The sequence below is a fragment of the Stegodyphus dumicola genome, chromosome 12 (assembly GCF_044657685.1).
Source record: "Stegodyphus dumicola isolate Sdum_Otavi_A_Nest chromosome 12, ASM4465768v1".
Lineage (NCBI taxonomy): Eukaryota > Metazoa > Arthropoda > Arachnida > Araneae > Eresidae > Stegodyphus > Stegodyphus dumicola.
The window spans coordinates 14,720,727-14,945,485 of record NC_140779.1 but is presented as its reverse complement, the minus strand read 5'-3'; the positions used below and the strand labels follow the sequence as shown (position 1 = coordinate 14,945,485).

The 224,759-nt window shown below is 32.0% G+C and overlaps 2 protein-coding genes across 10 annotated transcripts; one reads left to right on the top strand and one right to left on the bottom strand.

Moving 5' to 3' along the window:
- The first annotated feature begins 12,000 nt into the window (after positions 1 to 12,000).
- Positions 12,001 to 62,071, top strand: Nf-YA (nuclear factor Y-box A). 3 transcript variants are annotated; one of them, XM_035353702.2, is made up of 10 exons: positions 12,001 to 12,341; positions 24,361 to 24,555; positions 33,585 to 33,686; positions 36,413 to 36,466; positions 40,196 to 40,307; positions 41,714 to 41,850; positions 44,446 to 44,622; positions 47,151 to 47,339; positions 52,568 to 52,654; positions 61,371 to 62,071. In XM_035353702.2, exons 2-10 carry the CDS (start codon positions 24,382 to 24,384, stop codon positions 61,416 to 61,418), a joined length of 1,080 nt encoding a protein of 359 aa, XP_035209593.1. In that variant the 5' UTR covers positions 12,001 to 12,341; positions 24,361 to 24,381; the 3' UTR covers positions 61,419 to 62,071. The 3 variants fall into 3 exon arrangements, with proteins under 3 accessions (XP_035209593.1, XP_035209595.1, XP_035209594.1); XM_035353704.2 differs by lacking the exon at positions 12,001 to 12,341 and adding an exon at positions 12,379 to 12,557; XM_035353703.2 differs by lacking the exon at positions 12,001 to 12,341 and adding an exon at positions 12,568 to 12,779.
- A 14,773-nt stretch (positions 62,072 to 76,844) lies between these two features.
- On the bottom strand, positions 76,845 to 212,136 carry LOC118184066 (uncharacterized). 7 transcript variants are annotated; one of them, XM_035353709.2, is made up of 22 exons: positions 211,863 to 212,136; positions 140,819 to 140,961; positions 140,641 to 140,716; positions 140,459 to 140,561; positions 134,772 to 134,811; positions 134,634 to 134,690; positions 132,109 to 132,220; positions 127,558 to 127,664; positions 124,978 to 125,019; positions 124,539 to 124,583; positions 124,067 to 124,158; positions 121,846 to 121,948; positions 108,330 to 108,380; positions 105,956 to 106,280; positions 99,887 to 99,958; positions 96,587 to 96,631; positions 93,466 to 94,392; positions 89,085 to 89,253; positions 86,066 to 86,219; positions 85,350 to 85,448; positions 80,733 to 80,924; positions 76,845 to 77,933 (listed from the first exon to the last, which is right to left on the bottom strand). In XM_035353709.2, the coding sequence occupies exons 1-21, from the start codon at positions 211,990 to 211,992 to the stop codon at positions 80,736 to 80,738; spliced, it is 3,081 nt and encodes a 1,026-aa protein (XP_035209600.1). In that variant the 5' UTR covers positions 211,993 to 212,136; the 3' UTR covers positions 76,845 to 77,933; positions 80,733 to 80,735. The 7 variants fall into 7 exon arrangements, with proteins under 7 accessions (XP_035209600.1, XP_035209596.1, XP_035209599.1 ...); XM_035353705.2 differs by having other exon boundaries at positions 121,846 to 122,008; positions 211,863 to 212,135; XM_035353708.2 differs by lacking the exon at positions 108,330 to 108,380 and having other exon boundaries at positions 121,846 to 122,008.
- Between the last annotated feature and the right edge of the window lie 12,623 nt (positions 212,137 to 224,759).

Sequence of the window (224,759 nt, the reverse complement as noted above, 5' to 3'; positions counted from 1 at the left end):
CCCTTCTCAAGGACTGCATTTCCCGGACAATGCAGTCCCTGGACAGGATACTGCACTTACAACTAAGGAAAATCAATGCAATACTAAAATAAGAATTTTGTCTTTTTTTTTTACAAATATCAATCAGGTGATCATGAGCACACTTAAAACAGCAGACCTCGTGAAGATAATAGTCCTTACTGTGCGTGTAACGCTGACAGTTATGGTACTGACAGGGTAGTTTTAAAAGGTTCTAACATAAACAGATAATTTCATTAGATTAGTTAATGTACAGTTTAACTTTTTTTTTTCGTTCAGACTCTACGATACACATAGGAAGAAATTTTGTCCCTATCCTCCCCTCCCCCCGGTTACTTGTCGAACAGTTTGCATCGGAATTTATTTTTTTAAGAAATGAGTGGGACTAAGTTTGTGACGTCACAATGTAGTCATGCATTTACACTAGGTGTACTTACTATTTGCTACTGACAATAACAATAGTCACTTCTTTATTATCGTAAATTAATACTAAATTCTTTATTTTAAATTTAAATTACTAATAATTAAACTTTAGTTTTACTGAAAATAAGTGTAATTGAGTGTGTGTGTGTGTGTGATTATGGCAAAGCCTCGAGGGCTATCTGCCTAAGAGGAGGGATGCCTTCGTGGAGGACTTTCTAAGGGAAACTGGCTCGTATACACGTTACACATGGGGAAAACCACGAAAACGCCCATGCAGCCAGCCCGTTCGCGGGATTCGAACCTCAGACCGAACTACCAGTGTTCAGCGATTTTACCGCTCGGCCGCTGGTGGGCTAAGTGTAATTGAATTAATACAAATAGGAACAATTTTTTAAAAATTTAAATCATAGAACCCTTATATTCGACAGTTTTTGCAAAAAGATTTTATTGCTACACAAAATTCCTTATATACTACTAAGTAGGCGATATTCATTATAATAATAAGAATATTTAAATGACTGTGTTAATAAAAAAGTATTTTTATAGCAAATCAATATCATACGTAGCTTTCAATCCCCTATTTCTTAGATTCCTAAATAACGTTATACTGTCTTACGCATATTAGTATTCTCTACATCAATAACTGGCAAATATCTAATTTCTTACAATAAGGAAAACAAGATATGAAAATGAAAATCATAAATTTGTAATAATATGTAATGTAGAAAATATAAAATCAAGAGCAATACACAATAGCACTATGTATTAAATTAATAATGCAAAAGTTACTTATGAGTGCAAGTTTGCATTTTTCGATATTCGACTTTTTACTTAGAAATTGTCAAACTGTCGATTTATATCGTAAGTCAAAAAACAGCAAAAAGAATACAATGAAAAATCCAATTTAAAACACAAACTGATAATTAAAAATACGGTTTATAATTAGTACAGTAGAAATTAAAAATACAAAAATCATACTTTGCACATAGTATATGATGCAATATTGCTGTTCTCGCCATGTACACAGGGACTGTTTTAGCTGTAAAAAAATCAGAAAATGATACAAACTCGACATAGCGCCCTACTGGCATTGCGCACAGCCTCGCCATTGGGAACCAGCTACGATACCAGAATCACTTAGAATAGCTGCAATTTCTACATACACTCCAATATCATCTAAAATAGATGCAATTTCAACATACACGCCAATGTAATGAAAATAAAAGAGGGTTCCTGTTTTTAACCTTTTAAAAATAACATATAGAAAACAGAAACACAGCACTAATGACCGAGAGAAAACTAGAACACAATTCCACTGATTCGAGTTCTAAAAATAGTAACGTTTCCAGAAAATGACCTAACGATGAAAATAATTCTACCATAATAGTGTCTATCATAATCTAATTGAAAATAAATCTACCATAATCTAATAACGAAATCACCAAATTTGGCGTGCATTCGATATTTCACTTTAGCTAATAATAACAAATAAAACTTACCTTCACTCCTCGGCTTCGGCCGAATATATCTATGTCCGCATCTTCGAAGTGAAAACTGATTTTCACTTTCAAATCATAATACTTTTATCTTTTGGCTTGACGCAGCTGCGCGCTTTCCAACAGATGAAAATCCTAAATGATCCGGGCAAAACATTTGCTTTCATTATTTCTAAAAATGACTCCACCCATGGTTTCAAACAATTTGTCAGGATCTTTTCAGTTATTCTTAACTCAGGTCGTGTAAATCACTCCTGCACTCAACCAGCTACATATACATAATTCGCAAAAAACCACACATGCTCAATTAACTTTCCACAAACCACGAAACCTTTAGAACAGACCTTGTAATTCCATGCTTACATTCGCCGACATATCTGCTCAAAGCTATCTATATAGTTCTTTCGCTTTACAAATTTCATAAATGGGAACATTCCTACGATGCTGCAATCAACATTTTCTTCACTTAAACATGATGATTTACTCTTCCACTCCAACTGGTTAGAGGAGCCGACTGCGATACCAAAGGGTTCAGCTTCGAATCCCAGAGAAGGCATGGACTTGGATTCTGGTATTTAGGATGGCATACAGCTAAAAATTAGCTCTTTCCAGCTCTTCATTCCCAGTAAGGGCATGACGAAATTGTAGAACCTGAATAAAGTTTTCTTGAAGAAAAGGTCGCAATATAGAATAAAAGAGGCAACATTATTTGTGGAATGCAACATTTGGTAACCGGAAAGCAGGCGGCAGAGGTGGCGTCATCTACTGGTCAGAGAGGTGGTGAAAATTCCTGAGCTGGTGAGAGAAAACATATCCAGGGCATAATAATAAAATAAGTCAGGCAATTATGTGCAGGATGCAAAATTCCAAAATTAGGTTGTGTAAAATATATGCAAGTTCATATCTCCGTCAGAGTAAATAAAGTAAGTCCATACTGGTCGAAATCCAACACAAGCAGTGCAGTAAGTCCAACTCAGGTAGGTCAGAGGCAGTCAAAATACTTAGCAAATTAAAATACACTACTAAAAATATAAAAATAAATGCAAAAATGTATCCGAATATTGTACAAGTAGACAACAGTCTTTTTCAGCAGAAGAGCGGGAAAAGTAACTAACGGAAAAACGTCTGAAATGGAACCCTCGATGTCCATGCCTACGGTGAACGTCCCATGACATAACAGCTCGGCTATGCATTTTCTAAGGCTGCCTCGTAGAAATTCATTAAATAGATTTAATAAAGCACTGTAGCCAACTAGTAATTTTGGATTTTGAGCTGCAAAAGGCCTGATAACAAGATCATCCATAAGAATCTCACAATTAAGATGCTCAGAGAAATTTGCTGCAGGGCAGGCTGCAGATTTGCTGAAAAATGCGTCGTTCCGTTCAGTTTGTTAAGGTAATATTGAAAGTATTCAATTTTTAAGTCGTGTGCAGAGAATTGTTTCTGGCAAAGTATGGGGCTCCAGTAAAGATGCGTAAAAACTCATTTTGAATAACTTGATATTCGATGTCATTAGTTGTGGCATGGGCCTAAATGGGAGCAGCATAGGTCGGAAATGGACGTATAAATTCTTCTTTTTGTTTGTAGATTGAGTCTTGAGGTGCTTGAAAGGAGGGAATTAGGTTTGAGCATGGTTTATAGTGTTTTTCCTGATATGGTTTGACCATATGAAGGTAAAGTTGTAACACCCAGATATTTGGCGGGGCGTATCATCAGGATGTCGGTATTGAAGATAATGATCTGGGAGGTGATGGGGTCAATTTTTTTTAATTTCCTGATAAGGAACACTTCGGATTTGACTAGATTTATGTTAACCTTCTTCCACTTACGACACCAGTCTTCAATGGCAGGGATCTTGTTCTGAATCCGGGAGCTGGCATGATTAGGGAGCCTAGATTTGGCGAGAATCGCCGTTTCGTCGGCGTAATATGTAAGAAACATAGTGTGGTCATCTTTGAAGCATTGACTGGGGAAATAGTTAGCGTAGATAATATATAAAATAGGTCCTAAAATACTTCCTTGTGGAATTCCCGCTAAAATAACCTTGGTAGAGGAATAGGAGTTGCTGTGTCTCACGATAAAAGTCCTGTTATCCAGGAAGGACTTGAGTATCAGGATCAGCTCACGAGGAAGGTTCATTCCAATAAGCTTGTAGATGAGTCCCTCATGCCAGACGCGGTTAAAAGCTTTGGTCACATCTAGCATGAAAACCGCTGAGCTTGTTGTGCAAGGAGGCACCCACAAATTCACAAATCCTGGTTAACTTCTTCGTAGTTGAGAGTCCTTTACGGAAGCCGTGTTAGACATCACTGATGGCATGCAAGTCCTGTTGAAGTCTGTGATAGATAATTCTTTCAAGAAGTTTTATCAATGTAGAAAGAAGACTGATGGGATGATAGCTAGTAGGAGAGTCCGGAGACTTGAGAAGTTTAAGAATAAAAAAATGGATGCTTGCTTCCATGGAATTGGAAAGTAGCAGGTAGAACTATAACTGGTTCCCAGAATGAGGTGTAGCCAGCATTGTTTCATAAATGGCAGCTACAAGGCTAGGTTAGTAAAGAACGGATTGATCTGTACGCATCTTCTAGGACTGAGCCGACTTCTATTGTGTTATTTGTTTATTTGATACTTGTGTTTATAAATAAGCATTTTTGTAGATTGCTAGTTAAAACTGAAAAGAGTGGTCTGTATAGAATATACTAGATTCTGACTGTTTCTATTAAAATAAGGATTGAATACTTTCACATGAAGCTCTCTGAGCTGATCATTTAGTTCATCCTTTATTAACGCCGTGTCTATGTTTTCACAAATTTCTACACTACGTAAACTTTTTGACAAGTTATTCAGAACACAAAATGCATCCGGATACAAGGTATTCAGACAATCAAAGTCTTACGGTAATTCTGGTAAATTGGTATTAGTCCATTCCTAGGATGAAGTCATTTTATAGAGTCCGGTACAAATATTAATTAATTCAAAACTCAAGTTCAAACTCATAATTCATATCCAAAATCTCAAGAACTCAGCAATAAGCTTTCGTTCAAAACTTGATATCCTAAACAATTTCTCCTTTATACTTTTATATATAGCTAGAAAGCCCGGCGCTTATACGAAATGACCGCTGTTCTAGATATTATAAATTGTAATTAAAATGATTTGTGCAAAGGTGTCTGCTAATTCAAACTGAATTACCCATTCAGGCGGCGAGGACGCCCCTTTGCTTATTGCCCCACGGGGTTTCCCCCTTCTACTTGCTTAAAGTAAAGTGCAATGAAGGACACTACTGACGGTAGATTTCTTAAGAGCCACCGCTAGCTCAATCAATAAAGGTGATTTAAACAATAAAATGTTAATTCACATGTCAAAGATCTCTTTGTACACAACATTTCTTGTGTAGATCTTTCGATCATTTTTAAGCTCGCCTTGCAGAGGACCATCCATTATTTAAAATTTTACATCCGTTCTTTCACGAACTCTTGAACAGGCAACATAAAGTTGACCGTGTCCAAATGCAGGCTCGGGTAAAAAAATGCCAACACACTTAAGCGTTTGGCCCTGAGACTTATGGATGGTCATAGCAAAGGCAAGTTTTACAGGAAATTGTCTTCGTCTCTATTGAAACGGCAACCCTGTGCCGTGGCAACTTCACCCCATTGGCTAGTACAGTTACGTAAGCAACATATAAACTATTGGAGACAAAAAGACACTTAAGCCGCATATAATAAAGATATTTATTTATTTCATTTTATTTGTTTTTTCATCGTTGCCGGTTGCATATTTCCGAATTCTATTATATATAGATGTTCAATTTATTTATTAAATGTTAAATGCACGTGCTCTTGTATTTTTAATTTTTCGGGCTTAGCTTTCTCATAATATTCGTCACGCGCTGCACTGCACGGGGAATAAAACAATTTACAGTTACGAAAGCAAACAATAAACTATCGGCGACAAGCCGCATATATATAAGACGATTAGCGCATTTTTTTTTAAATAGAGCTATCAGTTGTTCCAGTTGTTTGTTTCGTGTAAAAAATTAAAAGTATAATCAAATAAATTCCCAAAAAGAATAAAAATATTCGCATTCATAGACCGAATCTGAAATGCAACTACATAGCGTCTGTGGCGTTCCGACAGATACTTCAACTTCTATTCATGAGATGGCGCCACGTGTAAAATCCAGTTCTTAATCGGAGCAGCAAAGCGACATCTTTACTCACTCAGACTTCTCGTCACACAACGGTACGCGAAAGTAGCATGAACTGTGTTTCGAGCTCTGTGTTGATCTCTTCAATGTAATTTAAATTGTAATTTAGTATTTAATATATTCTTTTGTTATAGGAGATTGTCTACTCTTATTTTCTTTAATTATATCATGCATTAAGCACACACGACCACCAAAAGTGGTGACCTTTTGACTGAGCACGCTACTGAGAATGGATTTTCAATGACCCTAAGCCACGTGCATCCAAGGCATTCTGAAGGACTGACTAAAAATAACAACGAATATGGACATTAAACGTATGCTACAACGTACCCCTTCAATTATTTCTAGATGTATTGATATATATTGCTTGTGTTTTTTTCAAAGTCGTGCATATCATCGCAAGGAGCTTCAGCAAATCATCAATGTGATCTTTTCCGTTCCGCTGACTTCGCCAGTCGTGCAATAATTCTTCGATCATTCAACTTTTGTGACAAATGTAATACAATAGTGATTTTCGCTAAATGTGCTACATCAGTAATTTTTCTGCAACGTGCTACGGCAAAATTCTTTCCTCAGTGTTCGAAAGTAGTGAATTTTTTTCCCATGTGCTACAGGAGTGATTTCCTTTTTTCCTTCGAAAGTGCCTTAGCAGTGTGAAGTGGTGATTTTGTGTGTGCGTAATACAAAATGAACGCATCATTTTTTTCTCAAATAAGGGTTTCTTTTCAAATGCATTTCGGTAAAATATTATTTGTGTGTGTAATTGCTGACCCTGTATTATTTGTGTGTGTATCATTACGTAAATTTTTTATGCATGGTTAAAATATTTATTGTTATGGCAAAATATCAATAGTGTATCATCTTGCTACAATATTTGTGCTGTTAAGTGTTTATTATTTAAAGTGAAAATTATCTATCAGTATGCCCGACGATATTCCACCAGAGCCACAAATCACACACGTTGCGGTGAAGCCACCGCCTTTCTGGAAAAATAATCCTTCATTGTGGTTCGCTCAGATCGAAGCACAATTTTCTATCGCTCGCATTAGTGAGGATTCTACAGAATTCAACCCCGTAGTTGCAGCAATTGAGTCTGATATTCTGAATTCAGTGCATGACTTAATTCTCAAACCACCTGATTGTGATAAATACTCCAAACTGAAACAGCGGCTCATTGAAATCTATTCAGAAAGTGAATCTTCAAAAATACGTACTTTACTACAAGGACTTGAACTTGGAGATCAGCGACCTTCATACTTGCTGTCACGAATGCGTGATCTGGCAGGAAGCCATTTTAGTGACGACTTGTTGAAGTCACTATGGCTTTCGCGTCTCCCTAATAACATACAAATAATTCTTGCTGCTTCCAATGAAGATCTAACCCGTTTAGCAGCAATGGCTGACAAAATTAATGAACTTGTTACTCCAGCTTATGTCAGTGCTGCTAATGCTGCACCTTCCAGTTCATCCCTCGAACAAAAAGTGGCTGAATTGACCAAAAAAGTATCTGAACTCTCTACAAGTCTTCATGCTTCACGGAGATATAATCGATCAAATCAGGGCCCACGTAATAAATTTCGTGCCCGAAGCAGGAGTCAATCTCGTCACAATACTCGAACGCAGTACAAAGAACCCACAAGTGGCATATGTTTTTATCATATGAATTTTGGAGATCAAGCTCGCAAGTGTGCCCCTCCATGCACTTTTGAACAAGCGGGAAACTAAATGGGCGGTCTTCTGCTGGCCAACAGAATGTCCGCCACATCGACAGAATAGTACTGGCTGATCGTTCAACTCAGTTATGTTTTCTAGTAGATACTGGAGCTGACATATCAGTGCTCCCGAGAACTAAAACAAATGCTCACCAACTAAATAAACTTGTACTGTATGCAGCCAATGGTACCCAAATTGCAACCTACGGCACCAAACTATTGACACTTGATTTAAACTTGCGCCGGACTTTCAACTGGCCTTTTATTATTGCGGATGTAACTCAAGCAATTACTGGTGTCGACTTTTTGACACATTTCCACCTTCTAGTGGATGTCAAGAATAATTGCTTAATTGATGCTACAACTCAGCTGACATCACAGGGCCAAGCTTCTCATATATCGAACGTACCTACCAACATAAATGTTTTATCGGGCAGCACACGGTTTCATCGGTCATTAGCAGAATTCCCTGACATTTTAAACCCATCCAAATCAGGGCAGCATACTCATCAGCCAGAAGTGTATCATCACATTGAAACACATGGCCCACCTGTATTTTCCAAGCCTCGTCGTCTTTCTCCAGAGATGCTAAAAGCTGCTCGCAAAGAATTTGAATTCATGCTAGCACAGGGAACCATTCGCCCATCTAAAAGTCCATGGGCCAGTCCACTTCACATGGTTAAAAAGTCTAATGGTGACTGGCGGCCTTGTGGAGATTATCGTCGACTTAATGCCGTCACAGTCCCTGACAGATATCCAGTCCCACATATCCAAGACTGTACCCATTTTTTTCATGGAACAAACATATTTTCTACCCTCGATCTTGCCAGAGCATATCATCAGATCCCAGTGCATGCTGAAGATGTGCCAAAGACCGCAGTGACTGGCCTCTTTGAGTACTTATATATGCCATTTGGCCTTCGCAATGCTGGCCAAACATTTCAGCGTTTCATACACCAAGTACTGTCTGGTCTCGATTTCTGCATCCCATATTTTGATGATATCCTGGTTGCATCTACAGATGCGGAAGAACATTTTAAACATCTGCGTCAGATTTTCACTCGCCTTAAAGATCATGAATTAAAACTAAATCCATCCAAATGTGTACTTGGTCAACCCTCAGTTTCCTTTCTTGGATGTCTTATCACCCAGAACGGAGTTAAACCTTTACCAGAAAGAGTCAAAGCAATTAACGACCTACCTCAGCCCAAAACCATCTCTGAACTGAAGCGTTTTCTAGCAATGTTAAATTTCTACCGACGCTTTCTGCCAAATGCCGCAAAAACACAAGCCTGCCTACATGAGCTTCTGAAGAATAGCAAAAAAAAACGATCAACGAGCTGTCCCTTGGACTGAATCTGCATCTGCAGCATTCGTGCAATGCAAACACGATCTGGCAAATGCAGCCACACTTTCTTATCACTCACCTAGTGATCAGCTCTCTATAATGGTAGATGCATCTGACACGGCCATAGGAGCAGTGCTTCAAGCCCATACCACTAAAGGACTTTGCCCAATGGCATTCTTCTCCAGAAAACTTACTACTGCAGAAAGGAAATACAGCACATATGACAGGGAGCTACTTGCTGTGTACTGTGCTGTTAAATACTTCCGGCACAATTTGGAAGGACACGACTTCATCATTTTCACCGATCATCGACCATTAACCTTCGCTTTTAGGAAAAACTCTGACTCATGTTCTCCTCGTCAGCTTCGACATCTGGATTTCATCGCCCAGTTTAGTACAGATATCAGATATGTCTCTGGTACTGATAATTGTGTCGCTGATGCCTTGTCTCGGGTAAACAATATCAACCTCACTACCCCAGATTTCTCTGAAATTGCAAAAGCTCAATTGCATGATGAGGAACTCAAGAACCTAATCTCAAATCCACAAACCTCCCTTCAGTTACAACCGCTGCACATTGATCCAACGCTTAAAATTTACTGTGACATAGAGAACAATAGAATACGTCCCTATATTCCTGTCAATTTTAGACGTGAAGTGTTTAATGCCTTGCACAATTTGGCACATCCTGGAATCCGTGCCACCAAAAAGCTGATCGCAGACAGATTTGTCTGGCCAGCGATGAATCAAGACATCACAGAATGGACTCGTTCATGTATTAGATGTCAACGGTGTAAAGTATCCCGTCACACTCACAGTCCCATTCAACAATTTAACCTTCCAGCAAGACGCTTTGATCATGTACACTTAGACTTGGTTGGCCCATTGCCTCCTTCAAATGGTTACACTTACCTCCTCACTTGTATTGATCGGTACACAAGATGGCCTGAAGCCATTCCTATTGAAAATATATCCGCTGAAACTGTAGCTCGAGCATTCATCTCCCGGTGGCTTTCAAGATTTGGCATGCCTACCACCATCACTACTGATCAAGGCCGACAATTTCAATGTCACTTGTTCGCATCCCTCACCTCTCTTCTTGGCATTCGCCATATTCGCACAACACCATACCATCCATCTGGAAATGGCATGGTGGAACGCTTTCACCGATCTCTCAAACAAGGTCTGAAGTGCCACAGTAGCACACACTGGACAGAAGCCTTACCCCTAGTCTTGCTTGGTCTTCGCGCAGCATTCAAAGAAGACATTGGTAGCACTTGTGCTGAAATGTTATATGGTGCAACCCTCCGTCTGCCAGGTGAATTCTTTCACCCAGAATCTACTCCAGTTATCGACCCTCCAACATTCCTTCAACGTTTACGTGAGACCATGAGCAATATCTCGCCAACCCCAGCATCTTCGCATAACCAGCCAAGCTATTTTGTACATCCTGCGCTTGAGACATCTTCGCACGTATTCGTGCGCAACGATGCAATTAAGCCAACTTTAACACCTTCATATGATGGTCCATTCAAAGTTGTCAAACGAACACCGAAACATTTCACCATCATCTGCAATGGCAAACAATCAGTGATTGGAATCGATCGTCTCAAACCAGCATTTCTAATGCAAGATCCAACAACTTCCTCATCAACATCACTCCCGGAAGAAAGCTTACATCCCATTAAAGAGCAACCTAAAACTACCAGATCTGGAAGAAAGCTTAAATTTAACCCAAAGTACTTATAACGTACCGATGGTACTTGGGGGGGGGAGTACTGTGGCGTTCCGACAGATACTTCAACTTCTATTCATGATGATGGCGCCACGTGTAAAATCCAGTTCTTAATCGGAGCAGCAAAGCGACATCTTTACTCACTCAGACTTCTCGTCACACAACGGTACGCGAAGGTAGCATGAACTGTGTTCCGAGCTCTGTGTAGATCTCTTCAATGTAATTTAAATTGTAATTTAGTATTTAATATATTCTTTTGTTATAGGAGATTGTCTACTCTTATTTTCTTTAATTATATCATGCATTAAGCACACACGACCACCAAACGTCTATCTGTTATTACAAAACGTAAAAACTGAATAACCAGAACTAGCTGTTACCGTTTCTCAGTAGACGTTCTATCTGGAAAAATAATTTATTATCATATGACCAGGTACTCTGGTGTTGCATCACTCGTAGGCACAGTATGTTTGGGATATTGTTCGGAGAACATCCTATTTTTGTTTTTTCGCCTTATAAATTGCGCAATATCAATGCAAAATCTACTGGAAGTTTTGAAAATATATATTTAAACAAATGTAAAGCAAGGGTTAGGTATCATTCATTATGATTTAACGTATGAAATATATGAATGTGAAAAAGTATTGAAAAGTTTGAATGTCAAAATGTTTACCTAGTTTTGAAATCCTTGGGGAACCGAATTTTTGAAAGCAATTCAAGGAAAAAAAAAGCTTCTGATACTCGTTGCTCGGAAATAATATGCAGTAATTGTAAGCTATCAGCATAATTATATTTGATAATTTTATAAACTTTTGGGGGTCTAAGTAAACAAAAATCAAAGTAATTGGCCATAGCATCTCCTATAATGATTACTCGGCGGTTATTTTAACTCATATTTTGTAAATATTTAATTATTACTTTTTAAATCGAATTTCAGAATTTATTTCATAATTTAAAACGTGTAATGATGTTTATTCCATAGTTTTCACTGACAGCTTACTAGTGCGCTCTGGCGGCTGTAAGCATAACTATTAACGTTTATTGGCGGCAACGTAAGAAAAGCGCTATGAAACGTTTCAGAAAACTGGTACAAAATCGTACCTTCATTTGCAGGAATTTGTTAAATGTGGCTTCATCAAACCCATTCTGATACTCGGATTTCTAAAGTACTAATTGAACTTCTCTCCACATGTGATATTGAATTAATTTTTGTCTTTGTCTTTGTCTTTTGAATGGTTAGTGTCTAAGACAGTATTTATTGATGAAATAAATCCATTCGTGAAAGGATAGACACGGCACCAATAAAGGCCAAGCTACTTGTTTTTATGACCGGTGATTCGTTGTCCATTGGTGCTGGATTTCCATAGCCAATCAAGAAAGGACCACTACGCTTCTGCCCAATGTAAGTTCGTAAACTATCTTTGATTTCGTTCGCTGAAAAGTTATCCAACAGGCCGCTTTATTTGAGCTCTAATATTTGAGTGAATTAAATTCATCATAGAGCATACATTTAATTCTGTTGCACAATATTGTGCTGTTGTTGTTAAGCCACGAAAAATGGCGTACAATCTTAGCACTCGGGAAATAGTAGGCGATTGCTGTTTGGCAAAACTATTGAGTAATTTACCTTCAGTGTTCAGTATCAGAACTAGATTGCATGTGTCTCATAGCAGTAAATTGTCATATTTTTCTAAACACGCTGAACTTTTAACTTTTGAAAAATATATCTTGTGTAACAATAATAAATGTCAGAAAATTATGTGGGTCATGAACATCAAAAGACTGCTATAATTTGTCACAACTGGGTTGAGTGTTACTTGTGTAATATTTCTTAAAATTAGTATGTATTCCTTTTTTTTTTTTTTTTTTTTCCTGGTATAATATGTGTAGCATTCTCTAAAGCTTGTGTAGCATTCTTTAGAATTTTTTCGTATTTATATATAGAAGAGGAAGAGTATGATTTGTGTACAGAAAAGAATTTTAGCCCTTTTCTGTAAAATGCGTTAACACTGTAGAATCGGAATGTACTTTTTTTAACGAAAATCAGTTTATGTTTTATTTATTTATTTTTTTCTTTTAATAAATTTGGTGCTTCTCTGTTTGTAGCTTAATTTTAATCTCATCCTTTTGGGGGAGGGGGATTATGTTAACATCAAATGAAAGAATTCTTATGCTTTATGTTTCAGTTGTACTTTGCCAAACTTTTCAACTTTTATATATCACTTCCAAAAATTATTTGTAGACAAGACTGTCAAGAATTTCTTTAGCATATTCATTTAGACACTAAATGTGTTTGTGTTGTCTGATTCATTATCCTGAAATAATACTGTATTCAAAAGATAATATGCTGTATCATAGTATGCTCAAAGCATAATATGCTGTATCCCTTAGTACTAACACATGTGGTTTCGAATAAATAATGTCTAAATCAATCGCAGAATCACAGAAATTAGCTCATTTCCTTAAAATCACAAATAATGTCTGTGTTTCCATACCCAAGCAAATTCAGCAGATTGAAGAAAATTATTTGCCGTTTATTAGACATTCTTTTAAAAAGCACTGAAAATAATTGCACCTGTAAACTAAATTACTGCAAATGTCGATGAACACAAATATGTTATTAATGCACGAAAAAAAAAAGGGGGAGGCTGTAGTGTAGAATTGGGTGCCCCTTCAATTAGTGACAATTTTAAAAAAATTTTGGCGATGAAACCTCACTTCTGGTTACCATGATAGTTTTAACTTTGTTTTAGCTTGCTGATTTCATTTAAATGAAAATATATTGATGTGTACATAGACAAATTTAAAGCAGTGCACAATGCCTAGTTTGTGCAATTCTAGGATGTTTTTTTAAGTGAAAACAGATCAATGTGTACATGGACACAGAGTTTGTCGGGGTTCGTACGGTCCATAAAAGTCCCTAAGTTTTTTGGAATCGATTTTTGGTCCTTAAAAGTCCTTAATTTTGGCCAAAAACGGCAGAAGGTCCTTAATTTTAATCATGTGAAATTTCTGTCTGTTTTTACGACTGCCATTTTGAGTGTGAATTAGCAGTTTTTAGGTATATTTTTGGCGATTCAGTGATAAATATGGTTATTTGAATGGGTTATGATTTGTTGCTTTTTCTAATATAAATGGTGGGATACTTCAGTTTCTGAGCAAGAAGTGAAACAAGTATTTTGAAATTATTTCACTTTTTCTAATGAAGAGCTGTTAAACAATTTTTTGCTTTTTGGGATGTGAATTCTTTTATTGAACAGATCTAAGTTGACTTATCAACATTTTGGCGATTTTTAAGATCAGTTTCTGTAGAAAATTTTCGTTGATCTTTACATTATGGTAACTTGCCGTTTTTTGGCAAAAATTTGGCGACCAACTCTCCTACAGCAATCCTCTATTTTTTTCCCGCCGCCATTTTGTCTTCACGAAGTAAAGATATGTTTCTTTTCTTTTTATCTACTGAACACTTCTTCCAACAATCTACTAGCCGAATTACACTTATGCTAGAAATTTTCTCTAACAAAACTGCTTAATCATGACAAATAAATATTCACTGCAAAATTGGGAAAAAGTGCACAATACCATACTCCTTACGCGTTTTTCAAAATAACACATACACATAAACCATTTACACGCCGACTTATTTTTACTTAAAAAAACATCCCAGAATTGCACAAAAATGGCATTGCGCACACTCTTCACTATATCCATGTACACTGCTTTTTTCTCATAAATTAGAAAAATTTCAAAAAAATACATGACAATTTTCTCAATCTTTAAACCCGGTAAAAAGAACATATATGAAATTACCTGATCGCAAAAAAGTATTTACCCTTTCCAAATATGAACATTTCCACATATAAAATAAATAAAATATCCAAAAACTTTTACCTCTAAATCATCTATTACATTATACACGTCACCAATGAATTCATACCACAACCATTACAAATACTTAGTGTCAGATATTTAAATTATTTCCATGCACGTTTACTTCAACTAAAACGTATACCAAATTCCTACAAACATAAAATTCACAAAATAACTATCATTTAATTAAAATATAATTAAATTCAAAAACACTACTTAAAATATAAATGAGCACATACATTAAATTAATACATACATAAATACCCATTTCGAATTCACTTTAGTTACGGCCATGGGATCCAAAAATTCATGAACACTGTTTCACACAACACAGAATAAAGCCAAATACAAAATTTCCAGATTTTTTCCCGATTTCCCCCCTTTTCCGATTAAAGAACCGTAATTCGTCCATTAATATCACATGACATATCCCATGATCTCTCATTTCCCTCACACAAAATAATGCGTAATCGGAACTGAGTACTGCTCACGTTATTACCAAAGTGCCAGGTAGTAACGTTTATCGCCTCCAAAATGTTGCCAAACTACCAGTTACAATATTGTAAAGATCAACCAAAATTTTAAATTCTAAGAGCTGGGAATTTTTCGACGATTTTTTTTAAACATTCTAACATTGATAAATTTCATTAAAATAATGTTATTATATTGAAATTATATTTAAAAAGTAATATATTAATTTAAAAATATTGTTGCGTGCGTACGGGTTCGTCATGAAATGAATGCACAAGTCCGATAAAAAATTAAGAAAATTTATTATTATCACAAAAAATATGATTAAATGTCCTCAAATAATTGTGCAGTATCACAATATATCAAAGTAGTATCTTCTAACTACTCAAACGTTGAAGAGAACTTAATTCAAAACAGCTAAAGAAAGCTAATCCGCGAATTCGCTACAATCAACAGGAGCAGTTTCCTAAACAAACTCTTAAAACAACAACAAACTAAGTAACTAACTAAAATCACACCAAACTGAGAGGTTTTCCTCCTTTTATAAGATTTTAAATAGCGCGCGAGAATTTTCTGGAACTTTCTCGAAATCAAAAAGAGATATTTATTTATTTAATGTTAAATGTGCATGCTTTTGTATTTTTAATTTTCCGGCTTAGCTTTCCTTTAATATTCGTCACGCGCTGCACTGCATGGGAAATAAACCAATTTAATTTATAATTCAAATAACATTAGCTTTTTAAATACCAAATCCGTAACAATATCTTTTCAATTTTTTCATGATAAGAGTTTTCGCATGTAATTGTCTCAGAGTATTCCGAATTCTCAGAATATGCATCAGTTTTCTCTATAAAATTAATTAATTAATTTCATACTTTTTTCATCTGATTTTTTTTTTTTCCCTTTTTTTTCTTCCAAAATATTTTTGGCTGTTTGCTGTTACAAAACTGGTAGGGGTAATTTTTCTTCCGGACATTAGACATTGCAACTTGAAAAGTTTTGAAGGCAAGATTTATAGACCCACAATTCCAGAAGATTTTAGAAAAATGTGACAAAATGAAAAATGTCGTTATGGTATTAACACGTAATGGATGTATTTTGCAGAAAGTTTGCAATGAATTTCTTACTTTTTGTATAACGTCTGGAAGAACAATGAAAACATAATATTTGAATGTTTTACTTCTGATAGTAGAATCTTTTTCTTAACATGCTTATCTTCGCTTTATTTTCTCTACTTTTCACTAGACACAAGTATGGAAAATATTAAAAATGCTTCTAATCTTATCACATGGACAGGCATTATAGAAAGGAATTTTTTGATTAATAAAGAAATTGAAAACTGGCAATTTAAAATATTAATCTAATATGTCTTAATGCATCATACACTGGTCTGATGCTAGGCATTTTCCCACCTAGTGCAATCACATGGAATATTAAACCTCTCTTTGTAGATCATAAATTTTGCTGACTAGTGCCTTTCTAAATTCTGCTTCCAGTGCCTGCTCTAAATTCTAAAAGTTTTGCCATTTCTACATTTTGTTGCTGGGTGTGTCACTAAATTCTAAAAATTCTGCCACACCAGCTCTGTAACTGCCCCTTACCATATATATTTCATGTCTCTTGTGAATAACTAATATTACTAAAGAAATAAAATTAGCAGCTTTTTCTATACATTTTAAATGCATTTAGTTTTTTTAGAGTTACTGAGCCAGCTTAAAATTAAATTGTATAGTCTTTGACCACTAGTCCATATTTTTTTTTTTTTTTTTTTTGAATTTGATTGTTCTTGTTTAATTACATCACCCCAAACTTTAATTGATTTGGTTAGCATAAGAACATACTTTTAAGTTCTTTTTAAATAAGAGGCTTTAAACCTTTGTAATTACTTTGAGACATAGCAATAATTTGCTTCATGTCTGTCGGGAGTTTTTGGACTATTTAACTTCTACCAGATCAAGTAAACCCTCATAGGTACATTGTGGAGAGGTGGACAATTTAGGTGATAAGGCATGCAGAAACTAATGAGAACACTAGTTTGCATATTGAGAGAAATTTCTAATTCTTAGTAAAGATGCTTAAAGAGAAGGAAATCGATATAAATTAGCCAAAATGTCTGGCCAGGCTTCAAATTAAAAAGAAGCATAAATATTTTGCTGAGTGTTGTTGCTATAAAACATGTTTTCTAGCTTTTAATGTATAATTATCCTAATATCGTTGAAGAATCAATGACATAAATTGCATGTATTTTAAAGTGTGAAATTTTATTAGATTGTGATTTTAATAGGGACTTTTAACAGTATTGTTAAAAAATAGGTAAAATTTAATAGTGGTCATGTAAATCCATAATGACTAAGGTTATCTAATTATCTAATTTAACTTATAACTAGCTGCTTACCCTTAAAAATTATCTGTGCATATTAAAGTGAGCTATTGCATATTAAAGTGAATAATGAAAGCATTATTTCTTAGCGTGGTACAAGGTAAAACACAAAAATGTAAAAATTCATGTAAAACTTATTCTTCGTATCTAGTGAGACCTAAAATAATACAAAGCAGCTTAGTGTCACCTCTGGTGCTTTAGTGGCTTATTGGAACCTTAAAGTATATTAACTGGGTTACATCCCCTGGAACTCGGAGCTACAACACCTTAAAGTATATTAAGTGGATTTTAATCCCTGGAACTCTACACAGAGCTACGACACTAACTGCAACAGACAGAGCCCAACTAACTTTAAAAACTAGTTAACCATGCTCACATCAGGCCTTTCAGTTTTGTTCTGGTCTGCAGGTCTCTCTTTATGCAAGGGGCAGCAGTGACAACAGCCAGACTTTTGTTATAAATCATTCTTATTATGATTTTCTTCTCATTTTAACCTATGACACTTGACATAAAAATTTAATCTGGCTATTTACTAAACCTCTAGATTGAGCAAGTAATGAGACATAAAAAAAAAAAAAAAAATCCAACATGAAACTATAACTATTAGTAAAACGTAAATAAAATATCACTTATCTTCTTTCAAATATGCTGAACTATTATAAGTGTAAAATATTTAATGCTGTTTGATAAATTTCATAAAGTATATTTTATACTCAAACTTATTAATAATTATGTTAATTAAGTTATGTTTAATAATTATGCATCCTACTTAGGAATCTATTTTATTTTTTCGATGGTATTACAAAAGTGAAGTTCAGGCATTGATAATATTTTTAATTGAATTTATTAATTTGCTATTTGCTCATAGGTCCTTAATTTTTTCATTAATGATCCTTAAAAGTCCTTAAAAGTACTTAATTTCCATGTGCAGAAATGTGTACAAATCCTGGTTTGTGCAATTCTTTGACTTCTTATTTTAATTTTGTGTAGTGGCCATCTTGAAATTATCCCTTCCAGGTGCTGATCTTGGCGTCGAAAAAGAATCGCCGGAAAACAAGGGGCATCCAATTGTAAACTTTTACCAAAAAAGTTTTTCTTTCTGCCTAAATCTTAAAAGTGATGAGAAAGTAGCTTTATCGATAATAAATGAATCAAGTGACATTTTTCAAATGCATAAATATTAATTTATAAATAATGCTATAATGTAATGTTTCTGTTGTTAGGTTAAACATTAAGGTAGCTTTCTATTTATATTTTTCATGCAATGGCAACTTTTTGTATGCTTTGTATGTTTTATAATATAATCAAAATTAAGAGTTTTTATTTTAATTTCTGGTTCTGTGAAGCTCTAGGTACTTAAGTATAAACGTAACCTTGGTGTAATTTGGCAAATTTTTATAGATGAAAAGGTAGAAATTACCATCAGGTGCAAGTTTATTGTTTTTGCAGTTTTTTTTTTTTTTTTTTTTATAATAGATTTCGAAACTTTCGATGTTTATAGTTAAACATAATCAAGATATGAAAAGAATGGGTGTAATGGAGTGTAAATGTACATGTAACATTTTTAGTAACGTATACATGTACTATTTTGTGGGGGGGGGGGTGGAATGCATTTCAGTTATTAAAGTCGACATGTTTCATAGCACTTAAAAATAAAATAAAACATCCGATACAATTATGAAATCTGCCGAATATAAAAGTTAGTGGAGATGTTAACAATCATTCTGGCAATAGTTTAGATACTCTCCAGAAATGTACTATGTATGCATCTTTGTGTGTGTGTATGTGTTTATAAATGCATGTACTATCTATATGCACATACATACATACACACATGCATACATACCTACATTTTTGTATCTGGTCTCGATAACAGAAGAGTACCATAGTTTAAATTAACAAATTGTTCTTTATTGGTTAGATAATAATGAGACACAAATTATAGATATGACACTAAAGAAATTAAATTTCTTTTCATAATTTTTCCCATTACCTCGCCATTGTTTATCCATTTTCGGAGTTGCATATTGTGGCCTTTTATTGATGTCTAAATCCTGTATTCCTCCTTATGCAGGGCCCACCAGCGGCCGAGCGGTAAAGTCGCTGAACACTGGTAGTTCGGTCCGAGGTTCGAATCCCGCGAACGGGCTGGCTGCATGGTATTTTCGTGGTTTTCCCCATGTGTAATGTGTATACGAGCCAGTTTCCCTTAGAAAGTCCTCCACGAAAGGCATCCCTCCTCTTAGGCAGATAGCCCTAGTGTGCTTTGCCATAATTAAATACACCACCTCCTTATGCAATCACAAATAGTAATAATTATTCCAAAATGTGAGGAAAGAATGTAACTTACATCCTTCTTTATAAAAAATAAACCGGCTTGTTGAGAATTAATCGAATTTATGTTAAAGGAAAATAAATTTCGTGTGATTGCATTCTGACATCATGCTCGTCCATTTTTTTTATTGATTATGGCTGCACATGTAATGGTATCTGCCAAGGGGAGGGATGGCTTGTGGAGAACTTTCTAAGAAAATCAGGCTCATATCCACATTACATATAGGAAAATCATGAAACGGTCTCTTGCAGTGAAACCATAAACAGTGTCATGCAGCTAACCCATTCACCTGAATTCAAATCCCAGACTGAACTACCAATGTTCAGAGACTTTACCACATGGCTGCTGATGGGCCTGTTATCCATTATTCGTGTTTAAATACACTGTTTTGTGAAAATTTATCTGTATTAACAGTATTACAAACTTTATAATGGCATTACAAATCTCTGTTTTACTAAATTTTTTTCTAAAATATTCCGTTTATTTGAGCTTTCTAGTTAGTTAAATGCTGGAGAGTCAGGCTTTTACTGTGTTTGACTTGAGGAACCAACTTTTTATATTAACTAGTACTAGGAACAGCTAGTAACTCAGTACTTGAATAAACTACTTTTTCTGTACAGTTTAATTTTGTGTAAATGCTACATTGTGTATATATATATATATTGTGTGTATATATATATATTGTCAAATAAGGGTTTTTGTGTTTAATGCAGAATTATTTCTGTAAGGTTATTTTCTTAAAATTTGCTGATTATTTGGGGTATCAAACAGTTTGTTTTTAAAATATTTTCAATTAATTATTTATTAAAGGTCGTAAATTTTAGTCCTATTATTTTTTGTGTAATTTAAATATGAACATCTAGCTATATCGTATAAAATTATGTTAACCCGTAAGTGCAGGCTCTGGGTTCAGGGGACCTGCATGATTATACAAACCTTTCTCAAACTACACCTATGTCGTTCAAGTTGTTGAGATGTAGTGTAGTTGTGCCCGAGGTCACCCTCTTTCCCAAGTAGCACAGCAACTTCGTTACGACGTCACCACATAAATTTACAAAACAAGAGTAAAAAATATCCCCCATAGTGACATTCAACCATTGGCATTTCCAACATTCGACCATACGTATTTCCAACATTCGACCATACGTCGCGGCGTGCAATGAATTGGAAGTTGATCTGTCAACACTATCCTTATCTTCAGGGCAGATGTTTTTATTTTATTCGGCTTATAATTCCTTACTAAATGTAGTATTTCATCTCGATGTACTCCATCATTGATATGATTTAAATCAAATTCCTCGTCATTATAAATATCACAAATATACATCAAATAGTTTTCTGGTTGCAATTTTCTAATATCGACTATGCGTAATGTATGCTTTATGCATGCATGCGTTGAAAGAAATGTTTAATAAAGTAAACAAATAAATATTAAGCTTTTTTTTTTTTTTTTTGTAAATTTTGATATCCTTTAGATCATAATTGCTCTTTATTTCATAAATTACGGTTTCATATTTTTAATAATTTCTGCATGCCATCTTACCAGATTTAAATTGATGATCTATAATCTGGAATCGCCGAAGTCCCACGAGTCCGGATTAAAGACTTTTGACTGTATTACATGAATACATATTTTACGTTTCAACTACATATCTATTCCAAAAGGCAATCAGTAAACCTACTTTCAAACAGCTTTTTGTTTTTGTTGTGGTAGGAATTGCTTTATGAAAGAATTCGAAGCATTATTCCTTTAGCAATTTTGCAACAAAATTATGTATTTCTGCAGACATTTTACCTCTCTTTCTTTCATTATAGGAATATCCTAAAAGCACAAATTTTAAAATCGAGTTTAAGACAAAAAATAATCATAACTTGGTTAATCTTCGGATTATGGTAACTTGGCGATTTTTTGGCAAGAATTTGGTGACCAACCCTGCTACAGCAACCTGCTAGTTTTTTTTTTTTTTTTTTACCTATTTTCTTCCAACAATCTGCTAGCCGAAATACACTTATGCTAGAACTTTTATGGAACAAAAGTGCTTAATCATGACGAAGATTAGGTGCGAAATTGGGAGAAAGTGCAGAATCGCCCACTGCTTGCTGCGTTTTAAGAATTGCACATACACGGTATCCATGTACATGTCGACCTATTTTCACTTAAAAAAAAATCCCAGAATTGCACGAAAATGGCATTGTGCACACTCTTGACTTTATCCATGTACACTGCTAAAGTCCTAGCCCAGTAACCTTTATCGCCTTACCAAAATGTCACCAAACTATCTGTTACCATATTCCAAAGATTAGCCCATAATTTTTGTATAAAAGCCATTGGAATTTGGAATGCAGCAAGAAAAACACATCTGAAAATGATGATATTGGAAACTGAATGTTTGTCATGCACATAGTTGCTTGAATAATTGTTATGGTTGGAGTTACCAGCATTTGGTGTATTCTGAAACTTTGGCAATTTCTACTAAGGTGGTTGCAATAATACGTAAGCACCCTAAATTTTTATTTGAAAATGAATGTAAATCTTATTTCAGTTGGTAGGCATGTCTTTCACTTGATGATCTATACAAATAGAATCCCTTTTTTGGTGTATATGTAATTTTTTCAAAAAATTTAATTGAAGAAGATTATTCCTCTATCACATATTAGCTTGCAAATAAGAGGAATATTGCAAAATTCAACACAGCCACTAAAAAAGAAATTTTGGGCTGGTGGTTAAAAGTATTTGGCCACATCTGCATTAATGAATATCCGTAGAAAGTTGGTGAGGTCTGGTCACATTCAGATATGTTTATTCAAATGTGTTCATTCAAAAATGTCTATTCATCTCAACTGTAAGTAAAGCTATTCTTTCTGTGTGCTCTGGTGATATACTATGATGATCAACATATGGGTTTGGTAATCTGAAATCTTGGACTTGATTCTTGAAGTCACAATGATTTTGTCAAGAAATCCCTCTCCAAAATCTCAAGTTTTTAATTTTAATAATAAATATAATAAAAATTTTAATAATAAATATAGTATAATAAAAATCGTTACTATTCGGTTTCGAGAGCCGTAAAAAAATTGCAGCAAAAATGTACGCGCAAAAGCGCCGAATCTAGCAAATGTGCCCATTTAACACCGCGCCAAATCTATTTCCAATTACGTAAATTCATATAGTTCTATATTTCTTAAGACGCCATTGAAATACTAGTTTAATTTTTAAATCCTTTTGTGATTTTAAATCTTTTTTTATATCCTATGGATTTAACAATTTGGGAATTGCCCATGACGAAAAGTCGGCGAGAGAATTTTGGATAAAGTGTAGAATCACTACTGCTTGACGCGTTTTTAAGAATTGCACATACTCGGTATCCATGTGCACATCAACCTATTTTCACTTAAAAAAAAATCCTAGAATTGCACAAAAATGGCACTGCACACACCCTTGACTTTATCTATGTACACATCGACCTATTTTCACTTAAAAAGTAAAAGAAAATTGACAAAAATCCAATTGTTTTTACCCTCGTAAAAAGCGGCAAACAAATAAGTGAGCAATTCTGCACTTTACCGAGAATATTTTCAAAGAAAAGGCATCATTCGTTATAGAAAATTACGTTTGAACAACCAACGAGATGAAATTATGCTTAAACAATAAATCGGCAGCGAAATAGCGATGCAGGCATCCATTCAGTTATGTTTAGCAATTTTTATATAAATTATAATAATGATCTGAAATAGTTATTTACTCTTATGCTTCTAGTCAGTCATGTTTAACCTTTTTCCTATAAATTATAATAATAAAAAAGTATTATATGAAATTAATTTTTCATCTAAATTAACACATCAATCTTAAATAGTTATTTACTATTATAATTCCTTTCCTGCTGCAATTTTTAGGGTTGCCGCAATTATTTTTGGCAGCATTGGCATCAACAGTAGTTTGGCGATTTTGTACGGCCCTCAAAACCGAATAGTACCTAAAAATTTTAATAATAAATATATTAGATACTAGATAAATTAAATACTTGAGAATTTGCTGAAGATATGATTGCTATAGATGTGATTAGATACATTTTCACTTGTGAAAAATTGTGTTTTCGCATGTGTGAAATTTTGAATGTAAAATATTCTTTTTGCATTTAAGGTTTCTCTGTGTATCCTTTTAAAGATAAATGTATTCATTCATACAGCAGTAAAAAATAATATGTTTTAAATAATAATGAATAATAATAGACTAATAATGTGTAAAAATGTCTTTAGAATAATAATGTCTTTTAAAAGAACATTGCATAAAAAATATTAACTTCTTTTCATTAATGTAACATGTTGTGCATTTAGTTTTGAAAGATACAACCTCATATTTTCCAGATCATTACGATTTGACTAGTGATGGAGCAGTTTCAAGTTGCTACAAGTGGAGGAGCTGTAGCATCTCAAGCAGGAACACAGGTAGCAGTCGCTGGTGGTAATGCAACCAATGAACAAGTAGCTGTTATGCAAGGTTTGCAATCTGCTGTTCAGGTATCTGGTGCTCAAGTAGCTCAGTTGTCCCCTCAACCACAAGTAAGCCTAGTTTTATTTGTTCATTTGCTTTTATAATAGCTATTTAATAGTGTGAAATGTATATTGTTTGATTGTGAAAAAAAAATATAACAGAAATAATGGATATTATTATTGATTTAAAGTATCAAAGAAATTTCTTTGTAAGCTTTATTCCATCCGAAAAATGTCGGAACAAACTTTAGTTCATTTGACAAGTGCTGGAACTTATCTAATGAATTTTGTGCCATTCAGTTTTAAGATTTTTTAATGCTATTAACCAGTTAACTGTGGCGCTCTCAGTTAAGAGTTCACACCGTTTTGTCTCACCAGAATCGAACCATGACGAGTATATTCGTCAATCACAGAGTAAGTTGCGCTGGTAAGATATTGGATGAAAAAGATGGGTTTATTTTATAAAGTTGAAAATTTTGTTACTAATATTTACTTATTTGGTTAACATAAGCATATATTACATACGTATTAAACTAAAAATGCAATAAATTAAATATTATACATATTGTTGCATTTTTTATACTTCTGACACCAGTTATTGCGTTATTTTCTTCCTTCAAGTTCGTATGGATTTGGACTGAATAACGATGACACTACTTTATGAAGTATCGAAACAAACTTTATTGGCCATTATTGTCAGGACAGCTCCAAAACATGTTTTTACAGTCGATGAACTACTATAAACATGCTGACACGATCAATGACACAGCCTTCAGGTTATCAAGGCTATCATGGTGGAGACGGCTTCACGGAAAAGCACTAGAGTACAGTTCGTGACTCTGCTTTGTCATTCTCGGAACTCCACGTACTCTCAAGACTCTCCATGCTACAACGTGCGATGCACTCGACGACACACAGAGCACAGATCCTGACTCTTCGGTTCAGTCGTTCCTGGAGCTCAACACGCTCTCTCGATGATGCACTAACCGTGATACACTGCGAGACTCTTTTGGTGCACTTGACGACCCACTTGTCACCCACTGCCCGGTTGTCAACTCGATTGACTCGCTAGATGAGACACCAACTCGATACTAACTATGACTGCGTACCAGTAGGGTTTATGTAGCTTTCGGCTTGTGTTCGAGAACATTCTGGGCTAAACCGGTAAGAATTCGTTCCAGAAGGTTCTCCAACCTTCCGTGGTATATCCCCAATTTTGTTGCTAAATGGGCAGTTCCTCACGAAATGTAGCAACCTTGCCTTCCCTTGCCATTTTATGGCAACCCTAAAACTGCTTTGCGGGGAAGCCATCTTACCGTGCCTGTACATTATGTAACACTGCCCCCTCCCAAGGACTGCACGTCCCAGGCAGTACAACCCTTGGTCCGAAGCCAAATTTGATACAATCAAAACGCTTCAAAACATACAGATAACATTACTAAAGAAACAAATATTTACACTATTTACAAGTTAGATACACAAATTAAACACATAACAATTTTAAATTATACAAATTAAAGTTCAGGATGAATTTCAGTCTCGGTGTTTTCATTAAGCTATACCCAGATCAAATACTTTTCCACTGCAGTTCTCAGATGTATTTCTGTTTTGCATATCACAGTGTGAAGATTCAGTACTTTCAGATTTTCCATCCACAGGAAGATCTGAAACAGTTTGTTCAACGCTCTGTAGCTCATTCGCAGCATGCATACAGTTCACATCAGTATTTTTAGCAATTGGTACATGCTTATTTACCTCTATTTCCTGAAAACCAGTTCCAATGTTTGCATTAGAGTCTCGAACGGAACCCGATTCTTCACAAACACAAGTATCTAGGTTTAGAATCAAGTCCTTGTCTGCAAAATCTGCACTATGACATGCACACATAATTTGCGAGGTGGGTGAATTTTCTTGCAATACTGGAGCACACTGCTTAATCTGTACATCAGCTTCTCCCATCTCTGCATCACATGCACTTTCAGATGGTTCAACACTTGCTGACTGCGTTTTCATAACTTCACTATCAGTTTCTACGAACTTGACAGTCACTTTTTCACTTTCTTCTATCTCTACTTCAGGCATGTGAGAATCAAAATCTTCCTTCCCGTCTTTCATTTCTTCATGTTTTCGTTCTATTTCTTTAATCCCGTTAGATATTTCATCGATCATTTCTGGATCTTTCTCAGGCAGTTCGTTAGCTACTTCTTTCATTTCTTCATCCTTGGATTCTCTAGGTGCCACTTCTCTCATTTCCACATCGTCTTTTATGGCTCCAGTTTCTTCTGTAAGCTCTACTTCCACCTGTTGGAGTTGCTCTTGTGCATTTTCTTGGCCGACATTTATTTCTTCTCGTTGTGCTTTCTTCTCTCCCAGTCCGGCTCTCATCTCAGCCGTCATCTCTTTATATACAGATTTTATCTCAGCACATCCGGCTTTTAATTCTTTCAATCCGTCTTTGATCTCAGCCCTCATGGTATCATATCCGGCTTTTATCTCGGTTAAAATGTCCATCAAGGTTTTCGTTTCCTACGCCATTGCTTTCCTCTGCAGGCGGATCACTGGCATTCACTTGCAAACCCCACTCCTGACACCAATTATTGCGTTTTTTATACTTCTGACACCAGTTGTTGCGTTAATTTCTTCCTTCACGTTCGTATGGATTTGGAGTGAATAATGACGACACTACTTGATGAAGTATCGAAACACACTTTATTGGCCAGTATTGTCAGGACAGCTCCAAAACACGTTTTTACAGTTGTCGATAAACAACTATAAACACATTGACACGATCAGCGACACAGCCTCCAGGTTATCAGGCTATCACGGTGGAGATGGCTCCATGGCAAAGCAGTAGAGTACAGCTTGCGACTCTCCTTGGTCGTTCTCAAAACTCCACGTACTCTCGAGACTCTCCACGCTACAACTCATGATGCACTCGCCGACACACAGAGCTCAGCTCCTCTTCGGTTCAGTCATTCCCGGAGCTCAACACGCTCTCTTGACGATGCACTAACCGCGATACACTACGAGACTCTTTCGGTCCACTCGGCAACCACTGCCCGGCTGTCAACTCAATTGACTCCGCAGGGATTGACTCGCTAGACGAGACACCAACTCGATACTATCTCGCACTCTAGACGAGGCACATACACTCGCCCTCACGATGAAGCACACTCTGACTGCGTACCAGCAGGGTTTATATAGCTTTCGGCTTGTGTTCAAGAACATTCTGGGCTAAACCAGTAAGAATTCGTTCCAGAAGGTTCTCCAACCGTCCATGGTATATCGCAAATTTTGTCAGCAAATGGGCAGTTCCTTGTCAAATGTGGCAACCCTGCCTTCCCTTGCCATTTTATGGCAACCCTAAAACTGCTTTGCGGGGAAGCCATCTTACCCTGCCTGTAACTTCAGTAATAATATAAAAGTAAGAATTAAAATTCCTACTGCTGTGGAGTGATATTCAGTGAAACGGGGTACTATACACTATGGGACTTTGCAAATTGAACACCAGTAATGCGATTCCTTCCTGATCTTACGTTTGTAGCAATGCGTAGGGTTACCTTCGCGTCGGTTGTTTTTTTTTCCAATGTTGAGGGTATGTAAACCGGAACATGATTCCCACCTAATTGTCGATTTATTTCTTTCAATGGGATACATCACAAAAGTGTCTTCAATAAATTTGAGCAAAAAGTTGATACGTGATAATGTTCCATTATTTTTTGTATATAATAATGCATTCAGACACGCAGTATCTAAGAGATGGAGGAATATCTTTTTGTAGTACTTTTTGAGTCGTTTTCTTGTTGTGGTGTATGCTATGATAATTCCATTGCTCATATACATTCCACCCATTTTTTTTTATTATAATCCATTACTAGCTCCGGTTTCTTTGTTATTATTTTTCTTTTCTCTGTTTCTATTACGTTGCTTTATATGCGCATTGCTTACACTGCTTTATATGCATGAAGAGTATACTCGTCAATACACAAAATCGTGCCGCTTCACCATGATGAGTATACTTAAGTCACAGTTAATTGGTTAAAAATAGTTGTTCATGTCATTTAATTATGTTAGCGAACTGCTAATATGAATTGTTTATTAATAAACATACATAAGAGAATATCCAGTCTCTGTTATTTCAGTATTAAAAAGATAGAATAAAGAATGAAATCACTAGTTTATAATTTACATAAACTTGGAATAGTGCTGCTTTATAATCATTTGGATGTATTTTCCCAAGAGGTGGTGAAGATAATATAAAAGCGTATAATTAAAACATTTAATAACTTAACTACTTTTATAGTCTTAACTTCTGCCTAAGAATACTTCAACTTTAGTGTACAGAGTACACTTTAAAGAGTTCACAAGCTTAGAGTATTTTCCTTGATGGTGTCATTCTTAGGCAGATAGTCCTTGTAGCTGTACCATTATTCATAGTTCCATTCTTCAAAGAATTCACTCTGTTGTTATCCATTTATCAAACTAAATTGTAACAAATGTTTAACCCTCCGACTGCTCAATTTGTACACCGAAATTGCATGAAAAATTGTGGATTTTTTTTCATATTTTAAATCTATATATATATTGGAGAATTGAAATATGCATTTTTTCTAGAAACTATTTTTTATGTAGATTTTTATCATGCGAAACTAAGCTGTCAGAAAAACAAATTTCAGATATTATCACACAAAATTTTTTTTAACAAATTTCAATTGAATTACAGTTAATTTCTATTTATTACATAATATAAAAAAGTAAAATGTGTAAAATTTAAGAAAATATAATGCATCAAGGGAAAAATATCTTTAAAATGTAGTTTTTAATGATGGAGTTCGAAACAGGGTTTAAGGCTTTGTTATCCAAGAAGCAGTCCGAAAAATCCATATCACTATCACTATCAAAACTAAAATCACTTTCAGAATCTGATAAATCATCAGGAATATATACTTTGTCAACCACTGAATGTTTTCTAGCAGCCATTTCTGGTTAGGAAAAGGCAGCAAACACAGTGAAGTTAGAGCGGGAACTACCTGTACCCTTCAAATGCCGCAGTTTAGTGGACGACTAGCGACATTTGTTAGACAAAACCTAAATAATACCATCTAATACTGTATATAATTTATTTCACTGGTTAAACGGTGAAAAGGCAGGATGCGCTCCTCAGTAAAGGAAGAAAAACACATGCATGCAAAAATCGTGGATGAGCAAATTTTGCTACATTTGAGTTGCCCGTGGAAGTCAGAGAATGAGCAGCCAGAGGGTTGGATACAGTACTTATATTCTGTAAAATAAAGGAAACATTTTGTATTGGTGCAGCAAAGGTGTATTTTAAGCTTGAAGTTTAAACCTGTAAACCATCACTTTTTATTATAAATTTTTTTCAACAGTCATCATGTTATTCATAAATTTCTGAATTGATTGATATAATTAACAGCCTTTTGTTTTCCTTCTTTAAATTAAATTTTTTCTGTGACACAAAATTTATTTTAAACACTCGTGCTTTCCCTTTACTTACCTTGCCTGTGGCTTCCTTCATCTGTGTAAACATAGCAGGAAAGCTATAGAACATACATTTCTATTATGAAACCACATGCATGGTAATAAATAATTTATGTAACTATTTTGTAAGAAGGTAAATTTATTCGCATAAGATTACAAGGTGTTGGAACAAACTTACCTTACCTTACTTTACTTACCTTAACTGTGGCTTCCTTCATCTGTGTAAACTTAACAGGAAAGCTATAGTCCGTACATTTACATTACGAAACTGCATGCATGGTAATAAATAATTTATGTTTCTATTTTGTAAGAAGGTAAATTTATTCACATAAATTCACACTGCAAAAATGTGGGTAGGCAGTGGCAGAAAAACACACAGACTGCTAAAGATTAAACAGCTTCTTAACTTGAACTGTAAAATTAGCAATGCATGGCTTGTGCTTACAAATTCATCTCTGCAGGTTATGGGATTTTAGATAGAGAGTAAATTAAAATTCCAAGTAAAATTGATGCTGGAGATTCACATTGCAAAAGCATAGGCTCAGTTTTAGCCAAATGTGCGAGTGATTCGGCTGATAAAAAGGCTAATCCTGGATATAAGTCTTGGAGCCGGAAGGGGAAATGTCACTGTGGTCAGCCTTGCTGCCAAACTTTAAAAAAATGTTTTTCTTGGTGAGAGCTAACAAAGGTAGAAGTTCAGTTCAAATAAAAAGATAATGTATTATTAACACATTTGATATGTATTAACATAAACACTGCACAGTGCTAGTGCTTATTTTACAAAAATATGTGACAAAGAAGAAATTGAAAGAGGCTGCACATTATCCTTTTCTGGAATTATGTTTTAAAAATCCCTTGCAACTTTTTTTTCTCCAGAAAAAGAATCATAGAATAGGCCTTTCTTGAAAGTAAAGTATTTCTTTTTGTCTTAACATTAGCACCTGAAAATTTAGTATGAGTGGTTGACTGAATGTTTACAGTTATTTGGAAAATCAAGTCATGGGAACAGTTACCAGTACTCTTAAACAATTTTCAATATAAATGGGTATTTATTTTATTTAATAAGCAGTTGCGTTAGCAATTTGTTGAAAATAAGCATCTTATAGAAACATGTCTGAAATTACTATAAAGTATACATGCAATAGATACAACATATAGATGTAGAAACATAGAACAACATATAGAAACATAGAACATATAAAGCAATATTTAGAATATATGTAAAACATTAAAGTATTCCTAAAATCCTGTTTCCTAGGGGCTACGAGATAGTTTCTTTTCTAGTATACTGTTGTGTAAGATGGCCATTTTCATAAATTCTTCTAGTTGGTAAAAAGTCTTTCTGTTAAGGAAAAAACTATTATCTTTTTCTTTTTCCATCGATGGAAAATTGAAATTTAATTGATTAAAAAAAAATATTCTTTTTCATTGTATACTTTATTCTTTTCATAGTATACTGAAGCATACTATATGTAGCAATGAAAAACTGAAAATTTGTACTAGTTGAAAAAATATAAATTATTTCTAAGTTGGCACACATATGCGAACAAAACTGATAATTGTCTGCGTCTTGCCAAGGCCACTATAACCAAAAAGTACCATCAATGTTTTCTCTAATGTTTCTTGGTATCCATTCCTGGAATGTGCATAAATTTACTGCTATGAAGAAGGTGCTCACTGTTTGAAGATCTGTAGCAGAATGTTTAAATACTTCATAAAATCTCTTTTCTTATAACTAAACCTTTTTTTTAATAATCTTTTCAAAAGATTTATCTTTGTTAGCTCTTTGTCCATTGTAACATGCTTAGTGTACCTATGGAGTTTTAAGGTTGAAATTTTTCTGTCAATGACAGCATAATTTCCGAATGATAACTACTCGTATTAGCAATGAATAACTATACATCACACTTCGCATTCTTTAAAATGTCATCTGCTTTCAAAAAAAGTGTAACTATGACTTTTTGTGTGAATTTATGCTTCTGTTTATTTATAATATCTGATAGATAAGGTAATGGATTCAGAGCCTGAAGAGTAAGAAGCAATATAGTATTCTCTTTGCATAGAGCAGTTATTGTCAAAGCCACTTTAACCGTTTCCCTTACAAATTTTTTTGAAAAAAATTGCAAAAAATCATTACATTTTTTTTATTTTATTATTAAATACAACAAAACGAAACAAACCAAAATATGTAGGTTTTAAGTTGAATTTTTAATTTTTTGAAGGTGTAAGAGCATTTATTTTTAATATTAGTTTACTATCTCGAGTTATCTCGGACAAACGAAAAAAATTTAAATATTAATCTTTGTGTGATAGTTTTTGAAACAAGGGACAACACAGACCTATACATACCACAATACCAATATACAGGGACAACAATACCTGACATTCTACACTGGTATCTGGTCTCTTTTCTTACTGGCTTACCACACTGTTTCTTTGGATTTGATTTTTTTTTTTTTTTAATTTTTTTCCCAACCTTTTCATAATCACTATCTGAAAAGTCATCGCTTTCACTATCTTCCATCATTGCCAATATTTTATTTTTTTCCAACGCATGCATCCTTCTTTATACATTACTAATCCATAAGCCAACGTATACTATACAATGGGGAAACACGCGACCAGTCCCCCCAAAAGAACCGCGCAACCCAACAAAATTTGGCTAACTGCCAATCAAAGCTAAATATTTCCTTTCGTTTCCTCCAAACCGAGTAAAACCGTGATAAAAGAAATCGTACTAACAAATTCTGCTTTGCCCGAGTTTTCTCGAGATAATAATTAACTGCAATATATACGAACCCGAGATAACTCGGGATAATCAGGCAAAGCGTTTAACCAACAAGTACAAAACATAAGATTTTTATAGCAAAGATAGTCTTCTTGTTTACCAAATTTTTACCTCTGGGTTTTTTTCTGGAATTTGAACTATTCCCTTAAAAGAAAGTTTTGCATTAAAAGCTAACTTTTTGAGAACATTTTAGGTTTGGTAAAAATGTAATTAGAGAATTAATGAGCATTCCAACAACTGACTCCTGCAAATGCATGTAGAAGATTTAAGAATATGCCAATATGTGTATAATAATAATAAAAAAAAGTCTTGGAAATATGTAAACAATAATGTTTACATGTTTTCTTTGAATTAAAATTTTTTTAGTTTAGTTTTTTTAGTTAGTTGTTCACTCCTGAAAGTTGGTAAAAAAAGGTGCATTGGAAAAATGTAAATTAAAATGCTATTAAAAATTAAATTGGAAACATTTAAACAGTGATAAAGTTTTTTTTTTTTTCTTTGAATTAAATTTTTTTAGGCATTCATTCCTAAAAGTTAGTAGCTGTATTATGTATTTCTATTGTGCTTTAGTTTGAAAAAAAATTGCTAATCTAGTGTACTGATGCATATTTAATCTTAAAATTATTGAATAATATCACAGCTCTAAATTTTTTTGATGAATTTGTTCATCTAAAATGGAAGGTGCAGAAATTTCATAGATTTCTTATACCTGTCCATTAAAAATATGTAACAAAAATTTCTTATTTGCGATTGGTTTCTTTAAAATGATGTATTATTATTTATTTATTGTTTACATCTTTTTGCATACTAGGTTCTTCAAGTAGCTCAAGGGGGCCAACCAATAATGGTACAAGGTCTTCCGCAAGGTCATGCAATACAGATACAAAGTCAGCCTGGGCAGCAAGTTCAGCAGGTATATCATAAAATAATTTCTTTACAGCATGTAAACTAATATTAGTAAGTAATGAAATTCAGTTCTTGTTTGAAATTGATTATCAGTTCCAAGACTGAATTTCACAAATTACTAATGTTGAAACTGTGTGCAGTTATTATTATATGTGTCATTTAATGTGAAATCTAAATTATGTAGTAAGTGCATTGTCGGTTTGTTGTATATTTACTTTAAATCCATAACACAATTAAATTTGAATGTAATGCTTAATATATTTTAACTTTACTTATTTGAGACTAGTCTTCTTTATTGGCATTTTTTTTTCTTTAAAAAAAAAAAAAGCCTGCTGTTCATTTTACGAATGCAAAATTGTTTTGTGATGCTTTGGAACAAGAAATGTAATAAACCAATAGATATGGCACTTGTTAAAATAAATAAAACTATGGTGACATAATCAGAAACTAGATTTTAGTTTTAGGAAACTGCATTCATGTTTAACTTGAAATTTTGAAATCTAGCTATTTCTGATTCTACTATGTACATTTCTAAAAATCTCAATAATTATAGATCCTTTTTTGAACAGCTAAGTACCTGAAGAAAACACCATTTTATCAATCTTTTGGTAGCTACTGAATATCCATTTAAAGAAACAGCTAATTTAATGTTTCATCTGTAATGATGCTGCACAGATTTCTTGCATGGAATTATTCGGTACTTTTCCGTTTTGCCGGCGCAAATCTCGCCAAGCAGACTTTATCAGCGACAACACACAGTATACACATAAAAAATGTTGACAAATGTTAGTTCTAAGAATTTTTTTATTTTGAATTTGTAAACATTTAAATGTTATTTAAAATATTGTAAAAACGCCAATAAATAAAGACAATAAATTTGTAAAAAGACATTAATTTAAGAATTTACTATGCTTTCATGGTACAACATCCTGATTCGCCGGTTCGTATCACGTGACCCCAAGTTGATCTCATCTCATGTAACCTACGCTACAAAAATCTTAATTCTCTCAGTAATTATCTACATTAATTTCAAGTTAAATCTTAATTTGGAATACAACAAGCAAACATTATTTCATTTTGTACGAATAGCTTACTCAGAAATTATGTAAAGCTGCAGTACTTTACTTTGCTAGTGCATTCTCATTAGATTTGATGAATTTAACCCTTGACTTTGCCTTTTCTATATTTTTGCCTTCGGGTGAGCGGTGTGATTACATCCTAATTGACTTAATTACCGCAAATCGCCTTAGGTCATAAACTTGAACAATCTGGTAAAAATTCTATGTAATTATATGCCAGTATTGAAAGAAACAGTCAATCTGATATGAAATGTCTGCAACTTGTTTTAAAAATGAGGAGTAAAAAGTTACCAGTGAGGATTTTCCGTTTGGCATCGGTTATACGATTATTGGCGGCTCTATAACTGGGTATTGCCTGCACCGGCAAAACAGAAAAGTACCAATTACTCAAATATATTATAGAGTAAATTGACATATCAAGCTGTTTGTCATCAAACCACTCTCTCTCTGAATTACAGGCTAACCTGATGGGAAGAGGGCAACTCGAGCTGCTAAGCCTAACTTTGGGAAAAAATTAGCATAAATAAGCTTGTGGTTGAAATTTTATAATTTCAGGCACATTATGAGAGGAACACTTAGGTTGTTATCAAAATTAATTTTAAAACTTCATCATTTTCCTTAAAAGTTCTATAAAATATTGAATTGTAGAATAATAAAATTTTTGACTTTTCTCAAATATGCATAGAAGAAATATCCAAACAATGGGCAGGTTTTATTTTATTAAAGAAAAATTATTAAAAATCTCTTTCATAGAAAAAGGATATGAAAACAGCAATATTTTAAAAAGTAGATTAGTCTTTTTGATTATTCTTATTAAAATATCAAAAATAAAATAAAAAACACTTAAATTTCTCTTGTGGCATAACATCTAAAAATTTCACTGATTTTGAGAAAGACAGGGTAATTCTGAGATGATTTTGTGTGAAATTGTTTCTTTTGTGGTGTATTTTATCAAGGGAAAAAAAAAAAAAAAAAAAAAAAAAAAAAAAAAAAACCTTTGATAACATATTTGCTGCTTCTCCAAAATCAGAAGGCTTCAAATAGGAAGTGTCCTAGTCCAAAATGTGTCTCTGAGACATTTGTGTCCAATACGTGTGTGGCACACCTGTCTCACAAAGCTTAAGTTGGTGACTTTTGCTTTATTGCCAGTATTGCTAATTGCAAATGAAAAAATCATTTTTTGCCCAGCTAATGAAAATGCCCAGTATTCAAAAATGTATATAGGATTATAAATGTGCTTTACTGAATTCTGTTTTTACATATAATAAAAATGAGGTTACGTTGTTATTTAAAATATCATTTTGGGAGCTGTGACTAATTACCTTCTTAAATGTATGAGACTGCATAAATATAAAGCTGTGAATTCTCAGTAACTTTTGCTTACTTCTACATATAGTGGACTTTTACTAGTGCCTGATGTGAAGCAGATGATTTCAGTGATACCTAAATATTATGCTTGAAAGTTAATATTAAATCTATTTCATCTTCATAAAATGTAGAATTGAATTTTGATTATAATTAAAGTAATATTGCATTAATCAAGAGTTATAAAAATCTGCATATTTAATCAGCTTTCCTAGTAGTTTATGTATTGATATTTCATGTTTATATTGTTTCACTAACTTAGTTGTGATGTTTTTCTTTTATTATTCAGATTCAAGTTATTCCTATAAGTCAGCTATCAGGCCAGCAAGGTCAACCTCAACAGGTATCAATGAAGTTTATCTTATTACTTAGTTCTGTCAGCTGCACTATTGTATAAAGTTATTGCTTCAGACATCTACAACTGAATTTTTCATATGTTCTAATCTCATCTTTATTTTAGTTTTGAAGGAATCGTACCATGAATGAATATAGGTGTAACAAGCAAAATACAGTATTTACAGAAATATTATTTTACCTAAAATTTTGTGTTCTAAATGTTCTGTTTGATAACCCTTATTCTTCACTATATCCCTGCATCATAATTTCAAAAACAATAGAGCCTTTTTGTAGTGTCGGAAGATGTATTTTATCCCATTTCTCTTGAACAGTTTTCTGAAGTCTAAGAAGGGTTGTAGGTCTACATTTGGATAATTCGCTTTTTAAAAGTCCAAAAGCGCAAAAATCCATGGGTGATACATAAGAATATTTGTTAGGGATATGAGCGAAGAGTGGGAAACAGTGGATTTTGACACATGGCTGCTTGCTTTGTCTTGATGCACTTCTACTGATTAATGGCACTGTGGCTAAATAGTAGGTATTTCGTATGTGAAAACTGGGTATCAGATATATTCCTGATAGTATGTAGAATTGATCCTAACATTTTTCTCCACTGTCTTTATTTTTAATTTGCCGTTATGTGAAAAACTAGTAACAATCATTAATCCCTCTGAAAAACTTTCTTTAGATTCTTTGAACCATGTTTTAAGATTTGTTTTCTCCTCATTGATGATAATAATGGATTTCTTTCTATTGCAGTTGCAGCCCCTAACACTGTAACAGGAATTTTAAAGCTGTGCTTGTTTTTAAATATTTTATGATTTTACTTTTGAATCTTATGTATTGTAATTATGAAGAAAGAGATTCTTAATAGTAAAGCTAAAAAGGCAAAATAAGTTGTTAGTGGGAGGGAGTCCAAGAGTGGATTGGTAATGTGTGATGTTCAATGAGAGCCTACCTCACCCTCTGGTGTGACGTTAAACTGAATCTTGTCAGATTTTCTCTCTCTCTTTTTTATTTTTTAAAGCATATTTAGTGTATATCCAAAGATCTAGAACGAATGAATGACATATCTGAAGTATCATTGTATATTATAGGTTGAAAAGTAGTTCTGTATCGCGACATGACCTTTCGATAATTTCAGTTGCATCTTTGATTTTAAGACTGCTTTTATGGAAGTGTTTATTGATAATTTTGGCTTTGCCTCAATTTGTAGAAGAGTATAAAAGCTATAGAGTATACTTTATTAAAGGATGTGGTAATTCCATTTATGCACATATTATTAGTGTTCACTTTCACTTCTAGAGGGCATTCCCAGTGCACACTTTAATTTGCTGTACATTGGTAACCAGAGTTTTATAATATCTCTTAATATGCATTTCATTAAATGTTGTGCGCTGTTACATCGTAGCACATGTGCCTTATACTACTCATATTTAATCTTATGCAAATGAAGCTCCAGGCTGTTACATTTATATCATTTATAAATATTCCATTTAAAATATATTTCTTCATCTCATCGCTTAAGTTAATAGTAAAGCTAAAAAGGCAAAATAAATTGTTAGTGGATAAATTGTTTATTTACATATCTTGGAATATCGATAGGAAATATATTGTACTAGCCAAATATGCATCTATATATAAAGAGTATATATGTATGTGTGTCATTTTACTAGTAAGACTCACAAAACATGAAAAAGATATAAATATCTCTGCAATAATATGTGCTTCAGCAAAAGTAAATCATGGTTAGTCAAGGGTGTTATAGAGCATTATTTTTTAAACTTTTTTATAAATTAGACTGTTCTGTGGACCACCTTACTGTTATCCCGTTTGAAAGGAGTTTTTTAGTATGTGTTACTACCAATATACTTATATATTTTAAATACAGTAAAATTGGTTTAATTTTATATTAGTAATTAAATTAATAGGAAAATATTTGTTTTTAATAATTCAAGGGTATTAGAATTTTCATAATCTTTACCTTATGAACTAAAAATTAAATAAATGTTAGTACTGACAATTAACGAGATGGATGAGCATGCCAAATATGTCTGTCGTAGCTGTTTTATGTTTGGATATAAGCTGGTAATAAACACCACAAGCTATAGAGCTTTAAATCCTCCTTTTGTTGCTAAAACTAGAGTGGGAAGTCCATAGGTAGGGTGACTTGTAATAAATTTTATAAAATATCAGTCTTGGATGTAAAAGTGAGAGACGATTGCCATGAGCAATTTGCAAGCTCTTAAAATTTTCGCCTGTAGTTGTGGTATATGTGGTTAATTTAAATTTTATTATTTTATCTTCCTTGAAAATCAGGAGGACGGCAAAAGCAGGTTTCATTGTTTTAAGTAGCCTTAAAATCGGAGAAGCTATAAAAATTACAATTTCATATTGCAATGGAGAACTACCTTTCAGTTTCTCATATGTCTGGACATTCATCATGAAAAGTACAGTAATCCTTCATGAAACAAAAATTGCAGGAACCTTAAAATGAAGGGAATGCGAGAAAGTCATTCATTCAGATTCCAATTGACAAAGCAAATGGGCCCTCGAAAAGCTTTCACTTCAATACAATTTCTATATTGGTTAGCATGTATAACAGTGTATTATTTATCAATTTAACAATAGTTAAATACTATTTAAGCTTCAAGACTAGCTTAAAATTAATGATAAAACATATGTTGTCACTAAAGAACAAACTCACTAAATTAATAGCATTGTTATTTCAATTAATAGCATTATTACTGTGAAATTTTGAAAAAATAACCCTGATTTTTGTTGTTTGACTTCTGAATTATTGTTATTTCAGTTAATGCTGATATTTTAAAATAAATAAAGACAAAAGGACATTAAATAAACAACTTTTAAAATAAGTAGAACATATAATAGAAGATGTAACAACAATTTGCAGTACGTGCGTAAAATTTTATGTTTCAAAGTTGCCACTTATATATTTTTCAACATTCATCTGTCTAATCATGAAATAGAGTGGAAAGTTTATATACTGTAACAATGGGCATAGCCAAAATAAAATCAAATACATATTTAATATGTACTTAATTATAATTTACTTATGTAAATGATGATTAAATGTTAAATATATAATTATATTTTAAACTGAAGTGTTTACTTGGTATTGATGTATCATGCAATTTACCACTTTTAGTTAGTTAGTTATTTCTCAGAAGATGCCACCAAAGGACTGCATTTAAACATGAAAAGAAATACAAATAATGAAGAATACATAAATAAAACTGATTTTATTAATTAATTTAATAGCCTTTAAAATTTTTCATTCCATTAAATTTGACTTGCTTCGAATTTTGCAAAATGAAAGCTAAAATGGCCCTTCAAAAAGGGCCGATTCACGAGTTTTTCAGCCATGTACACTGCAAAAGTCACACAGCATGGTCAAGAAAAACTCGTTACTTACATTAATGGATCTTCACCATGCTTCTTTGAGATAATATGGAAGTATTTGCCATGTAGTATTCTACATGTTGTGTAGAACCTTTAGCTTCTGAATTTGGCAGCATGATTCTCTTGTTTGAGTATTAATATCATTTGCTGGATTGACAAAGTTTTTCTGATGTTCTGTACAGTTCAGTAATTATGAGATATGGTCGCAAAAGTGTTAGATTACATACTACATCAATACCATTTAATATATACATGCAGTTAAGTACTTAATATGATAAGTAATAATCTCAAGTGAATTTAATTCTGCTTTTAGATAATCATTCAACAACCAGGCCAAGGGCAAATACTTCAGACATCTGATGGACAGACTTTAGTATATCAACCTGTTCCTCTAGATGGAACAAATTTTATACATACTCAAGGAGGTATGTTTTCATGTCAGATTTTTTTAACTCTTTTAGATATGATGGATGCACTAATAAAAAATGTTCAGTTCATTATAAATTTAAACAAATTTAAATTTAAATTTTAACAAACAAAGACGTATAAAAGTAATAAAGCAAATTGAAAGCCAAAATAAAGAAAAAAAGCCAAAATAATTTTTAAAAAATTTTTTAAAAATGTGCAAACATATAAAAGAATTAATTATTATGTATGGACAAATGTATGTAGATCTGGACCACCATAATCACAGGACTAAATGGGTTATAGCTGTGGGATACCAGGCTTTTGGTGGTGACAGTTTTCAATGGCTGACATGAAAGTTTATTTCATGTAATTGTGCAGTTATCTGAAGTGAACTATGTTATTTTTTTTTCTCTTTGGATTATCAGGGAAATGTTTCCTTAAGAAATCCTTTACAACAAAATTATGTATCCAGCAGCTGCGCAACCTGGCACTATTTATTTAAAGTAATAACTGTATTCTTATTTCATTATAAACTAAGTTTTGTCTAAATAATTTATATTAGTTTTGTAAATATTAGAGGCAATATACATTGTATAAATAAATAAATAAAATGCAGCTGACCACCCCCAAATCATCCCTCTTATAAAGAAAGAAAATGCAGAATTAATTTTGTATTCATAATGAATTCATTCATAATTTTGTATAGCAGGAGATGTATCTAATGTTGAATTAGTTAAAAGATTCTTCCTTAAAATATCATGACAACAGTATATGACTTATTTCGAATAAAGTAAAAAGAAACAGTAGAAATATGGAAGGATATAAAATGTTCAAAATGCTATTTGGAAAGACCTGAAAACAGAATTGTTAGAGAAAGATGTAATAAATTTTAAAGTAGTTCATCAAGGAATTATATATTTTGTAAAACAAAATTTATTTTTCTGGATGGTAAATTTTCACTTTCCATATTGATGTAAAAATAAAGGGATAATTTAGATAATACTATATGCTGCTATTGTACATTGTAATAGGCAACTGTACAAATTAAACACTTTTTTCAAGCTAATGAATTTCTTTGTTTTTCACTTTTACTTTGAAACTTCTTATAAATAAATGTATTAATTTTGTTTGCAGATTGAACAATTTTTTCAGAACTGATTTCTTTCTGAATTATTTTGAAATAAATGAGTTAATATCGATTTTTAATCACACAAAAATTCAAAACATTGACTGTATTTACATTCTTGAACATCTTTCATGATTATCAATTAAAATCTTCAGTTTGTCTTTTTTCTTTATTGTTAATTATTCCTTTGTCAGTTGTGGATTATTGTATAAAAATATGAGGTTGCGTATTGTTTGAAATAATTAAATCTTTAATTGTATAAGATGATCAACACTGAGATTCTTTTATTCATTTTAGGTATTATACAAATACCATCTGTATCAGTTGCTGCTCCTGCACCTCAGGTTGTGCAGACAACTACCACTACTGCTGCCAGCCCAAGTCCACAAACAATCACAATACCTTCAAATGTTCCCCAGGGAAATATTGTTATGGTAATTTACTTTAAATTGATAGTTTTGCATGTCTACTTTTCTGGCAAGCTAATAATTATTCCTAGTAATGAAAATTTTGATTTGATGTCATTAGTAATTTTGAGATTAATGTATCTACTAATTCATCAGCAGTTGAAAATGTATCTTTATATGTGTGTGTGTGTGATGAAAAAACGTACTAATGTTGATGGCGTAGAACATAGATCTATATTCAAGAGGAATCCTGGCAGCTGAGTAAGATTAAATATTGTTGCATTATACAGATTCTATGATTTGGGGTAATTGACGATAACACTTGGTGAAGAAGCATACTTAATATTTTGTAATCACAATTTATTCTCAAGTGTTACCAGTTCGAAAGACATGTTTACAGTCATCAGAAAACTACGATGAACATGCTAAAACAATCAGAAATACAACCTTCAGACTATAATGGTGAAGACAGCTTCACGGCAAAGCACTAAAGTACAGCTGACTCGATCGATTGCTCTCAAGCTGATCTCTGAACTCGATACTACTTTATACTGCTACTCTGTGTACAGGTAGGATTAGCTTAAACCTACCTTCAAGAACATTCCTGAGGAAAAGGCTAAGAATGTGTTCTAGAATGCTCTATCTCCATCTATGCATATTGGCAATTTTGTCGCCAAATGGCGATTTTGTGTCAAATCTGTCTGCCCTGCCCTTCCCGGCAACCCTAACTGCACTTTTCAGGAAGCTCTTTCTGCAGCTGGGCATTTCACAAAACGATATTCAACTTTATTTCAGTTGACATTTGCAGCCACAATTTACTTTGCACTCTAATTGTGCCTATTCAAAGAATGTTCTTATTTTTTTTTTTTTTTTTTTTTTTTGTTTAACTTGCTATAGGAAGAGATAGGAATAGATGCTATAGGAAGAGAGGTAAGCAAAGTATTTTAACACGAAGTGAGGTAGAAGTTAAAGTGCGATTATCCAGTACTGCAGTCTATTAAGAAAAGGGTTTCAGTTCTCCAAATTTTGAGTTCAGGTTCCAAATTAGCTACATCATCAGTGATCTGCAATTCATGTGACACGCATATATCATAAGAGGAACGTAACACAGGGGGTGTCTAGTACAAAAAACTTATTTTTGCTGTTTGTCTTATGCAGAAACAGAGGAAAAGCTGATACTGTAATATTTTTACAATATCAGTTGCACTGAAGTATTTTGACTAAAAAGACTATAAGATATTGACAAGACTGATTAAATCTGCTTTAGCATACCCAGTGTTGAATGCTTATTTAATTATGTGAGTGATATTATATAAGACTGAAGAACTAGCATGAACAGACACTGCACAGATTGAAATTTATTTATTCTGATAACACAAAACTGTATATAAAGCTTTTGGATCAGAACATCTCTCTGATGACTATTAGTGAATGTTTCAGAAATAATTGATTGCATAACTAGATAGCTTACCAAAATTCTTTACGTTCCATGGATCATTCTCTTCTTTTTAGCAGTTTCTCATCTCAAAAATCTGTTGATATGCAAATTGTGAGTTCTAATTTAATATTTGAAGAGTAAGTCAAAAGCCGTAGTCTGCATCAAAATGTCTTGTCATACTGAATTTTCAATTGTTAGCAAAGAAGAAACATATACGGGGTAGCCCACCAAAAAAAAAAAAAAAGAAAGAAAGAAAGCTTAGTTTTTTTTTCCGTTTAAATTGTTGAGAAACCAAATAGACAGGCAGCTATGTGAATTGATATAATGAAACATAATTAAAGTTTTAATACATTAAAAAAATATGCTCTTTGTTTTGCTAGTTAAATAGCTTGAAAATATATGTGTCTGCATATATGCAAGTGTTTCACAATACTGTTGAGAATTATTTGAAATTATGTCATGTTTTTACTCAACAATATTTTACAGGACTTTTTAAATGGGGTTGCAATCACCCTTGTAATAGCGTTGTTAGTTAACATTTTAATAACTCTGAGAAATCTTTTTAGTAATATATTTATAACAATTTTTGTTTTTGTACATCATTAATTGTGCAATCTGAGTTGTATTCATATAATGAAATTAAATAGATAATTCAATATATGTTTGACCTTGAACTTAGAATAAGCATCTGAAATTTTAATATATTTAGCATGCAGTTTTTTAATGTAGTTAATCCATTATTAAAGTAAAAAAAATGCATTCTTTCTTTCCTTGCAAGAAATTTTAAACTGGTCATACTGAATATTTTGTAAAATAATACTTTTACATGTTATTCTCAAGAACAGTTTATAAGTAAATTTGATAATGAAGTATTAAACAAAATAATCTTAAAAATTATTGAATGTCAAATTTAGTTCTATTCCATTTGATATTTCGAGTTGATCAGCAAACAGTTATGCTTTTTGTTTTTCCTTAAATACAACTTTTGAATTTGTAATTTTATCAACTGCTAAATCTCACCAAATCTCGTGAATTTTAGATAAGGAATATTGTCTGGGCAATAAATTCCGAAACAATTTTTAATATAAGACTAAAATCAATTGATAAAGTTATTTCTTTGTTAAAGTGTGAAGTATATTTTTATAAATTAATAAATTATATGAATTCATTTTAATTAATTATAGCAAGTTGTTCCTGGTGCTGGTGGATTACAGGCAGTTCAAAGGATACCTTTACCTGGTGCTGAATTACTAGAAGAAGAACCATTATATGTAAATGCAAAACAGTATCATCGCATACTCAAGAGGCGTCAGGCTAGGGCGAAGTTGGAGGCTGAAGGACGGATACCTAAAGAGAGGAGGGTGAGTTAAATGTTTTGTGTTTTCGCAATTATTACTGATTTTCTGAGTAGATCAAAAGTGCATGCTAAACGAATTATATAAGTGGGCATAACATTACATAAATATAATGTAACATGTAGTGTAATATATTCATTATAATTTTAAACTGTTAAAATTATCAAAATAATGCATATAATCATTCAGAATAAGCAAACAGAGTATGTCATTATTTTTCAGTTTAATACATTAATGGCAACAATTTTTATTCTGTGTCCTGGAATATAAGTGATGGCTAGTCCAATAGAAATTTCTTCTGATGGGGGAAGAGGGATCTTAATCAATGGAAGGATTTTTACTACCTTGTTGTGTAAATTTGGGAGCACTAAAGTATCTAAAATACCTTTACAGGCTTTCAGTATTTAGACAGTTTTCATAGAAATACAAAGCCTGCCCTAAACCATGAAAAACAATGAACAAAATAATTCCTCTAACAAAGACTGCGACTGGCATAGAACATCTAAACAGATAATGGTTTCCTGTATTTCCTTATTTCAGACTTGCTTATGAGAGTGCTTGAATGAGGAGCATAATTAGTCATCTCGAGAATGCATTTTCATTGCTCCGTACTGTGTTTATCTGGAACTTAGGATCACTGTCTCTTGCCATTTTAGTAACTGGTTGTCTACTTGCACATTATTGTGCCTGTTGAAAATGTATATTTTTGTTTAGCTGGTTATAATGATTATCTGATATGCCTTAAATAACCAGTATGAAAATATGTTGAGTTATTACAATCTCAGCTTGTAATAATAGACAACTTACTAGTGTGCATTATGAGCACACAGGCACATAGGCGATAAATTCAACTGTTATGAGTTTTGTTGTCAGATGGAACACGTATGTGTTTTACTAATATCACTTGACAGTTAGTTGATCAAGCAGCTGAAGTAAAATAAAAATTTTGTAATTAACCCATTGCAGAGATGCATACTATATTACTTCAATAGAAAATCTTAAGCTTATAATCTATTTTAGTTACACTTGGCTTAATGAGACTATGTTCATCCATGGCTATTTTAATAATATTAACCAAATAGCATTAATTGATGAGAAAAATGTATCCTTCAAAATAGCTATTAAATTTAATCTAAAGATATAAATATTCAGAAGGCAGTGTAAAATTTTAAATTTAAGTTTTTTAAGGAAAAGAAAAAATTCCATAGAATTTTTCTTCGCTCCTGCAGAAGAAAGGTTTGTGGTAGATTACCCTCAAAATCAATAGAGTTATTTAAAACTTATGCCAAATTAAGGTTGCTTTTTTGCCTAATTTTAAATTTGATTTAAATCGAAATCAAGCTGTTTCGCTACTTAACTTTCCACTTGATGTGTTTCTCTGTTGCTTAGCAATTTTGTAATTTGTTTAATCTTATTTGGCAAATTATCTTTTAACTGGTGATTTTAGCTTAAAATGTGTATTCTATAACAGTTTGATGATATTAACCACATTGTGGATCACAATGAGCCATGTATTTTCTATATTCATGTGTATATAAATAGGTGGGACTTTTGCAAATCGATAAAAATATCTGAATGATAATATTAACCGAGATTGCATTAAGTGGTACCTACTGTATAATTGGGTTTGAAAAGTCTGTAATTTTATTTAATATCAGTTCTGATATTTGTGTCATTAATCAACATGTACACACACATTTTTCTGCCATCTTAAAGTATACAAATTTATCTTAAGTAATTATTCCATTCAATGTATTACAGTTTATCTTCTATCTGTAATTCTTCTTAGCAGAATTTAATTTATATTAATGTATTGCAACAGCAGTAAATGAATTATATAGTTTTTATATATGTTGGATAGTTTCATTCTAATTAATTTCCAGCTCACAGTGTGTACTTGAAATTGGTAAGAATTTATTTATGTTTATCAGGTTGCAGTTCTGTCTTTATTGAGTGACTGGCATTGTGCCAGTATCTACGAAAAACGATTTCAATTTCATAGCTAAGTAAATCCCAGAAGTCTGTAGTTATAAAAGAAATACCATAAAAATTAAATGCAAGTATACACTACTTATAACAGCTTGCTGCAAATAGTATGGAAAAATGAATAAATGTTCTAAAGAAGGTTTTGAAAATATCTGCATATATTAATCACCACTAGATAGGTAAAAACATTTGGCAAGATTTCACATGAATGATTTGAGTGTAGTGTTGTGCCCCGAAAAAACTGGCATTAAAAATGCTGGTTTGTTATTTGGCAATGGAAAATCAGCTTCGGTGAGGCAATGGAAAATCAGCTAAGTATGGCCAAGTTTGATTTGAATATCCCTCTCTCTCTGTCTCTTTTTTTTAAAGTAGTTTATGATTTTGATCGTGAACTCTTACTACAGCTTAATAGTTAAAATAAACTGTAAAGTTTTCTGTTAAACTCATTACAAATTTAATATTTTTACAGAAAAATTTTAATTGTTATTTTAATTAATTATTGTCACTAAAATAGTAAGAAATAAATATTAAAAATTTGATCTCCATAGAAATACTTGCATGAATCAAGACATCGGCATGCAATGAATCGAGTGAGGGGAGAAGGAGGCCGCTTCCATTCTGGCTCTTCTAAAGAAGAAATGCTTATGCATGCCAAGCTGTCCACCGACTCTCAGACAAATACAGATTCTGAAGGTCTGGGTAGCAATAATGGAATGTCAGATTTGTCTGGATTAGAAGTAAGTTCCTTACTAGAATATATAGATATTGTGTATGTAAAAACTTCAAGTCTCAAATGCTAATTTTAATTTATTTATTTTGTGAATTTCTAATTTGTGTGCCAAATAAAACTTAAGTTTATTGCACACCTATTTCTAAAAGAAAAAACTGTTCTTACTGGCCAAAGAATTTTAATCCATTGACCCTCTGGCTGATGATCATCCCGCGATTTCCACGGGCAACTCAAATTTAGCAAAATTTGCTCATCCCGTGATTTCCATGGGCATTTGTTTTTCTTCCTTTATTGAGGAGCGCATCCCGTTTTTTCCCCCATTTAACCACTGAAATGAATTATATGCAGTTGTAGACATTTAGTTTACACTTTGGCCAATACATATCATTAATTGTCCACTAAATTGTGGCATTTGAAGGCACGTAGTATTACCGCTCAAACTCCACTTTTTTCTTACAGAAATGGCTGCTAGAAAACATTCAGTGATTATTTTGATTTTTTAATTATTGACTTATTAATTAGATTTATTGATTAGATTAATAATTAGATTGATTATTAATAAGATTTATTGAATCTGGTGCAAAGACTGTGAAGTTGGACTTTGCCGTGAACCCTATTTTGAACTCTATCATACTAAACTGCATTTCTAAGGTATTTTTCCCTCAGCGCTTTATATTTTCTTAAATTTTATACTTTTTACTTTTTATATTATGCAATAAATAGAAATTAACTGTAATTCGACTGAAATTTATTTCAAAAAAAGATTTTTTTTTCTGATAACATCTGAAATTGTTTTTTCTGGTAACTTAGTTTCACGTGATAAAATATATATAAAAAATATTTTTAGAAAGAAAAGGTGCATTTTTCAATTCTCCAATATATATAGATTTAAAATATGGGGGGGGGGAAGGAAGCAATTTCGGTCCACAAATTGAGCAGTCAGAGGGTTAATGAATTAATAAAAATTCAGAAAATGGTCGTTTACCATCAATTTTTTATTCTTTATTCTAATTGAAAATGGCTGGAGATATATTCTGTTGTATTCATATTCGAAAGAAATTCTTGAAAAGTGCAAATATAATAAGAAACATTTCTAAGATCAGTATGATATGAAAAATTCTAAATACTATATTCTGTCTTTTAATTATAAATAATCGGATACGAAGATATCATGTCAGGTGAACAAAAATCTAATTATTCATTATGAATTTAATTATGACTGGATAGTCACAAAAATAATTAATTTTGTGTAAATGCACAGATATTTTTAGGGAGCCATCGTTTTGGCCATAAACTGTTATTCTTGCTGACATATATTCTATTTATTCGAGTTGTGTAGGTAAAAGAGGTTTGTTGTCTCAGCACCATTCAAATAAATTAAGCAAGACTGAGGATGTTGCCGAGCATTCTGTGCTAACATTTGCTTCATTGATCAGCTGTATTAATTAAATATGATCAATTAGTGTTTGTTATTAACAAAAAAAGGGTTTAACTTCATCTTCAAACTTATAAGCATGAGGTCTAAAACAATCATCATATGTAGTTTTCTCTTGCAAAACTTTTTAAATATAATTATTCAGATTAATGCTGTTTTGTATTGATATGCTAGCATCCTTATACTTACCAGTTATTACTTAAATACTTAAAATGATTTTTTTTAATCTTACCTATTTTGAAATTACTCTGAGATATTTACATTGCTGGCTACTGAAATTTCAGTAGCATGAACCAGATCCAAAGTTTCCATGATATGCACAACGTAGTAAAACTCTTATTCAATTATTACTTAAAAAAAAGATGTGAAAAGCATTCTTTTAATATTTCTACATGTAAAATAAGTGACATAATTAATCTGAAAGGAAAGAAATATCAAAGTTTATATCTGACTGGGAAAAAGGCAAAGAATGCATATCCAACAAAGATATGTACAGCTTTTATTAAATCTAAAGTCCCATCGCATGTTTTAAGGGAAAATTCAGCCCCCCCAAAGAACTATTGCAAAATCTTTAACCATTTGAGTCCCAAGCAACACGATCACGCTTTTGAGATTTTAATAAATTTTTATAAATTTAATTTTTTGGTCGAGAAAACCCAGTACATTTCGAACATTGTAGACAACTGACGGTGTGTTACCGATTGTTGAAGTCCCACGTTTAGATTTACTGAAGCAAGTACATCGCACAGCTCCTTTTAATGTAAATAGTACATTTTACAGTAGGTAGATTAATGCAGTACAAATTCTGTAATCTGGATGTCCATTATCCGAAATACTATAATCTGGACCTCAAAGCCACAATTTTTTTTTTTTTTTTTTTGTTTTTGTTTTTTTTTGTATGCTTTACACATGCGCGTTTAATGATGCACCTTTAGCACAAAAAACGAAGCAACTGAAACAACTTCCATTGAAAGAAATGTTTAATAAAGTAAACAAATAAATATTAAGCTTTTCTTTTGTAAATTCGGATACCCTTTAGATCATAATTGCTCTTTATTTCATAAATTACGGTTTCATATTTTTAATTGTATAATTTCTCCAAGCCATCTTACTAGATTTAAATTGATGATCTGTAATCCGGAAAAACCCTTGATCCGAAATCGCTGATGAGTCCGGATTACGGACTTTGTACTGTACTATAAAAATGCAATAATACATTACAAAATGAAATTTTTTTTTTCATTATCTTCTCAATAATTTTTATCGAACAAAACTTAAAATATTTATAAATTTACAGTATGCATATGTAATAATACAGATGTATTTTATAAAATAGCAAATTACAAATTAACAATATTTTTGTGTTATGAACAAACAATTTAAATGGAATTGTTTGTTCATAACATAAATGAGAAAAGACAAGAATCGCGTTACCTAACAAATACAAGAAGTGCTATTGCTCCGATTGGGATTCATCGATGTAAAATAAACAAAGTGCTATCTCGTTGCTTGATATTTCTTGACATAAAATAAAACAAGCTGCTTGGTTCTTTTTGTACTCATTTAGACAAAGCACGGTTACGCTGTTTGGGATTCTTTGACAGTGTTTTTTCAAAACCCCTGTGAGACTCAAACAGTTAAATATCTCTGTAGGAATTGTGAACAAAATTATAAAATCTGATTTAAAGAAATTGTTTTCTAAGCTAATCAAAACAAAACAAAAAAAAAAACATGATGTTCATTGACAGATGCCAAAACATGTTCTCAGCGTAAGATTATGTGCAGATTGTTGTATGAAAATTATTTGGCAGGTGGAAAAACAAAAATGTATAGTTACAATTGGTGAGGCTTGGATATGCTTATTTGATTGCAGTAGTTAAGTTCCATCAGGATAAGACTCCCAGCCATACTTTTAAATCTACTGCTTTATTTTTCTAGGGGGAAAAAAAAAAAAAAAAAAAAAAAAATGAGAAATCTGAATTGAAGCTGTTCTTTTTAAATGAATCCCATCCTTGATGTGTGTCCTAGGGGTTATTGTGCATTTGCACTTTTAAAACAAGCTCTTTATAAGCAGCATCCCAAAACATTTGACGGATTCTGGAAGATTGTGAAGGAGGAGTGGAATAAAATCAATCTTGATGTTTTAAGTAAAGGACTTTTATCTTGGAAATCAAGATGTAATACAGTACAAAGTCCTCTTGATGTTTAAAGTAAAGGACTTTTATCTTGGAAATCAAGATGTAATACAGTACAAAATCCATGATCTGGACTTGTCGAGACTTTGGCGGTTCTGGATTAGGGGATTTTCTGGATTATAGATCATCAGTTTAAATCTGGTAAGATGGCATGCAGAAATTATACAATTAAAAATATGAAACCGTAATTTATGAAATAAAGAGCAATTATGATCTAAAGGGTATCAAAATTTACAAAAAAAAAAAGCTTAATATTTATTTGCTTACTTTATTAAACATTTCTTTCAATGTAAGTTGTTTTTTAAGTTGCTTCGTTTTTTGTGCTAATACTTTCTCTTTAATTCTCTCTTCTATAAACAGACATAATTTCTTGTTCAGTTACAAAGTTCCACTGTTCAAATCCTGTAATTGCTGTGTCGAGAATACCAACTAACTTGTCAATCAAAATATTTTTGTTTTCAATAACCTCTGTCACTTTCTTCACTATCGGAAGCGCGCATGTGTAAACGCTTTACTGGCTTTACGCGCATTCATAGCGGACGTGCGCATTAAACGCGTATGCGTAAGTTTGTGGCTTTGAGGTCCGGATTATAGATCATTCCGGATAATGAACGTTTGGATTACGGACTTGGTACTGTATTATAGTTCACCAAAAGGGCTATCAGATTGAACATATTAGAAAAAAGGGGGGAATCTGAAAAGTTTCATATTTTAAATTGTGTCCAAAGGGGCGTTTTTTAACATTTTGTGTGTTACCTTTATTTATTGAATATCATGTTCATTGCACTTAAACCATAATAGCAATGTTGCAAAATAATTTTAAATTGAGCATATCTTTAGAATTCCGATGCACAGTCTCGCACGCTGGAAATAAAAGTGTTTTTTCTGTACAACGTTGCCATTGCTCGTTTTGAAATCCTCGAGTTTGTTAATCAATAATTCATTACAGTTTTACAAAATATGAAATTGATAATGAAATAAATTCCAAATTTCAAATGTGGTCCCATATTCGCAGTAGGATTATGTCATTCAAAATTCGATGGCTCTATGTAATGTTGTTTTATCATAATGCGAGAAATATACACACATTTATGCAGATTTTTCATTATTTAATTTCTTCAAATATAATGTAGGACTGTAACATTTGGTGGCAACAGTTTGAAAAGTGAAACGGACATTTATAGTGATTCAACGCAGAATCGCAAAACGAAAACAATAGTCCTTCAGGGACAAATCCCCTTTTGACTAATAAATAAAATGTTAAGGTTTGTTTATATATAAATTTTTTCAAAATTGTTACAAAAATGTGTGAACAAATCTCTGTATTGATCTAATTAAAGTGAAGACAGGATCTAAATTAAAACACAGGCCTTAGTTTACTGACAGTGACCTAAGATAAATAAAGACGAAAAACTGTTTTGAATGCTTGTCTTAAAAGAAGCTGGATTTCCTAGGCAAATCACTGTTTGGGAATGTGAGCTTGAATTCATTTTATATTATTCTTTTTCTTGATTTTTATTGCTTTTAATTGGGGTATAATTTAACTGTGAATATGAGTTAAGCAAGAAAATTATTATTTTATTTATTTATATTTTTTATTTTTAGTGGAATTACAAGGGAACAGATGTTGTCAAAGTAGAAATTTGGGATGCTCCTGAAAATGGGAAAAAGAGCATGAAAGTTGATGGCAAAGTATGCTTTTTTTATTCTTTTTTAGAATAATGTCCTTCATTTTTAAAATTAATTTTAGATATTTATAACAAAAGATTAGTTTGAAACCTAAACATTTGAGAAATGTTACTTTATTTTAGAAATTATTTCGGACAGTAGGCACTGATGATTTTTTTTTAAATCAACAACAGTCATCTAATATAAAAAATTATTATTTTTTTTTGTATGTTTATGTATTGTTCATCAGTAGTATAACTAGTGGATGCAGCAGTCTTAACAAAAATATTATAGATATTATTGTGATAGAATATAATATTGTTGTCTTAATACAAAGACATCAGTTAAAAATTTCCCTCCTAAGTTTGGATGTTATAAGCAGTTTAAAATGCAATTGTATGGCAGAGAATTTTAAGTGATTTTAAAATTAGTAAGTTACTAAACTCTAAGTTTTCTTGATGAATTTGCTTGAAATTTGAAAGTCATCTTGTATTATAAGCATTAATGAGAAAATATTACAAAATTTTAATTTATTATTTCATGTTAAATTTTTTTCCATAACTCTTCATTTTTTAGCAACTATGTAAATAAATTGATAAATTTGAAATCGATGCAGTAAATTAAGTTGTATGTTTAAAAAAAATTAATACTAATGGGGGGGGGAATTGTAATAAAATTAATTTTTTTCTCAGAAGTTTAACTTGAGCTCAGCTTTTTATAGATCAACAAACTAGTTTAGTTCTGTTTAAACATGAACTTTTCATGTCTTGTTGCCCTCTCTCTTTCTCTCATTTTGTTTTCACGTTTCCTTTTATGTGATTGTTAGAATGTTTTACTCTCATGTATATATGGATAGCAATTCTTAAAAATGAAGTACTCAATCAGAGAAAAAAACTGCAGATGGTGACTGTTATTGTATTCAATTTCAAATGAATCCAACCTGAAGTGCAGAAGGAAGAGAACAGATATGAGATTTCTTTCCTCTCCTACCTGCAAAAGGGATGCTATTTAAATTCCTGCTGACAAAAAGGGCAGACTTGACAAACTCTCAACATCCTTCAACAGAACTATATGAACTAATGTTCATTCAGCTTGCAGTTTTAGTTTTTAGTATTCAATTCAACTTGTATTTATAATAGGCATAATAGCAAAGAACAATACAAGGTTGTGGAATTTGATGGCCTTTACTGGATAAGCATAATCCAGTAATGTAATGATGTAAAATGTAATGTAATGATAAAATGCTTGATCTTGGTCATCTGCGGCAGTAATATGGCAGCGTTTAGTGTCAATATTTCCTATATTATTGGTCAACATTTCACAAAAAATTACTTCTAGTCAAAGCCAGCACTAAGCATTTTGCCACTCGTGCAATCTCTGTGGGCTCTAAATTGTGCTTGCTTCTTGCATCCTTAAATTCTAAAAGTTTGTTCATTGGTGTTTTTCTAAATTCCAAAATTTTTGCTGTTTCTAAATTCTAGCCTAGTGCAACTGCATCAGCCCTGTTTTAATACATCTTCAGTGCATTGTTTAAGTCTGAAAAAACACTTTTATTGATCTTACTTTCAACAAACGTGTCGAATGTAGAAGCTAAGACATAGAACCAGGATAGTGATCCAAACAGTGCTGATTTTTATTCTGAGCTACCAGGTTGATGCAAGAAATTATGACTATTATTTGATATTATAGTAATTGGTTGACTGATGTTCTATGAAGGAATCAAGAACTAAAGTGTTATTTCAAGTTAAACTATCTAACATGAAATGATGTAGTGTTGGCTTAATCTTAATGTTTTTCAACTAGTTAGATAATAATTCCAGTTGAGATCCATTGCAGGAAATATTATAATCATTTTTAACAGTGTATCCAGTTTACTGGAAGAAAAGTTAGCTACAGAGTAATTCATTTTTTGACTTGAAATAAAAACCAAACTAGCATTTGTTACAAATCTTTCCCAGTCCCTGAAATGTTACATTAATATATCATCTATTGATGATTGTAAAGTTGTTCATATTTAAAGTTGGCTACATGGTAATGAGCACCTGACACAGTAATGAGCTGTATATTTTGCAGATACTTTTTAGCTAGAGCAGAGCTGTATATGATTATTTTGAATTAATTTGCAGGAAACAAGTAACACAAAGGATCTGAATACATAAAATTGTTAAAATATTGTTAGTTTCTTCTCAGCTTCTAATTCCATGTGGGATGAAATTTTTCCCATTATTAAACCTGGTTCCCTTAATGTGGATTTGGAATTTTTTTCAAAACTCAAATGACAAAACGCTCTGAGCTATAATGTGTAAGGAGAAAAGTGCCTTAATGAATTTCTTACAGAAACTAGCTTATATTTATGTTACATATGGAGCAAGGTGAATTACTAATATTTCGTGGCTTTAACCATTTAATTGCTAGTTATCCATCGTTCCAAAATAGAATTCTACTTCTTTTGCCAACCCATTCGTAAGGCAATCTGTTATCTAAAGCAAGGATTGAAAAATGTTTGCAAAGGACCAGATCATAAAAATTTTAGGCTCGATGGGCCAAAAAAGTTGAAAAAGAATTTTTTAAGGAAGTTATGTTTTTATGTAATATTTACATACATTTTGCTAACACTAAAAAAAAAAAAAGGATAAAATATTTCCATTTATTAATAAACATGTTATAGAATAAGTTAAATTTTGTACTAATGTGATGAATATAATTCCTCCCCCCCCCCTTAGATAATATTTTATCATGCAAAAGTTTGAAGTTAGTATATCTTGCCATTAATTTTGTTGCAAATGGTCATCTGTTGATAATTATCGGTACTGCATCTTTACATCTTCATGTTAAAAATATCCTTTTGCATTGATAAGTACACCCAAATACGGATACAAATCCTCATACGTATAATTTTTAATTGGCCATATTTATCTTCTGAAAGATAAGTGTAGAACTTTAAAAGTAATCCATACTTATCTTTAAAAGTAAAAATAAGTATAGATCCATATCTTTACACATCATTTTGCAGATTAATCACTTCCAACTGAAGGTCTGATAGAAGCTCCTCAGTTATACAGTCAAATATATATTTTGAAATAAGGAAAAGTCTTTTTGTACTCGTAACAAGATATGAAAAGTGCTTAAGAAAATAATTATGTAATTTAAGTTGAGATTAGAAAATTTATCTGCTTGTAAAGTTTTTGATGAATGGGGATTTCACTAATTGAACATTTTTTAAAGTAAGTAAAAATGATCAATATTGTTTAGTGATTTCTAAATTGTGCTAGTTTGCTAACTTGGTTTTTATTTCATGTCAAAAAATGAATTACTCTGTGGCTAACTATTCTTCCAGTAAACTGGATACACTGTTAAAAATGATTATAATATTTCCTGCAATGGATCTCAACTGGAATTATTATCTAACTAATTGAAAAACATTAAGATTAAGCCGACACTACATCATTTCATGTTAGATAGTTTAACTTGAAACAACACTTTAGTTCTTGATTCCTTCATAGAACATCAGTCAACCAATTACTATAATATCAAATAATAGTCATAATTTCTTGCATCAATCTAGTAGCTCAGAATAAAAATCAGCACTGTTTGGATCACTATCCTGGTTCTATGTCTTAGCTTCTACATTCAACACATTTGTTGAAAGTAAGATCAATAAAAGTGTTTTTTCAGACTTAAACAATGCAAATGCACTGAAGATGTATTAAAACAGGGCTGATGCAGTTGCACTAGGCTAGAATTTAGAAACAGCAAAAATTTTGGAATTTAGAAAAACACCAATGAACAAACTTTTAGAATTTAAGCATGCAAGAAGCAAGCACAATTTAGAGCCCACAGAGATTGCACGAGTGGCAAAATGCTTAGTGCTGGCCTTGACTAGAAGTAATTTTTTGTGAAATGTTGACCAATAATATAGGAAATATTGACACTAAACGCTGCCATATTACTGCCGCAGATGACCAACATTTCATCATTACATTACATTTTGTATGCTTATCCAGTAAAGGTGATCAAATTCCACTACCTTGTATTGTTCTTTGCTATTATGCCTATTATAAATAAAAGTTGAATTGAATACTAAAACCTAAAACTGCAAGTTGAAAACTACATTAGTTCATATAGTTCTGTTGAAGGATGTTGAGAGTTTGCAATCAAATGGTTCAAGTCTGCCCTTTTTGTCAGCAGGAATTTAAATAGCATCCCTTTTGCAGGTAGGAGAGGAAAGAAATCTCATATCTGTTCTCTTCCTTTTGCACTTCTATTGTTTCAAACAATGTAAATTTTCATAATATGACTTTACATACATTGTTTGCTTTAACATGTGAGCAATGTTTCCCCATGTAATTTTAAATTAATTGAAATATCCCACAATATCTATATTCAGCTTCAAACTCTAATAAAAACTTAGAAAATTGAGGATGGTAAAGTTTGTGAGAGCGAATAAAATTAAATGCTGACACAGCTGGTTTGGTAACATATGACAATGGCAGATCAAAATACAACCATTATCTCTAGGCACATTTCTTTGGCTACCTCAGGCAAACATATTTTAATTAATTTGCCATAAGTATATAATTTTCCTTTCATAGTTAATAAGTAACCTATTTATTTGTAAGCTGACTTTAGTTATTGCTTCATTGTAATTTTTTAATTGTATGAATATATTGCAGTGTCATGAAACACTTCATTTTAAACTTTCCAATTTAATGATAGTTCACATTTTATAAATTTCAAAAATTGCCTCGAATACAGAGTTTGGTAATGATGACATAGATTGCACTCTTTTTACATAGCAATTATATCACAACATAGTAAACAAAATACTTTATTGGCACTCTTTTTGTATAGCTATTTTATCACTGCATAATAAACAAAATAATTTATTGTGTAATTCAATGACCAAATAATTCACACTCCGTTCTGCTTTAAAAGCATAAAATTTAGAGTTAACTTTTCTCTTTTTATCTGATCTCGAGAGTGACATGGCAGTGGTGAGTAATAAATAAAATATCACAGACAGCTGATATTCAGCAAATGCCAAATAAAGCGACAGACAATAATACCATGTAGACTGTGCAGAAAAAAAAAAAGACTTTTCTAGATCTCTCATTCTACTTGGCCAATTGTCAAAATTAAACTTTCATTTTTCATGTCTCCAAAACACGACTTAGGATATGTATTAGATTTATATATGGCATTGTTTAAAAATAAGTATTTTGACACAAAATTAGACGTGTTTTTGAAATGACGTGCCAATTTTTTTCTGCATTTCGATTTTATGACTCAAATTATGTCAAATTGCCAAGTTTTGTAAAAGTCACATGAGTACTTTTTGAAAAATTAGTTCTCAAAAGTTTAGCTCCTCAATGTTAACCCTTTGCGGCACCTAAAAATTGAATGAAAAAGTATTTATAGGTTACTCTGAACCTTCTTTATTTTTAGTAGATGGCAGCTACACATAAACCAGTCCATACATTTTAGCTATGTTTAGTTTTTTAAAACCCTCATTTTTCAAAGAAATCTTCCAGATTTTTTTAGGGTATAAAAGGAATTGTTTGAAAAGAAATTTCTATGTTGTTTTTTGGCTGTATGCTAATCTCCTTATTCTATATTAGTTTTAAATTTTCACCTTGAAATCTTGCCTAAAATCAAACAGTGTGCCCAGACTGGGCTCACCGATAATCTAGGACAACTGAAAGTCTGTATTCTTTGTTTCTCCGCATCTCATTGGTCAGTTCATTGAGGTGAATGCTCATTTCAGCACTCTTTTTGAAGCTCTATTCAATCAGTGGACCCACTTTGGGCACATCTACAGAATTAAGATTAGTGCTATCTTCACAAAATTTTACTTGTGTATAGGCATAGTTAGACTACTTTTTTTTTTTTTGAATCAAAACTCCAATTTTAAAAGGTAGCGTGCCGGAAAGGGTTAATTGAATGTGATACATATTAATTAATATCTTTTTTAATTAAACTTATTTGATTCTTCCATTCTTATTTCGAAATTCAGGTTCATTGCAAATAAAATTTGTCCATTTATTATTATTTATTTTTTAAATTTGTATTTTTAAATACTTTTTAATTGTAACCTATGAAAGTTTTACCATCATCTTCTTAAAGCACATGTATTTGCGCACCAAAATTTCCAAAAATCTACGTGAATTTATATATTGGCGTATTTGTTGAAAGCGATGAGATCAAATGTGGTTTAGGCACTTGGTTCAAATTATTTAAAAGTAAGAACGATGTGACTTTTTTCCCCGCTCATGCACAATGTAAAGAGGTAAGAACGATGTGACTTTTTTCCCCACCCCTGCACAATGGAAATGAAAATAGGTTGCCATATATTAGGAAGTTTGCGAACTGAAGCATTTTTGGTACAAACTGAAAAAAATACACCAAGATAAATGTTTGAATTTTAGTCATAATTTGAGTCATAGAATCAAAATATGGAAAAGAAAGTATGTTATTTCAGAAAAAGTCCGATTTTGTGTCAAAATACCTATGTTAGAACAATGCTATACATAAATCTAATATATATCCTAAGCCGCGCTTTCAAGGCATGAAAAATGCAATTTGAATTTTGTCAATCAGCACATAGAACTTTTTTTTTTTTTTTTTTTTTTTTTGCGCACAGTGTGCATCGACAAAGCAAAACAGAGAAAACTGACAATGCTTGTTCTACGATAATGGCAGACAACAAAATGTGGATATGCTAACAGTGCTAAGATAACTATTATTTGTAACTTCTTTATTTAACTTGATCAACTTGAAATTTGGTTATGCAAAAAACAATATTAAGCCATGGTCTAAATCATTGATTAAAATTAAATAAATAAGATATTTTGAAATAACTTTGTTAGATAGTAAAGAAATGTGGTATGTGGCTTCTGTGAAAGGAGTGTGGATTCCAGAAACCTTTGTTATTAGTCCTCATGAATCAGAATTTACTAAAACATGAGTCGCTGAACTCTGGTAGCTCGCTCCATGTTTGAACGTGCTCGCTGCACGGGCATTTTCGTGGTTTCCCTACATATAATGCAGATTCCTTTTAAAAAAAAGTCCTCCATGAAGGTATCCTATACCTTTTGGCAGAAAGCCCTTGTTTGCTTTACCACAATCCTACTAAAACTGGAGCTTTTGCAGATAAATGCCACTTCACGAGACGGAATCCGGTTGCTGAAACTCCGAAAGAACCTAATCTAACAGTTGATGGGAGGAGAAAGAGAAGAGATGCACTGCTTGGATTCTCCGCAACAAAGTGAATTGATTGTGCATGAAAGCTCCAACTCCTAAATTTTTAATGTGGTGCGATTAGTTACTTTCATCTATAAGATTTCACTCTCTTGCATTATATATTGCTATATGGAAATATTGCCATTTGTCTTAGAATTTAAATAACTTGTAAATAAATCAGGGCAAAAACAAAAATATGGCTCAGTGTCTAAAATTTCCCACAAACTCTCTACTAGAGTCTTAATGCTGAAAGTTTTATCCATGGCTATTTCTTGTGAAATGAGTGGCTCAGAACTTTTTCTAAGAGTAATGCAAATACTTACATAAAATAAGTCAGAAATGTTTAACAGTTACTATAATAGGTTTATACGTCAGTTCTGCAAATAACAGAATTTCTGTGCGGATTGTAAAAATACCTCAAACCTACTTAAAGTATTGCATGCCTCCCCACCATATAACAAAACTTCCTTAATCTATAGTTTGATCCAATGTTTGTAATCATTTTTCCTTTAAAAATTTCACCTACATAATAACCCAATGCTTGTTTTAAGTGGTGCATATTTAATACAAATAGTTCATTACTGAATTAAGAGTAGAAAGGTAATTAGTTATATAAACTCATATTTATTTTGAATTAAAAGTATATTTGTGTTTTCAGTGCAAATTTTGAAAAGGTCTATATTTACAGAAAACTACTTTTACATTGCTTCTAATGCTGTATATTGCTCGATATGTTCGCAGAATTTTTGAATGCTTTTGTAAGAAACCATTTCTGGGAATGTTTTCATTGTCTTGTCATGCTTTTTAACATTTTTGATATGTCAAATTGTCCTTTATTGTAAGATTTTTTAGTTAAGAGATTAGAAAATATCTACTAAATTCCAAATCTGATGACCAGGTTGGTTACTATTTGCTTTCCTTTTTCCAATGAATTCTTTCCAGATGTCAGGTTTTTTTCCTTCTTTAATGTTGTATTTTAAATAAAAATTCACCGATGATGTTTTTCTTCTGAGGCTTCTGAAAATAAAATTTCTCCCCCCATTCATGCACATGGTTATTGGTTTAAGTAAAATGTTTCATCATTTCTGATAATTTGGTTAAAAAATTCCAAATTACTACCAGCCTTTTCAATTAAATCATTATTTTTTCTTTTCCCGGCCTTTTCATCACCAACAGCAGTTATCAGCTGCATGTATTTAAATAAAAAAATTTTTACAGGGAAACAATATTTCAAACAAAAGAAAGTTACTGAATTCGTAATAATCATTGCTATTAATATTATGCGACAGGTGTTTTTTTTATCTTGAAAATAGTTTGTTATAGTATAACTTCTGTAAGAGTATTTTTTCACTTAAATATGAAATAAATGCAGTTCTTAAATTATGTATCAAGTTTCAAACAATTTTATTTTATGAATGTGTGAATTATCTAAGTAATAAAAGTAATAATAAAGAAATATCTAAGTAATAAAAGTACAGTTTTGTTCTTTGGTTTCTTGCAGAATGGACGCATAATAACAGCCAATCTTTTGCCTGAAGAATCAAACTGAAGCTGGTCACCAAAACAAAGTGTTCTGAAAATCAGAGCAGCATTTTAAAATCTTTGTAAGAACTGTGATTTTAGCTAGAATATGGTAAATTTCTGTCAATGCCATATTCACCATCTCTGCATGATGTGTGCATTTTTTATTGCACAGGAAAGCAATATATATCTTAATTACTTGAAGTAACAACACTTGAGAGTTGGCTATTTTAGGACATATATATACTTTCAAGTGTGAAAAAGTACAAAACTACTTATAAATATTCTAAAGGTCTATGCAAAATAACTACAGAATAACCTTTCGAATCAGCTGGTTTCAATTGAAAGTCTGTGAAAGGTTTATCTAAAATGCTCATAAGGATATGATGTGATATATACATACTATGTACAGCTTCCATGTCAGCACTGTCATATCTGTGGATATTTATGAACAAACTGCGCTTTAAGAAGTAACCAATTGTGTTGGAACATTTTATACATCTGAATTTCTATTTATAATACAATTTATTTGAAGTCTTTTATTCAAAGAAGAAATATCATGACACTTTATCTGAAGACGTTTATAAATAAACAGAACATTTCCTGGATAAGCTGTTTTCATATATTTTAAATGGTTTACTCAGTTGTTGTCAATTTAATAAAGTTGTTTTGTCCATAGCAGACTTGTGAAAGTTCATATATGTGCCACATTAATGTTTAAAGATTGCTTCTATATGAAAACATGCTTCAGGTACTTCAGTAATTATTTCTCATTTACAATAAATAATCTTTATGTAAAAAATTAGTTAATTCTATTTGATTTCAATTTGTATTCTTTTTGCTAGCTTGTTTTTTCTTTACCTAAATTATTCTTATCCTAAAAAGAATATTTCAGTTTCTATAATAAATTAATCTCTTTAAAAAAATTTAATGACATTTAATAAAATGAAATTGAATTAGAAGAATGACAGTGTTGCAGTGCTCTCTAATGAAACTTTTATTTTTATACTTTTAAATGTATATACAGTACAATCAACTAAAATTTTATGTCCATTAAAAGTCAGTTTTGAAAAGGAGTGCAGTTTATCTCTTCTTAGCACAACTTAACCCCTGAAAATACCAATTTTATTATGCAGTTTAATTTAATTCATTATTCTGACAACATTGTTCTTGAAACTTATGGACAGTATTCCGGAAGTTATAGTTGTTTTACTGCTTTTGCTCAAACAGGTTTGTATTTTATATTACAGTACAAAGTCTGTAATCTAAACGTCCATTATCCGGAATGATCTCTAATCCGCAACTCAAAGCTACAAACTTTTTTTTGGTACGTTTGATGCGCGTTTAATGTATAACGGACAGTATAAGCTAGGCTAAAATTATCTTTACTGATTCTAAGGCATTTCAGTTAATGTAGCAGATTGCGCTGTTCCTTAATCTTCTAATTGAATCCAGCGTATTATTTTTTGCAGACTGTTAGAGCAATTTTATAAAAGTAAGCTTGAACTTTCGATTATGTCAAATAGAATTTCCGATGCTGGAGCTGCCAAAGGATCTACAAAGCGAAACCATGTTTCGATGTCCATCAAACAAAAAGTGGAATTGCTGCAAAAAATGAATAAAGGCATATCCGTCTCAAAATTATGCGAGGAGTATGACATTGAAAAGTCAACTGTACATGACATAAGCAAAAAGAAAAAGGAACTTTTTGAATTTTTTGTGGATTCCAAAACCCCACTTGCAATGAATAACAGAAAAAGGGTTCGATATGCTAAAAGTGACGATCATGACAAAGTGATGATTGAATGGGTCAAACAGCGTCGCAGCGAGGGCGTTCCATTGACGAGTCCAATGCTAATGTCTCAAGCCAAAATATTTCATGAAGAAATGAACTTGAACACCGAGTGCACACATTTGACAGGTTGGTTAGCCAAATTTAAAAGTCGCCATGGTCAATTAAAAATTTCAGGTAAAAAAGCTTCAGCTGATACTGAACAATTTGCAGATGAATTCATTGAACTCTACTAGTGAACAATTATCTCCAGAACAAATTTACAACACTCATCAAATTGGTCTTTTCTGGCAATGTGTACCACAAAATACCTTGGCAACCTCTATAGAAAAGGTTCCAACTGGCGTCGAAGATTCCAAAGCGAGACCAACAATTTTAGCATGCGCAAATGCTACAGGAACACACAAGTGCAAACGTTTCGTAATCGGAAAACATGCACAACCTCGAGCATTTAAAAGAGTAACGATTTTCCCAGTTATATATCACGCAAATAAAAGAGCATGGATGACACAAGTGTTAATGAATGATTGGTTTGAAAATGACTTTATACCCGAGTCTCGACGACATTTGAATTCGGTTGGTTTACCTGATGACTCAAAAATAGCCCTGATTGTTGACAACTGTTTGGCGCATACTTCACTTAAAGCCAATTTCTCTTAAATATTTTTTTAAAAGGACTGGTATTTTAGTGGTACATAAAATTAAAGAATAACTCAGAGAAGTAGGTATTATTTGAAGTGTAAGAGCATTCTGTATTTTTATATAAATCCTAATAGATACATAGATTGCTATTTACATATCAGAATTCAATGTTAAAAACCTATAATGGTAATATTTATGTAGTTACAAGAACAAATCATATCTTCATTATTCTGAGCAGGAACAATGTTGTATGTGAATAACTAGAAACTGATATACGAACATTGTAATAGACATCTAGATAGGCTAATTACTGTATTACAAGAACTTGTTTTTATCTTACTTAGCATTATAATAAAATAAAAATATAAGAGAAAAAATGACAGTTTACTTATCTTTATACTGCTAGATATAAGAAAACTTACATAATACATATAAAGATTTAAATTATTAAGAGGGCATTTCACCATCTTTCATTTATAAACATTAATAAAATCTATTAATCAGTTTTAATTAGGAATGTTAAGTTAAAAGATCTTATACAACTATGGCCAAAAAATAAACACCTTTTTACTTTTCTGCCACTTTAATGTCTTAAAATGCACTGGGGATAAAATACTGTAATAGAAACACTTTTAAGAGAAATAACACGTGCACCATTTTAAAATTATGATTTATAATGTCTTTTTCTGTTCAGATCTGAAATTTCTGTCCAAATAATTGTTTTTCTGATGTTAATTATACAGAGATATGGGTAAAGAGAAACATTTCATTAGTATGGAGTTACAAACTATTTTAATGATGCAAATCAATGGATAAATTAATAATCAGAAGAATTGCTAAATCAGTTGGATGTTTTCCTAAGAAGGTTTCACAGCAATACATACCAAGGGAAAAAGGTGTACCTAAGCATATAAATAGACCTAAAATAACTTTGAAGGGGAAGAAAATGCCCTTCTGAAAACAGAAACCATTTTTGTTTGACAAAGAGCTTTAGGGTGAAACTTGATTAAGGTGGTTTTGGTAACTTTAAGGTGACTTCATGTAACTGACAGAACAATGCGACACACACTGGTGAATGAAAAGGTCTGTTCTTGAAGTCTAAGGAATCAAAAATGTCTCATGTCTGCATTCATTTGAAAATTACTTTTCTTTCAAGGTAGAAACTAATCTTCATAAGGATATGGACCTTTATGAAAGTTTTTACCTTTTGGAACAGCACTTGACCTGCATAAGGATATGGGCACCATTACGAAGACAATCCGCTACTGGTAGCACATCGCATCATTTAGCCAATGCATTTGCGAGATTTTGCTTTAGACTTCTTAGGAAAGATCAAAATATACTAAAATGATATTGGGACATAACCTAGTCTGAACCTGTTGCAGAATTTTATCCAAACAAATTAATAGCTATGTATACCGTATGCTTTTATCTTGGTACAGAGCATGATTTTTTGGTATATAGAAATAAGTTTCAATTTAATGTTGAAAACAATATAAAGTACTTTTCAACACTGCAAAAAGATGCTCGTTTTCAATTAGAAATCTATTCTTTTTGCTACAACAGGCATTGTAACTAATCCATAGATTGGTAGCAATCTCTAAAGATAAACAAAGAGCTTTTATTTCTTATCTTTTGTATAAAAAAGTACACTGCTCATCAGTATATCAGAATTCACCATTCAGAATGTCACTTTATCTGTATTTTTCAATGTTTTAAAATAGCAGCATTTTATACCATGAGCACCATAAATACAATACATTTTTAATGTTATAAGAATTAATAGACAAAATTTTCTCACTAGCATACACTACCCTTTTCTTTCTTCTTAGAATGCTTTTGAAAAACGGGATGCATCTTAAAAGACAGCAAATATGGTATATAGTAACATGGGAAATAAGTATTCAGTACTCCTATGGGGAAGTACAGGATATCTATAATTAAAACCCTATTTCAAAACTGCTTACAAGCGAAACCAGTGATTAAAAAATTATTAAATTTTGTGACGGACTTTACGAAGGAGTGAAAATTTCTTTTGGCAAAAAACAAATTAGTTATGAATAGCATCACCAGAGGACATTATCTTGATAAATTATACATTTAGCAGCACCTTTATAAGTTTTACAATTTTACAAGTTTTTTTTACAAAAAAACATGTTCCACATGATAGCCATTATTTTTACCTGCCATCTGAAATTGTAAGATGGCATGTTCCACAATTAACCAAAGCATGTGCTGGGAAAAAATTTTCAGCATTTTGCCTGAAAAGCTAGCTTTATTATCAGGTATACCAAACGTTCCAAGTGTCCTCAAAGCCAAAATTGTAAGGATTGAGGTCTGGGGATCGGGAAGGCCACACATTACAAAAGTGCCGGCCAATATGTAAAATGACATTCAAGGATATTCGCAACACACTGTGCAATGCGTAGAGAAGCTCCATCTTGCATAAAGATTGTAAGTGCAAGGCACTGATGTGCTTTCTGAATTTCATTCTCTAACAGCTATGTACGAGAGTTGAAACTTTAATAGTGGCAACACAGCTGAAAAAACGCTATGCAACAAAACCAAAGAATATCGCATATACCGCACGTGAACTACATACCTACCTTACCTCTCAGCAAAAAGACTCGTCCTGCCTATGTCACGCCCATACGGAGTGACGCGAAGAACGGGTCCTTGTATTAGCTCGCGGTCTAAAGTAAGTGCTGTCAGGATGTTTTCAAAACAAGAACAACGATGTTGGATAAAAATTGAATGTGCCAGAGGTCATACAGCACGACAGTGTCATCAAGGGCTTCAAGAGGCTTGCAGGGAATCTGCATTGCCTTACAGAACCGTAGCAAGATGGGTGAAAGCATTCAATGAAGGACGCCAAAACGTGGCAGACGTGCAAGCTGTTGCCGCACTAATGGACAGTGATCGCCGCCAAACGATTCGTCAGCTGGCCAGACAAACAGGATTAGCGCATACGACTGTGCTGTACATTCTGAAGGAACACCTGTCCATGAGAAAAATTGCTTCACGATGGGTTCCACATCAGTTGGCGGAAATGCAGAAATGGCTACGATACGATGCTGCCTGAACCCACTTGGAGCGCCATGAGTGCGAAGGTGATGCTTTTTTACGCCGTATCATTACGCTGGATAAGACTTGGGCCCGATCATACCAGCCAGAACTGAAACGCCAATCAAACGAATGGCGTCATCACGACGCTCAAAATTTCGTCAGAACCTCAGCAATGTGAAAGTTATGGTGATTCTTGTGTACGACTGTGATGGTGTCATCCTAACGTATACCGTTCCCCGACAGCAGACCGTCACTGCACAGTATTACTGCTGATTTTTGGAGCACAATCTCCGACCAGCTTTGAGAAAAAAACGGCGATACTTTCTGCAGAACGCTCCTCTCATTTTGCACGACAATGCTCGGACGCATGCAGCGCAAGCTGTGACTGATTTGTTCAAGCGATGGGGCTGGGAAGTGCTTTACCATCCACCATACTCCCCAGATCTAAGCCCTTGTGACTATGACTTAATTCCTAAGATGAAGGAACCACTTCGCTGCACTCGCTTCCAAACTGTTCCCGAGATTCTTGCGGTCCATTCAAACTTTCAACAAAACAGGCGTTGCTACAGGTATTCTGCGACTTCCACATCATTGGAAACGTGTTGTACACAATGCTGGCGTCTATATTGAAGGACTAAACATGTAAAACATGGTGACATGAATCACTTTTGTATTCCTTGTAAATAAATAGTTGCCACTATTAAAGTTCAAACCCTCGTATACTGCTGCCTGGTGCTGGAACATGTCTTAGACTTGTGAAACTTAGCTCCTTGAAGTAGTACAGGCCGAGAATAAATGACACCAAAATTCCACACCATACCATCACTTTTGGTGGAGGAAATGGAACTTCTAAGACAGGGTACAAATTTTCTGATTCCCAAATTCAGCACTTGGGAGTATTTACTGCATCATACAAACGTAAATACTTTTCGTCTATCCAGAGGATATTCCAAGGGCATTCTGAATCGACCTCAAAGCAAGCAAGAAGTGAAAAGTGGAGGCAACTAACTGATGCATGAGTGAAAGTTTGTAAGGATAATTTTGCAGGATATTCTGAAGGATCATAAGGACAGTTGAATGTGGTCTATCCAGCACTTCTGCTATACATTGAACCCTAGTACTAGCCTGTAAGTTTGAAGCTGTGTCCTGTATAACCTTAAGTGCAACCTCCTATACTGCTTCTCCAGAAACAGGTACTCTTCCAGGATGAATAGAAAATGACCCTCTTTCTTCAAAATTCATTTTCCAAAGGTTTTTAATATTCATTTGACCTCTTAGAATTCCCTCCAAAGTCCGAAATTTCTGTAAAGCAGCTGCTGCGGAATTACTGTTTTGGTAAAACAATTTTATTAACAAAGCACGTTCTTATAAACTTATCATCATTGTGAGCAACAAGCACATTGAAAACAAAGTTTCCAAGAATGTTTTTAGGTTTTATAACAGCTGCTGCATGACGTCGACAAAAGATTTACATTTTTATTACAGGTTTTTGAAGTAAAACATCCTCTGGTGATGCTATTTGTAACTAATTCCACCCTCTGAAAGAAATTCTCATCCATCCATTAAGTCTGCAACAAAATTTCAGAATTTTATGATAACAAGTTTCATTTGTAGGCAGCTTTAAAATAGGTTTCTTTAATTATAGACACTCTATTATTGATGGTGATTTCTTTACAGAAAACTTTTCGCCAATCTGTCTATTTTATGCTATATTAATTCTTCATGCAATAAATATACGATAGTAACACCAAGAATTACCTGGCAAAATGTTTGGAATATTTTAAAAGAACATTATCTAGAAAGACTAGCATCACTATGCTGTTAAATCAGAAGTATGCGGAGATATCCAGAGGTAGTTAAAAGTACCTACAGTACCAAATCAAGTTCCATAAATTTGAGATTTTAGTAATAAGAAATCTATATGTGAAAAATATGCATGTAAATTATCAGTTGTTATGATTTGGTCTTTAATTACAACTCTTCCTACTATTAAAATAGATGTCTTGCAATTCAAGTTTCTATTGCATAATTATATTTTTTAAATTTTAGAAATATAAGATTAAATATAAACGCCTTACCAAAATAAAAGGGAAATAAATCTCCTTTATAAACTAGATTCATCCACTGAAACAAAAAGCATAGCCATATACTGAAGACGCATGAAATTAAGCAACATAAAAATCGTTGCACAATAAAGCAATATAATAAAGTGCTTGTTTAAAAACTAATATTTGGGTGACAAGACATTTGTTACCAATTTAATACATTTCTTTTAATACTGTCAATCATTCTTGAATCATATGCGCTTTTATTCCCTTAAAATATTTAAAACATATTTTTAAATATTTACTAATGTCAGTTTACATTTGTATAATATATACATATTTCTATCCGTTAATACGACTATTTATTAAATTCCAAAAACAATATGTAATAAAATTTATTTTATTTATTCAGTTTTTCAACTTAACTATCAATCAAAATTACTTTTATACATTTTTAAACAATGAAAGAAATGTTTCCTTAGATGATCAAAACGACCATTATCGCAATTGTAATTACAGATAAATTTCCACGATTCTAGTGTTTGTGTTTCAGATTTATTTTATTTCATTACTAGACGGCCAGCCTTCTTCTGGCTCTTAAATGTACCGTAAAAATGCCTAAAGGGAACACCAAACATTAAATTTAAAACCTGCACAGAATTTTACTCGGCAAAACAACTTTATCACAATAAAATTCAATAAAATGTATCACATATTAAAAAATTACAATTAAACAAGCAATATCCCTCAATGCAAATATTAATTATCTTACTAAATAAATTAACCAACTTCCTGTAGCAAAATCTTAAGAATTCAAATGATATAAAGGAAGTTAAGAACTTCGTTTCCTTAAAAAAAAAAAAAAAAAAAAAAGCAAAACTTTTTATATAATTAAAACATAATACAAAAAAATTACAATGAAATAAGCAATAAATCTCATTCAAAAGAAAATAGTCAGCAGTCCAGTATCCAAAGCAATGAATGAAAAATTGTTGCCAAAACCACATTTCTAAAAAGAATGAAATTATCATCAGAAAACAATAACCAATCACAATTGTGCTTTAGATGACATAATTCAAAACATGCAAACCTCTTTGCCACTAACTAGTAAAGAGAGAGAGGATGGGGGGGGGGGAAGGTAATTATGTTGTGCCTCCCGAGACAAGTGTGCCCCCCCCCCGAAAAAAAAAAAAGAAAAAAAAATGAGCAGCATAGCAATATCATTTAATACAAATATTAATTACCCTAATAAATAAATTAACTAACTTCCTGTTGCAAAAAAAAAAAAAAAAAAATCATGCTAAACTTCTTAAAAACAGTGATAAAAAGCAATAAATATTTATCTCATATTTTCAACAGTCAGCAGTCCAGTATACAAAGCATTGAACGAAAAACTGTCGCCAAAACCACATTTCTAAAAGAATGAGAAACTATTCAAAATGATGCGATTTGATCAAAAAAGATAAAATTTAAAAACAAAATGATTCAAATTTTGGGAAAAAAAAAAAAATTGCTTCGATGCGTACTGCCTCGTCTTGATGCACCTATGTACCGAATTTCGTAGCCCTGGGTCTATTAGCTTATGCACAGCACAAACGAAAGACACACAAATAGGCAGACTCTTATTATATGTAAAGATTATTATCATTAGTAATAATAAACTACTTTTGTAAACTTTCAGTATAACATCGAGACTGATGAATTGACATATGTAGTTATCATTGACTGTGTAGCATAGCACAGTCTACATACAGCTATTTATTGGATTGTTTGGAGAGTAATTTTCTTCTAATATATAAATATTTAATGAATTAGATACTGAACTTGAGTCCAATACCTTTTTGGGATCTTTGTGGTAGTAACACAATTCCATATTCGTATGTTTAACCTTCTGAGTATCACAGAATTTTAGATCCATCATGAAGACCAGTATTTAAACAGCATTTATTAATTTAGTTTGTATAATAACTTATTTTAGTCTGCATTTTCATAAACTTATATTCATTAAGATGATATTTACATTATTAAAGAAAGTAAGAAAGCAAAATATCTTAAAGCTAATAAATACCAAGTAGCAAAACTTCTGATGACTGGATAAACCCGGTCATAACACTCAGAGGGTTAAAAAACACTGATCCAAGTCGTTTTGTGCATCTTCATTTCAAACAAATGTTTTACCATTTCTGTTCCATGATAATTTAGGTTCAGTATTATCATAATCCCTTTTACATCGCTAGTTACAATTTGCTTGAGCAATTTTCTTGAATTTTGAGATGGAGCAAATCTCTTTAATATGTGTATTCCATATATTGGTCCCAATTCAATACAGTTAAGAACGAAGTTAGATAGTTAGCAATTCCTCTGATGATAAAAAACGAAATTACGTTTTCAAACAACCTATTATAAACTCGATACTAAATCATCACTTTCTTTTTGAAATTTTGTATGCTTCACATTTACATAGTTTAAGCAAAAGTCAAATAATTTCATCTTAAAAGCAAAAATTATTTAAAAAAAGTATTTTTAATCCAATGGTGGGCACTTGCCTATTTAGCATTGGCTACTCCCAAGGGCAGAAGTGGTGGCCATCATATTATAAAGGCACCTAATAGGTTGCCACCATTGCCTCCTCTTTTTAAGATATGCAAATGTGAAATTTAAAGACTGTCAATTTGACAGTGTCATACGAGTTATATGTATATCAGAATGTTTGAATGGTTTTTGCAAGTAAAAGGTGACAATGGCAAACATCATGACATCAGTCTTTTACAATAAGCCTTCATAACATAACAATTATATACATTCTCTACAACATCTGCAAATTATCAGCAAAATGCATTGATAAAAAAAATTAACTCAGGAAAAACATGATAAAAATATATAAAAAAATCCTAAATTACAAAATTATACAAATATAATTACATAAAACTAATGTAAAAGAAATGAAACAACAGAACTAATTGCACATATGAAATCAGCCGTCTCAATTCAAAGTTCACATACATACTTCTCTGATCATTTCGGCTGTCAACAGAGCTATGAAAGAAACTACAATTTTTTAAAAAGTCTGCATTTTCACCTTCCCTGTCCTACCAAATAAATTATTACAAAATTAACATTTTTCAAGCAAAAAAGTTAACACTTTTCCATAATTTACAATTTTAATTTGAAAATTAAAAAGTAATAGAACAAAATACAGTAGATCCACGAGGATGACATGCATGGTTAATACAAAATCATAGTCAATCAAAAGACAGTTAAACACAGGAAAAATATTTATTATAGTAATAAAAAATACCTGCATTTTTCAACAGTTTACTGGAGAATAAGTTCACTTATATATATCAATTAAATCAGTTTTCAAAGGGAAGGGGTGGAAACACTATAAATAACAAGACTAAGTTAAAAATAGCCTTAAAGAAGATTAATATCTACAAGACACACTTGAACAACGAGTTCAACCTTGCATAATTTGCTCTTTTTTAGCCCAGAAGAGCTTTTAATTTCGTTTTGGCATTTTGCACTGAAAACTTAAATGTGTTGAATCAGTTTTCAAATTTTTACTACCAAATACTAACGCCCTGCATTATATTTCAAGAAATTAAATAATGGTGTGTGTGATTATGGCAAAGCCTCGAGTACTATCTACCTGAGGGGAGGGATGCCTTCGTTGAGGACTTTCTAAGGAAAACTGGCTCGTACACACGTTACACATGGGGAAAACCACGAAAGTGCCCCTTCAGCCAGCCAGTTTGTGGGATTCGAAACTCGGACTGAACTACCAGTGTTCAGAGACTTTACCACTCGGCCGCTGGTGGGCAGAAATTAAATAATGAAGAGTATGCATAAACATACATATATATATATATTCATATGATAAAATAATGGTACCTAGAGCCATCAAAGTTTGAATAAAATAATCCTCCACCCAAATATGGGCATCAGGAAGCCCGGATTTGTAATTTATCTACTAGCTACTATGCGGCTAAGCTTAGTCTGGCTTTTAAATGTACCAGATAAAATGCCTAAAGGAAACACCAAGCATTAGATTTAAAAACTGCACAGAATTTTACTCTGTAGAACTTAATAAAAAAATTTCAATAAAAATGTACAATAATATAAGCAATATCCTCTAATAAAAATACTAATTATCCTAATAAATTAACCAACTTTGCATTGCCTTCTCTCGACCAATACGTGGTATGCAAGAGAAACATTAAATTTAAAACTGCACAGAATTATCGCCTCAGTTTTCCAAGTGGCAACAGTGATATATCAGCAACAATGGCTGCATGCCATTGCTGCTGATATAATGAGACAGAATTGTCAATTTCATCCAAAATGTAAAATAAAAGTAATCTCATTTGAATTTTGAAAAAATTGCTAAAGTGCATTGGCTCTTGTCTAGACACACACTATGTACCAAATTTCATAGTCCTGGGTCTATCAGCTCACGCACAGCACGAACGAAAGACAAACAGAGACACTCTTCCCTTTATTATATGTAGATTTCTTATTTTGTAAAACTTTAAGGAATTTTTTTTAGCAAACTCAATGATTTCAAAGCGAGCAATGGCAACACTGTGTGGAAAAAAATTTTTATCTACAGCGTGCGAGACTGATCGGAAATTTTAGATATGCTCTTTTTAAAATATTTTGTGATATTGCTGTTGAATTGATTTTTATAGTTTAAGTGTGAAGAACAAAATATTTAACACATAAAGGTAACTTTTTATTAGCAAACTCAATTATTTCAAAGTGAGCAATGGCAACACTGTATGGAGGAAAAAAAAATTATCTCCGTGCGAGACTGTGTATCGGAAATTGTAAAGATGCGCTCTTTTTAAATTATTTTGTGATATTGTTGTTGAGCTGAACTTTATAGTTTAACTCTTTCGCATCGAAATCGCCCGTAGCGCCCGTTCATTCAGGCAACGGCAAACCGCCCGAACGCCTCGTTTATTTTCTACCTAGTTCTTTCCCCTCCACGTTAGTGTATGGCTGATTGGTTTCGCGAGTTGTTAAAAGACATGTCAATCATTCATTTGAAGCAAATAAAGGAGAAATACGGAAAGCTATTGACGTTCGCAGGTGCAATCTGGCCCTAAGGTGAAACTGCGCACAATGGATGAATGGATGAAACCGCAAAAGGGGGAAAGGAAAACTATTCCAAGACAAATTCGTAAACACGGGCGTTTTCGATGTTTGTTGAAAACAGATTTGGTCGTCTCTCGATGCGAAAGAGTTAAGCGTGAAGATATTTAACACATAAAGGTAATCTTATAAAATAATTGAGAAGGCAACAAACATTAATAATTCCTAATTATGAAAACATATGCAGCAAAATTACTTGAAAGATTATCGCTGATGAATATAAAAAATATTTTGTAGTTTTTATAAAAACTTGAAGGAAGTATAAAACCATGTCTAGATTGAAAGAGATAGAAGACTGGGTGTTGTAGATGCACCAGTTGCTTTTGTTTACATTATTCTTTGGTATTTCATAAGAAGCCAACATGAAATACAAGATTAACAGCTGTAACACTTAAGACTGAATAGTTTACTTTTAATGATTTAACAATGTTTATTATATTTTGAATTATGATTGGTTGGTTGGTTGACTTTTAACCCCTTCGCGCCGACTGTCACGTATACGTGCCAGCAACGAACACACTTATCTACCGGCCGACATGCAGGCGTGCCAGAGCATTGTTGCGTTTACTACCGACTGTCACGTATTTGTGCCAGTACCTTGGAATGTTTTTCAAACTATAATTTCTGCCACAAGATGGCACTGTATGTCCATATGGTTTCAGATACATGTACATTAGACCTTCTACTCGAAATGAGAGAAGCATGACTCACATATACGTGTTTTTGATTATATAAACAAACGGGGAACTAAATGTTTCCGAATGGCGTGATTTATGACGTCTCTTTAAATCGCACTTTATTCGCACGTGGTAGTTGTTTATTGTAAGTAGAAGTTTTATATGTGCTAGAGCGTTGAGTATTTCGGTTTACAGTTCAGTTTTTAGAAAATAATTAGGTCTTGTTAGATGTGAATTCTTTCTGTTTTTACCGTTTCAATGTCGAAGCGTCGAAAATGTTTAACAGAGCATGAAATAGCAGAAATGATGCAAAATATTTCAGATATTGATTCTGAAATTCTGATATTGATTCTGAAAGATTAACTGAAAGACATTTTCCAAAACTTTGTTCAGAAGAGACTGATAAGAAAATGAGACGACGATGCTTCGTTTGTTCACATTCCCGGAAAAATCCTCCAAAACGGCAAATGAGTTATTATGAGTTCAAAGAATGTAATGTAGGACTGTGTGTAGATCCCTGTTTTAAAATTTTTCATACGAAAAAAGAATTTTAAGTAATATATTTAGTTTTCAGATGTATAATGTTAAAAGTCATAAAATGGTGAGTAATTAAAATAAAATGTGTAAAATATGCATTTAGACAAGCCGTTTAAATACTCTATAGAACATTATTAAACGATGCGTTGATACTTCGGAAATTTCATGGATTTAGGCTTAGCAGCAAAAAAGCCCCCGGCCCTGGAGAGACGCTCGTGGAAGACACTGCCGGCCTCCGCGATAAGCGTGCGTTTTCGCTACCCGGATCGAAGGGGTTAATGGCACAAAACCATTATTTGAATTATGAACAGTTAACTCACAAACACTGTATCTTATCATAACATCACTGCTGTTATTTCATGCAGTTCTTTTCCTTTTTATATTTTCTATACACAGTTTTGTTTTACAGTGATGGTTTGCGATAGTGATTTTTCCATTGTTCTGCAATATATTTCTTATGAAGTCTAGTTAATCTCCAACCTTTAACTTTTTTAATCCACCTGATTATCTGGGAGTAATTTTAATAAGCTATTTTATTGTTTTCTTACATGTATTTTTATGTCTTACTATTGTAACAGTAAGGTATTAAATGACATACCTTACAAAAGCATTAATAAATAATACATTTATTTGCTTTTTAAAAACTGTAAGTTAACTACTGATCATATACCAGATCAATACTTGTACAAATCCTCATTTCTGAAAGTCATCACATTAGGATAATTTAGTTTTTTTTTGTGAAGCTAAGAATTTGTTTATTCGTGTATATATACAAAATGTATACTTATACGTACAGAGCTTTCCTCCTGTATCACCTAAAACTAATAATGATGTACAAATATATATATTTTCCTACATAAAATATAATTATTGAGAAAAATTAAACCAATTCCTGCAACTAATAAATTTTCTGCTGAACTGCCTTTGCCGTACCCCCCCCCTCCGAAAAAATATTATTGCAATAAACTACTTCATCAGAATTGAATTTACAATTCTTAATAAGTCCACAACAGCATCAAAACTGAAATAAATAATGCGATTAAGTCTTGAAAATACTGTAGAACTGTTTTTAAAATACACCATTTTATAAACGAATTAAAACAGAACTATTTTTTTATAACTGAAAGTATAATTTCACTAAATGTTTTTATATTTATTTTTCTTTGAAGTACAATACTGTTCAGTGAAATTATATTTTAAAACTGTCAAACAAGAAAATTCCAATAAACACGATTGAAACACACTGCCTAGATCAATATACGTGACCGGGTTAAATGGGTATATCTGTAAGTAACATGTTTTAAGAATTTGATGACAAAAATTAATCATTATCCCAATTCTGAAGAAGAAATGTGAAAACATTTCATAGGATTTTTATTTATAAGTCATTTCAGCAACTGACACAAACTTTCTATTTAAAAATAGATATAGACAAGAGAATTTAAATGGGATTCACATACTTGACATGTATAAAATACGTTTGTGTATTTGTGATTGTTAAGAGAAATTATGATTATTAAGTCTATAATGAGTCAAACACATTACAATTAAAGGATTTTTTATTATATATCAACCATGTGCTCTCACTCTTTCAGGATCTTGCTACTATTGAAGAAATATACATGAACTCTTTAGATGATGAAAACTGCTGGACAAATAATTACATATGGTTTGTTTTCACAGATTCTGACAAAGTTTTTAATGCACATGATACGTAAAACATCAGTTTCATTGAAAACATAAGAGAAAGTAGAACAAAGTAAGCGGTTAGAACGGATTACAAATTTTTTATATTTTTTTCATTGATCAAAAGTAGTTAAGATAGTTTTCATTTATTACATATAGTATGGATAAATGGAAATTCTGAACATTGATCATGCATAAGTCAGAACTACTATTTAGAATTCTTTGCATAGGTTACATTTTGGTATTTTAGCATAACAGTTTTATTACAAATCTATCTGATGAACAATGACTACAATTTCTGCCCTATATCTGAATGATTATCCACCGTTAAATCTTACACATGAAGAAAACTCCGATTAAATGCAAGTTGCATATAACACATAGAATGGTTTTTACAAATGAAAAATATACCATTTAATCTAAAGTGTTCTGTTACATCAATTAAAAATACTTGATGAGAACTAGCTCATTAAATAAACAGCAAACAATTTTTTTACATATACATTAATTTCAAAGAATTCCTGCAACTAGCATTTACCCAGAGGAATGACTTCCGATTCAAATAATTTAAGATTTATGAAAATACTTCAATACAAAACCAACGACCCAACGGCAAAACAAATGAAATATTTGGAAATTTATCACTTTAATAAACAGATTGTATTACAGCAGAGTTAGTCAGAAAATACAACACTGCCAGCAGCTATACAATAGGAACAAAATAGTGTATATTCACATGTTTTTTATTTAATGATAAACGCCTAACATTTATATAACAGGGACATTTATGATAGCTACAATACAATGCAACAAATCATATTTTACAATATTATTATTCATCACATTTCATTAACTGGTGAACGCTAAAGAAATAAAGGCAACAATTCAATTAAAAGCCGAAGCTCTTTAGCCAGTCCATGTTCAAGCTGCCAATCAGCCATCATCTGGGAAAAGGAAAAAAAATAATAAACTGATGACAATAAACTGAGAAATCAAAAAATTAATTTATAAAAATGAACATCAATCATGTAGGATAATTACTCATAAATAAAATCTTAACTTATGCAGTTCTCAAAAGGATTAATGTGTAGGATAAATATGAGCTAGTTTCCCTTTAATAGTTCTCGGTTGCAGCATTTTCTCCTTAGGCAGATAGTTCCACACACTTTACAGTCTGTGGCATAGCTAGGGGGCAATCTGTACCCGGGTGCAGCATCAACAGAGACGCAAACTGAGGTTACGAAATTTTGTAATGAATGTTCTTCATTCTTAAGACTAAAGTAAATACCAATATAGAAAATCTGGAACTATCAAAGTGCATTACAATAGTGACATTAGAGTCTACTTTTTTGTCAAAAAATTAAGAAGCTTCACGAAAACAAAGCACAAAATGGTAAATTGCACCCCACATCATACAGCCGCTGGTGGACACAAGGACTAACAGGAAAAGCATTTAGGAAGGAAGATTGGAAATTAAATGAATTAAGGTTTATTAAGATGCTTTAGTCCAGTGGCCTCAACCTTTTTGCCACTAAGAGCACATTCTAGAATATCTGTTGGACAGTGGGCACCATTTACTTTTTCAAGGTGAATTAATTAATAGTTGGACAGATTTAATAATACATGCACATAATGTGCAAAAAATATTTAATTAAAAATAAAACATATAAAAATTATTATTTCATTAAAAATCAACTTTCACATACAATTTTATTGAAAACTAAAACATTTTTATTACAATCAGGGCCTGTGGAGTCTGAGCCATGGAGTCGGGTAGATTTGTGGGTAAAAGGAGTCAGAGTTGGAGTCGCTAAAACACACATACACTCCAACTCCAGTTTTGTTGAACAGTTTGATTTTGAAATGAAATTAAAGTGAACTGAAAAAAAAAAATTAATGACAAACTGAGTTAATATTTTTATTTATCGACTATCTACATTAATAAATACTTATTTTCTATTTTATTGGCATATTAGTAAAATAAATATAAGGGAGCAGGATGGACGTGATATTTGCCATTATTGATTTAACTGATTCATTTAGTTACTTATCTCATTGGTGAATTTAGGTAAGCAGCAAGAACTCTCAAAACTGATACCATTCTTAGGAAGCAAGCAGGAAAAGGAGCAACACAATGGAGAAGTATATATTTAATGATACAATTGTTAGGATTAAGAACTTTTTCAGAAGATGTAAATAACCCTAATATTTCACTAACAAAAAGACTGTGGAATGATCTTGCAGAACTGGAAACCCTTCTTTCAACACCATATAGTGCTATAAAAAACTACAATCTGAAGAATTAACAGGAGAAAAGAATGTTAGAAGATTTAGATAACCCTAATGTTTCGCTAACAGAAAGACTGTGGAATGATCTTGCAGAATTGGAAACTCTTCTTTCTATACTATACCTAGCCACCAAAAGGCTACAATCTGAAGAATTAACAAGAGGCAAGACTGGAAGAATGCAATGCTTGTTCTTTCTGAAATGGAGGGTTTATTGTAGAAGGAATCATTTCTTCAACGAAGAAAAGAGAAACTAGTTTGCTAGACAAGATCATGCTGGGTTTTATACATGTAGATCCAAAATGCCAAATTTTGTCGGATGACAAACAAATTGAAAAGGTGAAGAAAGCCATCTATGAACTTTCATTATGAAATTATTCTCAGAGCAACTGGAGTATTCAAATCAAGACAGTCAAACTGCAGATATTGCAACTGAGTCTCTATCATCCTCTTCCACTGATGAATTAGATTTTTAGAAATATTTGGATAATATTGAAAAGGCTACGGCAAAAGCGAATGAAAATAACAAAGAGCCTTTAGATATAAAAATGAAAAAATACAAACAAGATTTATACATGGCCTTTGAAGAAATAGATAAATATGATTGCTCCTGCAAGACACCTCTTTTAAAACTTATAAAAATTTATCCTGAAAAGTTAAAGGAAGAGTTAAGGGAAGTAGCCCTAACAGTAACAGCTCTTCTTCCTACTCAAGTCAGTGTGGACTCTTCTTAGTTCTAAAGTATATCAAATCGGATTCTATGGTGCTCTAACAAAGAAGATCTTGCCGAAGTTTTACTGTTTCTTAGAAATTACTAATGCCAGTTTTTTTCATTTCATAATAAATGCTAATTAATATAAATAATTTGTTATGCCATCAATTTTTTTTCTGTAGCATCTATTACTTCTTTAATATTAAAAAAATAAGCTGTAACCCATGTGTATATGTTTACATATATATGAAAGAGTCGGAATCATTAAAATTCCAGGAGACTGTCATTTTCCCTACCCGACTCCACAACCCTGATTACAATCGCACAGCTGCTGGCATAGGGTTGAGAATCCCTGCTTCAGTCTCAAGAAAAGAATGAAACAGTTATATTTGTGATCTGTAACTAAAAATATTTTAATCTATAGTCTCTTGTAGATATAGACATGTTAATTGGCAGACAATTTTAACAATTATTTAAAAAAAAAAAAAGAGGAACATGAATAGACTCATTTTCCCTCATTAATGATGTTTAACAAGTACATATTTAATGTGTTCAATGCTAGATTTTTCATATTTAAATGACTATGATGAATACCTATAATTATGTGGAAAGGCATTTGCACACTAGGCATTTGCAAAGACATTCATTTTAAGACCCTCTAAAATTAATATTTTATATACAAGAGTTTGAAATTGATGTGCTCATGATCTCAAACTGTCATTGTTAGCCAGAAATCTTATATTACCTTTCACAGGGCTCCAAAAGGATCGTTGACTGATGTGGTTTGTGTTGGTAACCCTGGTGTTGCTGATGGCATGAGAGGCACCTGAGAAACAAAGCCATACACAGGTTGCTGTATGGGAACATTAGATGGCATGCCACTACCCATTGGCATTGTTCCCATTGTGGGCACAACAGCAGGCCTAACATTTCCAGGCTTAAGAAACGAAAGAAGAAAATAATTTCAAAATTATTTTTTAAAGAACTGGATGAATTAAAAATACTTTAAAATTAAATTTGGCATTTAGCACACAGTGAAATTTAATCCACTTTTATAAATCAGATATAAAATTTTATTTTTCATAATCAATCACAGGTAAGTTTAATGTTTAGTTGTATGCTTCTGTTTGATTTCACACACTATGTGAAGAAAATATATGTCCATGTATGCATTTACATACATATTATAAATTTGTTTCTTTAATGACAAGTAATGAAATATTCATTATTATTAATTTTCGAGTTCGAAGGAAGTAAAAAATCTATAATTTGAAAAAACCCAATTTGCATATTTAATAGGCAATTTTCAATAAATACACTGCATATTTAAAATTTGGAAAAAAAGAAAAGAAAAAAAAACTTATTCAGAATAAAAGCAAATACACAAAACAGACTATTATTATTGGGTAGACTGAAAGTTGCTATTGGCGATTAAAAAATAAAATATAACTGATATCTCTGAAATCATACCAATATAGTTTTAATAGCTCTTATTATATTGTTTATATAATCTTTAATATGTAAATTTAAAGTCTGCCTCTTTTCAGTATGCCAAATATCTGTTTTTAAAATAATAATCTTTAGAAATATATATAAGGAAATATACTGAGGAAAGAACAATTTATTATTAGATGTAATTTTTAAATGCTTCAATCGAAGTTTTAAAAAATCAACTGTGCTTATGTGAAAATACTTATGTGCTTATTCTTAGTAAGCTATAGACATTTCAAAGAAAGAATCAATTAACTACACAGTATTCCTCAAATTTCGATTTCTTCACATCATTTGTATGATAAATTTCATTTTCCAATAAAGGTTCCTCCATATACCTCATGAAGTGTTTGAGCTTTATCGATGTTTCAGAAAAGACTTAAGTGTCAAAGGTTCCTGGCAAACACTGATGAAGCATTCCAGACATTTGAAAAATGACTGAATGGTAAAGGTTCTTGTTTGACAGGATGAAAAGTTCTAGCTTTACAGACATCAAAAGGCTGAGAGATAAGGGTCCCTCACTGATTTTGCGCAACTTACTTTTTGTGCTTACGAAGTATTATAAAGCTACTGCTCCAGCTGACAGTTAACTAGGGATTTACACTCATGTCCATAAATTAAGGATAATGCAAAATCAGGCAAAGGAAGAGTTAGAAGCAAAACAAATTTGACTTATTTGTAAAGCTTATTTATTAAACAAAATATAAAGAGCAAAAAAAGATGGTATATGTTTGATATTATTAAAAAAATTAGCAATTTTTTCTCCCTGGAGCAAATAACAAAAAACCTATTTACAAAAAACCAATATTACATGGTTGGTATTGATTGTTAATACATTGTATGTCTCCCAGACGATGCAATACAGTCCATACAACGGCTAGGCATGCCGAGTATCAAATTATCAATCTGATTTTAGGGGATATTACACCACTCAAAAAGCAATGCTCTCCAAAGTTCCGGTAGACATGTAGGAGGAGGTTGACGGGCTGCAACTCGTCGGCCAAGCATATCCCACACGTGCTCTACTGGATTCAAGTCCAGTGAGAATGCTAGCCAGTCCATACGGGTGATATCCTCTGATTGAAAGCATTCGCTTACGATGTTTACACGGTGAGGACGGGCGTTGTCATCCATAAACACAAATTGTGCACCCATGGCACCCCAAAATAAACGTACATGTTGTTCCAGAATGACGTCACGATAGATTTGGCTTGTCATGGTTCTAATTTGTACATGCAGGTCAGTTCTGGAACCCAGAATAATTCCAGCCCAAACAAGCCCTCCTGCACCATCGTAACGATGTCGTTCAATGATGTTTACTTGGTGGTAACGGGTACCTGGAGCTCTCCATATGAAAGTTCTGCGAGAATCAGACTGCAAGCTAAACCTGGACTTGTCGGAAAACATCACTGTTGCGGTGTCCACAATGCATGCTTTCTACTCCAGGCTAACCGCAGGCGACAGTGAGCTGCAGTAAGTGGAACGCATCTGACAGGTCTACGAGCATATAGACCAATCTGCCCCAAGCGTCTGTACGCGGTCTGCCTTGAAATTGTAGTACCAGTGGCTGAAGAGAGCTGATGAGACAGGCCTGAGGCTATGCTCCGCCTGTTTCTTTGGGCAGTAACTGCCAAATACTGGTCCTCATTCGGCATTGTAACTCTGGGGTGACTTGTGCTGTAACGTCTACTCACATTAACATCATCTTGGAATCGTAGCCAAAGACTGGAGATGACACTCTGGGCAATTCCAAGTTCGTCTGATACTTCCAGTTGGGTACGCCCACATTCCAGACGGCCGATAATTCTACCACGTAAAAAATCATCCAAATGCGTCCTTTGTGTCATAACCATTTGGTTATTGCACTGAAATGCTTATAAAGCGCCTGCGAACAATTTTACTTCTTTGCCTGTATTCCTTATATATCACTCTCTTACACTCTCGTCATTGTGACGTACCATCGGTGTCATCTGGTTACTTCCTGAAATTTGTATATGATTCTTGAAGATGTGTGTAGTGATTTTACAGGTGATATATTTATTTTAGAGTTCGATTTCCGCGTGACTCCAAATTATCCTTAATTTATGGACATGAGTGTAGAATATCGACTTTTGGCTCCGAGTGATGATGTGCATTATTCAAGTGCTGTATTACAAAAGGACTGTCTCAATCTGATATTTAATATGATGGAGAGGATGGCTTCCCTATGTGAACATAAACAAACAGTATAAAAAAAATACAAGTGATTGTATTAGCCAGGTTGCATTAACTCATTTGCAGTCTGGTTCCAAGAATGTATCCTTCAACATCACATAAGTTTGTTTCATATTCCAGACTCCCGAAGTCTGCTCAGGTAAGTACCATTCACCTCCTCTTAGCAATAGAGCTGATTATGTAAATCTGAAAGTTTTTGAATAGGAATATATTTTGAATTAGTCCCAAGATTAGGATAAAGTCATTATTTGTGATTTTATAGTGAATTCCATATATTAATATGGCATTTAGGATTTTACATAAAAAAACGAAAATGTTTGTAGTTATGATATGTGTTATTTATCCACAACAGTACAGTTGGAAAATTTTAAATTGTACTAAATTGAACCAGTTATACTAAATTGTTAAACTGTTTTATTGCACTTGTACTTACTATTATACTTATTATTGAACTTGCCAAATTGTATTATTGTACTAAATTGCCAGATTGTTCATTTGGAGGTAAAATTAAACATTTTGCATGTTTATTGATTTGAGTATGTGATTATATTGCAACATAAAAATTTCCTGCATAACATATTTTACTTCTTCCTTAATTTTGAAGTTAAAATTTGTTCCATATATACAGAAATACTAACTTCTCACAAGTTTGTTTATTACACATAGTTTAAGATTAAAAATCTTCCATAAGGTCCTACTTTTTATACATAACACATTTTCTTAAAAATAATCTAATCTGGAATGCTTTCATTTTGTGTACATTATATTTTTCAAATTATTTTCTTATCTAACTACTTTCAGCACATATTTTTTTCTTCACTTTCCAATATTGAAATTTCTAGACTTTAATTTCACATCTTCTAAAGATACAATTTTCATTTTATCATCATGCCCTTATATTATCTAACAGAAAAATATCTGGAGCTCATATTTAAGCACATGCAAAATGAATCCTTCAATTAAAATTTCTATCTTAATAAATACATACAATGTCAGCTACTAATTCATGTGGAAGAAAAATTTTATAAATACACAGACATACCTTTATTTAAATATTGTCAACATGAAAATTATTTCAGAAAATACCTTGCTATGAAAAACCATTGCAATCAAACATTATTTTGAATATTCTTCTACAGATTCAGAACTTCAATACTTTTTACAGTTCTGTAACTATATCAACTTAAACCCAATAGTTTCAGAAAAGAGAAAATTAAATCCCAGAAAAATAACTTTCTCTTGATGAAAGAACACATGCATTACTATTTCCCCAACCCATTTTCTTTATTAAAATTAACACCAAGCAAAAGATGATATTGTACAACTGACAATGAAGTATACAGCCTTCACTCCTCTGATGTGACTAGATTCAATAGATTTATTATTGCAGTGGCAGAGTTTGCATAACAAACGTTTAAAATATTAATGAAGAAGTTATAAAAATCTTTAATTCTTGTTTTTTTTTTCTTGTCTTAAATGTATACAAAGAAAAGCTGCATGTAGATACTTCATCTCTTGCACTAAAAATATTTTTATATTACCACTAAAACAGTTTTGAATTCCTTATTTTGCTATTTAAAATGATATCCTCATAATTAAAAACATAACTTCATTTCCTTTCATATATATATATTTTTTTTCCAAACAATAAGCTTACCATAAATGCTGTTTGCTGATAGACTGCAGCTGGAGTCTGCTGTGGAAAAGTACCACCCATTGCACCAGTCCACTGTCCTGTTCCTGGAACAGTTTGACTCTAAAAAAAATTCATATAAATACGAAATTACTAATATAAAACATCACCTACGGTTTCATTATGAAGTTAAAAGTATAAAATAAACATTCCTCCCCCATTAAATAATTTCTTGTATTTTGTTCTGCAAACTGAATTATTTGACAACTTAATAAGCAAATTAAAGTTACGTAGTTTCATTCCAAAGCTACTGGTTTTTCATTTGGTCATTTCAATAACTTTTAATTTATTCCTATCACTCTACTGGTTGACCTAACTATTTCTTAAATCACTAATTTCCAATTATAAATACTGCTTATTCAGAAAAGCTATCCATAGCTTCTATCACAAAAGGTGCAAACCAAATTTATATGAAATATAATGCTCACAAATGACATAAATGTAAAATGGAATTTTAAAAAATTATATGCCTGTTCCATTCACTTTTGCCTTGAAAAATCTTCAAAGAATATTTCTATAAGATTACATAGGTATTATTTTTCTTATTACATCAACAAATAAAAAGAAAGTGTGCAGTAATGTTTGTAAGGCTATACAGTTAAACGTGCATACTAATAAAATATTTTTAAAAAATGAAAGAAATGCAAAACGTAAGATAAACTAAAATTCGTTTAACTAACCATCTGTGTAAAAACGTGCTGAGGAGATGATGACCATCCTCCAGATGGAACAGCATTAGGAGCAACAGGTACTACAGCAGCAGGTGCTGTCCAACCAGCAGGACCAGTTGCTTTCACAGGTGGTTTTGGTGATCCCCACTGATGGCCACTTGTCCTTTTTTTTTTTTCAAAAGAAAGGGAAGATTAAATTTCTATGTTAAATGCTTAAAGAAAGCCCATTAATCATTTAAAAAAGATATATCAATATTATAATTTAAAATTATCTAGAACAGCTTGCAAATGCCATCAGTTTCATAACACATGTAGGATATTTAATGAACCATTTTAAAATAATTTCTAGCATAAATTTTAAAGGAAAAAGTTAATATAAGAAATCATTTGTCAATATCAGACTATTTCAACACTTACTTAAAAAAAATTTTCATCTGGATTTTTCTGACAAATAATTCTTTTTTCATTTTTGCCTCAGTTTCTTACATGCATATGTATAAATAATAATTCACAAGTATAACACATATTTTTATCAGGCTAGTCAAAAAACTGGCCAAATAGTAAACATCTCAAAAATGCCAATCAATGATGAAATACCAAAAGTTCATTACATGACTGTAATATACCAGATTTACAGACATTCAGTAAATGAAATGCAAGATTCAAAATTCATTTAAATAAAATTAGATACATAAATTACATACTTGCAGTATACTGCAAGATGGGATACATTCACTGAAAATTAGTAACCTAAAATAGAACAATACTTGGAATTTTGGTTTGATGTTTTAACTGCATTTTTGTTTTAATCTTTTAACTACAACTTTGTTTTTCTGTGTTAATAATAAGCTCATAGCTCGTAAGCTACCAGTTTTAGATAATGATTCTAATTCTCAAGATAAATAAATTTTCTTACTGATTTGAACACTAAATGAGACATAAGTTTTGAAAAAATACAAAATTATAGAGAGTTAAGCTAATTTCATAACTTTGCTTTTTCACTAAGCAAATGATATTACCATCTCACTATTATACTTAAAATGTTGTACAAACATAGATAAAATTTTCAACTGTTAATGAGAAGTTTATAAATGAACTTAAAATGAGCTCAAAGTTTTAATTTTTTTTTTAACACCCTGGCATTTTATGATAGATCAAATACAGAAACATTCTTTACTCCCCCTTCAGAAGATGAGCTTCCTTTAATAAAAGGCACTTGTTTGAAAAATTAAAAAGCACACCAAGTTAAAACAAAGTAATTGGGATTTACACGCACACAAAAAAAGCATCAATAAGGTCACAGGTTTCCCATGAGACCCATGTGCTTTATAAACTATTGCTTGCAACTTATAAGATACTGCAATAACGAACAAATATCCAACCAACAAAATCGGAACAAAATCAATAGAGAAATTTCTGCAATCAATTGGAAAGAGTAAAAGTTGCTACCGATACATCAACCACACAAAATTAAATTCACTGAAATGCTCCTTTGTTATCCCATTAATGTACCAGCTCAATTTACTAAAGATTTTCATATAAACTTGGCATAACCCCAGTCCCATCCATCTGGAGATTATTAAAAATTGGATGCTGGCACAATAGATACATTGAGTTTATGTGGATTACACATTCTGTCAACTAGGTATCCGCACTACACAGTCAAATCCACCCTTACAACCAGGCCCAGATGCAGGCATGGGCTTGAAAACAAACCAGATCAAACTACCAGTATCCAGAGGTCATAGCCACTTGGTAACTGGTGAGGTCAGGGATACTATCCTTGTCCATAATGAAAAAAAGGGTTATTGTAACTCAATAGACCAATTGGATATCCAACAAATTATGAAGAATTACCAGGCATAAAGAAAGACATTTATAAACTCTTTCTATGAATACAGAAACAAAAAATATAACCTTGGTAAAATAGTCCTTAAAACACTCAAATTCAGTAACTGAAGGGAGAGAAACTAGAATCAGAAACAAACTGCAAAATAAAAGTAGCCAGGCACCAACTCTCAAAATCACAGTAATCCTCTTGATCAAATCATTCATTCATATTCCAGCTGACAAAGCAGGTAGGCCAATTGTCAAAGCTCCAATCTTAACAATATTTTTAATGCGGTTCTTAAAGGTGTAAATAAAGATTATCTTATTTTGTTTGAGTAAACTGGTATTTTAGCAGAAAAATTCACATTTAATTTAAAATTAAACATGGTATTTCTGAACATGTAAAAGTAAGGATTTTTAAAGAAATTATGAAGAATATGAAATTCCTTAAAAAACAACCATATATAATTACTCTTTTTTCACTGAAAAGTTTATAAATAAAAAAATAAATTCCTTGAAGCTTTAATATTACATCTGGATGTTTTCTTTGCCACAGCTGTTCTTCAGTTAGCATTTAACAGGCTTGGCAGTCTAAGCTGATTTTGTTCATCATTGGATGTGAATGGCCCCCCGTCTTGTCTATATACCCTAGTATTCCCAATGATTATATATCAAATACTGGCTAATCAGAAGAGCCCTAGGTTTGCTACTACTTCAGAGATATAATAACTTATTGTCAACAATATTTTACGTCTCAGAGTTAGCGAGATAGCCACATTTATCCATTTTCCTCAAATGTGACATATTTTAGTAAGTACAGATAGTTTTTTGTTTATTCACAGCTTAGGTTTCATTTAGAAATGCTTCATTCTGCTTGGTGGCTGCTAGCACACACTTTCAACAAGGACTACTATATTTTAGTTATCTGGTGTATGTGTGCGAGTTAACATTTTATGTTTCAAAACATAAAAGGGGATCCTTCAAACTAAATGTCATAAACAAACATTAATAGAATAAAATACAGTGGATCTTTAAAAAGGACAAACTTAAGTAAAAATCTGTTCAAAATAGAAAATATGAAATTTGTAAGTTTAAAATATTTTCTAAAATAAATTCATTAAACATCAAGTATCACCAACCATGTCAGTTCTGTTCCAAGCAAGTCTCACTGTATCAAAGACTTGAGAAAATAACTCACTTTTTTAAAGCTTGTTTAGGACCATTTATATCCAAATTGGAGGCCAAGCTAGCTAATGTTGAATCAAGATCACCCTTTAGTATGCTGGAAGTGCTTGTTTTATCTCCTGATGTTGGTTTGCTAATGGGTGCTTGTGGTTGAAGTGTATCTCCAAATGCATCAAATCCCCCTAAAAATGTTAAATGCTTCATTTGATAATGGAAAAAATAGCTTTTTAGTAGAATTTTATCCTTTACAGTGATCACTCTTATTTAAAATACTTCATCCTAAATCATGCAGCATACTTTATTTAATTCAAATTTAAATATGTGAAAAATGTATTCTTACAATAGTGTTAAGATTGTAAAACAGAATTTAGAACAGTATTAATACATTATTAAATACAATATTTAGAAATGCAACACCAACCATGAATTATTAATTGAACTATTCATTATGGAAAATTTATTAAAAAATTAAATATTCAGTTATTCGTTCTTTAATCGCGCATATAGATGTAATGTACAAAATCTGTTTTTATGATACTTCAGCATTTCTAAAAATATAGTTCCTTAGCTTTATTTAAAAAATTTAACATGTTCGTTAAATTATGCATGTTTCCAAATATATTCCCTATTTGGGGGGGGAGCAAAATCAAAACAAAATAATGATGTGATTTGTTACAAAACATTCAGTACTCTTGAATACTATATGAATAACATTTTCTGTTCAGTTTAAAATTCCCACTGAAAAGTGAATAATTATGCACAGAATACTAAATGAGGTGTTTTTTTTTTTTTTTTTTTTTTTAAATTACATTTGGTATGCCCCCCACCCCCAGATTCCCAAACAAATTATATACTGTCCTTTTCATTGCTCAGTAAGAAAAGAGATTTATGAAATTATTTTAAATATAAAACTTTCTATGCAATAAAGTTTTATAAAAATATTGAACACTAAACATACTTTTGTGAATATACCATATTCCCAATTTAAACAAATATATTTCAAAACATTATCAAGATATTTATTTCATTTTCAACTTTATTGAATTAGTGAGGCATTAAATTTTAAATGCTTAAATATATTTAAAAAATCTAAGAAGTATTTAAAATTGATTTTTCAGTTTCACTAAAAATTCTAATTTTATGTAATCATTTGGTAGTTACTTTTGATTTCTTCCGAAACTGCTCAGTGTTTTTCAAAGTTATTCTATCACTTTTAATTCTGATTGGTTAATTTTTAAATATGAATCTTCCAACAAATGAAAGTGAAGCAAAGATATTTAAAATTAAACAATCTGAAAATAACATTAAATGCAGAAATATTAAAAGAAAAATTCAGTTCATCTACCTCCTATTATTAAATAACTTGTAGAATTACTACAAGGAAAAGAAAAATTTTCTTCTCTTTCTGTTAATAAAAAATATTTTATCGAAGAATGACGCTTATTACTTAAGCTTTAGTGAATATGTCTGACAATTCTGTAATCTAATATTTTATATACATTCCTACTACTATTGAATTTTTATGTTATTTTAATATGGTAAACAAGCTTTTTTTTTTTGCTTAGTCCAGTCCCTAGACTGGCATAGCATTTAATGTGCAAACAGTCTTTCAGACTTTGCTTCCCATTTATAAATGTAAATGTCTATGTTAGAAATACTGTTTAAAAAATTTAAGGATATATTTTTTAAACAGTATTTATTATAGTATAATTAACAGATTATAAGATTTTAGCATTACAAATGATACAAATAAAAAAGAATGTTTTTTTAAATTTATATAGTTTTAATAGATATTATTTCACAGTTTGCATACCACAGATAAATATATATAGTCAAAAGTCTTTAATCCGGACTCGCTGGGACTTCGACGATTCCGGATTATCGGTTTTTCCGGATTATAGATCATCAGTTTAAATCTGGTAAGATGACATGCAGAAATTATAAAATTAAAAATATGAAATCATAATTTATGAAATAAAGAACAATTATGATCTAAAGGGTATCAGAATTTACACACAAAAAAAAAACTTAATGTTTATTTGTTTACTTTATTAAACATTTCTTTCAACGCACGCATACGTAAAGCATACATTACGCATAGCCAAAATTGGAAAATTGCAACCAGAAAACTATTTGATGTGTATTCGTGATATTTATTATGACGAGGAATTTGATTTAAATCATATCAAAGACGGAGTACATCGAGATGAAATACTACATTTAGTATGGAATTATAAGCCGAATAAAATAAAAACATCTGCTCCGAAGATGAGAATAGTGCTTACAGATCAATTTCCAGTTCATTGTGTGCCACGTCGCATTATGCATTGACGCACGCGCAGAAAGTTTGTAGCTTTGAGGTCTGGATTATAGATCATTCTGGATTATAGATGTCCGGATTAAAGACTTTTGACTGTATTTAGATATGCTTGAAGAGCTGATTAGCACATTTATTACAGCTAGCAAAAAATTTTACATTGTAATATTTATTTTAGTGTTCTAAGCATGTAAAATTTAAACTTTAACTTCAGGATTGTATTAGCTTTATTTCATGGCATAAGGAATATGTTTTTTGTGTTACTGGTTTGCCTTTGAAGTGACTATTTTAAAGTAATAGACTAGTGGCCCCTGTGAGATTACATGCAAGTTCCTTTGTAGCTCTTAATATCACCAGCAGAGACTTTAACGGCAGCCTTTAGATTTAGTAACAGCCCTTGAATAATCCTAACCTTTTTGATGACTAACATTTCCAATGTTTAGTAGTCTTGAGATATTTTATGGGCCTTTAAAGACACGACTAAAAATGACATCTTCCAGTCTAAAGACACTTCTTGCTGCAGTCATTCAAATATTTGTTTCCAACTTCAGCAGTTTCAAAATAGACTACATATTTATTTTCATATAATTTTAAATTGGCAATGGTATGTTAAGCACAATCACAAAATTATCCTTTAACTCTTCATATTAATATATTTATATAGGTGCTTCAGTAAAATAAATTTCATTAACAATTAAGATCTGTTAGTGAATATATGATAAGTTTCAATAAATGCTGAACTTCATCCCTCAAAATATACCTTCAAACAGATAATGTTAATTCAAATAAACCTGATGAATTTTACACAAGTTTTGGAAACAAATCTTTCACGAACCTTCCCCCACCTCCAAAAAATTATTATTCTTTTATCTATATAATTTGACTTCTTTTAACATGAAATACATTTAACTATGGAAAAGTAATTGCTTATCTTTCTTTTAATATAAATATATGGTAGAAAGAACTAACTGTTTTGATTTATTACTTACATATTTATAAAACTTTTTTTTTTTTTTTTTTTTTTAACTTAAGAGATTTTTAAAAAGGCCTTTTTGAAGGCTATACAAAACCATCTTATAGCAAATGCAAAATCGCTCCACTTGCTTCCAATGAAGAACATTTATGTGATAGAAGACATTACAAAATCACAGAACACAGTAGGAATTTACAATCTTGAGTTAAAGGGTAAGATTACATGATTATTACTGCAGTTTTTAAATAAGATAGAATTTCATACTGAAATGAAGGAAAGTGAAAGCTAAAAAAAATAATAAAGCTATCATCAGTGTCAGTATTTGCCTTAAATAGTAAATAGCATTTCTGTGATAATCTGCTGAATTACTTAATATACAATACACTGTCTTTGCCAATAATATTTATTACCAGATCTCGTAAGTTAAAAAACAAAAAAATGTCTTTAAAAAGTTGAATATTCACTAAAAGAATAAGTGTGATGGGTATTCAAAGTTGAAAACAAAAATGCTAATTCAGGGTCTAAAAAATTTTAAATATATGTAATATGTTGGTAATATACAAAAGTTACGAAAAAATATTCACATTGATTAATGTTAAATTAAATGGTTAAACATGCTATCTTATCCAAGAAAAATATTATTCAAGACATGTACATAAATGAAAAAATATTTTATGATTTGACACAAAAATATTTTCATTATGAAAATAAAATTATAATATAACAAGCAAAACTATTTCATTTCCCTAGTAATTAATAAGCTCATAATAAATTGTAAAAAGTGATACACCTAACAAATAGGTATTTAAAATTACCTAGAGCTTTTTACATATATATTAAGCCATTTCTCAAACCACACATTGGAAAGTTGAAACATTAGAATTATTATGTTTATATAGAGATATAAACATGCACATATGCCATATATTCATATGTATACATAATTGAAGAGAGTTGATATAGTTTTAATCATAAATATGTGATGACATGCAAAAATTCATGCACTTTTGATTATGGACTATTCAGTAGAAAAAGGATAATAATTTTTAAGACAGTAAATTAAAAGAGAAAATAGAATATCCAGCCATTTCTGAGATAGGTCACCTGACATGGAAGCTCCAAAGCCTGCTATTGACTTTGCTGGAGAGCTCATTCCAGAAGGAGGAGTGCCATATCCAGGAGTAGATGAGGCTCGGCCAGTAGGGGTGCTGGCAGCACCAGATACATTGTCAAGCCGCGTTAGAGAAGTAGAGGCAGGAGGTGGAGTAGCACTACCCATGGGAAGCACAGGAGCAACAGGAGGGAAAGGCTGTCCAACAAAACCAGGCCTTGGCCCAGGCATTGTTGAAGGAGTTGGAGAAGCAGCTAATACAGGAGAAGGCTTTGGTTGCATCACCTGATGAATTGCAAAATTTAAATCATCGATACCAGTTCCAGAAGCCGGCACTTTTTGTTGCACCGGCATAGGTAAAGCAACACCTACAGCATTTGCAATAGCTTGAGCCCTGAGGTCAGCAGTTGAACCTGCACCTACTGAGCCAAGACTCATGTCAAATCCTCCAAAAGGTGAAGGTGGTGGAGCACATGGCTGAGCAGATAATGGCTGCTCTCCAAATTCACTCATTTCATTACTATCAAAGCCAAATAAGTCTTTATTAACAGATTCGGCCTCTGGTTGAAATGACAGAGGGGTAACAACAGCTGTTGGTACTGTAGTAGTTGCAGGAGTTGGCTCAAAAGGAGCGCCAAATAGGTCACCAGTTGCAGTTGAAGTTACAATAGTTGAAATTTCTGTTGTGGAACTACTGCCCCATATAAGATCTGATGTTTCTTCTTTTGTTGATGTTACAGGGACAGTAGGTTCCTCAGCAGTTTCAACTGTTTCTCCAAAACCTCCTTCTGGAACATTGGCCAAAATTGGTGTTGTGCCAGCACCCCTCATAAGTTCAGCAGTAGGAGAAGGTGATGTAGAACGACCTCCAAAGGGTTCCATAACAGGAAGACTAAGTTTTGTAGTATTTTTCTCTGGAGCTGAAGAGAAAATTAGTTTTGTCTAGGCAAGAGATAAGCAAAATATCTGCTGGAGGAAGGTATCAGTAGTTGAAAGAAAATAAAATCTGAGACAAAAATGACAGATTATTTTCAACAACACAGATAACAATCCTCCAACTAAAATTTTAATTCCCATGCATAGATCTGTTAATTTTGTTAAACAGTGAAAATGAAGGTTAATATATTATAAGCACACAGGAATATATAGAGTTAGATACATTAAGGTTTACTTAGTTCAAACATGAAAGTGAAAAAATAACATGCTGGTACTGCAGTTGAAATATATACATTATACAGAAAAGCACTTTTAAATTATATAATTTATAGACATTCTTAAAATTTTAAGAAATGAATTAAATACATTTAATAATATCAAAATTTAATTCATACAATTACTATATTCTGAAAGAATCTATCAGCAACATTATTTCGAACACCTTTGCTTTTGTATCCCATAAACTATTCAAGTTTTTATTCCAATAGGCCAACAAAGATTTAAAAGCATTAAAAATATTTATTTAAATAATGAGAATGCTGATAAAGTTTGGTGTTAGAGGATTTTGGTGGCGAATACTTAATTTGAAACAGAAATGTACCTAATTTATTTAGTGCAAGTTTGAAATATCAGCTTTTCTTTAACATTTCAGGATAAAATATAATGAACTTTACTGTAATTATTACTAAAAGTATGCATAAGTAAATGGATTAAATATAAATAATTTAGATAAATTTAAAACTAATCAAATTTTTTAAACAATGTTCAATTTTTCCATTTACTGTTCAAACTGTTGTTCAAATGTTTTGTTTATCCGTTATCTTCTGTATTATTCATTAAATATTACATAAGTTTTTATTTGGCCTTTATTTTTGAAACTGTTGATCACAGACTCATTCTTCCATTCGACTGTTTTGACATTTTTTAATTAAAAAAATTTTGTAAAAATTACAAAATCTCAGTTTTTATGACCCTTAGTGGCAACAGTTCTTTTGCAAAAGCATATACTGATTCTAAAAAATAAAACATGAATGTTTGACCCTGCATCGTAAATTTGACAGAGATACTTAAAGTGCAAGATCATGTTCAGATAATGTATACAAAATAAAATGCTTGCATTTGTATACAAATAAAAATCAAATATTGATTCAAAGAAAATTTTTGATATTAAGCTATAAGCATTGTTACACAGACTTTCATAAACTTTTGAGCAATGTAAATTTAAAAAACAATTCATAGAATCATAAAAAGTTTGTTTGCTAGAAAATAGAAGCAGGTATAGACACAGAGTCGACTTGTAATATTACTTGCCTAAATTTAAAATGGAAAGTAGTGACTTTTTTGTATGATTAGGATTCTAAAATAAAACTGTATTAATTATAATGTAATTTTTTAAATATTGGTAACATTTTTAGTGTATGAAAACAAATTACCTCTGAGAAAATTTTTTTCTACACACCATACATAACAAAATTATAAATTAAAGAATGCTACACTTTAGAAAATTACAATATATATATATATATATAAATATATATCATTTAATGACAAAGGAAAAATCAACCTCCAATTATTTTTATTTTTTAACTGACCCCTGAAAGCAAGCCAAAAATGTCCCCCCCAAATTTTTTTTTTTTTTTTTTTAAATTAAATTAAATACAACAGTATTTGTTGTATGGATATCGTGTTTTGGGTTTTATTTTTTAGAATGTATAAATTTTTACTAAATACAACTACAGGAACCAAGAGACCACATAAAATAAATAAATAAATTATAACAATTTGAATAGCATATTTTTTTTATCTCTAATCAGAATATGCATAAATCTTTTACATGAAAAATATGAAAAATATCATAAAAGCATGTTTTCTTATTTTCAAGTACTCAATTTATTCCAGATTTTCTATTCCGTCTAATAATGTTTCAGTTTCTTATCCCATCTGCATAGATAAGGTCTTTCTATTTTAACAAAATTGGTAAAGGAAAATATAAATTAAGCATCTTCAAAGGCCTTATAACATCCTAAGCAGTTACCACATATAATGGAAAAATTCAGATAATACAACATAATTTCACAATGCACACAAGTTATACACTATGCACAAACTTAAGTTTCTGTTTCAAAGACTACAAAAATTAAAGCAAAGAAATTTGTGGTTTTTAGCCAAGATACACACCTGATGAAGCAATAGGAGCATTATCAGCAGAAGAGTCTTGGTTAGCTTATAACAGAAATTGCACACATTAGGCAATTTATAATTGGCATAAGATAAGCAATAAGCATAACATTAGTTATAAGCATAAAAAGCAACAGATAAATACTGCAGGACATTTGATAAAAACAATAGCAAACAAAGATAAATGCACAAAAACATAAAGCAAAGTAAATTTTAAATATTTTAATATGAATCCATTTAATACTTAACATATTATGAATATATAGAACATTCATTCAAACCCTTATTAACAGAATGAATGACATTTTTATTAATCAAACTGCCGATACTTCAGAAATTAATAAAATTACATATGCTATAAAGGAGAAAAATATTCCACAAAATTACATATTTTAGTTGATTTGTCTTCATAAAACTGAATTCAGAATTTTAAATTGGGATTCTCAATTCATATTAGATATTTCTAAATTAAAAATTGTGATATAAAACAAATAAACCAAATATTGATTTTAAGATTAGATCTATACTAGTCAGTTTTACAAAAAAAAAAAAAAAAAAAAAAAACCCAGATTACGTAACCTTGTATGGGACAGTTCTATATCTCTTGCTCTACTGAACTGATTGTTGAATTTTAACTAGTGTTTTCCATGTCTTAAAAGCGTGACTTAGGATATATATAGCATGTTTCAAAATAGGTGTTCCGACTCAAAATTGCCTTTTTTTGACATCACATACCAATTTCTTCTATATTTCAATTCTACAACTCAAATTATGCCAAAGTGCCAAGTTTTGTAACAACCACACTAGCAGGTTTTAAAGAATTAGCTCCTCCATGTTAATTGAATTTTGGTATATATTTATTAATACAGTACAAAGACCGAAATCCGGACATCCACTATCCGGAATGATCTAAAATCTGAACCTCGAAACCACCGACAATGTTTCTTTCCTAGGCACATTCGATTCCACTCTCCAAGCATAATAAAACATCTGGAGAGTACCGATTCTTAATTTCACTTCGACGCTAAATAAAATACTTTGTTATTAAGAAACAAACATTTTAGTATAAATTTGTATGATCAGTAATTTGACTCCGTTGCTGCATATCAGCTTTTTGGCACAAATGTCAAACCAAAACATTCCACATAGATACATCGTTGATCTGATGCCAACATGGTGATTCCTTAATATAATTTCCTTTCGTCACCACTTGTTTATCAAAACATGACAACGTGAGTAATGACTCGTGTAGTGATGCCTAAACAATATTTTTTATGACAGTAATTAAATAATAAAGGAGTATGGTAACCTTTTATGTTGACATTACACTTCGCAACAATTACAGATTTAAGTTAAATGCGCTAAAAAATTTTGACAAGGTAAAATTTAACAAAATTTTATTTTTATACGCTAAAAATAGATTTTATTGATGATACTCATAGACCCAAAGATTACATTTAGGGCTATTTTAATTAAGAATAACTGATTTGTTATTAACATAAACCCAGAACCAGCGATAGGGCTCGTAATGGCCGCAAGGAGTCACAGAATTTAGGACCCACACAGACTGCATCAGGTGGCAAGATATCTAGCTTCAATAAGGCTTAAGTATGTGGGAATTTATTCATTCAGAGCTCTGATACACCTAAAGCATCTAAAAGAAATAGACACAAGTAAAAAAAAAAAAACTGAAAGGTTTCAGATTTTAAATTACGTCTAAAGTGGCTTTAACATTTTGTGTGTTACCTTTATTTATTAAATATCATGTTCTTCGCACTTAAACCATAAATTTCAGTTCAATACCAATGTCACAAAATAATTTTAAAATGAGCATATCTTTAGAATTTCCAACACACAGTTCTGCGCGCTGGAGATAAAAAGTGGAGAAGCGGTAATAAATGAAGATGATATAAAAAAAGTTTTTCATTGCGATGACAATGCAATTATCAATCAATTAATGAATGGCAAAATTTGTAGTATGGTTCTAGATCCATAAAATACCTCTACCGTTAATGAAGAAAGTGACAAAGAAGTTACTGAAAACGAGAAAATTTCGATTAACAAGTTAGTCGGAATTCTTGAAACAGCAGTTACAGGACTTCAACAATGTAACTAAACAAGAGATTATGTCTGTTACAGAATTAAATAGAACGTATTAGCACAAAAAACGGAGCAACTTGAACAACTTACATTGAAAGAAATGTTTAATAAGATAAACAAATAAATATTAGGCCCTTTTTTTGTAACTTTCGATACCATTTAGATCATAAATACTTCATTATTTCATAAATCGCGATTTCATATTTTTAATTTTATAATTTCTACATGCCATCTTACTAGATTTAAACTGATGATCCAACATTCGGAAAAATCCCAAATCCGACATCCCAAATCCCAAATCCTGAAGTCCCGACAAGTCCGGATTTCGGACTTTGTACTGTATCTCTGTTTTTATTAAACTTATTCGTTTCTTCCTTTCACTTATCAAAACTTAGGTTTATACCAAATAAAATTCATCCATTTTTTTATTTTTAAAAATTTGCATTTTAAAATAATTTTTATAAATTTTTCGAAAAAATCTTGTATTATAACCTATAAAATGTTTACAATCATCTTAAAATATATCAAAATTGCCTACAATATACATGAATTTACATTTTGGCACATTTTGAATTTTGGCATATTCATTATAATTAATAATAATGCCAAATATGGTTTATGCACTTTGTTAAAACTACTTGATTAATTTTTTCACATTCGCAAACAGAGAAATGGAAATGGAGAAAGGTTGCCATATATTAAGAAGTTCACCAAGTGAATTATTCTTGGCCCAAACTAAAAAAAAAAAAAAAAAAAAAAAAAAAAAGCACCAAGATAAATTTTTATATTTATACATAAATGTCTCACAAAAAATTACAAAATTTTATATCTAGGCATAATTCGAGTCGTAGAATCGAAATACGTTAAAAAATTGGTATGTTATCGGTTTTGTGTCTAAATATCTATGTTAGAATAATGCTATATATAAATCTAATATATATCCTATCTCACTGCTTTCGAGACATAGAAAATGCAAGTATAATTTCATCAATCGGTCCAATAGAATGGAAGATATAGTACTGTCCCCCTTTTTTTGTGCAAGGTGTACATGGAAATAAAATATTTTACATGTTCTTATCATTGATCTCATTTGTACAATGGCAAATTCTTAGTAAACTTGCATCTCATATCCAGTAAAAATTACACAAATCTACAACACTCATTACCAGTGTCATAACATATTTAATGTATGCAACATACCTGCACTAGGACTATCGCCAAAGGCTGCTGCAAATGATGCATCGGATGCAAATGCATTAGTTGATCCAAAACCTATTTAAACCAAACAGAAATTTGTATGTCTTGTACATAAAAACTTTGTCAAGCCACTTATATCCATTAAAAATAAAATAATCATTCTATACAGAATATAAATTAATAGAGTTTCATACAATATTCAATAAGAATATACAGTGAACCCTCTGGAAGTGTCTAAGAACATTAACCAAAGCAGTGATAATTATAATATTTTTCTAGACAACCACTTCTTGCCCCAACAGACCAACAAAATGTCTAATTTTACTAACAAATTAAAATAATGTGCTAAACAAAGGAAGAAGTTTATGTACAGTATTCCCTCCAAAAGCATGCTTGTCATACATCAAAGAAAATTTTTCCATAAGAAATAATGGAAATTAGAGTGATTAGTCACATAACCCAAAAATATTTATATAGTAATTATTATTACAAATATAAAGGAAAATACACAAAACAAATTAATCTCTTTTCATCTCTGAAAAGAATCATGGGTAATTAAAATCCTTGTTACCTGATAGCTTATTGAAAATTTTTCCTCGACTAACAGATTAACACAGAATGCACCCAATGATAGTTTCCCCCCCCCTCTTTTTGAGGATTTTCTGAAAATGTGATGTTGCATTATAATTTTAAAAAATTATTCTCACAGCTTTAACCTTTTTCAGGTGGAGCTTTTATACAAAACTTTGCACTCTTTTATACATTTCCCTAATCATATTTGAAGAGGAAAGTGTCTGTCTTTTCCTTCTTGGATGAAAACTCATCCACAGTCTCCTACTGTTGCTCACAATGCAGATCCATCAATTTGTTAGTAGTCAATTCCTAATCATATTCTTCTACTAATTTTGGAATTTCAGGCTCATTAGCCTTGAATAACAACTGGTGGCTACGTTCCATTAGCAAACCCTTCAAAGACATATTCAAGAACATAATCAAGTCGCAGTTCTCTGCAAGCAGAATTGATGGTTTTCTTTGTAATATCATTCGAAGCTTTATTGATGATCTTAAGACTGTGCATGAAACAATTCTTTCCAATAAAGACCCATCTCATCAGAGTTAAGAACCCGATAACACTCAAACTTTGAGCTTCTGGAACTTAACAATGAAAGTCTCAGCTTGCTTTAATATCCGGACTAGCAGCCTATCCATGATTCACAATACTAAGGAATACATTTATCCCTTCAAGGTCATCAAACCATCTCCTGCTTGCCTTGACACCTTTTTGAAGCAAAAAATATTTTGGAGGAAACAACACAAAGTGAAAACATCATTGTACAAAACATTGTAGGAGAGAAAATATCTGAAAAATTACTGCAGAACATTTTATAAAAAGTAAGAAATATACAATAGCAAAGAAAGATAAATGCACAAAAACAAAATGCAAATTTAATTTTGTCAAGTTTAGTTCTAAAACGCAGTAGTGCAAAACATTGTTGTCGTAAATAAAGCAATTAGAAAGCTTTGCAGCTTAAAAACATCATAGTAAGAAATAAAGCACCTACAAATCGCTGCAAGACGATAACATTGCAAGCATGCGTTTTTCAAGATTTAAAATCTGTACACGCATATTCGGGCAATGATTTACAAGAAGGAATAAGGAATATTTTTACTTTTATATTTTTGAATTAAGTAATAAATTTTTACTGGTAACTTTAGCATTCAAAAACTGTAAATGATTGTACAAAATGAATGCTACTTACAGCATTTAACAAAATTTTATAATTTGATTAATAGAGGAAACCACATGCAGTTACTCATCTTCCTTTTTCTAATCTTTTTTAGACAGTTTTCTATGAAAAATTATAAAAAAGATTACTTAATTGCTTTTATTAGTTAACAATAAAAGTTTAAAATTCTATTAACTGCTATACCTAGAATTCTTTTTCTACTCACTTTCTTTCAATCTTTGAATGCTTTAATTTCCTTTTTAGCAAAAATTTATTAATTCCAAAATATGAAATAAAATTTAAAATATTCTTCATTCCTTCTTGCACTCACAAATCAGTATGCAATTTTTTTAAAATGAAAATGCATGTCTGCGATGTTATAATCATGCGATGATTTGTAGATGCATTATTTTTTACATCGATAAAAACTGCAAAGTTTTTAAATTGCTTTATTTTCAATCACGATGTTTTGTACTATGATATTTTGGAACTGTGATGTTTTTTTCTTGCTTTCTTTTCGCCCCACTAAGCTTTGTTCGACAACGTTTTGGCTTTGCATAGTTTTCGCTGTCATATTTTCATCCATGATGTTTTTACAGTGTTGCTTTAGGCTGACACCATATCTGACAATTTACTTATGATAAAAGTATACAAGGCCCATGCCTTCTTACAGATAAAAGTTCTCAGTCACAGTAAGACTTACTAACTGCTTGTTTTTATCCATATCAAAGCAACTTTTCTACATTTTCCAGAAAACGTGGCCATTGCTTTTATACTCTGACACCTTTCACTGTGCTCTAGTTCCCCTTATTGCTTCTTTTCAACACTGTGCCAGTTGTTAATACAGATTTACAGAATTATGTAATATTAGCTGCTTTCATACCTGATGATATCCATCTTAACATTTACCATAATAATTTTTTTTCCTCCCTACTGCATTTGTTTTCAACCCTTTTCTTCTTGGATGTCATTGTTGCTGTACAGTTAATAAAGAATAATCACTTCAGTTTAAAAAAGTACACAAATATGGTAACAATGCTATAATGAACAAGAGTCACAACATTATAATGTTGACTATATGACGCAGGCATGCTGACTAAGACTGAACATGGGAGGCAATTACTCATACTCTTACAGCAAGAGAAAGAAAAACCATTGCGGTTAGCAAAATGCTTGGCAAACAAAGAACATATATATTAAAAGGCATCACTGATTTATGAAGTTAAAATTCCTTAAAATTTTTTGCTCCTCTTGCAAAACACTCTTAAACCAAGTTCCTTGCAATCCAAAGTTTTACAATATTTGCATTTCTTATTAGAATAAAATTATTTTATGGGAAACTGTAGTTAATAACTATATTACATAATTATACAGATTTGTGTAAAGCATTTAAAGTTATCAGCATTGAGGCATTTCATTCAGTGTCAAAGCAAAATTAAAAATACGGAACCTTTAGTATTTTTCCATGATGTAGTGTAATTTATTACATGCGTCTTATTCGATTCCACAGGTCAGTCAGAATATTCGATCCTCGGCGTAAGAAAGGTTGATTCAGCCCTTCATATCTTTATATCTTTTAGTGGGTCGATACACCCACTAAAGATACCAAGTTTGCTTGGGGATTAAACAACGGGGGTCCTGCAACAAGCTGACCACTTGTCTAGGACATATGCTGATGCATCCTGGGGCTCAAAGGTCAAGAAAGCAGAAAAAGGGCACTGCAAGCAATGGCCCACTAAGGCTGTTGCAACACTGACTTTTTTTTTTTTTTTTCCCTGCACTTAGGATATTGCATTATAATAAATTTAGCACAATCCAAAATTGGATTATGCTAACTTTTTTTCTTATTTTCTGTCTGCGTAATTCACAAGTCAATATTCAAGGGGTGCCCAGTCACTCAATTTTTATTTGAGATTACTGTAGTTTGACATACCTATTTTGAACTTTACAGTTCAGTATATGTATACATGTTTTAATTTCCTCAAATTTAAGTAATTCTTTGATTAAGATTTCTAAAAAACAAAAAGTAATAACATTTCATTTCAAAATATGATTAAATGTTATTCAAAATGTTGCTGGCAGTCAGTTTGTTGCAAAAGAACATGGCAGGATAAGAATTAAATAGTTGTTTTATAAAATCAAACTGCCTTTGTGATTTAATAGAAGAAACACACACACACACATATATATATATAGACTTCCTCTTTGAAATTATTAAACAAATTCCACTATTTTTGTAATTTGTAATTTTATTAATATTACAAATCAATATTCCATACCTCTATTTCAGTATGTTTCTTCAAGATTTCAACAGCTTGAATACGGTAAAATTTATTATGCAAATCGATAGTCATTTTGACCAATTGCCATAATCTAGACAACTAACTTGGAAGATAAAAGTCTTGAACAATGAATGTAATCATAGAGAGGATTCACTGCATAATGGATTGCACATACTACGCTACTACGATAGTTATATGCATGACTATTATACAATTTCAAAATACAATGCTATTTTTACCAATGCTTCGCCCTTTCCCATGTACTTCCTTTTAGTAGTCTATCTGAATGAGAAAAGAACAATTTGTTGACCTTTCAATTTAAAATTAAATACAGCTTAATAGTTAATTGTGACTCATAATATTTTGACTAAATATATTTATGCTGTTGCATGTGTATGGATTTGTAATAGTTCGAATGCACACAGAACTGATGACGGCTTGATAACAATAAATAAAACTACTTTTTTCAAAAAAAAAAAAAAATTGTACAACTTTAGTCAGTACCACAGAGTACAATCAGTAGTTGCACTTTGAACTACTAAGAGTGTTAAGCACAGCACAATGCAAGGTGCATTTAAAGAACATACTACAAAGTCTACTCTGAATTGAAGAACTGAGACCTGATGTTCTCTCCAGTCTTATACAGTTTTCCCACGGCTGCCAAAAAATCTACAGTACCTTCCATTTCACGAAATTACTGGATGGCACATATTAAAATTACATATAAAGTTCAACTACGGTACCAATTACAGTTATACAGGGACTGGACCTGAATCTCGTTAAATGGTCACCAAGTTTTGACACTGATTTGTGGGCAATTTGGGGACAAAATTAGTCGCCAAAATCATTTCCAGCTTGGCGATATCTCGCCAATTTAATGAGATAGCCATCTACCTCAATGCTATACAGACTTGCCCCTGTAATCTTATTTTTATGGCAGAGTTTAGTTTCTTCAGACTTTCCATGTTATATTACACAAAAGCTACTACAATTTCACATATGATTTCACTAAAATTATGTAGAAATACAAATTTCATAACAATACTTTTAAATGAACTCCACAAAATAAAAATACAAGATTTCCACTAAGTATCTTTGGCTACCTATAATAAATTGTATTATTTCAGAAACCAAAAATAAATTTAAATATCTTGGGAACCAATAACAATAGCATCCATTGTCTAGTTTTGTTTTCTTGCAAATTCATCAAATTTTATCACCAACAGGTAGCAGATCATAATGTTACTAGAGTGCATGTCCTTTGTGTTTGCAAGTAAAACAACTAGCACCCATACTGTTGCGAATTTCTTGAATAATCAATTTCCACAGATTAGATTAGAAGAGAAAACTATTCAACAGTTCCTGCAGTCCTCTGATATGATATCCCTATCCCCAATCTACATAGCCATGCCACATTCTTTATAATGCTTAGATGATCTTCGAGAAAGAATTGTTTCTGTATGTAATGCCTCATGAAGATCTGTTGATCTAAGTCATGTTTTATTTTATTTTTTTGAATTTATGATTGGTGGTTATAAAACATGATGAATTTACAGTAAAAATTAGATGATGCTAGGATTTTTGTTCTCTGAAATGCTTAAAATTTTTATCAGTAGATGTTCATTTCCCTACATTTGTTAAATTTGCAAATATTTAAAAAATTATTAAATAGTTAACTAGAAATATTTAAAGCAAAATGAGAAAACTATTAGTGGGTTCATGTTTGCGAGATATATACAGATATTTAAAAACTTCATGATTTTCACACACAAATTCCAATAAAATCCCTAAAGTTTTAATAGCATGAGTAAACTTGCTGTGAAATGAATAAGCTTGCTTGCTCTTACTTTGAAAATATATGAAAAATATTAAGCCTAGAGACTGATAGTTTCTGATCCTGCATTTTTTTCTTACTGCAACATTTATGCTCATTAAAAAAAGCTTTTTAGTTTAAAAATGCCCTCACCAAGACACAGTAAATTATTTTTCCAGATTAATCAACAAGAATATAAATGATGAAAACAGTACAATGCTTGGAAAAATACTTGTTTAAAACAACTTACCATTGGTAAACGCATCAAATGAATTCTGGTCTTTTTGTGCCTGAGGTTGCTGTTGACCACTAAATAAGCTATCTGCAAATGGATTACTACTAACATTGTTATTCAGACATAACAGATCATCACTAGCTGGTGCAACAGAATCATTAGTATTCTGATCTGTAGTAGATGTATTGAAAAGATCCATTATCTTTTGGTTAGACGTCGGTGTAGTACCGGCTGCATTTGTAGGTTCTGAAGGAGACGACAAAAACGGATTGGTTTTCACCGAGCCTGCTGGTGGCGATATTAATTCGCTACCAGAGCTCATTTCTTTCAAACGTCGCTCCTGAGGATTAAATTTCATTAATTGTAGAACATTTAAAAATAGAATAAAAAATACATTTACCATTCTTGAGAAAATTCCCAATTTCAATTATTAGTCTTTAAGTAGAAACTTCTCATTTATTTCCAATACCAGCATGTGCCAATATTATAACATTAGGTTTATAATATTACAGAATACTATAACCTCAGCAGTTAAGAGACTGGAGTTGTAAGAAAATAGTTATGTTTGAAGGAAAAAAAATCTAAATACTTCCTGTAGCTCTTACTAATATTTTCAAATGCATTATTATAATTTTTAGCTAAGTAAGGAAAAAATATGTATTCCTCTTAAGTGAGGAAAATCATGCAATTATCTCACCTCTAAAAGTCAAAGGCATACTAAAGCCCCTTTTAGCACAGGAAACATGCATAGTAATTATTATACAGTTTTAGAAAATAAATAACCCAAACCTAAATATTAGTAATTAGTTACTAAAGCATATCATATACTACAAAGCATGCAATTTATACTACAAACAAGAAAAAAAAAAAAAAAAAAAAAAAGCAATATTTTGAGCATCAAATCTTAATTTGAATAAAGTCCAATTTCTCCAAATAATCATAAAAATTTAACACAGTATGTCAGTTATTCCAAGTGCAAACCGAATCACAAATATTTTTCATAGTTAAAATTTTATCAAACATCAGAAACTAATTTCAGTTCAAGTGTTATGAAATCCATGAACAACAATTTTATATTTTAAACTAATCCTCATTAATGAAAATTAATAACTAATTTATATCAGTCTGGAAATCAAAAGCCCATCAATAAAATAGCAATAAATAGTATCTTATTAAATAATGAAGAATCTGCACGCATATTTCTCTCCTTTTGCAAAAAAACAGCGACAACTAGTCGCCAGATTTTGAATATGTGTAGTTTTTCACCTGACCATAGGCATCTCAAAGCCCAAACTCTGAATTTTCTTTTTTTTTTTTTAAATTAAATTTATGCTTTGTCTGAACTTCACGAAATTTTGATTAAGTCAACAATTTGAAAGCAGTTTGTTGCCACTTGGCAAAGCATAAGATATTTATGTTTCAATTTAACCAGAAAACTCGCTGATTTAAAATAAATCTGTTACCACTTAGCAAAGCATAAGATATTTAATTATCTTTTAAATATTATCAATAAACTCGGCTATTAAAAGAAATATGCTGCCACTGTCCAAAATAAAATATCTTATCATCCATACCACAATGCTTTGTCATGTATCAAAGCGTAAACTATTTACTTTCAATTTATTTATTTATTATCTTCATGAGATCATTTACTTTTGGTAAAATTAATTACTTATGCATAAAACTATGCTGACTTAACCATCATTTTTCATATTTTATGTCGCACATTTCCAATTTATGTATCATATACTACAAAGTATTTGCAAGTTTTATTTTATGTAGCAACACATGCTGAAATTGCATGCTCTGAGTCATATAAATTTTAAATGTGTTCAAAATTCAATAAATAGAACTGTTAATAACAATCCAGAATTATGTTTTATTTTAAGATCGAACAGCATCTAAATATTTCCCAAACAGACAGATAAGTAGAAAAGCAAGTTTTATTAATAAATTCTGCAAACTGTAAGCAGCAAGGGAACTGTTAATGTTATATAGCTACTTTAGTTATTACCAGGATCAATTATTTATTGAGTTCTTGCAACTGTTTTTCTGAAGTTATTAACCCAGCAATTAAAAAAACCACTTCATTTTGAAAATTAAGTCTTTTTAAATTACAGATTTATTTTCCCAAATAAGAATAAGGCACTTAAATCATATTTTTACAAAACAAATACTTTAGCTCATATTTATTAAATCAAAGAATAAATGTTTAAAAACATAGAATAATTTTTTTAGGTTTATATGTTCTAAAAATCAGTTTTATAACATGACTTTCAAGTATTTAATATGGATTTCATTACTTTCTGATGCATATTTGAGCTCAAAATATTGCTTCGATGAAAAGGTGCATGCACTACAGAAAAGCAGCAGTGAGAAGCATACTGACCGAATCTTCCCAAGCAGGTTGCTCCCATAGAAGAGGAGAATCATTGTCAAACTAAAGCAAAAAAGCAATCAGTTGGCACATACTAAATACAATCAAGGGTCTTACTGACTGATTATTAAAGGTATTTTAAGTAGTACCTTAAATTTAAAAACATAGATATGAAGAAACAAGAAATGAAATAAAGTTATATCATTTAGAATACTTATATCAAAATCTTCACAATAAATATACATTGAAAATGACTTATACAAATAGCATATAAAATAAATATAACAAGAAATATGGTATTCAGGTGCTTATAAAATGTACGTGATTATCCAATATGTAGATGTCCTAAATGTATCCACCAATTTTCATACAATTTTGAAATGGACTCTTAATTTTATGATAGGCAACTCAGATTTTACATAAATCCTCAAAAGAAAATCAATGGGTTATTATGTTGCATTACATTTGCTGATCTATACTACAAAACATTCACTTTTATACATTCTCACAAAAAGTTTCAGGTATTGGTGATCACCAAGCTAAGTTGCCCTAGAAACACATTCCAGATATTGATAAGACATCGCACTGAACCTAAAACGTTCATGCAGAAATCTAAATTCCAGCCTTCATCTTGAATATCAGGCATGAAATGTTATGACCTCAAAGTGATGTCATATGAATATCCAAAACCTTTTCAACACAATTAATGTGGCCTGATTTTAATTGTGGTAATTCTTGTGATTATCTAAAGAAGAAAATCTAGCAAAAACAACCAAATGCTATGCAATGACAAGTAGCCATTGAAAATTCTTATGGAAGTAAACAGAGGATTTGTAGAAGCACAAAGAAAGAGACCGAGCAGGACACTTCTCACCTTCTCACACTCCACATGCTATGGCTGGTTAGCACACATAAAGAATACTTTAATTTCAATTACTTGCAATACTTCATACAATAAATATTTTATAAGCCATTTTCAGTGTATGATATTTTGTACAGCATTTTGCAAGAATATTCTATATATTAAAGTACAATTTCTATGAAATTAAAAATCATATTGATTTATGTTACAACAATTTTAAGTAGAGTAACGGAAATCATAGATTAAAATAAAATAGCTGAGCCATTTAGAAATTTAAATTATCAAATCATGAAAGAGAACAACTAAAATTGAAAACCAATAACAGTTACTGAAATACTGCATAGTGCTCAGTTAAAAATTACACACAATTTTTAACATATCTCCAACTTAAGCATATAAACAACGAAAAGGGGTTTTCACCCCTTTTAAAAATTCTTGGTCAAGTACCAATTTATTTTTTTTACACGTTTCTCAAAAAATTACATGAAGATACCTCAGATTATAATTATATCAGAATTAATTTCCAAATTTTATATATATAGATATTAAAAAAAACTATAGTCTCTGTAAAAAGAAAAAGGCATTACACACAACTTAACACATCTGATGACTTATACATACTACAAAATATGTTTTAAAAATAAGAAGTTTGAGTCATCAAATTCAAAAAAGAATAAATAAAAGATTATTTTAAGATTGAAATTTTCAAAAATCTAGCAAAAACTTAAACTTCACACATAATGTATTGTATAATGAAGTACCTAGAAAATAAATGTAAAACAATATAATACACTAGGATCACATTTATATAATGCCTTACTTTAAGCATATCTAAATTATATTAACTTTTAGTTGTTAGATAAAATTTTCATATTTCCCCAATAAATATTTACATTATTTATTGGATTATTCTAATTAATATTATGGCTTGATCAAGCTGAATTTTTAATCACATTAATACAGTACTAAAACTAGATGTTGCAAGATTTGAAATCTGTACTAGTTAGATACAATTTTTTTCATGAAGGTAAATATCACATTAAAAAATGTTTTCTCACATAAGATAAAATCTTAAAGCAATTTCAGTTATTTTAGTCTGTTTTGAAAGCTTCAAATACTAGAAAATGCTTTCAAATTAAAAAAATTACTCTGCATATAAATGAATATTATAATCATCCTCCAAAAAAATTATTTTTTTTCTAAGACCCTAGTTAGCTCTTTAGAAACATCTACATTTTCCCCACCTGATCATAGAACTTTCTTAAAAGCAATTAAAATTATCTTCCTCAGATGACTTTATAAAATTTATTCATGTATTATGTGTTGTATATTCATAACAACTTGGTGAAAAAAAATGTCTAACAATTTTAATCAGTCAAAAGAATTTTATTTAAATGACATTCTTATTATGTTGTTAAATCATGAATTTTATTAAGAAAATAATCAGCTAAAAACCTTACTATGTAAACATTTTTAATTTCCCTCCCCTTAACAAAACAGTAAGATAGATTGACAAATCACTTAAAACTTACCAAATGTTGCTCACCGCTTCTAGTTTTATATATCAAAAGTGTTAATTTGTTATAAAAATTCTACATGCAATTTATCACATAAAAGCAACCTGAAGCTTATAAGTCATGCTACTGTTACATCAGAACTAATGCACATTATAAACTTCTGAAATGGATTTTTGATCCTAATAATTTTTAAAAATCCTCAAAAATTAAATAATCACAGATAACACACATTTCAAAGGAAACTGATAATCACATTTATATGATACTATGATATGAAAGCATAATAGCATTTAAATTAAACATACTTCTGAGATAATACATTTAAATTAAATATACTACATCAATTCTGAATTGTATCAAAAATTATTTTAACATTATTCAGCTTACAATGATCAAAGTCTGCCAAATATACCATATCACTTATTAACTATGACAATCTAACGTCACTGATAATATAGTCACATGCAGTTTTTGAAGAGTTGTACAAGTTCTGTAAACGGTTCCAGTACAAGACTATGCCAGTTCACAATTTGCATATTCTTTATTCAAAATGCTGAAAAGCTTAATAGTCAGTAAATTTATGCCCCATTAAATTTCATTCATTTAAATAACATTCAATTTTATCATTTCATTCTCTTCTTTCCTCATGTCCTCAATTTCGTAAAAGATTAACTATGTTTCTAAAGCACACTTCTAAAACATATTTACACTCTGTAACTTAATGTCCATTAGCTCTTAGAACTGACTATTATATTTAAAATATTTACATGGATAAAATTTATTTAATTATTACTCAATGTTTTCTACTTTAGACTGATGCTAAAATATTCCATTTTTTACAACTACATAAAAACAGCAACATATCTTAAATGATGAACAAAAATTTATACTGAAATACATGAAAATTTGACTGCTTAATTCTCAATTTTATAATAATTTCAAAGTACAGAGTATATGAATCTAATTCTAAAATTAGGATGTCAATATTGGTAAAATCTTTTCTCATGAATTGCAATGTAATATAGATTGTTTATGAATCAGTTATTTTCTTTAATTACACATTAAAAACTAATAAGTAGTAACCAATGAATTAATAAAACAATTTTAGCATATGATCAAAAAGGCCAGCTAGATACTTAAAATTATGTATACTTTATGGTTGCATTTTCCACACAAGACTAATTATAAAAGGTACGGCTGAACTTCAAGCACTTAATAAAAAGACTAACTTTAGAGCAACAAAAATAGCCCAAATTTGCCAGGATCCACCATCTCCCCTCTCTTCCCCTTTCCACTGTAAATCTACTAAGGTTTTTTCAAATGGTGCCATGACTCCACTAGTGTTGCAATAACGAACTCAGATACATTTCCCTTTCAGCATGAATAGATTCTTCTTGTCATTCTGCCAGATATAGGTCCCACAGCTTTGGTATAAATACTTGTTGGATAGTTTTTACATAAGTAGGAAATTTTTGAAAATGACACTTAAAGAGTACAGAAGCTATACTGCTAGTTTTAAGTTTAATGTACCGTATTTATGCGAATCTAATGCGCCATCGAATCTAATGCGCATCCCCATTTTAAAACTTTAAATATTAAAAAAATTGTTTGTCGGCGAATGTAATGCGCATCAATGATATGAGGAATTTATTGAATCTTATTTTATACAACAATGGATTTGTATATAAACTATAAATTAATGGTATGATAATTTTATTTAAATTTAGATACCATATTTTATACAACAATGGATTTATACATAAAGTAACAGAACATAGAATTAACCTATTAGTGGGCTATTGTCATGTGAAACAATCATTGTTAATTAGCATTACCGTATATACGGTATCTATCGTAAAATATGAACATGAAATAAATCGTAACATTTCTATCTAGCTAACAGTTTCTACAATCAGTGATTAATAGTAAACGTCTTTATTCACTAATGTTTTCATCACTGAAATCCTCGCAGCTCTCTTCGTCAGAAGCAGATTCATTTCTTCTTTCCTCATCATCGTCATCCTCGGCGTTCCAGAGCACGTCATCGTCACTGCCATTCAATGAATTTGAAAGGCAGCATTTCTTGAAAGATTTCACAATCATTGGTGCTTCAATGCTTTTCCAGGGGTTGTAACACAGACGTCATCCCTCCAGGAATGATAACAAGATCACTGCCTAGGATCTTCTTTTTTACGTCGTCGTCGAGATGACCACGAAATGCGTCCAGACAAAGCATTGATGATGGATTAGAGAGCCCACCGGGACGGCGTTTCCATACATTTCGGAGCCAATCAAGCATTAATGATTCCGTCATCCACCCCTTCTCTTGGTTTCGAATCAGGACATCATCTGGGAACAGCTTTTCATTCTTAGGGGTTTTAGGGCATGTTTTCCGTTTGAAGATTAAGGGGGAAGTTTGCACCCGTCTGCTGTTATTGCCAGCATCACTGTTACGTGTTGTTTTTCACATCCCGAAGTTTAGATCATAACTTCCTTAGTCCCCTTCTCCGTAATGGTGTAGTTACGAGGCATATTAAACCAAATTGCCATCTCGTCAGCGTTGCCAATTTGCCCCATTGAAAAATTTTTTTCCTTCCGAAGTGTGATGACATACTGCTGAAATGTTAGTAGTTTTTCCTCAAAATCTGCAGGAAGCTTTTGGCATAGTCTTGTACGGCGTCTTAGAGATAAACCCATCCGCTTCATAAACCGATCCACCCATCCACGGCTAGCCTTAAACTCTTGTTTCGGTATTCCAAGAACTTCAGCCTCCTCTTTTGCTTTATTTCTTATGGTGTCACTAGTCACAGGTTGTCCATTCTTCCTCCTTTCACATACAAATTCCAAAACTTTTTCTTCAATTTTAGGGTGTCTTCCTTTGCAAGGGCCAGTGAATTTCTTTCTACTAGCTTTAGTTGCAAACAGTGACAATTTCTGTTGCCGCCACAAGCGAACATTGCTCTCAGCTACGTTGAACTCTCTCCCTGCCTTTCTATTGCCATTTTTTTCAGCATAAAGAATTACTTTACGTTTGAAAGTAGCATCATATGACATTCTTCTCTGTTTGCCCTCCATTTCGTGACTACGTACTCTGCAGTTTGTATCCTCTATGCAATAATGTGTCAACGATAAATGTAACGGTAAATGTAGTCGAGAAATTTGGTTGACGTCATCGGCGAACTTTGCACTCGAATCTGATGACTAAATCTAGAGGATGACCTTGCAAATTGAATAAAGGAGCAATGAGGAAAAGGAATAGTAATTTCAATTGTAAAAATTCCCTTACAAGCAAAATTTATGATGAAACAAATGACAATAAATGGCTTTGCTGTTGCAGCAGATGTATGAAAAGGTAAAATATTTCTATGCGTACTAGAGCAACAGTCACCAATGGACTGGTAGGATAAGAAAGCATATTTTATAAAATATGAGACATATTATTCACAAGAAAACACTTCTTCCATCACAGATAATAAATATGGATGAAAGGCTGTTAGCTTTTGATTCTCCTGTAACAAAACTGTTGATGACTGTATCTGTGCTTACGATGATACTTGATACTGTATCTGTGCTTACGATGGGACACGAAAGAACGTCACTTACATGTGCGTTAGCAAAAGCCGATGATCATTTTTAAAAGGAAAATTATTCCGAAGGGAGATTTTCATAATGGCATAACTATTTGTTCAAACGAGAATGGGTGGATGTAAGAAACAATCATGCATGAGTAGCTACAGAAAGTTCGGCAGTGTTGTAAGGGATCTTTTTTTCCAATCAAAAGAATTGTTGATAATGGATTCCATGCATTCTCATATACTTAAGTCGGTGAAAACCATATGCCAAAAATTGTCTAAGACTTTAGCAATAATTCCTGGTGACAAAAATCTCACACCCATTAGATTTATCAGGTGATAAACCCTTTAAAGCTGAAGTCCAAAGATGGTAGGAGTGTAAGATGAGTGAAGGATTACACATACACACCAAAGTGGCAAAACATGTGCAGCATCTTATGAAGAAGCTGCAACATGGGTAGGAAGTGCGTGGAAATTTATAAAATCATCAATAACATCAGGATTCAAGAAGCTGAAATTATATCCCCAGATAAACAGTCTGCAGACCTATGAATGTGACGATCTGGAAGCCTTGGTAGACCAGGATTTCATAAATCTTTTTAATTCAGATAAAGAAAGAAACAGATTTTTTGATAGCTTCATATGATGCACAGTTTGCTGTAATTCTTTTTGTAAGCAAAATTTTAATTTTAAACTTTCTTCTATCACTCAATTTAACATCTACTTGTAATACTTTTCATAACATAGTACAAGTATTACATATATGGACTTCTTTACATATAGTGGGTAAATATTAGTACATTCTTGAATGTAAATACATTTTCAACATTTCTTACCTCTATTAAATTTTTGAGTTAGTTTCATTTCATTTACTTTTCTTAACTGATATGCCATAAATCAGGACAGGTCAAAATTTTGCATCTATAATGTTCACAGTGATGGCAAGTGCAATTTAACTTATTGCACCATTTATGCTGATGTGGCTTTTCTTCTAGAAATTATGGTAATTGTGGGATTTTATGATGTCTTTGTAAGGTATGTGAAATGGATAGAAAGAGCAACTATTTAATTTAGTACTTCAAAAAGATGAATAAAATAAGTTTCATATATGCACCATTAATCACAGTCCAAAAAAAAGAAAGCATTATTCAGTTTTAATCCACACTCAAGAATGAATATCTACTGAAATGTTTGCATACATTTAAAAAACATAGCTTGTGTAATATTTTCTTCAAAGAAGTCAAGATTATCAATTCTTTCATCATAAACCTCACTTAAGCAAAATAATAGAATAAGTCTAGTGAAAACTTCTTGTTGGCCATGCAACAGATCCCTTTTTGCCAATCCCATTGTCCTGGAAATCAAAGCTTCAACTTATGTTGCATATAATTTGCAAAGTGTGGCAGAGCTTTATTGACTTCAAAGAAAATCTGCAACAGCCTTTGCCCCCCCTCAAAAAAAATTGCACATGTGAGTACACACTTAAATTATTAGTCACAAAAGAAAAACAGACTAAATATTATGTTACATTGCACCACAATAGCCACTAAACTTAGGATAACCTAAAATGTATTTATAAGCCACATGGTCTTTTCCTACAACTCTAAGTTTGCCAGCTGTGGTGATTTGTGCAACTCCATTTACATGGAATGCGATTTCTTCTGGCAGAAAGAGATTCTTAAGAAATTCTTATTAACTGTCAGGTCAGTATAACATAAAAAATATTAGTACTGGTAACTATACATTCTTGATCTTGGGGCTCAAATGAAAGCAACAGATTGTTAAAGGAAATTTTAACTTCAATCTTCAAGATAGGTTAAAAATTTTAACTCAACCTTTTATTAAGACACAATAACACGCCGAATAAATACTAATTCAGAAGTCAAACAACAAAAATCAGCGTTATACCTACAAAATTTTCACAGGACTAGTTTCGATGGTTTTACCGAACCATCATCTTCAGCTGCAAAACCGCAAATGAACAAGATAGGAAATAATGATTAGATAAGATAAGAAAGCCTGAACAAGAATAAGCAAGTGGCGCCATCTGTTGGCGAAACCAGAACTAAAATATAATTTCTCTAAAAGCCGAAGGCAAATTTGGATTGGAATTAGGATCGTTAACTAGAACAGAAAGATTTTTATGAATGTGAAATGCCTCTAGAAAATCCAGTTCTCCAATGAAAGATGTTTTTTGAATAATTTTGGCAGCAGAAAAATTGAAAGTGTGATTTTCGGACCAGCAATGTTGAGTAACAGAAGACTTCTGCGTTTCCTTTTTTCTAACATATGCCTCATGTTCTTTGATGCGAAATTTTAAGGCTCTCTTAGTTTGGCCAATGTAAATTAAACCACACTGGCAAGGAATCCTATAAATACCCCAGGAATTCATATCCGGAATGGGGTCCTTGAGTATAGAAGTTGGAATTTTATTGATGGGAGAATAAACAACCCGAAAGTTAAATTTCTGCAAAATATGTGCAACTTTATAGCTAATTGATGGAAAGAAGGAAACGACAACAGAATTTTTATAATCTCCTAAAATAAGAGTGTGGCTTTTAGTGTGTTCAGATGAGAATTTTTTAACTGCTTGATTAATAATGTTGGGTGAAAAGCCCCTGTCAATAGCTATTGCTTTTAAATAATTTAGTTCTTCATCAAGGGCTAGTTTGGAGGAGCAAACTTGAAGAGCACGGAAAACATAGGAATAAAATGAAGCTAACTTTTGTTTAGTCGGATGACATGATTTAAAGTGTGGTGGAAGGCAAAACCGATGAAGGTTTACGGTAAACTGTAATACTGAAGTTGGATGTGTTACGTGTGACCAGAATGTCGAGAAACGGAAGAGAATTGCAAGTCTCAAGTTCAAAAGTGAACTGAATAGCAGGATCAATAGAATTCATTGTTGAAAGAACTTTATTTAAATCATCATTATTACCTTCAAACAGGGTAAAAGTATCGTCTACGTAGCGGAACCATGCTGGGAAGTTTAAAGTTTCAAACAATTTTGATTCATAATAATGCATGTAGATATCAGCCAGGATGGGACTGAGGGGGCTTCCCATGGCTAATCCCTCAGTTTACTTGTAATATTTATTTTGGAAAACAAAATGTGTTTGTTTCAAACAGAGTTGAGTGAGAGAAATTAGCTCCTCAATTTCGACGCAAGAGAAATGAAATTCGCGAAGTCTGGTTTCTAGACATCTTAATGCACCCTCCACTGGGACATTGGTGAATAATGATTTTACATCAAAAGAAACCATGAGTAAATTACTAGGAGAAATGTTTTTAACCTTTTTTACAAACTCTATTGAATTTTTTATGGTGTAAATGTTATTGTCTAATAGAGTGGAAAATCTAGAAACTAAATATTTAGCTAAAGGATACGAGGCAGTACCTAAATTTGATACAATAGGGCGGAAAGGAATACCACTTTTATGAATTTTGGGAAGAGCATATAATCTGGCACAATTCGCAACAGATGGGATAAGCGAATGTTTTAAGTTGCTTGAAATGATTTGCGAAGATTTGATCGCAGTTCTTATTTTGGATAAGTCCGAAGGTGAAGGATCTTTAGGGATCGGATTATATGGTCCTTCGTTTAAGAGTTTAGTGACACCATCGATGTAAGTGTTCTTATCCATGACGACTATCTGGCCACCTTTGTCGGCCTTTGAAATGATAATATCCGGGTTAGAATGCATTTCGCACATTGTAGCTCTTTCTCTCGCAGTTAGATTTGGTTTCAAAGGTTTATTATTGAATTTCACATTATGAGCGATAAGATGCCTAATCATTTCTTTCTGTGAATCTGAAACTTTACTGAACTTGAAAGCTTTTTCGATAGGAGCCAAACTCTTTGAAATGGAGGGTTTACAGGTTTGTGAGAAGTTAAAATTATATTTTAGAATTCTCTCTTGTTCTTCTGAAAGAAGATCTGAAAGAACTTCTTGTTCTTACGCCTGAAACGGCAAAAATTCCTGAATCATCTCGACTTTTTACTTAAATGTAAATGTAAAAAATTGATCCCCAATTTTATTCAAATCAAATCTAATCAAAAACCTTCGAGTCGCGTTTCAAGAATTCTGTTAAATTGCAAGCTTGCCTTACTTCGGTCCGTGATAAGGGATACACGTCAACAATTGTCCAAAATTGAACATGAACTCTATAAGCTTCATCTGGAACTTGCTAAATCATATCCAAAATTCACTGCCCTTGAACAAAAGTCTTGGTCTAGAACGGAGAATGCAGTTAACCGTCATAAAAACACCCTTGCAGTTAAATTCGAAAAACTTCTTTTACAGTCTTCCAGTTCAAGTAGTTCAAAAAATCTTCCCATTGTAAACATCAAGCCAATAGTTAATATTTCTAATGTTAGTCTTTCAGAAGAACAAGAGAGAATTCTAAAATATAATTTTAACTTCTCACAAACCTGTAAACCCTCCATTTCAAAGAGTTTGGCTCCTATCGAAAAAGCTTTCAAGTTCAGTAAAGTTTCAGATTCACAGAAAGAAATGATTAGGCATCTTATCGCTCATAATGTGAAATTCAATAATAAACCTTTGAAACCAAATCTAACTGCGAGAGAAAGAGCTACAATGTGCGAAATGCATTCTAACCCGGATATTATCATTTCAAAGGCCGACAAAGGTGGCCAGATAGTCGTCATGGATAAGAACACTTACATCGATGGTGTCACTAAACTCTTAAACGAAGGACCATATAATCCGATCCCTAAAGATCCTTCACCTTCGGACTTATCCAAAATAAGAACTGCGATCAAATCTTCGCAAATCATTTCAAGCAACTTAAAACATTCGCTTATCCCATCTGTTGCGAATTGTGCCAGATTATATGCTCTTCCCAAAATTCATAAAAGTGGTATTCCTTTCCGCCCTATTGTATCAAATTTAGGTACTGCCTCGTATCCTTTAGCTAAATATTTAGTTTCTAGATTTTCCACTCTATTAGACAATAACATTTACACCATAAAAAATTCAATAGAGTTTGTAAAAAAGGTTAAAAACATTTCTCCTAGTAATTTACTCATGGTTTCTTTTGATGTAAAATCATTATTCACCAATGTCCCAGTGGAGGGTGCATTAAGATGTCTAGAAACCAGACTTCGCGAATTTCATTTCTCTTGCGTCGAAATTGAGGAGCTAATTTCTCTCACTCTGTTTGAAACAAACACATTTTGTTTTCCAAAATAAATATTACAAGCAAACTGAGGGATTAGCCATGGGAAGCCCCCTCAGTCCCATCCTGGCTGATATCTACATGCATTATTATGAATCAAAATTGTTTGAAACTTTAAACTTCCCGGCATGGTTCCGCTACGTAGACGATACTTTTACCCTGTTTGAAGGTAATAACGATGATTTAAATAAAGTTCTTTCAACAATGAATTCTATTGATCCTGCTATTCAGTTCACTTTTGAACTTGAGACTTGCAATTCTCTTCCGTTTCTTGACATTCTGGTCACACGTAACACATCCAACTTCAGTACTACAGTTTACCGTAAACCTTCATCGGTTTGCCTTCCACCACACTTTAAATCATGTCATCCGACTAAACAAAAGTTAGCTTCATTTTATTCCTATGTTTTCCGTGCTCTTCAAGTTTGCTCCTCCAAACTAGCCCTTGATGAAGAACTAAATTATTTAAAAGCAATAGCTATTGACAGGGGCTTTTCACCCAACATTATTAATCAAGCAGTTAAAAAATTCTCATCTGAACACACTAAAAGCCACACTCTTATTTTAGGAGATTATAAAAATTCTGTTGTCGTTTCCTTCTTTCCATCAATTAGCTATAAAGTTGCACATATTTTGCAGAAATTTAACTTTCGGGTTGTTTATTCTCCCATCAATAAATTCCAACTTCTATACTCAAGGACCCCATTCCGGATATGAATTCCTGGGGTATTTATAGGATTCCTTGCCAGTGTGGTTTAATTTACATTGGCCAAACTAAGAGAGCCTTAAAATTTCGCATCAAAGAACATGAGGCATATGTTAGAAAAAAGGAAACACAGAAGTCTTCTGTTACTCAACATTGCTGGTCCGAAAATCACACTTTCAATTTTTCTGCTGCCAAAATTATTCAAAAGACATCTTCCATTGGAAAACTGGATTTTCTAGAGGCATTTCACATTCATAAAAATCTTTCTGTTCTAGTTAACGATCCTAATTCCAATCCAAATTTGCCTTCGGCTTTTAGAGAAATTATGTTTTAGTTCTGGTTTCGCCAACAGATGGCGCCACTTGCTTATTCTTGTTCAGGCTTTCTTATCTTATCTAATCATTATTTCCTATCTTGTTCATTTGCGGTTTTGCAGCTGAAGATGATGGTTCGGTAAAACCATCGAAACTAGTCCTGTGAAAATTTTGTAGGTATAACGCTGATTTTTGTTGTTTGACTTCTGAATCAACCTTTTATGCTTGATGCCAATCATAGTTGTTCAAGGAGAATGTAATTATGCACTGTATTATCATGGAACAGACTTCTGAAGACTGTGGACAATTTGAATAGTAAGCAGTTATCTATTAATGCCTTATGTATATAACAAAAACATATTTACATGAAATTTTTAAGTGACTCAATAAATACACTTAATCCATTTCACAAACTACAAACTTCACAGGGATTTCATAACAGTACTCTCAGATATATTATATAATTTAAATAAAGGAAACTCATAAGTACTTCACAAATTAAGATTTCATACATATCTGTCTATTTTATATTTTTGTTCTGGGAATAAATCATCTGTGGGTTCAGGAAACAGCATTTTGAAATTTGGAAAATCACAAAATAATACTCTGCAACACTAGATATTATTTTTACATCTTTTACCTAACAGTGTTTCATAGCATAATTTTCTACCACAATGTCTTTAAATGAAAACGTCCGTGTAACTTGTTTGAATTAAATGTTCGTCTTGAAATGAAAAAGCCTTCATGGTTAAATAAGCAAGTAGTTATACTCCTTTTTCAGAAATCTCAAGATTTCATGATTTAAAAACTTTTCTTTCTAATACTTCACTTTTAAATTATTTATACATAATTTATTATTTCAAGCAAAGAGAATCAAGTTCTAATTTTTTTAAATGTATCTTTTGAATTACTGCTAATCAACTGTTGAATTTGAGAAATAATGCTCAAATTCTAAATTTCAAGTTACAGCTTTAAAATACAAAATGGAATATAAAATTTTACATAACACATCACACCTAAAATAATTTTCATTCACAAAATATAACAATCCATAACGCACAATTTGAACTTAGAAGATAATTGTGAATTATATTTTTATATGTGATGGCTGTATTTTATAATTTTACTATTAAGTACTCATTACTAAGGACAAGCATATTCAGAAAATATTTTCTTTTAGTACTGTACAATGCAAGGTCCTACCAATTAATTGTGAGGGTATCTTGCCTTAATACACACATTTAAGTATGCACTTTTAATTTAATGGTATTATTATAAAAGTTTATATCATACAAAAATGCATTAAAACTAAATAATATTTCTTATTTATGTATAATGAAGGTTTATTGCAAATTTACCTTAAGCTGATTCATAACTTCTGCTTCTTCTTCAACAGCCTTCCTTACATTTTCATCTACTTTGACCCCATTTACTTCCTGTTGCATTGAATTCTCTCCAGCACTGCTGAACGCATTGCTCGTATGTGATAAAGCAGATACAGCATTTCGCAAGTTTGTAGCTCTTTTTTTAAGTTATTACGATACAGCAGGTAAGATGCAAATTGAATAAAGTTGCAGGCAAGGATAAAAACCAGGAGTGGGGAAGAAAAAGCATAAATAAACAAGAAGCATGCAATAAAACAAAATTAAATAAAATGTATTACTAAATAACATAACCATGCAATCATGCATTACATGCTTAACATAAAAAAATTTACTTTTTAATAAGAGTGAATCACTATAATGAAAGATAAGGTTAAATTAACATCTGAAATTATTTTAATAATGTGGAAATAAATTTTTGGAATAAGTGATAGTGATTTATACGACCAACCAAGATTACACAAGCTAACAACTTCTGATCTCTCTCCACACAACCATACAAATCCCACAAGTTTTTGATTGTCATTTATTAATCTGAATATACTTATTATGAGTTATTCAAAAACATTTTAAAAACAGAAAAGAGTCCTTTTTCAGAATTAAGCTTACTTCAATAGTAATGAAAAACATTAAAAAATGTCTGAAACAATAAGTAATTAACATAGATATGAAGAGTCACAGTCTAGCAAACAAATGTGTAGGAAAGAACCTTATGCAAATCTGATCAATCATTACATGCCTTTACTATAAAATTTTACAATGGCACATATAAATAAAAATTATTCACAGCACAGAATTACTAAGTTATCCAAAATCAAATCAGTAGTACTTTCATTTCCGAGAATAAGTTGATAAGGACCCCCATCTCACCATCCAATTTGTATTCAACTTTTTAGAATAACATACTCGAGAGTTAATTTTAAGGAGAGAAGAGATGTAGTTTTAGTTTAAATTAATATTCAATCTGTAGAAATCAACATCAGAATCTTAAGCAATGAAGTTTTAAACTACATGATCAGCTCAAACTATTTCCCCCTTTTTTAGTTGACTACTGTATTATACTTTTAATTTATTAAATTCTGCATTAATATGCAAAATTTCATTAATATTTACCACATACATTTTTAGTAAAATTACAAGCATTAACATTTTTTAAAAAGTATAACTCGCATATTTCTGTCTTGGAGATTTAAAAAAAATTTCTTTACTTGTAGCCAAGTGATAATGATGTATAATTTACTGGCAAACAGTAAAACATGTAATGGACTAGAATCTATACACAAGATCTGACTGAATGTATAAAATAGAAACCACGATAAAGCTTATAAATGAAAAATAGCTTATAAGCTTATAAATAAATATATATTGCCATGAAGTTAAAAACTATCCTTAAGACATATAAACAATTCCAACCAAAGATAAAAGTTCTCATTATTCCATAACTCAGTTTCCACATAAATTCTCGCCATTTTCTTCATTCTTAAAATTAACAACTTCAACCCAAAACAAAGCCTTTTATTATCACATGTGTATCTTCCACATAAATCAGCAATGTGACTAAATACTACATGACTAACAAAAACAGATTTAAATGTAAATTTTATTTCAATCAAGTCCAGGCAGAATTTTCCTCACTGTTAATTATATAAAAACTTTAACAGCCACCACTCATAATATTCAGTATTCCCTTTAAAAATAAAAAATTTCAGAGAGCTTTAAATCCAGTTAAACATGCAGAATACGTGCATTGTTACACTGCCTTTCAGGCAGAGGCCCGAAAAAAGATGCATAAATATCTTGATTAAAAATAAAGATATTTCAAAGAATTAGTAAATCAAACTATACGTGCAGTGTGACATGCCTTTCAGGCAGAGGCACGAAAAAGAATGCATAAATATATAATTTTTAAAAATCACATGAATGTGTAACTACAAGAAAAATGATTATGAATGATGTTTCCAAGAATATTTCTGTATTTTACAACAACATCGTTAAATATATTATATTTGTAAAATTCAAAGCAGGAAAATAAAACAAGGTAACAGGAACAAGCACTGAGGAATCATTAAAAGGGAAAATATAAAAATTGTAAAACAGAGCAGAATTGATCTAACTATGCTTGAACTCAATAAAAATTTACTTTTAAATGCATTAATGCAAGAAAATCGAGATAATGACAAACTAATAAGCGTTATACCTTGCAGCAGCAGATGCAGCTGATGTAGAACCTTTCCTTCCCTCTAAGGTGGCTAAATGTTGCTCTAGGGCTTCCAGAAGACTACTGGGAGCCTTCATAAAAGATAAAAAATATCGGCATAAATTTTATCATTTTAATACACATTGCATCCAATTTTATCCTATTTAGAAAAACATTAAAATTTTTAAAAAATTACTTTAGTAATTAAACACAATAAAATGATTTGTGCAAGTAGCAAGATCCAGTACATTCAGTACTAATTTGAAGAAATTTAAAGGTAATGAAAAATACGCAAAGAAAAATTCATGCTCCTTGTGTTAGCGCAATTTTTAAATGAAAAATTAATATTTTTAAATTTTAGTATTAGATTTAAAAAGGAAAGGAATCTGGGCCAAAAAAGTATTCAAATGCTAATTTTAAAAGGAAATTCAACACCCCATATAAAAACTAAAAAGAAAAATAAATGACTCACATGCTTAGAACTAAAGATAGGGAGATTCCCACAACGTTGTGCCAACTAAAATAGTGAAAAAAGGAGTTCCAAAAAATAAAATAATAAATTTTCGGGAAGCATGCAATAAAAATTAGATTAATTTCCAAAAATTAAAACTTAACGTATAATTAAAAAAAAAAAAAGAAGAAATTTCAACTAAACATTAGATTGACTAAAACATTAAGCAGTGTGAAACATAAATGTTGTTAGGGGATATATTAACAGCAAATTAAATATTAAAATATGAAATGTCAAAATGGCTCAACTTATGGTAAAAATACACAGTATTTTAAAAAGAAGGCTAAGCTTTATTGTTGATAAGCATCTTTAATGTTTGCATTAATGTAGATATTTCAAATTTAACAGAAAATGCATCTTGGGATGAGCAATGTATTATTCTTTAAAAAATTAACCTTACCTTAGTTAAATCAGGTATGTCACCTTTATTGATACCAATGTTCTGAAAAAGATTTTACACATTAGCTCTAACAAAAATCAGAAACAAACTTTTAAGAGAAAGTACATGGATAGAAAACTGATGAAATACATTTAAAAGTTATTGACAAATATTTTATTACAAAACTGAATGTTTGGAAATAATATAACAGAAATATATATATATATATATATATATATATATATATACAAAACAGTATTAATTTCATATATTGGGTCAGCCCATAAATTCGTGTGCATTTTTTGGTAAATTTTTAAATATAAAAAAACACAATTTAACATTTTAATCAATTATATATTTTCCTCCATTATCTATGATGTTTCGCCATCTTACAGGCAGCTTTTTTATGCCATTGCTGTAGAAAGACTCTGGTTTTGATGCAAAAAAACTTGAAAGTTCATTGTGTACATCCTGTTTATAATTTGATTTTTTTCCCATTAAAAAATTTTGTAAGGCACGAAATAAGTGAAAATCACTTGGGGCAATATCTGGGGAGTAAGCAGGATGCGGCAAAAGCTCCCAATTAAATTCACTAATTTTTTGCAGCGTTGTTCGAGTCATAAGCGGTCTAGCATTATCAAGAAACAACACTTTCTTGATATTCACAAATCATGAGCATTTTTTGATCAATTCTGAGTTTAGACAGCAAAGTTGTTCACAATAAACTTTTGAATTAATCGTTTGATTTGGTTCTAACAGTTCAAAACGTCTTGAAATGGGATTCATCATCAATGCTGCTTTTTCCAACTTTAAATTTTTTTTTAACCATTTCTGGGCAGTTCTTACACTAATAGTGTGCTCACCACGTACACTATTAATTTTTATTGCCTGGCAGATTCATCACATGAAAATAAAAGAATGTAGCACAGCATGTTTGTACTGGTTATCTATATTCATCTTCTATGGGTATTAAATGTGTTCGATATTTACGAAAGTTGGTGATGAACTGAATAATATGTTAGTCAAACGATAACAAGTTTCAAAAGGTTCAAAATTATTTTAGTAAATGTGTCATAGTGAATTCCACGCATACTCTTAATGTGCACGAACTTATGGACTGACCCGATACATTTAGGGATCAAATGGAAATCCTTACCTTACATTTCTGTTTTGATAAAGTATTTTACCAGGGTAAAATTCTTTCTTTATTTATTTAATTTTTCTATTTTGGTAAAGTATTTTACCAAAAGAGTAAAGTATTTTACCAAAACAAACTTCAATGTATAAACTTCAATGAAATCAAAACCCAACCAAAGATGAAAAACAATTAACCAAGCAATAGTGTTTTTACTTTTATAGACAATGTATTCTTGAATGTTTAAAATATATTGAACATAAAATAAAAATTAAACAACGAAACAAGTTTCAGAACTTTATATTAGGGTAATATTCTATTACTGTCAAAGCTTTAAATGAAATATCAACCAATGCTTAAGATTAGACTATCCTATTATATAAAAATCACTTGAGCAACATATAAGTAATAATTTCAGACGATATCTTTTTTAATTCTGTTGTCAGTTTACTTTGATAAATATGGGTTGTGCTTGCTTTGTAGCAACTTTCTAGGAGGGCTATTAAAAACACTGAATTGTCTTTCTCTTCCAAATACACAAAAGCATTCTAAATAACTTTACTTTAACCCCTTAACTTCCATGGAAAACATACAAGATTCATTTCCCAGTGCCACGGTTTTTCACACAGGCGCTCATAGTTATGCGTTTTATTAGGGGGGGGGGGAATAAATGCAAGTTTTACTTTCTAAAAATTGTTTACTTTCACAAAATAAAGAATAAAATAAAAAATGAATGCACAAAATTTAATGTTTTGAGTAAACACATAATAAAAAGATGTAAGTACAATAAAAATGAGGTTTTTATGATAAAAAAGATTGCTAAAATGGAGTTTTGATCAATTCATTTTTAGACCAGTAAAATGTAAAACAGTCAAAAGTCTTTAATCTGGACTCATCGGGACTTCGCCGATTCCGGATTATAGATCATCAATTTAAATCTGGCAAGATGGCATGCCAAAATTATAAAATTAAAAATATGAAACCGTAATTTATGAAATAAAGAGCAATTATGATCTAACGGGTATCAAAATTTACAAAAAAAAAACTAGCTTAATATTTATTTCTTTACTTTATTAAACATTTCTTTCAACGCGCGCATGTGCAAAGCATACATTACGCATAGTCGAAATTAGAAAATTGCAACCAGAAAACTATTCGATGTGTATTCGTGATATTTATAATGACGAGGAGTTTGATTTAAATCATATCAAAGACGGAGTACACACAGATGAAATACTACATTTAGTAAGGAATTATAAGCTGAATAAAATAAAAACATCTGCCCTGGATAGTGCAAGGATAGTGCTGACAGATCAACTTCCAGTTCATTGAGCGCCGCGACGTCTGCATCTACCTTTTCTTTAAATAGATATATATATGGTGCATGATATTACAGAAATGAAACAGTCTCTTTAGATTAAAAGTGGAAAACATTAAAGCTCTAAAGAATTCAATGAAAAGTTTACCTCAGCAACTTTCAAGAATTCAGCAACTCTATCCATTCTAATCAGAAATTTTTTGTAGATATCTAGAGCATCTCGAGCATGTTTTTTATTCATATCAAAATATTTTTCTGAAAAATAATTATTTAATAAATAAATTGCAATTAACAATTTCCTTGCAAGACTAATGCTTTGGCACAAAATTATACAATTACTGTTGCACAATTTTAATAGTTTCATTAAATTTAAAACAATATAGTGTTAATCCTAGAATTAAAAATTAATTTGCAACATTAAAAAATTATTAAACAGCACATATAAATATCAACATTCTCTAATTTAACTCTTTCATTACCATTAGGTAAAAAATATGCCATAAAATTTACAGCCTACTGGGACCTATACCGTATATACTCGCGTATAAGTCGATACCGCGTACAAGTTGACCCCCCCCCCCCCACTTCGACATAAAAAATTCATAGAAAATAAGAAACCCGCGTATAAGCCGACCCCCCACTTTCGAAATCAATCGAGAAACTTCGAAAAAAATTTTTTTAAGTACTACATTTATTCAAAATCATCTGAGGAAAAAAAGTTAATATACGATAAAAAGTACCTTGGTAAATAAACAAAATCAAAATTCTTCAACGTCCGATTCATGGTCAGATTCGCCAAACATTTCATAGAACTCTTCTGCCGTCATTGGCTCGTCATCATACATATTTTCAGTCTCGAACTCTGTATTGTTACAATCACTACTAGAGCCTTCGTCGTCATTTTCACTTTCAAAAACAGCATCATCTTCCGTGCCGTCTAGTTCGTTGCTAATACAACATTTTTTAAATGATTTTATAATCATTTCAGAGGGTATTTCGTTCCAAGCATCTTTAACCCACTGAGCAATTAATGTAATATCGGGCTTTTTAATGTTGCCTCCCTTTGTAAATGTTGCTCGACCGGAACTAATCCACTCTGCCCAATATTTTCTAACATTTACTTTGAAGGGCTTATTGAGGCAGACATCTAGGGGTTGAATGACGGATGTTAATCCTCCCGGAATTACGGCCACAGTCGTTTTTAGGTGTTTTGTCACTTTTGCCACTGCTTTAGAGAAGTGTCCACGAAAAGAATCGTATACTAAAAGCGAAGGTTTTTTGAAAGCTGCTCCTGGTCTTTTATCCCACACATTTTTAAGCCAATCGACTGTTTCGTCAGCATCCATCCATCCCTTTTCATGGGTGCGAACCAGCACACCTGATGGAAACACAATGTTTTTCGGTAAAGTTTTTCTTTTAAAAATGATCAACGGACGATCTTTAAAAATGACTATCTGCATTTCTCTTTTCTTGGTGTGTTGGCGAAACTTTTTTATTGCTCGATATTGATCGGTTGTTCGGGGGCCGAAAATTCTTTGGTTTGATCGAAACGTACTCTAGTTAAAGTATGAAACTCTGTGATTAGTTCATCACATAATTTAAGTCATGAAATTACTTCAAGTAAGTGACTTATTTGATAAGTCATCCAATTTGAGCACGGAAAGAAAACAACTGCATTATATAAAGAAATTTTTGAACTTTCGATTCTTTTCATTTTTTATAGCCCCACGTATAAGTCGACACCCCCACTTTGAAGTCTTTTTTTTTTGTCCAAAATATCTCAACTTATACGCGGGTATATACGGTACATGTATCCCATTTACAACAGAAAAATAATAAGATGCCTTTGTTTGAGACGCATGTTTGTTATTCTCAAATGTGAATAGAATACAACGGCTCTGCAAGAGAACTGTGTAATTCTTGTCACATTTTAGAAGCTATCAGATGGATTTCAAGAGTTCTATCTATATTTTTTAATGGCTTAACAAGTCTCCCATTTGCTCAAGTTTCTGGAAGTGATATTTAAAAAAAAAAAAAAAAAAAAAATGAAGTTATAAAACTTTTCCAGTTAGTTGAATGTGGGATAGTTGGGCTTTTACTGTAACATCCAATATAGTTCCCTATGAAATTATTAAATACTTATGCATCAAACCCTATCAGGAACTCTGGTTGTTGCAAAGTAATTGATACAATTTGGATACCAATGTCTTGAATTCCTCCTCCATTTTGGAAAAGTGAGTTAATTTTTCAAAAATAATTATTTCAGTCTATGACAATTTTGTTGATCAAAGACAAGTCTTGGCTAAATTTAGTTGAGTTTATCCCCTTGAATCACCAGTAAATAAACTGCATGACTGCATTAAGGAAATCCGCATTCCTTCAAACTTTTTTTCTACTCTTATTTTTGCCATCTGCATTTTTCAGTGTTAACATTTCCATTAATATCTCCTTTAATACTGCACACAGTATTTTTATGCTGTGTATAAATTCACAGCATAAAAATCAGAACATTCTTAACCTTTCCAAATGTGGAAAGCATCTGTTTCATTACCAGGCTAATATCACATACCCATTACAAAAATAAATGCAAAACACATCAAAATAAAATTTTAAAAAAATCCTTAGAATACTAATTGAAACTAATACATGACTGAGTGTACTATAAAAAAAAAACAAAGGTTGTATGCACAGTCATAACAAAAAAGATATTTACTGGCAACTTACTGCCAGTAGAAATTCCCAGTGAGAATTTATGTTAAATTCTATCTGTCATATTCTTCGATGCATCCAAAATGTGGCCAATGTTCTGCTTAGTATTCTGCATTATAAAACCCTTTCTTTTATGCATATGATCCACTAGCTGAGAGAATAAAACTCCTTAAGTTTGGTAACTTGACACGGGTTAAAATGTTGCCAAACCATCTGGTTGCATAAGCAATTTTGTGGTTTATCGTATAAGTCAATTTCTTCCAAAAAGTCCTCCACAAAGGTTTCCTCCGATCAGAAAGACAGTCATAATATGCTTTGCCTTAACCCAATATTAATCCTTTTTATAATTTTTTGTACCTCCAAAATACACCAGTATGCAATACTTATGCAATTTTTCTGATTTTGGCTGATAATTCTACAAAAAATAATCAATTGGGAGACATGAAATTCATATTAAAGGCTCAATGTACTTAAAGGATGGGGAAAGCATAGTAGCAAAAAATGAATAGGAGGCATACAGTATGGAACAAACAGAAAAAGGCTTTATGAACAGAATGACATTGATACCAAATCTGGGCACGGGAGAGAGCAACAAACCAAAGAGCCTTAGCAAGGGGTATGACCTCTATTAACTGTAATGGGTATGACCTCTATTAACTTGTACGATCTGTCAATATTCAATACCAGATTATCCAACAGTTCTTGAGGTAAAAGTTCCTATTCCTCAAGACATCTGTTTCAGTTGTCTGATGTTCTCTGGAGGGCAATGCTATGCGTCAGGCACCTCACCAAAGCACCCCACATATGTTCAATGGGGTTTAAATCAAAGGAAGCACACCAATACATTCTGTAGATATATTCAAATTCCAGGAGATCCTGAACAACATGAGTCCTGTGTGACTGTGCATCGTCGTCCATAAAAGAAGTCAATCAATGGCAGCCCAGAAAAGGTGCATGTGGAGCTCTGTTGTTCCATTCCTCATAATGCTGCCCCAATGATCTCTTTCCTTGTTATTAGTGGAATGAAAACATGTCTTTACCTTTCTCTCTACATCAACTATCACCGAGACATATTTATCAGACTAAAATAACCCTTATCAGTAAAGAGCATGCGACTATTGATGAGGTGTTCAGTCTTTGCTTTCTTGACCCTGCTGTAAACTGTGCTGCTTTCAATACTATGTGCCATTCATGAATAAAGCCACCTTTATGAAGTTGCCTGGCAGTAGTAAACTGGGACACCTGTTGTCTCATTGCTGTATACAACCCCCTGAGCAATGTTACTGTTTGGTTTCAATGTCTTTTCGCCAGCAAGACAATATATCGGTCATCAGTCATCATCTCACTTTTTCCCCCCAACCACCAACAACCTCTCTTACAGCTGTACCTGTCATACGAAAACTTGACAAGCTCAAGGAACAACACTTTTATCAATTCCAAACTCCTCAGCAACACAAAACCTAAGTCTCCTCATGCTTGCCAATGATTCTACCACATATAAAGGAATCCTAATGTTTTTTTGTTGTCATGCTGCACATACAATCTCATTTTCACTTGCAGGAGAATGCCTGGAAATACATTTTTTTCTTTTGTTTGCCCCCAGCTGCCTTGCCCTGCATGCACCGACTCCTTGTATTTTAATGTATCCTCTGATGTCATGGTGCTGATATCTGCATACATGTTACTTTTATAATCGCAAAAAGCCCTGAACCATTTCATGTTTAAAAATGAATTTATTGCTCAAGTTTTGTACACTAGTGCAAATTCAAATAATTATTCTGTTCACACTTAAATGAGTTTAATATGCAATTACAATACAGTCACAAATTTTTTACTGTTATAAAATCTATCTTGTAAAATACTGAGAAGTATTATGCTTACATAAGTTAATATAGGTACAAAATTCATAACGGGATTTTGTAGCTATATTGACTTATGTAAGCATGATACTTCTCAGTATACATAAAATACAAATTATATTCAAACTTACCAAGAAGATTTATAATTCCATCATTGTAACAAGCAAATAGCCTAACGAGGTCTCGGAAAAGTAACATAAAACAAGCATTGACCACTCCATTGCACAAATCATTTGTTGAACACTGAAATTTAATATTCAGATCTTAAAATAACTTGAAAATATGAATTTCTTGAGTTTTTAGTACATCAACAAGGAAAATCATGCCCATTAAAATAAGAAAAATAAGATCATTTCAAAATTTTGACATCTATATTAAAAGGGGGAAGAAAAACTCAAATGGGTAAAAAACATCCTTCATATGAACTTACATATACATCTTTAAGTTACTAATTATATGATAAAATTTGCATAACATATGATAAAATTTGCATAACATATATCAAATATTGTTTTTAATTACTCAACAAAAGTGAAATTTTATTCATGTTTAAAAAATACAGAAGATAAAACTCAAGAATACTTTAAGACAAACAGAAAATTTTATATCCAGGACACCTAAAATTAAGTTTCACTGATTACATAAACTAATTTAGCAACAAGATTACAAATTATCACATACTAAAACAAAACCAATCATAACTTTTCACAAAGATTTGTTCATCTTATGAATGTTACTCATACATTATGAAACTATTTGAAAGCAAGCTATTAAAACCCAATTTACTGCCCCAAGCTATTAAAATTTGTTGGATTAAAAAATAAGAACACTATGACATTCTCTTTCACTAGTTTACACATAGTGCTTTATCAATTAAATGTTTTATGCAGTACAACATAGACAATGCTGTAAAACAACATTTTTTTCCCATGCAAGACTGACTATAACAAACAGCAGAATGGCGGTAACAAGAATCGGCAACTTATGTTCTGGTTAGTAGTACTCTATAGTTGCAACCACTAAGCTGATTGACATCAAAACGTATAAATATATTATTCAGAAGATGCAAAAAGAAAACATGCAGGGAAAAAAATAAGTTAAAAATTTTGGCCAAAGAGTGCTTTACAGTAAAATGGGGAAAAAATAAATAAATAAATAAATAAATAAAAATAAATAAAAATAACCTATTAAATAATTGGAGCAAACCATAAAAATATTTATTTTAAACATTACTTTAATATTCAACAGCAAGTGTGAAACACGGAATAACTGAAAGCATTCTGATCAGTTGTGATGGCCGACATTTAGCCAGCTGTGCTTTGAAAATAAATTTTTAAAAAATTTTCTGTTGAAATCACAGCAGCACAGCAGTTGCTGGATTAACACATAAGAGCCTATTTTCACTAGTTTACACATACTGTATCATCAATCAAACGTTTTGTGCAGCATAATATAGACAATGTTGTAAAAGAACATTATTTTCAATGCAAGATTGATTACCAACAAGAATAAATAATTCATGCTCACTATGAATTTTTTAATTTAAATGAAAACTGTGTTATAGCCATGGGCATGCTTTAAAGCGTTGGCACACTTTTGTCAGAGTCAAATCGTAAATACTCGTAACTATCAGATTTGCATAAAAGAAAACCAAGGAAATTCTTCTTCCTTTGCCTGAAGTGACACAGATTCACTTCATATTTAGCTTTTCTGTTATTGTTTGTTTTGTTTGAGAAAGTTACTATTGACACATGCTGGCAGTCATAGGACATGTCAAATACGATAACATGATGCAGAGACCTGTTTCACAATAACTTTACTCAGTCAGCTAACTTTTATGTAAAGCAGAACATCACCACACATTAAATGTTCTATACAACAGTTTCTGAACAGACATTGCATCTGTGAGTATCGTTGTTGTTGTTGCTGCTAATGCTCACTTGTCTGACCTATAGTCAGCCCACAAAATACCTCGTGGCAAGGAGCAATTATTTATGTCTATCATTGGCAACAGCATTAGCACAAGAGTGCGATTTAGCTCAGTTCCACCCCCAATTTTGATGGAGAGCACCTCGGAGTGACAGGTCCAGGGATCTCTCCCACCCCTCTTCTCCTACCACCAACCTCTTGAAAGGACTTTCGGCTTGCTGCATATTTAGAGTGTCCCCATGCCACATGGACACTATACATTTACAAACATCCATGCCTACTCTGGGATTTGAACCTAGGCTGTTCGGCACAGCAGGTCAGTGATGCTAACCGCTATACCAGTCGGGCAACTCTGAGTACATCATTAGTCTTTCATTTCCTGTTGTCTGGCTACCACACTCACCAGATCTCACTGCCTCTAAATTTTGGCTCTGGAGCTATATAAAAATTGCTGTTTATATAAACATATTGGAATTTTGACAGCGCCGAAAAAAGATATCTCATCGCAGATGCAAAGCCTCACAAAGAATGAATGGAGATTTAATTCATTTTTTCTCTGATCTTTTTGCATCCTGAGGTAAACTGGGCTATCCTTTTTTAAATACAAATTCTAGTAGCATAATAGGGAGCAAAAATCAATTTGTAAAAATGTTACATATACATAAAATACAATTTTTTTTCAATGAATGATTTATGAATTGCAATACAGAATAAACAGAACACTTACATCAAATTCTAATAAAGCATCAAGTTGAGTTTGCAAAGCAGGTAATGTCTTTAATAACTGGAATGAAATGAAATAAATTTCAGTTACCTTATATTCAGATGAATAATATATATAACTAAAATTTAAAAAAAATATTACTTGTTCTGTATTCATCTGCCTTAGAATACCATCATCTTTCCTAAACAAAAAAAAAAAGCAACAGTTAATAAATTGATGTTGCAAAGCAATAAGCTTTTAAACATGTAAATATTACTGTTTTTTTTTTTTTTTTTTTTTTCCAGAAAATTCTTCAAAAACTGGTCATCTTATTAGAAAAGTAATTTTTATAATATACTGCCTTTAAATATGAAATAAGCAGAATTTTTGTTAAGATTTGAATGGGAAAAAAATCCAAAAATATTTTTTTAAAGAAGGTTGATTCATTTGTATTACATTCCTCACATTTATTTTACTGAACAGATTATTAATCAAACATACTGAATTATTTAATTTATAATTCATTAATTAAATGAACAACTACTAACAAACTAATCAATATGTTTAAAATTGGTAAAGCCTTTATATCACTATTCCCGACAATTTACTAATCAGCATTTACATATCAATTCATTTTATATATTACATTCAACAGAGTTATGATGTTTTTAATAATGCTTTTTCAACCTAAATAGAAAAGCATCAAATCCTTTTATTTCATATTTAAAAATTTTTAATATTTTGATGGTTCTAAATAATGCAAATTTTGATGATTGCAGCAATGCCTGAAAAGCCTAAAAGGTTTTAAAACTTTTCATCCCACAAAATTATTCCAATATTTATAAAAAATGTTTAAATTCATATGAATACCGATGAGAGCTAATCAAGATTTTATATGTAAAAAATAAATAGAAAGATGAAGTGTCAGTGTCCAATTTTGAATACTAAATGAACATTTAATGTAATCAGAATTAAGAGAAATATTTCATATAAAACTTCAGAAATATTTATGATCTATATGTGCATCTAGTGAAAACATTTCAGAATTGCAAGACTTTTATATGACTTTATAAGACAGATAAAAGACATATATGCTGACTTAATAAGTGGCAAAACTCAACTCTTAAACTTCACTAAAAAGAGATTCAATGCTTTTTCCAAGAATAAGGATGTGGCGAAAACAAATTAGTCCTTTAAAACGTAATACAATACTCATGAAAGAGCATCTGAAACATGCTGTCTCTAACTTATATTAAAGGTTCAAATTTAGCAGTTAGTGCAGTCTTTTCTATTAAGCAGTATTATCCAGAAAGACTATCAATTTCAAATAAACTTAAGAGAATTATCATGTTTATCATCTCTTTTACTATGCTAGAATTAAAAACATTTCTCAATTAACTATAATCAAGAACCTGATTTTCTGGACACATTAACAGTTACAATTACATACATCTGACTGTTCTACAAAAGATGAAGCTTCAGTGTTCAACTTATTTTAACACATTCTTATATACTAAAAAATATATCAACCATACATCATTAAATAAATTGAATTTATATTACTATACAACTGACATACTTTACTTCCTTAACTTATATGACCAGCTCTTATACAAACTAATTTTAATGTAAATTGGTTAAGCTTTGTAAATAAACTACAGATTTGCATTTCTGTTTGAACAGAGAAAAGAACAAAATGCCAGCTTTGCAGAGTAAAATAAAAACACTACATTGGACTGTAAAAATAAGCAAAATCACAGGAGTTAATATAATTAATCACAGGAGTTAATATAGTATTTTGATAATGATGTAATTGGTACATAACCTTTATACTACATATATATTTGGTTGGGAGAGAGAAACAGATTAGGTCTCATTTGTGACACTTTATGTAGCATAAATTGCACAACACTATGTGCTATTCTTAGAGACACTAAAAGAAAGAAAAATTGAAATTTTGATGGATAATTTATTTTTTATCACAAAGAGAAAGTTTTAGGAGAGTAGGTCAGATAATTAGTGGAGCAATGACTTTAAACAGTGCAGCGAAAATGCCAATAATTAATGCAAACCAGATACCACAATCCTTTCGAAATGATTATGCTAAAGCACAGCTTATATCAATACTTGGAGATAAAATTATAATGGATATAAAAAACTTGCCTATCACATTAAAATCAGAAAACCCAAATAATTTGCTCAATAATGCAGATGCATGATCTACAAAAAATCAATTAGATAAATTAGCTATACTTTTTATTACAATGCCAGCTGTGTATGCAATGTTGCAAGCCGCTAAATATTAAGCAGCTATGGTTGGGGCGGGGCAGTAAATACTGAGCAGCTAAGGTTGGAGACAGTTGCAGATCGGATCCATATAGAGCAGTTGGCAGCAAAAGAAACTAAACAACTGCTTAACAAATGATTCAGCAAGTGAAACAATTAGAAAATGAAAGCAATGCTGATTTGTTTAAGTTGGAAGGAATGAAAAATTTTATCATTAGGTTATGTTAATTGGTAAAGGCAAAGCAACTCCCCATTGCACATAAGGAAAACCACGAAAACCACCATGCAGCCAGGCTAAAATTGGATCATTGTGCTCAGGATCAAAGTGGAAGTGAAAATGAAATAAATGTACATCAATCGTGAAGGTAGTATCTTTGAAAAACAGCAGAGAAATTGCAAAATTTTATGCGGATTCTTAAAGATGCTGAAACAAAGAAAAATTGGTATTTTTAATGGATAATTTGATTTATCATAAAAGGAAGGTTTCAGGAGAGAAGGTCAGTCAATTAGTGGTTTCAAAGGTTAGAAAGGAGCAAATTTTAAACTTACAGCTCCAATCTATTTTTGCAATTCATGTAGGAATAAGAAAATTAGGAAGAAGGTAGAGGGGAAAGACTACTACAAAGACACTCATTTTTAATTATTCTCTGCATTTGAATTTAATTAAGTAATCTGGTGATGAAAGAGAAAAAAGACGATGTTTCATTGCTGGAGAGAAAGCACAACATTTCAGAAGTCATGAAAATATAATTGTTGACACTCATTTGAGAAGTCCAAAATAAATCACAAGATGTAAATAATGTATTCATAACAAAATTTTATTTATGTATGTACAAGTGTAACTATAATTATTTTTATCATTAAGAAACAGACAAAATTGGTTCAAGTCAATGAACCACACATACTCATAACATACACAGTACACCAGTATGTCTCAAATCATTGAATATTTCATAATAACTGAGAACATTTTAGATAATAATCATGAGAATTCATTTATAAGAATGCATTCATTTATAAGATAACATTTTAAGTACATACATATGAGATTTTTAATACGAAACTTATAAAATTTCCCATCGAGGTAGAAATTTTTATTACTTTTGTATTAAAAATATTACAAAAGCTAAGAAAACCGAACTGGTCACTGAAGAAAAGAGCTAACTCTAGATTTGAAAGCTCTTATACAGAATAATGAAATGTTTAAAGAAAATCAGAATTTGGAAAAGAGTTAATTGAATCGATTAATGACCATAAAGACAAACAGATTAAAATTAGAACAATGAAATAGAAATTAAATTAGAAGCAATAAAAGAGCAAGATTAATTAAGAGACTTAATGAAAAAGAAACTTATAAGAACTCAAACAGGAATAAATTTGAATTTCGGTAGGATCTGAAAATGAAACAACTGAATTATTGATCATCAAAATATTGAAAATATCTGTTTTATCAAAGTCAGAACCTTGGAATATGTTCTTCTCATCTTTAGAGTATACATTTAAGACAAACAAGATTCCAAAAGAAATTAAAGAAAAAATACTGTTGAATTTACAGCTGTGAAAAAAAGCAGTCAATATTTTAATTTACATTAGTAAAGATTTGAAAAGTTATATACTTTTGGTGTGGTCGATTGCGACCAAAAAAGGATGTGCACAACTACATGTTATAGCAGGCCCATACAAAATTTTAATGTTCTGAGGCTACTCATTTTTGAGTTATGCAAGATACGTACATATGTATGTATGTATGTATGTATGTATAGACCTCACAAAAAAAAGTCTCTTCTGAATCCATTTTAAATCAATTTTTCACTCTGTTTGGGGGTGAATGAGTCCATTATTCTGACTATACATATAGATAACATGCAAAAACATTGCTCAGATGAATTCAAGAACAATAGATAATTTCGTAGAAATAGGATACCCCAAATTTTTTGAGATTACAAAACTGCTTTTACTCCAATACAAGGAAGTAATAAATGTAACAGATTTAAAGCCCTTTTAAAATTATCCACGGTTACACATAAATTAAACCAGACTCTTGATTTTGAAATTGCAGCACACATAAATATTTCCTGATAATAAATGGTTTAAACTTCTCGAATTAGGAAAGGAATGCAATACAGTTTTCACATCTATCACAAACATTTTGATTATGAAATTAACTTTGTAAGGTAATTAAGGTTACAAAATCAAAATAAATCTCCTGCATTAACATGTAAAGGTTTTAAAGATAAACCCATGAAATTTGACTAGTAGTTTGTGTTAGTGTTAGCCAACAAAATGGGAAAATGTGCTTCTGCATACAATTTTCAGTTATTAAGTGCAGACACTCAAGCTCTAAATATTTTGAAAGGATATTGAGAAATACCTCTAAAAAACAGTATAGATCTCATTTTATTTAAAACAGAGCACAATACAGATGGAAAATTATTCCATTTGGACTAAGAAGTGCAGATGGAACATTCCAGTATGTATGAAGCTTTTTAATCTGACTACAATAAAGTACATATCAATAATATTACAAATTTACCCAGTGGGTTTTTTTTTTTTTTTTGTAATATAAGCATTATTTTTTATATTCATTTTTTTCTACCATATATTTATATAAGAGAAAAACAAATATTAGTAAAAATAACTAATTTTTTCCAGAAGAACATTCGAAGCATGCTATATTCTGACAAAAATTGCATTAATAAATTTTTATGATAATATATTTAGCAAAATTAAAAATTTTTTATATTGATAAAATTGTCTATAGAATATATAAGCAAAATTCTTAACTGTATATTTATTAGAAAATTTCATTTGAATTTAAATTGAATGGTGTCTAGAAGAAAACACACCTCCCAGTTAAAAGTGCACTTATCAATGTTCCAAAGTTGCATGCATCCATTTCAAACTAAGCTTTTATTATCCAGATAGATACTTCTTTGATTGGAATTGGTGCTTATTTATCACAACAAGATGACAATCATAATTTAGTGTTATGCATTTTACAAGCCACGAACTCGCATAATTTCAGAAAAAAATTGTCTACAACTGAAAAGAGAAATGAAATAAGTTTCCAAAATTTCAAAACTTGGATTTCTTGTTCCACTGATTTCATCACTGGTCATAACTGCTAATTTATATCCATCAAACAAACTGCGCATTCCGCAAAGTTGAAATACACTGCCAAATTGCCTAGTCAAATTGTCTTCTGTGGGAGTGGAATATTAATATAACCACTTTTAAACTCTTTTCTCTTTTCTTCTTCGTGCAATTTTAAGTGAATGGCAGATACTTTGACTATCAAATATTTCTTCTCATTCTTTTCTTATACCTTCATTATTTCTGTTAGCTGGTAAAAAATAAGTCATTCTCAAACTTTTTTTACAACATAGCTCAAAGAATTCAAATGCTGGATTCAATGAATTAGACAATACTATTACAATCCACTTGAAAATATTCTACAAATATAACCCAGCAACAAAAAAGCAGTAACTTGTATGTTTTGAAATTCACAGGTTTACATTAATACAATGAATATTTTAATATTAAAAATAAGCTTTCTAACTTACCCCCTCTTGCATTTGCAGAAATCAAATGCAACTGTCCTATATGACACAGCCTTTTCATTGAGATATTTTGCATACCTCCTTATGAAAGTAGACATGTCATAAGCTGAAAAAGAAAGAAATCTAAGTCTACGAAACACTAAAAACATAACACACACAAAGAGAAAAAAAAAAAAAAAACTTACACTGAACTCCAACTTTGTCTAAGAAACATCCTAGTTGAAACGTGCAATTACTTGATGCTAAATATTGCGTAAACCTCTAAACAATACAAAACAGAGAAACAGTTACTTATAACAGAAACAAACTTTTTATAAACTAGATTTTAATATTCAAAGAAATACAATTTTAAACTACACTTACTTCATTTCCATAGCACATAAGGTGATGAACTGTGATGAGAGCTTTGAAAACAACAACCCAGCTGGTGTTCTGCGTCCTCTCAATAAGCAAATTGGCCAACTGTGGAATGGACACATTAGGTTCATTCGTGCAATGTAGTAAATCTGGAATGAAAAAATATGGTTCAATAACAGTATAAAAACATTTCATAAAACATATTAATAACGAAAATATAATGAAGCAGATAAAAAATGTCTTTCAATCAATAACAAAGTTTTCAAAAAATTAAACTTATCTCAAGGGTATTATTGCTTTATAATAATCAATCAAAAAGCATTAAGCCTTGAAACTAAAAGCTAGTTATGTTAAAAATTTTGAAATAAATTCTCATGAAAAAATTTTATTAATTGCATAAAAAATTTTAAAGTTACTTTAAAATAAGCTATTACAATTTGAAGCATACACAATTACAGTTTTAGCCATTTCTTATAAATTTATGCAAACAAAAATTTTCAGAACAGTGAATTTTTAAAAATACAAGAACAAGTTAGCTTACCTAAACAAGGACTTACATAAAAATAAATGTAGAATGCCCCCTACCTTGGTATTTGTTGCAGATAATTTTTTTATGCATAATTAAATCACAATAAAACGTTTGAATTACATAGCAATATAAACATGATGTAATAGAATATATGACATTAAATCTTTAAAACAACAAATGAAGACTATAAGGAGGGATCATTTACGTCCATTGATAGGAAGTTTGAGAAAATGAATTTTTAGTTTTTCAGTTCGTGTAGCTTCAACAATAAAGAAAACATTGTTATAAAATTGCACAAAAATTCTTAAACAAAATAGGAAAGAAAAAAATTTTCAATATTTTTAAGATGACTAAATCCCCCCCCCCAGTTTCTTCTGTTGATTTTTTGAACTTTAATCTTTTCTACTGCCATGACTGGCTCTTCCTGGAAGTTCATTTCCCATTGTTTTATTTTTCAGTTCTCAAATGTTTCACTTTTTCTTGTCCTTCAGCAAGTTTTTCTGATGTATTCACAAGCATATCAGTCTCTAATTAGTCTTTAATTTTAATGCATCAAAAAGACTGCAAATGTCCTTTTTCTTGGGCAATCGAATCTGAAGCTGAACTTAGAAATACCTCAATTTAAATGAATTAATTGAAAATTGAATTAAAAATACCTCAATTTATCATACAACACTGCATTGTTTATTTTATGCAATGCCATATAGTTTGATGCTTAACTTTTCCAGCAGGTACATTTTTCTCTTTCTTCCCTTGACAAAGCTAATCAATTCAATTTCCAAGATTAGGTTACTCAGGAATTGCATGTTTTGAGGCTGTATAGTTTCTCCTATGGTCTACTAGTGCTTTCGCATCAATTGCCAAAGCTTCTATTTTTTTAACCGGATTTCTTGCAATTATAATTCTGAAGTTCGTTAAAGGCTTTGAGAATTCTTTATTTTTTATTATAACAAATTTAGGTAGAACTTTTAAAAAGTCGGCACTTATTGTCTCCTAACTGACATATGGTTGCTGTTAAAACTTTCATAACATTGTGTATTCTCCCTAATAGCTTCTTCTTGGCCACCAAATTACAGACTGAAATGGAATCTTCACTTTTGATGTTCACAAGCACTACTGAAGAACTTGATAGATGAAACCAGTAGCTTGCCATTATAAGAGACAAGAATGAGCATGAATAAGCCTGATAAAGAAGTTGGACATAAATGCTTTGTCCCCCTTGACGCATCCACAAAACCTTTCCTTGATTACAGTTACGGATTTCAATATTTTTTACTTGTTGTTTGTAATGTAGAAGCTACTCCTACTGTCTGCTAGATGACATATAACTTCAGTTTTCACAAACAATGGGCATAAATGTTCCCTTCCCCAGGTTTTCAATTAGGTTTTTAAAAATATTTCTGCAGTAAAGTACTTCTCACTTTACTGCAAAAATATTTTAAGTACTTCTTACTTTACTTAAAATTTTTACACTTAACCAAAGAAATAGTGTTTGTTGAATGATTTCCATTTATTACAGAAGAAAACATGTACCGGGATGTAAACAAATTTTGGACATGTGACTGGATCATGCGTTTGTAATGCTTTTGTGGTACAGTCAAAAGTCGTTAATCCGGACTTGCCGGGACTTCGGCGATTCCGGATTATCGATTTTTCAGGATTATAGATCATCAGTTTAAATCTGGTAAGATGGCATCCAGAAATTATAAAATTAAAAATATGAAACCATAATTTATGAAATAAAGAACAATTATGATCTAAAGAATATTAAAATTTACACAAAAAAAAAAAAAAAAAAAAAAAGGGCTTAATATTTGTTTACTTCATTAAACATTGAAAGAAATGTAAGTTGTTTAAGTTGCTTCGTTTTATGTGATAATACTTTCTCTTTAATTCTATAAACAGACAATTTCTTCTTCAGTTACAAAGTTCCGCTGTTGAAGTCCTATAATTGCTGTGTCGAGAATACCGACTAATTCGCCAATCAAAATTTTTTCGTTTTCAATAACCTCTGTGTCACTTTCTTCACTATCGGAAGCGAATTATAATACGAGGAATTTCATTTAAATCGTATCAAAGACGGCGTACATTGAGATGAAATACTACATTTAGTAAGGAATTATAAGACAAATAAAATAAAAACATCTGCCCTGAAGATAAGGATAGCGCTGACAGATCAACTTCCAATTCATTGCGCGTCGCGATTCTCCCCCCCCCCCCTTAAATTTTCTTGCTTTTTGATTCACCCTTAAAGCCTGTCATTTCATTTGGAAAATGTCAAAATACTGCCTCATTTTCTTAACACATTTGATTAACACATTATCATAATTTACTCAACATTTGTGAAGAGCATGCACAGCATGGAAACATAATATACATAGCTATGGAATTATATATAAATTATATATAAATATATAAGACACAATAAAGATTAAGTTAACTGGATACAGAACACAAGATTCAGCAGAGGATATTACTGAAAATATTACACTTATTGAGCTCATTCACAAATAAATATTTTATGCTGTACATTTTAAATTTCTAATTTCAATTTTCAACCAGCTTTTTGCACATACAACTGATGTTCTTGCATATGAAAATCAGTTAAAATTTTTTAAGGCTGAAAAAGAAACATTTTATAAGAAATGTCCAATCTTTGCTATAAAATTAGAAAATTAGAAAGGTATATTCCAAGAAAAAAGGTATCAATAATTTCAGGAACAAAAATATGAAGTTAAAAAATGTAATACAATTTCTAACACACACTGGTCTTAAATTTTGCATATAGACTGAAGTACCTATCAACAGCAGTTAAAGTTCTAATTTCATCCATAAAATGCATGCAAATATTAAAACCAAGGTTACCGTTCTTAGAAAATTCTAAGCATTTTTAGATTTTTTAGATTTACCAGAATTTATGCATATATATATATATAATTCCAGTTGGTTTCACAGTAATATTCTTTTATAGTATATATATAAAATTACCGGATCGGTACTTTTCCGTTTCGCCGGCGCAAATCTCGCCAAGCAGACTTTGTTGGCGACAACATAGAGAATACACATAGAAAATGTTAACAAATATTAGTTCTAAGAATTTTTTATTTTGAAGGCATAAACATTCTAATATGGTTTATAATTTTGTAAAAAGCCAATAAATAAAGACAACAAAGACATTAATTAAGATATTAAATAAAGACAATGAAAGACATTAATTTAAGAATTTACTATGCTATCATGGTTCAACATCCTGATTCGCCGGTTCGTATCACCCCAAGTGATTTCATCTCACGTAAACTACGCTACAAAAATCTAATTCTCTCAGCAATTATCTACATTAATTTCCAGTTAAATCTTAATTTGGAATAAAAGTTTAAATGCAAGAAGTATTTCAATTCGTACGAATAGCTTAGTCAGAAATTATGTAAAACCGTAGTGCTTTATTTCGCTAGTGCATTCTAATTAGAACTGATGAAATTTAACCCTTGATTTTTGACTTTTCTATATTTTCGCCTTCGGGTGAGCGGTGTGATTGCATCCTAATTGACTTAATTACCGCGAATGGTCATGGGGCATAAAATTTAATTATCTTTGTAAATATTCTATGTAATTGTTCGCCAGTATTGAAAGAAACAATCAATCCGGTTAGAAATGGCTGCGACTTGTTTTGAAAATGAAGCGTAAAAGGTTATCAGCGAAGAATATTCCGTTTGGCATCTGTTGTACCATTATTGGCGACTTTATCATTTGCGGCGGCAAAACGGAAAAGTACCAATTCCAATTGGTTTCACACTATATTCTCTTTTAATTTTATAGTCCTTCACTTTAAGTCGATTCAAAATTAATGCTCTTTAGTTAATTTTTAAACATACATGTACTGAAACGATATTAGATAAGATTTTTGTATTTATAGCTCTCAAAGTTTTTTTTTTTGGGGGGGGGGCAAGCGAGAGAAGATTTTTAACTTCCAAAATACTGATTTTCACATCAAACAGAAATTATCGCGAGACAGGAATCCTCTTCCGTATTGCAGACAAATACGGAGAACTGCAGTATTGCTGTTTTATATACATGTTACGGTGAAACACCGAAATCTGGAAAATGTCGACTTTCACCGGTGAATGTCAGCATTCACATAGTCGCTTGGTGTATGTCCGAAATATTTTCCAAATACTCTTATTTCTGACTTACACCGGTGAATGTCGACATTCACCAGGTACTAATGGTGAATGCTGAACATATAAGAATATTATATTTCCTTCTCCGTAATTCATTCGCGAAAAAACGCACTTGAGACTCAGAATAAGAAAAGAATATAAGAACTTAAAACACACAGTACATTCAAAATGAGAAAGGAAAATAATAGAAGTTATAAACTTACCAAATTATGTGATTCAAATCTTATTTATTGCAACAACTTAAACTATTATGACACTTTGAATTGTACAAGAGGCCTTTGCTTTTACAACTGCATTTATTTGTGGAACACTTCCTTTTGGAATGGCGTGTACATATACTCCTCTCTTTTCGACCTACACCAGAGCATAACTGTGATTGTCGACATACACCGGTGAGGGTCCGAATGTACAAGAATGTAAAGAAATATTCGATCTTTCACCGACGTATTTGGTGAATGTTAACATTCTCCCGTGAAAGTCGACATTCTCCAATTTCGGTCTTTCACGGTAACATATATACAACTTTTCCTTAAGCACAAAAACTTCACAAGTATATAAATATTTCGGCAATTATACTGAACACAGCGTTCTAAGTTTATCTCTAATTAAATCTAATATTCTAATCTCTCTAATTAACCTATCATAATTATCTTGATTTCTTTAAAAAGGGGGGAACTGCATTTCTCACTACTTCTAACTTTTTTTTTAAATATGGTTAATGAATTTTTACTAATATATTAAATTAATTGCCGCCTAAACATAGAAGATCCGATTCATGTTTACTCCAACAAATTATAATAAAAAAGAACAATATAAATGCGATTTCTGAAGTTGTTTCTAAAATCTGAAGTTTCTTCAAAAAGCGAATGCTTTCTTCTAAAGGAACGCTCTACGTGCAAATGTTTACATTTATTTCATATTTTTAAAAAAAATTACTCCCAAAAGGGCGGTTTTTTTTATGCTTTACAAAATATGAAATAAATAATAAAAGAAATTTCAAATTCGGGCTTCCAGATGCCCATATTCGGGTGGAGACTTACGATTCTCTAAATTTGATGGCTATAGGTACCGTCGTTTTATCACAATGCGAGAAACATACATACATTTATGCAGAATCTTCATTATTTGGTTTCTTTAAAATATAATACAGCGCGATATTATTTGGTGGCAACAATTTGAAAAGTGATACATCGTATTTAAGTGATTCAACACAAAATGCTGTTTCCAGAGTATATAGGAGTATTTAGGCCTTTTGGGCTAAAAAGAGAGCATTTTACCGTTACAACTAATGCGAAAAAGACTGAGGGACTGTTAAAATCGAAAAATATGTTTCCTTTAAGTTCTTGCGAAATAGAATATGCAATTAAAATTTTGCACCCCCCCCTTTTTTTTTTCATCTTCAGCAGTTGTTGTAACAGCTTTGAAAATAAAGGGGAAGACGCAGAGAGAAAATCTGAAAAATTCATAAAATATTCCTTTCTTTAATGACGTAACAAAATTACGAAATTTTATATCGAGTACAAAAACTGTACGAAATTGAAAGATCAAAACAATAGAACAAACTATCTGCTAGATCACGCTCAAGTACAACAACAGCCACATAATATCGTTATCGTTTTTAACGTTAGAAGTCTTACTCAGCGATAAAAATACTTCTAATTATCATTAATTATGGCAGTTTATTTGATATACCATTTAATATACCAAATATATATTAAAAAAATTAGAGGCATAAATTTTTAAATCTCTCTCAAGATCAAACCTAAAGTAACGCAAAAATTAAAAAGACTAAATTACAAACGTTTCTGACATCAAAATTGACACTCAAACTTTGAGAACAAATCGCTAAATTTTAGTTCACCGATGTTGTCATACAGATTTGAAATCAAGATCCACTTGATGATACACATAACAGTCAAATTAAAAAAATTACAACCGTCAAATTTTCGGAAATTTGTAAATTGATATTTCTAACTAAAGTAGACAATTATAGGTTGTTTTATAAACAAATACACATAGCCATAAAATCTTTATTAAATAACTATCCGATTCTATCACTATTAAATTTTTCTTCTTTCAATACAACAACAAAAAAAAAACAAAAAAAAAAAAAAAAAAAAACTTTGAGATTTTTAACGTTGTGTAGGTTGGTTACCTTTATTTATTAAATATCATGTTCTTCGCACTTAACCATAAAATTCAGTTCAACAGCAATATCGCAAAATAATTTTAAAATGTGCATATCTTCACAATTTCGGGTACACAGTCTTACCCGCTGGAGGATTAAAAAAAAAAATTTTTTTCTTTCGTACTGTTTTTGCCATTGCCCGCTTTGAAATCGTTGAGTTTGTTAATCAAAAATTCGTTAAAGTTTTACAAAATATGAAATCCATAATAAAACAAATTTCAAATTAGGGCTTCCAAATGCCCATATTCTATGGAAGATTACTTTATTCAAATTTTGATGACTCTAGGTACCGTTGTTTCTAGTGGCGACAGTTTGAAAAGTAGACCGACATTTAAAGTTTTCAACGCAAAATGCCAAAACGAAATTACTAGCCCTCCTGGACTAAAAAAAAAAAAAAAGAGAGAGAGAGAGAGAGAGGAGGGAATTAGTATTTAAAAAAATGAAATAACTGGCTGTAACCAAAAAGAAAAACGAATTATTTCATTTGACATCTTTCTAATAAAAAAAAATTTCAGTTTACAGACTTGAAAACCATTATCTTGTAGATTGACACGTATTCGGTAAGGTAAAATGAGCTGAGAATAAAGAAGTAAACAAGATCTTGAAGATTCAAGCCAGAAGCTTAAAAAGGCACGTGCATTTCGTATCATTTCTCGGAAATAAGATAGCGTAATGCGGCCAAGCTTATGACACCAGAGGCCAGCAGTCAAACATGGAGCAGTGAAACACCTGTTCTAGAAAATGCAATACTTTTGCAACGTTTCAAGTTTGGATAACGTGAGAGGAGGAAAATCACGATTCTTATACTCATTTGGAAGAAAAAGTATACGGTTTTCGCATATTTCGTTTTCTCAGAAATTTTATTTGTAGGCGTGAAATCTGGAAGCCAGAAGTTAATTCTAGTCTAAACATAATAATACTAGTAAGCACTATAGCTTTCAAACTTGTTTCATGTTAAACTGAAACCTCCACAGTCACAATTCATCGAATTTTAATATAAATGAATTTCTACTGATATATTTTCGTGAGTAATTCCTCCTCATTCCCTCTTGTAAAGGAAATGCTTTTCATAAGGCACTGAAGGCCGGTTTTAAATTAATCAATCATTCGGAAACTTGTTTTTGAAATTTTCAAAACGAAAACCATTTAATAAACAAAGCCGTCTTCTATTTATTCGACAGATTAGAGGCCACATTATACAGAAAACAAGAAATCCGAACTTGGTTCTTTTAGCTCTCATATATATCGATTGTGGAAAAGTGAAATAAATAAAATCTGAAAGCTTTCAAATTTTATATTATGCCAAAGAAGCGTTTACTTAACGTTTTGTGTGTTACCGCTACTTATTAAATATTATGTTCTTCGCGCTTAAACCATAAAATTCAATTCAACAGCAATGTCACACAATAATTTAAAAGAACATATCTTTAGAATTTCCAATATACGGTTTTGCGCACTGGAGATAAAAATGTCCCCCCCCCGGACAGTGTTACTATTGCTCGCTTTGAAATCGTTGATTTTATTAATTGAAAATTCCTTCGAGTTTTAAAAAATATGAAGTAGATAATAAAAAAAATTCTAAATTCGGCTTCCAGATGCCCATATTCGAGTGGAGGACTAAGTTGTTTAAAATTTGCTGTCTCTAGGTCCCGTTGTTTTTTCACAGTGCGAGAAACAGTCATTCAGGCAGATTCTTCATTATTTAATTTCTTTAAATATAATGCAGAGCAAGAATATTTGGTGGCAACAATACGAAATGTGAAACGCCATTTTATAGCGAACGACGCAAAATGCCAAAATTAGCCCAAACTGCCCCTTTGGGCTAATTAGATTGCAATCTAAAAATTTCAGAATGCAGTCCTAATTTTTTTTATAAAAATTATAAACTTGAAAATCTCAACGTAATCGTCGCATACCGATTCTAATTAAATGTGTAAGACAATTTTAAGCTATAAAATTACATCCGTATACTAGTTTAAAATATGCTTCTCAAGGATTTCAAAGTACAAAACAAAATCGTTAAAAATATAACGCACAAAAACCTACTACATTATTTTCTTTTATAATTTTATTTTAAAATTTATAATTTATATTTATTTATATCGTCACATATGTTTAAAATGCGAACATAATAAAAAGATTTTATTTCATAAAATGTAGAAACAAATTTTATAAAATATCTCTTCATATAACAAACTTTAGTAATGGAATCTTTTCATTACTACGCTTTATTTTATTTAGAATTCCAACTTACTTTTTGAAATGTGTTTTTAAATCTTAAAAATAATTTTGGATTTAGTTAAGATTTCGTAATTCAATATTTATGAGCCATTTCCATCAATTTTTACTTCCTTGTACGAAGTAAAAGAAGTAATGTAATCGCGAAAAATTTCGGTTATCACCATTTCAACGAAAATATCCACTTCAACCGCTCTCGAAACTATTTGAACGATGTTTTTGAGTGACATCTGTATGTAAGAACAGAAATAAAGGTCTGTTTTTGCAAAAAGGATTGGGCAATGGATTTAAAATGGTTTCAGAAGAATTTTCTTGACGCCTGTACGCCCGTATTTCGCATAACTCAATAATGAGTAGCCGTAGAGTGTTGAAATTTTGTATATGGAATTGTATGTATTGTGCGCCTCCCTTTTTCTTTGCAATCAGCTGCAACAATCGTATGTATATATATATATATATATAATTACAAAACTTTTTTAATAACATAATCATGTCTAGTATTTTCTCACATTAAGCTGCTGAAAAATTATCGGTAAAGACAAAGTAAGAAATTTAGAACCAATTTTTATACAAAGACCAAAAATTGAAATTCATAAGAAATAAATTAAAAAAAAATCCTATAAATGTAAAAAAGATCGTAATAAATGTTAAAACTAAAATACTTCAAATAATACCCTAATTAAAAAAATTAATTAAATTCAAAGAATATAAAGAATAAAAAAGAAGAGGAATTTAATCCACTTCAATGGCACTCAGACAGGAGGAGAAACATAGAAATCGATTAAAATCTTTCTATATATATATATATAAAATCCTTGCTTCTCTGCACCTAGAATTAGATTAACCATTCCAATATATTTGAATTATAATAGCTCACCCGAAAACACTGGCCTCTCCGCAAAGCAAGGAAAAAAAATTCATAACAAAATTTTGCCTTGAAACAAAGAGAACTCTATCCAAAGAATTGCAAACGTGAGAAAATTATAAAAATACTTCATTGAAAAGACTTAATCCAAATGGAATTTAAATATAAACTTGCAAGAAATAATTAAAAACTTTTCAATTAGAACACAACCGAAACTATGAAAAAGATCGTTGCCAGTAAAGCCAAGATATTGGAATTCCAACAGCCAAGATAATTGAATCCTTGCCTTACTAAACGAAAGCAGAAAGTTTTGATTTAGTACAATCTAAACATAACACTTCAATCATAACAAATCAGTCTTCCACTGCTATTATATATTCACAATAACTGTCATTTTTCTCTCAAAATAACCCGTAATTATTGGACTAAAGTATTTTCAACCATTTTGTCTGATTATAATCCACTTTGCCTGTATACTGAACCCTGATTCCTTTTTACTACAAATCTACGAAGATACGGGCATTCCCCAAAGGAAAGAAATTCGCAAATATGGAATTTACCATGACAGGAAATCTTAATTAACAAACGTTCAGGAACTATACATTTACAATATAACGCTCTCATTTCTTCTCTCTCGGTCTTTAAAATAAATTCGATAGTCAAACCAGCAATGAGAAATTTTTGTGGTTCTCCTTTTCTTGATACTCTAAGCACGTGCTAAGTTTGATTAGTGGTTAATCCAGATATTAATGTGGAAGAATATCGGGGAAACAGTTTTGGGAGCAAAAATCAATCCGACTTTTTTAAAAATAAATTCCGAATTTTAGAAAGCTGCTTCAGATCTAACAGTCATAGTATCTAATATCAAGTATCAAATTTATCTAGTATCTAATATCAACAAAAATCAATCAAAAATTAAATTTATCACCATGTATATGTAACAAAATAATAACGAATTCTAGTTGAGAAGTTCTGCAATTCATCATCCTTCTGTCTGTTTTTTTACTGTATTTTCCCCAAGGATTTCTTATTTGTATCGATTATATTTATTGTGTAATATTTAAATTTGACAAATTTGCTATGCAGCATAAAGAAATAACGGCTTTTTTAATACTTTTCTTAATGCAATATTAGTAAACATGTAGTACATAATTACTGAAAACAATTATCGCATATAAATAACAACTATAAATCCAGATGTTCTAAAACTTTCTTATTGAGATATAGTGTATTTCAAATATCTGTCAAAACATTTTCCGGTGAATAAAAATTTTTTAAAATAGTCTAAACTTAAAAAAAAAATAAAAAAAAAAAAAAAAGAGTTGTATATGACAGTCAATTTAACTTCCTTGAATTTAATTTCGTGACTCCACTAATAAACATTAACTCCAAACAACAATAAACACTCCAACCACTAATAAACATAACCACTAATAAATCATTATAAAACCACAAATAAACATAACAATAACAACTCCAAACCACTAATAAACATTTCCTTCTTTCCTTGTCCCCCCCTCTTTATTTATTCCAAAAATAATATCCATGAGGTCAATGCAATTTCCTCATTGCCAAATGACAATCTAAACAAGATCTTCTGCTGTCGGCTGACAGATTTCCATAGACGAACGCGACACGCCTTTACTGCTTCAGATACTTTTCAAAGATCTTTAGATATTGTTGTGAAGGTCTAATTTCGTGCACAATCGAATAAAGGAAAAAACCCCAATACATTTCCCTCCCAAGGCAACAAAAAATCCAGACCAACCAAGCAGTCGATTTCTAGTCATTGAAAATTACAGCAGATTTTCTAAGGCCATTACAGATGGCAAATTACCATGGCCAAAATCGAAAGTTGATCTCATTTTTTTTTTTTATATTAGTACTCAATGTATTCCAAGCAAACGCAATGCAGGTGAAAAGTAAGTACTACATATCCTCCCTTTCCATTAAATCCAAGTAATACTTCCATTTAACTGAGTTTTAAATTAACATTAAATTTAGATTCATCGAAGAGTACGTGAATTTGCAAGATATAATTCTTTTTAATTGTCCGTGATACTGTCCGGTAAATTGTGCCTTTTTTGCTTTAAAAATGAATCATTCTTATCTTCCGGTTAAGGTTTTTAAGCATTCGAGTTCATCTGCATGCAATAGTTAAATTAATAAAATTATCAACAATTTAAAGATTGTGTAAGTGCAGCTAAGCCCAATATTTTACCACAGCAGCTATATTTGCTTACATTTGAAACTTAGCAGAATAATGAATCAAGTAAATTTCTGTACCTTCAGTTCTTTTGCCGAGTGGAACCAAAACCGAAATTTCAGTTTGCGCACCGAGAAATCCGCCTTCTTGCTGGCTGGCCGAATTGCTTGTTTTTACGTAGAAACTAATTTTAATTGTAAATTTTTTTTTTATTTAACTGTATTTGGTGCTTTACTTTTCAATTTTTAATAAAGATACTTTGAAGCTTTATGTATTTTTGCCTTGTCGCTAAGTGAGAAGTGAATTAATTGAATAAGAAAACATTTGAATGAAATTCGAGAAAATAAGTTTAAATGAAATGCAGGAAGGAATGCGTATAATTTAATATTCCGTACAAGGAAGTCATGTGGTGCACATATCAGATTTTTAATATAATAACTGAGAAGATAAATTTAAGAATTATAGCACTTTCGAACCGAATCTAATTAGATTTACTGTAATATACGAGTATACCGCAAACCTCCTAGCCGATAATAATTGGCCTCATGATTAACCTTTTGCGGAACAGTATGTCCCATCTGGACACACCTAAAAATTTCCTTCTTAACCATTCTTATTCCATTAAAAAGAACGATTCTTTGGACGTAATTTAAAATCTGAAGCCTCTCAGATTTAATTATTATTATTATTATTATTTTTTTTTTTTTTTTTTTTCCCCCCGCAGTGTACCTGTGACCTTCCAGTACCAATCTGTAGACAAAGTGCAAAACAGTAAATGCGAGGGAAAAAAATCTCAAATGTAGTTTTGGGCCCAAAAGGTTTTGTTAAGGTTTTTGCCTCAAGACTTCAGGTACGTTTGCGAAAGTTATTAAGGCAAATCTGCATTCGAAGATTTAATATCTAATTATTAATAACGAGGAATTATTTTCTTCCCTAATTTAATGCTTAAATAAAATTAGTATCGTTAGAGTAGGAAGGAAATATGTTAATTATGGCAATATTTAAGTAGTTTGCTTCTTTAATCCTTTGCGGCACAGTGTGTCCGGTCTGGACACACCTAAAAATTTCCTTCTGTACACACAGAAAAATTGAATGAAAAAGGATTTATAGATTACTCTGAACCTTCTTTATTTATAGTAGATGGCAGCTCAACACAAACCAGTCCATATATTTTAGCCATGTTTAGGTTTTTTTAAGACCCTCATTTTTCAAAGAAATTTTCCAGATTTTTTTAGGGTAATTGAAAAGAAATTTCTATGTTATTTTTTTTGGCTGTATGTTAATCTCCTTATTCTCTATTAGTTTTAAATTTTCACCTTGAAATCTTGCCTAAAACGGCAAACCCTAGATGTGCCCAAACCGGGCTCACCGATAATCTAGGACAACTGCGAGTCTGTATTCTTTGTTTCTCCGCATCTAATCGGTCAGTTCATTGACAACAATGCTCGTTTCAGCACTTTTTTCGAAGCTCTATTCAATCAGTGTGCCACTTTGGGCACACCCACAGAATTAAAATAAGTGCTATATTCACAAAATTTTACTTGAGTACTCCTCAAGGCCTAATTAGACTGCCTACTTTTTTTTTTTTTTTAAATAAATCAAAACTCCGAAAAGGTAGTGTGCCGTGGAACACAGATTAAAACAAAAATACAGTTAAAACATAAAAATCAAAATTCTCAATATTGTTCCATTGCTATTTATAAAGTTCATCAAATCCTTTGCAAATCTAAACTCTTTCCTGCGGCAATTGAATTCCTTTATGTTAAACATGTTGTTCCCTAACATGTCACAATAATACTCAGTCTTCGACGAAATGTCGTGCATTGCTTTCAGTACTACAAAAATTACAAATACTATTATTAATTAGATATTAAATTAAAGCTTAATATGCCTCCGAATAAATTTACAGAATATGAATTTCAAGAGTTATAACAACGAACTCCAGTTCTGCTGTTCATCGTTCGAAGAACGGGACAATGTTACATCTTTGACAAACAGTTTGAAAGCAATTGTTTGCATACTTCCTCCCCCCTCTTATCTCCGTATATATGAAACATAAGCTTCTGAATTAAACATTTATATGTTTACTTGCTTTACTTTCCTATTTGTTTTTATCGATATTTCTAATAAATAGGCACTCAATACTGTTCATAAATGTTTTAAGATATCTACGAATGTTCTACACAAAAACTACAGCATTTACACCGGAAATTTCCGCAAATAATTTAACATCCGGTAGCTTTTCTTCCCAGCTTTAAGCTCCTGATAATGCATTATGCTTCCGAAAATTCCATTAACGTCATTTATTAAACGTATTTATGTGTTTTCAAATGTTTGGTATTATACAACTAAAATCTTTTATCTACGCTGTTGTTAACAATACTTGAAGTCACACTTTCTTGAGTTTCCAGATTAACCACACTAGCATATTTTTACAGTTGTAGAGGATATACTGCAGTACGAGTTGTTACTTAATAAAGCACCACTAAATTTGGCGAAACATGATAAACTCAAATACAATACAAGGAAAACAGCAACTTCGTTAATAAAAAAAGCAGGAACTCTGTATACCCTAACACAGGAAAATCATAGAAATCTACCTCAATTTTATACAAGTAGGTCAACCAATGACCTCTGTCCAACATCTGCAATCGCAGTCAAAAATAAATTTCTTTAGACTGACACTGGGTGGAGAAGTCGAAATGCTGAACAAACCGGATTTATTGTGCCAACGATATTCATGAAATAAAACACCATTTGGGAAAAAAACACATTACATATACTAAATTATGAGTCAAAATTTTCAAGTTTCATTAAGATGATAAACGTTATTCAAAAAAAAAAAAAAAAATGTTCAGTACAGTACTAGAAATGCTTGAAATCGTATTTTACATCAAACTTAATCGATAAATTAAAGTAGTTTGAAGTAGCACAGCGTTTCTTTCCGAAATTCAAATAAACGCCTTATTTATAGCTACTAACTTGACATAGTTTAATAAATTCAATTTTGATTATGTGCTAAGAAATAAAAGAAAATATTAATTTTTAATTGAAAACTACTCAAAAGGGAGATGTTGAAAAGGGCAAAACTTAAAGGCAGTGCGTGTTACGGAAGCCAAAAATTTCAAAACGTAAAAATTCAACGACAAATTTTTAAATATAAAAACATTAAAAAGATTTTACGAGAAAATTGTTGCCGATTCCATATAAAGATCTTGATTTTTCAAGAGGAATTAGTCGCTTTCCATAAAACCACCAACAGCCCGCATTTCGTATCTGTCGCATTTTTGAACAATACTTCCATGACAAGACGTAATGCAAAAGAATAATATGCAAATCAAAATTACAACTTAAATAACAATGGCTTATAATTCATTTTAATTTGGGTATTTCCCCTCTCTACTCTAAACACAGTAATTGCTCATAATAACTTTCTCTGAACTGCCCCATTTCTAAATTAATCCATATCATACGACTAACATAACTCTTAACCAAAACAACTTACATAAGCTTTCAGCCAATAACAATTTTTGAGCTTTATTAATTATCCAATCAAATGGTATTGAAACCGAAACTAACTTTCTAAATTAAGATTTCGCCCTGAACACATCGCGCTTTGCTTCTGCACCTCGGCCAGGCTTACACTTCTGCTTGATGATCTTTCTTACCTCAACAATATCAATATATGTCAAAATGCTGCGTTCTGGAACAGGTACGATTAGCGTGTCAAGTTATTTGTGACAGTAAAATGTTTAGCTAAAATAAAAGAAACACTACTTAAATCGGCTACGACTGCTTCTTATTAAGTCGGTTACATCTGCAATTATGCTTCATGCTTCAATACCTCATGTGTGCGACATTTTCCAAATCACATTTAACACAATATATATAAGTATGAAACGCCGACATTCTACAGCAAGGATGTCAAACCCGCGGGCCGCATGCGGCCCACAACAAATATTTTTGCGGCCCGGCCAATATATCGGCAAATAATAATATATAATAATAAAATAACATATCGACGAAGAAAAAAATGAAATGTTTATTGCTAAGTAATTAACGATAATTTATTCAGTGTTGTTAGATTACTCACAGCGAGCTGACACACACACTACTTAAATTACAAATGCGTGTGAGTAGCTTGCGTTCAGCTACCTTCGGCTTTTGGGGAACACGTGCACTCAGAACTTGTACGCATCCCCCAATACCCAAATGTGGCAGAACTCATGGTCTCAGTTTTCCATTGCCTTAGCAACGCAGACGATTTTTGAAAAGACAGCTGTGTTGGAAAAGACAGCGCGTGCATTTAATACCTAATAAACAAATATCTCGTAATTGCTGTTGCCATCCACAAAAATCCAGATATTTATAGATGTTTCCAGTATATTCGAGAAATTAATTATAAAGCTTATAAAAGCCGAGAACAAACAACTCATCTCAGTAGTAGCTGTAGTTCTAGCGAACTGTTCGTTTACTTAATGCTTGCTGTGATTGATTTGTAGCGATTTCGCTGTGAGATAGAATTAGTTTCTCTGTTTTGAATTGATTTTTGCTAAACGTTTGACATTTTGTGATATTGTTAAAATATTTTTGAAGAAATATTTCAGCATTTTGATTTATCTCTTGTGGAAAGAATAAATTTTTGTTAACTTTTTAACGTTAACCGTGTTTATTCCAGACCTTTGTATTCAATATGTCTATATCAAAACCAAGTGGTAGTGAAATTAAACGAAAAATCGCTGACGAACATAGAATATTCCAAGTAAAATGGGAATTAGAATATTTTTGCTGTGAAATAAAAGATAAAATAATCTGCTTGATATGTAATAATACTATTAATGTACCAAAGTTATATAATATTAAACGTCATTACGAACAACACAAATCGAAATATAACAATTACGAAGGATTAATGAGAGAAGAAAAGTTGAAAGAGTTCAAGTTAGGAGTGAAAAAGCAACAGTCCATGTTTAGTAAAGTATTGCAGGAAAGTGAAGCGGCGGTACATGCAAGCTACGTCTTGTCCGAGTTGATAGCTAAACATTCGGAGACTTTTACTGACGGTGATTTCATCAAGGAATGCCTAATGAAAGCTGGAGAAATTGTTTGTCCTGGAAATGTGAAGGCTTTTCAATCAATTTCATTGTCTTGAAATACTGCTGGGGAAAGAGTTACTGATTTAGCCGCGAATTTAAGTGATCAGATCAAAGCAAAATCATCTAGTTTCGAAAGTTTCTCCATTGCCTGTGACGAGAGCACGGACATTAGTGGCAAAGCTCAATTAGCAATGTTTCTTCGTTCTTGTGACAAGAATTTTAAAATTTTTGAGGAATTACTGGAACTAATACCGATGCCTGGTACTACCACAGGAGAAGATATATTTACTTGTGTTTTTGGACTTCTGCAGAAATACAATCTACCTTTAGCAAAATTAAATTCTGTAGCTACAGATGGCGCTCCATCAATGACCGGGAAAAACAAGGGCTTCGTAGCATTACTAAGAAAAAAACTTAGTGAAATTCACGGTTCAAACATTCATCATATGCATTGTATTATACATCAAGAAGTTCTACGCACGAAAGTAATAAATATGGAGAATGTTTTGTCACATATAAAAAAAGTTATAAATTTTATAAGATCTCGAGGTTTAAATCAGCGTCAATTCACTGCTTTCTTAAGTGAGTTAGATAATGAATATTCGGGTTTGTCCTACTATACCGAGGTACGTTGGTTATCTTGCTCCAAGATTCTCAAACAATTCTGGGATTTGAAAGAAGAAATATGTCAGTTTTTAAAAACGAAAAATCAAGACGTAAGTTTGTTTTACGATCCAATATGGATACAAGATTCATCTTTCTTGGTTGATATAACCAAACACTTAACAGATTTAAATTTATCGTTACAAGGAAAAGATCATATCATTACGAACATGTTTGACATGATTAAAGCATTCAAATGTCAACTAGTTCTTTCGGAAAAACAACTTAAAAATGAAGATTTGACGCACTTCCCAACGTGCAAGCATGAACAAATCAAGTTTAGATGATACTTGTTCGTATCAAAAATACGCAGAAAAAATTGCAAATTTAACAACTGAATTTGAAACGAGGTTTAATGATTTTAGTTCCCTCGAAGACAATTTATTTTTTTTGTTGTTGTTGTTTTCTTCGATTTTCTCAATAAGTATTGACTCAATATCCAGCCATATGCAAATGGAGGTGATCGAGATTCAATGCAACTCAAATTTGAAAGCAAAATTCATTGAAGTGGGCGTGCCTGAATTTTACAAATATTTACCAGCCAGGTTTGAAAATACTCGAAAATTCGCATATGAAATTATTTCCATGTTTGGTAGCACTTATCGGTGCGAGCAGTTATTTTCAGTCATGAAAGGTAATAAGTCTCCTATTAGAAACCGTATTAATGATGCTCAGGGTCAGCGTTGAAAGTTATCACTGCAAACAAAATTTCTCCCGAAATAGGAAAGATACTAGAGAAGAGATGTCAAGTATCAGGACGTAAACATAAAATTTTTCTTGTTCTTTTCTATAAAAATATATATACGTGTTTATTATTGTATTATTCGAAATAAATCTACGTTTCTATGAATAGTGATTTTTTTTTTTTTTTTTTTTTTTTTTTTGCCCACCTAAAGTTAAACCTTGTTTGTTTGGCCCAAGTGTACCTATGAGTTTGACATCCCTGTTCTACAGAATGCCTAGGTATTGTATATAATGCCGGAATGTTTTTAGTCAAAGTATGAAATATGAGGATCATTACATATTCTCCCTAGACACTGTATATAATACCTAGGCATTCTGTATATTATATAGAATATATAGAGTGCCTAGGTTATTCAGGCACAAATGTTATTTAGGCAAAGTATGAAAAAGGTCTTGATAAGGCTATTATATATGTTCTCGGCAAAATGTGAAACGCCGGCATTCTAAAGAATATATATATAAAAAATTTAAAAGGTTTCAGATTTCAAATTACGTCCAAATTACGTTCTTTTTAACGTTTTGTGCGTTACCTTTATTTATTAAATATCATGTTCTACATACTCAAACCATAAAATGCAGTTCAACAGTAATATCGTAAAATAATTTTTAAATGAGTATATCTTTAGAATTTGTGATACAGAGTGTCGCGCGTTGGAGATTCCCTCCCCCCGAACAGTGTTGCCATTGCTCGCTTTGAAATCGTCGAGTTTGTTAATCAAAAATTCGTTAAAGTGTTACAAAATATGAAAAGAATAATAAAAATTTCAAATTCTAAATAAGAGCTTCCAGATGCCCATATTCCGTGAAAGATTACGTTATTCAAAAGTGGATGGCTCTAGTTACTATTGTTTTATCACAATTCGAGAAAAATACATACATTTGCGCAGATTCTTCATTATTTAATTTCTTTAAATATAATGCAGGACGATATAATTTGGTGGTTCAACAATTTGAAAAGTGATTCGCCGTTTATAGTTTTCAACGCAAAATGCCAAAAGGAAATTCCATAGCCCTTCAAGGCAAATTGTCCCTTTGGACTAAAAATATGCCAATATATTGCGCGAATCACCTCGCCTCTTGTCGACGTCCGGAATAGGAACTCGCACAATAGTTCCTAAAGTGGGAATTTGTTTTTACCGAATTCATTTTAAGTTTTTTTGGCCTGTATTTCCATATTGATTTTAGAATTTATTTTACCTTTAATAGCATTTTCAGTTTTGAAACAAAGGGTGAACAAAATATCCATTTTCATCATCTTTACTAGCAAGGCCACAGAAAGTGTGAATTTTTTGACATTTTTTGCATGCAAGTGCATCACTCGTTTCCTTTGAACACACAAAAGATATCAGAAACGGAATGTGTGAAATATTGAATGAATTGAAATACATGCGATATTCGAAACGAATCGGGGATTTATTTCATACTCCGCCGGTTTCTCATTTAGCATTCTATTGAATGCCTAGGAAATGTGTTGAATATGAATCGTTTCATACATTGCCGGCTAGTTTTAGGCCTTGTACATAATGCCTAGACATTCTACAGAATGCCGGATTTCGAACTTTGTCGATAACATGCATATACACTCCCTTCCAAAAGTTAAGCACGAAGATGTAAAACGCAAAAAAATGAACCAATACTGCTTTGATTGACACAAAATTCCGCAGGAAAGTAGCATATATATTTATGCATAAAACAAAATCAATAATTATATACAGAAATGAAAATAATATTAATTTTTTGTAAGTTATCAGATAATGACATATTGGAGACTTAAGCAGAATTATGTATAAAGTGAAAATAAATTGCATAAAATGAAAAAAAAAAGGACATTAATAGAGTATGTGATCCCCCCCCCCTCATCTGTATACAAAGTTTACACCTTGTGGCCATGCTTTCAATTAAGCGGTCAACCATCGCAGAATTAAGAAATCGCCATTCTTCTTGTAGAGCAGTTTCCAGCTCAATAAGAGTGGCTGGAGGTGGGAAATGTGAAGATACAGCACGGCCGAGAGCATCCCAAAGATTTTCAATGGGATTAAGGTCGAGCGAATATGCTGGCCACGCCATACGCGCAATCCCTTCACTGTCCAGGTAGTCATGGACGATGTCAGCTCTATGGGGACGTGCGTTATCGTCCATTAACCCTTTGAGGCACAGTGTGTTCGGTCTGGACACACCAAAAAATTTCCTTCTGTACGCACAGAAAAATTGAATGAAAAAGGATTTATAGGTTGCTATAGGTTACTCTGAACCTTCTTTATTTATAGTAGATGGCAGCTCAACACAAACCAGTCCATATATTTTAGCCATGTTTAGTTTTATATTATTGCATTAAATATTATTGTATTAGTTGGCAAAATAAAAGCTTTACTAACGGAACCGTTATCCTGTAAATTACAAAAAGCTTTCTAAACAATAAAATGTATCAATTCCACAATTTTATTCGGTATCTTCTCTCCTTTCATAAAACCTCGAAGCGCAAGGGAGGGGGAGGGAAGGAAAAATTCAGGCAGAAATGCTCAAATAAATACTCTTTTCCCTAACCTCAACTTAATAAATACCATCTTTTAACTTTTAATTTGGTTGGTTTGGTTTATTTTATTATTACAAAGCACTTGAGGGCTATATGCGTATATTTTTAATTTCGAATCCATCTAAATTAAGTCGACATAGCTCCCATACTTCCTTCTCGTGAAGGAAAAAAAAAAATTACATTTTCATAATCGTTTAGCTGGAACAATCCTTATCCTCAATTTAAAGAGTTTTTCACGATTTTGAGAAATCTGAAGAGATCGACTACCATAAAAATTCTTCCCTTATTGAATGTCAAACTAACTCAAGAAATATTGGCATAATAAGAAGAATGATTTATGCACAGAAAATCGGACATTTTTCGGACCTTTTCCTCCCTTTCTACAAGGAAATGACAAACAAAACAACTCTGAAAAGTTAATTATCCTTTAATACGTATTATAATACACATTTACATAAATTATATGGATACTAACATTTATTTGCTAACAAATTACTGCGAAATATTTGTAATCGCAAAATTAATTTCGCACATTTAAGATGTAGCAGTATGCCCATCCCCCTCTTCAGTAAAATTTCTAAATTACAAGATTATTATATTTAAGAAGTTTGATATTAGCGGAAAATACCAGTAACAAAATATGTGGTGTATTTAATTATGGCAAAGCACACGAGGGCTATCTACCTAAGGGGAGGGATGCCTTCGTGGAGGACTTTCTAAGGGAAACTGGCTCGTATACACGTTACACATGGGGGAAAACCACGAAAACGCCCATGCAGCCAGCCCGTTCGCGGGATTCGAGCCTCGGACCGAACTACCAGTGTTCAGCGACTTTACCGCTCGGCCGCTGGTGGGCGAAACAAAAATATGAAAAACCATAGTAATTTTCAGGCGTTTTAGTTACAAGTATTCAAAGGTAATTATGGTAATAAAAGCCTGTCTTCATAATGCCTGGAGTTAATTTAAAATTAACTGCTTCAATTAATTCAACCTTCTGACGAACGCCTTTCATCATCAGAAATAATACGCCCCCCTCCCCCCCCCCACACACATACAATCAGTTACTGCCTTAAAGGGTGCACGATATCACCCTTCGTTATTTTTCCACAAGGTTAATGCAGTTTCAAGAGACTAATATAGACAGTATTAGTTTCCTTAAAATATGCTAATTTGTTTGTTTAATCTGTTACAATAAACATACAAAATTTATATGACTAAAGAAAAGATGCCTTCGTAGAGGACTTTTTAAGGAAACCGGATCGTATTCCCATTAAGGAAACCCGGACTGCAAACAGCCTGTTCGCCGGGAATCGAACCCTGAAATTATGAAATAGTTACACAACCACAGAATGATACCAATGGATTTTTATCACCTATTCCAAACACCGTCGAGTTCAAGAAGAAAAAAGAAAACACAAATGAAGAGATTAAAAAAAAATCCAGCTCCAGCTTTTGCGTTTAAAGGAGAACGGAGGTGGGGGGGGGAAGAAGAATTGGAATTCTGCCGAGCATAAAGCAGTGTGGGATTTCTAACGAGAGTAAACCACCTGTCGCGAAACAAACAAGTGGTTTAACGCTTCAAACACGCTATCAGAAACACTATCAGCATAAAGCTCAAGCGATAAACTATTATAAAAAAATACGATAACTTTTTTCGAACTATTGTTTCTACGAAGGAATGTAAACTGAGCTTGCTAAAACAGAAAAGTTTGAAACGAAATTAACTTCGCCTAAATGCAATCTGTTTGCATTTCATATTTTCGAGTAGGTCGAATCTCTGAATACCTTTAGCAATACTAACACGAGATTGAACAGAAAAATTCCTCCATTCCCTCCATGAATTCAATACTATCGACGTATTTTAATAAATTTAAAAAGTGAATCAAAACTTTAGAAATAAAGATAGAACTTGTTTTTATATACAGCATGATAACTATTGCTTTAAGTTACAAGTCTGAAAAATACATTAATATTTTAGATGAGATTCTCAATTTACCAGAGAATCTGAATATTCGACATTGGAAATACAAGTAGGATGTAATTTGTCGGTCCCTTCAATACGAGGCAACAGTAACCAACGCATTACCCTCCTCCATAATAAACCACCGCTTCCGGCTTTCATAGAGGCCAACGCCTATAAACGACGAAAGCGGCCACTGGGGGTGGGGAAATCTGAAAAGTTTAGATTAACGTTCTTGCTCAGATCTTGGTGTACTAGTCTACTTTTACACTCATGCCTACACCCCCTCCTTATGTTACGACTCTTGCCTGTAATTGCTGTCATAGCAGTTTTTCAATTGCCATTATATTCGACATCATTTTGCACAGTAATATATACGAAGACTTATCTACGCATTACACTAATTCTCCCTTACAAACTTAAGATATGTTATGCTTATAAAAAGCCATGTAATTGCTATATGTTACACTCGGGATGCGGCTTTAGCCAAGGAGTCTGGATCAAGTGACTTTTGCACCTAAGTCCCCTACTAACGCCCCCTTTTAGCTGCATTTAAGCAATATTTTCTTTGCCCTTACGGTACGTACATACAATTCAACAGCAAAATTATAAAAATTTTAAAAGCGGGATAGCAGTATACGTTTACAATTCCCGATGCAGCATTAAAGTGTTGGCATACACTTTTCCGTTTTTTTCGCCCCCCCCTTAGACTTTTCTCAGTTTATCTTACTAATGTTCAGTTTATGACGTTTGTCTATTATTAACGTTTAGTGTGTTATTTTATTTATTAAATATCACGTTTTTGGCGCTTACACGACATAAAATTCGATTCAACAGCAATACCCCAAAATATTTAAAAACAGCATATTTATTTCCGATAGACAGTCTCACGCGTTGGAGATTAAAAGAAAAAAAAAAAAAAATTAAAGGGTTGCCACTGCTCGCTTTGAAATCGTTGAGTTTTTAATAAAAAATTCGTTAAAGTTTTACAAAATATGAAATAGCTAATAAAACAAATCCAAAATTCGGGCTTCCAGGTGCTCAAGTCCGGGTGGAGGACTACGTAATCCAAAATTTGATGGCTCTAGGCACAGCTGTTTCTCCATAATGCGTAAAACATGCACACATTCCAGCAGATTCTTCCATTATTTAATTTTTTTTAAATATAATACAACAAGGCAATAATATTTGGTGGCAACAATTTGAAAAGCGATATGCCGTTTATAGTGATTCAAAGAAAAATGCCGTTTTTAGACTGATAATAACCCTCCTGAGCTAAAAGAAACACCGGTAATTACGAATTCCTTCACTAATACCAATCTTTTACAGACTCACTCAAGCTAACCGTCATGGTTTGGTTTATTTAAGAAATCAGCCTTCGTAACAGCGACGGCACTTTTCTGTAAATTAACTAAAGTAAGCGACGACACAAACTGCGCCAACTTAAAAAATGGCAGAACCTTCACGATGTCTTCATTTTAAACTTGTAAACAGAAATTTTCTTTTTAAGATGCCTGTAACTTTATTTCGGTTATTTTAATAAATTAAAAATTTTCTCAAATAATCAGAATAATAAACTAAAGTGTCCCTTGCATAGGAATTCTTAATATAACAATGAAGGTACCACTATGAAGGTTGCTGATTTTAAGTTAAACACTGACCTTCATAAAGGTACTAGCAGTTCATTGAAAAAGGTTAGAGTTTGGCATATCCTGGATAAATATCCTGTTTGCATTCTCGGATAAAATGGCCAAAAAGTTAACTATGAGAGTTTGTATTCCTTCATTATATCTTTTGGTCACTAATGGGCTGTATAAATTGTATGTTCCAACTGCAGAAAATGGTTCCATAAAATTGATAGTGTTCACACGAAATTTAAATACTTTTTGATAAAATAGTAAAGTATTAATTTTAAACTAGCCTTTTATACTCGGAAATTGTTTCATACACGCAGCATTATGAAAATATTAAAGCTAAAGCATATTAACACGGAACAAAACAATCGCAATGTGAAAAAACGATGATTTAACAATTAGGCTTAAAATACTACTTCAGATTCATTTTAATTCACTATCGGCTTAAATCTGAAACATTTCTCTCAATTTCTGCATCATATAGCCAAATTTAACCACTTTACGTAAAGTTAAAATAAAAAACACAAAATTCATGAAGCCATTTATTGAGCAAAATATAAAAAATCGTTTAAAACACTTATCCAATGAGGCCCACCAGCGGCTGAGACATAAAAGTCGTTAAACGCTTAGTTCGGCTCCATGCGACAGGATTGGCTGCCTGAATGTTTTCGTGGTTTTCAACCATGTGTAACATGGATACGAGCCAGTTTATCTTGCGAAGTCCTCCACGAAGGCGTCCCACCCCTTAAGTAAATAGCCCTAACATGCTTTGCCATAAATAAACCAAACCAACCATTCAGAGTTGGTGTAGCCATGCAATTAAATGCAATCAGCTCATTCCGTCGCCAAGAAAGGAACAAAGCATGTTGAGTCACTTACTTGGCTACAGTGTTGGAAATAAAATCATTACATCAAATTCATATATTTCGAGGACGAATATGAAAGACTGAAAGGGAAGATAATTCAACAGCTAAAGAGCCTTTTTATAGCCCAAAGGAGCATTAGCCCAGACTAATCCCTTTTCAAACTGTTGCCACCAAAGCTCTATAGTATATTTAAAGAAATTAAATAATGCAAAATCTGCATGAATGTATATATATTTCTCGCACTGTGAAAAAAAGATGATCAAATTTTGAATAACACAATCCTCCACCCGAATATGGGCACCTGAAAGCCCGAATCTTGAATTTTGAATATGTTTTATTATCCATTTCAAGTTTATTAAACTTTAATGAATTTTTGATTAAGAAACTCAACAATTTCAAAGTTAGAAATGTATAACATGTATCACTGCACGAAATTAAATATTTTTATCTCCAGCGTTCGAGACTGCCTATCGGAAATTCTAAAGATGTTTTTAAATATTTTAAGCCCAAAGGGGCGTTAGCCCAAATCAAATGCTCTCGGAACGTACTACTATCAGACAAAATTTTTAAAGAATAATTAAACGAATTGGCAATAATTATTGATGCAAATAAAAGTCCTTACTTTATATAAAAATCAATATTGTTTCCACGTATTCATATGTTCTTTAATCCAAATTTTAGAAAATTTAGATTTAAAATATTTAAAAAAAAAAACCGCTATCTTTACCAATTTTGTATTTCTCTATAACTTTAACGAATTACCAATTTTGTACTTTTTGTATTTCTGCTTCTCGTCATTTACTTTTGAAGCTGACTCGCAATGTCCTCTAGTTGCAAACAGATAGGCCATTTCAGGTGTTAATTTAAAGTCATAAAGGGATGTTCCTCTAGTTGCAAACAGATAGGCCATTTCAGGTGTTAATTCAAAGTCATAAAGGGAGGTGACTTACATCCCTTCCGTTTTTCTATTCATGCAAAACTTGTCACTATCGCAGTAATATATAGTATAAAAACTGAAGAGCGGGAACCAATATAGTTTTTAAAAATTCCTCGTAAACAAAATTTTATCCCTCACCGCATTTGCGATAATTCAATGTTACGTCAACTAATCTATTCCCCATGACTTAGGATAGTTTTCGAATTCTCTATAATTTCGGAAAGTTTTTCTTCTGATAACATCAATCTTTAAAGACACAACATACTATTTGATTTCAAACGGAATTATAAAATATGCTCTCTATGTACTTAAATTGGTCAGAGCTCTAAAATTTCGTACTGCAGGACATAAATTTTACATGCTGCGTATTTCCTGCGTAATCTCTAAAATTTCTTCTGATATAACAAAAAAATCTTCGATTAACAAATTAATTTTTCCTCGGAGCTTCTTACATTCATTAGGAAACTGTGGATTTTAATTTCAGTACCATCTTTTACAAACATATTTGATGGGACTGGAGTTGATTTCCCCGAACATGATAAACTACATAAGGAATACCTGCTTAAAGGAAAGTATATCTTCAAGAAGAATTTTCTCAGAGAATGACTCGTATTTACGTTGGCGTAAAGAAAACCACGAAAACATCCATACAACCAGCCCGCTGGTTGGAGTTGGAACCCAGGTCAAATTACCAACATTCGGTGTCCAACAACTTACAGTGTCTCACAGAAGTGATGGGACACTTGTGCTTTACAAAAGGAAACTGTAGTAAAATAAATTAAAAAAACATGTAAAAATTTTTTGTGGGTGTGTTTCATACTTAAATTTAGTAACAATTATTACATAACATACATTTTCTCAAAATATTAATTTAATAAAAATACAATTGAACGGAGCAAAAAATGGCTCACATAAGTGATGGGACACTTACTTTCCCATCAAATATTTATCCAAAAATTTTACTTTTTAAAAGTTTTTAATATTTTGTTGGATTTCCTTTTACTTTTAAAACATGATTTAATCTTTTTGGGATGGATTCGACTAATTTTTTTGTGATTTCTGGAGGGATTTTACCCCATTCTTCTTGAAGCACCGATTTTAATTGTTGTTTTGAAGAAATGGTGTGTTTGCGAATTCTTGATTCCAATTCTTGCCAAATATTCTCTACGGGATTTAAGTCTGGAGATTGTGGTGGTGTTTTTTTTATTTCAGGACAGTTATACAGCAGCCAGAGTCTAACGTTCAAAGCAGTGTGCTTGGGGTCATTGTCCTGGTAGAATTTAAAATCGTTATGAAGGTTCAATTTTCGTGCTTAATATTTCAAATGTCAATATACTGTCAATAAAAAAAGATTACCAACTCCAGCGGACGACATACACCCCCATACCATAACTCCTCCACCATGTTGTACTGTTGACACCAAGTTCTGTTTGCGAAATTCTTCCCTGGGTTTTCTCCACATCAAGATTCTACCGTCAGAACCAAATATATTAAATTTACTCTCATCAGCAAATATAATTTCATTCCAGTAATCAGAATTCTTATTTATGTTGGATTTTGCGACCAGTCTGAGTTTTCTATTCTTTTCACTTACGAAGAATTTTTTCCTGGCTGCTCTACCGTGATATCCAGCAGATCGAATTACTCTTCCAATAGTCTCAGGATTAACAATTACTCCATATATAATGCTTGTAAATCAGGCAGCAACTTTAGAAACAGTCATTTTTCGATTTTTTTAAATATTTCGAACGATAATTCGCTTTATTCCATTGGATAGCTTTGATGGTCGGCCAGGTCTTTTATCCTGAATCATACAATTCTTTTTATATCGTTTAATGATATTAAAAACTTTTGAATGACTCAAGTTAACTGTTTCAGCGGTTTCTCTAATAGATTTTCCACGTTCGATATGCAAATTAATAACTAATTTTCGAATTTCAGGCAAAGTTTCTTTTCGTTTAGCATTCATGGCTGCACAGAGCTAAAAAACACAAAAATTCCAAAACAAACTGGAGAGAAATACTGAAGGCGATTTTATAAATTATTGCCAATTGCTTTTAAGTAAAAATAAAAACCCAAAAAAATATTTTTATTGTAGTACGTAGTAGAATCTAATGGTGTCCCATCACTTATGTGAGCCATTTTTTGCTCCGTTCTAAACAATTGTATTTTTATTAAATTAATATTTTAATATTTTGAGAAAACGTATGTTATGTAATAATTGTTACTAAATTTAAGTATGAAACACACCTACAAAAATTTTTTACATGTTTTTTTAATTTATTTTATTACTGTTTCCTTTTGTAAAGCACAAGTGTCTCATCACTTTTGTGAGACACTGTAGAAGTTCTCGGTGTACAATACCTTTCTTTTGGACGGACACTGACGCAAAGAAAGGCGGTTATGCTGTGAAGCCATTATGATCCCTCCCCAAACTATTACAATGAACGGTACTACTTGATTTTCATGGTCCCCACGATAAACCACCCAATTATACAAACCAAGTGAAATCAGTCTTTTTTTCAGCTTAAACTTTCTATGTAAGAAACCTTACTTTCATTTCGACGGTACTACAGAGGCAGATCACACATTTTTTAGAGGATGCATATTGTATTCACAAAACTAAATTACATAAAATTCTTGTTTTAAATGTTCTATTTGACATCCCTTATTCTGAACTATCTTTCGACACCGCAATTTCCAGGATAATAATGCCTTTTGAAGTGGCAGAATAGGTATTTTATCTCATTTCTCCCGAACAGCTTTCCAGAGTCCTGTTAGGATTTGGGGACAACGTTTGCATAATGCAGTTTTTAAAAGTACGAAAGCACAAAAATCCATAAGTGACACATCGGGATATTTAATAAGGATATCAGTGAAGGGTACGGCCTTGATACCAGTTTTTTGTTCCATTTCTTTTAGGAAATTTACAGTGGATTTTGATGTCTGACTGCTAGCTTTGTCCTGATGAAGTCTCACAGATAGATGGCACTGTGGGTAAAGCGATGGTATTTCATTCAGAAAAATTGGCGATCAAATATGTTCCTGACAGTATTTGGAGTTAAACTTCACATTTTTTTGCACTCTTTTTATTTTTAACTTGCCATTATAAGAAAAACCAGCAACAATCATGAATCCCTTAGAAAAACTTTCGATTCTTTGAACAATGTACATAAATTTTTTCTCCCCTTTTATGATAATAAATGGCTCTTTTTTTTTTTTGTTACAATCGTTTAAATACACCCACGCTTCATCTATTGTGACAATTGTTTTCCATTTTTCTTTGGATAAGTGTTTCTCATATAGAATTCTGCAGCGTGTCCTGCGTCGAGCGATATGCTTTGGAAGAAAACGATGCACATTGCTTTTTTTCGCTTTCTTAAGATTTAAATCAACGTTTATCGTTTTGTTTACAGTGGACACCGAGCATTTTAATGATTTTGCAACTGTCCTTTGACTAGGGGGATTTTCTTTTAACATTAAACAACGTACCTTTGCAATACTCGAAGATGTCAGTTTATTCCTTGGATACTTGTTTGGAATTTTTGTCCCACTTGAGTCTCCAATTTGACGTTACTTCCTTTCTTGTTGATGATATTACCTATCGACGCTTTAGAAATCACAAAACCATGACTCTCACATCGTTTTTGGATAACGGAGTATGCATATTTCTCTTCGGAAAGAACGTAAATTTAGCCTTCGAACCACTGCTTTGTTAAATTCGTTATTTTGAATAAAAACAAAACTTTCAAACAACAGACGATAATTTTGACTTTTAAAAGCATAGTACAATTGCAATTACTTCTTTTGCAGCAAACTGTTTTTTTATTACCGCTTACCAAAATCGTCTAAAAAATGTGCGAACAGCCTCTGTATTTGCCGCATTTTAACAGCGTAATTTAAAAATTTCCAATTTAAAAATTGTAAAAAATGTTGACAGTTTTTAATTTATCATTTTTCCACGAAAAAGATACATTACCTCGCAATCGAATACACATAAATGACCATGAAATGAAATTATTTGTAAAAGAAAGTATGTGGAGGTGAAACGTGAACAGCATTTGATCCGACAACTGGCTTATTGGTTCCAGAATACTATTCCTAACAGCGCTGCATTTCATCTACTGTTGGACAGAGGAACTAACATCGCTTAAGTAAGGCGATAAACAGCTCAAACAAGTGTCAAAATATCACGATTCACTGGAACAATTTTATGAGAGAGGTTTGTTCGCTAGATTTACTTCGACAACCTACACGACGAATAAGGGCGAGCCTAGAAAAATAGTCAAAAATGACGATAAGTTGTTCTTGCAGCGAAAGCACAATGCTGGCAGAATACTTCAACAAGACGGGATATTCGGCGGATTATGCCGCAAAATTGGGTGCGCTTTCTTATTCAGGTTCCAAATCAGTAAGCAAGTACACTGATATCAATGACTGTAGACCACGTAGTGGAAGAATCAACAATGCGTATATTCAGATTGGTGGCAAGTCTATAAAACAGATGAGTTTGAAAAAGCTGCTTACAGCCATTTAAGGGGACTCATACACCTTAAAACTCTAAGATCTTCGAATATGTGACTGTAGCAAGAATTGGAATAACTCATTTATTTTAAAAGCAATTACTTCCAACTTTTTACAGCTGACTACATAATATAACTTCTTTCTGAAATAGTAAACAGAAAGTTTGTGTTGCCACAAATATTTTTATAATTTAATCCGCTTTGTGACAAATGTTTCGTCATGTTTCCACCTTGCGCGCACAGTTTAAAACATACTGTTGCATAATTTAATTCCATATTTAATATGTAGCTTTTATAACATTTGAAAACTACTGTGAACCAAAAATTCTAAGAATGTCATGTTAAACTTTTATTTTATTTGGAGTTGAGTTTATAAAATGTATTTTATTAAAAAAATCTGTAATGTTTTCATGCATAAAATTTGTTAGTATCAAAATATTCATCGTATTTTTGGTTCAGTTAGAAGATAGTGCCCATATAAAGAATTCCATCGAATTTCAAGTATGTATCATTAGCCATTTTTAAAATATCATGCGCGCAAAGTGGAAACATGACGAAATATTTTGTCCCAAAGCGCATTAAATTACTAAAATATTTGTGGCAACACAAACTTACTAGTTCCCAAAGCAGCTATATTATGGAGTCAGCTGTAAAAAGTTGGAAAGAATTGCTTTTAAAATAAATAAAATATCCCAATTTTTGCAACAGTCACATATTCGAAGATCAATAAGTTGTTTTAATGTGTATGAGCCCTCTTAACTTGTATCATAAATTTCATTTTGTTGACTCAACAAAGGGTGCTCACACACAAAATGTGGAAAGATTGGACGGCTCTGTTAAATTGCGAAACAACAAGCGAAAGGAGAACGGCTCGACATCATCTAGAGTCGTAGCTTTCAGAATTCACGTGACAGAAATCCTCTGGGAAAGGTAAGCCTTCTGATGCTACTAAAGCAACTGCGGAGATATGGGAGCCACAAACTATACGCAAGTAGTTTAAACTTGGCGATAATCTCGGTGCCGTTTTGGTAAAAGGGGCCCTTAAAATCTAATAGTACCCAATCAACTACTTTATATTATTGGTAGTAACAGGTTCCCACACTCACCAAATCATATCATTCTGAATAGTGAATCCCGATTCATCTGAAAATACGCCAGTGGCCCATTCTTGATATCCCCACCAATGCTTGACACTAGTAAGCAGTACAATTGTTATTTGCTTCCGTGCATATACCCAACTGATTTCAGTAGACTAGAAGTGGTTAGTGGTTAGCTATGCTCGCAAGGTCAGCAGAAATTTGTGCAGCATTTTTGTTTCTTTTTGCTAAAGCAGTAACAAAGCGATCACCTCTCACTGTCCAATTTCCACGATCACCAATCCCGCACGTATTGTCCTTTCCAAATTCCCTCAGATACTAACTGAAGTCGCAATTTCAATATACTTGGTCCCGCCTCCAGGCATTCAGCTACTCAAACTGTACTCATTCAAATTATGTCATTCGATGTACACTCATGTCCATAAATTAAGAATAATGCAAAATCAGGCAAAGGAAGAGTTAGAAGCAAAACAAATTTGACTTATTTGTAAAGCTTATTTATTACACAAAAGGTAAAGAGCAAAAAAAGATGCTATATGCTTGATATTATTAAAAAAATTACCGATTTTTTCTCCCTGGAGCAAATTACAAAAAAAAAAAAAAAAAAAAAAAAAACCCTTTTTACAAAAAACCAATATTACATGGTTGGTATGATTGTTAATACATTGTATGTCTCCCTGACGATGCAATACAGTCCGTATAATGCCTAGGCATGCTGAGTATCAAATTATCGATCTGATCTTCGGAGATATTACACCACTCAAAAAGCAATGCTCTCCGAAGTTCCGGTAGACATGTAGGAGGAGGTTCACGGGCTGCAACTCGTCGGCCAAGCATGTCCCACATGTACTCTACTGCATTCAAGTCCGGTGAGAATGCTGGCCAGTTCATACGGGTGATATCCTCCGATTGAAGGCATTCGCTTACGATGTTTGCACGGTGAGGACGGGCGTTGTCATCCATAAACACAAATTGTGCGCCCATGGCGCTCCGAAACAAACGTACATGTTGTTCCAGAATGATGTCCCGAAAGATTTGGCTTGTCGTGGTTCCAATTTGAACATGCAGGTCATTTCTGGAACCCAGCATAATTCCACCCCAAACGAGCACTCCTGCACCACCGTAACGGTGTCGTTCAATGATATTTTCTTGGTGGTAACGGGTAACTGGAGTTCTCCACATGAAAGTCCGGCGAGAATCAGACTGCAAGCTAAACCTGGACTCGTCGGAAAAAATCACACAAGCCCACTGTTGCGGTGTCCCCAATGCATGCTCTCTACTCCAGGCTAACCGCAGGCGACAATGAGTTGCAGTAAGTGGAACGCATCTGACAGGTGTACGAGCCATATAGACCAATCTGCCCTAAGCGTCTGTACACGGTCTGCCTTGAAATTGTCGTACCAGTGGCTGAAGAGAGCTGACGAGACAGTATTTGGCAGTAAATGCCAAACAGCGGTCCTCATTCGGCGTTGTAACTTTGAGGCGACCTGTGCTGTAACGTCTACTCACATTACCATCATCTTGGAATTGTTGCCAAAGCCTGGAGATGACACTCTGGGCAATTCCAAGTTCGTCTGATACTTCCAGTTGGGTACCCTCCATTCCAGACGGCTGATAATTCTACCACGTAAAAAATCATCCAAATGCGTCCTTTGTGTCATAACTATTCGGTTATTGCACTAAAATGCTTATAAAGCGCCTGCGAACAATTTTACTTCTTTGCCTGTATTCTTTATATATCACTCTCTTACACTCTTGTCATTGTGACGTACCATCGGTGTCATCTGGTTACTTCCTGAAATTTGCATATGATTCTTGAAGATGTGTGTAGTGATTTTACAGGTGATCTATTTATTTTAGAGTTCGATTTCCGCGTGACTGCGAATTATCCTTAATTTATGGACATGAGTGTAAATGGCTCCAGAAAATATGCAAACGTAATCTCCAAATGTAAAACTAGATTTTTCACTATCCAGATAACAGCAGCTTATCTCGATTAGCAGCTTAAAAGGAAGTGAAAATGTAACACGAATCTGTTTTAGAAACAGGATAAAAGTTAAATAGAAAATGTGTTAAAGTGAAAATTTATATTTGTATAGACATAGTATGGTGAAGCCTTTGAATAAAATTATGATGTGTAAAAGAGAATCAGTAATGTTTTGTGTACTGTTTCAAAAAGTTAGTTTATTCTTTAGTAGTTAGTACAACCCATTAAAAAAGTTCGCAGTATCTTTGATGATTACGTGTTAGTAGTACAAAAGTAAGAAATGTAATATTTTGCTTATGTATTCCAATTAAACTATATAGAATGTATATTGTACGTACTGGTTTAAATTAATTTTAAGTGACAGAAAATATTTATTCATGAAAGGTCTTCAAACAATGATATGCATGTAAATTCTAATTCAAATTCTGTAAACAAAGAAATATTTTTAGTTTACTTTTGAAGAAATGGAAAACCAATTAGTATTTTAAGAACTAAACGTAAGACAAGGAAAAAATTTTTAAAAGCATAAAAATTTAAGAGATGCTTAAGTAGAAAAGGAAAAAACGAAAAGAAAAAAAATTATTTCCGAAGTAACATATAGAAAAAAAAGAAAAAGAAAAAGAAAAAAAGAAAAATTTGCTTTTGTGAAAACAGGAAAGTGAAAAAAAGTTCAACTTCTTAAAACAAATTTTACTTCTGTAAAATAAAATTATGCATAAAAACTTTTTAAAGTAAAAAGTCAAGAGGAAAAATCAAACTTGTGGCTAAAAACTATTACTTTTGTAAAAAATATATGAAAAAGTTAATTTGTGAAATTAAAAAATAAAATTTACTTTTATAAAAACAAAAAAATGTGGAATAAAATAATTTAGTATGGAGAAAAAAGAAAATGAAAACAATATGCTTGTAAAATAAAAATAGAAATTAAAAATGTGGGAACTTCTTACAATTAATACAACGAAGAATTTATAATAACGAAAAGGCCATAATTTTTGTCCTTCAACACTTCAAGAAATAAGCACGCTGATTGGTTAAAGATGTTAGCAAAAAAAAAGATGTTAAAGAGTATACACGTTCGAACACGAAGAGTTGCGCATGCGCAATACTTCAGGCTAGAGGCGTGAGTTATTGCTAGTGGGTGAGGCTAGTTAATGACTGTTTTTGCTGGGATACAAGGTGATAAGTTTTTTTAATTTTTGGCTGTGGTTCAGCGGTTAAGTGTACGACTCTTTTGCGAGAGGTTATCGGCTCGAATCCCAATTTTTTAAAATTCATAAAAAAAGTACTGTTATTAAAATAAATAATGAAAATTAAAAATTATTATATAACGAGACGCTAAATTTAAAATTATTGCATATAAAATAATTAAGAATAATCAAGGAAAATTAATAAAACTGATGTCATTCCAAACCATTGGTTCAAGAGGTTATCACATAATCGAAAAAACATGGTTGCAAGCAATAAAACAATATTTTGCAATAAAACATTTTAAAAATATCATCGTTGCCAAGAAATAAAAACAAAACTTTGAAAAACATTACGTCATTTTCACTTGATCTAAGATGTTGACTACCACGCCCTTTTTTCTGCGACATCACTTCCACCTATCGAGAACCTTCAGTTACTACTCTGTTGACCAAAATCACAAAATCTTCACGGAATTAAACATTTAAATTTAATTAATTGCAGAGCATTTGCATATCAGTATTTTTTCCTCTGAGTAAAGTATACAAAATCAGCGATTAATGGATGAGAATCTCAAAAGAATATACTTTTAAAGTGCGTTCAATTATTACCCACATAACACGTTCCATTCAGCAAATCGAAAAGCTATCGCTCATATCTGGACGACATCACAGGTACAAATCTATAAATCTTAAGCTTCCTTCCTCACTTACATGTCACAGATTACTCTTCCTATTTAACAGACACATTTATCGTTCGTATCTTAAATACTCTCGTCATGCTCGATAACCCTTACAACACAATCACCAGATTAGTACGCTGGCAGTCATGAGAAAATGTTTTGTTTCAAGGCCAAACTTGGAGCTAATTCTTTATAAATTCGGACTTAAAATAGCTGCAGTTTTTAAAAATTGTTTTTATAACATAATCGTTTCATGCATCAACACCTTTCATTAGAAAGCCCAGAATGCAAAATATTTACTGAGTAATGATGATTATGGCAAAAAGATTTTCTAGAATCCACCATTAACACATTAGGAGAGAAAAACCAAGAAAGCAGCTTAGGTAGACATGCCTTGTATTTTTTAATTCCAACAGCAAGTACTGCAATGCTTATTTAAACGAAATTCATTTACATACATTTTTTTTTTTAAACCAATGCCTGATAATATCAAAATTACAAGTAGTCTCCTATTATCATATTAGTACATTACTTTCAGAAATTTAAGCACGCCATGCAAACTTACCTTCAAGACGCGCGTTTCAGTTGCAATGGGTGAAACTAAAACTATCAGTGTAAATGTAAAACGGAATGCCACAGGTGTCACCAATTTACTCTCCGCAAATACGGCAAATATAGGTTGAAAAGGATCCGTTTTTTGAAACCTTAAATAAACGAGACTTTTTCTTAAAGGATTGGATAAATTAAATTTAATTACGGCTCAAAGATGACTGGATGATTCTCAACGCTGACATGTAGCACGACACACTCTACTAAAACTACCACTATTTTCTTTGTATTAATCATTATGTAAATTGTCTTAGGAAACAATTTTTAAATTGCTAGAACCGTTGTCCGGAGACTTGTTCGCGATCGCCCAAGGTTTTCCAGCACCCTCTAAAAAAATAGACTTCATTAGCTAAGGGCAATTAACAAGGGATGTTTATATGGCAGCAAAAATAAAACTTTGCATTCAACACTTTCTATTAATTCCTTCGTCTTGGCAGGGTTATTATAACCATATCTGCGAACACGAAAATGACTAACTATGAAGAGGCTGTACGACAGGATATCATTAAGTTTGTACCTTTAACCCTTTCCGACACGCTACCTTTTAAAGTTAAAGTTTTGATTTAAAAAAAAAAAAAAAAACAGTAGTCAGTCTAATTAGGCCTAGAGGAGTACACAAGTAAAATTTTGTGAACATAGCATCGTTTAATTCTGTGGGTGTGCCCAAAGTGGGCACACTGATTGAATAGAGCTTCGAAAAGAGTGCTCAAACGAGCATTGTTATCAATGAACTGACCGATGAGATGCGGAGAAACAAAGACTGCAGACTCTCAATTGTCCTAGATTATCGGTGAGCCCGGTCTGGGTACACCTAGGGTTCGCCGTTTAATTTTAGGCAAGATTTCAAGGTAAAAATTTAAAACTAATATAGAATAAGGAGATTAACATACAGCCAAAAAAATAACAGAAATTTCTTTTCAAACAATTTCTTTTATACCCTAAAAAAATCTGGAAGATTTCTTTGGAAAATGAGGGTCTTAAACTACACATGGCTTAAATATATGGACTGGTTTGCGTTGAGCTGCCATCTACTATAAATAAAGAAGGTTCAGAATATCCTATAGTAATCTATAAATCCTTTTTCATTCAATTTTTCTGTGCGTACAGAAGGAAAATTTTAGGCGTGTCCAGGCCGGACACACTGTGCCACAAAGTGTTAAACGTCAAAGCCATGTGAAGTCAACAAGCGAACGGTCCAATATACTCTTTACGGATGAGACGAGATTTACAGTGTAGTTCCAATTATCCACATTATCAGCAAAAACGAAATATGGAACAATCCAAGTAGTAATATTGAATAGCATTCTTTCACGGCTGATAGTATCACGACATAGGCTGGATTTTGTTTTAGTTATCGCTCTGAACTCCGAAGTCTCTACAGGAGATATTCTGACTGCTCAAAATATCGGGATGAAGTTCTTGATCCCATACTGCGACCGTACGCTACAGTAGTTCAGCCGACATTTATTATACGAACGATAACGTAGGTCCATATAATAAGAGAAAATCTGGTTGATGAATGAAGACACAGCTCGCATGGTATGCCCACCCCATTTCAATTACTTTATCCTCATTGAAAATTATGAGGATGCCCTTAAACGTGCTCTCTAGACGCATATGCCTCCTCTAACTCAGGGATGCACAACCCTGGAGCTGAATGTTGCATTTTCATTCGCTGATCCTTATTGAGTATCTTTCAGCTCCACCATCAGTTGCTTGCCGTAGCCATTATGAAACACGCCAGCGAACAAAGAATGAATTTTCGCGCGTCGTGCGCGAAGCAGCTGATTTGGTGGTTTCATACAAGTACAACAAAATATTGCTCCTTCTATTTATGTTAATCTTTAGTTTTTAATAGATATTAATGATTCTGTAGTTACTCTAATCATGTCATCATAAGAGTCTGAGTATGGGAAAAAGAAATATTAACAATTACAATTTTAACAATGCGAACCTACAATTTTAACGATGATGGGAATGATGATGGCTTTTTCATTAATTTTAAGAACAAATACATAGATTTGTGGTTCAAAAGTTTCCGCTGGGGAAAAAAGCAACACAGAATGGTAATTTACAACAGTTCATAAAAATATATGACACTGAATATCATTCTAACAGCAGTCTAAACGTAAAGTGAAAGAATTGAAAATCACATTAGTTGTCCAACAATCAATGTTTACCAAGTCCACAAATCAAATGCAGGTTGCTATTAGTGGACCATTTAAGTTTGGCCATATACTGGCAATTCACACACGCAAAAAAGAAACCATTTGAGAATGGCACAATGCATCGCAGATTTTATTTCAAGAAGCTAAAAATAGGAATGAAATTATGTCAGCTATCCAAGATGTCCAATTATCCAGAAATTTTGCACTCTTAGAATAGAAGCTACGTCTGAATATTCGAGAGGACAAATAAAAGATAATTTACAAAAGTGCATTTTCTTGACTTTATAGTGTGGTGAATGATATGTGTGATGCACACATATCTGCGATGGAGTTTCAGTAAAAATGTTTATAAGAATAATCTTTAACGATTGAAGGAAGATAATGCAATACGTGCGGCAATACACGCAAAGTAGACATACCAGACTACTACCATACAACCGAAGTTATTCTTCCGCTTCAAAAAGGTGTCCATAACAATAGACAGAGCACCTGCCACGATTGCTTCTGCTGTTGGTTTCATCACATTACGTAAGAATATTGCTGACTTTCTATACATTTTAACTACCACTGCATCAAACATCAGCAATGCATTATGTACAAAAGCTTTACATTATGAACAGGTGATGAAAATTATTCTAGAAATTGTAAAAGCTGTTCGTGCTGGACCACTCCAAGTTTATGATTCAAGGTACTGACTGATGAAATTGATACTGACTATAGAACTTTTATGCTGCATTCTGAAATCAGATAGCTTAGTAAGGAAAGAGTTCTGCAACGACTTTTAGAGCTTTTTCCAGATGTAACACCAATTTTTAAAATCCACAGATGAAACTTATGAAGACCTTATTGATCATAGCTGGTTATCTAATTCAGCCTTTCTTACTGACATAACCAAAAATCAAAATTAAATCTGTGGATATTCCGAATAAATGAATGTACACTTTATTCCGAATACAGGAATGTATATATTCCGAATAAAGGAATGTACACTTAACTTTCGCCATTTAGCGAATTTCGAGAACTACATCAGACGACTGAAACAAACCATCTGGAAATCTCGTCGGAATTAAAAATAAATTCGAAATTAGATTTTCCGATTTTTGTAAAATTCGGCCCATACCCACAACATCGTACGTACCAGAGTACAATAATCCCGCAGAAGACATGAAGTGTCAGGTTTCGCATTAAAATATGCTTTTACTATACTTAATTTGCATCTTATTAGGCTTTTAATAAATAGTAATATAAAGAGGACATAATTACACTTTTATCTTTTATCAAGCTAAATTTTGTTTTCTTAGCTGACATTTTTAATGCACAAAATATGATGTACACGTATAAGTGACATATGATGAAACATAAAACAAAATATTTTGTCTACTATCATTTTCAATCATTGGATATTTATTTAACAGATACTTTCATACGGAATTCTGAGTCTCTGAGAGAATAACGTTTCTAGCTATGTTGAATTCGTCGTCGCCTGCTTAACTTTGGAAAGCACTGCACTTAGCAGTGTACTACAATATTTCCGTTGAATCAATCATTTTCATTTTAATCACATCTAAATATCCGATTAAAATGACACATTATCTACAATATTGCTGAATCTCCATGCATACGGGTCACTCGACGGTATAAAATGCTTGCAACTGAAGTTCCTGCATTGCTTCCAGTTTTCAAAATACAAATAAAACGAATACAGTTGCTTATTAAATTTAAAAATAATCATATTAGTTAAAAATAAGATTTTATTGAAAAATACAGAATGCAATCGAAACGTTTACAAATCATAACCCCAATCACTCAACAGATAAAGCAAATAATTATATGCCTTTGATAAAATATAAAACCAGACACAAAATGCAATATTTCTCTCCAACATTTTGGCCAGAAAATTCTTCTAAAAATGTAGTGACCTTATGAAAACAATATCCAGAATATGCTGTTTATTTTTACTCACGGACACATTTAAATCATCAAAATACAGGGCGTTATCCAATCAATCAGATCAGCAGATAATTCCCTCTTTCCTCTCTGATAACTCGGTTCTCAAAAATATGCGTATCACAAACATCACATGAGACAAATTTCAAGTACAAGAATAAAAATAACTTGATTTGTAAACAATGTTATGATTAGGAGCTGAATTAGTCGGAAATAATGGCTGATTCTAAGATTTAAAAAATGCAGTTTAACACTACAAGAATACACAATTAAATCTCTTACTTGCAGCACTTACGAAAAATAGCTTTGTTTCCTGGAAAAGGAATTCTCCATGATATTTCAACTCCATTTTCCAGCAACTCCGCCCTAAAATTTCAGTTGCATTTGAATATTCAGTCCGTTGTGGACTGGAGTATCAGCTGGACCACAGCTCAGTTCACTACCAATTCGGTACAGATAAAATCTCTCAATAAACGGTTAATGATGTATAAGACATTCTCTGTGAATTATACTCAGTAACAGATGAATTTATTAAACAGAAAAATGCTTTAAAATGAAAAGCTCACAGCCATGTCACAATAATTATACGATGTATCAGTGGCACAAGTATTTGGCAAAAACAACCTCAAGGGCAATCTTAAGGTAGTGATGGAGTTAATGGCACCTAACCTATGGCCATAATGTGCCAAACACATGGTGTGTGCGTGTGTGTGTGTATATATTGCCCATTTTGCTAAAATATACGATAAAATATTACTTTAAATTCATTATTGCTACAATAAACAGATGAATGAAAGAAAAAAGTAAAATCTCAACACATTAAAATACAGGGTGCGTCAGAAAAAATGTATACACGCTTTGAACTCTCATACAAAATTTAGGTACTATTCCGTTTTGAGGACCGTAAAAGAATTGCAGCGAAAATGTATGCGCAAAAGCGCCAAATATAGCAGACGCGCCAATTTAAGAGCGCGCCAAATCTAGCGTATGCGTTTTGTTTTCAAATTGCGTAGGTTTATATAGTTCTACATTTAAGACGCCATTGAAATACTAGTTTAATTTTTAAATGATTTTTTGATTTTAAATCCTTTTTTGATATCCTATGGATTTAACAATTTGGGAATTGCCCATGAGAAAAAGTCTCCAATAGAATTTTGGGTAAAATGCAGAATCACCCAAAACTGCTTGATGCGTCTTTAAGAATTGCACATACTCGGTTTCCATGCACACATCGACCTATTTTCACTTAAAAAAAAAATTCCAGAATTGCACAAAAATGGCACTGCGCACATCCTTGACTTTATCTATGGACACATCGACCTATTTTCACTTAAAAATTAAAAGAAAATTGACAAAAATCCAATTGTTTTTACCCTTGTAAAAAGCGGCAAATAAATAAGTGGGCGATTCTGCACTTTACCGAGAATTTTTTCAAAGAAAAAGCATCATTCTTTATAGAAAATTATGTTTGAACAATCAACGAGATGAAATTATGCTTTAGCGATAAGTCGGTAGCGAAATAGCGATGCAGGCATCCATTCAGTTACGTTTAGCAATTTTTATATAAATTATAATAATGATCTGAAGTAGTTATTTACTCTTATGCCTCTATTCAGTCGTGTTTAGCCTTTTTCATATAAATAATAATAATAAAAAGTATTATATGAAATTAACCTTTCATCTAGATTTAAAATATCAATCTTACATAGTTATTTACTATTACACTTCCTTTCTTGCGTTAGGGTTGCCACAATTATTTTTGGCAGCATTGGCATCAACAATAGTTTGGCGATTTTTTACGGCCCTCGAAACCGAATAGTACGAAAATTTATTTTCTCACCTACAAGGTTAAATTTCTCGAAATAGTAAGGTTGTACTCCAATTTGAAAAATAAATGTACCTTCTGGTCAAACTGAATGGTGTTTAAAGTAAAGGCTCAAACGGTTATCTTCAGCATTGATACATTTCTAAGTACGAGTCAAGACTGATTAAGTACTTTGCACCAAAATGTCCAATGGGATTTCGATGCACATCGCCCCAAACTGTGCCAAGGTTACGTGGTTTACGACACATAGCGATGGCGTTCGGGACCAATTTTGTGAATGGGTTCAGAAGATGGCTATGCATGACCCGAGATTTATGGATAACAGTTTCGCCGAATGAAGCGCAATTTAAACTTAATTTTCAATAGGCATAATTGTATGTACTAGATTGAAGATAATCCTTACATTACTGTTAAAAAGGGCTGTGAATTTGCCTGGTCCAAAAGTGTCGTGTGGCTTGTCTCCTAGGGTAATCATTGGACCTTTCCGTTTTGAAGGTTATGTAATTGCAGCAAAGTATCTAACAATGCTTCAGGACCATGGATAGGACGCCAGGGGACCAACTGAGTTTCCTGCGCGTCGATTATTTTACGTGCAGTCAAAGATAAAGTGTACCTTCGTAGACCACGTAACTTTCACACACTTGGGAGGAGATTCAAGCGGTGTGCGCAGAAATACCATTGGACACTGGTGTAAAATACAGAATCAGTCGTGACTCGTACTCAGAAATGTATCGATGATTAAGACCAGAATTTTGAACATTTACTTAAACACCATTTGGAACATTTAGTTTCACCAGAAAGTATACTTATTTTTCATATTAGACTGTAGCTTGCTCTACTTTTCCCAGAAATTTAACCTCATCGGAAACTAAATTTTTTATGACAGTTCAAACTGTGTATACATTTTTCTGACGCACCCTGTACTTAGTATATCTAATGATTTACATTAAAATCAAATCGTATTAAATGGTAAAAAATCAGTCTCCCAAATATTCAAACTGATGATTTTTCCGATTAACAGGTCGAGAACTACATGAAAATCATAAAAATAACCTAGAAGAAGTTTTAAAATAAAAGGACCCTGTTAGAATGTGACGCAAGGAAATTATAACATTCCAATTTGAACAGGCTGTCTCACCGTCAGCTTTCAGAATGTTGCCGATCCTAAGGCCAGTTAAACGGATTTCCTCCTTATAGTTTCTAGTTTAACATTCCAATATTTCACTAGGCTTTATGCTCCTCAACTTATGAAATTGAACCTTCTAGACTTACTTTAATTCAGAATTTTTCGTTCGATGGCCATCTTCTATTCTGAAAGTAAACAGCCAATCAGATAATTTCCCAGCACACTTTGTTGTGATGTTTGCTAGTTTATTACTTTTAATTCCCAAATGTCCGGGAACCCAGTAATAATGAGTCTGGTACCCAAGACTACTTAAATTTAGCTTTAGAACTTAAACAACCGAATTCTGGGTTTCGAAAAATGCTTTTAAAGCTCTCAATCTTTCAAAAGTACCGGCAAAGCTGCATTGAAAAAGAAAATGAACAGATTAAAACGCAGATCTAGAGAACGAAGAACGAAGTTTGATTTGAAGTTTCCAGTTCCACAGATCCAATTCAAGATCATATTGAAGACAAACAAATCAAAAAAGTAAGCGAAGGTGGAGTATTAATCGAATGCACTACGGTAAGAGACGGGGACGTTTTGGAAGTGGTAATAAAATCAAATCCGTAGCTTAATTCAGACCGCTCTTCACGACGTCCGATAAAATAATAATTTATGATATTGACCGAGATCTCTCAACAGAGAAAAGTCAGAGTATGTCCAAGACCAAAATCTAGCCTTCCAAGAAAGCGGAATTGATAGAGGTGACGGTCGCTACTATTGCCCTCAAAAGTTCATAATGGCTCGGAGTTCAGAAAAACTGAACATTCAGTGATATAGCCTGAGAATAAAGACTATTTGCTAACTGAACCATGAACTAATTGCTACAGATACGGACACTTCCATGCAAAGTGTTCACTAAACAGATAAGAACAACCAACACACTTTTTACACAAACCCTATCCAAAGCAAAATAAATAAGATACGTGGAATACCATTCAGAAAGGGAATGCTTTGAACTTCAGTACTCATCCTTGCTATCAAAATTATGAATAAAATCTAAAGATGTTTTTCTAATAACCAGTTCTTCATACGAAGCCATAAACAACTGTTTTTTGTAAGCTAATTGAAGTCAACTTTAACGAGAATTCAGAGTAAATAGGTGACAAACGTTAAAAGCTTCATAAGAAGCTTATAAGGTCCCTATCACAATGATTGCAAACAAATTAGGTTCACGTGATGAGTTTTTAGATATACCTAAAAAAAATTCTTCACCAATACAATAGTCCGTTTCTCTGGACACAATGCGCAGCGATCAACGCTATACAGAATCATTAATTTTATAAATTCCCACAGAGTTTATAGACTTGGAATCATTAAAATTTCGTGCGTTTCGTTGCGTATTCTTCTAAAAAATCAGAGACCAATTCCATACTTAAACGCTTTTCTCATTACTCATCATTGAAGATTATAATAAATCCTTGAGAAAAGAATAAGCTTAAAAATCTGCGTGCAAAAAACTCTCCTTCAAAAATTCAGTGGTGGACTGAGTAACTAGCAAGCAGTCTTGTGCAATAAATTTCGCCTTTCCAGAGAGATACTACCAGAGATGTATCCATGATCAAGGGAAGAGGAAGTATGAAAAATTATTAATCCCATTAGGAATTCCATACTCTACTGCCGCAAATAAGACAAGATCAGCTCTTCGAACGTTAACTATACGATAAAGCATTGGTTCTCCCACAATGTCAAATGAAGATACAGCGATTTACCTGTTGGAATCTCATGTTCTGGAAAAATGATCCATTGCAAGTTCCTACCCAAAGCTTCAATTAATAATAATTGCAGAGCTTCTCCTCAAGCCCCAAATGACCTACCACTGGGCAATGAGATAAGATTAAGATGCAGAAAATGCAAATTACAAAAATAAGAAGAACTAAGACGCTGAAAATGTTTCAAATTATACGAACAAGGGAAGGATGGACTGTAATTGAAAATCGTTATCGAAGTCGGCCAACAAAATTTTTTTTCGTGGATTTAATGAACAAATATTTAAAAAGAAAACTCGATTATTAATCTTTGGATTATGGTAACTTGGCGATTTTTTGGCGAAAATTTGGCGACCAACCCTACTACAGCAACCTGTTAATTTTTTTTGGGGGGGACGCCATTTTGTTTTCCCGAAGTAAATGCTTCTTTTTTTTTTTTTTTTTTAACTCAACCTTTTTTTTCCCCCAACAATCTGCTAGCCAAATTACGCTTATGCTAGAACTTTTATGGAACAAAAGTGCTTAATCATGACGACGATTAGGTGCGAAATTGGGAGAAAGTGCAGAAACGCCCACTGCTTGCCGCGTTTTTAAGAATTGCACATACACGGTATCATCCATGTACACGTCGACCTATTTTCACTTAAAAAAACATCCCATAATTGCACAAAAATGGCATTGTGCACACGCTTGACTTTATCTATGCACACTGCTAAAGTCCTAGCTAGTAACCTTTATCGCCTTACCAAAATGTCGACAAACTACCTGTTACCATATTCCAAAGATTAGCCGAAAACTCTTTTCCACCATTTGAAATGAAGTAATTCTAGTTCTATTCAACACGAAGGGCTTTTCTTCTTTCTCTTATCTTCTTAAAAAACGTTTTTTATTATTATTTTGTAGTAGTCACAAAGCCTATGCGCCAAAGACAGGAGGATCTATGCGCCCGTCCAACACGGTATCTACACAGGCCATCAAAATTCTGCTGCTATACTGGGCCCTTTTTCAATTACTAGAGTACACGTAATGGGTCCCTGAATCTCCCTCCAGATGAAAGTACACTGCGAAAAAAAAGGGGGGGGGCAGTTCTAGATCTCCCGTTCTACTGGGCAGATTGATGAAATTCAACTTGCGTTTTTCATGTCTCGAAAGCGCGATTTAAGATATGTATTAGATTTATATATAGCATTGTTCTAATATAGGCATTTTGGCACAAAATCGGACTTTTTCTGAAATAACATACGAATTTCGATTCTACGATTCAAATTATGCCAAATTACCAAATTCTGTAAAAATCGTACGAGTAGTTTTTAAAAAATTAGCTCTCAAAATTTTAGCTTCTCAATGTTAATTGAGTTTGGTATATATTTATTAATCTCTCTTTTTTATAAAACTTATTTGATTTCACATTTTAAAATTTAAGTTCATTTCAAATAAAATTCACTCCTTTTTTATGATTCATTTTTAAAATTTGTATTTTAAAATAATTTTTATAAATTTTTCAAAAACATTTTTGAAATATAATCTATAAAAATTTTAACATCTTAAAGTAGACGTATTTATAAGCATACCTGCAAAAAATGCCAGTTTTTTTATTCAAAATTTCCGAAGATATACGTGAAGTTATATATTTGCCCGTTTTGAAATTTGGCATATTTGTTGAAAGGGATAAAACATCAAATGTGGTTTAGACACTCTGCTAAAATTACTTGGAAGTAGAAAACGATGTGACGTTTTTCAGCTCATGCACAATGTAAAATGGTAGGAACGAGGCGCCTTTTTTTCTTTTCCGGCATAATGGAAGGGGAAGGAAAATTGATTGCCACATAAGAAGTTCGCCAAGTCTTGGCGCAACTGAAAAAATTTCTCCAAGATAAATTTTTGAATTTCTTCGTAAATTTCGTACCAAATTTTACAAAATTTAATATTTTATTTAATATTCGAGTCGTAGAATCGAAATATGGGAAAAAATTGGCATGTTATTTCAGAAAAAGTCCGATTTTTTTGTCAAAATAACTATGTTAGAACAATGTTGTATATAAATCTAATATATATACTAAGCCGCGCTTTCGAGACGTGAAAAATGCCATTTGAATTTTGTCAATCGCCCCAGTAGAACGAGAGATATAGAACGGTCTTCCCCGCCCCCCCGCAATGTACGTCGAGAAAAAAATAGGCTGAATTAGAAGAAGAGTCTCTCACTGACTGCTTGGTTCAAAATTTATGTTCTCTGCACCGTGTTAAACGGACTGTCTTGTTCGCAAAAGTGAGTAAGACGCAAACAGCAAGTCCTCTTGCAAACAGACCACTTTCATGTAGCTTTTTGCACACAGTAACTCTTGAAACTTGGCTTCCTGTAGCTGCATGATTGTCATAAGAGACCTGCAAAGTTGCTGCACTCCTTGTTATATACCTCGCTGAAATTTCAATCTTCACTTGCCATCATGGTTCTTCGATGATCTTTTCAATGCCTTTTTCTTACGGATCCAATATCTTTAAAATGTTTGCATAAGTTCAACACGACACTAAATGTTACATTGAAATAGCTAGTAATTTAGACTTGAAACTGCCCATCTTTTAGTCTCCCGACGATTCTCCATATCATTCTGTCATCCAGTTTGGAGGCTATTCATTTTACTTGCTTTTGGATCTTCAACAAATGTTGCTGCAAGAAAGTGAGGAAAATGCCTCGCGCGCTTTCCCTAAATATTACAATAGCATACACGTCTACGCTTGCGTATTCGATACTAAAGATTTTTTCTGCGTATATGTGTGGGTATGTGGGAAGATAATACCTTACGTCCAGCACTTTTCAATAAAATTGCAAAATATGCAAATTTTCATACCACTGTAGTAAAGGGAAGGTTCTGGATAAATTATCGGGAGATTCTTTCATCATCATTCTTAAAGGCAGCCTAAATCTAAAATAATATGGCTTTATAATAGGTAGAAGTACGACGCAGGCAACAGATCTGCGTACTGACATAAGAAACAATAAAAACGAGGGCAGACATTCAAGCGTCATCTGCTTGAACGTCAAGTGCGCCTTTCACAACGTTTGGCGATCTGAATGAATAAAAAACACATGAGATGGCCGAAAAATATTTCCTTTGGTTCGACTTCATAAATAACAAAATTCTCAGTAAATAATGGACATCGCTAGTACCACAAATAATACTCTAAAGCCTGCTGAGCCTTAATTCAAGAATATTACTATCAATACGGATCTTGATTAATCGAGACCTGATAATTTAAAACTGCAAAGCTTATGCGGACGATTCTGTTATTCTAGTATCGGCAAGTGGCAGACAGGTTAGTGACTCATCCCTGTAATTTATCTGTGAATTACAACCCTTGAACGACTGGGTCAGAAACAGCTAAAGTTAGATCCTATTTAAAAGCTCCATTATGGGAACAGCAGTGATTGGAAGCAGAAGTGCGACTTTAAATTGTGAACTCCAAAGTATTTCCATAAAACAGTCAAAAGCATTCAAAGCTTGACGACCAGTTCATCTTCCCTTCCTATCTTGATAATATTAAAGAATATATACTAATCCTTAAATGGATTGCACAGAATGAAATTTCAAAGTGAAATATTAAACTTACTCTATTATACAGAAAGACAGAAGAAAACTGAATACGTTTTATGGGCATGCATGGAAAAGATGTGATGTATACAAAAAATACAAAGAACTGCACTGTTAGGTATAACCAAATACTTCAAAACAGTTTCTACAGCTACACTATAAACGTATTCCTGTCGACTTAATGAAGAAAAAAGAATACAGAACGTACCAACCGAAAAATGGAAAAGATACGGTAGTCTGTTATATGATATTGACTGCTAAGGAATTCGATATTTCAAATGCTTCAAAGAAACACCCTGGAGAAAGTGTTACTATTGCACTGGAGAAATTCAGTTTGGTGGTTCAATGTTTGGACATAACATCTTCAGTTGACGACTCAAAGATAATATTATTACGCTGTATTTTGTAGACTTTTCAATACTCAATTCAGTATCTCAAAAACGTCCCGTTTGCCTAACAATGTTGCTGTCTTTCAAGCACAACTGATTGCTACAGTGGGTAAAAAAAGTATTAGCAATCACCTATAATTGATCAATCTAGCTATCAAAGGAAACGCTTGAAAGGTTTAGGTGGACAAAATGAACACAGAAGGCAATAAAGACACAAATCTAATGAAACTTTAGTTTTACTATGCCTTTTACACAAAATATACACCAAAAACGTAAATTTGGATGTCAAAAAAGTATTGACAATTTAATACTTTGTATTCATACCTTTTGCATTTATAACAGCTTGTAATCTATTTTTCATACAAAAAAATCAAAGTCCTGGTTATTGTCCTGTTGGGAATTTTGTGCCATTCTTACAGGAGTGTATGCTTAAGTTCATTTTTACACAAAATTTTATGTTTCCTGGATTCTAGGTCCAATTTGGGACACAGGCAATTAAGGCAGTGTCTAACTGGCGAGGAGAGTTATAGAGTAATTATTGCCAAGTGAGGTTCACTGTATCCTTAGGGTCATTGAAACACAAATGGTGTACCTAAGCCAAATTTTTTGGGCATTGAATTTCATGTTATGGTACAATATGTTAATATACGTAGAGCCGTCATAATACCATCCATGAAGCACAGGTTACCAATTACGTTTGCTGCCATACAGCCGCAAACTACGACGCTCTCTCCAACATGTTTTACAATCGGTGTTAAATGTTGCTTTTCCACTTCGGTGTTAGACTTTCTCCACACATATTGTCGTCCATCACTCTCGAAAATGTTAAACTTGGATTCGTTGGACAAAATAACTGTTCCAAAATTCGTCTGATAAATTAATATGAGATTTTGCAAAATCTAATCTCTTTCTCCTGTTTATTTCTGAAATGAAAGGTTTCTTTCTAGCTGCCCTTGCATAATAACTTTCTCCATGTCACACATTCCATAGAGTCGGTATTCTTAAAGTTTTATGCAAAGTATTAGCAACATCTTTGGCTAACCGAGATGCACTTATTTTAGGGTTTCCCTTTACCTCTTTGCTAATGGCACGTTTTTCCCCTGCAGAAAATTTTCGAGGCCGTTCACTTTTAATCTTATTTTGCATCGATCCTGTCTCGTTGAACTTTTTTAAAACACTTCTAACAGTAAATAACCTTATGTTCAGTTGTATTCCTATAGCACGGTAAATTAAACCCTCATTTCTGAGCTGAATAATCATGTTTTTAACATTAACATCCAACTCCTTCGATCTTTGATGCTGTATTAGCAAAATAACGTTTTAAAAATTTTGAAGTAGCACTGCATACTTTATACTAAAATGGTTTCTTATCAATCTAAACACGACCTCAACATAACAAAATTTGCATAGCAGTTAGAAATTTGTCAATACTTTTTTGACATGCAAATTTACGCTTTTGTTGTATATTTTGTGTAAAGGGCATATTAAATTGAAAGTTTCATTAGATTTGTGTGTTTATTACCTCCTGTGTTCGTATGTCCAGCTCAGTCGTCTTTGTTAGGTAATACGATCAATTATAGGCAATTGCCAATACTTTTTTTTACCCACTGTATAAGATTGGCGTTACTAATCGAAGCAATGACTGAGTTGATATATATTTAGATATTTAGGAATACCTAAGTTTGCTTCAACTGCTACAGTCACAAGAAGCGAAAACGGTGAACAAGTTGAAATTTTGAGTAGTTCTGCAGATAACGGCTGATCTATCGCTTGCAAAACCTAGAATTTGGGATCAAATATTTGAAAGCTTATGAATTTTTCATGAGGGGTACAGTGCGAACGGTATCGTTGCCTTGTTTTATATTAAGATAGTTGAACTAAGTCTTGCTTATGCCTTTAATGATCAAGCAGATAGATTCGACCAGTCCTATGATTTTGTACTGTCAACCCTAAAGCCCGATTACACAAGGAAAATCACGAATTTAGACAAAAAAAATTTATTACCGTTGTGAAGAATACTACTAATATTTCCAAGCCCTTAAAAAGAGAAATTTCAGAACTCATATGTTTTAAAACTACAAAACTGCATATTTTGGATATCAAAACTCTACAGGAAAGTCTGTTTTAATGTTACTTGCTAGTTCAATACTTCCGTCAAAAATTCACTCATAAAAACTACATAATCAATGTTTCCTGTAATTATTTAAACTTTTAAATTCTAATTCGTTTGTTTTTAAAACTTGTTACCGGAGACTTAACAATTTGATATGATTTACCAATTAACAATTTGATAATTAATTTTACTTTTCGGTAAATCCTATGAACTCTAATTTATCAGAGATAGCTTCTATTTCAACATTCGTCGAGAATCCAAATTTGCCATACAAAGAACAAATTCTGTTGACAAAGTAAGTGTATTATTCTTTTGTACTTTCAGAATCAGAAATAGTACTTATATAGGAAATAACAGTTTTCGTCTCTTAAGTTCTTCTGATATGTCTCCCATGCCAGAGAATTCATAATCCGAGTCGAGAAGAAATGGTGTCATCGATTACTGCAGTTTCAAATTTTTTAGAACATGCAAGCAAGCCAGTTCAATAAATTTTAGCTCAAAATCATGATTCGTATTCTTTAAATATCCAGTACGAATAAATTAAATATAATTAGCAATACATCACAATGGCTAGACTCTAATTCAATAACCTTGACCCCATTCGTTAACCTGTTTTAAAGGTGAACGGCCATCTCTCATTTTTTCAAGTGAATTCATGTGTACTTTTCGCAAGCTTGGAAAACTTCGAATGCCGAATTCTGGCATAGCAGATTAAAGATAAAAAATGTTTAAAGATAAAAATAGTCATAAAAAGTTCAATAGAATTCACCAATATTCTTCAGTAAACACGTGATTTATTTATATGATTTGGGTTGAACTCACCAATATTATAATCAAGTACTTGATCCAACCACGCAAGAAGAATAGCATCACCAAATCAGATTTAGAGAATTAGTTCGAATGGAAGCAGATTTAGAGAATGAGACGTGCGTTCTCCAATACTAAATTTTTAGATTTGACATTATCCTTCGTGTACGACACGCACATGAAAATCCATTTAAGACACTTGCTATTCGTCGTAAATTCAACTTATCTTTCCCTTTATTTAAAGAATAATTCTATTTATTATTAATAGAAAGATTAATTTTTGACCCGCGAAACTATTCTTTAATTTCCGACACTGTGTTACATTTCTAAATACATTTGTAATCATGTGTATGGGAGAATGAAGATATTACTCCCTTACAACTGGAAGGCAATATACATATAATCTCCTTTTAGATAAGACGAAGATAAAGAACTTCCTTAAAACCTTACCTTTAAAAAAAAATTTTAAAAAAAAAATTTTTTTTTCCCTTCTGATATTACTCAAATTCTTTACTCATGAAAACTTAAGGGTTCCTGTAATCTTTCATTACTGTATATTTCACACGCAGTCTACAGTTTTAAAACTAATTAACTACAGAACCAAGTCAGGAAATTTTCAAAAGCGGGATGGTTAGAAACTTCCTAAGCGGGAAGACTGAAGAAAAACTTATTAAAAGCAACAAACAGACAGTGAGCAATTTAAAAATCACCAAAAGCTTCAACAGACTAACAATTTTTTTTTTCAATCCGTGATAAATATTTTCGGTTATTCAAATTTTAAATTTACGTGTTAATTAAATTTAGAAATTCAGTTATATTAAATATTCTGAAAATTCTATACCATCGAAAATTTATAGTGATTAGTTTAATTTTTCAAGACTGATGTTAAATTTCTATTTCATTTTACAATGAATATTATAATTTCGAATATATTGTTAAATAGGCTGCGTCCCTTATATCATATTGTTAAATAGACGTCAAATCTTCACACCTACCCTTTCTCCCAGGAGATACACATTAAGCATGCATGTACGTTAAAAACCCATCTACCATAGCAAACAAGCATTTTACCAATGATTAGCCTTGAAACAGAAAAATTGCTTCTTTTGAGAAGCAAAATGTAAGAAATACTCAAGGATCACTAGTTAAAATTAATCAAATGTTCGCTAGACAAAATACTTAACCATCTTAATTAGATTAATACAGACAGCCAGCAGACGTAATTTCAAGAACGTTTTTTCTATGCACAATGCTACACCATCAATTAGGCTTTCGTTACAAACCCATTTACAAACAGTTGATAAAATATTCTTTTCACAATGGCTCGATATATATATATATATATATATATATATATATGTTACATGAACTGCAAAGTGTCCGCCCTTGCAATTAAATATTATGAACTTCGTACTTCAAACACGAAGAAAAAAAAAAAATCTGAAAGATTCGAGATTTTAAATTACGTCCAAACAAAGGGGCGTTTTTTAACATTTTCTGTGTTACCTTTATTTATTAAATATCATGTTCTTCGCACTTAAACCATACAATTCAGTTCAAGAGCAATATCGCAAAATAATTTTAAATTGAGCATATCTTTAGAATTTCCGAAAGCAGTCTCACGCGCTGGAGATAATGTTTGAAATCCTTGAGTTTGTTAACCAAAAATTCGTTAATGTTTTACAAAATATGAAATCGTTAATAAAGCAAATTCCAAATTTCAAATTTGGGCTTCCAGATACCCATATTCGCAATAGGATTACGTCATTCAAAACTGGATGGCTCTAGGAACCGTTGTCTTATCTCAGTGCGAGAAACATACATACATTTATGCAGATTCTTCATTATTTAATTTCTTTAAATATAATACAGGGCGATAGTACTGGGTGGCAACAGTTTGAAAATTGAAATGGACATTCAGAGTGATTGGAAGCAAAACGAAAACAATAGTCCCTCAAGGACAAAGCACCTTTAGACTAAAACATTTTGAGTATGCATTAATCAACATAAGGTGATTTTATGGGGGCTTTGAGTTTCCGCAAATTTTTAATTTCCTGAGATTAAACAGATTAAACAAATGCCAAATTTTTCAGCAAATATTGGTTATTTCTCCGAATATCAGATCTTTTTTTTTGGGGGGGGGTCCGTTTATTTTAAACTTATATATATATATTTTCGTATTTAAATAACTTTAATACTATCTTTCAGAAGAATTTGCATAAAAAATACATACAAGGAAACAATCTAAAATATCTTTGAACTTTAAATTAGTTAAACTTCTCCTAACCCCAAAAAACCCATTTTTCAGTTACATACAGTAGCCATCTCTTGCCTTTCAACTCCAACAGAGCGTTCCAACGTCCATCTAAATTTGAAACCAAGGACAAATTTCATGTCAGTGGGAGATACACGTTAAAAATCAAATATTCTAGGCTCAGATTTTCTAACAGGTACAAATAAATAATTAAATAAAAGGTTCTAATAATTAATAAAAGGTAATAGTGTTTTCAGATAAACATCGAGCAGAAGAAAACTTAGTAGAGTAACAGTCACGAAATTGTAGATAAATAAAAAATTTTAAAATGAGTACAGTCAGCTTCAGCCAAGGAACACTTGCTAAAGCGCTACCAACTTTTCTTTCATTTGCCTAAAAAAAAGTTTATCAGAAGAGAGCTACTTTACAATGGTCTTTAAAATCCTAATACGCATGCGTTGAATGATAAGAATTCCTGAATCGCTCTCCAAAAGAACCGTACTGATTAAAGACATTTAGCGGCGGAACTAATGAACTGGATGAGCAATCATTCTTGGTCAAAAATTCCCGCCATTTTCCAATCCCGGAATGTACAGGCTGATTCCAGATGTCTAGTAACCATAATTATACACCAGATTCCTATAGTTTAGTTTTTTATAACATGGAGAAATGAAATTTAAAGATGACAAAACATTTGCATTCTTATTTCCTTTGTGTTTAAAAAGTGAAATTAAAATTAGATGGCATTCTTTTCTTGTTTCTGCTCAACGTACCACCAAGCTACACGATTTGAATCCCGAAGGACTATTAGTTTCGTTTTGGCATTTTGCGTCGGACGGATAAATGTCGGTTCACTTTTCAAACTGTTGCCATAAAATGTTAAGAGTCCTGCATTATATTTGAAGAAATTAAATAATGAAAATCTGCGTAAATGTATGTATATTTCTCACATTGTCATAAAATAACGGTACATAGAGTCATCGAATTTTGAATAACGTAATCCTCCAACGAATATGAGCATGTGGAAGACCAAATTTGAAATTTGAAATTTGTTTTATGATCGATTTCCTATTTTTTAAAACTTTGACAAATTTTTGATTAACAAACTCAAGGATTTCAAAGCGAGCAATGGCAACGTTGTGCAGAAAAAACATTTTTATCTCCAGCGCGTGAGTCTCTGTATCGGAAATTCTAAAGATATGCTCGTTTTAAAACTATTTTGCGATATTGCTGTTGCACTGGATCTTATGGTTTAAGTGCGAGGAACATTATATTTAATAAAGAAAGGTAACACACAAAATGTTAAAAAACGCCCCTTTGGACGTAATTTAAAATCTGAAACATTTCAGTTTTTTTTTTTTTTTTTTTTTTTTTCTACAAAGGAGAACGCTGACATGGCTTTCTCACCTCTTAAATCTGTCAAAAAAAAAAAAAAAAAAAAAAAAAAAAAAAAAAAGCCAACTGTTATAAAATTTTGTTTTATTCGCACGTACAGCAGTAGTTCTCCATTTTCTGCATATATTACGATATTCAATATTTTATATATACTATAAAAAATAAAATAGAAGAATACTAAGAAAATACTCAAAAGCATAGTTGCGATCTAACCAATGCTTCCCGTAAATGTATATATAAGAATTTTTTGCATATAGAACTTCACCCATTGTCGGCTCAGAAAACCGAGGCATTTAACACTACAGCACACGCAAACTTAGAGCAAATATTGAATCCAATTATTAATCAACCGACAGAAAATTATTTTTGAGTAAGCCAGATGGATATCGAAGCATAAATGGTAACGAACAAAATGTTGGGTATCGAAGCATAAATAGTCTCGAAAGGAGAAACCAAAACACCCAATAGATGACGAAATACTGATTGGCCGCTGCAAACTGAAGAGTAAACTCAGCATTACTGTAATTTCTATATGAGCGTTGTTTTCATGCCTGTCCAAAATTATGGATAAATAAAATATCCATGTGCTTCACAGCAATCATTCAACTGCTAAAAGGCCAATGTAGCTATGAAAAGTTAAAGACAACCTTTTGCCGCCACTGACCGCGCGCAATAGAAAACGACCGTTAATGGAAAGGAAGCCAAACCAGTTTTTTGGCGGTCAATACTTTCTTTGCTCTCCGGTGATGATCGGCGAAGACCTTGAAAAAGAAACGAAAAAACGTCCAGGTATGTGAATCTAAACAAAAAAAGAAAGTATATCGACCTCACTAGGATGGATTTCAACGGCCGCCCTAACATAGAGCAATGTCCCAAAACAAGCATCAGCAACACCAAACTCGGACATCGCATTTGAGGAAACATACATTTAATTATCGTAGTAACGTTAATGCACAATGCAGACAGAAATTCGTCACAGGCATTTTTCTGCATAAAAAATTATTTAATTATTTGTTAACCACGACATAAGTCCAAGATATTCCAAGATGGCACAGCTGTCCACTTGAGCTACTTATGCATCTTAACAGTTAAAAAATGAGCAACCATTAATTTTAAATACACAACAGAATTTACGGTGAAAGTAAACATTTCGTTGCAAGTAAAACAAAATTAGTACTACAAGAAATAATCCTTTTTATGTTTATTCATTTAAATTATAAGACATTTAGCTGACTTACTAATCAGATTAAAACAAAATTCTTATATAATACAGGGTTCGTCGTAGCGGTCCTTACAAGTGCTTATAAGTTCTTATATCTGAAAATGAAATATAAAGGCCCTTATAGGTGCTTACTTTTTCTTTAAAGTCCTTTTTTTTTTTTTTTTTTTTTTTTTTTTTTTTTTTTTTTTTTAAGTGCTTATTTTTTGCTTTTAGTGCTTTTTTTTTAATCCTTTGTTTTTAATGAACGCGCATTTTTTCTCCGTACCAAAGCCGAAACAACTTTTCTTTTTTATATGCAACGTCAGATGGTGACTCATACTTCCGAAAATTGCTTTCCCCCCCTTCCTCTGCATTAACGTAACCTATGGTGCGCGCGAGAGTACAGACAGGTGCACGTCGTTCTATTGGCCAAAGAATTGCGAAAACGTAGAAAATTCCGGTGCATTCGGTACTCTTTTCTTCCCACCCAAATACTACACACGTTTGAATTTCTATCAAGATTTTAATAATTTGCATTCTCGTTCCGCGTGGTCAGTTCATATTCGTGTTTATTATGATCGTTATGCTTATATTATGAGCATATGTATGAATATTTATAATAATATAGTTGCAGTAACTGCTGAAGTACAGATAAACTTCCAAAAATGGGTGTGTTTTTACACAGATTAGCTTTCTAAGGAATAATATGCGGAATGGCTTAAATAAAAGGAAAGAAATCGAATAGTCAAAATAATTTCATTTTCTTTGCCAATACATTATACAGTACGGAGGTTGGGAGTTTCTCCGCAAAATCTCTAATATTAAGCAGCGGACTTTTTTTTTTGTCACTGTCCAATCTGGATTGTACAGGACTAAAAGTTCTTGCGGTCTACCCAACCCAAGCGAAAATTGATTCTATTCCGGAAATTTAATACAGTCTGTTGAAAATTAGAATCAGAAACACCCCAGATTAGTAAGTCTCTTTCTTTTCCTTCATTTAGTTCTTTTTTCTCCGAATACCGGCAGGTGTTGATTCCGATTGCGTAATATCACATATGGAAGAAATTTTGCATTGATAATTAATTTTGATGTTCGGTCTGAGATTTGATTATGCACACTTAAAAAGAGTTTTACTGTGCTTTCTAAGCAGAATATTTCTCAGTTCCGTTGGTTTTTATATGATGCACATATCGAAATGTCAAAATCATTTATTTAGCCTAAATTTAAATTTAAAGAACAGCTACAATCTCCCCCACTCCTCTTTTTCCAGTTACTGTCCGGAATATTCGGGAATTTCCGAGTATGCGGGTTAGTTAAGCTTTTACTGTTAAAGGATGACTGAATGAAGCAATTTCCCGTCTTCTGATTTCAGAAATGTGCCTCTTTTTTACTTAAATTACTTTGCTTGGGATATATGTTAAGGGAAAACTGTTATGCAATGAAAATTTAGAAAATGTTCAGAATTTTGATTTAAGTTAAATTATTTAAATATTAATATGAGTGGGAAAATAAATTGTATTTATTATTAGGTGCCAAATGAATACAATTAATATGGCTTATTATTATTTATTTTCTATATTTTCAACTGAAATATCATCATTAAATTTTGTAATATAGTTTAGTTCTGCATAGTTTTTTTTCTCTCATTGTAAACTAATTCTGTAAATTGAACTGTCATTTAAAATTTAAAAAAAAAAGTTAATTGTTTTCCATTGTTGAGGTAATGCTTATTCTCTTAATAAATATTGCATTGCTCATATTTTAAATTACAAGTCTAATTTTTCTTTTAAGGTTATGCAGTTGTGTGTAATGTAATTAGACAGGTGCTTATTTTTTCCTTAAAATGTGCTTGAAAAGTGCTTATTTTTTTAACTAAAATGTGGCTATGAACCCTGTAATAACATATCCAGAAACAAATATTTTCATAAAAAATTATAAAATTTTACTGAAAATTAAGAATGTTAAAAGAAACCCCTCCTACGTTTACTTAAAACCAAACCATTTAGGAAAAAATTCCATGCAAATTAAAAAAAAGAAACTAAGATCATGTAGGCCCAGAAATTACAAATACAGTACAAAGTCTGTAATCCGGACGTCCATTATCCGGAATGATCTATAATCCGGACCTCAAAGCCACAAACTTTTTTTTTTGGTATGCTTTATGCATGTGCGTTGGGAGGATGTGTCCCCAGATATGTTAAAAAATGTTTGGCATAATTTACGGCCAGCTACCATATTTCATGGTGAGAACGATGAGGATGATAGCCGCGAATTTGAAGGTTTTCGGACATCGCAAACTAAAGGTGAAATTTTCCAGTTATTGGATTTTGTAAAGAAATGTGGAAAAGCAGTAATAAATGAAGATGATATAACAGAAGTTTTTCATTGCGACCACAATGCCCCAATCATCAATCAATTAACAGATGGCGAAATCTGTAGTATGGTTCTAGATCCAGAAAATACCGCTTCCAATAGTAAAAAAAGTGACAGAGGTTATTGAAAATGAAAAAATTTCGAATGACAAGTTAGTGTCTATTCTCGATACAGAAATTACAGGACTTGAACAGTGAAACTTTGTAACTGAACAAGAAATTATGTCTGTTTATAGAATTAAAGAGAAAGTATTACCACAAAAAATGAAGCAACTTAAACAACGTACATTGAAAGAAATGTTTAATAAAGTAAACAAATAAATATTAAGCTTTTTTTGCAATATTTGATACCCTTTAGATCACAATTGCTCTTTATTTCATAAATTACGGTTTCATATTTTTAATTGTATAATTTCTGCATGCCATCTTACCAGATTTAAATTGATGATCTATAATCCGGAAAAAACCCTAATCCGGAATCGCCAAAGTCTCGAAGAGTCCGGATTACGGACTTTGTACTGTACTCTTATGAAGAGAGGAGTATACTTGAATGAAAACAAAATCAGTAAACACGTTTTCCAAATTCTGAATAGTACTTCCATATTCCTTATAAATGTTATTTAGGATAGAATAATATAAGCACACAAATCTTGAAGGTAATCAAGGTACTATAATTTTAATTTCTTTCAAAATTCGGAACATTTTTACTACATTATGTTTACATGAAAAAGTATGAAATTCTGTGAAGCGTAAATCGTACACATTTTAATTGAAATCTTACATTAAAAATTTTGAATTCTGCTGCATAATAAAAACATAATAACTGTTACTAATACATATCCAAATTACTGAAAATGCAGAAAAAATTTATGATTTCCTTCCAAAACTTAATACCTCATAAAAGTTACATTAGATTTTCAACTTCTAATCCATCTTGGTTACAAATGAAAAATAGATCTGACAGAAATATTGTTACATTTTCTAACACTAGCAATTTCTCAAAGTAGAGAAATAGACAACCTATCACACCGAGAGATAAAACCTATCAGGCAAAGATATACAAACCAAATAAACTAACTCTACTAAGAAAAATCAGCTTTTTTCAACAGTTACAGTGAAACATTTATCTGAACAGCTATAAGATAAAACCAGACTGATAACAAAATAAAAATAATTAACAAACAAATAAGAATAAAAATTAAAAGAATACAATATGATGTTATCTTTGTAATATATTCGATAAACTATAACACTGGATATATGGCTGCTGATTTTGCCAAACCAAGTCAAGACTTAAAATGCTGCAGTTCCACATTCACAGATTGTCTGTTATCAATTCATGATTTACGGAAGCAGTGAAAGTAACAAGAATGAAAATGTTTGACAGATCAGTGTGAAAACGTGGATACTAACTATAACACACTAATAAAAATTAAAAGAAAAACATATGACTAGCAAATATATCAACTATGGACTAGATGGTTATCTAGATCAGGGTTAGTCAACCTTTAACTTACTGCCCACTTTGTAGGTAGTAAAATTTCTTTCCCACCCACCAGTTTTGCAATAACTTAGTTTAGCATAAATGCAAAGTAATTTTTTTGAGTGGAGGCTTAGAAAAAACATATATAGTTAAATTTATCCATTTAATTATACTTTGCTTACATTTATAAGAGACAGAAAATTTATATCCCGTGTAGCTAGCCGAGACATCAGTTCCAGCAAAACTGTTTCAGCTAGGAAACCAATGGTGGGAAAAGGAGAATTTCATTTCTTGAAAAAATTTCTCCTAGCCTCACACTTTGTTAAGATGTGATAATCCAATTATGTGCACTATAATCACAGAACAACACCTAAAAGAAGTGGCTCAGCCTAAAGTCCCAATCACATTATGCTTCGGCTACGAAGGACTGGACGTTGAAAGGGACAATTCTCAGAACCTGCACATCTTCAGGAAACCTCCGTATCTAGGTTACCATTTTCACTTACTACAAAGACTTGAATGCCAAACAGTAATCGATTATCGTCCAGATTGGTATCATGTGATCCTTCAGAAGCAGAACTTTTGTCTAATTGGTTGATCTCTATCCGGGACAGAACTCGAGTCAAAGCATTTTTGGAGAGGTATCAAAAAATCCTGTGTAGCCGATACATCGTTTCTGTAGCTAGGCGGGACTTCACTTCCAGTGAATCTGTTTTTTCTAGAAATCCTCCCGTTTAAACCTGTGCTACCAGAATCTTGTTTCTCAGAAAAGTCTCGTCTAGCAGGGACCGTTGCTAGATGAGATATCCTCTTTATAAAGATATGAAAATAGGAGACAGGTGAGTGCGGGAGAACAGACTCTCATCATTGGATGGACAAAAGCCTCTACTGCACATCATGACTATTCCTAATCTTGATCAACGACAGTGATCACAATACATCCAAATTTCAAGAAATGGTTAATCTGCAAAAATATAGAATATTACAAGAAAACTTGCTTTCCCATGCTACAAGGAAAGAGATATGGATAATTCTTGTACATCTGCAAAGAAACCTAATTTTCAGGCTTATGTAACAAATTTCATTCAAAGATATGTGGCTCATTCATGTTTGACTCTACAGTAGACAGATGATCTCAGTATCCATTATGCAGATGATTTGAAATCAAAGGTGACCTCTTTCAAAGATGTGTGAAATTACACCAAAAGCTGGCCAAAACCTGGGCAGTTCCTTGTTAGTTAACAGCCCTGAAACGCTTTAATGTAAACAAACCTTTAACTGAATTCTAAATAATGATCAAGGACCACACAGCGAATATCTGTAAAATGTAATCTGTATATTGTAGGTTTTCTTAAATTATAAAACTGAAAACAAATTAATGCTTTTTCACACCAAATGCTTCAAATTACAGCTTTTAAAAAGAATTTATGTGTACATATTTTAATCGTAAAAGTTTAAGATCAGAAATTTTTTATACTTTTATAGAAATTAATGACTACTTTGTACAATAATCACAAGAAACTCAGCTTTTTATAGAGCATCTTAATTATTAAAAATAATCTCAAAACATAAGAGCCACACTTTCAAAGATTAGATAAGTCGATACTATATCAGTAGAGCTGGATAAACCATTGAGCAAAATAAGCTCTTTCTTAGGGCAACAAGGAACTCAATGAATAAAGAAAAAAGATGCTTAGGGAAAGGGGGCACCAGAAAAATAGCCTATTGCTGGCTTTACAACAGAATGTATGGTGCAGCTAAACCGAGACCGAGAGAGAACAAATGGAGAAAAAAGGATAATTTTATGCGGTGACGCCAAAATCTTTTCAGATTAAAGCCCTTAAAGTCTTAATGATTTTAACAGTACTACAGAATAATCTTACATAAAATAATTTTCTGTTTTTAAATTATAATTCTATTCAATGAAAAAATGATATCTATGCTCCTGCAAAAAATATATATTAGAAAAGGAAAAGAAGTTTAAATATTTCTTTTATAGATCAAATCCCTTATAAACCCATTGGGTTTTGATGTTTCCTGCTAGTTGTCTTTCTTTTACACAGCAAAGTAACATAGTAAAGTTGCTGTTACGAGCATATAGACATTAAAATATCAGCATTTTTTTAAATAAGGATCATTTTACAATAAAAATATACTACTAAATACTGAGAATTTTATTTTTCTAACATATTATATAATTTTAGCAATTTTCCACAATTTTTACCATTGAAACATCTGTCAGAATGAAACGTGCTTCTGGAAAATCATTTCAAAGAAGTGCACCACCTAAGATAATCATTTCTAGACTGTTTCCTTTGTTGATTTAGAAACGCATTACCAGCAAGAAACATTTTTAGATGTAGCAAGATGTGGTGCTGGTCAGCACATGTTTGAGCTGTAAGAGATCTAAGCACTCCAGCCAAAAGATCTTACTATACAGCTCAAGCAGCAATATGAAGTTTAGCATTGTCACAAACTAATTAAACTCAAGGAGGCAGCCTGTCACAGCTTCATGCAGACTGGGAAAAAAAAGTTTTTTTCCTCAAGTCAGACAATATACAGCTAAACAATGTTTTTTGCCTTTCTGACCTTTACAACAGTGTCCGTTGTCTTTTGTGGCATGAAGTCTATCAGAAAACAACATAGCTACTGCAGAATAAGATCCTCAAAATGTCAAAACTGTCAGTCAAATTTCATTCTCTTCATAACTGCTACTAGAATTCAGAATTATGCAAGACATTCATTTGTCCTCTTTCTATGACAATGTGGATCAATAGTTCATATTATTAGGTTAAAACTGTTAAAGCTATGGCTAATCTCGTTTTGTGTTTCTCAGTAAACATTCTAGAAAGCAAATGAGAGCATAATTTATTGAAGCTTAAATTTTCTGACTACAGTTTTGTAAATAATCAACTGTAAAATTTGTGGAAACTCACCAGAAGCATGGAAATGGTTATAAGATACCATTAGACATTTTATTTCACAGCAGGAAACAAAAATGTGCAATGCTCTTGTCAGGGTTCAAGCTCAGGACCTCTTAAATGGATACTGGGAAGGAGGGGAACCCGAATAGCAAATCCTGGTGGTGATGAATTATTGTTCATAGCCTTTCAGTTAGGCAACACTGTAGAGACCACTAGAATTATTTTTTCAGAGCCAGGAACTATGAAGATCAGCACTGTCCTCAGAAGAATTCGAACTCTTGACCGACCACCCAATGGATGAACTTTCCAACTATACCATGAAAACATACAGAAAAACCTTACATGCTAAATTGCTTGTTTTCATAAATCATGGCATTTATAACACGCACAAAATCATTGGTATTTATAGATGACTTGCCCAAATCTTATTCATCATGCATCTTCTCCTGATCTTTCTTTAAATAGATTCACCCAAATATGAACTTTATCATTTAATAATAAATCTTTGCTAGTGCTACATTTCTTACAGACAAGGAGTAAATAATGGACCTTATTTTTCCATCAAAGGAAAATCAAGCTTTTCAAACATTTTCATTACACAGTACAGAACATACATAATACCAACACTTTCAAATTGGCATCATTTCAAATTGACTGTGTAGAAGACACTGTAAATATGCAAATTTTACAAGTACCTTTGCTTTAAAAATATACTGTGGGAAAAGCTTCATTTAAAAAGTGTTCTACATGTATCTGATTCCTTAAACTTCACAAGAAAGAGACAATGCATTGCAAATGACAAAGCAATATACAAAAAAGAATACAATACAAAATAATTCAAAATGGATGGTAGAAAAATAAAACATCTGCGACTGTTGTAATGAATTTATTTCAGGAAACTGATAAAGCATGAATGATTAACTCTCCAAATGTCTATGGACATTGATAGATGTTCAACTCTGGTGTTTTTTGTGGCATAACAGACACATTACAGTCTCATTAGCTCTGTAGTTTATTCCATGCCGAAATAAACTACAGAGCCGAGTTGACCATGCCACCTATTCAGTGTTTTAGTTACTGTAGGACCTGATGGAGATATGATAATTTGTCCTTCACATATCCTCAAAGCACAAAACCACAAAGCATGCATATCAAGTGATCTGGAAAGTTTGATTATCAATAGCACATCACTTGAATCAGAATGGGCAATCTAGTGCTTTAGCAAAGTTTTAGTCATCATACATGTATCTAGGTCAAAACAGTGAAGCATCATTTTGCTATAAAAGGAAATCAAGTATCTCTTCTACCAACAAGGCAAACAGCCTATCACAAAACATTTAAAGGTACGTGAACCTTATAACAATAAATTCCATAAGAAAGCCCAAACACACTGTGATTGGTTATGATCTGAAAATATTTATCTTTAGGAATCAACTTCATGTTCAAGTGTGGCATGCATATTCTTTTTGCCATAAAATCTCAAGTCTGTTTTCACAAAACCATCTAACTATGCTTGCAAAATCCTGCAGTACTCTGTACTTTAGATATGTTAGTTTTTAACAACTGTACCATGCTGAGGACTGAACTGCAGTCTAATACAAAACATGCCACAGTTTTTGACATGTTGACTATGCATCATGCACTGCCTTGCTAGATTTTCATAAATAAGTCACACAGTTGTTTTCTGCAATTTCACTATTAATCGAAGGCCACCTCATGGTTTTTCCCTTGTAAAATCAGCCCATCTTATCACCTCTGAGGTTTTTTATCCATCCTGTGATGTTATGAGAGATTCTTTAACAGACCTGTTCTGGAAGTGTCTCTGAACAAAGATTATTAACAAAGCTTTATGCATTCAAACACATAATGAATTTCTCTTGCTGATGTGTCCACTTTAAGTAGGCACATCCAGATAACTATATCTGAACAGCAGGCTAGTGATTAATTATCAAAGTTATGGGATCTTACCATCAAAAAATATATATATAGTAATAGGTACAATATGGTCATCTGAATATGATCATCAAAACATTAAGACAAACCATCATCTGCGGGAAGATTGTATTCACAGTGTTTTAAACAGTTTTCAGTAAAATCAGAAGTAACAGAATAGTAAAAAACAACATTCTTAACAGAATAGTAAAAAGCGACAAAAGCCTTTTTATTGAAGTGAGAAAAAAGAGATGAGTTAAGTACGGATTGTTCTTTAAACAAAGAGACATCAGTTTGTCTGAATTTCCCCAGAACGACTGGTGAAACAAGATCTTCATCAAATTTCACAGTCGATGGGAAAGTACTCATAGAAAATCTAAAAGCTGAGCAGATAACATACTTCAAACATAATTGATTTTCAACAAAAGCAAATACTGCATTTATTTTCCATTTATCACTCGTTTTACATTAATCATACGGAAGGTTTACATAAAATCCAAACTGTCAGATGATGAAATCCTGTTATATGATGTTCTAATATGATAATTATAATAGGTTAGAAATGCTTTAGAACTTTTTTGATACTTACATATTATCCCACTGACTATGAAATTGTTGCCAGGCAGTGCGATTTGGCATCAATTACGGATAAGCATGATATAACACTCTTGTAACATCTATGCTTTCATTTGATGAAATCCAGACTGTTTTTATGAACAAAGCTATAAATTAACTGTTATTGGTGTATTTTTCCCTTACAGTTTGAAAAAGAACGAATTCAAGGGCTGCAGAATCACATTTGTGACCTAACTCCTATTCAGTTACAGCTGGTCGAAAAAATTAGCATCTGTTGAAAGGAGAAAAAACAGCTTGATAGGGCCAACAAAGAAGTAATATATATTGGAAAAAATCACCTATGCAAAATATGTATGGATAGTGCTTTAATCAGTAAAATTGAAAGGCATAGCAAAATAATAGAAATCGACAAAAACCTATTTAAGAAGGACAAAAACGAAGTTTGTTGAATACTTTTGTAGCAGTACCAATTAGGTGAATTGTGTAGAAAGACTGAAGATGTTTTATTTTAAGAGCTGCAACTAGAAGTGTGGCTCAGAATTCCACATGTACAACTGGTATAACTGTGGAGGGATACCTGCCAGCTTTCATAGTTCGATGTTAGTCAACTTCCACTGCCGATAAGATAATTTACAAGTACCTTTTTTTATTATTACCACAAAAATTATTTTTCTTTGTTAATTTAAAAAATCCAATATGCTATTTTTATATAAAATTAAAATCTTGTTTAAAATAAATTAGCTCTGCAATATATCTGAAACATACAAGCAATTTGTGTCAAAGTTCTTTGAAGGCTTAAATAATGAAAATGTCTACACTGAAGAAACATTTACAAGCTGAACAAACTTGCATTTGAAAAATACTACTTTATGACATAATGGCTATTTTATCTCCATCAACAACAAATTTTATTTGATGAAACTGAGTAACCCAGCCAGCAATTTATAAACATTCAGCAATAATAAGAGCAAAATTAATCCTGTTATACTCAAAGCTTAAGATTTTATGGAGAGTTCAGATAAAAGGCAATCAGAAATATAAATGTAAAAAGTGATCATGTCAGTTATCTGTTTAGCATCTTAAAACACAAAGTATTGACAATAAGACATGACGGAAATAATTGTCACAGCCTTGGATTCAAATCCCAGACAAGGCATGGATGCTTGCAAGTGTACAGTGTCTTTGTTGCAGTGGGAGCATTTAGCTTAGCATTATTGTAAAGCCAAAAATCTTCTCGGGATAACAACAGAGTGAGAAAGGTGGAATACCCCGAGATACATCTTTGCGGTGTTCTCCTTCAAAATCTAGACGCAGTTTCTCCTCTTATGAATGTGAAATTCATCACCCAATGAAAGAACTGCAAGAGCATTCTCAGTGATGAAACTGTTAAAATGGCCAACGAGTTTAGTCGTAGTTTCTGGCAAATGCTGAATTATGAAATATCTGGTGACTGGAGGAAAAATTCATAACCTATGATATCTAAAAGTATTTTTTAAAATAAATATACTGTTAGGATACAGCCTGCTTTTTTTGAGGGGAACAATGAAAAGAATAATTGATAATTTTTTTTCCCAATGGTAGCCCCTCAGCCAACTTCCACTTGGCCACAACTAAGGCCAGACGTGGTAGTCACTTTTATTATGGAAACACTTAACAGGTGGAGTTCCTTTGCCTCCTATAAAGGGACAGACAGTTACAACCACGCCTTTTCCGGGATTCAAGCCAGGCCCTTTGGTATCGCAGTCAGGTCCCCTAACCACTATACCATCTGGACAGCATTTGATAAACTCTAGAATAATGCACTGGTACACAAGAGTAATACAGGGGATCTTGAATTTTATAATTATATTACTGTAGAAGTCTTCAGGTTTCAAAATAAGTACTACCTATGAATATCTATTATAATATATTCGACTCATCACAAATGTATTCTGCAAGGGGATATATCTCCAGACTAGAGTTATTTAAATCTTTTCTAATGAATTTCTCATTTTTACGATAAAGAGAAGTAGAATTTTTTATGATACTACCATAATTTTTAAATCAAATGCAGTACACATATTTAAATTTTAAACTGCAATAACTGCTATTTATCGTGATGTTGAATATAGAAAATAATGATCAATGCCAGCAAATTAAATAAAGCATCTTCAGAAAAGCTAAAACTTGTTCAGAAATAAACATGAACTTACAGTGAAACAATCTTAAGTACAATTACAAACTTGCTTAAGTTCTAAGTTATTTTTGTCCTGTAATGATAATCATCTCAGAAAATTATTTCCAACTCTGATATTTATGCTCAGAGAAATATTAGTATCAGAAATGGTCATGCATGGAAATGATAGATTTCATCATATTAAAAATAAATTGCCAAGCTATAAGATAAAGGCCACTGTGTAATTTAGGAGATAAACAATTTATGAATGTAATTATTTAAAAATCTGAATTTAATAGAAATTAGAAGACTGCTGACTATTTCAATGATTCAATATGCTGTATCTCAGCATGAATCAGCAACAGCAAAAACCTATCACTGGATTATAAAAAGCACAAAATAAAATTATATAGACTGATATCAATATTCTGTTAAAAACGCATGGTTCCACAATGACCTCAAACATATTCCTGTTAAAACATCAACTTTATACTGATAATTAAATTTAAAAGGATGCATACAAATTTAACTATAAAATGAAAGAATGAATTTATAGTTTTATGAATCTGTGAAAAATACAGTCTAACTGACAATATAAAATTAAGATAAGTCAGCATGATACAAATGAATAACTCTACAAGATAACAAGATACCTACTATATTAAAATCTCATCTTCCTTCAATAGAAAGTAAAATTGTGCTTATTAGATAAACATTTAAACTTCCTACATATTTAACTGCTCAAATATATAATTTAAATCATATACAGCCAAAAAATATAATTATAGTAGTTGAAATTTAGTAATATGTAATTTAATATTCAGAAAACTTTTTTAAAAAAGTAAATTTGTACAACAAACTATTCTAATATCAATAATAAAGAAATAAATACAAAACAAGATGAATGTTAATTTTTTTTCTTTTATATTTTACATGAAATTAAAAATTCTGTAATTGTATACCAAAGATCCATGGCTATAATTTAAAAAAACTAAAAATTAAAATTGTACATTAGTTCCTTGGGTAAAATTTAATTCTTTGTCTAAAAATTATCAATTACACAGGAACTTCAGAACTAGTCATTTACAACTTCCGAATGAACGCTTGTAGCTGAAGAAAATACGAAACACAAGTTACATTTATAAAAATGACTATCTTTATTAAATATTTTACAGTAAATATAAAAAAATTTACATTAAATACATATTGAAAGCTAAACTGAAAAATAAATATTAATGGATACTTAGTCAAATTTTACAACACAGATGGCAACAACTTGTCTTTTATATTCAATTTATTGTTCAAAAAATGAATGACTTATCATTTCTTGCCTTAGCTTTCATTTTATAATACACTATTACTTCAGTGACATTTTTGGATGTACATTTCCTAACTGAAAATTTTTTCTTAATATTTGCCAGAAGAATCTTTCGATTTAAAAGTTGAAAAGCAGTAAATATAGCATGCACTCTACACTAAGACAGGAACATATAAATTTAGCTGTTTTGAATGCTTTAATAATATATTAAATAAAAGGGGTAGACATTTTAAATACACTATCTATTTTTTGTATAAAGGATGAGAAACAAGCAATTATTCTTCTCTCTGAATTGTCCATAGTAGATACAAAAATTGCTCACCACATTAAATACTAATTTGTGGCAAAATTTTATTTGCGTTTTGGCAGAACACAAATATTAATTATTCTTCCATGAACGAAACAAAAACAGTGAACAATTTGCTTATTAGAGATGCTAAAACAAAGCTAACTTATACCTGAAAAACTGAATTCTTTAAAAAATTCATAATTAGAACATAGATTTTACTCTAAATGGCATTTTACAATGTAGGTTATATTTGCAAAAACCACAAAAATTATTCAAATTTAAATGACGAAACGACAAATTTTAGCTACCAAAAACTCATATTCAAAATATATTAAAAGTGTAATGAATAAAACATTAAATATAAAACATCCTTTTTCCACCGAAATCGAACAACTTTCTATTAAATGTCTAAGGGGGCGGTACTAGTTCGCGCATGTTGGTTTAGAAATACGTAATGCAAAACAAGCTGTAATACCGCAAGAATAAAAAAAAGATATATTCAAAATCTCCACTAAATACATATCACTCCAAAAGGTACAGGTATTTAATTTTTAGTTGAATAAGATATAAATTAATTACAGGAATATAAGAAGCTCATTTCGTAGCTGTCACTTTTCATACTTAAATAAATAACATTAAATACTATTTTAGCGAAGCCACAATCATTTTTCACATAAGGATACTTAATGCTAATATAATATCCTATTTTAAGCATACTTACAATCTAAATGTTTCTTTTTTGGTCCTATTATTTCTTCAGTCGTAGCCTTGCACACTATCCTAGCTAGCCCTTGTCCAGCAAGAGCATGCCTTGCAGCTGTTAATCTGTCATTTAAAGTTTGTCCCGACATTTCGAAATTTAGTTTTCTTTATGTACAAGTGAATAAGGGGGGTATTGAGACCCCGTACCCCGAACAAAACACACCAGCGGGAGACTCAGACACCACCGGCACTTCTCGTCATCGACTGTTACGTGTAGTCTACCTAGTGGCAATCACAAGATGGCGGAAAACATCAAGTCTATTCTAGGGTTAATAGTTTAAATGTAATCTTGTCGCCAAACCATCGCCAATGGCACATTTTAAAAACAAAATTATATTAAAACGAAACCAGAGAACACAAAAGAAAACTGATTACTGTAATAAATAAAAATTATCTGAAAATGCAAATTTGCAAAGGATATCTAGAAAATTATAAGTACAAAAATTAGAAAAGTAATCATGCTGTATATATTTTGTTCCCTTAAGCTAAATAGGATTGCTTAAAAAAATTATGTGTAAAAGACACGTTCTTTTTTTTTTAATTATTGTATCTTATTATTAAAAAGAATACATAAGTCCTCTTATATTCTTATTAGTTTTCAACGTAAAGTATGCTTTTTTATGTTTTGAACAGATGTGAAAATTGCAAAGTGAAACTAATGCTTATTTGTATGTTTTCAGCAGCTGTGTTTTCCATTAAAAGCTGGTTTTATCTCTCATAAATGAAAAATGAAATTTACTTTAATAAACACGATTGCTAGAAACATTCATATTTATCTTATATGGCAACCCATCCACGAAAAGAGGTAGCCAATAAGAAGTCGACAGTAGGACGCAATGGTCAGCGCCTGGTTTCGTTCGATCTGCATGAGCGTTAATCTCGAAAGCAAAAGTACACGCCCACCTTTTCTCTTCTGCTAGGTTTAGTTGCAGAAATCATTCAAGCGCGCAGGTTTTCCGAAATGCGCGGGTATTTCGTTCTTTGAGAAAGACTATAATCTCATTCTCAGGTTTGTAATTGAAATGTACGCAGAAATTTTAAACTGAATTATTCAAGAAGGCCATAGTATCTGAAATTCTTAATCTTTTTTAAGTATTTGACCGTTAAACACAAAGAAGTAGATTTATTCTGAAAGTTTTGATTTGACTTCATGTAAATTTATAGTTCGCTATTTAGAGTATTCTCCTAATTTACAATGGAATGCAAAACGACAGGAAATGCTCCAAAAATTATAATATGTTTTGTTGTTATTAGATTTAAGGCATGTGCAACTGTGTGCTCTAAGGCATGTGTGATTGGATCATACTCAGATCCGGTATTTAATGATAATGATTTGAAAAAATAAGATCATTAACGACAATTAAATTTCATTTCGAAGATTATTTCAATTTTAAAAGCTAAAGCTTGAGTTTCTGTGTTTCATTTTTAAATATAAGAAGGTGAAAACAGAAGAACATAAAAATATCGTTACAAAATACATTACCGTTTCAGCAAGGAAAAAAGAAAAGAAAAGAAAAAATAATTTTAAAATCTGAAAGGTTTCAGATTTTAAATTACGTCCAAATAGGCGTTTTTCTAATATTTTGTGTATTACCTTTATTTATTAAAGATTATATTCTTCGCCCGTAAACCATAAAATTCAGTTCAAGAGCACTACCGCAAAATAATTTTAAATTGAGCATATCTTTAGAATTTCCAATATGCAATCTCACGCGCTGGAGATAAAAATGATTTTTATGTACAACGTTGCCATTTCTCGCTTTGAAATCGTCTAGTTTTTTTAATCAAAAATTCGTTAAAGTGTTACAAAATATGAAATAGATAATAAGACAAATTTCAAATTCAAATTAGGGCTTCCACACGCCCATATTCTATGGAAGATTACGTTAGTCAAATTTTGATGGCTCTAGGTACGGTTGTTTTATCACAATGCGAGAAACATATATACATTTATGCAGATTCTTCAGTATTTAATTTATTCACATATAATACAGAGCGATAATATTTAGTGGCAATGACTTGAAAAGTGATACAGCCTTTTAAAGGTTTCAACATAAAATCGCAAAACGAAAACAATAGTTTTTCAAGGCAAATTGCCCCTTTTGACAAAAAATTAAGGAAAGGACTACATTGAGAATTGTAATCGGTATATTACAAATTTTACAAGAATTTCTATCACTGATAGAGTATTTTATTTTTAATTCAAAGCAAAGAAGGACATATGATGCAGCGTTAAAAATCTCTTTTCTTAATTTTAACACTGATTATTAACATTTCCTGTAAAATATTATTAGGAAATAAAGTGATTTAAAATGATTCAGTTAATTACACAGACGAGCAAAGCACTTTTATAATGTGGCACATAAGTAAAAGATCTTAGGTCTTATTGATTAGCATCAATTCGCTATTATGTCGAAACACGAAGTTTAATATTTTGTGGGAAGAAAACAATAACACTTGATTTAAATTGTTAAAAGTTTTCTTTTTGTTAGCAAAATCTCAGATAATGGAGGTGAAGAAGTTTAAGATTAAGAAGTTTTTAAATGGTGAAAATGCTAATAAGGGAACTATGTTTTATTTAGCTTTAAAAAAAAGGCATTTTGTTCTTATATCCGAATAACTTTTCATATAAAAGTATGCTGCCACCAAATGCTATCATCACGCATCATCAAAAATAATAATAATAATAATAATATAGTAATTGAAAAAAAGAATTGAAAAAAAGAATGGCAACACTTAACACTCTATCCGGAATTCTAAAGATATGCTGTTTTTAAAAATTTTTGTGAGTTTGCTGTTAAATTTTATACAGCTTAACTACGAAGAAAGTCATAAATAAAGTTGAAAAGTAAAAAAGTTAGCGATAAAAGACAAGGAAGTTGTATAGGTCATCTTGTTAAGAAAAATTGAACATTGATATGATGAAGTGAGAAAAACCTGAAAAATATATATATATGGGAACATTTAAATCTCTATCTGGAATACCAAAAATATGCCGCTGTTAAAAATTTTGTAATTTTGCCGTTAAATTTCATGTGGCATAAGTCGAAGGCAGCGATGTTTAATGATAAAAAGAAAAATTTGCGTTAGCTGGAGTGAGTCCAAGAGTAGATTGGTAAACTGGGAGCTCAACGAGAACATAAGAAACATTAACAAACCCTCTGATGCGACGTTAAAATCTAAATCCGTTTTTAATAAACATATATATGTAGAAACATTTTAATAAATATATATAGACGAAAAGTAAAAAATTTAGCACTGGTTTTACACAAAGACCCCCAAAAAGTGATTTCAGAATATCCTATAAATATGCAAAATAAGAAATGGGAAATTAAAACCTAAAAATTATAAAACCCTAAATATACCAATATCAGAAAAATAAATAAAAAAGAGGAATTCAATTAAATATGATGTAACGTTATCAAAAGGAGGATAGACTCAATAACAATTCTCCTTCCACATGAAAACCGTTGCTTTTCTGTATTGAGTACTTATGTTTTTAAATAAAGAATTTTTGTGATACTTAATAAATAAATATAGAGAGAGAGACACAGAGAGAAACAAAAAGTAAAATGCATAGAGGTTTTGATACTGTTTGGCTTGGAATCAAGATCATTAGCTAATATCTTAAGCTTTTTAGTACACCTCTATTGAATTTTCTCAGAGATGTTTATTGATTTTATTTCTGCAATTTCTTGTCAAAACAGCAAATATTTGCCTCAAATGCCAATGAGATACATTCCGATGACATCCGAGATCACGTGACTTATGCGTAGCTAATGTAAACAAACAATGCAGATGACCTCAGAGATCACATGACTTATGTATAGCTAATGTAAATAGCAAGGTCATTCTTCCTCTTCTTCTCTTGCGGAATGTATTTTCTGTTTTCTGGAATTTTTGGTAATATTTTCTGGCAAAATATTGGCATTTGAGGCAAATATTTGCTGTAAGCTTCGTATGCAAACGTCCAAGTGAAAAAAAGCTAAACCTTGAGCAATACTGTCTTTTCTTTCTTAAGTAGGCCCAATATTGAACGAGAAAATAATATTATAGTTTCTTAAGGCGGTATATTTGCCTTTGGTATTTTGAACAATTCATTTTAAGTATAAGGTCTTATATTATTATATAGCTTTAAATTCTCGAAGACTAAATTTTAAACGAGTAACTGATTAACTTAAAACTACTTCAGGTGTTAAATTTAAATCTGCGTGACAAGATCAAAAGGAAATTTCTTTTTAATCTTACGGCTTTAACATTTTAAAATATTTTAAATATGCGTTTTTAACTTTTTAAAACTTTAATTTTAACCTAGCTAGAGCTAGCTAGAGGACATTATGCTAAATGTCTGTTATTTTTTGCTGAGAATGAAAAAGGGACATGCTCATGATAATTTTCTTCGGATAAGTATATTTTTATAAGGTGGAATATTAATTTTGCCTTCAAATGGCTTTTTTTTTAAATGAGTTTTCAACCGCAGCAAATGCTGATGGTGATGCTGGATTATGGGAGATAAAAACTGTGCAACGCCACAAAAGGATTTCGTTCCACATTTGAGAAATGAATATTTTGAGCATTGAATAAAAATGCATATTCTGCAGACAATATTTGATGAGACAGATCTTGTTTAACAAATGATTTAATTCATAATTTCATTATGTTAAAAATCAGTTTTGATAATCATATCGTTATTACTGCAGTTGCATAAAGTCTTAACAAGTAAATTACGAATGTTTGCTGGCTTCATACATTCCACTCTTAAAAAAAAAATCTGTGGAGTCGTTAGGTTTTTTTTATGGTGGAGACATGAAAAATATGCAATGTCATCTCCGGAACTGGAACCCGGACCTCTCGAATACGCGCCGAGTGTGCTAATCTTTATACCACGAAGGCTTGCAGAAAGGAGGGAGATAATACCTTATATACTACCCCCTTTTAAAGAGCGACTGGGGATTAGCGGACACAATTGCCAAATCCTGGTGGTGAAGAATCATCATCCACCACCTTTTTAGTTCGGGCCGAAATGTAGAGTTATTAGGATAATATTTTGAAGCAGGAAAAACGAAAAATGAGCATTGCCCTATCCGAGATTCTAGCCTGTACCTCTCGAATATGCGACGAGTGTGCTAATCGTTATATCACGAAGACTTGCAGGAAGGAGGGAGAAAATACCTTATACACCCCCCTTTTATAGGGCGACTGGGGATTAAGGGACCCAGTCGAAGACTCTTGCTGGTGAAGACTCATCATCTACCACCTTTTAGTTCTGGTGCCACTGTACAATCATTAAGGTTTTTTGAAACAGGCAGACATGAAAATCTGAAATGCCCTGACCAGGACTCGAACCTGGACCTCTCGAAAACCCGCCGAGTGTGCTACTGTTACACTACGAAGGCCCACAGAGAGTAGGGAGAATATAAGTTATAAACCATTATTGAATTTTCCTTATTTTTCTAGTATTACATCTTTAGTCCAAAAGGGACGTTATTCCCGAAAGGGATATTAATCTCGAAACGGCATTTTGCGTTGAATCACTATAAACGGAATTTCACTCTTCAAACTGTTGCCACCAAATGTTCGAGTTCTGCATTATATTTGAAGAAATTAAATAATGAAAAATCTGCAAAAATGTATGTATATTTCTAGCATTGTGATAAAACAGCGGGACCTACAGCCATCGAATTTTGAATGACGTAATCCTCCTACGAATATGGGCATTAAGAAACCCAAATTTGAAATTTGGAATTTGTTTTGTAATCGATTTCATATTTTGTAAAACTTTAACGAATTTTTGATTAACAAACTCAAGAATTTCAAAGCGAGCCATAGCAACGTTCTATAGAGAAAGCATTTTATCTCCAGGGCGTGAGACTGTGTTTCGGAAATTCTAAAGATAGGCCCTCTTTAAACTGTTTTGTGATATTGATGTTGAATTGAATTTTATGGTTTATGTGCGAAGAACATGATATTTAATAAATAAAGGTAACACACAAAACGTAAAAAAAAAAAAAAAAAAAAAAAGAAATCTGAAATGTTTCAGATGTTAAATTACGTCCAAAGGGGCGTTTTTTAACATTTTGTGTGTTACCTTTCTTTATTAAATATCATGTTCCTCGCACTTAAACCATAAGATCCAGTGCAACAGCAATATCGCAAAATAGTTTTAAAACGAGCATATCTTTAGAATTTCCGATACAGAGACTCACGCGCTGGAGATAAAAATGTTTTTTCTGCACAACGTTGCCATTGCTCGCTTTGAAATCCTTGAGTTTGTTAATCAAAAATTCGTCAAAGTTTTAAAAAATAGGAAATCGATCCTAAAACAAATTTCAAATTTCAAATTTGGTCTTCCACATGCTCATATTCGTTGGAGGATTACGTTATTCAAAATTCGATTACTCTGTGTACCGTTGTTTTATCACAATACGAGAAATATACATACATTTATGCAGATTTTTCATTATTTAATTTCTTCAAATATAATGCAGGACTCTAACATTTTGTGGCAACAGTTTGAAAAGTGAACCGACATTTATGAGTCCGACGCAAAATGCCAAAACGAAACTAATAGTCCTTCTGGATTCAAATAAAAAAAAAAAAAAAGCCCCTGTGGGCGTAATATAAAATCTGAAAACGGTCAGTTTTTCTTTAAACAGGAGACGTAAAAAATTGTCCACTGTCCTCTCCAATACTCGAACCCTAGGCTTTTCGAATTCGAGTAAGTTTCCAATTACACCCCGATGGCATGCGGAAAGCAGGTAGAAAATGCCTTATTCCCGTTTCGAGATTTATAGCCCATTCAAGCTAACGCTATTTTGGGCTAATAGTAAGAATTACGTAGTTATAGCAAGTAATCTCTGCTTAATAATGAAGACTGTATGCTTGTATTGATCTCAAACAGTGCATCAGAATTCTGTCGTCAACAAAGATTCGGGTGAAATGAATTTACTGAGAAAATGATTCAACACCTAGAACTTAAGATTAGTCCGTAATTAACGCCTGTAATAGTATCTTGTCTGCAAGCGCATAAGTATATCAGGAAAACTAACCTAAGGAAAAGTGAGTTTCAGTTCCTGGCAAAAGACCTGAATAATTTTACATAATTTACACCCCAGACTTAGTCTTAGCTTAGACATATGTATTTGTTTGGAGGTCAGTAAGTAGAAATACAAGTACTTTCGAGTACAGAACATTTGTTACATTCTGATATTTAATCCAATCGCTCTTGTTTATAGCGATGCCACTCTATGCATTGATTCAGAATCTGCAGTTTATCGCAGCACATAAATTTCTTTCTTCCCCCCCCCTCTCTCTCGCTCTTAGTCCAAAGAATCTTTGTCCCTGAAGGACTATTGTTTTCGTTTTGCAGTTTTGCGTCGATTCACTACAAACGGCGAACCACTTTTCAAACTGTTGCCACAAAGTATTATCGCCTTGTGTTATATTTAAAGAAATTAAATAGTAGCTTTTTTCTACAGTTTCACGTAAACTTAGCAGTTAAATAAAAACAAGATGAACCGGGGTAAGGGGACATTTATGGACAACAAAACTTCGTTTGAAATGCAACGTCTTACATTTAGAACATTTTACTGAAAAACATTCATTGAAGACTTTATTTATTTGCTATTAGACTTGATAAAATATGAATAACGTTTAAATATTTAAAACTCATCAAACAAAGAATCAAAAATACTGTAAGATATTTTCTCCCTCCTTTCTGCATGCCTTCGTGCTGTAACCGTAGCACACTCGGCGCGTATTCGAGAGGCCCAGGTTCGAATCCTGGCGATAGCATTGCTCATATTTCGTGTTTCCTGCTTCCAAATACCCTAATATCTCTATAGCGACGCCAAATTTAAAAAAAAAGGTGGTAGATAATGATTCTTCACCACCAGCATTTAGCTATTGGGTCCCCTAACCCCCAGTTGCTCTTTAAAAGTGGGGTATAGAAGGTATTTTCTCCCTCTTTTCTGCATGTCTTTTTGATGTAACTGTAACACACTAGGTGCACATTCGAGAGATCCAGGTTCAAGTCCCGGCGAGGGCATTTTTCATGTCTTCTGCTTAAAAAAATAGTAAAAAAAAAAAAACAAAAAAAAACTAATATCTCTACAATACCATTAAGAGTATTTCTAAATGAACAGTTTTATGCGGAATAATAAATTTACTAAAATCATTAAATTTTGGAAGAGTCTATAATCGGTCGAAAACAGGGTTGGTTTCGTTTGATTTACTTATTTATGATAAGGCGCACGACGGCAGTTTGCCTAAGAGGAGGGATGCCTTCGTGGAGGACCTATTATGAAAAACTGTCTTGTATACGCGTTACACATGGGGGGGAATGAGAAAGTCCATGCAGCCATCCAGTTCGCTGCGATGTGAACTCTGGACCGAACTACCAGTGTTCAGCGACTTTACAGCTCTGCCGCTGCTGATCTCTCAAAAGCACAGCATGAACCATTAGGTGAAAATGTGGTAATTTTTTAGAATTCTATGGGCATTTAGTCGAGTCGCCTTCAGTATCTTGTGATTATATCAGATATCTGCAGGCCAAGAAGATCTAAATTTATTTCTCGATCGAAACCAATCCTTGATTCAAGATATTTTATGTCTGTACAAGCTATGAAAAAATATTTTGAAGTTGTTGCTTACGTACTTCAAAACAATACTTCAGTTGCAGCCTTTCGCATTACACTTATTTACTATATAAAAGGTTTCGTACCGATAAAGTAATTACAAAAACAATTTAGTTCTTTCTTCGAAGTATCCCACAGATAATAATTTTAATCACACTTTTTTATAAGAGAATTGTCAAAAATTAACAGAAGTATGAAACATATTTTGAGACGAAAAGAAAAGAAATTTATGTTGCATGTATCGGATTTTGCACCATACTTGCTCCGCATTCAGTGACCTTCAGATGACCCCTAGATAACATTTTATTTTCATCTCAGCAGCTGATAACCTGATTTCCACAAAAAATTACAACATCGAATTATCAGAGTGAAATGTAAGAATTGCAACATAAATTCAAAATAACTAAATTTTTCAAAAATAAATAAAGCAGCGAACTTCTCAGAATTCGCATTTTATTTAGGTATGAAACACGACAGTGCTTTTGTTCAAATAAAATGAGCATTCTCAGAAAAATTATAAAGAAATTATTCCTCTCTCTACAGTAGATTAACAATTCAACTTATACAGTGGCATTTTGAAAGACCATTTTCAATTCCAGAGCTATCATTAAGCTTTTCTTTTTCGTAAACATAATTTTCATAGTTCCTATTCTTTTCATTTATGGAAGAGAAGCAAGGGAAAATACTTCAATATGCTAAATACTATTGAATGTTATTGTACACTGGGGGGGGGGGAGAAGACAGTTCTATATATCTTCCGTTCTACTGGGCCGATGGACGAAATTTATCTTGCTTTTTTCATGTCTCGAAAGATGTATTAGATTTATATATAACATTGTATTTATCTCTTCAGATTTTTAATAGAGGTATTTTGAAATTGGACTTTTTCTGAAATGACATGCCAATTTTTTTCCATATTTAGATTCTACGACTCAAATTATGCCAAATTTCCAAGTTTTGTAAAAATCGCGCGAGTAGTTTTTAAAAAATTAGCTCTCAAAATTTTAGCTCCTCAATGTTAATTGGATTTGATACATATTTATTAACATCCGTTTTTACTTCCTTGTACGAAGTAAAAAGGAAGTATTGTAATCGCGAAAAGTTTCAGACAGCATATTTCAACGAAAATATCCATTTTGACCGCTATCGAATGCAATTTAACGATGCTTTTGCGTGATATCTGTACGTAAGGACAGAATAAAAAACTCGTTTCCTACAAAAAAAATATAAAACTACTTTAAAATAAATTCTGAAGATAATTTTCCGAACTGAATTAATTAAATGAGAAATACTCAATCGTCTGTGAAAAACTGTTTTTTTGTTTTGTTTGCTTTATTTCTTTTATACATCATTCTAGCTTTATTATAGTATTTGAATAGAACATGTGGCAACGATTAGATAATTCTATTCTTTAAATGTTATAAATTTTGTGCATTACGAGTTATAATATGAACGAAATATAATACTGTTAAGTGAATCTAGCGCCAGAGTGTCGCTATGGTAAACAAATACTAGAGTGAATTTTAAAGAATGCATTTATTCTATTATGGTTTATGCGCTGTCGGTGAAGTAGATTTAATTCAATCCAATAAGTTTAAATGAAATGCAAGAAAAAATGCGTATAATTTAATATTCCGTACAAGGAATTCATGTGGTGTACACATCAGATTTTTTTTATTAAACTTACTTGATTCCTTTGTCCAGAATTCGAAATGTAGGCTTAATCCAAATATAATTCGCACATTTTTTGTGATTTATTTTTTAAATTTGTATTTTTAAATAATTTTTATAAATTTTTCGAAAAATAATTTTGCATTATAACTTATAAAAGTTTTGCCATCATCTTAAAGTAGGTGTATTTCTAAGCATACCTGCAAAAAATTAGAGTCTCTTATTTAAAATTTCCTAAGATATACGTGAATTTACATTTTGGTGCGTTTTGAAATTTGGAGTATTTATTATATAAGCGATAATAACGAAAATGCGGTTTACGCACTTTGTTAAAATTATTTAAAAGTATGAACGATGACTTTTTTTCCGGTCGTGGACAGTGAAGAAAAAGGAAAGGAAAATAGGTTGCTATAAATTAAGAAGTTCGCCAAGTGAATTATTCTTGGCGCAAACTGAAAAAAGTCGCCAAGACAAATTTAAAAATTTCTCCCCAAAAATTTCAAAATTTAATATCTAGGCATAATTTGAGTCCTAGAATCGAAATATGGAAAATAATTGGTATGTTATTTCACAGAAAGTCTGATTTTGTGTCAAAATGCCTCTATTAGAACAAGGCTATATATAAATCTAATATATATTCTAAGTCGTGCTTTTGGAACATGAAAAACACAAGTTGAATTTCGTCAATCGGTCCAGTAGAACGGGAGATATAGAACCTCCCCCCCCCCGCAGTGTACTTAAAATTATAACTGTAGTAAAATTGTAAGGGCTTTGTTTTATTCTAAACAATTATTTTTAGTTTTACTTTTCTTTGGATTTCACTTTCCTGCCGGAATGTAAAATTTAAATGACGTATTATGCTAATCTAAACGTGTTTCAGAAGAAGTATTTAAGCTGCGTTTCAAGCGGAGTTAGTTCTGATGTTTATACTGTGTGTTTGAAATTAGCTCTCTAGTCGGTACTAGACACTTTTCAGTTTATATTGATATTTCTAGGCTCGGCTTTGCTGTGTTCAGCCGATTTAGAGCTTAGTTAAGCTAAAGAGTAGGGCTTAGAAAATTTTAAAAAATATAAAAAAATTAGAAGAGCCGGAGATTAAAATAATTAATGATTAAAGTGAATAATTAAAAATTTATTTCTTTAGTGATTTTAAATATAATTTAATCTAAAAAAATTATTAGATTAACTATATTATATATTAGATTATTAGTCCAAGACCTTTGTCCGTGAGGGACTATTGTTTTCGTTTTGCGATTTTGCGTCGAATCACTCTGAATGTCTGTTTCACTTTTTAAACTGTTGACACCAAATATTATCGCCCTGTATTATATTTGAAGAAATTAAATAATGAAGAATCTGCATAAAAGTATGTATGTTTCTCGGTAAGAGCCAACGGTACTTAAAGCCATCCAGTTTTCAATGACTACTGCGAATATGGGCATCTGAAAGCCCAAATTTGAAATTTATTTCATTATCGATTTCATATTTTGTAAAACCTTAACGAATTTTCAACAAACTCTACGATTTCAAAGCGAGCCATGGCAACAATGTACAGAAAAACATTTTTATCTCCAGCGCGCGAGGCTGTGTATCGGAAATACTAAAGAAAATGTATCGGAAATACTATGCTCAATTTAAAATTACTTTGCGATATTGATCCTGAACTGAATTTTAGGGTTTAAGAGCAAAGAACAGGATATTTTATAAGGTAACACATAAAATGTTAAAAAAACGCCCCTTTGGACGTAATTTAAAATCTAAAACCGCTACTAATCGGTTTCGAAGGCCGTAAAAAATCGCCAAACTATTGTTGATGCCAATGCTGCCAAAAATAATTGCGGCAACCCTAATAATTGCGGCAAGAAAGGAAGTATAATAGTAAATAAAGGCTAAACATGACTGAATGGAAGCATAAGAGTAAATAATTATTTCAGATTATTATAATTTATATAAAAATTGCTAAACGTAACTGAATGGATGCCTGCATCGCTATTTCGCTGCTGACTTATCGTTAAAGCATAATTTCATCTCGTTAGTTGTTCAAACTTAATTTTCTATAATGAATGATGCATTTTCTTTGAAAATATTCTCGGTAAAGTGAAGAATCGCTCACTTATTTGTTTGCCGCTTTCTCCAAGGGTAAAAACAATTGGATTTTCGTCAATTTTCTTTTACTTTTTAAGTGAAAATAGGTCGATGTGTACATAGATAAAGTCAAGGGTGTGCGCAGTGCCATTTTTGTGCAATTCTAGGAGTTTTTTTTTTTTTTTAGTGAAAATAGGTCGATGGGCACATGGATGCCGAGTATGTGCAAGTCTTAAAAACGCTTCAAGCAGTGGGTGATTCTGCACTTTACCCAAAATTCCATTGCCGACTTTTCGTCATGGGCAATTCCCAAATTGTTAAATCCATAGGATATCAAAAAAGGATTTAAAATCAAAAAAGGATTTAAAAATTAAATTGGTATTTCAATGGCGTCTTAAGAAATATAGAATTATATAAACTTACGCAATCTGAAACCAGCGCGTACGCTAGATTTGGCGCGCTGT

What these genes read in the sequence shown, in the direction of transcription:
- Nf-YA (XM_035353702.2), top strand. Translation starts at nt 24,382, where the DNA reads ATGGAGCAGTTTCAAGTTGCTACAAGTGGAGGAGCTGTAGCATCTCAA. An exon ending in TTTTATACATACTCAAGGAG is followed by an intron (nt 40,308 to 41,713) that starts GTATGTTTTCAT and finishes TATTCATTTTAG; the next exon opens with GTATTATACAAATACCATCT. An exon ending in CAGATTTGTCTGGATTAGAA is followed by an intron (nt 47,340 to 52,567) that starts GTAAGTTCCTTA and finishes TTTTATTTTTAG; the next exon opens with TGGAATTACAAGGGAACAGA.
- LOC118184066 (XM_035353705.2), bottom strand. Translation starts at nt 211,992, where the DNA reads ATGTCGGGACAAACTTTAAATGACAGATTAACAGCTGCAAGGCATGCT. An exon ending in AGACAAAGTTGGAGTTCAGT is followed by an intron (nt 140,562 to 140,640) that starts GTAAGTTTTTTT and finishes TTTCTTTTTCAG; the next exon opens with CTTATGACATGTCTACTTTC. An exon ending in GCTGCATCTGCTGCTGCAAG is followed by an intron (nt 122,009 to 124,066) that starts GTATAACGCTTA and finishes ACTTAAAAAAAG; the next exon opens with AGCTACAAACTTGCGAAATG.